Below are 253,660 nucleotides of genomic sequence, written 5' to 3' on the forward strand. Positions count from 1 at the left end.
GCTGACTTGTAAGTTACAGCCTAGCATTACACACAATGTTCATATGTTATCTTGTGATATTGCCTTTTTTCTTGTTCCGCTTCTTTTGCTAATAGTCTCAGTATTGTGGTAGCAAATTGGAATAGGCCTAAATGACCATCTGAGCCCAGTGACCAACATCTTAACCACTGTTTAGTGCCATTGTAGTTATTGTGCCATTCAGTTGGCTGTTTCATTGTTAAACCAATGGCAAGGTGGAGCAACAACTAAAAAGGCTCTGTGCTCATTGTCTTACTAGGAGCTGCAGTGAAGGATTTACAGCTTAATTACAGTGGAAGATAACTATCCATCACCTGATCTTCCTTTATTATTCCTTGTATCCCGTCTCTTTTGTATACGTAATCAGTAATAAGTAATTTACGGATCAAATACATGACACAAGGAGAAATGCAATCATAGAAAGAATTGACGTATTTTATTCATTTAAGATTTAGATCAGTTTAGATGACATATTAAGCATCAAAATTATATATATATATATATATATATATATATATATATATATATATATATATATATATATATATATATATATATATATATATATATATATATATATATATACTGTTAATAAACCTTAGTCTTTATATTTGATTGCTTTTGTCTTAAATGATAATAGTTTGCTATTTTAGTATTCATTAGAAAATATAACCTACTCCTGAGTCTTTTCACAGGCATTTGAGCATTGAGCTGAGGCCCCTGCTGAGTGTACCAGGTTTAGCTGGAGGACACCAGTCACTCGTGTCCCCTAGTCTTGTGTGGCAGTGCTATGAGTAGCTCCCCAGAGGTCTGGATACAGCTGAACATTAACCAGTGTCCCATTCTAGGTATCCCACTACTCACCATAAATCATTAACATGTCCAGCATCAACCTGACAGCATCCGCATGACAACATCAGTCTGTCAGGATCTTTACTGACCTGCAAGTAAAAAGTAAATTTGGACACAATTACCAAAACCAAGATTTGTTCTAATCCATAAAATCATGGGGTAATTGAATCTAAACTGAATCTCATTGTTTTATTACATTCACAAAAAATGAAATAAATGGAGCTACATTTATACCATTATGTATGGATATGGCAATGGAAAAATTAAAAGTAAGAAAATAATAATTAAAATGAAAAGGAAACTTTGAAAACAAAAGGCAAAAAAAGTTTTCTCGAGCCTAATTCCTCCTGGTTTCCCTGTAGGTGGGTGATGCAGGTCGAAGGCTGCTGATTGTTTCTATGGAGGCCTGACTGATCTCCATGACTGGGTAGTGCACAACAGAGGACCCCTTGATCCCTGGAGGTGATTGAAGACTCTTGTCACAGCAGCTCCATACATGTGTATGTATTTCTCCATAGAGACTCGGTGTAATTCCAGGTCGGAGTGACCAATTAGCCCTGGTGCAGAGTGCCCCCCTGACCCTTGACCCCCGCTGGGTAGTCTTATCCATTAACCCTTTGGGCCTCAGCTGGAGTTGATGTAGTATCTTTTATTCTACTACTGCAAAACACACAGCCACATTCAGCTTCCACTTTCTGCTTCTTTGTTCTTCTTCTCTGTTCCCTGTGTGTCGCCTCGCTCTTTGTGGTGACCTCGCCTGTCCTCCACTGCTATGGCTTTACTGACCTTCCTCTGTCATATTTCTGTACTGTTACCATATAATGTGTACTATATGAGTCAGATACAGTGATCAATCACAGGAGGGACAGTTGCTCCATAATGCCCTACAAGCTTTCATCAACCAGGGGCCTAAACAGATTTATTATCGGCATGTTACAGCTACTTAAAAAGTTTAATGGTTTTATGGTACGGGCCAGACAATAGCAACAGAACATAATGGTTGGACCGTGCAGTTCAAAAAGCAATTGCACCTTGTGAAGACAGACTGCCTTTAAGAATTTGTAGATTCAGCAATCTACTGACTTCTAAACCTCTATTCATTGATGTTGAATAAGGAATTTACTGCAAATAAAAGCCTCATATAAATGTGGCTTGTTAAGAAATAAGTGTTTGACAAACAGCAATGAACTGACGGGTTTATAAAATGTCAAAGAAACATTACATGTATAAGCCCTGCTTACATAGTCATCATAAAGCAGCTGTTTGTGCCTATAATGAATGAATTTATCTACAGCACCAATGTTGTTGTGTGTTGTTGCTGTATTAAACAAATCACATATAGCAAAAACAATGCCTTTGGAAATTTAGTGTAGTTTTAATATAGTTTGCCTTTGTAGCTCTACATTCTCAAAACAGTGAATGAAATGAAACAAAACATCAATGGCATTTTTAACACTATCCATTAGGCAAAGTGTTGCTCTAATTAAATAAAACAACACATTCTGCACTTCTGTTGATGGCTTATAAATATGGCAAACTGTTATTAGCCAGTTCCCTTAAGTAGTTTTCTCAAAAAGCTGCTAATGCAGTTTCACAGTTGACCTAAATGTGACTCTGAAAGGACTTAGGGTTGTATTTTAAGCTTTAACATATGCTAATGAAACTGACAGTTTCCTTTTTTTTCAGAAAGAGACATGCTCAGATCCTTAGAGGTATCCTGGGTCTGAAAATCAAAGGTCTCATTGAAAACCAAATGGAGCAACATCAGTGGATTACAAGGCCAGCCTCAGCAGGGCTCCAGAGAGGGCCACAGGTCAGCCCAGGGACAGAGAGGTGGGACAAAGCACAGGGCTGTAGCAGAAGAGACACTCATAACTGTTCTGTAACTGTGCTGTCATTTTATGGACCTATAACAATTATAACCATGAAATGGTGATTACATTCCACATTGCTTTGGATCTACTCATTCAATACAACTTCAACTGCAATGCAGCGAAGGCTCATACTTCAGCTCTTGGGAGAGATGCGAACCAAACTTCAGAGTGTTTCCCTCTATCATTAGGAGAAAATGTTACATTTAAACACTAGACTTGATGAATGATGACGAAAAACATGTAATAATATAACATGTGAAACTATAGAAACTACTAAAATATGCCAGTGTATGGATAATGGAAAAAGTAATGAAACTCGACAAATATTTTAGGAAAACAAATGTTTACTTGAAATATTAATATTTTCTCAGAAAGTATAAATAACGATTTATCATTGATTTAAATTTTATACAAAAATAATACAATAAGAAACAAAATCACTTCCTGTCACACAATCCCGAGTGTCTGATTACATGGCAGTCAGTATGCCAATAACAGTCACAAACAACCAGTACAATAACAAGAGTGACCTAATGTTGAACAGATGAAGGGGTCTTTGGGTCCTAGATATGTGGGAGACGATTCAGTTATGCCCAATACCATAAGTGTGAGTGCTTTTCTTCCTACACAGTAGATTCCTGTATGATTACACTAGCTGCTGTCATAACAAGGCACTCTTTGATGCCCCATTCAATTTACCAGCCAATTAGGATAATGTTTTGGTTTTAAATACTTGTCAATATTTTCATTCTACCCAAGGGGGCATAGTCTACAGTCCTATGTTGTATCTTTTCACATTGTAGTTGAAGTGGGAGGGGGAGGAGTGGAGAGAGCTATTTCTAAAATCCACCTGAATGTGTGTGCAAACATGAGCCAGAGGTTTCTATGGAAGAGTACGGGACACAGTTAAAGCAATGAGTCAGACCTCCCTTAAGGCAAAACCGGTTCATAAACTTTGCAGGTCAACTTTGAGAGATGAACTCGAAAAATTACTATCCTTTGGCATAGCTTTTTACAGTTGCTGGCTTTTGTGTGCTTTTGCAGGCTGCTTTTATCACCTAACCCTAACTTTAAACATTTGGTTAGGGAATGTACTCCACTTCATCAAGTTAGACCAAGGAGTTGGTAGAAATATTGCATAGTTCATAAGATTGTCAAAGTCCTTTCAATCACAGTATAAACATTCAACAACTTAAAATGAAGCAGTCCAGAGATATAGAGAAACCGAATGTGAAAGAATAAAATGGAAGACATTTCTTCATTTTAGGTCAGTAAAGTCAATATTTCAAATGCATAATAGGCTATTGTGATTGTCGAAAATTTCCACCTGTGAGCAAGGTGATAAAACAGCCAAGGGCATCCAGAAAACAGATGCAGTCTTTTTTTAGAGTCTCTTTCTCATTTAAAATCAATGTGCTTCAAATTCTCCTTCATTTAGGTCCATTTATAATTTTTTGGTGCTTGTTGTTTTTGTTCCGGTGTCACAAAAGCAGGAAAAATTAAAAGGAGGAATACAAAAATGTAATACTGTTATCAGATTGTGGCTGGAGCAAAAAATATATAAAATTTCAATGTCCGTGTTGATCGTTGGTGTGCAACAGTTTTTAGGCCATCTTCTTGCTTGCAGGTGAGTTTTTTCCTTCTTCTCTGCACCATTTTCATCTTGCACATAGCAGTCCCCTCCGTGTTTGTCGACTGACTCATCTTTCAGTTCGGTGCTTGTTGGTTTTTACTTGTTGCCATGGGTTACAGCTGTGTGAGGGTGGAAAATGTGCTGCAGTTGCCGGGCACCAGGGAAGTCAGGTGGATGCGCTCACCAAGCTTGAAGTGGACACTGAAAGCAAAACGGAGGCAAAGATGGCAGGAAAGGTTAACAATTATACAATGTAAAGAATACAGTTGATACTTGTTAAACTTGATAAATTACATTACAACAAAACTGAAAGTCCCCAGGAAAAACTAAATAACTATCAAGTAGTAAAATAAGATCAAAAGAAAACTAAAGCATGAGCATTTATAAAAAATTGTCTGGATAGATTTATTTATGGATGACTATACTGATACAATGAATATGAAATGTAGATACAATATCCAAAATTGTGAATCTAATCTACACCTCTTTCTAATGCAAAAGTATAGAGCGTGAGGCCTCCCAGCAAGCACCTGACAAATGAAACCTATGTAAATACAGCCCTGCACCTTCACATGTGCCACACCTGACCAAATAAATTCCCCATCCTTCTTCTGCTGACTGTGGAAATCCTGTTTTCAACTGAAGTGCTCTTTTTTTGTAAAATTGTTTGTGGAATTTATTTTCTCCCTCTACAAGAGGTGGGGGCACGTGACCCAGGTGTGACCCCACGACCAACAAACAGTCTCACCTGATAAAGCTGACCTGTGGGATGGGTACAACCTGAGTCATTACACATTGGGGTATAATAGAGGTCTCCAAGTAAACAGTGAGTGTTATAAAGCCTAAGCGTGCTGTTGTGCCATACCGACAGGTTCTCCCAACTGAAGTTAAGCTCTGATAAGAAAAGCGAGGAAACTGCTCCAAACAGAGAAGGTGAGATGTTAGAGGGTAAAGATCAGCCCAGAAGACACAGCAGCATTTGAAAAGTTATACAGCCACATTTGGTTACTTAATTAGAGGATTACTTTTTTGTAATACTTGTAAATATAAAAGTGGAGAAACCCATATAGCGCAATGCCTATCTGGCAAACCTTTTTTTAATTTTTTTTATTTAGGCCTATTCAAGGTATATTCAATGCTTGTAACTCTCAATTTACACTTTACTTATACATTATAGGGCAGGAGGGTATGACAAAAAAAATGAATCTGTTGTTGTTTTTTTCTTTTAAAAAATAAGTTGACTTGAATCCAGGAGGATTAGTCCTCTCAATAAAAAAGACCCAAGATGATCATTGAAGATTAAAGATGACTGAATCTTAATCTTGATTAAAATTCCATTAATTACTGAGCCCTAATGTATTGTAATAATTTAGGAAGATCCTAGATTGGATTATTATGATTCAGAACATGTTTACTATTTATCTTTCACTTGCAACAGCTGATAAATTGTTGGATATTTCATACTTATGTCTAGTTCTAAATTGTGTGCTAACTGCTAACCCCTGAGTTTGTCCTCTGCCTCGCTGTAAGAAATTGAGCGTGTGAAAGCAGCATGGACAACATTTCAGGCTAGAGCGCTCACAGAGAGCAGGGAGAAGTTGGAAAGAGGAAGAGCAGTAATTAATCGCAAAAGGAACCCCCAATGACCCGGGCCATCTCATCTGTAGCTTCACTGTTGCATGGAGCAAAGTAGCAAGACGCAGGGTTGGATAACTTTGATTAACAGCGGGGCTCATTTCCTGATCGTGGAGTGAAGAGTTTCTTTACAGCATGAGGAAAGTGAAAGGAGGGCACATTAATCAAGGGCCGTTCAGGCTGAGGGAACATCTGATTGATTAGACTTCTATTCAAGAGGAAATAAGAAATGTGAGGAGTGTACTATCTGTATTTCCTGTGTATTTGTTTGAAGGAAAGAGAAACTACAAAGCAGCAATGTGAATAGTTGAAATTATATACAATTAATAGTTTTGTGCAATCATTTCAGGTGGGCTGAACTAATAAAATGGTATTTACCCAAGAGAGGCCCCCAAGTTGGACCATCTTGTTTACAGGTATGTCCTAATATTGAACAAAACAACACACAATCAATACACACACTTCTACCTGGGCTAATTTGTGAAGTGATTTAACCATAGATTTCAAAAAGGTCCCAAATTTTTACTCAATAATGTAAAATTGATGGAAAAAGATGCAATGATTATATTGATTTTTCCCAAGTTGAATGCAGTCATATAAAAAATTGTGTTGCTTACAACCCCATAGAGAAAGGTTTATTTATAAAATTGATAAAATATTATGATCACGTAAAGAGACTCACCGTTTTGCTAGAGGACATGGAGCTGAGTGTGCTTATGCTGTTAGCGTCCGTGACAACCATCGCTGAGGGGAACCGTGACGAGTGAGAGTATTGTGGCGGTTCTTGTTTATGTGGATACACTGTAGAAAGCATCAATATAAATTATATTTTTTGTAAGAACATCGTTTACAGTCTTTTATGAATTGTAATCGATGTCATGACAAATTATGAATAGAAAAGGTCATGTCACGGTCCAGAGTTGGTGTAAAATAAATTCTTTTTTATACAAATACTGAGAGGTAGGGCTGAATAAGCATACTGCTCCCTACTCATTTCATTTATTTATATCATTCATTTAAGATGGAAATAAAATAATCATGCTATGTTGCACATGTTTCCCTTTACTTTTAACTGTGACATGGTTGATGTTGCTATGAAGTGACTGGATGAAACTGAATTTAAATATTTATTGCCTGACGTCAATAATGGCAAGTGTTTCTAAATAAAAGAAATTTATCGAATTTTATGAAGGCAAGATTGCATGGTAAAAATGACTTACTGTGTGAATGTGTGACTGTGGCCATAAATGGCTGTTGGCTCATGTGGCTTGGAGACTGCTGCATCAGACTTTGTTGGTGTGGGCTGTGGAGCGGCTGAGAAAACTGGACGGGCTGAAGTGCTGCTAAACTCCCTCCCACGCTGTTGATCACTGGCACTGTTTGGGACTGGGACGTATTTAAACCTACTGACACCAGAAAGAGTTAGGCACAAACAAAACGGGGAGCACTGAGGCATTACATGTTTGTACTGTACTGTGGACTCACTCTGTGCAATAGCCATGACTCCTGATAGAGGCATGATAAGGTTCTGCGTCTGCTGGTGACTGTGATGGGAACTGTGAATGTTGGTCAATGTGCTCACTGGAGGAAGTCCACCGCCTGAGCCAGAAATCTGAAACATAAAGAAAAAAATTAATTATATGGTTGATATGAAAACCATTCTACTGATATATCCACAGTTGTCCCCTTGTAAGATTATATTTATTTGACAAGTAGCAAATGTTTTGACCAACAGAACAGACCAGACAAAAAGTAAATAAAACGCTAACCTTAATGGCCAGTTAGTTTGTCTTGTGTTTTTTGTAAATATCAGTACAGAGACATAAATACCAGTATAAAATACAGTGGATTCTGAACTATGTTTCCTTGTCACTGATCAAATATTGTACTAGGGCAGAGGGGAGAATTCAGAGCTTTCTTTGTAGTTGAAAAAGCAGTGGGCATATTCAGAAGCTGGAGTCATATCTTTGGCAAAGCAAGCTCTACCTGAGGCTTTACTTTGCAGAACATTTGATCAATAGGAACAGAATGTTTCTTTGTCAGGTTTATTGGCTGTGTGATGAACATGACTGGTGCTGCTGTTGAAGGTTATGAGCGAGTCCAGCCATGGCCACCTCATTTGCACCTTCCAAACAGCAGCACAATGTGCTGATTGTTGGCTCTTGCCAGTGGGTCCATGGGAGGTTCAGGAACCTGTTTTGTGCGCTCATGCTAAATGTAGGCCTGCCCTTATCTAATCTAAGGCCATGAGGCCCAGGTGTGTTCACTCACCATCTTGGCGTCAGGTGACAGGAGACTGTGGCTGGGGTCCAATCCTCCCGGAGACACCTGCTGTAGTACGGACTGACTGGTCGACATAGCGTTGCTGCTGTGGTGACTGATGCTGGACGAGGAAGTGACCTCACCCTGGTTGTACCGCACTGAAAGAGAGAGGGACTGTGAGCCTCCTGTTTATTGTGGCGTTACACTGTGCAACAATAGCTAGATGATTTCTTAAAACTGAAATACTGGCTCACCTGCTCTTTGCCTCAGACAGAAGAGGGAGGAAAGAGCAAACAAGCACACTGACCTGTCCACTGCTGCTATCTACGCAGCTCAGCCAAGGCCATTCACTAAGTACACTCATTCACTCCAGCAGCTAAACTCCCAAAGTCTGTGATCACCACACAAGTCAGTATTACCTTTGCCTTTCCATCACAAATGGTGTTAACAGCAATTACAGCTCTTTGTAAATCCACTCTAGCATTTGTCTTTCACTTGGGGGTCTAAGGAATGCCCCACTCTGAACAATTGACAATCTAATACCTGTTTGCTGATGCAGGCCCTCTGTGATATCAACAGAGTAAACATTACACAATTACAAGCAATGTCAAACACATTCTTATCCCACACAGACACTGCCCCGCCCTATATGACCCACTGTTTGCCCAAAAGATCTCACATCTTCTCTGGCCCTTAGTCCCTGACCCAAGTGCCAATCCCAGCCAGCACCACCCAAACCACAAAACAAAACACTGTCCAGAAAGAAAATAGATTCACTACTATAAGGGGCATGACAGATTTTGTGATGGAAAAAAAAACAATTCCTAGTAAACTTCAACTCTAAATTTTTAGTAATGTAGAGAAAATGTATTATTGCATTTAAACGCAACATTAACACATATTTAATCATAAAAATAGCCAAAACCTTTACTTCTTTTATTTACCTATAGACCTATACTACAGTTTAGAACATAGCTAGCAAGAAAAATCACAACACTTGACTAGGCCTTGTAAACACTGACACAGAACAATAAAGCACTCAATTGGACTCATGACCCCCATTGCCACACAATAGAGAAAGACCCATAAAAAGGCAGTTATCTTGAAGCTAGCTGATCTTTTAAAGGGTCCAAGGGGGAATGAAATGCTATTCAAACTAAGAATCAAATTGTTGTATTTCTCAAGAAAGAAAATTATGAAGACAGGCATTAATTTAGCTTACAATTAATAAAGATATATCATTTTAAATTTGAGAGGGCTGTACAGGAAATGTCCTTTGAGGAGGGCAAGGCATTCAGAGGAGTGGCTGCAAAAAGCTTCTACAGGTTTAAAAGGCTCGAACTCCCTGTGTGTCCCATGTAATATCAAAGCATATATCCCCAACCCCAGGCACTGGTCTTTGTAGTGTTGCTGCATATGACAGACCTCCTGTGTCTCTGCAGGACGTAACCATTGCCTTTGTGGTTCCCTGAGAGAGTGGGGACAGTGGAAAGTGCAGAGCTAAGGCATACTTTCTGTGGGGCAATCTCTGGGACTAGCCTGAGGTGACTGGAAGCAGCACTACCCACAGAATATCCCTCCTGCTACTGTAGCTGATCGGGAACTTCTGACTCGCAACTTTAGGTTCTTTTAGGAGCAGCTGACTCAGCACACACACATCCCAGATTTTAAACTCTACTTTATGCTTTAAATTGAAATATATATGTTTATATATAACTAATGTAATTTCACTGCTGTCTTACTGAGAGTTAGATTATTACATACTCAACAGTTGCTATAGTTAAATCACACAAAATGTTCATGACGTGTTGGCGTGGCTAGTTTTAGGTATAGAGAATAACATGACCAAAGGCACAAGACGCACTGTTTGGCTGTCCATCCAATTGTGACCAGCTAACCAATGAGGTGAAACAAAATCAATAAAAAACTCCCCAAGTAAGAGGAGTTCCTGTGTTCTGGCCTATCAGTGACCTCTGTCATATCACTAAGGTGTGACTGTTTAAGAAAGGGGATAGTATTTTTCTGTATGCCCAAAGGAGAGGTCATCAGTCCTGTATGGCCAATACCCCAGCGGACAGCTCCTGCTGCTCCAAGTCTGCTACCAGACCCAGCGCTAGACTAGTCCTATAAAGGTGAGGGAGGAGAGGGGGCTTTTAAACAGCCCCTCATGGCCCAGTAGAGATAAATGAACCTAGGCTAGAGGCACTGCAGTCTTCTAATACACCACAGACAATAGGACGCCCTGCTGAGGCAGAGTATAGAGAGGAGAAGTCAGAGAAGTGCCTTATCAAAGGCCTTGGAGATGTAGTAGCAAAGGATTTTAATTGTCCATTAAGCATGCATAATACAGCCCGTGCCCTAGCAACGCAATGAAACCCCCTGCTGAGGGGCTATTGTCCGCCTGGCTCTGACACTGAAAAACAGCTGATGCTGTCGGCAGCCTGCCAGCAGGAAACCTTGTAAGCAGCCTCACAGGACTTTGGGAAGTTGTGCCTCCTACCACTGAGACTTCCCTCCTGCACTTCTAGGACCCCTGTCCTACCACTGCAGCGATGACCCCTCTGACTTTGAAACCTGAGGTCAAAGCCTGGTCAGGTGTTCTGGTCAACAAAGTCCTCGGGCAAACAGATAATCTACAAGTGAGACCAATTAATCCACAGGTAAAAGAGCAGGTCAAGGCAAACTGTTTGTTTTCCTTCTCCTGTTCGAACACGAGGAGACAACAATAGACCCTGATTGAGTCCCTCAAATCACAGATTTATGGAGGGGGAATGATGACGTAGGATAATGCTTTGTAAATCCTGTCACATCTCTTATGCTATACACCCAGTTAGCCTCAGTCAATACTAATTAAGGCAAACACAAACATTAGGTTTGTGAGCAATTGTCTGGACAGTGTCATTAGCATTGGGTTCATGAAGGAAATGTAGAAATGATGGTGTAAAGAGAAGCCGAAGTGAATATGGCTCTTTGACCCTCCCATGACCTCAGCCTGACACACGAGGGCTGCCCTTTGTGCCATGGCCCTTCATGCTGACTTTGGAGTGGAGATTGCAGGTACAATGTGGATTGTTTTCAGTGTGTTTTCAAAGATCAGAATAACAATGGCATTCGCTCAGCTCACTCAGTCATGCTCATTGATCACTTGTCCACTCTTTCTCTGCCTCTCTGATCTCATCAACAGGAGGTCTCCTTCTTTTTGATATAATAAAATATAAACAACTTCTTTGACCTCTATATGAAATAACTAAAGTATAATTCTAATTCTTAATATCCTATATGTCCTAAAACTCTGAAAACGCTACCTGTCATCTTACTGGGAGGAGATGCGCTGGTCTGGTGATGAGGTGATCCGTGGGACAGCAGTGGGTTGATGCTGTGAGTTGGCGTGCTGTAGGCGTCCATGGCCAGTTTCTGTCTGAAAGCTTCTTCTTTACGTCGATTTGCGAACCAGTTGTAAACTCGGACTTCAGTGACTAGGTTAGATCCCAGGCCTTGAGCTTTGGAAGGTGATACTCCTCGCTGAAGACACTCAGCTCTGCAAAAAGAAAATTATGTTATACAATCAATATTAAATGTTCCTGTTTTTCAATTAAGTAGTGTAAATATAGTACCTGTTGCATTCTTCTACCAAAGCTTCTCTTTCCTCTTTGCTAGGGTTCTTTTGCCTCTCGTAGGCCTGGTACAGGATTTGCTGGGATGCAGGACCCCACTTGAAACGATTGCGTCTCATTTTCTTGGAGGATGGTTCGCTTACATCATCACCAGACTGACCCATCTGACCAGGGTTGTATTCTGGGTAAAAATATATTGGATCCTGGTTGCCTTTGTCTGAGATGTTCCCGCCAGCACCTGGGGCCTGGTTGAACTCTAAAAATGAACACATTTAAAAACAGTGAGGTCAGAGAGTCTTTTTTTTTTACCTGCTTACATTTATCAAATATTTTATTGAATTATCCATTTTATTATAACAAGCGTTCAGTCAGAGACCATAAATTTGCTGCTGTTGCACGCTCAGGAACCAACCACCCATCTAACTTCCCCATAGATTTAAATGCTAAATCATGTGTTGTGCTTCTGTCAATAGATTAGAGTCCGTGGCTGAGCTGTGAGAAACTCAAATATTAACTTACGTCGGAGAATTTCCCGCTGTTTCCTGACATACCAGGTGTAGAGGGCCGCACGCTTCTGGGTTTTCATGGGCGTGCCTTTGTTGAGGTGCTGTGAGAGGTGAGACTGGTTCAGACCCGTAATGTCCACCACCTCTCTCTGGGGAATGTTGTGTTGCTGCATGTAACCTTTGATCATGCGGGCAGCACGCCATGGGTCCTCACTATGGGACAGAAAAACAGAAAAAAAGATTTGCCAGGTTTAAGCAAAAATGTTCCAAATGCAAGTATTCCTTTCATGAAGTTGGACTGAATGTAATAATAAAGTTATATTATGTTTTTAGAATATAATCTACCATATATTTCAGATTTATAAGGCTTGGACAGTTGAAAAAAAAAAGTTTCAATACTTTAAAGCCACCGCTAAATCTTCACCAGGGCAAGCAGTTCCAAAGGTTAGTCAAGTAAAAACACACCTCATTTCTGTAAAGTATAGCCTATAAAGTGTTTGAATTGCACATTAAACTAAATAACTTGGGAAAAAAAATAAAACAGAACCAAAACCTATCTTTAAAATTGACCATTAAATGAAAAACTAATCTGTGTGTTCTTATAGTGTATTAACTTCTATGCATAATTTAAAAATAGTGCTTAAAAAAATATATATATGTATAAAAAAATGTAGGTTTAACTATCAGCACAAGACTAACGAATTATACATTATTTGTCAACTTTTGAAAAGTAGGTCTTGAATGCATTAGGGCCTATTTCATTCCTACATTTTCAAAAAGTAGTAGGCCTATTTTGTGTAATAAGTATAGACTTTCCGTGAATAGGCCGAGATTTGAGGCTTTAGATACTGGCATCAGTAATTAGAGCAAATCTACACATCTGTTTGTTTTGGACAATGTGGAGGCCTACAACTAAGTCTGTGGGTTAAGTGGGAGATGTTAGTTTATAACTTTTGACAATGAATAACCAGATCTCCATTCATTCTAATCACACGCCACTGTGTATCTTTCAGTTGATGATTTATAGAATAAAATTAATAATAACATTACTACACGTGGTTGAGTTTTGAAATATTTACGGTAACCCAGGATATTATTATTATTATTATTATTATTATTATTATTATTATTATTATTATTACATAGCTATTTTATTTATAATAAACTGTATATTTTTATATTAGAAAATGTGGTCACTTTTTCTTGTTCTGGATTTTTATTAAGTTTAGCTAGAACTTAAAAAAAAAAAAAAATCAATGTAGATAATTAGTAACTAGAAAGTAAAGGACGAAATGCGGCGGGTTATTTTAAATTTGTAAACAAAAGGTGACGTTGGATTTGAAACTTTAATTTAAAGTTTCGATGAGAGATGCGACGTGTTTGATTTAACTCCAACCGAAATAGATTTTTACTTAGAAACTTTCCTGATAATAATAATAATAATAATAATAATAATAATAATAATAATAATAATAATAATAATAATAATAATAATAATAATAAATAGTGAATAAATGAGTAAATAAATAAGTGTGTTACTCACGCCAGCATGCGCTCCACCTCTGCGCGCTGCTCCATGGCCTCCTCTGTGTTCAGGGACTGCAGCTCCTTTAGGATCGGCGGTGTGTCGTAGTCGTCTCCGTCCTCAGAGCCCTCGTCCCCGGACAGTTTGCCTTTGCTGTGTCCGTTTGTGAGCTGGTGAAAGACTGGCTTGGACTCCGTGTCGCTGCCGTTCATTTTGGCGCTCTGTGGAGACAGGGGCATACTCTCCAGTTTGACCCCGAAGCTCGCCGGGCTCGGGTCCATGTCGTCCAGCGCCTGGATCAGCACGTCTTTAGAAACTCCAGAATCCAACAGTGCGCTGAGGAGCTCCTGCTGCAGGGATGTCAGCTTGGATACCATCTTAGACAACATCAAAAACTTATCATAGGTAAGTTGTGAGTAAGTGGAGGAAAGGCACCGGGCTGAAAAGGTTAAAGAAAAGTCATAGGAATCAAAGAAGTTTCTCCTTTAGGCCAGAGCTGTGGCCTTCCGCTGCTGGCACCTGCTCTGACAAGTCCGACTTCCCTTTTGAGGGGAGGATGGAGCTACTTTGCCATGATGCTTTCTGGGCGCAGGGGATATAAAACATGGTAATGAGTGGGCCGGCTGATGGGCCTTATGTAAATGCGCACAATGAGCGGCTCAGGGCCGAGGCAGACGTGTTTACACTGCTCCTCTGGCGGTTTTATTGGCTCTTCTTATCAGCAAAACTTTCATGAACTTTGTACCCTGTTGAAAATGCCATAAAGGCTTTTAAGAAAGGCAGATCCACATTCACAATGTGGGCATTTGATCAGCAGGTCTCAGGAGAACTTCAGGGGACTTTTAGCTCATTTTAGATTTCATTTTACGCAGGGTGTTAGGACAGGTCACATTTCCCCGCATACTTTTTATACTCCAGTCATTATGGTCAGCTTGTATTGAAAATTTTCAGAAGATGAGAGTCTTGGCTTAAATAAAACATGTTTCAGCTTGATTTAGCCTAACCCTGCTGGACTACATAGGCCTAGATCTGTGAAGACAAAAAGTCATAAATATTTTTAGTTTAGTTATTAATTATGAATAAAATACATTATTTGCACACTATGTATCTAGAAAAGCCTGAAAACATGGTCTGTGTCAATATTACATTTATGTAACAGTGTCATTGAGCAAATGCAGTAATAAAGTATTTTACATCATTTAAGCTCAGATCACAAAAAGGGAAAATTGTAAATCCTTGTCCATGCACATGTCTGATTGTAAACACCAAAGAAAAAGTGAAAATAGAGAGCAATAACCTCTGTAAATATGTATAGAGGTTTACAGCAAGAATCTTAGCCAATTATTGGTCAGAACTGTAATCTTTCAGTGTAGTATCAATGTGGTTGATCATTAGTAATTAGTAGAGCTGAAATGCTCCCTAATCCCTAACATTAACCGGAGTCATATAGTTACATGGCTTTGGCATTGTCTAGTCTGACGTCATGTTTAGTCTGACGCCCTAAATAATCACAAGTCTAATAACAATCTAAAATGGTGCAGGTACAGCACAGAAGAACCAGCAGATAAAAAGGTGTGCCATAAACACAGTACGGCTAAAGCAAACCTGTGTTAACGGTTAGTGATAATGTAATGATTTTATTGCTTTAAGTTTTGTTTAGTTAGATTTTTTTTGTCTGTTGTCGCTGCACCATCAAACACCTTACAATACATTTTTATGTGTCAAGGTTGTGGCATTAGAACTCATTAGACAGACTACACCACCCCTTTATCTTTGGTTTTTACTGTTCTAGTTTTCCTCAGATGCCTTCCCTGCCTGCTCTTCGGCCTTGGCGGTAAAAGCATGATGCATTGTGGTATTGGTTAAAATAATAACACAATGCAGACCTATTACAGTCTTCACTACAAGATTTGTGGCATTGTCTTTATTGGCATCTTAATTAGGCAAGTGTCTCAATTAGTTTAACATAATAGTGACTTTACAGCTCATTATGGTAAATTTGCCAAGACAGTATATTTAGATTTGCTAATTAATCTGAAATGATGAGTATTTATTTATTTATTTAGACGTCTTGTTATTGACACTCACGATTCGAAGAGGAACTAAGGTTCTTCTCAATTACAAAGCTATAGGCCTTTATCAAATTTAAGTCATAATACAATAGTCCCCATTTGCTATCAACAGACGCTAGTAAAAGTGAAATCAAATATGCAATAAATGTAGTGTTAACAATAAAGTAATGTAAGATTCAGAAGTTAAACCAAACAGCAATAATGCAACAAAATAATTCCACAAATGTCAATAGTTTCATATGAAGCACAGCCAAAGACAGCATGAACAGAGCTGCACATATCCTGACACTTTCACATTTTCCATTTTAATATCTGTCAAAGATTAACAACAAATAATAACAGCAAAAACAGAGATGGTCACGTCCGTTGTGAAAGAAGGCTGTGTAGTGAAGCATGGTGCGGAACATGTCCTGCCCATTACTTTTCACACCGACCCCTGCCACCTGGATTGGGCAAGAAAAGTCAGGAACTGTCCAGTACACCCTCTGTTTGCTAACAAATATGCTAATTATATCTGAAATAACAACATGAAAGTTAAGAAAGATCTGCATAAGACTTATACATATTAAAGTTTCTTATAAGCAGATAAATGTATTTGCTTAAGTACCACTTATGTGTGTATGTGTAGAATATTGTTTTTATTCCATATTCTTTTTAATTCATTTATTCATACTTCATACAGTAACCATAAGCACAAAATGTCTTTGTACCAGTGTGGACAGTTTTTTGTTTGTTTTATATATATATATGTATTTTGTTTTTATTTCAGATCAGGCTGCATTGGCGACGTTTTGTAAGTGTCCAGTCTCTGGGTGTGCTTGGCTCAAACGGGCTTCTTCTCTGGCCTCTGGTGACCTGTCCTGCTCACCTCACAGCTCTGATGGTGGACAGAGCGGAACAGTTGGAAAGAGGCTGAATAAAGAGGACAGGGTTGAGGTGGTACGTGAATCTCGAGGCTCATCGGGTCCAGGCCGTTCCACAGAGTGAGCTGGACCTTACCCTGCGCCGCCATGAACCCTCTGACCACCTCCACAGTTAAGGAAATGATTGTGGTCAATCTCTGTTGGACCTTAAACCTTGTTCTTAGTGTATATTTCGTTTGCATTTTTTCTTTCTTAAATAATAATAATAATAATAATAATAATAATAATAATAATAATAATAATAATAATGTATTTGATTTATATAGTACTCCACACTCAGATATCAGATTCTTTACATTGCATTATTCAACCATTACTACTTGAAAGTACTCTTGTACTCACAGCAGCACAGGGGTAAACTTATAGAAGTGAGGGGGCCAACTGCGACCCTCTGACCACTAATCATTATGATATTCAGACAATGTGGCACCTCCACATCAGAAATGTGCTAAAACATCCCTGTAAATGTTATAGTTTAGTTGAAGAAGAATTTGTTTTTGACATATCTTCCACATGATTTGCGTTGTATTTATGTACTATATTTGGGGATACATTAACAGTATGGCAAAAATGACCAGTTACAGATATTTTTGTGGGGGTTATCTTTATTTCTTTTAGTGAAACCCCCAAACACATTAATCATGTTAAATCTGTTAATATGATAACTGCTCCCCTGTGTTGTTTAATAGATTAGTGGGCAGGCTTAGGTTCTTTACCAGACTGATTGTGTCAAAGTCTGATTGACCAACTTTGATTTTTATCAGGACAATAAGATTTGATCAGAGAGCCCATGAATCACGGATTAAGCACTGAAGACCATTTCCCTATTTGTTCTTGAGTGATACCTGTTGAAAATAAGGAAGAGGAAAGTGATGGAGAGCGCTGGTATCCATCCACTCCTCCCAATTCACAAACATGACCTGTGGATGATCCTGTCACTGTGGTGTGGAGGTGGCTGGATCCCATTTTGGCCTGGTCCTGGGACAGTGTTAGCTCTGTCAATAAGCAGCGTGCACCAGGGTGTGTGTGTCTGTGCGCTTGAATCTGGGCCTGAAAAGCTTCAAGTTTCTTGTTTGCTCTTTTGACTGCATAAGGTGTGTGTGTGTGTAGCCAGTGACATTGCTTTTCCTCCTCTTTTCTTTTGTTAAATCATGTCAGATCAGAGTGGCTTTGAGGTTGGAGCTGTTAATCACAACCTCTGTCTTAAGTCTTGTTTGAGAATGAATTAAAGTCTTTTCTTGGATATATTTTCATTCTAAAATAAATAATACACTTGGCATTTTCCAGAAAGTAAGGTGTATTTTTAGCAGATATAACTCAGACACTATAAGTAAATACTAATAGTAATATTAGTGTTTGGCTGTAAGGGCAGTGTGACCCTTTGAATATACCCCCTCTACTCAACAGTCAAGAGCCAAGACACAGGTACATACTCCCAGGTTTTATAGCCAAAAATTACGTCAGACAAAACAAAAGCTTTAACTGCACTTCATGCATTTTTAAGGGAATTTAAAATAAGTGTTTGGCCATGCTATAGCTCAGTTGGTAAAATTCATATACACAGCAACTATATGTTGTCTAAAATTTATTTGGGGTTTCTGGTAGTGTATCTGCCATTCTTATTAATGGATATATATCGGAGGATTTCTTTGTGAGTGTAGTTCTCTGATGAATACCTGAATGATTAAAATATAATAAACATGTGACAAGGGCCTCCACAGAATATAGTTAAAAGGCATAATGCAAACTGTTAAATGTAGTATAGGATTGGAATGTATGATGAACCATCAAGACTAGATACAAAAAAGGCAAATAAGAGTGATTTGATAGAAACTACAGTTGTCAAAAGATATGATTTGATGTTTCTGTGTGCAGGGGTTGTCCAGGCCAGCTGCTGCTGTGGTTGCTCTCCTGTGAGTTGCTGGTCAATATTGACTCAGGGATCTGAGCACAGCCACTTTGTCTGAAGCACAAGGTGAGATATACCTGCTGTCTCTATGACATCACACTCAAAACAAAACATGTGTTTTTTAAAGAATACAGATTGAGCTTTTTTCTTATATTTGTTTTTTTATTTTCTATATGGATGAAATTGGTATTGGTAGTGAAAACAACCCATGAAAACTACCCATGAATACAACTGTTTTAGTTTTTTTGTTTTAATTAACACGAGTTGGTGTTTGTGTTGTATGAGGGAACAGGGTTAGGGGACTGAATATTCTGAACATGCATTAATGAAGGACAAACAGGGCTACACAAACGTGCATATGCTCTCTTAAAAATATAAAGGTCCTCATTGTGGCATCAAATAATAAAATGAAATGACAGTTCACACATTACTAGAATCTCTTCGATTAAGACAGGAAATGTATTTCATTTTAGGGGGATATTTATCCACATAAACTGACATTTATTCTCAAGTTATTTATTATGTAGAGTTACATTTGCATTGCTCTGACATTCACAATTGATCCATGCCAGAGCTTTGGTTTGCATAGCTGTGCAGTTATGGTAATGGCCACATAAGCCTGGTTTTGTTCAATCGAGAACAGTAAAAGGTAGGTAGGGCAAAAAGCAGAGAAAAGTAGGAAGAAGTTTTTTTTTAACTTCCTGTTTATTTTACAGTGCATTTCAGTGGAAGCTGAAAAATGAATTGAGTAATGTTTCTTTATTATAAAGAGTTTTCAGGTAAAAATTGCTATAATACAAGCTAGATGACCTATAGCTAAATATTGATTAAACCCCAAAGTTCCAGACAGTTCTGAATACGAAGACTAAGTTGTTGGGATTTCAAACCAAATGTATATGACACAAAGATTTTTTTCGTCTAGAGTTATTGCTAAACATTTCAAATTTCCAAATCAATTGTAATCACTGTTTTAACGCTCAAATAATATTGGCTAAAGCCAGCGGCAATGCCCTAATTCTCTAACCTTTGTCTAACTACCTGTTAAAGATAATTCTGTCCAGCATATCATCCATATCATCCATATCATATGACCTCGTTTTCCTCAGACAAACTGTGCCAGGTCTGGGTGTGTCTGATGCAGCCTCATAAATCTGCTGGGCAAAAGACACCACCTGTGTGTCTGTACAGTTCACCACAGGGACACTCCTGTGGGACGAGCTGGTGACGAACCATGGCAAGATAATGCTCTTCCTTTATACCATACTATATATGGAAATAAGACTGGGACGTCATTATCCAATATTTATCTTATTGAACATGCCAATGCACAGTTTGAAAAAAGGTGAAGCTTATACCAAAGAAGTTAGCTTTACAAGGCAGTTGTGTCCATGCTCTGAATAAAATTAAACTAGGAATGAAATTCATAAAATTGCAAATTTATTGAATTTTCAGGGTCTTGTGAGGCGGTTTTAGTTAAAATTATAGATGTGAATGAAAACACTATAAAATAAATTTTATGTGTAAATTATGATTATGGTAAAAGGAGGTTTATTAAAAAAAAAACAAAAAAAAACAACAACAAAAAAACAGCCATGGAAGGGAGGTCGTATGAAAAGCAGATGTACTTAAAGGCAGATGAACATTACAAATTGGCAGTAGGTTTCCACAGAATGGCAGTAAATTTACCCATTTAATATTTTTTCAGTTACATATGTTTTAATTGCTGGAAAATACATTAGAAAAACATGTGAGTTGGGCCACCTGTCCACAGATCAGACTTGTAACTTGGCTGGTTAATTCCAAAATGGAACATGTAAGGCAAAGCATAATATCTTCTTACATAGTGCACCTTTAAATACCCTTTTACAGCTTTTAAATATCTATATTATTTTATGATAGATAAAATATTACAAATACATAATGTATTCTTGTTCTGATTATTTGTGGTAAATTCAGTAGTTATAGTGATAAAAGTGACATATATGTTTGTATAGATGCCTCCCTGCTCTGTGTTTTTCTTTTCTCCAGTCTGCACTTTTAGAGATTCAGAAGTAATTACCTGCCTGGCTTCCTCCGCAATTAAAGGCTGGTTCACAGCAGCCTGTTTAATGCACAGGCATGCACCCAGGCCATTAGCCCGGGCCATGAGAGGTGCAACACTGAACACTGACCGAGAGCAAACACAACTGTCACCACACTCATAACAGTTGCATATGTAACAGTCCAAAAAACATGGAGGGAGAAAGAAACTACACTTTATGATACAGTTAAGTACAGATAAGTAAGACCGTTTAAAGAAATGAAAAACATTAAATTATTGAAATACGTACATGCATACTTACTTATATGTTTGAAATGGATTAACTCTTTGCACTGGTTGTAGTATTTGTAGTACGGAAGTCTTGGTATTAGTAGTTAGTACTAGTGTAATTGGTGGTAGTCATAGAAAGTTGGTAACACTTTATCTAAGGTTACACTTGTTAACATCTAACTAGCTGCTAAGTTGTTAGTTTGGCTAGTTGCCACAACAAATGTAATTTCCACTTATTAACAGTTCTTATTACATAAATGTCTTAACATCATACTGATAAGCAGTAATAAGTTTGTCAAAGGAAGCATTAGTAAATGTCCCATTACCAGCAGAATAAGATTATGCAGAATAAATACTAATTAACATCTGGTTAATCATGTACATGTCGTTGCAAATTAGCAGCTTGTTAAATGTCAATAAAAGCAGCGTGAATAAAGTGTTGCTGATGGTTGTAGTATCATCAATTTTCGTTAGCACAATCCTTGGCACTTTTACATCCTTCCTTCCATAATTTGAATACATTGATGAAGGTCTCTTTTTTAAGTAGAAAAAAACCCAGAATAGATTTTAGGTTGAAGATGTTTCACCTCTCATCTAAGAGCCTTGGTTTATTTCTGAAATAGATTCAGATTTTATAAGAATTTGGACAAGGAACTACGTTTTGAACCCTTTTGTCGCTCTGGAACTTTACTGCAACAGGGGCCCTGCATAGATAAGGTCCAAACTCCAAATTCATTTAAAAAGACATTTCCTTATAAAGATGACACACAATTTAAATCTAGGTGAAATCTGAGCATCAAATTGCCATTACATCTTTTTGTTGGTGATAAAGTCACCGCTAACACAAAAATGTAACAGTAGCAACAATGACCTTTAGTGTCAAGATTATTTTTTTTCTGTCAGCATTTTATTTGCCTGCTCTGACAGATGCAGTAGCAGGTTATCTCCTTCTCGCATCCAGGTATATAAGCTCTTTTTATTTCGTTTTTTTCCTCAACAGTTAATGTGTAACCCACTGTGAAAGGATTCAGCACATTTCCTTTTAGCTCATATGCCAATCGATGTTGGTGTGGCTTTACTTAGAAGAAGCTAAAAAGAAGCATTGTCAAGTCAAGCATTGAACGATTGTACTTATGCTAACATTTGATTGCATTGAGAGCAATATAAAATGATAAGACAATAAAATAATGCTTGTTTTTGTCATTGCAACTTGATGTGTCTTCACTATTTATCTTAGATATGCACTCTTTTGAATATATTTTGCTTATTTTGAATAATAAAATTTTGGCCCGTTTCCACCTAATGTAAAAGCTTGGTTATCTATTATAAAAGGACTTCACACACTCAGTCAACCATGGCATTTGTCTTGTCCCAGTGTGATCGCTTAAAGTACATACAGTTTCCATCATTGTGCCTTTGTTCTGACCCATCACCCTACGGTCACAATGGAAAAAGGTCTTACAGGATCTGGTCATTATGTAAAGACATTCACCAATTTGTATATTTGCAATTTGGTGAGTTACATTTCGAAGGTTTTAGGTAGGGCTCTGAAATAAATCTAATTTTAATCTCATCAAAATCCAAATGTTTTAAATGGCCACTTTTTATTCAAGACCAACGAATCCTCTGTTGTGTTAAATGGCACTGAATAATAGTCTAGTGTATTAGTGATGTTCCTGAAAGAAGGATTTAAATCTAATACTTTTTTTTTTTTTATTATTATTATTATTTTTATGTTTTTGCCCTATCGCTCAGCCCTAGTAACATTTAATATAGTGAGTACAAAGCAACACAAATGTGTAATAGAACATTCTGGTGATTTTTTTTTTTTTTTTTTTTTTTATGTGAGTGGGGATTGAAGAAAATGTATCAGCTGTGCCATTAGTAGTAACTGTACTGCATTAGACGGTTCTTATGTAAATTAGTTGATGTGGTTGTAGGGACTAATAGACGTAGTAGTAGTTACTTTTTTCTATTATCTAATTTTACTTCTTGGAGTATTTTGCAAGATTCTGAAAACCAGTAATACGCAGAAGATATAACTACCTAGTTTATCCATTATCAACACTTTTCTCGCATCTCTCACGCTTTGGCAGGAGAACAAACTTTATTACATTTAATCTGTGAATAATTGAACACTGAGGCAGACTGTCAAAAGTCACTGTCAACGGACCCGCACAGAGGGGCCCCCACCTGTGCACCAGTGGACTCTGGCCCTGCACCTCCACGCTTCTCTGCTCATCCTTAAAATTAATTCATGCGCACATCTCGGTTCCTCTAACACCACATTAACCTCGACCACAGGAGGCATCCTCATGGAAAAAATGTCCCTTACCGAAACATCAGTTTGACCTTTGACACCAGGTCCTCTTCCTTGCTGCTTTCCCACCAACACTGTCTGAAAAACTTGTTATTGAAAGGGGAACTTTATCAATTTGTACACAAAATAAATTCTAGAGGTTGCATTCATTTGTGTAGAGTTTGATTATGTTAAAATTTCAGATGAAGGGCCTATGTAACTTGATTATTGTTTTTGAAAGAAATATCCAAACTGATCTATAAGTGTTGAACCTTATGATTATTTGTTAGAGATCGGGTTCTCAAACTTGGCAAATTAATCCTATGGCAAGAGTTTCAAATGACAACAATTATGGCTTTAGCTTTGACTGATGATACCACTTTCTGAAGATATTATGAAAAAAAAAAAAGTTTATTTGTGCTGTCATGTGGATAGAGTCAGTAATTACAGAGATTTTATCCATAAACCAACAAATCTGACAAACAGCACCATAGAATTCTGACGTGTCCTCCAGCTGTAAGGACGCTACAATGTGTGACAACATTTTATGGGTTTCAGCTTTCTGTCATACGGTGCCTTTTTGAGGACTCTGACGGATCAAAAGATATATTTATTTTGTTATGAATTGTTACTGCAGCAATAGTCCTAAGTTTTCATCATTCTGAAACCCTGCATCACTACATCACTGTTAGCGTCACTACTTCCTGTCCAATTTGATCTCTATGAGGTTTCAGATTCACGTTAAAATAAAATAAAAAAGTAAAGATCAAGCAATGGACAGGGAGCATAAAATGAATACTCCTGAAACACTTCTGTGTTTAGAAAGAGGGATGTTTGTGTCTCAATGCTAATGCTAATGCTAAATATAAATATCAAAACACCACCACAAATAAAGTATGCTACATATAAAAATAATTGAGTAGTCTTTATTTTAATTAATTAGAATTTTAATAGGTTGTTTATTTTTCTGACTTTAATAAAAGTGACTGCTGGGCACAGAGTCTATTGCCACTATGCAGCTAAATCAATGTTAAAACACTTAACGGGCGTGTGTTTGTGTGCAGGCATCGCTTCAGAGGGTCACGCCACACTGACTGCTTTCTGGAGGACAACGGGACCTCAATTGTGGGCCATTAGTTCTTGGCTGGGCTCAGTCATGCAGAGTGCGCTTGTACACGGGGGACGCGGGGGTGATCAGTAGTATCAGTGTACCATACCTGTGTGACAGCTCCAACCAGTGACCCTCATGACCCCTCCACAACCTCGGTGAGCGCACAAACCACGCACCTTACCTGAACATCACCTTCCCAAACGACTCATTCACCTGTGTGCGCTCTCCCGCCATAAAACTACACTATCACATAAAGAGCTGTAAAAGAGGAATCCAAACAAATCTGTAAAGATGGTAAAATAGTTTGTGGCTCTATTACAGTCCACTTATGTTTGGGGTGTGGACAGATTAGCAGATTAGTTTTGATCACCTGAAATTTACTCCAGCTGCTTCCTCTGTCACAGTGTTGGTGAACATTTGCTATACCTAACAAGTGAGAATGGTACTGGTTTCATTCCAGTGTTGACAATATTAAATGGTTACCCTACTTTGACACATTTCTTTTCATTTAGCCCCATGATCTAAAATTGTACAGACGTTTTCACACTGCACCCAAAGTCCTCAAGATAATCATTTAAGATATTGCTTTAGCCAAAAATAACTAAACAAAAAACAGAACAGTATTTATTAAAAGACCACATACATTTCTGAAAATAATGTCCCATCAAAAAAACAATTAATATGCCACATCTCACATTTAAGACTTTTCTAAATAAAACTAAATCTAACAAGGCAGTTGAATGACCTCACACTTTTTAATTTTTAATGAAACCTCACTGGCAATACTTAGTCAACAGAATCAAAACTAGGTAAAGGAATTATTAAACGAATAGTGGTGATGTAGTATAAAACAGGTAAGGGTCAGAAAAGGTCATTTTTAGATCTTCCACTGCCCCCTTGTGTACAAATCTATACTTCATAAATAAAGGGTCTTGAGTGTTTTCCATGCCTTTCTTTTCATTTTTCATTTTCTCATTTCCTTATGTGAAAGTATTTGCACAGTTACACACATGACTCATTTTTAGCGGACAGTGGATATTTGTGTTGCGCACTGAGCCAGTGCCGTAGCTCCCCTGCAGCCAGTCACCGAAGTCCTTCTCATAAAGAGTTGACCTGTTTTATGGCCTTATTGCCCAACATCACATGCCTTTAGTCCCAGGATATGATCTCAGATAAGGCAAGAAAGCACCGAAACACTCTTCCTATTCCTCACAGCTACTCATTCAGGTAGTGATGAGTGTAAGGCTCATATCAAAATGGCAGATGGCTTGCAGATTTTGAGTTATGCTTAAAATAAAATAATTAAATCATAAATTGGGATTTCAAACAATAAGATCATTTGATTTCAAATAACCAAACTGGCCTCATTACATTGAAGTTTTATAAATAAAGTCTTTATGATAAGCTGATTACCTTATCCTTGACAGCCGCGGTCGGGCATGGCAGTAAAGGCGGAGGATTATGAGGTGATGGTCCATAAAGGGTTTGGCTCAGATAAGACCTTTTGAGTGCGGCTGGATTGGTGTCTTCAGGGAACCATCAACTGATGCAACTAAAACATACTTATACTTAAAAATGATACTGTTTTCCTCTTATGAATACAGATAATGCTGATGACTATAGGGAATAAACAAAAAATAGTATAAATAGTATGTATGCTCCAGAAGCTGTGCAGACAGGACCATAAAGTAAAGCGGCCCATGAAAGGCTGTGGTCTCGATCTTTGACCTGCTCCTCACTTAGTCATCATGAAGGGTGTTTGAATCTGGAAGGCCTTCAAGTATTTCAATTGTATTTCCATTCTGTGTGATACCAGTGATTTCACTGTATCAATTTAGCCACATGCTAAAAAAGTCAAAAATAAAAGTCATAAAACTCATCACTCAAAGGCTATAACCTCTGCCAAGGCATTAGCAGTATGCTTAATAGTTTATCAACAAAGCCTTTAAAGCAGGGGTGTAAACTCATTTTCACAGAGGGCCACATCAACAAAATGGTTGCTCTCAAAGGGCCAGCTATAAATTTAAGACAGTATAAATGTAACCAAATGTAATGTAAAATAAATGTGACTACTTTTTAATCTTGTTAATTAACTGTTTCTATATTTATTACTTATTCAAGTTACAAATATTGCATATGGATTTGCATAGAAATGAAAAATCTGGCTGTGTAACTATCTCCTGATAAACTGATATTTTAAGACAGTCATACCTTTTAATTTGCCTTGTCACAGGCCCCATAAAATGATGTGGCGGGCAACATTTGGCCCACGGGCCTTGAGTTTGACACATGTGCTATAAAGGGTCCAAACCTGCACATGCTCTGTTGATTTAGGGGTAAATTGAAATAACAAAATGCTTTCACAAAACAAAATCAATCAAAATTGTGATTTTGCTAAACAAAACTTGTCGGCATCAGTATTTTCTTAAATACATATTTCCCATCTAAAATTAAACATCCACATTAAATGTAGATGAATTGAAATAATCACAAATGTAAAATAAAAAAATAAGCAAAACATATCTATGTGTCCTAATGCACTGATGCTGTTTTCTCAGCTCAGCCAACAGTCCCAGGAAAATGTCCCTTTCTAATGTCCACAATGCACCATTAATGAACTTAATGGCATATGAGCGATACCACACCTGGGGAAAAACATTAGACTTCCCGCACAGCAGAGCAAGGCTTCACGTCAGCCATCTATTCAAGGGAAACCATTAGAACAAACGGCTCCTGGGTGCACCAAAGCAAAACAACTAAATGTTTTTATGCATGGAAAGGCCTTGGGTTGCCCTATGCAAGGACAAAATTTTATACATACACATACATACATATACACACATATATATACACACATTACACATATACATATATAAGACAAATATCCATACATACATATATACACACACACATTATATATATATATATATATATATATATATATATATATACACACACATATATACATACACACACACACACACACACCCACACACATATATATAAGACATGTAGGCTAAAGGCTTGTGTACAAATACTGAGAATGAAAATTCCAACTACCCTTAAACTCAAACCGGTTTGAGCAGACATGTTACAAACAAATGTTTTGTGTGTGCAGACCGCCCTCTAGTGGTCTTTATTTGAAAGATCCAGAACATTTGTAAATCAAGTTCTTGCAGATGTGACACATAGAAGACAGGCTTGAATGGCTTTGCTCTATGCGATTTGAGAATTCACTTACATAATTATTTTACTTCATTCCCCTTAAGGTGAAACTGCAAACATTCACTATATACTAAATGTTGAGATTGAAGGATGTATTAAGTGCAAGAGTGCACCAGAAACTAGATGAATCATTTTTTCTGTTTATATTTATATCTTTTCTATGTTTATATTTTAATTAAAGGAGTGGTGTATTGATTCACTATTGAATATTCCTGGGCAGGAGCTGTACCACACTTTCTTCAAAGACTTAAAGAAATGACATAGTATAGACTCTCTTAAGAAAGCCTCCAGTGTACACCGAGATGTAATGAAAGCTGTTGCTGTTTTTTAAGTGGTTAAGAGTGCTTAGTGGGAAATTGCTTTTAACCTTTTTGCACTGTTATTATAATGCTGTGAGTAGGCTTTAATGGCCACATCACATTGCCTCAGCACAAAGTACTTCTCTTTTGTCGGGTCTTAGGGAATATATTAATATTTATATTTATTTTATTTCGAAGACCACATTAGATTGCTGTGCAACTTTGGTCTATTGGGTACACAATTCTATTTGTAGGCTTATCATGTATTAAAGCACTGTCCCCCTTTTTGCCAACACCTAAGCATGAGTCATCGGTCTCTTTGTTATTCTGAAGTGAGGCCTTCATTCACTGAATATTTTTAGCCTAGTCAAAATGAATATTTGCAAATTAGTTCACTAAAGCACAGTGCCAAACGTTGGTCCTTGGTGCTGTACACCCTGAACAGGCATAAGATGAGGTGATTTCAACTGAATACGATTTCTCTGCATTAGAGTGATCGGCAGCCAGGTATAATTTTGTGCTCAAATTGTGCTGGCCAGAAAATTGACCTTTCCAAAACTGTTCTAATGCAGACAGAAATCTTGTTTGAAAGGTGTCAGTAAGTCTGTCACAATGATTACTGTATTGACTTAGTTCAATAAATTAGAGACTTAATTTTTTGGGGGCTCAATATTTATCCTGTATACATATTCTTTGCACTAGTGGGAATTTTCTTTTTTATGTAGTATGATGAGATTTTTGTTGTCAAAGTGTTGAATAAATAACTTTACTATGGCAAATTATAGATAGTAACTACACTCATCCATTCAGTTTGTATTGGCTACAAAGTTTAACATATATTGTACATTTAGGAGGGTTTAGTGGGATTCTGCTGCTATAGAGTTATTGTGTCCCATAAAGTACTGTCAATATTATTATTTACTGGGATATTTTCTGTGGCAATCACGCCTAGTATCTACGTTTTGATACCAAGGCCTGTTATGATAACATTTGTGATTAGTGTGGTATAGATTGCAACATAAAAAGAAAAAAAAAAAGTATGATTCGCTGGTTTATAAAAAAGGCTCATTTCTTAAAGCAAAACATTTTGAATAGTCATAGAAAAGTACTAGGACTAACATTCAGTTTTAAACATAATAGCCATTCATATTGTGTGTATCCGACCATGATCTTGATCACACTGACAGGAGAAGGGTTAAAGCCGCCAGACGATAACACAAGCGAAATATATTGAGGTAAAATAAGAGATGTATAACATTACTGGAAGGGCTCTGACGCACGGCTTTTGTGTGCACTGAAAGCACAGCAGGAAGCCAATCATTTCTGATTTGCATATTTTTTTCTAGAGTTGTGGCAGTGTCGGTAACCAGAAAGCACAGGATTTACAGTTAGAAAATGATATAACATTTAGACTAATGTCAGTACAGACCACTGAACCACTGAAGGATCTTGTTTCAGTTACTTTGGCCTCAGTCTGTCGGTGTCCATAAAATATGTATTGGTCAGTAATCTTTTAATATGTCTACTTTAGTGGTGCTCTGTGATCTTTATGGAGGACTTAATTCACAAACCAAGCCAAGAATAACCATATACTCTTAAAAAACACAAGGCAAAGCTCAGATAAGTCAACAAGTATTCTTTTTTATTTCATTGAGTTTATGGTTTTGGTTCTGTAGCAACCTACTGAATAACTCTAATGAAGTGCAATTGTACTCAAGCCAGTTATATTTTAGAGCAATGACAGGCACATATTTTGTGCAAATTTAACAGCATTTGAACGGCTCCTACACAAACACAGCAAAATACATGCCAGAGGAACTAAATACTAAAACATTTACAATCGACAATACTTCAGGAAGACGTCCCGCAAAAACAGATCAGTTCTACAGATCCACAACTAAATATGGGGAGAACTAGAGCCATGTTTTACCCCGTGTGGTGGTCCAACTATAACTCAGCTACTACGCCCACAACACTCAGGAATACTTTAACCAGTCTCCGGAAATTGTACAGTTAACCAATATAAATACTGACATTACAAAGAATGATCCCAAAATTAGTTTACAAGACATGAGGTCCACTTACAAGCAATTTGTCAATCTCATCTCAGAAGGCCTTTGTACTTTATGTCTGGCAGTCAACATTGGCATTGCAAAAAAACATTGAGTTAATGCAACTAAAGCTATATCAGACGATAGTTTGAAAGACACATTCATCAAAATATATTTTTCCATAATTTCAGAGCAACCACTAAAAATAAGTTAGTATAAACATAAATATTACATCCATGAACTGAAATGTCTATGAAACCAAAGCCCAAACATGCATTTGGTTGAGACTGTTGAGCTGGGGACTGTTTATATTATGCGTTATTACAGGCTTGGTCTGAAGGAGCCATTTGTTTTCACAGTGAAAAGTTTTAAAGGACTCTATGGATATTGGTTAAATGTGCCTGCCACACTCCTCATGTCAGGTGTGCTTAATTGCTTTTCTAGCTTACCACTCTTCCACCTAAACTTATCATAATCACATGCACTGAATTTTTTTGATTAAACTAAATAGTTAAATTAACAGTCTGCTCAATTAAGGAGCTTCTTTTCATGTCCACTAAAAATCCTGGCATTGGTAAGATGAATGGAATGTTCTAACTAGTTCAATTAGTACAATTTCACCATCTAACCTAAAAGAAAAGGGCTTGGGGATTATTTTCTATAGGAAAGCAGATGCACCTATACATTCTATGCTCTCCTTTTTATACAATCAAGGGCCATAATTGTTTCCACAACTTAGAATTTAACAGCAATAACAAAACTACTTCAGTTGCATTCAAATGGCAACTATTAAAAAGTAAACTTACTGTAACATACATATTAAATAGTGTATAGTCCATGCAACTGCGCACGGCTGGTTTGCATTGTTATGGTATGTCATTATCAGTGTATGAGAGACATCAGCCACCAGTGCATTTTGATTATGGGTACTCCATCATCATCTTGCAAAAGCTCTCACCCAGATTTGAAAAGCAAAATAGCCACTTGGCCCAGGTAAAAGTAAATGAAATGCTTTGTCTCGTGAGTCACGTAGCTGCCGAAGTTTCTCCCGACAATGCAGTGCCATGTTGGGTTGTACTTCTTGTCGAACTCCTGCAACAAATGCAAAATGTAGAAATTAACAGAGTTCATTGGAGAACCCACTGTTCATTGGACATCCCACTAATGTGCTCAACACTTATGAGCATATGCAGAAGATACAGAATTCCCTGTTTTCTCCATTAAAGTATAAAAACTTGCTTGTATCTCAGTCTATTGAACTAATGAACCACATGGAGCTATGCAGGCTTCATGGAATGTGATTAATAAATGCCTTTTTGCAACCTCTCATTATGTTAAATTCTTATTATTGTGGCAAAATTGACCTAATGTCTTTTTGGATAATAATTTGCAAAGTTAGGCTGCTATGACATCAATGTTGATCATTTGCCTGTTTGAGAAATAAGCAGCATTTCCCATATTTCAGAGAGGAAGCCTTTAACTGTGAGCATGGGGTTTCAAAACATTTCTGCAGCCTGTCCTCACCAAAAATAGAGAACTTTAACAATGAATACAAGAAAGGCGTGAGTAGAATTTGCATTTCCATCCGAGAGAGAATATCCAGTAATATGTCACCTTTTTGATGTAGGCTGCAATGTCCTTCTCTATGTTGTACTTCTCCATGGCCTGGGTGGCACAGTCCACGGCGTCCTGCTGCATGTCTTCGGACATATCAGCGTTTTTGATCACAGCTTTCCTGTCAGTCATGTTGGAGACGATGGTGGGAGCTGGTGATGACAAGAGAGAGTACAGAAAATTAACAGTACACGTGGAGGGGATGAGGGGGTGTAGGCCGAATGGTTGACAGCGGCACTCGAGCGACCATCTGCGCGCCTGCCCTGTGTAGGCTGTGGCCCCTTTGTGCGACAATTACATCTTAAAGTCAAGGCAATTTAGGCCCCTGCTGAGACACGACTTGAAATGCACATAGATTGGCAGCGTAAGTTGATACAGGTGGAGTTAAATTACCTGGCAAAAAAAATCACTTTCCAATAAAAGCAGCCACAGCGTTAGAAAAACGTCTGGCGATGTCGTTTTATGAATGAGCCCTTGTATTGATCCAGTGACAAATGTTGTTGTTTATTTAATATTAATACGAAACTAAACGAGGATAGCTACTAACTGCATGAAAGACAACAAACTAGAGTATTGCAAGACAAGATGAAGTCGAAGCCAAATGTGTCAAACCATGCAAGTTGGTGTCGTCTTTCTCTTAATCCGCCCACTCACCTGATTGGGACACTGCTGTGCGCCTCAGTCAAGAATAAGCAATTTCAGCCCTGCTCGGGAAAGCTTTGATAATACTGTCTGTAATTGCTTTTAAAAGATTTACACAATAAGCATGTAGGTTGTCTCCGCTGCGCTCAAATAGCTCCCCGCCCTCTGCTGCATGCTGCACGCTGCTATTGGCTAAGCTGCAGCCTCCTGGTGCGGTTCAAGCCTTTTCTCCTGCTCCTCTCTGCCGGCATCTTATTTCATCCCACAATGCATCATTCACGGCGTGCACCACCGACTGGGAAAAAGGGGAAACTGGACCTTTGTACTTGCTGCTGCGTATATAATGTGGCTCAATTAGCTCTTTAAATATCCACTTATGCGTTTTATGAATTACAAAAACATTTCTTTAACTGAGCAGAGATGTAAATGCTCATAATATTAAATCAAGAAAGAGACAAATCTAATATTTAATAGTTTTATTGAAAATGCTGAGAAAAGATCAAACAAAATTAAAATACAAACTAGTCCCAAACAACCCAAATGTATTATTTTCATACCAGGCATCTACGACTCCATCCTTTGATCCAACTACTTCATCCTTTGATCCAACTTCCTGGTCCTCTGTTTCGTTTTCTTCTAATATAAAGCCATTAATCTTTGAAACTTTTAGATGGGTCTAATGTTCAGGGAATCCATTATTTTGTTCTGAATCAACTGATTTGAATCCTGGAAAACTGATCCCGATCCGTGCATCCATCCTTGCCCTTCCATCCTATCCCTTTCCTAATCGATCCACTCATCCAGCTCCAAGGATTGGGATCCACTGAGCTCCTCCAATCAAAACCTTGAAATACCAGGAAGAAAATCAGAGGCAGACTGTTAGAATGGTGCGTATAGTGGGCCCTAAGCTTCCATGTAGAGCACTTGAAAGCTAAAGCTATATACTATTTACTGACACTGAACATTTTACATTTGAAAACAGATCAAAAGTGGAAAGCTTTTGAACAAAAGTTCAGATATTACATATTATGACATCAAAGATGTTACACTTACATCACAACACACTTGTTCTACGACTGCTTATTCTGTCAAGGGCCAGAGTAGCAAGTATCATATTTAACAAGTACAGCACATATGGCTTCAGTAAGTATGACATGCATGATAACAAACCTATTAAAGCATTTGATTTATGAATGAAGCGTACCATTGCTTTGACCTGATTGCTCCTCACTTAGATGTCCTATCCTGACCATACAAATGAAATGTGCTCCACAATGGTTTATTCCAAATCACTTTAATCCTTCTCTGCAGATGTCTAAAGGAAGACACAAGGGTAAAATACAGTTAAGCACTGGGCTTCCCACAAACATGACCCACCCCAATAATGAGGCATTCAAATAAAAAACTCAATTTCAAACACTTGCAAAAACATTGAGTGCAGCTTATTTTGACTCAACATTTTTGAAGTCAAACAGCACAAATTGTCATGTTCAAAAAAACTGAAGACAGAAAAAGGGGGACACTTGGGGGTGAAAGTAAAAAGACTGAGAGGGGAGAAAATGTGAAAGAGGAGATAGCTGTAGATCAAAGATTATCCACAACACTGGGACATAAAATGTAAAAAATTAAAAGGGTAAAAACAGGAGGGTGTAACACCAAGAGGGGGAAAAACTGGTAGATTTAGGAACGGGAGCGAGAGCGGCTGTGACGTGGCGAGTAGCGAGGGGATCCTCTGCCGCGGCCCCGGGAATTGCTTCGACTGCGGCTGGCGCTGCGACTGCGGCTTCTGCTGCGACTTCCTCTGCTGCGGGACCGAGACCTCCCGTAACTGGGGCTGCGAGGGCCGTCTAGTTTCACACGAATGTACGCAGTCTCTCCCTGGCACAAGACACAAGAGAACTTGACATTGAAAGCCAACATTGGCAGCTCTTGTGGAAATGCCATCACTGAATAGGGCCAAAAGAGCAGAACTTGTTGCATTTTCCCCAAGTACTCACCAAAACAGCAAAGAAACTGTTTCCATGACAATCGATCAAATCAGTGAACATACCTCGTGTGAGCGGAATTTGGTGTTGTCCAGCTTTCGAACAGCATAGGTCATGTCTTCTTTGCGCACAAATTCTACCACTCCAGTGCCATCTCTGTAAACATCAGCATAGCACACATCTCCTGCTTCACGCATGTGGTCCTTCAGGTCCTGCCAGCTGCCACTCTGTGGAAGCCCTGAATAAAAAGAGATTGCATTTCCTTAGAGGCAGAAGATAACATCAACCAGACACTTTTGGCAAAATATGGAGCTCAATTTCATATACGTGAATGTGACAAATAAGCTATTGAAGCTACACAATGCTCAGAGTTCCTTTCGTTAGTATTATTGAACTTGGTCTATGCTTTGATAAAAAAAAATGCTCATACTTACCAGACACGACGACCCTGTATTCAGAGCGCCGGGATGGAGGACCGTATCTGCCTCTCGGAGCACCACCACCACCGATACCCCCAAAGCCCCCACCTCCACCACCCCCTCTGGAGCCTCTGCCGCTGCGAGGAAACTCCACACGCAGTCTGTATCCGTCGTAGTCATAGCCGTCGCGACCATACACCGCATCGTCAGCGTCCCTGAAACACAATGAATGTAATACATGCAAATTAGTAATGAACAGAATTATGTCCGTTACGCTTCTATGGCCACAGAGCAGAGCTAAAAGAGACTCAAATCTACAAACCAGTGACCGTTATGTAAAAGAGCACAACTGAAAACACGTATCCAGTGCTTCAAAGTGCAAACCTTCAATCAAGCAAGTGCAGCACAACGTGATCAAAATGTGATCTGGTATCGAGGCACTTAAGATGGGGTCAGGTTGTAGCATAGCAAACAAAGGCAGTGCACCACGATGGGCCAGGGACATAGCTAATTGCTAACTGCAGGCTAATTCTTAAACGGCGCTTACCTTGGGTCCTCAAACTCAATAAAAGCAAAGGGTGGGCCTCCTCTTCGATTTTTTAGGTCAATGTCTCGTATCGTCCCATACTTGTAAAACACATCCTCCACGTCTTTGGTGCGAATATCAGGAGGCAGATTACCCACATATATTCTGCAGTCGTTGTTTCCAGCGGGCCCTCGAACAACACCAGACATTTTGGCTAAAGATTAGCGTGCTACTAAAGATAAACGCTCGGCCGCCTAATTTAACCAATAACGGGGGGGGGGGGGGAAACGAGTGCTTTTCTAAAAGCCCGACGCACTGGTCGAACACCAGAAAAACAATACACGGATAAAGATGAAAAGTAAAAAGCTTTCGATTTGTCAAAGATATTCGACGCCGTTTTCTGCCGCCACCTCCGCGATCCCGCCGCTGTGCACCGGAAACACTGCAGCCACCGCCGCCACATCCGCCAAACAAAATAGTGCTTGACCGTGTCTGTCATGTGACACATGAAGTAGAAGTTTAATAAATGACATTATATTGGAGTTGCAAAATGTTTATCTAATTACTAGTTTGCTTGATGGTGATGGCATAGTATCCATTGTAAAATTTATCACTCAAGTGGCACTGGAAGTTTGTGAAATTAGGCTTCAGAAGGTAAAATAAATCACATAGAGGGATTTATCATCAATTTCTAGTCATAAAAACACAAGTCCATCCAAAATGTAGGGGCATTTGCACAAATTAAGAAAAGAAGAAAGAAATGAAAAAAGTATGAAAATTAAAGGTGTTATGTCATGTAGCCTATTTTTACTTGTGAAATCATAACTATTGTGTGAATTAGATATAAATAATCAACATAACTTGTGTGTACAGAAAGTAATTTGTCCATATGTCCCCAAAAACAGTTTTAAACATAGACTAATCATCATTGGATTCATTTTTTTTTTTAATTATTATCACAAATCATTTCAAATAAAAGACTCCAATGCTTTGGACACAAGATTGATGTTTATTAATCACAGATTTTTAGTGATTTTACAACTCAAATGTATTGGTGTATTTTATTTCATTGAGGCAGATTGCAAGGCTTATATATTCCAACTGTTAGTATGAGGGTTGTTTCACCAGAATACATACTACAGAAAGCGTGTATGAAGCACTTGCACTATTCAGTATGCATACATGGAGCCGTAAATCGGTTGCCCAGATTCAGCGTGGCTATCACCAATGTACTTGCCCTGACATGCAAGACTGTTAATCTGTGGATAGAAAAGAAGTTTAAACAAAAGGTAGGCCTACGTAGTATATAAAGTAATTCTGATTTGTTGACATTGACCTCTGCTCTTCGAATGAACTGTTCAGTGGCAGCTTTTGCATTCTCTTTGTGCCCTCTCCAGGCTCTAAGTGCTGAGGCCTGAAGGGCACGCCCAAAAGAGAAGGTCAGAATCCAGGGTTTCGGCAGAGGACAGTTGTTGATGGCATTGAGGTGAACTGACGCCTCCTCCTCACCCTGACCACCAGAGAGAAAAGCCACTCCTGCAGGTAAGAAAAATAAACATTTGTTAGTTTAATGAATTAATTATATCTCAGTATGTGTACATGGCTTTAGTGTATACTTTCCTGTGACTGCCGGGGGTACAGTGCGCCGGATTGCAGTGAGTGTAGCCATTGCGACCTCCTCTGGGCTGTACTTTGTGAGGCAGCTGTGTCCAGGGGTGACCATGTTGGGTTTAAGCAAAGTGCCCTCCAGGTAAACATGGTGCTCTGACATGGCTTTGTAGACTGCCGCCAGAAGCTAAACTCCACATAGACAAAACTAATAGTACTAAAACAACACACTACTCCTGCAAACAACAAGCAGGCCCACCTTTTCAGTAACAGACTGGCAACGCTTCAGATCATGATCCCCATCTGGCAAAATCTCAGGCTCAATTATGGGCACAATACCTTGCTAGTGAAAGCAAATATGTTTTCAATTTTACTAGTGTTACTTACAATAAAAGCATTGAGAGCAAGATTGTTTTCCCAATAAGTCTGACCTGCTGACAAATACTGGAGTACCGTGCAAGTACATTGGCATTCTCGGAGATAGCCAGTTGTGAAGGATTGGTATCACTGATCTTGAGCACACAACGCCATTTTGCAAAAACAGCCCCATCTTTTTTATACTGTGCACACCGCTCCGACAACCCATCCAGACCTACAAAATATTCACACATTATTTTGAACCAATTCAGCTGAAATATTTTTGGTACTTCACCTTGAGTAGTAGTTTCCCCACAAGTTCCTGGCAAAGGAACAACACCCTTGTCAACCTGAGTGAGAGAGGCACCAAAGTTATTTTAAAGTGCCTAAGAAAAGTTGGACCACTAGTTTTACTTAAACACAGTTAAAATCATACTGTCATACACCAGGCCAAACCTTCTCTAATGTCACAGAGATTATTATCTAACAAATAATAATAAGAAAACACCTTTACTTTGTTGTAATCATGTGTTTCTTGTGTCAATTGCACTCTCTCTACTTTCTACTTCCAGTAATTTTCAACATATTTTTTAACTTTTCTTCACAAATTTATTCTTGATTGATTCAAAACCAGAATTTATATTTGCAACAGGTATTATCCCACCAAATTAAGTCAACATTTGAGCATCATAAACACCTAAAAGAGAGGCACAATGTAAGTTTGTAGGTGGAGGGTCTGAAACCTTTTAGTCTCCAAGGAGATGTTATTGTTTTGCCTCATCTAGGCAAACAGATGACTCCATCAAACCAAGTATTTTTGGCAATAAAAAGTCCTGTAATTGAAAAAATAAAAGCTAGACATTTATATCATGATGTGGACTATTCCAGTAATAACATCTCCATGGAGGCAAGTAGGTGACAGACACTCCACCAGAAAACTTACATAGTGCAGCTTTAAACAGGTAATAACGGTAATAAACATTCAATACACTCACCTTGACACCAATCATGATTCCTCTATCCCTGATCATTTTGACAAAGGACACACCACTGTCCGAGTACTGATAAAGAGTCTCATGGAAAAAGATCACTCCTCCAATGCAGCTGTTAATGCGATCGTCAGCGCTGAACAAGATCTGCCTAAACTGTCTGCGGTTCTCCTCGCTGTTCTCCACTCCGACCTGAGTCAGCCGCTTGCCCATGCTCCCTGCAGGCAATAAAGATGCAATAATTAGTTCTGCTCAGCTGTACAACAACTCCCAAAGTTATATTTGTAGAAGTAGTTACTCACCAACTGATTCATCTGCAGCCAGGATGCCCTTCCCTGGAGAAACGATGCGTAGGGCTGTCTCATGTAGTTCCTTCTTTTGAGCTTCTGAGAGTGTTGGGGGCATCCTGACGGACTGAAAGTTCTGCTTAAGCACAAGATGAATAATATTAAATAAATATCATTATAAAAGAGTAATTTACCACAGTCTTCACTACAGTCTAATAATTGAACCCATTTCACTCTACAAGGTTAATGTGTAAATACTAAAAATACAAGAGCTAAAAGATCTTACCTGAAAAAATAAAATCACTTATAAATGAAGATCTATGACAGCACTGGCAGCAGTTCTCTGATGACTTGAGTTTGTATTGAGCTGAAGTATACCACCCACTGTACGCCCACACCTCTAGGCGGGACTTTTACGCCCACTTTTGTCCCAAATAAAAATACATTTTATATCTAAAATGTGTATATTGATGAATCACTGTTTAATATTTTTGATAATATAGCCTATTCAAATTCCTAGATGATGTTCTTCTTCTTCTTTAAAATTTTGTATTAACTTCAGTTTGTATCATATTTAGGCCTATGAATAAAAACCCACGAACAAAGTTTTGGCCATTATTATATTATTAATATTATTTTTGAAAGTTGTTTTGTAAATCATATTTTAAATTGATCCATGGCATCCAGGACTAATAATGAATTTGTATATAAGCAACCTAGTTTAGCTCCTCATCCCCATTATACTGCACCTTACCATGAGCTATTTCTATTTTAATTAGGAAAAGCATGCCTTGAGGAAAAGTTTAGTCTCTCGATAATTTGATCCTCACCCTTGAATTCTCTGGGGTCTTTGCATCTCAGAGCAATTTATCATGCACTTGGTAGCTTGTGAACTTTAATCTGTGAAGCAGAAGCAATTAGATAAGTTCTTTTTAATAAAATATTCTGCAAAAAGTCAGTTGTCAAATTAAAATAAAACAGATCATTTTTATGTAGCATATGATTATGTAATGTTCTAGATTTTCATAATATTCTAACGAGGTATCTAACGTACTGTGCCTGGATTCTAGTTAAGATGCATGACATTTTTCCAAAGGAAGGCTTCAAAAAATCAGTGGCCTAGTTTTATTGACTAGACAAGTATTACTACTGGAAAAAAATCACATAAATAGGATAGAACCAGACCTAAAGAAAAGTTTTAGAAGGCTCTTGATCTACAGCCTACGGCCATGTGGTAACATTAAATAAAGTTTTATGTTGAAAATGTGCTTTTTTGAATTAAAAACATCTTTTTTATTATCATTATCATTGTATCAAAATATTTCCATGATATCTACAGTTGAAACCAGAAGTTTACATACCGGTACATTATATAAAAAGACACATACTCTGTTTTTTCTCACTGACATGAAATCATAATCAACTTTTCCTGTTTTAGGTCAATTAAAATTGCCAAAATTATATCTATTTGCTAAATGCCAGAATAATGAAAGACAGATTTTTTTAGACAGTTTTTCATTACTTTCTTCAAAGTCAGAAGTTTACATACATTTCATGAGTATTTGGAGCTATTGCCTTTAAACTGTATGACTTGGGTCAAACGTTTTGGATTTCCTTCCACAAGCTTCTCACAACTGTTGGCAGGAATTTTGGCCCATTCATCCTGACAGAAAAGGTGTAACTGAGCCAAGTTTGTAGACCGCCTTGCTCGCACATGCCTTTACAGGTCTGCTCATAAATTTTCAATAGGACTGAGATCAGGGCTTTGTGATGGCCACTCCAAAACATTGTCTTTGTTATCTTTAAGCCACTTTGTAACCAGTTTGGCAGCATGCTTTGGGTCATTGTCCATTTACGGCCAGGCTTCAACTTCCTGGCTGATGTTTTGAGATGTTCCTTTAGTATTTCCACATAATGTTCTGTCCTCATGACGCCATCTATTTTGTGAAGTGTGCCAGTCCCTTCTGCAGCAAAACAACCCCAAGACATGATGCTGCCACCCTGTATTTCACAGTTGGGATGATGTTCTCAGGCTTGCCCCTTTTTCCTCCAAACGTTACAATGCTCATTATGGCCAAACAGTAAAATTTTTGTTTCGCCAGACCACGGGACATGTCTCCAAAAATTAATGTCTTTGTCCTTGTGTGCATTTGCAAACTGTAATCTGTCTTTTTATGTTTCTTTTGGAGTAATGGCTTCTTCTTGGCAGAGTGGCCTTTCAGCTCATGTCGGTGCAATACTCATTTCACTGTAGATAGTGACACACTATTACGAGCTTCAGCCAGCAGCTTCACAAGGTCTTTTGCTTTTGTTCTTCGGTTGATAAGCACATTTCGGACCTAAGCACGTTCATCTCTAGGACACAGTAGTATTTATAATTTTTTTCATTAATTAATTAATTAATTTATTTATTTATTTCAAACAGATTCATGAACACATGTATCCAGTACACCTAATGCAACTTTTTTCTTATTTAAGCTCAAAAAGGAGTGGGAAGAAGAAAACTAATGATGGTTGGACATTACCGTGGTGTCTATATTTGCGTAAAATTGTTTGAACCGTTGAATGTTTCACCTTCAGGCATCTGGAAATTGTACCCGAGGATGAACCAGACTTGTGCAAGTTCACAATTCTCTCCCTGATATCTTAGATGATTTTTATTTTTTTTTAACTTTCTTTCTTTTCTTTTGACTTTTTTTTTTTTTTTTTTACAAGTGTTTCTCTAATTAACTCAAATGTTGTCAGTAAATCTATCAGAAGACATAACATCATCATCATCATCTGTTTTTTACCAAATAGTTTAAAAGCATAGCAATCTTACTGTATGTAAACTTCTGACTTTGAAGAAAGTAATGAAAAATTGTCTAAAAAATCCTTCTCATTATTCTGTCATTTAGCAAATAGAAATTATGTTGATAATTCTAATTGACCTTAAACAGGAAAAGTTTAATCTGATTTCATCAGTCATTGAGGAAAAAAATGCATATGTGTTTTTTATATAGTATATGTAAACTTCTGGTTTCCATCAAGACTAGTTCCAACAAAGTCCCTGCAGCAATGTTGTAATGTGCATATTGTGGGGTTGCTAGGCCAGTCTATAGTAAAAGCTATTAAAAGAATTGAGAAGACTTCTTTCTTGAATTGTGGGTCAGTGTGTCTGTGAATGAGATGTGGGTCAATGGACTGTCTGCCACAAGCCACAACACAGACATGGACCTATCAAAGACAAGGGCCTGAGAGGGAGGTAATGTCACTTTGCAGAGGCGGGAGGGGGACACCATTTAAATATAGGCTACTTAAGGAGTACAGCAATTATACGTGACTGCCTCTGCTGGGACCTTGGCAATTCCTATGTTACCCAATTAAAATATTTAATAACACTAGTCCTCAATTTTCTGTCCTATTAAGGCTGTCCTCAATAGGAGTGAGCCTCTAAATGGGTCATATCAAGACAGTGCAGCAGAAAATGTATAGCTTGACATTTTATGTTGTATTATAAATATTTCAAGAATAAAGTTTAATAGTACAGTATTGCAGCGTCAGTAAAGACTCAACCAATTATTTATAAGATGCTTTTACAAAGTTCTGAACTTTTTACAAAATATTCAAACTGGTCACAGAGACCAAACAATACATATTTTAATCTAGTATATGGCTCTGCTATTTTTGACATACTTTTATGTGTACCCAGAGTTAATATCTAAAGGGCCATATCCTTGTTGGCTAAAGATGGGGATCCTTGAGAAAGATATGTGGGCGAGTGGACTTTGTTATGGTCAAAGTTTTTCAAATAGTCCACTGTAATGCCACGCATTGCTTTGGCTGACCAGTCTGGGTGAGTCCTGAGTTTAAGGATGACCTCATTTGGAGTCTTCTGCAGAATTTCAGAGTCAAACGAAGTCCCCCTAAAGAAAGCCTGCATTTGGAAACAGTCCAGATTACGCAGGCGGTTGACAGGGTTTTTGGACAGAAGCTGTAACACACAGAAAGATTATTATACTCACAACTATTAAATGTGTAAAATGGGAGCAGTGCCATTGGTACACACCTCAGTGAGTAGTATAGTAAGTGCAGTACTGCATGTACTGGGGATGACATAAGGGCACTGTCTGACCTTGTTCAACATGGCGATGTGGCCTGACTCTGGAGGTACTGGAAACTAACAACATAATCTAAATCAAGACTCATTTATGTCATTTCGATGTCAACAGAATCTACAAGTACCAGACAAGTATCCTTACCTCACCTGTTGCCAGGCAATAGAGCATAACACCCAGTGACCACCAGTCGGCAGCGTGGTTGTACGGACCTCCTCCTAGAACTTCTGGGGCTGTGAAGGATACAAGTGTAAAGTAGGCAGAGTCACCGTAACATTGTCAGCTGCACTAGAGATAACACGATAAGCCTTCATACCCATATACTGGATAGTTCCACATATAGTAAATGTTCTTCCTCCACGCTTCAAACGACGTGACAGTCCAAAATCAGACAGGCGAAGATGACCTACATCAAAAACCACAGAAATTATTATTAATGTTGGCAACTGAAGGGAAAAACAATAAAAACAGTAGTTTGAATTAATACGAACCACGGTCACTCAAGAGGATGTTGTCCATCTGAAATGTAATATAATACAGTCATTAAGATGACCAAGCCAATTCAGAGAAATGTCACAGTAAAAATCAAACCTTTATGTCTCTGTGCATGATGCCCAAGTCATTTAAGAATCCTATCAAGACAAAAAGTTATTTTTGTCTGTGAATTGACAGAATGACTGATAAAAAACAACTTACCCAGTGCACTGGCCATCTCTGCAGCAAAGAGCCGGATGTCTTCCTCTTCAAACCTGTCTTGTAGTAACCAGCAGGTGTACAGGTCTCCCATACCACAGTAATCACACACTAACATATATAACATACACATACAATTTAAAAACAAACCAGCACAATGAAGCATGAAATTAATTCTGTATTAATGTACTACATGCCAAACAAATGAATGCAAACACATGCAACTACCAAGCAGTAATAATCAAATTTGATACACCACTTCCAGACTTTTGGTCAGAAAAGTCATGAGGATAATGGACATAGTTGTCTACTGTTTGCATGAATGAACTCACTAATGAAGAGATGGTGCTGTGTCTGCCAGCAGTCCTGAAGGTTGTGGATGAATGGGTGTTTGAGCTGCCGCTGAAATGCATTCAGTGAAAAACAGAGTGCTGATGATAAAAGATGATTTGTAAGTTTGACCTTTTGTGATAGTGACTGTAAGGGTAACCTTGTGTCGTTGGCTGAATAATTATCACATCCCATTTATTGCAGTAAAATCCAAACTTAAGTTAAAACCTGTCTTTTTGATCATAGACCGTATATATACTCCATATATTGTTTATGGTCCTTATTAGTTATTTACAGTTAAGTCACCATACATACCTGAATGATTACCTCATCTTTTGACTGATCCAATGCTCCATGGTTTAATATTGCAGTCTTTGGTGAAACCTAGTAACCAATAGAAAGAATAATAATAGCCAACTCATACCATATGAACTTAAAAGCAGGCTTTAATAAATCAAAAGTTTTTTACAAGACAGACCTTAATGGCAAAGATCTTGTCTATTGAAACATCTTTTATTTTTAATATAGGCCCAAATGATCCTTTGGCAATAAATCCAAGGACCTGCAGGTACAAAGACGCAATAAAAAGTTTTTTTTTCTTTCCTCTTTCTTTCTTTAAAATTGCATTGTTGTATTTGTTATTTTGAGGCCTGTGCACTACCTGGAATTGATTTTTTCCGGGGAATTTTCGAAGTGGAAACTCCGGTAGAAAAGGAGAAACGGAGGATTGCGGGTTGTTGTCTTCGTGTGTGGAGGAGGACGTATTTGTGACGGGCAGCTGGACTGTCTGGGAGAATGGCCCGCGCCGGCTGAGTCTGTGCACCACTGACGCTCCGAAGTTTGAGATGAGTCCATGGCTGAACCTGCGGTGATGCGCAGCGCCATCGGGCTGTAGAGACACAGAGAAACACGCACATACACACACCGACACACACCGACACACACAGACACGCAAACAAGCAAACAAACAAACAAACACACCCACCCACACACACACACACACACACACCCCACACTGCATTATTACACACAGCTGTAGCATAATTTCATTGGTTTCAATTTATAATGTTCATACGTGCACTAAACTCGTCAAAAATAGGCTAAATTTGAGAAGATTTAAGTTAAAACTATTTCTGTCGGCACATTATAAATAACGTGCGCCGTGATGCGCAGGAAGGACACACGGGCACTTAACAAATCAATGATTCTATTTTTACTCCACTTTAGCTGAAGGCATTGCAAAGCCAGAGAACAAAAGTGCAAAGATTACGAATAAAGCTTGATATAGCATCCAAAATGTTAAGTTAATTTAGTTGAACTCCTCAGTCCAAACGCAGCAGCAGCATAAAGTCGCCTATAAACATTTGCACATTGGGTACGGAGTGAACTGTACTCACGTTTCGTCTTCTGCTCTCGTCGTTGCCCATCACATCTTAAAATAACAAAATAAAGGTCACAGTAGTAGGCTAAAACTTATGGGTCTGCTCGGATGTTAATATTCAAAGGCGCAGATGCACATGTGGCTTTTGTGTTTACGCCGCTCGCGCCGCTGTGCGTCACGCTCCGCGGACAGAAGCAGAAAGACTCGATCAAGTTCACGCTCCAGTTCATCCTTTCACATTAATCAATCAGGCCTCTGCTGTTGAACTTTATTGTGATTCACCAAACACACATCATACGCAAGTATTTGACGCAATAAACAGAAAATAATTTTATTGACAGATAAACAAGGCCACAGAGATCATGACAAGTTCCTTATCGTAGACATTTTTTATTCTTTTATCGGCAAGTAAATGATAAGTAGCTTTAGCAGAAATTAGATTTAAGACAGAAACATATTTTGTACAAAAATATCAAAGTACTATGCATTAAAAGTGCTCAAGTATTAAAATTACAAACACCCTCGGTCTAGAAACATGTTTAACCATCAGCACACAGTTACACTGTATAACATATTTAAATGGTGTCTGTTGTTCTAAGTTTATACTGCATGAAAATGAGGCACAGGTGCTTGCAGAGCAAACCAAGTGAAATGTTAAAAATACTTTTGTGCTTTTTTGGCCAATGTCAAGCATCCATATCTATAGTAATGTGAGATATGATAAAACATACAAATATATAATTGGCATTATTTGTTTTCAAGTTGCAGTGTTGTTCCTGAACCAGCAGGAAAAGGTGCTTTCAATTTTGCATTTGATATAGACTGAGGAAATACTAAGCTACATAATTTTTCCCCACTCCAGTCTTCAATGTGAAAAGTGGTTTAAATTTAGAGTTTTGTGTGTGAAAAGTGTGTGAAAAGTGTGTGAAAAAGAAAAATGCATTTGGTCGAAATGGCACATAAAATACTGGCTTATTCAAATAATTGCAAGATAAGATATGGCAAATCAATTCAAGTATTGAAAAATGAAATAACACTATACCCTATGGAAATCTATTCAGCAGGCTATGACTGAGATCAATGCTTAGATGAACACAAAGATGCATTTGAAATAATTAGACCCGTCTCCCCTTACCCTCTTTGAGTGACAGTCACTGTGATTCCCCACACGCTCAGCGTTAGTGTAATCAGTATGTGTATAATGTATAAATATGCGAGTTCACTTGCGTCGGCTAAAGATGCTCTTTTTGCTGGAGCTCTTGTCAGCGGTACTGAGGCCGATAAGGAGCCGAGCCTTCTCGTCCTCCTCCTGCTGCTGCAGACTGTTGTCACTCTTCACCTCCGATGCCTTTCCTCGCACATCAGAGCCTGCAGCCGGCTTTAGCCTCAGCTTTTCCTTTATCATCTGTGCACATTGACGCCATAATATTAAAGGGATGGATTATATAGTTACCATGTTTGCAGTGTCAAATGACAGTACCTGTGCTACAAGCGCTTTACGACTGTCTCTCTTCACTGCCATGGCAAAGTCCAGCCATGTCCAAGTGTTATTGTGATATTCCAAACAAGGCAACACCAAGTTTAGATCCTTCCAGTCTACACTACTCTTCTCTCCCTGTGAAAACATTTTAGTAAATTAATAAACCAGAAAATGTTTTATGGGAAGTGTGATATAACTTGACTGACATACCTTGTAACTGACGCATAGGGGCACTTGAGGAATCTTAATGTAAATGAAAGAGTTGTTCATAGCAGCTCTTTCCTTCATTTTATCAATATCGTCAACTGGGTGCTGGTGTGGAGATTACACAGTGATTAAAATTCTTGTTGTACAAATGTTATAGACAATAAAAACACAGGGCTTGTTACCTCTGGAGGCTTTCTGAATGATCGTCTGACCCCTGCAGTTCTGTTCAATCCCTGCGTCATGCTTTTGCTGGGACCAATGGGGCCAATGGTGTCCTCCGACGACTGCCGAGGCTTGACAGGAATCCCTGTAACACAGAGCACCACTCAGCACTGTGGCCTCTCAGTGACACTTCACCCTGAACTTTATACTCCCACTGGGCACACACACACACACACACAGTCTTTTAATAGCTGGAGCCATGAACTAACCGGCTATTCAATATCATAGGCACATCCCACAAAGGAAACCAAGAAGTGTCATTGATTGGATAATGAAGAGTTTAGAAGCACTAACAAATCCTTATCCCAATAATTGAAAAGGCATAAAAAGTACATACCAGTAGTGACCAATCTAAACTTGTCTTCTTCATCGGCAACTTCCTCCTCCTCAACATTTCGACCCGGGAAGAAAAATCCCATCATCCTTTTGAAGAACTGGTACATGAGCTGAATTGTTAGGGGAACCACATTCACCTGATAAAAAGGAAATATATATATATATATATTTATATAGAACTGAAAATCTGTAAAATATTAAAAAATAAATAAAATTCTGCATTAATACTCACTTCAAAATGCTCCTTCACTGAGATTCCTCCCACAGGGGGGCGCACTTTACTAAAGATGCGCAAGGCAAACTGCCGTCCTGATTGGCAGGTACTTTGTGGCCGCAGTACAACCTATAGTGTACAGGCAAATTTTGTTTTCCAAAACCTTTATTATTATACACATGTAGGGATCAAAAGCATGGACTATGTCATAATGTAGACAATGTCGTATGAAACAAGATGCCCTTTACTTAATCAGACCTTTCAATTACATGCAACACAAACAAGATGAGCTGCACATCATGTTACTTTTATGCACATACATACCCTCAATCGCTGCACAGGGGGAAACCAGGTAAGAAAGAAAATGCATTATGCAGTATTTAAGCACTATGTGCTGCAAATTATTATATCATATTTATATTACATTTTTATATTATATTTTAAAATTTAATAAATAAATTATTATTATAATTTTAATACCTTGTATGCAGCATTGGGAAGAAGATTGTTCATTGTGAACCAACCAAGCTCCAAAAGATGCTCTGCTGTGTCATCAGATTTGTTCAGCTATAAAACGAAAGGCATTTGTGACCATCTTCTTTACAAGTATGAAAATACATATTTAGCAAATAGTTATTACAAAACAACAGTAGTGTTTCTTGTAGCAAACACTAGACTTTGTAAACTGGCAGTTGTACCAATATAAATCTAATGTCATATGGATGCTGATGCTGACCTTGCTGTACATGAACCTCTGCAGCTCTAACTCTGCGATACCGAGCTGTCCATCCTCTTCGGTCAGACACCAACGCGCCTGAGCAAAGTAGATCTCTGTCCTCCTCACCACACTCACATCTTCAGGGGGCTTCCTCAGCTCCAGCTTGTTGGCCCTCTGCAGCTGGAAGTCCTTGAAACACCTAAAGTTTAAGGGAAAGGATTCATTGTTTATTGTGGGCAACCAAAGTGATAAATTAATAACACAATTAAAGACCTGATTAGAATGTTGAGTTCTTCACTTTTCATCTGCATGTCATTCTTTTCCTGGTTCAGCTGATTCTGGAGTCCTATGTTAATTTCATTCACTTCATCACTGCTAATGTCTTCTGGCTGAGCCTGTTTATAAAATTGTTGTTTTTATTTAATTTATTAAAATTCCCCTTTTGATTAAGCAGTTAGTGTATCAAAAATAGTAGCAGACCCTAATATTTGAATAGATCTGTTTCTCTAGCCGCCTGATCTGAGCCAGGTGCTGTCTGACTGCCTCTTGAAGGTGCAAGATGCTGCTGCGCTGTTCCTCAGGGTTACTTGAAATCTCCAACTGGAACCGCACACGCTGCTTTTTCTCACTGTGCTCCTAGACAGTGGACAAAATGAGAAAAGCACATTAATATTTAAGATTTGAAAACAGAATAATTCATGACAATGGTCTGGGTCAGTTAGCCAACCTTCCTTCTGGGCTCCACGTGTAGCAACAAGTTGTTTACAATATCCAGAATCATGGCATATTGAACAGGGTTTGTTGATATCTCAAGGTCATGGTGAATAAGGGTGAATGTGTCCACCGCACCTGTAATACAAAACAACACAACACCATTAAAAAAGCATATTTGTCTGAATACAAAATTGGCTGTCAAGGACAACCAGTTCAACAATAACATGTACATTAAAGCCGTGGTACACACCAGCTTGTTTCTTCAGCAGGTCTTCTTTCTCATGGGTGTTTCTAAGCTCTGGAGGCTTAATTTGTGTTGCCAGTTCAGGGTTTATGTCATGACTATAGCTGATGTAGTGCATCCTGCAGCTACAACGGGATATGATTCGCTGAACCTGTTGAGTTTCGTTAACCTGAGCAGGCTGATTCCAATCTGTATAAGCAACAAAGATATATGGAACAAACTTGTCAACATGGTCATAAATAACTAATAAAATAAAATCAAGTGTAGCACTGAAACAAAATTGCTCTTTTCCTGAGTATTGCGATTATATAAATATTTTTACATTGACTCACTTCACTGTGCATATTTTAATGTCCCCAAGAACATACCAAAGATTAACTGCCTAAAGAATAACATGCATTTCTGAATATGTCTGAAGAGGTATAAACTACAAGATTATTAAAACCTAACAAGTATGGGATGTACTTGCAGAGAACATCTTTTGTTATTTTCCAATCCAATTTTAATGTCACCATACCTGTTGTAGTGCTAACCATTCCTCCCACTGCCTGGCCACTCTCCATCAGTTCCAGCACAGAGTCTAGATTTCTCTGCCTATGCTCTTCAATATTTTTAACCTGGATATAACAAAAAAATATATATATTAAGTACATAAAAACTGGTCAATCCTCAAAGGTAAAGACTTGTACATACCTCTAGCCACAGCTGCCTGTCCTCATCTTCAGATGGATTGAGCTCCATAGTGGCAAAGTACTGCATGCCGTCGAGCAAGCATGTCCACGTGGTCTTCTGCTTCAGAGTGTCATTGTACCAGGAGGGATGGTGTTCACACTGAAGGAGCTGAGCTTTGGCTGCAGACACAAGCACACAGCCGGCGGTCTCTGTCCCACGCAACATCATCTGTACAAATAGGCCAAAATGTGGGAACTCCAACAGTAAAAGAACAAACAAAAACTAATAGGCTGTAACTTAAGCAACACATAATGTGAGATTGTGAGATTTGATTTTTCCTTTAAATAAATGTGTGTTTTGGTAAGAAATGTAAGTAATTAAGTCAAGTAGAGAAAAAAACAGCAAGGTAAAGGTAATATTGGTCCATTACTGTTACCTGACAGTTAACCAACTCAATGAACCAATTACGATTGTAAACATCATCAGTTTGACAGGCTGCAATCCCACATAGCTGATCGCTCACACCCGAGTCTTCTTCTGAAAACACCACAAACTTATCCGTTTCTTCAATGAGCTTTTGCAGCATTGATGTTCCTATCAAGAGAAAGAATAGGCAAGAGGAATGGTGAGAAATGTAATGTTACTGGGTTTACATCATTAATATGGTTTATTAACCATCTGTAACAAAAAGTAGCTCACCTTCATGTTTTTCTGCTCGACTGAGGGTGCTGCTGGTGGTGGGGGTGGTGGGGGCAGTTGAAGGAGAGTAGTTGGAGGGAGAGCGTTTGAGCTTCTTTGCCTGAACTTGAGTGTCGATCTTGAGACCCTTCAAAGCTTCAGTGGAGAGGTTCCGCTTCAAAACAGAGGCCTTTTTGTAGCCGTCATACAGAGCAAAGGCAATGTTCCTGTTCGTGGTGGTCCAAGATGCACGCAGATCCACAAGACGCAGTTTATGAGTGTAGGAAGCATTAGTCTCATCTTTTGTGTTCACCTCCTGTGCAGAAATTAGTGTTACTAAAAAGATTTAAACAGGTTTATACTGTGGTTGTGTTCATATTACCTCCTCCATGCGGTTGCTTTGCCGTTGGTAGCTCAGAGAGGACAAACTGAGGAGGTGGGTTTTCTTGACCTGGGCGTTGAGCTGGTGGTCTGCAGTCTCGTCCCATGTGGAGGCCATCAGGTGCACAGTCACCTGGGACAGCTCACTCACCATTTGAGTCACGTTCCACTCAGAAATCAGCCTCCTCATCACAGTCCCAGCTGTTGGAGACACAGTTCAACTTATACTAAACCTGGATATACAAATTTGTGTATAAATAAAGAAATGGAGGGCATACCCTGTGGAATGAGCCTCTGAGCGCCTCGAGTGAAGACATGCCCTTTGCTACATTCTACTTGGATTCCTCTTTGTTGAGCAAAGGATGCCCAGTACAGCACCTGAGGAGAGAAACACCAGTGTTATATTTGGGGAGATACCGTAAATTGACATTTCCAAAATAAACCTAACATCAAATTATTCTACTCGCAGTCTAACACTGACCTGTAACTTAGGGAAAGCAGCTGTGTAGGACATCTGCTTGTAATGCTGACCCAGCTTCTTGCGAACAGGTTTGAGGCTCTGGAAGAGCTTGCCTCTGCATATTGGTCGAGAGACACTGGTCCAAGTGGCCCAAAAGTTCTGCATCCAACGCAATGTGCTGCTGTACAGTAGGATTTTAGGTTGAGCGAGCTCTGAAAAATAATACTTGTTAATACTTTTATTACAGAGCTACAAAAATGTAATGAACCTAGAAAAATCCACCATCCAGAAAAATACCTGAGCCCTGATTGAGATCCATGGTGATGGAAAGATTGAGGTTTTCTGAGCGAAAAGCTCGATAAGAGTCGTGCGGTTGTCCAGAAGTCACATCTGCGATGCTGTCTGCACAGCACAGTGTCACTGCATGGTGATCGTGAGGGTTTCCGTGGCAAAGCCATTGAAGGTCAAGGGTCATACACAGGTTAGGCAATTGTAAAAAGCAGATATCATCATACCTATGAATACAAAACAGAACAGACACTATTAATATTATCCTTTGATTTTGAGTCACTTTTTAAGTCACTTTTTAAGAGCTTTACTTTGAAGCGGTCCGAACATTCACATCCAAATCGCCCTTAAACACAAATTGCCCTGGATTCCAGTCAAAGTTGAGCTTAGACCATTCCCAGTGCATGTTTTCTGTAGTGTTGTAAGGGTCCTATAACACAAAATAAATTTACTAAGCTACTCAATGTTCCAAAAAGCTGTTTTCTGAGTATTGGCTTACTTCTGTAGCGAGCTGATGGAGATTTGCTTGCTCAATGTCCATTATCCAGTGACCATGGAGAAGGAGCCGACTTTTGTCCCACCAGGCGAGAAGAGGTGAGGGGTCAGCGGTTGGTTTGGTGAGCAAGTCCACAGACTGACCAATTAGAGTCCAGGCAGGGTCCCAACAAGGTCCCCAGACAATGGTGTACAGAGAGATGTTTGCTGTATAAAGAAAAAGAGGCACAAACAGAGCTTTAGATTACCAGAAAATGAATCTCATGAATCAAGTTCAACATTTGTTTCGGATTTAATATATATAAATATAATATATATAGATAAAAATTATAGCAAGTCTAGTTACATTTAAAGTCATAGTAGAACTTGAGAGGTGGTATATTCCTGTGTACAGTTACATCTCCCCATGGTGGGCCAAGTGGGACAATCTCTTTGCGATGACCTCGTGCTAACCCATCTTGTTCTGTCCCAACAAGACGACCAGAGAGCTGCCAGTCTCGGATTTCAAACAAGTATCGAGGGTAGTCCCGTATTCTCACTGTAAAAGAATATAACCAGTCAAACCACTATAAAGCAAAACAATTACAGAAATGTTGTTGGAACATACCCAAAAATGCTGTAAGTTTGAATTTGACAGCTCGACACCATTGGACCACCAGGGGGAGTCCTTCTCTTGGGAATGGGCTTATCCAGTCGATGTCCCTCAGCTGCTCCCTCACTCTTTCTGGCCCATGAAGAGACTCATCAGTCAGGACCACCAACTCCAGATCTGACACAGTCCAGGTAAGCAGAGACTTCCTCATTGGAGTGTTGGCATAAAGCCGTCGAGAACGCTGGATGTAGATCTCAATGTGTTTTTTCTCCAGTGAACTATACAGCTCCTCTATTTTTCTAGCAGGGAGAAGTTCACCATGTTGCTTACGGAGATCAGCAACTTTCTTGTCAAGTAACTGCAGACGCTTGGCACTTTCTTTACTCTCATCTTTCATGAGCTCGTAGTTATCACGCAGCTTAATTTCAAAGACATCATCGAGGAAGACAAATGAAAACTGACTGATTTTGAATACAAAATCAGGAGGCAAACGCTGAACATCAGTAGTTTGACTTTGGGATAGATGCAGTGTTTTTAACCATTTCTGAACACTAATGGCCATGTCGAATGTGTTGGAGAAATTATACTGGTAAGGAAATTCCACAGCCAACAAGGGACAGGTCAGGACCCAGATGCGGTTGCGAGGTGTGGTCAGGAAGGAAAAGGCGTCTCTGTGCAACTGCATTTCTGCTACATCTGAATGTGTCTCAACATCAAGGGATTTAAAAGTGACGATGTTGTTTCCATCAAAGTTAAATATAAGAGATGGGGACTGTAGATGCATGGAACCAGCATGCTTTGATAGTAAAATAGCTTCTGCATTTAGCATAATGTAGTTTTCTTCACTCACGTGGCCTGTGATGCGAGTACAGCCAAGCTCAAGGTGCACGGTGAGACTTTTGTTTTGGCCTGAACCACTGCCAGCTGGTTTCTCGGGACTTTCCTTTTGAATGTCCAGCCTACAAAGCATTAGCCAACACGCTTGTGCCTCAGTCATGTGTTGATATAAAATCATGTGATCTGAAGGTGCCCATTCTATACTGAGCTCCTCTTGACATTGGACCTAAATCACATTATTATTAAAGATTAGATTTCATTTGGACATTATTGTTATTTTTATAATCTGTTTTGTTACCTGAAATGTGTGGATGGTGATATGATAACAAAAATCTACAGTAGTTAGTTTCAAAATTGGATTTGGAGTCTCAGCGGCAGAACAACACACTTCCATGTTCTCCTTCACCATCTTGATGACTGACAGTGCAGCGCCTTGTAGCGTGATATTACAACTTTCAGCAGAGCTCATAACACTTATGGTATCCATCCGCATAGACACAGCTCCTAAGACCACAAAAACAATCATCAAAATCTAACAGAATTGTTTTCAGATCATATTGTGTGATATAACCAACCAGCCAGATTAGATAGTGTGAAGACATTGACATCCTCCAGACAGAAGTCCAATTTAAAGCGAAAGTTGAGATGTGATGGAGTGGAGGGTTGAACTGCTGACTCGTTAAGGGCAGGTGCAGCAGAAACTTCTGAAAGCTGTTGGTCTTTTACAGCAGGAACAAGCAGCGACAGAAGACGAGAGAGACACAAAGCACAGGTCTCTGATAGCTCCACCTGCAGCCCCTTTAGGCTCGATTCCAGATTGAGACATGGCAACTGATCATAAACTTCAAAGTGGGGGCGGTTCAGACTCCCCTGTAAAAACAAGTACAAAAGAACAAAAGTATTTACTTCTTTCATTCGTCATTTAGTTGTCAGAAATCACAAAATACCTTTACCTTTAGAGTTAGAGAGTCTAGTACAAGGGCTTCTCCCCACACATGTTTACCAGGCGGGTGTGGAGCCTGCTGGATATGGGAGCCTTGGCCCACTCTCCACCAAAAACTGTCCAGAACCAAAGAGGCACGCTGGTGCACGTTCTGTGGCTCTGGTGACTCGTGGTCAGTTTTCATGTCAGGCAGATGCTTCAATTCTGAAACAACGATTACAAAAAAATTTAGGGTTTTGTTTCATTAGTGCATTTTGAAATTCTAAATGTCATTACTTATTTATATAACACATGTCCTGTATTAGCAATAGAAAAACTACCCCAGGTTAAAATAGTGTTTTCATATTGTCAAAACTGTAGCTAAGCGTGTTTAGTTAATAAGTAACACCCACAATTTGCAAACCACCTTATCTAACCTTGACTGCCATTATGCATAGAGCTCTAGATGACAATTCTCTTTATAACACAAATAGTTTAAGATAATTGTCTGTATTTTGTTAAGTAGCAGCTTACGTAGAAAAATAAAAATACATTGAAATAAAGATAAAGCAAGAGTCAATACCTGCACTCACAGACAGGAATCCTAGAGCAAAAGGTGTGGTATCTCCCAGTTGCACAGATACATTCACATTGGTAACACTAGATGTGAGCATTACAGGAGCGTCCAGGTGAGGGAAGCGCCTGAAGAGGAGGAGGAGGTTGGGGAAATAAACTAAGGGGCTACACAAATAGTATAAAGTTTAAAAAAAGGATATTACACGGGTAAGAGCAGAAATAGAAAGAGATACACATTAAATTATCTCATGTTTACAGTTCTGTCAGGTCAGAAATAATAGTCCAATAATATAATTAAAAGCCCCAATGCGTAACATTTCAGTCAATAGAATATGAAAGCATTTATTTAGGATAGCCTCTAGGAAAGTATTGTTAAGTATGAACTTATCCATCTCCAAAAAGACAACCCGGTAGCATGTCCATCACCAAAAATTTTACGCAGTGGGACTTTAAATTGAATGTCAACTGCCACTTGCCTTTTTCTATGGGCGGTTTTTCTGTGCAGTAGTTTTTCCCATGAAAACAGATTAAGCCAATGGGAAAACTCCTGATGTCGGTAGTGTATGATACAAGTGTTGACATTGAACGAGCAGGAAATATCCATGGATGAAACCTTAAACAAGAAACCAGTTAAATGTTTGGCGTTAATTCCAAATGTGATAAGTAAAAATACTATCTCACTTGCAGTGACGTCCTCAGTGTATTCACACAAAGAATCCTTTGTCTACTTTGGGAAAGAAGAAGTCCATCTGCCAAAGGATAAATGATCAGCATAGCCAATGATATTTAATATATAACTATGCTTTAAACAAACCTTCCAGTAGGATATGGAGGTGACTTTGGGGAAAACTCAGTTCAGGTGTAAAGCTTTTGAGTGGGTGCTGTTCATTGTCCCTTCCATAGGAAAGTTTCAAAGACTTCAGAGTCCAGTTCAGGTGCCTGAGAATAGCATGTGGGTCAGTACAAAAAGTATTCAACTCCTATCTTTATGTAACTGAATGAATGTGACCAAAATATTTTGCAAATTGCATAAACCCAACTAGAAAGGTTGGCTCACCTTTTCTGGCTGTGCATGGACAGAGTTACATTTGTATTATCAAATTCCACATTGACTTTCTCAGGAATGAGCTGATAGAACTGTTCCACATCCTCTGTTCGAATAAACTCACCATCTTCACAAACTAACATAAAAACAATAACATTCAGCATAACACTGATTTTCAGTAATTCACTTGAGTAATTGACTTACTAGAATTATCATTTGCTGATATGGTTTTGGTGGGGGTAGAAGGAAGCACAAGCTGACTGAGGAAAAGTCCTTCATGCAGCTCTCCTATTAGTGTCCTCACACACAGAGATAAACAGCCTGGCTTCAGATCAGGCAGACTCACATCACCTGACAACAAGAGGCTCACAGCAACCTCAGCCAAACATATGTCCTACAGAAGAAAAAAAAAAAAAACCTCAAACGCAAACAATCACATACTCGGCATATGTCAAAATAAAAAAAATTCTTACCAACTGGCTGCTTTTCAGGACTTTACTGCTTAGTTGCCCCACAGATAAATCCCATGACAATCTTAGACAAAACACAAATTTTAGAGAAAAAAATCAATATATATATATAAAAAAAAAAAAACAATATAAAAGAATGCATTGCATATACTTTCATCATACTTTTTGCTTTGATGATCAAGTAGTAATGTTATGCCAGTAATAGTCATATGCCATAGTGACTCTGACAATGCGAGATTTAGGACCATAATATTGATTGAGCTGATGTGGAATGATAGCAGCTGAAATTCAAAACAAGAAAGAATAAAGTAGTAATAATTCAGTGACTCGTCAATATCAAAAATGAAAATTGATCATAAGGCAACATACTTGTGAGAAAAAGCGAAGTAAAGTGGGGTTGACTGACATTTTTCCTGATTTCTTGCCATGGCTCTGTTTCAACACTGGACTCACTGGGGAGTGCAAGTCGAACCTTATCCGAGTTTCTCCAATACATAATCCCAAGTATCTCCTGCAAAAACATGTATTTGGTTACTTCCCAAAACTGCCTACAGCCATAGTAGTGTATAGTCAGAATACAAATTAAGTCAGTGAGTAAGTAATAAAGTAACTGTATTCTGGCACACTTACTTTTTTAATTTGGTGGCATTCAGAATTCAGTTACTTAATTCTTGTTGGCACTTGATCACAAAATGTTGGCTTTGTGTGGTATTAGTGAAAAAATAAGAAAAAAACTGCTCTTGCAATCTGTGCATGTGCAATTTTTCCTTGTCTAATTAGGAATAAATTAATGCACAACCAACAAACAAACAAATGTAACAAAAATAAAGCAATTACATTTCCTATTGTCAAGTTTTTTCACTATAATTTAAATGCAACTCAGAGTAAAAGTGTTCTACGTATTCAGTACTCTGATTGGACCATGTAATGGAATATGTTACAAATACAGTATTTTGTAACTAAATACACTCTCAAAGTATTCTTCCCATCACTGTCTGTAGGTGACATATGACTGTATCATAGAATATCAGATTCAGTAGCATGATACTTACGGCAATCCTTGGTTAAACAGTTTACTTGATATCCATATTCTGTCAATTTCCTGTAACCAATAAAAATATTTGTTAGAAAATGTAGCAATGACATTATGTAAGTGTCTGCGTAAACTTTGTCTGGGTATGAGTTTGTATTAAGTGAGTTTATTTGTGCCTACCAAAGTATGCTGAGGGTGAAACTGGATGACCACTCCATTTATAGAGAACAGGCCAAAAGAGTTGATCTTTAACTCGGCATTAAAGGCAGTTCGAAAATATTTTATAGCCAATTTACATAGAAACCACCTGCAAACAAGAGATAAGGGATGTTTAAATGACTTTTTAGGACTTGCAGTAAAATTTCTGAAAATGCATGTCAGTACCTGCATACAACCCATAAGAACAAGGATCCGAAAATAAATAAAAGAGGTAGAGTTGTCAGAAGGAGAGACATCATGTCCCGGATATGGTGAACATGCTGTGGCTGCTCCTCTATCTTCTACCAGCTGCTGGCACACAGGGCTGCTGTCGAGAACAAGACCACTTTACAATAAACCAGACGCCAAGAAGTTTATTTAAAGCAATGACCATTTGTCTCTTTATATTAGCAAGATATATATGTGCTGCTAATTATTGGATTTTAGATGAAAACTAATGCTAAGGCTGCATTTACTGAAGACAACTATGAAGAAAACAAGGCTGGCTACAGTGTTAGCAATACGGAAAAGCAAAATTATTGACAGAATAATGCTGAGACAAATGCTGACAGTCAAACAAATGTCCATCTATAAGGACAGTGGTTCAACTCACATGGTCTCGCACATGAAATAGTTAAAACATTTGCAACCGCGTCACCCCAAAAATCAGTGGCCAATCTGAGCTGGTAACGGTGTATGCTAATGCTAAGCAGCTAGCCCTGTTAGCACTGATCACTCCCACTCTACACAATAAACAATGTATGTACGGTCAAAATGAACCCACCTGACATGTCACAAGTGTCACCCTTCGTATAAGAAGACCCCTAAGAAGACGCAGATTTGTGTAACAGTTTGGGAAGAAGTAAACAGCGCACTGAGGTCCGCCCTTCTGCTGTGCTTTGCTGGCATCTCATGTCTCAGCTCCAGTCATCACTGAAGAGGCTGGAACAGAGCCAAACTGCTCTGATGTCAGCAAGTGTTCATTTTATTTATTATAAACACAAAAAATGACACAATTTAAAAATGAATAATCAAGATTATTTAATTTATCACTATGGAACATTGTCATAAATGTGAAATAATAATAATAATTTTACTAATTTAAGCAATTCAAGGAGATGAGCATAAATTAAGTAAAAATACTGCTCTTCCAAGACTGCTGTTGTGGGGTTTAATGCTTTCAGTACATGATGCCATATCAAAACCTTATCCAATGACTATAAACAGGTTGTGGTGCAGCATTTTCTCAGGCTGTTGCCTTCTGCCTGTTGTGTTTGGCAAACCACTCTTCACTTTTATCGTCAGCCATCGCCTATAAGCAAGAAAAAAATTGCATGAATAACTAGTGTGCAGTTTGTTTTACATATAACAAAAAAAAAATCGAGTTCATGCTCACCTGATTAAGTAATTCATTTCCTTGAGGATCCACCGAAGAAAGTTGCCTAAAAGCCTCATCGCCAACAAAGCAAATCTCATGGCCATCCTAGTAAAAATATAGGCATTTAAGTAAGTATTTATTTATTGGCATAAATTAATGTTATTATTATGTTATAACTAATACATAATATGACTTACTGGATCTGCCAAAATAACCACCTCCACAGTGGCTTTTCCAGGTGTATCAAGACTCACCAATGGTGTTAGAATATTTTGATTTTCTTTTTTCATCAGCGATTCCAGGTCAGGCAGCTAAATGAGTTTACAAATCATAAATATAGTTTTTAATGAAAATGTTTCTACACGGTCAAAGGATTTTTCAATACCTGATCTCTTGGGCATGAAAATGCAATTCTCCCAAATGCTGTTCCATGATCTACTGACCCACAGACATCATGAAGTTCCAGCTTACACTAATAACAAACATATTATGTTATTAACACATATTCAATTATTCTGAGACAAATCTCCTTACTTGTGTATCTGCATATCCCATTAAAACAGTTTTCTTCTGCTCATTTCTGTCCAAGACCTTCATTCCCAGGAGTGTATTCCAATAATGGATGGATTTCTGCAGGTCTGACACAGCCAGACACACCTTCTGCACAGGGTCTTCAGAGTAAAATGAGTGAATGAGTTTAACAGTTTAACATTTTTAGTCCAGCTCTTTCAGAAGGTATCAAAACTGACCAGTGAGAGGCTGCTCTTGGTCTATCAGATAGAAGGGATAACCTCCTGGAGCGTGGGTCAGATAAAGGCCCTCTTCCACCTTGGTAAGAGGCCAGCCCAGATGTTTGGCATTGCTGACAGCTTTACTTGACTGAAGAGTAAGGCCCTGTAACAAACATGTATTCACTTGTAACAGTACTGCAGCTGTAGTAAGCTGGATGAAGTCAATTGTATATTTCGTACCATAAAGTCATTGCCCAGCCGGTACTCTCCCACACCATAATTGTATGTGAGTTCAGCAACAAAATGTTCATCTTCTGGCCCAAATCCAACCATAGTCTTGCTCCACTTTCCGTCATAAGGACTACATAGGAATGCATTGTTTTCACAGCTCATTAATATCCCATTTGCTCATAGTGCAAAGTCCAGGTGCACTGGTGTACGATATTTCATACGTACCCATTACAAGTAGCTTTGCAGCCTTCTTCAAATTCCTCATGCCGAAGAACCTTTAATGCATTTTTGATAAAATGTAAACATTAGCAAGTTAAATGACAGCATAGGGAGCTCAGTGATGCTAGCATTATGAGCAATCCTAAATTTTGACTAGTTTTTTTACTGAGCAATACCTTCATTCCAAGAACATCTCGATAAAAAGTGGCTGTTTTGGTCCTGTCGCCAACTTTAAAAACAAAATGTAAAGCCCTCCTCAAAGCCATGACTGCCGCTGTGTCGCGATCCTTGATCCTTGTGGAATGATCGATTATTCTTCCTGCGATCGATGATTTGGCAATCAACGATCAACCATAACAATGCAAACTATGCTTATCAGGTTTAGTAGTGTAGAATAGATCAAAAGTAGCTTTTTTCTAACAGATATGGCCTTCATTCGTGTGTACAGTCGTAAACAAAGCAAAAAGGCTGCTTTTACAAACTTTATAAATATGACCGCACGGTGGCAGTGTGGGGCATGATGACATAAACATTACACGGAGCAACGAGGGAGAATACAATGATGGCAGCCTACATGAGGAGCGTGTTTTGTCTATTTTCATTTGAGAGTAAAGCTGTATTACTGGGAAAAGGAAGCAGTAGACCTATTGTGGAAAGTAAACGATATGTACGCGGACTGAGACGGAAACCGGTCAACGTGTTATTTACAGAATATGACTCTTCGAAAGTCATAAAGCCAAAACACTCTCCCAAACAACAGCAACCCGAGAAGATGGAGAAACCAACCAAGGACATTAGAAACACTGCAGAAAAGGCGTTTGTCAGTGAGAGGGAAAGTGTTTGTACTGCCACAAAAGATGCACAGAGGAGACCTATCACACAAGATGATATCGCAGGACTCCGTTTTGAGAGGGCTTTCCCTGGAGACAAGAGACTATCGTGAGTTCATCATGCGACATCTCATCTGTCATACTGTAGTGTACATTTATTGTTTGCCATTTTTTGTAGTTATTTTTTCCCTTTTACTGTATTTCTGATGTAGTTTACTGTTATTGATTTTCCATTCCACAGCCTACGCTTTAGAGACACTGAATTAATTTATCCATGTATCTGTAGAAAGGTGGTGAGTGTGGCTCGGTCGAGGACCTTTCGGGAGCACCAGGGTAAGATCCTGCTCGAGGGCAGGCGGCTCATCAGTGATGCCCTAAACGCTGGAGCCATCCCTCAGATGGTGTTCTTCAGTTCAATGGATCGCCTTTTGGAGCTCCCCGTGAACAAGCTGAAACGGGCCAACCTGGTCAAAGTAAAGTTTGAAGATATAAAAATCTGGTCTGATCTAGTGACTCCACAAGGTGTAATAGGTAGGCATGATCTATAAAAGTTCATGAATTCTCTTAACTTTTCATTAATAATTAAATCAATGTTTATTTTGTGATTTCAGCCATATTTTCTCGCCCAGACTCCTCAAAATTAAAATACAACAGTGATTATTCAATACCTTTGTCTTTGATATGTGATAATATTCGTGACCCTGGGAATCTTGGCACAATCATACGATGTGCTGTTGCAGCAGGTTGTCACAGCATCCTCCTCACTAAAGGTATGTTCTTCATCATGATGATCATGTTTGTTTTAGATTACTGACAGTAGCTTGATTATTTTATACACAGGTTGCGTTGATGCCTGGGAACCTAAAGTATTACGGGCTGCAATGGGTGCCCATTTCCGCCTTCCCCTCTATTCCAATCTGCACTGGGATGATATTGAAAGCTATTTGCCTAAATCTGTGACTGTCCATGTAGCAGACAACAGTGGGAATAGACAAATGGAAAGTACAGAGCCAAAACCTGATGAACTGAAAACATCTCAGAAAGCAGGAAATTACGGCTGGGTCAGAGCACAGTCTAATCACACACAAGTGGACTATGAGGACTATGATTCAGATTCAGATGATGAATGTGAACTGCCTCTTCACAGAGTGGCCACTAAGCTGTACCATGAGCCCTGGGCTCAGAACCCCACAGCCCTTGTGATTGGAGGAGAAACTCATGGTCTCAGTGTAGAGTCGGTGCAACTCGCGGGAAAAACGTCTGGCCACAGACTTTTTATTCCTGTAGTTCCTGAAGTAGACAGTTTAAATTCTGCCATGGCGGCCAGCATCCTCCTATTTGAGGGCAGAAAGCAACTAATGCAGCAACTTCACTCCACAAAGTCAAAGTCTCAGGCTGTCAACAAAATGAAACATGTAGTTAAATAATGGACAAAAAACCTCAAAATAAAAAATGGTAAACAAGATAAATAATGAGAAACACAAAATAACTAAAGATGCATTTATACAATTTAAATCAATTTTGCATATTCAGTGACCAAAAGCATGTGCAGATTGGTTGCTTGTGGTTTTGCCTGTTACTGTCAGTCTCCATATGCATTTTCAGAAAAGTAAAGAGAAAAGTATGTGTTGGCTATAATTTCTTATAGTCAAATAAAACATTGAAAGAAGGAAATGAGCAACTGCATTTTATTAGTTTACATAGATTTGCCTTTACTTATAGTACTATTGTGCTTACCAGTGCATTGAAATAAATGAACGGTCAGGTCAAAAGGTAGATACCAGAAGTAACAGAATTAGAGGAATATAAATACATTCAATGCCCTCTATGTGTTTGTGCCATCATAAACATGATTCAAGATTATCACCACCAGAATAAGTGAACGTGAATCACCATTACCACATAAAGCAGATCTTACATTCTAACTTGAACATACAAAAGGATTGAAAGTTTCAGTCATTGGTCTGTAAAAAGTAAGCACATCGTGTTCTTAGGTGTTTAAAATAGGGCCCTGATGCTGCACAGCTACATCCAGCTGAGGTTTAGTGAAATGCGTGACAAACAGGTAACAAAGTGAGCATAGGTCCATTTGGGAATCTTGATTTCTCCACAATTCAGATACATTTATTAAGTGAAAAAAGAAAAATCCTCAGGGAAATCTCAAACAAAATCTCCACATATATTTATAAGTGTGAAGGTTATAGCCAATGCAAGGCACCACAGGAGAAAAGGACTCCATTTAAGATAATGTCTATAAGGTAAAATGTCAGTAAAAAATAGGATGTGTCCAACAGTTTGACAATGGGGGAGAAACAAGGGAAAGACATAGCAACATGTCAGAGCTTGATGATACGAGTCCCATATTTTTCTGCATTCTAGATGGGCTCTGGTTTGAGTTTCTCAGCCAGGAAGTCATTGACAAACTGCTCCACAATAGCTGGTGTAATCTCCTCAGCGTCAAGCACGTACTTGGCCCGGGCCGACATGTCCAGGATGGTGAGCAGAGGAGCGGCCTCTGGGAGGTTTGTGTAATCCCGCAAAGAGTCAGTCATGTCATCCTGTAGAAGTAAAAGAGAAGTCAGATTAATGATTTACAGTTAGTATAATCCTTAGAGTATATTTGCAAACACTCACTTCATAAAAATAGAAAAAGGCACTGGGTCATGAAAGTTTTGCACCTGTATGTTTAAATGTCCTATTTGAATTTCGAATTTATTAAGATATATGGTCTCATAGGTGAGTACTGAGGCTCTATATTGACCGACAATGAAAACTAAATTAGCAAAAAAAAAAGTTGAGTTTCATGGAACCTAGATCATTTTTTTGTTTTTAAGATTAATATACACTTGCCGTCAAATATTAACAAAAGCCTTATATTTTGGAAAATGTACAGTGATTGGTTAAATTCACCCGTCACTGGGGCTCCTATTGAGGCTGACCAATAGGTTAATTTTTATCTCCATGTCATCATAACTTAAAATAGTAATAATAATAAATTTTTTTTCACTGCAAACTCGATCTAAATCATCCACATAAATGTATGCAACTGCTTAAAAAAAACAAACAAACAAACACTAATTCTAAGCACCTGTTGGCAATCCTCAAAAAAATAATTCTTTCAGCTAAACCTTTGTTAGCCTGAGCCCCAGGCAAAATGTCCACTACTGAGGCTTTTGAACAGAAATCAAACAGACAGATTTTAACAGTAATTCAAGTTGTCAGCTAGTAGTCCATGTGGATAGGTAATTCAGGCCAACCGCTTCAATCATATTTCTGGTCACGTTTCAGTACAAGGTTGCATGTTTTCCCTCAGTAAAAACACAGACTTTGAAAGACATAAGTGTAAAAGAAAAGGATCCATATGGGACAAATTACACAGAAAATGCAGAACTGACAAAGATCCAGAAGGTGGCACTGCAACACATTGAAGAGTGGAGTAAACTATGAACTTTCATCCAAATGTCTTAAACTCTTTGCTACTTCAGTATTTGGCACCTTTATCAATATAGAGATTGTTAACTAAATCATTTTATAAGGAAAAAAAAACTTTATTTTCCCAACATTGCAATTATACAAGATCCACTTTATAGTGCATCTGTACAGTCCGTTTTATTTGCTGCCAGAAATTCTTGCTTTTAAGAGGTAATAATCACCTCCATCATGGCGTATGGAGGAAGTTATCCATAGTCTTTTGTGAGATGCACCATTCAGGTCAAAACAAAGGGTCTCTCAACTGCAGCTGGCCGTGTTAAGGCTCGACGTGTGTTAACCGTGAGGAGCCCAAAGGGATTGCTGTGCCTACTGATGCTCTGTAACATTTCAAATAGGCCATCTGATAAGAAACCATATGATAAAACTCCCTTCTGGCTGCTTCATCCATCTTACTTGGTAGCTTTGAAGTGTTTGGCTTACTTTATAGAAACGCATTAAGAATATTATCCATCATCAACTGACAAAAGAGTTGAAGGAAGTGATTTTGTGGCATTGCAAAATATGCATTAAAGTAATATACACTACCCTTCGACTCTCTCAGTAAAATAACAATGGGAGCTAGTGGGGGAAAAGGGGAAGATCAATAATTTGGCTGGCAGCATAAATAATGAGCTTGACAAAAAGGGAAGAGAAGAATAATTATGTAGGCTATCCTCACCAGCCTGATCCAAAAGACGTTTGGTGCAGAGCAGAAGACACAGTCTACTCTGTGAACCAAAGGGCAGTGAAGATCCATAAAATACAGCAGGAGCAGAAGTCCCTCAAAAAATACCTCAAAGAAGCTAGGGAGGAGCAGCGCACTCCATTAGCACAATTGCAAGTTATGTTGAGGAAACCGTGTGCAGAGCAGAATGGCACTGAAGGTGATGGAAGGAGAGAGACAGAAAGCAAGTGTCTTTCATGACCAATCCGTTCAGGTTAACCAAGCAGCTGCCTGGACAGAAGAGGGATGGGAATCTGGATTGCTCAAAGGAGGAAATAGACCGGCATCTGCATAGTGCCTACGGTGATGTATGTAGAGAGGAAGTTGAGCACATGCAGTATCCTTGTAGACCTACCTCCCCTTACCACCAGGGAGCCACTGCTAAAAGAAGTCCAGGAGATCGCTACTCAAGCAACTCTGGAAGATCATCATCATCAGAGTCATATGGAGAGGGAAGAGGGAAGGTAGCAAAGCAGTGGAAATTCCCTGAAGGTATCTGGATCCCAAAAGAGAAGGATTCCAAGAAGATCAACCAGTTCATGATAATCTCACTGCATACACCCAGTGACCCAAGGTTACATCACTGATAATATGTTCAGATGCACCTCCAGAAGATGTATCTGAGAACAATGTTTAGTGAAGAGGAGTGGATCAAGACACACTGCATGTACACCCAAATTTTCATGTAATTAACAGAACGATATTTGTCTGCCACTAAAACACCACATGTCTAACAATATAATTTTCATTTGTAATGTATATTTGCGGCTCAAGACACTTTTGAACTCAGTTTGTGTCTCTCAAATGTTCAATGTTTCCACTAGAGGGCGATAGTGGGTCATTTTTGTACATTCTTCATTTTATGTTGTATTTTTTGTTGCCTACATTTTTTTTGAAAGAATACAATGTGCTAGTCAATTCTTTCTACAAATGATTTTGTGGTGTATCTTACCTCTCCAGCGACAAAGAAAAGAAGAGGTGTCTCTTCTTCTTTGGCTTTGTACTTCGCCATAAGTTTCTCTGCAATTGGTTGGATCAGCTCCTTGGCAGGCTCCAACTCTCCCTCTTCTTCTGCATCTGAATAAAAACATAAAAACTGAGTGTCATTGGAAAAACGGGCAAGTTGAATGCAGAAAGAGACCACCTGTAAGACACTCTAGTAGTGAATAGTTAAACAGAAATATACATATGGGGAGGTAAATTTGGCGGTTCACTGATTTTCATAAAGCAAAGAGGAGAATGCTGTTATTGCCTTTAATGAAGCAACTGTTATTCATTTAAATATTGCCTTTATGCACATTCGTACAATGGAATAAGAAACACAAGGCATCTGTGTGTATTGTCTACGCACCCACAAACAGTACAAGACAGGGCCCCTCGTGAAGCTGCACCGCATTGGACTCGCTGAGCTCCAAAACAGGGCGAGGGTGCCATGGGAAGAGGCGGCACTCCGGGTCGTTTAACACTTCCACACGGCCCTGTCGTGTGATCATGTGACCATCTGTGTCCAATAGAATCAGAGTAGGGATACCTGGAGACAGAACAAAAGATACAAATGTTGTGGGACGGGGCCAACACAGGAGGGAAGTTAACTAGGCAAAACTTTGGATAGTGGTTGAGGTAATTTCCTGTCATTACAACAGTGTGACGCGTACTGCTCACTCTCCTGCTGAGATATGGTCTGGAGTGGATGCTTTTTGCCATTTCAGACTCGTGTCATTCTGCAGTATGGGCTTTGTCCAGTCTCGATAAAACTGGAATTTGTTTCACACTTAATGACCTTGGTCTATCCTTATTAACAGGCTTATCACAAACAGACACCATCTGGGAGCAAAGCAAAGTACATGAGTCACTGGGTTCCTGTCTGGTCATGTGGGCTGCAGCAGAGGTAGGGGGATAGCATGGACAGGGCAGAGTCGATCTATTCTCTGTGCATTCCTTACATTCAGTGTAGGACCGGCCTAGAGCCAAGTACTGCCAGCTTCATCCAAACACTAGGTAAATGGAAAAGGGCATTGGGAGGGAGGAGTAGAACTTCTTTGTCAAACTCCACTCTCTACTTGATTAGTGGCTTACATTCCTCTATAGGCAAAAACTATATATTCTCAAAGCTTATAAAACACACATTTTAAGAAGACAGATTTAAAATGGCCTTCTAAGAGCTTTTCACCATTAGACCAAGTTATAAGAAAAAAGCATAATATGTCTTCTTTAACATTCAAATCAATTACCTTGTATTCCATAAAGTCTATTAAGCCGTGATCGTCTAGCTTCATCCGAGTATGGCACAGCTAGCCAGGGCATCTCACTGAAGTATTGCTTAAAAGACTCCTCTGACCTGAATGTATCCAGAAAAAAAGTCCTTAATGTTTGTCTATAGTTGTAAAATTGATACATTATATTATATATATTAGTAAAGTCACTCACCTATCAGCACTGACAAATACAATCTCAAATTTCTTTCCCGATTCTTTGATGATTCTGTATGATTCAACCAGGACCCGGGTCAAACTGCGACATGGTGGACACTAACAATAAAAAGAAATCACTATTATTGAAGGCAAGCCAGAATTTTCCCTGCATACAGTCTAGTCGTTTACCTTAATTATGCTTTTTTTAAAAATGTAAAGAATTCTACAATAAATCAGCCTTGGTTTCCATGTTTAAATAGCAGGCTTTAGATGGCATCACAGTGAAGTAGCAGTGACAGAAGTATTTAAAGCTTACAGGGGTTTTCATGCCTAATTTGCATTGTGTATCTTTCCCACACTTTCATGCAATAAGAACGCAATAAATAACAGCAGTAACAATGGTAATAGGTGTAGCTCCTGTTAGGTAAACCGTTCTGGCATTGGTACCATTTTCTTCTGGTCACTTGACACCATTTATCTGTAATGCATTATTTGTAGGCATGTGTTTTGCTGTTAGGCGTTGATGAGGTGTGTATTCAAGTGATTCAGTCATGCTTACATACTTGCCATACCAAAGTGTGGGAAAGTGAAAGCATAATAATTAGTCAATTTATATGCATTTATTTAACTGTTAAATGTCCAAATGAATAGAACTGATTTATGGTGAGGTTTAGCACCACATTGCTATTTTTGTACCTTATTTGACACTTACAAAGGCTAATCTGTATTTAGTTCTTTTAAAAAACACCTAGATCTAAATTTAGGTCATGTCTCTTTTGTGTGAGCCATTTAACATCTCTGTGACACACACACACACACTGTTTACATGCATACCAAGACCAGATGCTGCAACTCAACATCTGCAGCAATAACTTCAACTCTAGTTTGTACTAAGTTTATACTAGTATGAGTGATTGTCTACAAAACTTGGAGAAAGGAAATCTGCCTCAACATAACCTCACCATTTATGCAGGTTTGAGACTGGATAAAGGTAGGAAAGATATACTTTTACAAAATTGTGTTTACCCTCAGTAAAAAATCTGTTTCATTGTTTTTAAATGTTGGATGTAAAATATATATATTTTAAAGTGCATTTTGTTTGACAGTTATATTTGCAGTATTTATGTTTTAAGATAAGATAGCTTTTCTTTATTTTTACTTTTAACTTCTCTCTTTTTTTTTTTTAAATCTACAGTTGTTTTTTGCTTTTACCAACCAGAGCTCCCTTCACCTGTGTTTTCAATGTCACATAGATGAAGTGTTTTAAGTGTGTAAATTGGGTAACTGTGTCCTTCACTTACCCAATGAGCTGAGAAGTACACGCCCACATAGTGCCCCTCCAGAGAGCTGCTGTCTGTGGTCTGTCTGTTGTTCCTGAGCAGAGGCCCGGCCACCACCTCCGCAAATGGCTTCGGTCCCCAGGGGAACTCTAAGCCTGCAAGAGAGTCACAGATACAGGGGAAATGAGTAAACAGGACTGCATAGAGAGGCCAGTATTTCTAGACCTGTCACGATAACAGATTTTGAAGTTTGATGTATTGCTACAGAAAAATATCATGATAAATGATAATACTGAAACTACTACTGCTATAATGACCCTAAAGCATGCAGGGGGTTTTACTATATGGTTAAATGAACAATATAAAAGCATGAGCATCAGTAACTGCCAGATGTGCCTCTGGCATTTCTTTATTAGAAAGTTTAATAATTTTGTTCATGCTTAAAGTCCCTGTTTCAGTTTGTTTTTATGGGTAGTGTCCTTGTCTGTTGGTCCAGTGTGAGTGGAAATGTGCAGTCTTAAGTAAAAACCATCAATGCTGCTTTAAAATAGCCCTTTTAGTGAACTTGGTCATCCAGAGTATCATTATAGACCAATGACACATTGGATGTGAGGGAGAGCTGTGGTTTTGTTGTTGCAGATTGTAAAAATGCACTCTTATCTTTTACGCTGTGGGCTAGTCCAGACACCACTCCACACAGGCTTTTCATCGAAACTGAAAAGCAGACTGCTCTGAGTGTTTCAGCTTCCCTGGTTTCATCTTGCTATATTCAAACGTTCAATGAGCTTTTTTTCCTTTTCCTTTTTTTAAACTGCAACTGTGGTTGGTCACGGGTCCAGTAAGAATGATTTCCAAGTCTAATGGAAATGGATAATGCAGTGAAGCTAAAAAGCTGGTTTAAGATTTACACATGTGCCATAATAATACAAATAATAATTATATCTAAGAGAAAAAATAAATACTTTTTTTTTTTTACAAAACCCAAAAGTAAGCTTTACTTCCATTTTTTACTTCAACATTTTGATCAATATTAGCAAATATGAGTTATCGGCCACAACGGTAATGAGAAGTACTGGATATTGTATTGGCTGAAAAAAATCCATCCAATCCATTTTATTTATTATTATATATCCACAAACTGTAAGTTACGCAGATCAGGTAGATGGCTAGTCCTGAGCTGCTGCTACCGTTTGCTCTGTCACTTTGGGCTCACTTTCTTTTAATTATGGGGAACCGGAGGACCCTTGCAAACACTGGCAGAACCCCACGCAGAAAGGCCAATATGAGATTGAAACTCAGGACCAACTGTGGGGCAAGAGTGCTTACTACTCAGCCAACATGATGAATACAGTTAGGACAAAAATACAATACAATTACACAACAACTGCCTACATGTCCAGTCAGAAAATATGATTAATGCCTGAGATGTTCCAGGTCTGTGAAATCTATCCCAGAACTCCTGGGATTCACATTCTGTTCCATGAATTTATAGTTTATTCTAAAAAGACAAAGCAGGATTTTTATGTTTTAAAGCTTTTTGCCACAAACAAGGATATCTTCTGCACTAGAATAGAGAATCATGCAAGTCTGCTCACTGCCTCCACTTCAAAGTTTAGAAATGATTGGCTTTATGCACGAGAGAGAACCATACATGCACTGTGAGGTTTGTGAGACTATAATTACGATTTCAACAGTACAAACAAGGATTAGGTTTGTTTGATGGGTTAGTAATTATAATATACAATTCATATGGCTTGAGGTTTAATACATGTTGTAACTTGAGTGATCATTAAGTGGATGCATATTACCTTTAGGGTCATCTCTGACGACTAGGAGCCCATTTCGACAAACCACCTTCCCAGTCGTGGCATCCACAAACACCAGCGATGGTATGCTCGTAACTTTGTACTTATTCCAGAGCTTCATCTGAGAAGAGAAAAATAAAAAGATGTTGAAATAACAGCCATGAAAGATGACCCAACCTGCTTGCCTGTGGTTTAATTACATCCCAGCGGTACCATTTTCACCTGAAATATTGTAGGATTTAAACTGAATGTTTGCATTGGGGGTTTGGCCAAATAAGACAAACACATGACATATAAGGATTGTATTTTAAACCTGCACTGGGACCTTCTGCTCCTGCAGTCTTTGTAATGGACAGTGACGCACGCATGGTAAAGATAATGGCAAGATTGTGTGTTACATAGTGTATTGTTACATATCCTAAAAAACACACCTGCAGCTCATTTTAACTGTGTTTTTCCTCTACATTTAAACAATCAGAAACAATAGTAGGAAACTACTGTACTTTTATTATTTTTGTTTATATAAAATAATAACTTAAACCCACAAGATGCATTTGGGCTAACACTAAAGTTTTAATGAGAACTGACCAATGAGAACATTAGAAAGTTGAGTTCCAGAGTGAAGGTCATTAAAGGACAGCAAGTTTATAAAATAATCTAATTTATTACTTCTGGACTGAACCAAGACTCACTGTAACTTTAATCTCCCAGTCTGAACACCAAATGAAGTGCGGAGAACTTTCCTCTGGGTTTAGTGAAATCGGCCAGGAGTTCAGTTACAAATGAGCTTTGGGTTGATGAAAACCTTTTGTTGCTGGTTTTGTTAAATTCGACTCCACTGCAGAAGCTTAGCTCAAAGACTTGAATGACATCAGCTCACACATACAAAGGGGTTGCACAATATTAGGCATAACACAATAGCACACACTATGCAGCAATATTAAATGTCTAATATGGGCAACTGTATGCAAAAACATAGACACTCATGCCAGGTCAGTGCATTATTAACTTTGCACTCAATACACTTATTTTAACAATGTAAACCTCTTACTAGATTGAATCCAGCAAAGGGATTTCACTAGACCATGTATAATGCATTAAGTGCCGCAAGCCAAGATACATTTAAATACAGAAATGCCTGGAAATATAAGTTAAATGTAACATATCCCACTATGGTAGAAGGCAGCAATTCTCAAAAAAGGACAAGGAACAAAACAAAATGTAACCTAATTACAAAATACTTTCCCATGTGGATTAAACACACTGCAAATCTCACACAACACACACACACACACACACGAGTTATATATATAAAAACTATGGAGCTCTAAGCTACAATACCAATGCCCCCTTTGCATACATATAGTGACCTTTCTGAATCTATGTTTATTCTTCAGGGCCATGCACAGGACCTAAAGACAGCTGAGGTCAGGCTCTCTTTGGACAAGACGACACGGAGCCTGCAGAAGACATGGTCTGGACAGTCCTCAAAAGCAATGCACCACAGTCAACGGCTTTTCCACACACAGCTCTGGAAACTCAATCACTGCTCATAAATTGATGAGGTTTAAAGCACTAACTGTGACCGTCTCCAAAATCAGGGAGCAAAAACACCGTAATATTTGACCCAAACTGGGGATATGACACTAGCAGTAGATGGCGCATGTCTGAAAATGTCAAAAACAGACAGCAGAGGCCAGATGGAAACTGAAGTTGGTTTAACTCCTTTTAATAATGAAACTTTCAGATCTTTTTATGATTCCACCACAAGTAGCCTGCCCTTTATTCTAAACACCTACACAATGCTGTTTTATGTGCTAGTAAAGTATTCTTTACAAAAATGATACAGGCCAAGATCCAGACACTTCTAATGTTACTAATAATAGTAGCTTTTGGATATAGTAGGTAGACTTACAGCTCACCCTTTTCTTATCTGCTCAAAAAAGAAACCAAAAATAATCTATACAAAAAGGGAAAAAAATACATGTGGCCAGGAAGTACCCTCTCTCAAAATGGCAGATTTATTAAGCTTTTCAATGTCTTACCATTAATGTATAGTATACTAGTTAGAGTCATGCTACAATGGGTTTTGCAGAGAGATCAGAGAAGAGCTAGCTAATAAATCTTTCTGGGGTTTTAGCTGTGCCTTTAGGATAAAAGTGCTGCTGTGATTCCCAGGCGGATGGATAACCCTTTAACTACAGTGCATACATGTCCTGAAGCCAGTCACAATAAAATACAATTCACCTTGAAAGACTGGAATGGCCCAGATTATGATCTCACTATGTACTGATACAGGAAGGGTTAAGTTTCACGGCGTCGGTTAAAGTGCAGGTCAAGAAATTATCCTCTGCTAAGCATGAGGAATTTACAGAATTTCTGCACAGCTACTGCTCGCTCCCTGTCTCTGCACTGAAGGAAAGCAACCCAGTGTTGCAGAAACAAACAACAAATATAGAAATTAAACAAATCAAACTCATACATATTCATGGATTTCAACTTCCTGTGATATCTTCAGGATATATTTTGCTCATTCAAAATATAATATTTTGTTTTGAATTTTTTATTGCTATGGCAACGATGCTAAATTTCCATCACTCCGTAACCCATGGATACAACATGATTCATGTTTTAATCTTATCACCACTTTCCTGCGTGGTTATACGATGCCAAATACAAAGCCACATATACTATTACATACATATACATACCTTATTCAGATATCTTCTGAAATCTTCTAGAATGAACACTGTGAACAGGTGTTTCTTCACACAAATAAGCTTGAAGGGAAAAGTGTGTAATTTCAACAAGACAATTAAACTACCAATGTAAAAAATATTTCTAGACTATGTGAGTGTAGCTAAGGCTTAAACATCATGTCCTGTGATTATGTTACACACCTCCTTAAAATATCAATAAGCCTTATAGAAAGCTCTTTAAGTGGCAGGGCTCAAGGGAAAACTAGAAATCCATACTAACAATCCATTTACTCCTGAAACATAAGCATTAGCCTGGCTGCTCTCCCTGTTAATAGGATAACACTCGGTCTACCAGCCATATCAAACTGCTATTGTGGTTTGGAAGGCATGAGGTTGTGAGCAGAGCTGGTGTGTTCTCATAATACATTTAACTCTAACTCTATTAACAGTTGTGGATATTGCTAAAACAACCACAAAATAATTCCTATCTAGGTTATTTAATGAACCACACATAACCAAACATATTTGAATCAGTACCACTGGTTTCTATTGAAATATCAAAACAATAACAAAATATGATATTAAGTTATTCTAGACACAAGTTGGTGCACTGTGCCAGTCATAAACTTGGATGATCGGAAAGGACCAAAACACAATGCTCTGTACAAAATAATAAGTTGTAACAGTCCTGAAAGACAGACCAAAAGAAAAGATTAAGTGTTCAATAAGAGTACATGATTTGCCTGTGCCACACGGCCGGCGAGGGAACAAAAGATGGTGAATATGGAAGCCACATTTCAGTGGTAAATGTCATGCATGACGAGACCACTTTCATGCTTCACCGCACTGTTGCTCTTTATGGCAACATTTCAGAGTTAAAAGGGGGCTATCTTTGGAAGAGAAACCTCCGTCCCCACACTCCTAACCTCTGGATCCACACACACATCTGCTTCAACTTTAGCCGTGTCCTTTTCAGATCTCGACAGCTCTGACCTGCTCTCAAACCCCTGTCAACAGCAGGAGGGTCCACACTCAGAGTGTCATGTTGAGAGAACTGGAGAGGGGGGACTTTTCTTCACTCAGCGTGGCCAATTCAGTCATCACTGTGAGCACGGTGTCCTCTCATAGATCTGCATTCACCGGGGCAGGGGAGAAGGAAACGGCCCGAGGCGTCTGCCAAACTCTGCTCCTTTTTTCTACAGTGCTGTCACCACAAAATAGGACAGAGAGCCTTTACAACTGCAATGCCTCAACGTGTCAAAGATAGCATTTTATCTAGAAGAGGTATACCCAGGAAATATTGTAGCAGTCTAGATTATATCTTCAAATCATAATATACCACAGTCATAGCTTCAGAAAAGTCAAGGCTTTCAAGTTCTGTTCATATAAGTGGAGTGTTTTCAATTCTGCAGACAAAGTAGATTTGTGCAATTTAATTTGACCACTCAGGAATTCTGGCTTTTATTGCAGTCATGAGGTAAAAATATTTGCCATAGAAGTCAAATGGAATTGTTTGAAAGGCTATTGAACCATCACACACAGTCACACAATATGGCCAAAGATCCAATTTCAGATCACAATGGACTATCTCCTGCCTATGAGATAACATGGTGATCAGTATCTCCTTATAGAACACTGCGAGTGTGTGAGGCCATTGATAAGAGGCTGTCTCAGTTATAGACTAACCAGACCCCTGAAGCTTCCTAAATCCCCCTGAAGACATGTTCAACAAAAGCATTTGTCTTTTAGTGGGACTTCTTTATTGAGTGTGCCTGCAGGCTGTGATCTCTGACAGTAAAGATGTACTGCAGGGGAGGCATGGGCTGTTTGTCTTGGTTACTGACAAAATTAAAAAGAAAAATACCATTATACAGATATGTCAATAGTTTTAACAACAAATGGGTATATATTACAAAGATAGATAGATAGAATAATAATGTATATATGACCAAAAAATAATTTCTTACTGTCTATTTAAAAAAAAAAATCATATGCAGTTTATTTCAATTGGTGCTTGCAATGCATTGTTACTAGTAATTTAAGGTTAATCTGGGATTTCTCCATTGTGGCCTACATAAAAGGTTCTCTTTATCTAAATCATATTTTAGCCTAAGCGATACAGTACTGTCACTGAGCACAATCCGATTTTTTTATGCATTTTTTCCAATACAGAGTCCTCCTGTGTTTATCATATGTGGACCAGATTTTGAGTTCAGAGTCAAAACAGACAGATGCATTTCATTGTAAGCAGCTTGAACTTGTACATCTCTCCCCTTACTCTTCACTCCACACTCTACAATCCTTTCTTTGGCTCGGTCGCTGAAGCCAGCAGCAGCAGCAGCCAGCACTGACTTGCATTCCTATGTGCTCGATGGGCTCTCACACACGGTCTGTATCCACTTCAAAAAGCCTGTTGCTGCTCTTCTCTGCTACAAAGACCACCCTCTCCCATCCCCTCCTCTCCTCTGCTCCTCTAACCGCGAGTGTGTGTTACTTAGCATGTCGGTGTGCGCCTCCTGACCCCACTATCGCGTTACTCTTCTGACAGAGGGCGGCTGGGGATCCCCGGTGGTGACATCTTGGCTTGGCGACAGCTGCAGTTGCCTTGCTCTTTTGCGATTGATTCGAGACCTCTCGCTTACTGGGCGTCCCATTCGGCATATCACTTTGCCTTACATAAACAAGAATGACACTTTCATCTGTCTATAGACCATCAATCATGCATCAAGGGATAGTACATGCAAACGTTACAATATTTTTGGAGGCAAATACAGACACAATCTAAAGTAAACTTGAGTTGGTTAGGATAGGTTGGTTGGTTGATTGATTAGGAAAGGATGCAATGTATCTAAGAAAACTTGGTGTAATTTTCTTAATTAACTGTTGTGTTCAAATTTATAATCCATTCAGGTTTTGTTAATCTCCTCAACCAATACAAGCAGGCTTACCACATTTCAGAGGTACAGCAAAATGATCAGATTATTGGGAGTTGAAAAACAGATTTGCCCATACTGTGAAATGCCCTAGTTCCTATATTTTAAACTGTTTTCAGAACGACAAGTCAATGTGCAAATCCCTGCTAAAATAACTGTTGTGACCCTCGACTGGGGAAAGCCAAAGGGAAATATTTAAAAGATCATAAGCTAGTTGCAGTTCATAAAAAGTAATGGGCACTACTGACATTACACACCAATAAATTCATAGAGCAAGTCTACAATCACAAAAATATCACAGCTATCCCATGCATTTGGACAATCTTGTAACACGCTCCATCCAGCCAAGCCTCTTTTATTTTATTTTTTTTTGGAGCGCGTCTCACTTGGCGGAGACACAGCCCAAATTGCTTTTTCGATGAAGGCCTCTTATTACCATGGCAACCACACACCCCCGCTGCTACTCTCTCCATTCTTCTCCGCCCTCCTCCCAATGCCAAAGTCAGGACATGTCACCAAATGCCAGGCATATTGTGGGCCTCTTGTTTAAAAATTCTGTGAGAAATTAGAGCGGTTTTGTGAATAATAACAGGTGCCATGAAGTAACACACAGCTTAAGGGATATAAGACGGTAAAATGTGTAGAAAAGCCGCAGCAGACCAGACAGGCACAAAAAGGAGAGGTCATGTACAGCTCCCCTAAAGCACAAAAGGCAGTGTCTGAATACAGGCTCTAAATCCTAACTTGGACTCTCTATGGTGATGGTGAGAAGTTTTTTCTTTTTTTTTTTTTCCACAAGGGGGATTGTAAAACGAGTAAAAAGCCAGACCTCAATAGCCATCCACAGCATTGTCCCTCTATGAGCATATAAGCTGCCCTGGAGGCCTACATTTGGTGAGGTCACAGGTCAAGACAGCAGGGGGTGCATGCATCACTCCCGGCTGCGTTAGACTTGCCTATTGCTGTGCACAATTTCACACATTTTTACCTTTTTATTTTGGGAAATTCTAATATATCGACACATGAAACATCTCTAGTTATATTTGCCATTCGTTTTTTTGTACTGCAGAATTATATTTTTGTTATGAAGTAAATTATTATGTGTCTGGTGACATGGCAGCGTGCAGTGGTGCAGCGGCTTCTCCAGCTCTAGGTATCATTATATTGTTTTTATGCTGCTAATAACCTGGCCCCAAGTACGTTTTTTTCATTTCTGTGTATCTTTTAATACTAAAATGACAAGTAAATTCTGATTTTGATTCTTATTGTATAATTATTGTTGATCCTCTCCACTTCATACTATAGCACAGAGCATAGAGGAGGATTTGACCACAACAACCCCAATGGCAATAATCCTACATAACGTGCAATCTGCCAAATAGCCTGGCACTGGTAGCTTAGAGATATCAACTGTTTTGATTAAACAGGTAGGACTATTCAATTATACCATATGGAGAGAATTCATGACATGTCTAGAGTAGTGATCACCTAATGATTTACTGCAGTTAGTCAATGTCAGGTACTTGTTTGGCACATGTTAAGAGTGTGTTTTCCCACACTTTGGCACAGCACATCATCTCCATATCAAGTTGAGGCCTGTGGTGTCTATCCCTGATAAGAGCAGATATAGTAAGCCTGTCATGCACTGCACCAACTGGGCCTGGTCTGCCTGTTACCTTAGTCCGACCTTTAAGCCCAGTGAAAAAATCCACAGTTGGAAAGACTACGGCATTTTTGTCGTAGTTTTGCAATGGAGTAACAGTATAACAGAGGAATGCATTCTGGCAAGTGCACATGTCTCCAAAGCACTTAGTTCATTAAGAGTACTGCTGTGCCTGCTTTTGCTCATGCAACAATTATGTGTTAATAATAAAACCACACATTTGAAAAACGCATGGCTTTTAAAGTTACTGCTCAATTAGCCATACTGACAAACCAAACCCCAAACTGAGGGGAATAAAGTCCACCAAAGCCATAAGCCACCGTTTCCTGGAGTGCCCGCCATGGGGCTTAGACCCGGCTTCCTCAGAGTAACCTTTGTTTGACCTCACATTTAAGTTCTCCTCCTTCCTACTGGGACCCCGCATGAAGTCTGCTGCTCAGTCTCAGGGCTCACAACACATTAATATTTATAGGCATTTGTATAGGGCATTATCAGTCTGGCTTTGTGCAAAATGTAGAATTATACACATCTTAGAGGGGTAAAAACATAACATACATTTAAAACAGAATGAAAAAAATGGTACCTTGGATTAAATGTTATAAAACATCAAATGTTTTAAAATAGTGATTGTAAACGGATAGCTTAATGGGTTGATGACGCCTTGATCTAAAGCAGTTGTATAGTAAAATAGAGTTTAGGGCTACATCATGTATGCTTCTTTAATGAACAACATATTTATCATGTGTCAGTTATTTCATGTGTAGTGCATACAGCTTTGCGTACATGTTGGGGACATTTAAGTAGACAGGGTGCTGCTGCTATATTCCGGAGCTCATTGTAAACTCCACAGGCGGTGGAGAACCTCATAAATCACAATGGCACCCTTGGTCTGCTCAACCTCATAAAACTAGTGGGCTAGTCTAGTGACGGAGGAACTGTACATTCTACTGCAGCTATAAATAGCCGGGGATATTTGACGACCACCAACTCTCCCAGGTGCTTCTCCAAACACGTCCTTGAAATCCTCACTAAAGTATAGAGTTACTACTATAACACTACTGTGGGCAACGACACCATGAAAGCTATCACACAAACAATGGCTGCCGTGCCCTGAGGTATGGGGCGTTCTGCCTATTACCTGGGACTGTCTTTACGCCTCTCCGGTGAAACTTGTTTGCACGGCGCTGATTTATAGGCTGCACAATATCAGTTGCTACAGTAACTAAAATTGATGGCATACTTGATTGCAGAGGTGGGTGATATGGCAATTTTTTTTCTTCGTATTGATCAATCATTGAATCAACTTTTGATTCAAATAAAAAAACAAAACAAAAACAAAACAACAACTGGCTTTCAATATTAATCAGACTTCACATCTGACATCTACTGGTAAAACAAACTCAAATACATTTACAGATAGCAGCTTTAAGTCTGAACTCTGCTCCAAAATCTGTAGACCTCTCCATTAAAGACACCCAAGCATATGACTTACAATTAAGAATAACAGAATCTCGATCAATTAAAAGTCAGGCAAGTACACAGCCCTAATTAAAACTACATCTGGACAAAGCCCCTTTAAACAACCTCTTCTTACAGTTTGTGTGATTGTATTTGCTGAAATCCCAATATATCCTTTACTGATTAATAACCTGTTACCTCCTCTGGCTTTAAACTCATTAAAGTCACATCTGTTTGGAAATGTCTGCAGACTGTAGCATTTTACAGCCAAACTGTACATGTGGACTACCCCCTCTTCTCCTCTTTCTCTCTCAATGTCTCTCTTTCTCCACCCCGCACATGCTTGAGTGTTACACAAGGCTTATCCCGGCCCTTGACAGTTTTCACAGCACCAGCAGCAGACTCCCATAAGCCCCCTCTACAGCAGTACTGCGAGCCATGACAAGATGTTCTCAACACAGAGCACACAGGCCGGTCTCCAGACATATGCTTATGGATTTAATTTCATACAGCTTGTCTAATAAACAACAAAACACTATAAATCAAACATACAGCAGAGTTAAAACACATGGCTTATAGTTTGCAGTGCACACATTTAAGATTCCCACAAGGTTCTGGGTTGGCCTGAACTAAGAGCCAATACAGAACAGATCAATAACCAAACCGAAAAACGTATACATTTCAAAATCATCAGGTTCAATAATAAATGGCACGTTTCTCTATATAAGGATGCATTAGGTGGGAATATTTGGAGGGCAGCCACAGTTGGTTTAGGGTCATGTCACTCCTGTGCAGGTCAGACTGACTCCCCAGACACAGTTCAAAGTTCAAGCCTTTAATTGCCAAACTGAAACAGCATAGCCTTCATTTCCACTTTAACTCCCACTAACCCGGTCATTTCCCTAATAATAATAATAATGTTACACCTTTTAATGTTTCCCCTTTATAAACTCCTTTAAAATATCCAAAGCAGTCTATAAATCCCAACAGTGCTGACGTTTTTTCGCTGAGGTAAGGCCATTTCTTTCTTCACAAAAGTGTGTTTGTGATTCAGCTGAATGAGGCAGACAGCTCAGATCTGAGGCCTCCTGCTGATTCTGACAGAGGTCACTGTGCACGCCTCACTTCAGCTTCCTACACGCTCCTCTCAGATCACATTTCAGATGCTCTTTTTCAACAGGACTGAGCAATCCCCTACTCAAACACATTTCTATTAAGGTTTTTTGGAGGGAAAGACTGATATGTTTATGCTGCTTGCAGGTTTGTTATATTTTAACAATTAGATATAGATCAAATAGGTTTGGCTTTATCAGTTTTGTAGCAAAACATTTTACAATGATCATTTAAGCCACAATGACAGCATATGTATTGTAAAGAATGAGTATTTTACTTCTATGAGGTATTAACTGCTAACACATAACATATTTAGATGACCATGTCACTTTTCATTGTTAAAAAATGGTATATTTGCCCCCAAAGCAGCATATTAACATGTTTTATAACTTTCACTTTCACATTTTTGACGCTCTGAGTCCCACTCTTTTCCCTGCACAATGTCACTCCCCCTTCACAGCTCTATCACAACACAATCAGTGTGCATCCTGCTAATGAAACTATTGCACATCGCATCAAGTTTATGAAGTTGCTGTGCACAATTTTGTATCAAGTTTTGGTATATTTATGGAGCATTGATATGTGGGAGCATGGGTGACGTAGGCTTATGAGCTCAGCACTGCACAGAATCTTACAAATAACCATAAGGAGTGTTTGAACACGACCAGAGATCACTAAAATACTCAAACATGCATGAATGACATCTAAAACCTCTTCAGGCAGGTTTTTGATGAGGGAACAACAGTATAAAAATAAATTAAAAAATGATTTTGCATAATCTTTAGGATAGGATCCAAAACTATATAATTCAACTTATTCAGCTACTATTTCAATGGCAAAAGTAAACTTGCTTTTGGCCATTTTTAGAAATGACGACTAAATCAAAAGCCTTTAATATTGCAAGGCACAGAGCAGAGACCACTTGGCTCTGTTTGAATGTTGAGAATGTGCATCACTCTTGGACTTCCTCCAACAGCTCTACAAACACAACAGTAACCTGCACAGGAGTCAAAGGACAACTCTCGTCTCCAGTATTTTTATAGAAAATGTTATAACAATACATTCACATCTGAGGTTTACAATCATGTGTGTATGGCATGTGTTTAACCAGCAATGAGTGCAATATTACTTTGAAAAAGCTGTCCAGGGAAATGTGATGAAAGTTTTCCACAAACTTGCAAACGCATCAGGATGTTGGCAAAGAAAGAGACCAAAAGTCATACTTTTCATTGTAGTCAGGTCTTGTAATAGCCCGCTAATAAGAGCCATCAGCTAGGGAAGGCCCCCATAATGAATAACTAAGATACATATGGCTATCATAAAGAGCAAATGAATGCCAATGATGTGAGGGTCTATTTCAGTCTTCCATTTGGTGGAGAGCTGAGCGAGCATCGTGAGACAAAGACGCCTCACACGGCAGAGGTGCAGTGCTCCTGGCAGTCAGTGTGCTGGAGGTTTTACTGGTTTAAAAATAACCGTAGTGAGCAAGCGCAGAGCAGACACAAAAGGAGCTGCTGTTCTGAGTGGGACCACTCTGCCCGGACCACTACAGTACTGTCTTACTGCAGCTATTGGTGCCTGGCCCGAGTCTGTCCCAGAGCCTGCTGCGTCAGGGCTCCCCAGCAGCACTTTAGCTGCACTGACAACAGGCTTTAACTGCACACTGCTCTGTGTATAAAACCACCACAGTCGCTTCAACAAAAGGTGGTTAATTTTTAAACTGTATTTATGAGTGTTGATAAGGAGGTGAGTCTAGCTTTAACCATATGCTTTCTGAACAGATGCATATTTGTATAAGGAGACAATTTTTAACAGACCATTTTTAACACACTTGGTAAATTTACTCCGACTGATCGTTGTTGGTTTAATTTCATTTTATCAATTTAGAATAGGAGCTGAGGCTACCACTGTTGAAATGTCAGTCGTAAGAATGTTCATTTGTTTCTGTTTTTTTTATTTATTTTTTTTATTGCAAATGCAGCATATAGGATTTTTAAACAGGTATGGTGTCTGGTAATTCCCTCACATTCCTAAGCTCTCACTGCAAAGTGTAGCTTTTTCAATAGCCTGCTATATAGATGTATTATAGAAACTCATTTTGTCTGGGTTGTATGAGACTATGCCTTTACCTATATGGAGATGGTTCGTCTCTATATGGAGACTGTGTGAAACAAAGGTACATGAATAACAGCGGCAGGTTATATGGATCCAGAGCCTATAGACAATGACTGATGCTCATCACAATCTCATCTGTCACCAGTGCCACCGGAGTCTTCATTTCCTGGTGTGAGATAGCCTGGAGCAGAGATAGACATCACATCAGCCTGGTCTTATCTCCGCTGCTTTTCGTCACCTCTCCCTCTCCTCATCCATCCTCCCCCATCCCCCCTCCCTCCTGTCAGTGCACCAGGGACCTACGGAATGAGCCAAAGATGAGGTGAAGAGGTGATGACTGCACAACTAGTCACATAGAATTTTAATGATTTTCTCCAGCTCTTACAAAATGGAGGGCGAGGTCCACTATATGAACTGTTCACCGTTTTTAGACTGAGGAAAATTGGACAGTGATCTGCATTTAGGTTTCCAATGTGATCTGTCAGTGACACACAATTTTCTTTTCAAAGAATTCCCCAAAATGTAATTAATCAACCTCAACTTTGGCTGGTTTCTCTGGGTCTTTGCTTTTATGGCAGTAACAGAGTCAATAATAGCCCTGGAGAGTATAAATAAAATGCCTGTGTCAGATCAATCACACAGGGAAAAATTCACCGATCCATTTCATTTACATTTATACAAGTAGTGTATACAGGAGTATTCATTATTGTATTTACCATTTTGGAACACATTTCTGTACAGTTTCAACTCTCCAAAACAAAACTATTATGGTTAGGAAAAACTGTTACAACACATAAACTTCTTTTTAAACTCTAGTTGGTTCATGCTCCCCTCAAAAGAATACATTTCCCTTTACCTTTTAGCGATTTGCAAAGTGGCATTGCTCTTTGTACACACATGCAGCACACATAGAGCGGATCTAATTAAATGCTGTTCCACACTAACAGGATTGAGGAACATTACACATTTGTGACTTCGTCCCATTGCAGGTTGATTGGCAATCGGTGAAATGCAGAGGAGCAGAGAGAAGGTAGAGCCTCAGCAGGACACAAGCGAATCCGACATGTACACACACAGATGACCAGCGGACAATGTGTGAGGCATGGCCCAGTTTTACAAAGCAGCCCTCACAGTTACTCAGACTCAAAACTACACCATTTCTGCAGTAGAGAATCAACAGCAGCTCCTCCACCAGAAACGTTACACAGTGCAGATTACTTTTACTGTAGTCATTATAAGGTATACAACTAGTCACTGTGGTACAACACGACAACATATTCCTTTTAGCTGAGGATCAATTGTCAAATAGTTGTAGAATCATGTTTCATGCAAGCTCTTCTAATGCTATTCCCAAGGCAGAATTTTAAATATCGGATGTCTGTGGCAAGATTTTGAGTGAAGATATTGTCATGAAGTGTTCCAAAGCAGAATGTGATGGTTTGGGGTGGATTTTCTGTCACTCTAATTGCAGGTTTAGCGCCATCTCACATCTGGGCTAACCATAATACACTCCATATTTGCCTGTAGTCATTTTGTTGTCACTGGATTTCAGGGCTCTGGATCAAAACCTGTGTAAGCTCAAGTTCTTCTCCCCTCTGCTGCTAAAACCCAACCAGGAAACTGTGGTCTGTCTAACTCCCAGTGTATGTGGTGGCTTCATACAAAGACTGTTTGTGTGGGGCTGCATTCCCTTACATAAATCAGAAAGTGAGTTTGAATATGGTTTTGTATACAACGTTGATGCAGTGATAGTAAAAACAAGTTAAAACCTCACAAAAATAAACACTTAAAAGTCAACATCTGTCCCTCTTCCACGCATCCCTCCATATAGTCCCAGTGTGACGTGAACACTAGTCGGACTATAGTTGCCTGCAAAACTCAGACTTTATGTTATTTCTACTCAATCACAACTGACGGGGAAACTGCTCTACATCTCATTAACTGCTGCTTCACACGACATACTGCTGCAATGTTTATTTCCTTCAATAATATTTGTAATTTCTGACATAGGCTAATGTAGCACAAGAGGAATGTATTAATGAAACAGTCTGTTTGCAGCATGTAGTCCTGTGCTCCGTGCTTTATGGGCCCAGAAATATTCCTGCAATTTCATTTACATTTTACACCATGTTCCACAGTTAAAACAGCGTGAAACCAATTCAGCTTTGTTAGTGTTAAGGCTGCTTATATACACTTACAATCAGTAGTCCTGTTATAGCCCAGTGAATCATAGCATTTACACAAAACAGTAATTAAATGTAGAAAGATGCACGTCTGGGAACAACCATTTAGAAATGAAAAGTCCATTGTTTACATTGGCTCAAGTACAGAGAAAACTGTATTGTCCATGCCGTCAGATTTTATAATTGTTGTGTCATCATCATTTTCCACTCACTGTCTTATGCTGGAGTATTGGAGCAATTATGCTGTAGATCATGGCATTTTAATGTGTATTTATATGTAATTATTACAATGATGCAAAACAACAACAAAAAATACTGGAATGACTGCATTCTCTTGAGTCTTCTTGTTTATCTTTCCACATAGATTCACTCTATAAAGCCATCACTGGACAGTCAATATTTCCCATGTATTCCGTGTGTGCCTTAATAATTACAATTTTCTACAACTGGACCTTTTCCCAAGCCACAATTTTGGTAAATTACCAGGGCCAGGGGAGCATCCTCACATTGTGCACATTTGTGTTGTTCATTATTCCTTTTGTTTGTGAAAAATAATTTGGTAAGCAGTTCTGCTACATGGCGCTTCTCCCTCAAGTAATACAATGTTCGCCTGTGTCCATTATGTCCACCTCCTCTGTCTGGGTGGTCCAAGTGTGTCGCAAATGAACTGTCCCGCATTGGTTCAGCCCACACTGGACTTTTGTATGGGACGCTTTTCTTTCAAACTCCATGCATTTTCTCTCCAGCAAAATGACAAACCTGACAATGCCGCCATTTTTCTGTTTTAATGAGCTCACAAACATCCTGAATTGCCATAGTGTTTCGGGGGGGATCTAGTCAGCACTTTTCGAACATCACTCCCAAAGCCTAAACTGTAGCCCACATGGAGTTATTGTAGAAACTGGAGACAAAAGCAGTCATGATGCAATGCCGTTTCAATAATTGATTTTCTTGCACAGTCTATTCCGCAGAAATCCAATAACCACTAATTGCTCCTCGACAACATAAGCGCCGGGCATGTAATGACTCCACGTCTTTCACACTCTACTCTTAAATCTCTCAAACTGCAGCTCAGAGTGCGCCTCAGCCCTGTAATTAATTCACAGTACAGCAGCCCTCCCCTCCATTAGAGCTCAATGATTAAGTCAAGTAATTGGCTAGGATAGGTCTGCACACACCTGGTCCTTAGCAACAGCAATCTGCAGCCGCAAGATGTTTTCTTTGTCAGTTAAAATGCAATTGCAGTTTATTTATATTATTATTTGCAAGAACTCACAGAATAGTTTGAGAATTGTACTTGGTGCTAACAATAAACATGGACATAGTAGTAGCGCAGCTAACATCAATTTGATTGTGAAAAGCCCATGAATCTGTGATTGACTGATTTTACAACATTTCATCTGTTATGGTTAGTTAGCTAGTTAGAGGTGATCATCATCTCTCCGCACATGGCATATTAGAGAATCAGATAACGATTATTCGATTCCCAAATAATAATGACAATAATCATTTGGTTGCAATGAATAATTTTTTTCAGCCCTTATTATATTGCCTGTTTCTTTTTGTAACACACACACACAAGGTTGTTTTTCACAAATTCAACACAAATGTGATTGCATGCGATTTCATTTCTATAGGTGTGCATGGATGTTACTGTCACAATTAATTAAAACAATCCTGATTCCTAAAATGTGTAGCTTTATAATGTCCTAATTTCTAAATCACTGATTACATATTGCTAATGTTTCTTACAAAACCTTACATATAGTAGCAGTGTACAGGGACATTATACCGTTGGGAAGACATAATGTAGAAACAGGCTTTGTTCTTTATTTGATCTAATCCAAAAAGTTGTTTAATTGCTGTAGTGTTGTGATGCATTAAGCCAAGAGCCAAGCAGCGTAAGAGGAAAAGTAGAAAATCTGTTAAAAGAGGTCTTTCATTAGTCTAATAATATCCCAGGCTAAATGTGTCGAACTGATAAATAAGAATATGCATGACACACTTTTGTTAACATTCTTACAAGGAACATATACATTACAGACTTAAAACACCAGCAGTTTATTTCCCATATTTTCTATAGCAGTGAACAAAAATTTCCATAGGAGCCAATGACAGCTGTACAAAAAATGGAACCTGGGAAACATATGTAGCTTTCTACTTTCCTTTAAGTAATGGGAACTCACAAAAGGTGTCCTCAAGCGGGTAATTTATCAGCAGTAATAGACCATAGTAAAATACATCTCTGGAACAAGGCTCTAGTATTGATGCTTAACTAACCTTGGAAAGAAGCAGCTTTGCATACATTTAGCAACATTGTTTTAGTTTATGAGGGAATGCAGCATTTCCTCCAATAAGATGAAAAGAACTTCTGGTCTTAAGAAGACCAACACACATAACAATCATAATCAAGCATGAATAATTTTACCATTTGTTTCCAGAGTTTTATGGAAAGTCTGCCTCCGAGACCCTCATTTGTTTCTTGTTCAGCTTGAAGGAAACAGGAAATGAGTTACAAATCAAAGTCTGTGGCAAAGAAGGGTTTTGGACAAGGCCAAGCAGCGACAGCAGCCACTAGAGCAGGGTCTGACTTCTTAAGCAGCACATAGCCTTGATCTACAATTAGCACACGTCACTCGCTATTACACCAAAGACAGGCCACTTGACTTCATCAAGGGTAAGTGACTGAATAATTACATTTTAATCACATGAAAGCCAAACTGAGGGGAAATTCATTTATAAAACATGGCATTAAAAGAAAAAAAGCACCTGCAATGCATAGTGCTGGTATAATTTTGCAATTGCGTGGGTACCATTTGTGCACCTAATTATGCTTAAATGGTTCAAATATACAGATGACATCTTTTGCATTTTTAATATCAGCCTTCAAGAAATAAACAAGTTTGTCATTTTGCTTAATAGTTTTTACTCTAACCTGGTCTTCACACCACAATAGAGCACTGTACAAGTTAGTTTCCTGGATATGCTGATCATGAAATCAAATAGTAACATCATTACATCACTATATAGAGAAATGGGACAGATAGGAATACATTGCTATTGGCCTCAAGTTTTCATCCCCCTCCTTTTTAAACTCGGACAGATTTGTCACTCTAAGGAGGACTTTATCAAACTAGTGAAAGAGAGGAGACTTAGGTTTACACAAAAGGGTTATCCTACAACATGGATTGAAAAGGCTTGTGATCCTGTGTTTAAGAAGCCAATATCTGAACTGTTAAAAAACAAAAACAGGTCTCTGCCATCTGTATAACTCAGTATTCTCCTCACTCTGCAGCTGTAAAGGACATTTAAAAAGCACAGCCAGATCTTTACATTGGACCCTGAGCTCTGTGACACCTTCAAACATCCAGATTTGTGCACGGGGGGAGGAAGAAAGAGACATTCGTGCAGCACAAAAGCCACGTCCACTCAGACTCTGCTGACACTCATTCAAACTATCGATGTGGAAACTGTGCCCAAGGTAACAATACCCACAAAACCAGATTTTTCCAACATCCCCATAGTGGTAATCAAATACTCATAAAGGAGGATAATAATTTGTGCATCCACTCATGTGGTTTATTTACTAAACTGTCCTAATGTTTTGGCATATGGGAAGAAAACAACAAGAAAACTAAAACAAAGAATAAGTGAACACAAAAGTGTGATCCGCCGAAATGACAGAGAGTACCCGGTGGCTCCACATTTTAATGATGCCCACAATGATGCGAGTGCACTTCGCCGTGTTGGCATAGACCAGGTCCCTCCTCCCCCTAGAGTGTGTGGCCACGACAAGCTTCTCAAACAAAGAGAAGCTTATTGGATAGACACATTGCAAACCATTACACCAAAGGGACTTAACAATTAACTCATTTTACATAATATAGAATATGGTTTGGTGTCTTGTGTATGTATGCCAAAATGTATACATTGTGGCTTTTTTTTTTTTTTTTTTTAAACATTATTTTTTGTATAGGGTTGCCTTCTCATTGCATTTGTATGTATGGGCACTTTATTGGGCACTCTATGTGTGTGCTTTTAGGAGAGCATCCTCTAGCGTAGCCAGCCACACTCTATTTAAAATGGCTCCTCCACCTTTCATAGCATAATTTGCCTGATGAAGGCTAAGGGTCGGAACGTTGCAACTTTATAAATAAAATCAGCGATGCTGCAAAAATGGCAGTGTGCAAGAGACTTGGCAATTGTACGCACATATATATTCCAACACCATCTTGTTCAGGAATAAAAGCATATTACATTCATAACTATATCAAGAGGCTATACCTACTAGAGTTGTTCTCTATCCCAATTTTCCTCATAAACCTCTAGGATTGGAACAGTAATTTGTAATCACTCGATTACAATTTAACCAAGTGGGCGCAGCTGTCTTTTCAATCCAAATAAAAAGACAAACCATATAGACCCAGAGAAATTGACTTCTATGGGCTGCTTTCATTAAATAATAATATGGATAAGAATGGTATTTACTGCACAGCCCACGCAGCAAATCAATAATGCACCATCCTTTGTTTTGAGGTTTAATGGACAAATCCACAGTCAAAGCATTTAACTTCCCTTTAAGAGCCTGCCATTGTTTCCGAACATTTCAAGGAGCTGCAGTTCTGAGCTATGATTGGTTGGTGTTGACATTGCAGTGGGAGCGTGGCCCAACAGACAGGGGCCACAGCAGAAGGTGGATGCACGAGGGGACCAGGGGGTGTTAGCACAGAGGATTACGAGGGGCCAGAAAGCAGGGACCTATTGTTGTACGGCATGAGAAAGTGTGCAGGAAGACTGGCACACAGGAGGCAGGAGGTGTCCCGGGTTAGCCTCACTGAGGAAAGAAAGAAAACAGGAAATTCACAGATATGCTCTGTTTGCATAGTTTTAATACTGCTGTTCCCAGTGATGCTATACAATGGTCTGATACTTTGAATATGGTATGGTTGAATATGGAACTGCCATTTCACTGCCAAAAAAATATTGAAAGGTCACTCTACAAACAGCAAAACAATGAGTAGTATCCCTGTACAACACTGTCCTCTGCATTGCACAAGTTGTAGGCACAGGACCAATGATGTCATTCTTTGTTTCCTGTCTAGTTGAGCGATCATGTCCATCACTGACATAAACAATTTTAGAATACTTAAGGCTTCTTGTTATTACAATTATTATTAAAAAAATAATAATAATAAATAAGAAAAAATCTTCAAAAGCTTTTTACGAATAGTTTTGAAGTTTATGTATATCTTTTTTTGAAGCACATGACCATAACACAGAGCCTTAGTCAAGGTGAGTTAACTGCATGACTTGTGTCACTGAGGTAGCTGTCATAGAGTAAGCACATTGTTTAATGACGGATATGGATTTTGGTCACTATCTTGTTTATATGACCTGACCAATTCAGTTGTTCATTTATAGTTATTATTAAAAGATCAAATTCAGGTACTTGCTCCAAAGGAAGGCCTTTCAAAGTGAACAGCAAAGGTTCAACATTCCTTAATGCAACCAAGAACCTAGAACCAAGAATTAAACTTTTGGTTTTAGTAGTATACAACATGTTTGTTGTCTACCCAGTTTGATACATGATCTAGTACATTTTGCAATATTCTCTTTAAATTTCTGAGGCTTTCTGTTAAATAGTATAATGCAAAGTCATACCGTTAAAGAGGCACTATATAAAACTGGTGGGAGATCGTTTGTAAAGATGGAGAAAAGTAAAAGGACCAAAGCCACTGCCCTGGGGGACTCCACATTTTAATATTCTAGTTGTAGGAAAACTACCGTTAAAATACACAGATTTTGAAATTGTGCATTAAATTGCACAATTTTTAAAACCATATGTAGGTAGCTTTAACAGTAAACCATGATCAATAACATCAAAGGCTGCATCAAGAAAACAGCACCAACAGTTTTTGGTTGTTTTTTTTTTTTGTTTGCTGTGTCAATCTTAATCTGTTGCCATTTTAATTGTTTTACATATTTTGTTCAGCCCTGAAACATCTTTAAGTTATATTTTCTTTAATTAAAATAGCCTATAAAAACATTTTAAAATATGCAGTCCCTGAGTCTGCAACAAAGTTTTGTTCCTTAAAGTAGACTCCATCAATGCGCACTCACATAATTATTCCAACTTTACTTGTACATTGCAGACAGAAGTATTTTAAGGACATATTACAGCATTTTAGGGAATTACATTTTTTATCATAATTTGGCCAGTGCATTTGCCTCCTGGAGCGTGGCCATTTTATACCGGCTACATTTGGCAGACTGGAATGACAGAGTGCTGCTCATCTGGGAAAATGGCCAGACAGGAGGATGTTTCTGATATGGAAAAAACCCACCATGCCTGAAAATGCAATTATCAAACCGACCCCATGTCTGAGCTTCAGCACAGTCTGTTATTAAAACATGGACATGGTAATAATCTGACACATAAGAATGGTTTTGTGTTTTTGAAAGACAAATATTTTGTCATTTGTTCTACTGTAGCTAGGGCTTCTACGATGCAGTCAGTCAACTTTGCTTGGTCAAATTTCTCCTATATTTATTTTACTGTAACTAAATGTGAACTTAAACCAAAGCAAAGTTTATGATATTTTATAAATGGAATTGAATGAGATGCATGTCTAATTGAATGCTTTTATCTTGTTCAGTGCATAAAAGTCTTAATGGATACATTGCATGAGTAGGAAATAAATAGACTGCATAAATTCAACGAAACCTGACAGAGATCCTTTGTGTTGCTCTGAAGAGGTAGATAAGCTCACTGCTGCAGAAGTGAAGGAGCTTATGAAACATCATAAGTAAATGTACTTGTTTAAGTAAAATAATGAGATCTGCAGCAACAAACTCTCAGCATCGTATTATGAATAAAACTTTGTAGTTAAAACAAAGGTTGAATTCTGTGAACTGGAAAAAGTAAAAAGGCAGTAATATTTTAGTTTGGCACCATTTACTCTAATGTAAATGCATAAAATAACTTCAAACATGATTGCAATGCCAAACTAAGAGTTAAATTTGTATATTGTTATTGCAAGAAGGAAAAAACTCATTATAAGTGCGGAATATATCAATGTGGCCTACCGTATAAAAGCATTTACCCTTGAACCATGCAATCTATACAAAAGCGTATATGACAACAGTGCATCTCTGCTGCTGGGAGGTCTGCGTTCGCCCAATGCTTGTGGCGTTAACAGCATTCATCCAATCCCAGTGTGACAGTGAGAGCTTGATGTTGAAAAGCTTCCCGGAGCTACAGAACATCCTTTGAAAGTCTTTCAAATCAAACAGCTGCAGATCGGTGTTGTTGCACTGGTCTTGCATATTACAGTATAATTATTTCAGTCCTCTGGCATCCTCTTGCAGCTGCTCATACTTCAGCACAACAAAAAATGAGACCAGGAAACGGCATGGTTCAGCTTTGGGCTTATTTCTCAATCACACAATTTACATCATGCCAAAAGCAGACAACAAACAGCAGTCAGACACCTGCACTATTGAAGCACAAAAGTCGAAGCATAAAAGTTTTCTACTGGCTTTGGTACAACACGTACTATGCCAACTGTTTAATGTTAACAACAGAAGCAGCAGGAAGTACTTTGTAATATTTTTGTGGATTATCCTGATCCTGCTGGGGATATTCAGACAATATTATGACAAATCCATCAGAAATATGCCAAAACATGTCTGTAAATGTCAAGTTTGAGGATCAAGTATCGCACCAAATGGGAATGAACTGTAAATGAAAGTGCAAAAACCTTAGTTGAAAGACAGTTTTTTTTTTTTTTTTTTTTTTCCAAGTATACATCGCTAACCTTTCTTCTCTATTAAAAGACTTTACTTTTACTTAGAGGTGCATGACCAGCTTGTCTTCATGTTTTTGTTTTGCCTGGAATGTTCTCCAGTATAGCATTAACTTTACGCCTGTCACGAAAACAAATTTTGAGCATGATATATTGTTACAAAGATATACTGCGCTAAACAATAATATTGAAACTACTTTATGCCACTGATATGAAAACAATAATGCAAGATAATCCTTGTAAACCATGTGCAAATAGACAGTATCATTACATGGCATGAGCTGCAGCAAATAAATAACAGAATCAAGCAATAATTAGCCACAGAAGTTAGTTTTTCAAGGCCCCACAGCTAAAATCTTATTGTATTAGAACAAAAATACCCCAAATCTCCCCACAAGAAATTATGAGCCTCAAAATATATTGTCCCAGTTTTCATATATTGAACAATAAGCTGATATAATAATAATAACAATGTCAATAATAATAGTGACAGGCCTAATTAACTTCTCTATGTCCATCGAGGCAGACCTGTGACCCCAGCAGGCCAAGTTACAGGTGAGAGCAGTATTTAAGTAGATAATTTGAAAGTCAGGTGAATGCATTTAATCTCAATTTATAATTTTGTCATCGTATCTGTCAGTACTTGCCATAGCTACAGCCAAAACATATGTTAAAAAGTACAGAGAGTATTCAAAAGCATGCTAGTCTGAGAAGTATTATAACACAACTGCAGCGCTTCAGACATCAAAGACATTGTTGATGAGTAATGTACAATTCCTTCCTTCCTGCAAATCATTCACTGATAGACATAAAGAGCTGACTCCTTGACCATGTGGCAGGATAAAGACAATAGAGAGAGAGGCTAATTAAAAACAATCTTGTTACAGAATAGCCGTCGGGGATTAATAACTCAAGCTTCTCAAGAGGAACAAATGCTAAAAGACAGAAAGACAAGACCACCTACAGGACTCAGGAAATTCTAGTTGAAGGTTTTATCTGCTAAACTGCACCACCCACCTGCTCAATCCAGACAGGAAGTCAACAGTTTCCATAGGCACTTGTTTTTCCTGGAGCGGAAGAAGACAAAGGCATTTTTCCACTTAAAAGATTACAGGTTTCACAAGGTATTCATAGAGAAAGTTTCAAATGACCATGTGTATTATTGTAAGATTAACAAAAGTTATATGTGGGAAAGAAGCAGCAGAAAAGTGGCTACAGAAATATGCATTATCCTTCCACACACTACCAAACTGTTATATTTGCAGTGGAAATTTTTAAAGCCTTGGGGATAAACCAGATACTTGAGTTGACTTTTTGAGAATGGACTTGTAAACACAATTGTGCAGACTTCTTCCACACCTTTTTCACAAGGCATTATGCACTCTAATGCTAAATGACAAAGTACTCGCTATGATTTGCCTGCTGGGAATTATTTAAAAAGACACAAATCACAAGCATGTACTAGCCGAGATAAATATTTAATGTTTGCCAATTATATTTAATACCAGTAATAAGACACCATAATGGCAGGGTAGAGAATGACAAGACTTAACCAGCATTCTTGACACAACAAAGTTAAAGGGATATCACATTCCTACAGTAAAGACATTTGTGTTGTTTCAGGCTATAGCCCAATATTGTATTATAGTGCATTGTATAGACACGACAGGCTTCATCCACAGCTCATTTTTGCAGCCAAGAAGAATAATTTAATAATTGCAAAGTTACATTGTTATTCAAAACAACACATTGAAATCATCATCTTAATAATATTAGAGCAGTCTTGATGTCAACTCTTTTTAAAAAGTGTTATTGCGTTGGAGTTGACACCAGCTCATTCCTGAGATTCAGGGAAAAAGCACATACCTTCTGGCTCTTGGTGTACACTGTAATCAAAGTGGGTAATAGGTATCGTGCTTGGCAAACACACTTACATTTCTGACACAAGACTTTCATCTCCCCACCAGCCCCCTCTCCGCTTCAAGAGCTCTGTAACTGCTCCATCACTGATGTGGAAGAATAACGTCTATAGTGTTACTTGGGAGAAAAGTGAAGGCCAAAAACTGCTGCACACCTGCTGTGGGCCCAAAGCAACGGTGCTGTTAAATGAGCAGGTGCTGAGTGACAATACTGAGCTGTGAGCGGAAGAAACGCTAAGTATTTAGTCTGTTTACATTTAACTGACTCACGAAATGAAGCGTGAGTCTGAATCCACAAACCAGCAAAAGGGCATATCAATTATTAACCATCATCATTGTGCCAAACAAGCAGTAGATTTTCATACTCATCTCCAGTCTTTTCCTGGCCTTAACATTTAACTGGGAAGTTAACAATGCAAGTCTTGTACTGTAACAATAAATCTATTTAATGTCATTTTTAAAGGTCACCTTTAGATGGAACAAATGAAGTTTTCCAAGGCACTGTTGGCGCAGTTCAGGGAACACACTCATTACTGTACTAAACTGCTATTTGTTTTGGTAGAGCGCTGTGGCACAATATTACCCATTTCTTCTACACATTGAAGTTTCTTGAGCTAAATTTGTTGATATTTTCAAAGCAATGGCCAAACTTGCAAATTTCAGTGTAACCAACACTTATTTTCACCACTGTACTAAAGTATGAAATCAATCAATAAAACTAACATATTGCATTAAAACATGTAATTTACAACACCCTAGTCAGGAAGGACATTTGCATTGATTCTCAAGGCAGCTGTGGTTACTGTTTCTTACCATCACTGAGTGAATAAGAAGATCCTAAAAAGAATAAGATCACAATGATTGATGATTATCTTAAATTTACAAATACAATAATACCCAATCTCAATAAATGCCAATCTACGATAAAACAATTTGTTAGCTTGAGATCTGAGGTCCACTTTTCCTTATGATAGTATCCATTAGTGTCTTTACTGCCTGTCTGATGACCAAAGAGCTGTTGTTTTTTTTTTTTTGTCACACATCACGCGACTCACAACTCCATCTGTGTTAATCTCTCTGGCCCTGCGTCTCTAATTGCTTGAACTGTAGCATCAGACAGCTTTGCTCTCATCCCAGTGAAAAGATGAGACCTCTGCTCGCTCTTTAAACGGCTTAAACTGGTTTACCCTTTGATTCAACATGGCCATGGGATTGGGCGCCGCTTGCAAACAGATTGGGTAAAAGGACGACTGGATGAATAATCAAAACAGCGATTAGCTCCCAACTCAGCACAGAGCTAAGCCACAGCAGGGGGTCTCCATTCCCCCCTCTGCTAAAAGTGTGTGAGACGGTGTACTCAAGCATTTGCAGACGCTGTAATGAAACAACATGACCAAAGATATGCCAGGAATGTGCACCACAAGATTTTATTAAAGAACAAAGATGTAGCAAGGAAAACTTTTAAATGGGAAGTGACAACTGGAAAAGGGTCTACTGTGGAGTTAGCGGATAAAGTATAATCTATATCTGTAATTGCTACTACTACTGTGTGGTTATATTCAAGGCTACACACCCCTCTAAGATAATCACCACTTTTCATGATTGCAGCTAAGACAAACGTCTATTTTGTGTCAATGTGCTAAGCCACCTATGGCGGACTGGGCGATATGAATAAAAACTAATAAAAGATTTTTTCAATATTAGGTTCATAAACATTAACAGATTTAAGTTTAAGTCAGTGCCAAATGTCAGTGTCAAGAAAGTAAAGATAAAAAAGCTTATTCTCTGAACTCTGCTTTTACTGACAGAGGACTGAATCTAGTTTTGCCAATGAAAAAGCCCATTGTGATAACTGACGATGTGAAATAATACAATCGCGACTCGATCTCGCCATGTGTTGTTGTCTAAAAATCAATGATCTTAGCTTAGGGTAAATAAATAAAATCATACACTGATCTAGATAAACAAATAATTGTATATTTTTAATACCTTTTATAGGACCTAGGAGTTAACAATCAAAAGAAAAGCCATAATGCAATGATTTGTGAACTATATTTATGAACAATGAAAAAAACAATCATTTGTTTGTTCAAATGTTTGTGTATTTTAATGAATATTATTCTGGTAACAGTAATGGCAGGGAATGCATGTTTCCCAACATTCATTCCAGAGTTAAAGTCAATAATTATTGTCAAGACGAACAGTGAGCCCTGCATCAGACTGTTTAAATATTATAGAAAAACCAGGGATAGCAGTGACTCATAACCAGAAGCGCTCCATTATTATTTGTGCACAAGATTAGCCTGAACAGAGGTGACCTTAACTCATGGACTAGATCCATTCTGTGGCGCTGAATGGAGACAAAAACAGAACATACAAATATGCCAAGATTTTTTTATATAAAATGCCAAATTGTAACAAAAAAGCAGCTGTTAAAAGTCAATAAACCGTGCTTTGTGTCTATAATCGTGGCGCTTGTGCTGCCATTTGATCCTTATTAGACATATGATATTTACTTAGGCTGCTCATTATTTAGTTGGAGATTAAGAGTGCACTGTGCACGCAGCATCTGTCAAGTCTAAGAGAGGATCAACAGCCAGTTGGTGTTAACTAATTTGAATTGCAAAGGTCAGCAATGTCAATACAGGCAGCCAAAATCTGTATTATATGACATTTTATGATTTAACTTTGATTTCTTTTAATGTACACAAAATTAAATAAATGTATATTAAATGAGAAAAGAGAAATAAATAAATGATAGATAGCCTAGATGTTACCATTTTGTTACCAAAACATTGGAACACTGACATTAGATCGAAATAGAAATGCTACTAATACAGTATATCAGAGAGCGGTGCCATGGTGCATGCAGAGACAGTGGCTCTATTGACCTGAAACCAGGACAGTGAGGTAGGTGGTAGTGCTTAGACATGCACATACAAGAATGTTTGCGTCATCCAGGAAGCTGATCACATGGTGAGTAATGGTTTATCAAAATCTCTATGCAAAACCCATCACTCCATGAATAAATTTACATCAAATCAACAGTGTTATCATGTAGCACAACTCCCAAGTAGGACATGCAGGATACAAACAATTGGTGCTTTATGTCAATTTCATTTAGAAACAGAGTAAACAGTGATGACGATGATGATGAATAGGAAACTGCAACCTCAAAAGCAACCAACATTCAGCTGAGGCGAGTTAACAAAGGGAGGACGAAAGAGGACAGCCTTGGATGGAGAGATGCCCTGGGGGTGGCATTACTGTTATTATGTTGGCTAGGGCTACTGAGCGGTGGTGCAGGGCCATTAGAGCCACGAGGAGGATGGGACAGGGGGGAGGAAAGACAAAATAAACGGTCTGTGAAAAGGAAGAGGAACTACCCTTTTAGCTCCGATGCTTAAGTGAATATGGCAGAAGTGGATAAAACAGGAGAGACGATGCAGAATTTATTTCACTGATTGGAAAAACTGCCATTTTCCACTGAAATAGACGGAGCCATTTTCCTGTCATCATCATCAGCATATTTCGTAACTGGTATAAATCTACACCATGCAACATTCAAAGCTGGAATGGTTTAGATGTGGCCCACAAGTATGTGAGAATTAGCTTGGTTGGGTAAAGGATAAATCTGTTATTCTCATTTGGAGAAATGCAGATACTGTGTACAGCTCTTTAAATGGTTACATCATTGAAAATCAACAAAGGATATGTTCACAATTTATTCATTTAAATCCTTTATCAATGATGAGATTCGCAATGTCACTTCCAACAATAATGTACAACATGTTCCAGAAAAAGAGAGAAAAAAGGTGAGATTTAACACCGACCAAGTCATCCCTGGCTTTTCTGCCCTCTGGCCTTGAGCAGTGTCAGTGGAGCAGGTGTCTCTCCACATTCTTCATATAGTAGGCCCTTGTTAAACAAAGTCGAAGCAACATGACATTGCAGTAACCCACACTAAACTATAACCACAATCAATTACTATAGACTACATAGGTAAATAAGTGGTTCACTGCTGCAAGCTCAATAATTATTTTTTAAGAAACTCAAGACTTATTGAAAAAAAAAAAAAATCTGCTTTTCAACTAGCCTGGTGATTCCAACCACCACACAAGAGTTTGGTTTCCTTTAGTTGCAGTTGCCTGATTGAGCAAAACCAAGTAAGTAATTTAAACTCAGTGAATCTCGATGTATCCTTCAATTATCCTGCATGCTCCACATCACTTAGGCCTCAAATATTTCACATTTTGTTACCCCACCAACCAAATATACACACAGATTGGCCTTGAAAGTCAAATGCGCAACAGTTGTAACAGCAGGCTACACTAGACATTTCAGCAGGTCAGTGACATACTGCAGCCACTCGCACAGCTCCTGGCACTGAGTCAAGGGAGCAAGTTGGCTGCAAAAGTCAAGGTGTGCAACAGAGAAGAGCACAATAAGAACAGGAGTGTAATATGATCTTTGAAGTTTACGTTTAATGAAGTGAGCTGCATTGATTTATATTGAACGGTCTTTCTCCTTCAACAACTCCATGTAAGGCAGTATAAGACAGCCTAGACACACAGACAGCTGGTCAGCTACAACTGTGCTATCAAGGACCCCCGATGACAGGCACTGCAGGACACAAAGTAGGTGGTTTCCAAAACAATTTAGATACAGGGCCACACCACTAACCTCACTCAAAATATATAGAAAGAAATGATAAATATGGGACTCTGCACATTAATGCCTACGGTTTATATTGTGGACTGGTCTTCCCTCTGTAATCAAGACATTATCCATTCTTGATTAAAAACAAACATTTCCCTGCAACAGGAAGACATGGTTAACCCTTAAGTATGACAATGTGAGCAGCCTCCACACAGGTCTGAGCAGGGGAGGTGGTGCAGTAGGAGATTTGTAGGAGGAGAAATTATTTTGGAATAATTGCCTCATTTGCAGGATGAGCTCTGCTTGGGTGAACCCTGAAGATTCAGATGGAAAGATGATAGGGCTACAACTATCTACCCGTATTTATGCAATAGGACACACTATAGACAAACGGCAAGGCTAAATTAAACAATCACTGGGATAGACGTCAGTGTGAAACAAATCCAAACAGCAGGCCTTAGTATAAAGTGCAACTGCAATATTTCCATAAAGCCAGGACAGCTACAATCACTACAGGAAACCCATAAGCAGTGCTATGTTAATGCCACTGTTCTTTTGCACACAATAATGCCACATGAACACAATGTGGATGTGCTCCACCCACATGACAACACCACCCCCTGCTCCCCTGTCATTTTTCACTTGTGCCTCTTCTCTCTCGCTTGGCCTTCATTATGGAAATCATTGTTGGATTGTGGATTTAAATTAAAGACAGCACAGCCAGCCAAACTGCAAAAATGTATTGAAAAGTGGTTTAACTGAATACAACAGTTATAATATTTTTGATTATCTTATCATAAGATTTATTTTATTTATTTGTTTACACTTGCCTATATTGTTTTGTTTTACTTTTATAGAGGCTTGGCATCTACAGTTTTATAGGGTACACTCAGAGGAAGAAATAAATAGCACACGTTAAACAAAAATAAAATAAATTGTACTGTAAAGTGCTTACACATTTATATTTTATACACATATTGTGTCAATTTCTATACCAAATGTGAGCATTGTTTGACTTAGCAGGCCAAGAATATTTAATTCACGTTAGACTGCAGATGAAATTAAGACAATAGGAGGCCTTCATTTCTGCAACAATGTGAATCTGGAAATTACTGAAAATGGGATAGCTTCCTAAAACAGTTTTACAATCATTTCACAATAATAGTCTACTTTTTCCCGTATCTTGCTCAATGTTACGACTCTTGTGTGTAATGTACATTTTATTTCCCTAACTTAATTAGTCTGGTGTGGCCTGCACACCACACCTACACTGTGTGCAACACTATTTATGGGATTTATATGTAATTCATGTGATGAGAGATGAAAGATATGAACTAAAGGCCTATTTAAAACAGCATTATGTTAAACAGCCTTAAGTATTGTATTTTGTTCATTCATTCCATACAAGCATCGTTCAAATTTGTACATTTATTTAAACTTATGTTTGCTCATTTGTCTGTCTTGTCTATTATAAAATTGTTATAATAAAGTGATCTCGTCATGAAACACTCTACTCGCCCATGTTCCCCAGTGACAACTTCTGGACCATCTCTTCCTCATCTTACCTTTTTGTGTCTATCCTTGAAAGGTAACGCGGGCCATGGCATCTCTTGTAAAAAGTCTTGCCAATGTTTCTGGTCTTGATCAGATGAAACAAAGACGATTTCCAATTTGTCCTTGTGTTCCGAGGTCTTTTTAAACCTGGTGTAAAACTCGCATAGACTGCCATTGAACTGCTTGCACGGGGCGTTCAGGCTGCATCCAAAGAACAAGCCGACCAGGGACAGCCTGCAGCCCAGAGACTGCACGTCCACCTCGGCTTTCTCGCTGTTGACGAGCCGCTCTCCGAGTAGATTCACCAGAAACTCCGACATGGCAGCCAGCAGTCCAGATTGCTCCTCATATACCCGCTGTGCTGTGGGTTGTTAGCCGCCACCTCCACCTCGGCTGAGCGCTCTGAAGAGATCTCCTCTCGCCCCGGTCCGTGCCGTGCCTAGTGCGGGGTGTAGTGCGGGGTGTAGAGCCGTGTGGAGCCGCTGTGCTTCCTCCTCGATATGAGCACAGTGCAGGAATGTGCTCAGCTTAAATGGTTCTGCCTGCAACAGCGCCTCAACGTGCAAACACTTCTTAAAACGTGACATCTGCTGGTTTGACTTCAGAGGCTACATGCTAATGCTTTAACCGCCATAGATTAGACCAATGATCTTTGAAATTACTTTATGAGCAAAAATTAAACTTGACGCGTAAAACTGTAAGATACAATTTACTTTAATGACCAGTCTATAAGTGATATTTGATTTTATATTTATGAGAGAAATTGATTTGATTTCATAAATAAATAAATAAAACATTTCGAGGTGGCAGTTACGGGAAGAGTCTGCCACCTAGTGTACAAAGTAGAGAAGTACAACTGGGTTTAAATCTGGGAAATGAAAAGTATTTAATAAACTCTAATAAATAATAAATAAATAAATAAAAAATAATACTACATAAATAAATAATAATAATGATACATAAATAAATAATAACAATAAACAGTAGGCTAAGAAAGAATGATTACCAATTCCACCTTCCAACTGCAATATTTGACTTAGTGTATGTGTATCTATGTTGTTAATTACATAGACAGGAGTGATATATGCATACACACTTAATAAACACAATATGTAATCACAATTGTTATCTTTATTCCTATTTTCCAAGGAGAGAAAAAGAAAGAAAAAACGTTTTGGGCGTATAAGGCACTTCAGTCTTCAGTGAACATCATCCGCACTAGTTCTGATTTGAAGCATTCCTCCTCCACAAGTTTTTGAGGCTGTAAACATGACAAAAAAGGTGTATTAAGCCTAATGCACAATAAAGCACAGTTGTCAAAAAATGGATATCTGATTTTATAACTATGGTATCAAAATTGTTATTGAGTATATTGCATTTTCCTGAGTATTAAGATAAGAGGTTGAAATTTTAGTATCATGACAACACTACAAAAACTGCAAGTTAAAACAATAAAAGTAGTAACATTTGTGTGAAAAGTATAAATAGTCTGATTTAACAGAAAAAAACAGTGCATAAAATGAATCTTACTGTGCCATATCGTAGAAGTGTTGGAACCCCAGTCAACTTTAATGTCTTCTTGAAGTCATTGTTTGGATCCTTCCAGCTGAAAATTACATAAAAGCTTTGACAATTATAAGTGCATAAGAGCCAGAGCAAAGCTTACACATTCAATTTGTTATTAACTTATTGCAGACATAATATAGATATAGTCTATGGGGTACACTCCAGTACATAGAAATGAAACAAAACAAATATCTAAAATGGCAGCAAGAAAATATACTGACTAAGCTCTTTCTCCGACTTGACAGTAGATGAAAACAGAATCCTCAGGAAGATGGCCCATTTCCCCTCTGACAACAGGTTCAGCTGAAGGCAAAAATTGTGCATTAAAACAGTATTACCAATTGCAAAGTGCAAATTTCTGGAAGCACATTTACATTTACACATTTACCTTTTACACAGTCTGGACACCAGCTATTCCCACTTGCATCTTTATCACCAGAGAAATATGCAAAGATATCTTTTCCTTTCCTGTTAGCCACTGCCTGACAAAACTCTTCATAGCCATGCACGCTGACTTCTTCGTACTTAGACATTGTTTAAAGACGCTATATACCTCAACCTCCGAACTACAGTTAATGCTCTGAAGTCCAAATGTTTTTATACTGTGGGTAGTGTCAGGAGCGTATGGAAGCCCGTTTCCGCCATGAAAAAAAAAAAAAAAGCCCCACAGAAAGTCGAAATTACGAGTTTTAAACTCGTAATTACGACTTTTAAACTCGTAATTATGAGTTTAAAACTCGTAATTATGAGTTTAAAACTCGTAATTATGAGTTTAAAACTCGTAATTATGAGTTTAAAACTCGTAATTTCGAGTTTAAAAGTCGTAATTATGAGTTTAAAACTCGTAATTTCGAGTTTAAAACTCGTAATTTCGAGTTTAAAACTCGTAATTTCGAGTTTAAAACTCGTAATTTCGAGTTTAAAACTCGTAATTTCGAGTTTAAAACTCGTAATTTCGAGTTTAAAACTCGTAATTACGACTTTTAAACTCGAAATTACGAGTTTTTAATCTCCTCATTATTCCCCCAAGCGTCACCATCCATCATGCACATGCACATGGGATGTTCCAACTAACTTCTCTGAACCAGATCCACATACAACGTAACTGGATTGTAAAGGCAAGTAGAAAGTTTTTAAGACAATTTATAGTAGTTATGTTTCATGAAGTACTTTATAAAATATAGGGTAATTTTCCCAAAATGGAATGTACTATGTAGTACGAAGTGTAGATTAATTTGAGAGCTCTATAGGTTTACTAGCTTTGAATTGAAGTTAGATAAATGAAACACGCTTTACTGTTTACTGTTGACTGTTTTGTTCACATCCACATCGGTGTTTGTATATATGTGCGTTAGTGACTCGTAACGCTGTAGCTCGTCCACATGGGGTCATTGTTCTATATTTATATGGGTAGGAACCTTACAGATGATATGTTTCCGGGGAAAGGCGCACACGATTTGTTTGCTATAGATATCAGTTACGTTTTACAGTGTTTTCATCGATTTTCCCAGGTAAGTCATGTGAACTCAGTAGTTTATCTTTTTGCGGTTAATAACGTTTTTGTTTGGTTGTCTTGCTGGTATTTATGCAATTCTGTATTGAAAGTGAACCGCTATTATTCCACGTTACCATAGCTATGTTATACTACAGCAAACCTACGATACCCCAGCAACGCATTACTGGGCTAAATCAAAATGGTCTTTTTCGTAAATACACCTTTTCGCAATAGACGGGATTCTCAAACTGATGGTTTACAAATTTTGTTGAAACTTTTCCCTAAGTGAACCTACCTTACAGTACACAATTAGATCTTAAAGTTGTCACATTACCTTTACCTTTATTCTTATAACATTTATTAGATTTTATTTTAAATTTAGAATTACCTTCAAGTTATTGTATTAATTATGACCTTTACATGAATTCACAATTACCTTGAATTGTTATATTTATTGTTGTAATTTAACAATCATTACATATAGTGCAAACTAACAATCATGTATATCAATAAATTCCTTATTGTCCTATTTATGCCTTGTTTTACAATAAGCATTTGTTTTTTATATAAAAATGTTGCCAATTATATTAATATTTTCAATAATTGCAAAACATCTTAAAGTCATTTACACTATATAGATACCATTTTAATTGAACATGTTATTATCCTCATTACAGCAGAAAAAATGTGAAGATGGATGAGCTGGCAGAATATTTGAGATCCAGGCATGTGGATGAAGAGGCTATACAACGAATGGAACAAGACAAGGTAGTAAACTGCTTTTAGTATTATGACTCCATACAGACCAGTAATAATAATGACACATTTGGGTTTTTTTTTTGTTTATAGATTGATCCCACTGTAATAAAGCTGATGAGTGATGAGGAACTGAAGGACTATCTACCATCATACGGTGATCGAATAGCTGTATTTGGACACTGTAGACGACAAGAAGAACCAAGTCGAAAGTCAAAACTCTTTGAAAGACTTAAATTAAAGTTTAGCAAGAATCAAAACGGTAAAGTAGGAGTGCAAAAAGAACATGGGAAAACTAGTATCAGAAGAAAGAGTGACAGAAAAGTTGAGCTTGGGTGGTTAAATTTTAGAAAAAAAGACAATACATATGTGCATATGCGCACTAAAAATGGTGGAGGTACAAGGAAGGAAAGTGTGCCTAAAAAGAGTACAAACATTAACCTAATTGAAAAAGCATTGGAGTTGTTTTTTCCTGGAGGAGAAAATGTGCATGGCAAAAGCTGTGATTTTGAAGTGGATTTAACTGACTTTCAGGAAACCCCTTTACCTGAACATATAACAGTTGAGGAAATGTATGAGATGACAAAGTTGCCAGTTTTGCGATTTTACTTAAAAACGAAAAAGAGACAAATTGTAACAGAAGGAAACCCTGAGGAGAGCAATGCTGAATCTGACAATATGGTCAGCCACTCTGTTGTACCACATGAGGCATCAAGCAGTTCTACAGTTTTGAGCCTAAACAATTTGGATGTTATTCATATTGCAACTTTTTACAACACTGAACCTTTAGAAAGCAATTCGAGTTTAGACATTCATTTAGAAGGACAAGAAAGCACACTTAATTTGAATGATTTGGATGAAAGCGGTATTGTGACTGTACGTTCTGTGGACCACTTAGAAATGGAAGCCCCCAATCTTGAGGATACCTTGCCACTAATTGAGGAAGAGTTGCCTATTTTTTTGAATATGCCTGAAAATAACAAAACCATCATTGTGGTTCATCGAGGCCAGATTCTTCAAGAGCTCATTCAAGTGTTCAGTAACGATGAGATGATGAACAAGAAAAATGTCCGCTTTAAAGTAATTCTTCCTGATGGAAATCTTGAAAAGGCTTTAGATGATGGAGGTGTAGTAAGGGATGTGCTGTCAGAGTTCTGGCAAGACTTTTATGAACAGTGCACCATGGGAAGTGACTTCAAAGTGCCATACTTGCGACACGACTTTGGAAAGGAGGAATGGGAAAGTGTAGGTCGAATCATTGCTTTTGGCTGGAAACAAGAAAAACAACTTCCAATAAAACTTGCTCCTGTTATTCTTGAGCAAGCTATTCTTGGAGATGTGGAGAGTGATCTTTTAGATAGTTTTCTCAAGTATGTATCACACTCGGAGCGAGTCATGTTTCAAACTTGCTTTTCAGATTTTGAAAGTATTGATGAAAATGAGTTATTAGAAGTTCTAGATCTCCATAATTGTCGCAGACATCCAACATCAAACAACATTGAGCAAATCATAAGAGAGCTTGCTCACAAGAAACTTATTCAGGAGCCTGCATTTGTCATTGAGCAGTGGAGTACTGTGCTTGTGGAGATGAAGTCAGAGCTGAAGGGTATAGCAGCAGCTTATGATGCACTGCAGCCAACATCACGCAAAATTATGCAATCGCTCACTTATCCAACAAATCAAAATGCTTCTGAAAAACAGATGGTTAAGTATGTCAACACATATCTTCGAGAGTGTGACATGCCTCATCTTTCCAGGTTTCTTAGGTTTTGCACAGGGTCTGATGTATTTACAGGAAAAGACATCACTGTCTCATTCACAATGATTAATGGCCTTCAGAGAAGACCTGTTGCTCACACTTGTGGTTGTTACTTGGAGTTGCCAGTTACTTATGAGAGTTACCCAGATTTTCGGCATGAAATGAACAAAATACTGGAGAGCAATATTTGGGTGATGGATATTGTGTGATTTTCATCCTAAATCAACAAAAAGGTTCATGTGCGTAGTTATTGGCACAATGTTACATATACAACTATTTTAAATATTCTTGTTAGAACTGTTATTGCAACATTTTACATATTGCACTTAAATTGAAACTATTATTTGCCATAGTAGTATCTGAAAATGTTAAGATACTGTTCATCTATCTGTTGAGGCAGAAGTTGGTGTTTGCTAAAGTATGAAACAACTGGTTTGTTTATATAGAGCAGAAATGGTTCTGTTTATGTGAACAATTATTTTCTGGAAGATGGAATGTTTGATAGCATAAATAAAACATAGTTTGTGTTTGAAGTATTATTTCTGGTTCATTTTTATTGATTAAATTGTCTTTGCCTTCCACGTGCACGAGGGGGGGCTTGTGACCAAACTAGCGCTCCGCTGAGACCACGGAAGACAAGCGCTCACAAGTGGTCGGTACAGCGCTCATGGCACAAAACATGGGTCAGAATTACGCTCACGGCCCACTGACTTGTTCAACACGCCAGAAACTTTACTGGAGCTTAATTCAGAGCTATTTGTTTATAAAAAATACGTAGGTGATAAACACAACAGTCCTCTTGTCTCCTCTGCTCTGTACAATCATATTCTGGCAATGTGCCCACTGGCTACAAGCTCAGCATGACCTCCGCGAGTCATTCTGGACACGAGCGGCACCTGTCCAGGCCTCTGGGCAAGTAGCGCACTGGAACGAGCGCTCATCATCCAACTCCAATACCTTGCATCACGTTTTGCATACCAATCAAAGCTGCTTTTTATACTTTATATATACTATTAGTCCATGTTGGACAAATTTTGACATGGAGACTAGAGTTGAACGAAGGCCTGTCTTTCAGTGATTGTAGAGTTAATACGCACTCAGTTGAAGATGTCTTGTGTAACAGGAACATGACATAATGTGACCACTAGATGGTGGACTTGTTACGCGCCTTATCAGACCTGGACAGGTGCCGCTCGTCCAGAATGACTCACGGAGGTCGTGGTGAGTTTGTAGCCAGTGCACACATTGCAAGTGAGTGTACAGGGCAGAAGAGACAAGAGGACTGTTGTGTTTATCACCTACGTACTTTTATAAATGAATAAATTTAGCTCCAGTAAAGTTTCTGGCGTCTTGAACAAGTCAGTGGACCTTGAGCACTATTCTGGCCACTGTTTATTTATTATTAATCTGTTTTTGATGATCAATTATATGTTTGTTCATTGCTGTTGCAACTCATCATTGATGAGCTCTCGTAAACGAATGTATAGGTCAATAGTTTGATACACATCAATTGAAAAAGACAAATTATGCTCAGACATCAAGTCCACACAGATATTAAACACATCTTCGTCACAAGGAAAATCTCTGAAGCTGCACTCCTCAAGGCAGAGTGAGACCTTGTCCATAGTTATGGGATGTAAATAATTTTGACCACCATATAGTTGTGGAACAGCATACAATATGGAAGGCCTTCCATAAGGTGATCTTGCATTGTTTACTGCACGGATGCGATGGTTGTTCCAAGTCAAAACGACCTCATTAAGTTCTTCCTAGAATACAAACAGAAGTAATCATTGCATGTTTAGTACATTGGTCATTACCCTAACTCAGTGGGGTCCAACCCTTTTGCAATTCATTTAATTAATTAATTTAATTCAATTTAAAATCAGGTCTACATCAGGACTAAAGTAGACCAATTTTAAAATATTTATGTCAGAAGGTGTAAAAAGTGAAAAGAGCCTACCTGTATTGTTTTCATGAAACAGAACTGGATCAAGGATTTATCCAGAAAGTTGTCCAAAAAATGTCCATCTTCTTTAAGTTTGTCAAACAGCTCCATCCAGTACTGAACACACTCACTTCGCAGGGTGAGCCACCATCGTTCAATTCGCTGATTTCCCGTGCTAGGACCAAAGGTTACTGGACCTGGGGTTGTTTCTGCGTGATTTCCAGAGTAATGCAAAAAGTGCTGAAGCTCTGCAATATGTCCATTTTCTGTTCCCAAATCAAGCCTCACTCTTGCAGGACAGCCATTTGCAGTGATTACAGCATCCATGAAGTACCCAGCAATAATTTTTGGGTCATTGTTTGTTTTATAGGCTTCAAGCCAAATGATCTTCCTAGAGAAACCATCTATACACCCACTGATCGCTATTCCAAATGGCTTGAGTTTGTCATAGCCATCTATATGCCAGACAAAATTTGAGCCCCGGCTGTGGTATATCCGTCTTCGTAGTCTGTTTCTTGACCGCAGATCAACACCTTCACTGTTCAATAAACGAAGTAAAATACGGACAGTTTCTCTGTCTGTCACAATATTGTTTACCCAGCATTTTTGGTGCATCCATCGATAACCATGGTACTGACCAGATGTCTCCAGTTGTTGCTCAATAAAAGCTGCCACTTCAGCCACATTCGTTTTATTTTTTCTGCGCCATAGACCCCTCTTGCTTAAAATGCGTTCAAGGGTGCGTTTGCTCACTGTTATTCCATGTGAATGTTCAAGTAAACGTAGTATTTCGTTAGTTGTAAAGCCGTCTCTAAAGTACTTCTCTGCCAACTCGGAAGTCATTTTGTAAATACTTAGAATGGGATTCCTATTTATATACGCAGAAACTCGTAATTACGAGTTTTAAACTCATAATTAGTAGTTTTAAAAGTCGTAATTACGAGTTTTAAACTCGAAATTACGAGTTTTAAACTCGAAATTACGAGTTTTAAACTCGAAATTACGAGTTTTAAACTCGAAATTACGAGTTTTAAACTCATAATTACGAGTTTTAAACTCAAAATTACGAGTTTTAAACTCGAAATTACGAGTTTTAAACTCATAATTACGAGTTTTAAACTCATAATTACGAGTTTTAAAACTCATAATTACGAGTTTAAAACTCGTAATTACGAGTTTTAAACTCATAATTACGAGTTTTAAACTCATAATTACGAGTTTTAAACTCATAATTACGAGTTTTAAACTCGTAATTACGAGTTTTAAACTCATAATTACGAGTTTAAAACTCGTAATTTCGAGTTTAAAACTCGTAATTTCGACTTTCTGTGGGGCTTTTATTTTTTTTTTCATGGCGGAAACGGGCTTCCATAGGGAGCGTGAGTAAAGGCTGACTCCGCTGTATCCGCTTTGGTCAACGGCTCTTAAAGGGACCGTCTTCCCAGATTTAATTTATTATATTCATTTGACATTATTGTAGTTACGATTTATATAAAATTGTGCTGACATAATAATAGATATGCTCTTGATACAGTTTGCCTTTACAAAGATGCAAATTATATATAAATGAAGAATAGTTTTTCAACTAATTTTGATCTGTTCGCGGAACCGTAGTGAAAGAAATCTACTTCCGCCTGGGGCGAATTGTTGTTGTCATGGCGGCGTTTCAAATTATAAGCATCGGACAGAAAAGTAAAAAGATAATCATTTTATAACAGCTATTTTATTTATACTTGAGTTGCTTCTATACGTTGGTTGGCGGTACCGGTACAATTTCCAAGATAAAGTTTTACGAGTTTATGAGAAAGTCACCCTTATTAACTTATTATTAACTCTCAGCTACAAACAAGAGTTTCTCGCTAACGCCAAACAGTTTCCATGATGTCAACGCGGAAAATGAAATAATACTGGCTATTATTCTCAAATGTTTTTGCAATCATGACGGCGGAATACTTCCACGGTAGTCCTGTGGCAAGTCAGCAGAAGGGTTGGGTTGTTGTTAACACAAATCGTAATGTTAATGACTCCAGAGACTTATCACCATCAAAGACAGGATCAAAGGTAAGCGATAAAACGAATACAATGAATGTAACCAGGCCATGCGCACTGACACTGAATGTGATGTATTGCACAAGCAAACGTTACTGGTAAATATAGCTGCTAGTATCAAATGGTGTAATATCATCACGTTAGAAATACCATGAAGTAAAGTAAACACAATTTATGAGCATCTACAGGAAAAAATCTGTATGATGTTTTGCCTTTCAGTTATTATTCAATGAAGCAATCCCTGCATGTACTAGCAATCGTGCCACTCGTGTTGATCTACCAGCTTCAATTGTGATTGAGAAGCTGATGCCTTTGCCTGAAGAGCACACATTTGAAGATAGCAGTAAAAGCTCCATCAGCTTCACAGTTTTGTCTGAGGAGCAGCTGAATGCAGCGGTAAAACTGGCCAAAAGGGACTTGAGACGAAGGCGCCTTGATTCACTGAACAGATCTTCCCCTAAGCACATGCAAAAGTCCTCGCTCCTAGAAACAAGTGATGTAGAACTGTTGCAGGTATGATTTGATGGGTTAATTTTAATGCAATATTCTTATTACATGAGTTGTTCTGGTCCTTCTCTCCTTTCAGGAGCTTGGAACTACACCAAGTAAGATTAAATTAATGGCCTCTAGTCCGAAAGAAACAAAACCTAGAGGCAGATTGGTAGGGCACTCATCCCATAAGTCCCCTACAACTCAAGGGCCAACCAAACAACATGGTTTACCAGAACGCAATCATTTAGTCCACGAGATACTCAGGCTGCAACATGAACTTCAAATTTGTATCCAGAAAGCTGTGGAGCTTGCCAGTCGAGGTAACTGTCCAGGCCTTTTCATAATAGTATGTTATTACATTTAAGCAAATGTTGTAATATGTCTTAAAACTTCAAACACATATTTCCTTCGCATATTGTGAATAGAGCAGAAAGTGGGGGAACCACTGGAGCCAGATGAGCAAAGCAAGCTGGATATTCGCAAACAGAAGCAAGCTGCCCGTTCTACAAGTATTATCTATGCTCTTCAACATCAGGTATCAGATTATTACATAGAGCCTTGATCTTATTTAATGGACTTATGACATACATCTTTGTAAATAGGTAAAAGAAGTACAAGAAAATTTAGAAAAGGGACATTATCAAAGCACAAAGGTATGTTTACAAATCAGTCATTTATTTATTAGTAATCAGTACTATGTGCTGTTAATGCATTTGCCATCATTTCATTCAGTCAACATCGCTGAAGAGACTTGCAGCAGCTCATCGTGGTGCTCTCCGAGCTCTGCATGTTTTCATCCAACACCTTTCAAACACAACTCACTGTACAAATCTACCTAATTTTAAAGATTTAGGCCATCTTATTCGCCAATTGTGTTTGTGCTCTACTAAAGCTGAGCTGAATGAAGGATCAGCTGTGCCTCAGTCTGCCCATGGCATTCTGCAAATGTTAGAGGTGAGACTCTCAGTGTTTTATTAATCATATCTGTATTATGAACACATGTTGAGCATGTAATTTTAACAAGAATTATGTTTTTCTATTGTCATACTTTTGTCTTTGTTAGATGTTAGATTCAGCTCTATGTAAACAACATTTGCTCAGAAAGATGCAAGTGCAAGCATGCCCTCCACCCAGGGAGACTCACCACAGCACATCAATCAAGACATCCAGAGGAGCCAATGCTTTTATTCACCAGACCTCCTCTAAACCTGTAAAAGCAGTAAAAAATGTAAAGGGTAAAAAGAAAATTATTTGACTCCTACTGTTAGAAAATGTCTTTTATGCTTCATTTATGCTGAAGATCATAAAGCCTGACAAACAAATGATATAACAAGAGCAGCATGTATGCCCCCTGCTGTTTTCGTCACTTGACTCCTGCAGGTTCTTATTGAACTGGGAAGGTCCCTGTGGAAGAGATGACATAAACACATTTATTAACGTTTGCCTTGTGTCTCCACAGACCAATGACTTTGTCCCAAGTGCACAGTCATGTATATTAGGCTATGCAATCATTTGGGACTCAGTCACTGTAGTTCTTAATGCTTTTGCCTCTAGTCACCCCACATCCAGCTCTGTATTTTTATATGAATTTAATATGTATGATTCATTGCAAATAAATAAAAAGTAAAATTTTGTTCATACCGGCAGGTAAGAAAAAGGCCCCAAGAAAACCCAAAGCTGTGTCACAAGTTCTGACACACAGGGGAGACCTGTTACGAGTTGGTGTGGAAAAACTTGCCCAGCAGAGGGAGCAAGAGAACAAAGCAGAAGGACATTCCAGGAAGACAACCTACAATAAAGTAGGAGCTAATCCAAGAAATGATTCTAATTTTTTATTATCTTATAATTCATACATAAATAAAGAAACATGTATTTTTTTCCTAGTATAATCAGGTGCACAATACAAATTTCCTTCAGCCTACAGTTTCATCTCGTCTCAGAGAGAATCAGCTCCCCACGAAAGAGCAGGCTGTGCCCTGGATACCTACATCACCTCACTCTCCTCCTCGACGGCAGTGAGTCTTTTGTCTTTGTTCAAGTTGATTAAACTCTGACACTGTTTAATCTTTCCTATTTGTGGTTCTTGTATAACTACACAATTTACAACACACATTCATTATACTTTTGCCCTTTTATATATTTTATTCAGATCCCATCAACCTAAAACAAGACCAGAGCCTCGTTGTCTTTTTTCTCCTGAAAAGAGTCACCCATCCACAGCCAGGAGCAGGTTCAAAGCAGAGCCATCTTTAAACTTAGAAAAGAAGCAGCAGGCCCAAGAAGAGGCAATGAGGTATACAGCTCAGTTCTATACCTAAATTATGAATTTTACTAATATGAAATTCTTTTTCCAAATGTAAATAGAAAAGGAAATGTTCTTTGATAGGTCACTTTTGAAAGGAGCATTATCTTTTTACTCATATTTCAATCATAATAATTGAGTGTATTGGGAAGGTTAGATGTATTCAGTTAACTGTTGCTGGTGCAGGAGAGTGTGGCTGGATAAAATGACAATGCAGAGACTCAAAAAGCTCCAGCAGCTCAGTGAAGAAGAAACACAGCGCCTCCAGTTGTTAAGGTAACCTAATTATGTTTTAGCCTATTAATGAAAGATATTTGTTCCTCATTATTATTCATGTAGAATATATCAACCATTTGAAATTGGTCAATATATAAGACCTACTTTGATCATTTATAAGCTCTACAACAATGGTTAACTTGACTATTATCTCAAAATATAATATTAATTGATATATGTTTTGTAAGCATAATGTTTCTATCTTTGTATATGATGTATAAGACAATCTGTGACACAGTTGCATTGTGGGTGTTCTTTGGTTGAAAGGTCTAAAGTGATCTCGCCAACTCGGTGGGCTGAGGGAGAACAGAAGGCCACTGAAAATGTACAACACCTTCTAGACCAAGCACAGGTTTGAGATTGTTTTCATTACATTTCATAACATTTTTATGAAAACTTTGAAGGATGTAAATGTTTGCTTTTGTTTGTTAGCAATTTGGAGATTCTAGTAGCAGAACTGTTCTCTCACTAAACAACAGACTAAATGAACATGTTGCACATGGGGTAAGATTGTGTAGCTGACTTTCCAATCAATGAAGTTGCATTTACAGAACAAGACTTATTTTGATTTGTGGTTGTAAATATACATTTTTGTTTTTCAGTCTGCAGAAAGTGCAGATCAACTGAGTGAAGCTCTCCTGGAGGACCTGCTAGAAGACACAGCTCGCGCAGCGTGGGCACTGCAGACAGATGGACAGTTAGAGGGCAGGGCCCAGCGGAGGATGCAAACCAGCACCCTGGAGAATATGCTCGTTCGAATGGAGGAAATCCAGGTGAGGCTCCCATCTGAAGCACCCACCACTGAAAGGTCACAGTGACCAAGAGAGGCCATGCTCAGCTCTGATTTATTTATAGCATCTGTTATGAGTTTCTGACAAAGAAGCCAGTCATTGTTTTGATCTCTGTTGATGTTTTATATATTTTGATGTGTTTGAGCAGAGGGACCAGGAAGAAGTGAGGAGGCGAGTTACATCTATTATATATTCAGATCCTCTTAACTGGGACAAACCAAAAGACCCAGGTAACAGATTATACACAATAGTTAAAATGGTAATCATATGGCTGTCATTTCTAATATAATAATGCTCTAATGTTAGTTGACTCGTCACATTATTGCCACCACTCTTCTGTCCACTCTTTCATACTCTTTGATCTTTTAGACAAAAGCCCTGGCTCAACACCATCTTCTCCTCAACCAATTAGACTCACACAGCCAGAGCTGACGCAGGGGCCCATTACCGATATAATCTTAGCGAAACCTTTGGAGACAGGGTATGTACTACATACACTTATTCGGCTCATATTTTATTATTTCCTTGTCTTTCAACATATAAACAGGGAAAGCACACTGAATAACCGCATTGTCTATTTTGTTTGTGTACCATTTCATGCACCAGTATTTTTTAACATAGCATGCTCCATCATCTGGGGTTGTATTCATCACATAGGCCACACTGAGAGTACTAAACCTGGGGCAGAACTGGTTCAGATGGTGACAGCTCCCTCTATAACTATTACAACTTTATACAGCTGCTCCACTGAATCAGCTAATGAGAATTTACAGAGTAAAATAAAAGAACTGGAGGTGGTTGATAAAAGACAGAGTTGCTGATGTAATGTAGATACAGTAGAAGTATATGTAACTGATATTAATACCTGTGTTTTATTGCATGCTTACGAAAAAGTACTACATAATTTCAAATAATTATTAGTGTAAGTCAAACTGAAGTAATCCCTCTCGTTTAATTAAAACATAAGCAATATTGAATTGCTAAATGATATTGTCACTTGATGTTATAGATGTTTTCAAGCTAAAATCTAAAATCCCAAGTTAGTGATTTGATCTTTTGTATGATATGGTTTGCTTTGTAACTTATGGTTACAAAAAAAAAATTCATTTATTTATTTATTTTTTGCACACGGAGTCACTTCATGCCGTACTGAATGAACATCATTAGCCTGTCACTCACCATCTTTTGTTCAGTACAGAGCAAGGGTGGAGCTATTGTTCCTCCACACTGAGGCTGACAGAATCATATTACAGAGTTTTGTTTTCTGTTTGTGAGAAAATTTGGTCATGGGTGAAACATGTCTGAATGGATTGGCACTGAGCAGCAGAGATGTCATTGCTGTGAAAGACAATAACAATTTGTCTAATTAATAAATTATACTTATTCAAAACTGTATGTGGGCCTACAGGCTCTATTAAATAAAAAAGTGTTTTGCCTGTAAAATAGTTGAAACCTTTAGTTTTCATGTATACAGTGTTGTTGTTGGTGTGTGTGTGTGTGCGTGTATATACATATATATAACACATGCATTAAAATTTCTTTTAAATGAAGGCACTAAAATGTACCTTCTCCCATGCTAATAGATCAGTATGCACCTGTACAATCAATCCAGCATTGCTCAGATGATTGAAGAGCTTTTGTCACTGGAAAGATGTGGATGTGTGCTGTTTTATTCATGGCAGCAGAGCACAGAGGCCTGGAATAAAAGAATGTTATTTCAGCTGCAGCAGCATGTGGCGTCTCCTCACATGTGCTGACTGCTTGTTTATAATGACCATCTCATCATACACGCAAACACACCGGATGCAGCAACAACACAAGCCAATAAAGAAAAACATATAACAATTATGCAAAAGAAAAGTATGCCAGCTTTGAGAGACTTGGATGCTGCTTTCTGGAAGCAAACACAACAATTTGGATAGAATTGCTTCTGTGTCTCATTGTATTATTTTTAAGGCACACATTATCAGATGCTTATTACCTCAGAATAAATACATGGTAAAGGCATTGTATCCTCATAAAATGGCATGCATAAAGTATAAGTGATTACTGTGACGCCTGGCTGTGTTTGTGGTAATAAATTACCTCTTAAATTACCTAATAAATTACCATCTTTCCAAAGATGGACAAAGCAGCAGATAAGATGTATGTCTCCATGGTGAGGAGATGAGCCTTTTGATTGTTTACTGACCCATCGCAGCTCTCACAGCAGGTCAGATAAATTGATGAATAGATGAGTTCTGAGATGGTAGATGAAGTTCAGCTCAGCTATATTGTAAATATTTTATGTCTTTTATGTTTTGGTCTAATATCCATACATTTTGGATTAGAGTTAATTCACCATCTTACTGACCAAAACAAGGAAGATTTTGGGCTTTCACAGTTTGCAACTTTCTTTACATTTATTTTCCACATAAGCTATACTGCATCTCAGTCTCCGGTATATTAAGCTGATCATGAAACAATGTGCCGTATCAAGCAACACACTGTGTGTCAGTATTAAGCTTGTATTAGAATAAGGTAGGGTATTTTACATAAAACTATCTGCTGGTTGGTATTTGCACGTAAGACATCTGCTCTGATAAAGCTCAAAAGGGGGACCACTGAAACACATAAAATATCTAAATAGAATTTGCGCTGGGCTGTATTGTGCTCCTGGACACATTCGTCCTCAGATGGCCACTCGACTGTAAATTGACCTATTTTGCACTCACAGCAGCAGTCGCCTGTGCTGGCACTTTCAAATTTATGGCAGCCCCGTGCTGTGTAGCCTTTACAATCAAAACAGAGGGAAGTTCAGTTGAGGCCCAGAAGCACAATGGAGCGGCACTTTGCTTTGGGAAACTGCAGCGACACTAAATATAGCCCTGAGAGTGGCGTCGCCCGGGCAGGCTGATTTGTCCAAACAGAGAGGATTATAAAACCAGACCGTGGCAATGCCCAGCTGAGCCCCTTCTCACTGCGTGCACTCTGACACCTCTCCTAAATTCATCGTCCTAGGTTTTGTATTGAGCACTGCAAGTGTCTCTGCACCATCACAGCACTACACTCCATTCTTGTCTTCTCAATAAATGAATTTGTTTCATCTCCCCAGCTTCTGTCCTGAACAGACAATTCAAGCAGGGAGGATAAAGTTGATCCATATGATGAAAAGACCTGTTTCTCTATGTGCATTTTTCTTTTTTTTGATTCAGAGCCTTCATAGAGGCCAGGTCACCAGAGGATGAGGGGTCCCAGGTCAGGAGAAGTGCTATGTTCCCAGCCGCAGTGCAAAGAGGCAGAGGTGCTATTCTTTCTGTGCCAGGACACACACTGAGAAACATACGGCAATATCGGGAAGACTACGAGGCTTACCGGAGTGCAGTGGGTCACGGGAGCACTAGGGGTGTCACTCCTTGGGCCATCGCTGACAGGTAATTACAGAATATAAACACAATTGCATTTCCTAAGCCACTCTTATACTTTATTTAATCAACATAAAATTTTGCTTTTATTGGATTGCTGTCATGCTAGCTGCAACAATCCAATATCAATACGCTAACGTCCTTTCAGAGACACTGCAATTACCAACTCATTACAACACTCCCAGAGGTGCCATACTGAGTTTATGGTTTGTATAATTTCTCTCCCTGGTTTTCGCTGTTGTTCATCTGGCTCGCCCACTGCATTTGATTTGCATAACTAAGGGAATTCTTAAGTTACTGCAATGCACAATTCAGAGGGTTTTGAACTTCACCATAGTGCAAAAAACACTGGAGACCAAGTTAATCAAAAATGTATAATTTTACATGTACAGTAAGTTGACAGCTACGTGGAAAAACTGGTCAGAACTGGCTACTGCTGTCCAAGCATGTTTGCGTCATTTAGACATTTGAAATTGAAAAAAAAAAAAATCTGTCATCCTAGTCATCTGTTCTGCACAGAATTTAATTTTCTGTCTAATAGATGAAGCAATAGGAGCAGTTTCTGTCCCTGGTTGTTCATTCCAGTCACAGGAATGTGGCTGGATGGAGCAGGTAGGGCATCCAGTGTAAAAAAAAAAAAAACACTGTACAACTGGTTCACTGTAGTCACATGTGATGAAAAAAAGATTATTCTAATATAAAAATCAGCATAATAGATGGATTGCCATGATATTTTACCCCCAGGGATAAATCTGTCTGACAGCTCTGTCACAATCGACTGTGTTCTTGCATGATAATGGTCTAATTGATGGATTTCCACTAAACATGAATCTTTCCCCGGTGTAAGTTTAACCCTCTGTCCTTGTAAAACTAGCTTGTCAGTTAGTCTGATCATGCATCTTGTTCCTCAGTCTGGCAGAGGAGTTGTTGGCGGAGGCGGTAACCGAAGTGGCGGCTGAGTTCCAGGATGTCGTGGAGGAGTACGCCGAGGCTGTCTTCACATCAGAGTTCCTTCAGCCTGTCCAATCACCTGCCCCACCAGTCCAGGAAATAACATAATAATAATAACATTAACTTTTGATTTTTGATTCAGGGTTTTTTAAAGACACTTTTATTTTTCTACAGTATTAGTTTTGTATGTATGTATATGTTGTATGCACTTATGTCAGTATTTAATTTTTGTTTTGCTAATTTGAAGTCAATCTGACACAAGACGCATTAGTCACATCAGGTGTCTGTCTCTACCTGTACCTTTGATTTAATGGTGATGAGTTATGTTTTGTGAGCTGTGAGGGTCCATTAAAACATTATTGAGGATTATAAGATTATTGCATTCCCTTTCCACTTTGTATAAATATTTCTGGGGATTACTCTGCTTCCATTTTCATGGTATTTGAAAAGAAATTACTAGCATCTGTCCCTGCATTAAATAGGAGTAGCTAAAACCATAACTCCATTTTAATGTTGGAATTTGAAAATAAATGAGTAGCATCTGTTTCTACATTATAAGCGTGGCTAAAATCATAACATATTTAATGGATTGTTTATCTCAACTTGTGAAGAATGCTTAAAAGATGTTATCGCCACCTCATTTCACATAATCTGTACTCACTGGGAGTACGAGAGAAATGTGAAAAGAAAAAACAGTTACCAATTGACCATGAATGCCTTGGCGCCATACTGATGGGCCAGTTCTGCCAACATAATGTTTCTTGATTATCAGATGAAAGCAGCAGAGTAGTGGAGAAAGCCCAGTAGCTGTGGTTGTCTCTGGGGACCATGCTCTGACAGGGGACGTATACTGACTGCATGAATTAGCTCACTTTGACTCAACATCCCTTATTTTTACACAGGCGGGGATTGTGTGGGTGGCTGGATACGTGCAGGCTCTCACACTAAAACAGATTTTTTTTTTTCTCGGACAATTAAATGAGAGTACACAAAGCGGGGGGGATATTGCGATGTGATTTGCAGGATTGAGGCTACGGATAAGGCTGGGGTGGGCAAAAACAGATGTGTTCATTTCCTGTTTTAGAGTGCTTTGCTATATTTTGTTCTTTTGTTAAATTGATGACAAGGTTTTTCCACTATCCAACCAGTATTGCGCCAATCTAGTCTATGCATGCTGGGGCAGAACAGCAGTACAGTAGTGTCACTTATAGTTACAGACAATTAACAGTTTTAAGTCTACAGCATGCTCACAAACACCACACAACATATAGTCTTTAATTATAGTTTTAAATGGTTTTCTCATGTAAAATACAGCTTATTTCACCAGATTTAACTGACCAGTATTTACAAAACCAACTGTCTTTCCACAGACAGTTAACAGTAGAAATGTGTTTTTATATTTGGATACTATGCCAGCCAAATATCACACCTTATGTAACACCACTGAGTAGGCTGAAGTGTATTTGTTAACGCTCATTATATTTTTAAATGTGCTATTAATATGGAGCTTTGTTTGTTATCACTGACTCAAGTTGTTGAGCTTTTGCACCCACAAGCAGGATCATTTCGTCAGACACATAACAAAAACAAATCCTCACTTTAGGTGCTATATTGAGCCTGTTGATGCCAAGTTTGTGACTGCGTAATGGTTCTCATAAAACCTTAGGCAGCAGAACAATGGTCACATTCATTTATGGCCTTATTGTAGTGTGACAAAACGTTGAAGCTTATTTTGTTAAAACTGAAAATAGACTGTTTTGCCACTGTTATGTTCAAGTATATTTGAGAATAGAAGTCACTCCTATCAGTGAACCTGTTGCTTTTTAATGTTCTTTTTCTCTAATGGGGTGTGAGAACCATAACATAGTCTGCAGTTTGTCAGTAGTATTGTTTTTGTTTTGTTTTGTTTTGTTACTTTAAGCAGTCTTATTAAGGAGACATTTTAGGAGACAGGTTTATGTGAATATACGCTTGGACATTATAAATAATAGTCTCCTTTTAACATGAAAGCTTCTTGTTCTATTGCATAAGCAGAGCAGGCAGGACATAATAATGTATAATGTGTAATGTGAAGGTTGACTGTAGTGTTTCTGCTGGATGACCAAGGTGACACCTGCTGCTTCCCCATTGCCAGGCACAGGTCAGCCAGGGCAGTCTGTATCCTGTACCCTGCTATTCTAAAGTGGTTTAAATACGATGCCTTGGTCTTATAAACACACTGCACAATATCATCACGTATTTACAATGTCATTACGGTCAACTTTTGCCTGTCTCTGCAAAGGCTCCCGGGCGCACCGCTGGAGGCAGTGGCGCTGCAGAGGAGTCTCGTTTGTTAAAACTCTGGCTGATAATCGCGACGGACGCAGGAAAGAGGCAGAGGTGGGTGGGCTGGGCATGCCATGTGAGCCAAGTCTGCGCAGAGACAACTATGTCTGCGGCACGGCAGGTACTCTGCTCTGTGAGGTTTGGAGCAGGTCAATGAAACATCAGCATATTTAGATTTGTCTCGTTTCATCTTCCCGAGGCAGAAGAGGAGACGGACGCGTCGTTGCAGCAGCTCCCGTATCCTCCAGGTCTATCCAGGTCTATCCAGGTCTATCCAGGTCCATCCCGCAGCAGAGGCTTCAGTCCGGGAGACGACAAGGTGCAGGGGGCGGGAGAGAGGGACCCACATGAAGACTGTCTTTTTTTTAATTTAATGCTCGACACAACAGAGCTGCGCTGAAAAACGTGACGGCTTTTCTAAGTGAGCCCAGAGATAGACCCACAGCGGAGCCACTATGTCCAAGGAGACAAGAGGCAAAGGTAAGAGGACTCCCGCTGCATGCACGCTCACGACATGCGAACAGGTAGATCTGCAGGAATGTGCCGCGGTCAGAGCGGTTTAAACATCCAGCCTGCAGCGCTGTCATGTGCCACACTGCTCTCAAACTATGTGCCCGTGCCCATGTGTCTGTGTGCCCATGTGCCCGTGCCCATGTGCCCTGTCCGGGATCCTGTAGCACAACGAGCTGCTCATGACGCGTCTAAAGGCATCACTTATCCTTTTGGAGCACATTAACTCGATCAGTATTTGCTGATTTCGTTTTACCCGAGACACATCCTCTTTGCCTTTTCTCCACAAACCCTGTTATAATTGAAATATGCTATTTTTAGAAACTGCAGTGTATAACTTCAGCACACAGAAGAAGAATAAAGCACATTTTTCATATTATTGTATTATTTCATTACTTGAAGGTCATTCTAATCACGAATAAAAGTTCACTGTGATTCTATTAATAGCATCACCTGAATCTAGGGCCACATAACCTGCACGCCTACTTGCCACAAATCCATTTTTTTATTATAGCTATAGCTCCTGTGGTCTGTGGACAATTAAAAGTCTAAATGATTTATCTGTAAGCTACTTTTTTACCTACACACTATTCAAACCCATCCTAATTCCATGATGTTTGTGTCACATAACAGGTCTGTGATGGGTTTAAGTGGTTTAAGGGCAAGGTCGTGCGTAGCCTATACATTTAGCTGAAAAAGAGTAAAGGTTTAGTGCTATAGTTTTGTTAAATGAAATGATTGCAGTGATGTGTTTACAGCAGTCCAGTAAAACCTCTTAACAGTAGAAAGAGTGATGTCTGTATGTGTCTAGTTTGCCCCTGTTTCATTTGGTATTTAGTACATGAGTGGCTGAACTAATATCAGTGTGTCAGATGTGTCACTGGTTTGACATGGCCCAAATAGCAACAAGTTACTGTAAGGCTGGCAAACAGGTAAACCAAAAGCTCAGTTTGTTTACTTAATATCTATCTATTACTTAATTTCTATCTGCAAATGGATGCAAATTAGTCCTGGACACATTTGCATCTCTCCTTCAGTGTGGTTCTCCTCAAGGTTTCTCATTTTCCCACTGGTTTTTTTTTTAGTTTTTCCTTGCTGAGAAGGAGGGTCGAAGGACAGGGGATGTTCTGAGACAGTTATCCATTTGCTTGTTTTCTGTTGATGAATCTGTTTGTCTGTTTTCTGTTTCATTTTCTAACTTTCTATTGGTTAAATCAGTTCGATGTTCAGCCCTAAGAGGCCCTGTTGTGATTTTGGGCTTTACAAAAATAAATTGAATTGAATGGAATAATATATGAGTCTCCAGCACGACAATTCTTCCATGGTAAAGATAAAATAAAAGATAAATGCGTCACTGCATCTTTGTCAGATTATGTTTACAGGAAGTCAAAGTAACTACAAAAAAGTGGGTACCATCTCCTGATCTATAGGCTTGGTCAGGACCTTAGCTGAAGGCCACGATAATTACTATAGTGATTTATTGTTCAATGCATGATAGATGGAGCAATATGTTTTAGGGGCAGTATTTATCGTGGATACTCTTTCTTTGCTGTAGTGGGAAATGTTTGGTTATTTTTCTGCGATATGATGAGATTTGAGCTGAAGAAGGTTGAATAAATAACTTCTATGACTCATTTTAGATACAAACTAATTACTTAAGTGTTGCATTCTGCTATTTTAGCTCATGTTATTTTTATATATTGTACATTTAGAATCTTTTTTTGGGGGATAATTCTAGTTTACGGTTTGGTTTCAGTATTATCGTTTATCATCTATATTTACTTCAGCAATATATCGCACTTCAAAATGTGTTTTTGTGACAGGTCTAGGTCTATACTACCCATGGGTTATATTAAAGCCTGCATAATTATATTTGACCTCGAATGGTTTATTGTGTGGACTGGAGACTTGGGGTGAGGGTTAAACATTTCCTCCATATACCTTTTTGGCATAAGCCTTTACATACGATAATTGTTCCTTTCTTCTGAACTCAAGAGGCATTTGGATAATAATGCATGTTCTGCAACACCTTTGAGCTGTGCCCTTTTCGGTGAGACAAGAGTTGAAAAGACTTTTATCCTGCTGAGATCAATAAAAGGCTGGGCTGTTGTTACTTGAAGCCTCAGCAAAGTGTCAAACTGGCAAAGACCTGTGTGTTTTTCCTTCAAAAAGCAAATTTAAAGTCCCCTTCCCCTCAGCACACATATGTTTGCTAACAAGCTTTTTCGGGTAAATCCATATTTTTTATGAATACCATCAATACCATTTGAATGAATATCATCAAAAGATACATATGTTGTATCTTATGTTATCCTATGTTAAATAGAACCAAAACCAAATAATTCATTATATAATTCACCTAAATGTAGGAAATGCACTCACTGATTTAAATTAATATTTCTGCAGAAGATTAGATTCGCACATTGTAATATATATGCTCTAGTTAATCTTAAATATAAAGGAGAAAACGTAACCATGAAAAATGCCCGTTTTAATCTTTTGTAAGTCTTTGGCAATAAAGTTGTCTCACCATTGGCAAGTTCTAAGAGCAGGGCAATAGATTCATGCAGCAGTACATTTGTGAGGTCGCTGTAATTTCATATAAATGATTTGTTTTCATTGGGAACAGCATGAGCTCATCCAGCAATAAAATGCAGTTCAATGATCTGCTAGTCTCTGTAGTATTGTAGTCTATATCACACTCTTTTTCACATTATTCAGTGTCTGAGTGTTTATAACTTGTGAACTAAACAGAAGACATGGCTTTCTCCAGCCACTGAAGAGCCCTGGCTGTTTGCCCAAATGTGCTCACTGTGTCTCAACAACTCAGTACAGCAGTTTTAAATGACACTGAGCAGAAGTCTTTCAGTTATCTTGGCATAAGGATTCCCAAAGTGTTGTGTTTTTCAAGTATGGCTGAGTTGGAAATAGGGCACCTACTATATCAAGGAAAGAAGCAAATCTCTTCCCCACTCTGGCAGGAAGATGGTTTTGGACTCATAAGCAGAAAAAAGAAGATGAAAATAAGTAGAGTAGACTTTTCTAAGTATGATACATTTTCTGCATCAGTTGTTTGGACGTAGCAGTGTGGAGCCCATTAGTCCACCCGAGCCTTTGTATGAAGCACCCACCTTTGAGCATTGATATGTCTCCTTCTTAAAATTGAAATAAGTTGAGGAAGGCATTTTTCCATTGCAGCTCAAATAGATAAATAAGTGAGTTGGCTACTCGCTGTGTTGGCTGTATTTCAGCCAGAGCCCCAGAGGCTGCTGCTAAAATGTGTGTTTGTTTCAGTCTCTGTGTGTGTTTGATGAAGGTGCTAAACGCTTTTGTCACTGCCATATTGGGCTGGGGGATATTCCAAAAAATAAATTGACATTGTCTCATTAAAGAGGATCTATTAGACACCATGTTACCTTTTATTGTTTTGAAAGGCTATATTGACTGAAAACAGGGTATTAACATGTTTAGTTTCAGTTAAGGGTTTGAGTCACTCTGGAAACTACTGCATGTGACATCAGGTTTGTGAATTTGCTGTGTTTTGTATCCTGCTCTTGAATATTTATTTTAAAAAGGCTAAGTGGGAGCATGGGTGGCTTGTGGACAGGCTCATATCCCTAACCATAACGAGTGTTTGAATAGTGCCCAGGAGAGATCACAAGATTACTCAAACATGCACGAATGACATATAAAACAAACCACGTCAGGCATGTTTTTGATGTGGGAACGTTATAACAGGGTAGAAAGCTCCAAAAACTCGATTTTGCATAATACCCCCTTTTATCAAAAAAATAAAATATATTTCATTGTTAAAAAATAGTCACATTTCCTCCTCAAAAATATAAATTCTGCTCCAAACCACATTCTTTTACGCACAGAGGATTGACTATAGACGATCAAAAAAGACCCAAGCTGATCATTGAAGATTAGAAATTAGACTGAATTTCTGTGTTGATTAAAATTCATTTGTTTGCTGTTAAGTTCTTCATTTGTTTTAGAGCATATTAAATACTTTACAGCCAGTGTGATGACAGAAGAAGAACATGTTCCCGAAATACAAACAGCAAACGTGCATTAATTCATTCAGACTGTGACCTCTGTAATTGTATTTGATGATAAAACTATGTAAATTCAGATGTAATATGAGTTTATTATGTGTGCGCACACCTGGCCTGTCTACTCCGGTTGTTCGTCGCAGCGGTGGACCGGTCAGACAGAAGATGTTCACAGGGGACCAGCTCTCCACCTCTTGTTTGTCTGTCGGTCAGTTTGACGTCACGCTGTGGATAGAAGCAGGACCATATTTGGCATTTTTCTTGACTCTTTGGTGAGTCACTTAATATCCTGCCAAAAAGATTGTTAGAGGAATAACAAAGATGAATGTACATTGAGTTATATATTTACGACTCAAGGCATTTTTTGTTTTGTGTTACTGTTGCATTCCTGGGTAGAGCTGGTAAAAGTATCGTATTACTCTAAAGCAGGGGTGCTCAGACTTTTTCAGTATGTGAGCTACTTTTAAAATGATCGTGTCTGAAAGATCTACCACCTAATACAAAAATGTTAAACATATATTTATTTGTAAATGTATTATGAATTCTTACATGTACAGTGCATTTTGATGTACCTTGCACAGCGTCATGAGATAATACTGCACAACACAATTGAACTTCTTACATGTTCATAATTACTTGAATAATGATTAGTGCTCTGATGACTTGCACTGAATGGGATCAGTGGGGGACGCATAGTTCGGGCAGTAGCTTCTGACAGCCAGGAGTAAAATTGCATTTTTCATTTGAAAGCGATAACAGAGCTAATCATGTTGATTACAGTTTTGTCTTTTTTTTATAGCCATAAAATCATGTTAAACGAAGTATCAGAATTTACTGCATTTTTTCACACAACTACTTCTATTTTACACATCCATCTGTATTTTTTCTTTTACACATCGAATAAATGACTGGGAAAATCCCCGCAGCCCCCGCGCTCTCATTTGTCACCTTCGAGGGACAACAGAGGCAGATTACCGTAATGATGGTAAAATATTTAGACAGCCCCATGGCCGTGTCCCAATTCACCAAACTGGCCTTAGGATCACGATTGGAAGTGTGCGTCAAAGGACAGTTACGTAATTTCTGGCGCGACAAGGGCTGTCCCATTTCAACCCACCCTACTGAATGCGCCCACAAACCTGCCCTCCCCTTTCCACCATTTCCATGGAGATCGGTCGTGGCCGAAGCGTGCATCCGTGCACACTTCACGCACTTCTATATCCCATCATGCATCGCAACTACGCAAAAAGAGAAGAAAATGGAGTCCGCTGTGTAATACACATTCAAATATTCGTACTGGTTTACCTCATCTACAACAGTGTGACTTGAAACTGTTAAATCTGAATAAAGATAAGTACAGGCCGTGTGTTTAATGATTAAAAAGGAGGGGAGGTACATGGAATAAAGGAATGTGCAGTTATTGTTAGACAATAAGAAGACATTATTATCATGAGAAATTATTATTGCAATAAGAATAATGTAAGAATGTTCGTTTCTATTGTAAAAGACCAAGAGAAACATACAGTCAGAAGGTTTAATGAGTTCCACGAAGGTAATGTGAACAATGAAGCAACGGACTCTCCAGAAAGGACAGAAGAGAGTCCTGAGACGTGCACAAAATCTTCATGTGTTCCGGTACATTCCATATGTCTGCGCCCCTCGTGGGCATGTGTCATTTACCTTAGTGTTAGTAAGTCAAGATCCTAGTTTGATGTAGCGCTGCACTGCTAGAAAATACTTTACAATAATAATATGAAAAGAACTGGCAAGGCATAGAAGGGAAACAGTGCCCTCTACTGTATTAAAGTGGTGTAGCAACTGGCCAAAATACCGAATGTTAAACTGCAATATCCCACTATATGTACAACTAATCAGTGTTCTCTGGTTTATAGACTATGAATGTAAAAATTATATTGTTACCTCTGTCTCTGTTATTACGTTTTCACAAGGTATATTTTGTTAAAGTTATGAAGTAGCTACAATTGAGAAAAAAATCACCTTGAAACTTATATTTGCCTATTGATATTCAATCTAAACAAAAAGAAACAGCTGTGACGACGACATCTTGACTTTTCTTCTATTAAATAATAAATCATTAAAAATAACGTACGTAATGTACGTATCGTACGTTCAAAGACAGAGGTGGAAGTGCGGTCCCTGGTTTAGGCCTGTCCCACTTCAGCAAGATGGCGGCTACACTGAGGAGGACACACTCTCGACCGGAAGCTTGAAACCACACTTTGAGGAGTACCTCGAAGGGTCCCTTCAAAAGGTGCATTTGGCGAATTGAGACACGGCCCATGTCTCCGCTTTGAGACGCCGTTTGAATTTACATGAGAGCACGACTGGGCGCGGAGTTACGCTGCTGGAAAGTCCGCTCTATCGGCGACGATAGGATCCAACGCTATAGGGTTAAGCTAACTCGCGCTTGTTTATGCAGCGCCCATGATGTGACCTAGGGTCAGGTGTAATCTGACTGGTTGTTCAGTATTTTATTCATGTGACTGGATGGATGACGGGACGTGATCTACCCAAAATGCCTTCGCGATCGACTGGTAGATCGCGATCGACGTAATGAACACCCCTGCTCTAAAGTGAACAGTATTTCTGTATTTACAACATGGGTCTGTCTAGCTTTTATGCACAATGACCTTCCTAGTGCAGCTCTCCTTGCAAAAATATCAGATTAAAAATAAAAATGGAGCAAAATTATGTAATCTTTCAAACACGGGTACAAAGTGACATTTCAGGACTTCGTAAAACCTCATCTGAACAGTTATAAAGTCACATGACACCACACATGCCTACATATCTTCTTTACATTCCTGCAAATATCACTCACCCTAACAGTGCACTTCAGCTCACCCCACTTCCCAATGCATGTCTGAGTGGCACTTGTGAGAGCACATATCTGGCCAGATCAACACCTCTCTTCACCAGTCTTTTATACACAAGATTGATATTGACACATAACACTCCCATGAGGCTTTGCTGTAGTGTAGTGCAGGCTGCGTCCTTCAGAATGAGCAAGTGAACATTTTATTGACACCATAGTTCACTTGTGGAGGTCCTTTGGGTATGGAAAAAACAAATTAGATATGTATTATAATGCTTTGTTCCTTTCGTACTGGAATAAGTTATTGAATATTTGAATAGTTAATGTACTGCTTGTGGAGTTTCCATTAGGTATAAAAGAATATATATGTTGCTCTGGGAGATGCTGATTCCTCTTGTTATTGACAAAACAAGTCTGTGTACAGGCACTTATACAATGAGTAAATATATCATGGGATTAGGTTAGAATTGTTAGAAGAGAAAATTAGTCCAGGCAATCAACTGAACTGCCCATATAACAGATTCATAAGCTCTTATTTTGTCAGTATCTTTCTTTTTTTTTTCTTTTCTAAAATATTTTAACAATTAAGAATGTTCTACTTATATTTGTAAATGTCTTGATTGAGGTTCAAGAATCGCATGAAACGTGACTCAACCTAAAAACTAACCACAAATGTGCAGGAATATCACTTTATGCTTTATTTGGAAAAATTGTTACCTTTTTTTTTTGTTATTATATCCCACCTCTACTTGTAATACCTGTCTGTCTTTGAACAATGGAAGGAAGCCTAAAACTACCAGAATAGGTCCAATTTCATTCCAAAAGCAGCTTCAATGTCTTTTTCAGACTAAATAACTCATTCAATCCCAGTAAACTGCGTCTTATGAACTGCAATTTCCTACTTTTGACTCTTTTGTTTTCAAAGCACATGATGGCAATATATCTAAATGGTTTATTGAATCACATGAGCAGACTATCCGTCATGATCCAGATCCTCCCTAATCATTTGGCACACACTCTATTATGTTAAAGAACGGCCTGGACTGGGACATTTCATACATCTCATTTTAAATAGGATTGTAGATAAGTAATTGCCTCTTCATATGCAATTTAAATTTAAAAGTGAAAGAGTGGACTAAATGCTCTCCCTTACGGCAAGCGCTAGTGTGAATGTGCTGTCTTGTATTTGCCGCGCTAGACAGACAGAAGTGGGGCCAGGCTCTTTAATGGTGATTATCAGATAGTGGATGCAGTGCAGTCCATTAATAGGAGAAGTCGTTGTGGTGTGCGAAGCCGTTGTCCACATAGATAGACATCTGGATAGTGAAAACGACACATTTAACATTAACAGAGGTTCAGTACAATCACAATTCTCATCTGTTTTAACACTTTTTATTATGTTTAATTGAGTTAAGCTGATTAGATGTTTTTCATAACTAAGTAGTTTGCCTAATGATCTTCTTGTGTAGTTGTAATTAATTATTTTGTGATAAGTTAGTGTAATTTTGTCTGTGTAATCCCTCAGTTGTGTGGAAAAAGGTAGGGAAAAAGTTGAATTTTTCTTTTACTATTTACTGTGATTTTGTAATAAGATATTTTGATTTTACTCAAAGGAAAAAAAGAAGCAGACACCGCTCCCTGAAACAACTAATAACAGATTCATATTTTCTTAGATTCATAATTACTCTAGTTTTGTGGGTCGTGTTTTTGTAGCTCATTAGAATGTTTGTGCTTCAAGTACTTCTCGTTAAGATTGTTTTGTTGTGTATTTTTTATATGATAGATTTGAAAATACAGGGTAGAAAAACACATTGACGTATCCGCTGTTTTCTGGATTTGTTGTCACCATCTCTGCCCTCCCTGTGTGGCTTTTATCTTTAGCAGGGACACTTTGCTTGTTGAAATTAGGGCTGTGGGTTTTCTCATTTCCTCCTCTTTATCCGCGCTGTAAAGAAAAACATTATTGGATTTCTCTCTCGACATGTTAAATATGATAGCATTTTGGGGCTTTGGGTCCAGTTTTCTGCAGCAGCTTTCCCCTTCCTTCTGTCCACGTCCTCCATGTGGCAGAAGCAGTTGCTCTCACAGGCTTCCCAGTAGTGAGGTCTTCTGGGTGTTGTTAATTGCGCAAGTTCATTGGATATTAACTAGTGCTGATTACAAATTGAACAGATTCAGCTGTGGTAGGTGGCAACACAGGACCATCTGTGTGAGAGTTACGACTGGTGATGCCGTTAAATCCGAGGCAAGTGGAATAATGTCTAAATGTTGGATTTAACTGATAAATAGTGAATGAACTTGACAAACGCAGCCATGCTATGATCAGCGGGGCTTTCTCATATATAGCCTCATTCAATACCTCGAAATGTGTTGTTTAATCAGTTGTGTAATGAAATATTTCCCCTGAGATAACTAGTTTTAGATTGGTAGGACAGATACTTGGACTTTGAGTTATGTTATACTGTTCCCTTAATGTGTGGGGTTGTGCACTCCATAAGAAACAAGCAAAGTTGCAGTGATCAACTTATGAACTTGAACAATTTTTATCAGTGTTGCTTTATTGGATATCTGTTTGTGTTGTATTCTTGCAAGATAGTGGTGATTTTTTAATGAAAATGCCAGAAAAGGTCAGCCAGTCTTGGTACAAACAAACTGCGCTCACATAAGGTCAGTGAAGAGCTTGTTTGAGTGTTCTTCACCACTTTGAGACATTAGAACTTTATGACTCACGCCAATACTGATGGTCCAGTTTCTCACTCCATCTCATATACTACTATACTTTATTTTAGTCACATAACACATTTAAATAACTTCAGCTGCCCAAAGTGCTGCACAAAAAGTCAACAAAACAAATACATATAATTTTCATGTCTATTTTGTTTTAATCTATATTTATCTACCAGTATACGTTTTAAAATTGTTACCCGTCGCAACGGTGGGAGTAGCGGACCAAAGAGTGCAGACTGGGGGCAGATTTACAGTGTTTATTTACAGTTTGTGACACAAAATACAGAACCGAGGGTTGATCTGGTGGAGAGCAGGAAGCCAGGTGCGGGCCAGGATCCAGGAGCAGAGCATAGAGTGCAGCAGAGACAACGATGCAGGGAGCAGAGTGCAAACCAGGGTCCAGTAATGTGGAGTGCAGAGATAAGCCAGGGCTGGGAAGCAGGGTCGGAGCAGGGACGGTCCAGCAAGCAGGGTGAAGACACGCTTAGGATCCGGCACCACGCAGGAACGACAACGATCGCGCCCATAGTGTCTGGTCCTGGCTCCACTTATTCTCCGCAGCAGGTGGAGGAAATTGCCCTGATGCGCTCCAGGTGCGCGCGGGAGGAGCCAGGAACTCCGCCCAGCTCCAGGCTCAGACAGGTGAGGGAGGGGAAAGCACACAGGGAGACAGAAAATGCAGGATCATGACAGTTACCTATGTTTTTATAGAGAGGGACCTAAATGAACCCACCTCTTGTACACACATTAAAATAGGCATAAATGTGTGTGCTATATGCATCTTAAATTAATAAAAATACATTATATTTTTGTATCTTTATTGATTTTTTTTTTTCCAAAATTACACCACTTTAGATTTTTGGCTTTGGCATCGTACCATTTTTTTTTTTTTTTTTTACCATAAAGGCAGATTTGTTTTCTCTTGTAAATCCTAAATTTGCTGCAACATCCCCAGATAACACTGACAAATGATTAAATAGAATATTTGGGAATTAAATCAGAATGGAAAAATCTGTTTCGTAGAAGAACCATGTCATGTAATTGCAGTCATAACTGAATCAACAGAATCAATGCCATTTCTTATTATGGCATAGCTTCAGATCAATGTGGCTGCTTTACTGCTGGTCATTCAGTTCACCATAGTTTGCATTCACAATCGTCCTCGTTATGAGGTGACTTTTGTTAATAAATCCGACTCATCTAAGCTCGACTAGTTTTGTGTGCTTTTTCATTTTAGCTGTTTTGCTTTTAGTGTTCATAGCCACCAATGAAAAAGCGCGTTTGATGGAGAGGTTTTTAAATGACTCGTGATGGTTGCACAAAAACAATAATCTTCAATTGGAGCCATCTGCCCTGAGACATTCACAGCAATTATTACCACACACACTGAAGTCACATATAATATTTCAGTATGGACAGTTCCACTGGGAAATACAGGGCGGTTAATAGAACACATATCAATATCCAGAAACTGGTTACTATAGCATCTTATATCTGCCACACTTAATTAGAACTCATGGGATTTATATTCCTCACTGAAATATGTTTTAATAAGTTTCCCATGTTCCTTTGTTTTTGGCTTTGTGTTTCAAATTGCTTTCTTTATATCGCCACAGCTGTACACATTTCAAGACTTATCTCTTCTTGCACACTGCTGCAGGCACTATCCAAGGTTAGACTATCTCTCTAAACAAGAAGTTGCACACTCCACTTTATAAAGATGAATGATTTTAATTATACCTCTCTCAAAATTGCCTGGCAGATATTTCATAATGCTGTCTCATCCTCATCTATCACCTATCTTCAAGCAAAGATGGAAACTCTGATGGGGGGTTTGTGTATGTCTCAGGTGTCCATAACGAGGTTCATCATTGCTTTTTACTGTCTGGAATTCAGTAAGCCACAAGGTTAGTTTTAAAGTAATGTAAATTAACTTCTCTACTCAGATAAGAATTTAAAACAGCTCCAATACCAGAGACTTAAGGTGGAATTAGCTAAAGCTCTAAGTGACCCAGAAGCACGATGAGTAATCGAATAAATAAACAATGATGCGGCTGTTCCAGGTTAAATGATTCAAATGGAAAGAATGTCTCTTTCAGTAATATGATAATAACATATGAATCATACCAAAGAGGAGAAAGAAAGGATGTCTTTAACGATTCATCGTGCTATTTCATAAGAAGTATAATACTATGTAAAACTGTCTGGTGACCTGTTATTTCTAATGTAACCAGAAATCTCTGCACATTAGGTTGCTTAGAAGGTAATAGAATAAAGATTTAGCTGAACTTGATCTAGTTGGGAGTTAATACTGGTTGACAGAAGCCTTATAAAATCCACTGAGCCAGTGGGCACAGAGCAGCTGATGGAGAAGTGACAGATGCAGCCCAATAAGTCTGTAGAAAGTGTGTGTAATTGTGTTTCAGTGCAGAAAGGTGGTAATCTGCTTAAGGCATTATACCACACCAGGGACTTCCTCTGGCGTTGTAAGATAAACTGCCTTTAAATGTGGCCCTGTGACAAACTTGGAGGGACTGATCTGAGAGCCCTGCTGTAATGTTTCAATTGAACTATCAGCTTTTGGATATAATAATAAAAGTGCACTGTCTTTTATGGGGCTTTTCCCAGACTTGCATTATGGCAGCATGCTTACGGCTGCAACTGGTTAATAAAGAAACATCACAGGCTATTTCAAGTATTGCCTGTTTTATGACCTAATTATACAGTCAGCTAATTATAACTTATCAAAGATCAAAGCTACCAAAAAATAAAATTGGAAAATTAAAATGTATTTCATCAGTAGATTTAAGTACCTTAACTAAAGCGAAGGACTTTAGGATCTTCTTTCTTTCTTATGATTATCTTGCTGTTGTACTGATGTATTAGCAAAATAATTTGTCGCCAGTGCTTTCCAGTTATTTAGAATTAGACGCTACACTGGTTGGTGACCATCTGTATTGTGTTACCCTACACAGAAATATGTGAGACCTTAACACACAATATGACCATAGACTGTATGTGTAAATGGACAGAGCTAACCTGCCTTCAACAGCCTCGCTCTGGACTGGCTCTTTTGTTGCTATGATACTCGTGGGCAGAATTTCAAATATGAAACTCATCTCTAAATTCACCCCTGTAACTGCCTCGATGAGTTTAATTTGACTGAAGACAAACGATATGGGTGGCTCTGTCCTCGTCCACGTCTTTATACACTCTATGAGTAAAACATATGAAGTTATACATTATTTTGAACCTCACAATCAATTCTACAGCTACAGGGTCAAGTGTAGCTTATTGCAGCACTCTATTTAGGCCCAGAAATACAAATGTAATCATCTGCCATCTTCCCTCTGAAAGTCAACACTTTTCCTTGTCCTTCTGACCAAGCCTAGCATTACCACTGCCCATATCGATCTGAGTGTGCAATAATGCAGCGGACGTGTGCCAGTGACAGATAGAGGGGCAGTAACCTGTGATTGTTTTGGAGCTGTTGTGGTAATGAGTGCTGTCGGAGCGACATTTTGAGCGGCTGCCAGCCTCACTGTAAATGCTGCTGGGAGTGGGTAATAGATAGAAAGGCATGAAAGAAAGGAGATGAATCACAAGTATATAAATGTGTTGTCTTGGATGCTTTCTTGATTTCACTAACTATTTTTTTGAATCAATTTGTGTGAAGTGCCAGACTGCATTTGCTGTATCTCTCTATACATTTATTTTGAAGAAGAACAAGAAGAAGAAGAAAGTGTGTGTTTGCATTTCAGAGCACAGAGATTAACAGATTTTTTTTTGTGTATATTAATAAACCCAATTTAGAGTGCTCATAAGTAAATTGTGTAGTCTTTGTGTAGTGTAATAAGAGATTATATAAAGCAATATTTTGAATATAATTGGTCACTAAAAATGTGCCAGGGACATTTTAGCACATTTGCGGTGGATTGCAAAGCTATGATTATTATTGTTATCCTAAAAAATATAGTGATTTTTATGTCAGTTACTAGTGCCCACCACTATTATTAAGGCTAAGATGTTATTTCTTAGTTCTTTTTCTTTATTTAGAAAACACTTTTTGGAAACCACTGAGGCAAAATCAATGATGTAAGTGGGGCAAACTCCCAGAGGACTTGAGCCTTTTCTAAAAGCTTTATAGGTGGCCTCACCAGACCAGACCACTCCGGACCTCTTGTGGAGAAAGCAGTTTGACAGCAGTTTGGGGTATCAAGTGGTTTGTTTAGGCCAAGTGTTTCTGTTTGTCAAAGTATTGTCTGTTACAAGGCTGGTCACCACAGGAGATCCAGGCCGCCTCAGGAAACCGTCAAACCCTCCATCTGGCAGAGCCTCAGACTGAGGGGAACTGGAAGTTTCTAGACTGCCCATAATTCCCTGTCTGCAGTTGTGAGGCTGTAGTTCTCTGAAGAAATTCTTGGTGGACTGAAGACATGCCCTTTGCATTTGCATGATTAATAACTAAAGGCGGCCATGGCAGGACACTGGCAAAAGTTCTCAAAATGATCAACATCTTGCCCAAAAACATACATCTATATGTTAGAGTTGACAAAAACAGCGTCAAAACTAGATTCTGATTTTAGCAAGTATTTATTAGGCCTGTCACCATAATTACTACATCGACTTATCGTTCAATACATGACAGATGGAACAATCATTTTTGGGGTCAATATTTATTGTGGATACTTTGTATTTCGATGAGATTTGAGCTGTAAACGGTCAAACTATGAACTTCTATGACTGTTTGTTTTGGTTTCAATATCAGCATTTATCATCTGTATTTACTGCAGCACTTCAAAATGTGTTATTGTGACAGGCCTCGTACTTATACTAAAAAAAGTCACACAGGACAGAAATGTACCTTCCCTGAATAGCTGTAGAATGAGCTGTATCAGATGGTGAATGTCAATATAAAAGAAAGTACTAATTATTTAATGTTGAAAACCACATTCTACTGTCTACATAAAGAGCAAAACAAAATCTGATGTCTCAACTTTTTGTCCAGTTCACAGAATTTTTCTTTTACTATGGATCATACCTGGACAGAGGGATTACACAGACTACATAAAGAGTGTTATTGATTTGTTATTATCATTGTGGCATCCAAATTGGTATTGAGCATCAAGTCTATTTCTTATCCTTTGACAACACTACTCTTTATATATACAACTTTATGTATACAGAGAAGTTATAGAAGTCAGATTAAACTGTTCAGTCACCCCCAAAACTCCAATTACATCACTCCATGCATTCCTCTTATTGCCATTGTGCTTTTAATCCTAATAAAATAACTACTCGACTAATTATAACAAACACTGACTGATTAATTAAACAAATGACTAAAACTAAAATCCTAGTGCTCTGATGGTACTGAAGCTATTGATTTGTTGTTCGTTTGGATAGTTTATTTGAAAGCTATAGAAGCAAAAAGAAAGAGTTGTGGTTGGTCATGTCATTGTGTGTTATCTGCTCCAGCCATATGGGGTCAGTGTCTGAAAGAAAAACATATTATTTCTGCAGATTTGATAACGTGAGAACAAATATTGCTATATATGATTGATAGAGTAATAGAATAGATATGAGTGATAGAAAATGTAATAGCACGTGATATAAAAATGTGAAGAAATGTTTTAGACCGTATATTACTTTCCTACTTGGGGATGTCATTTTGGATTATCCTGAAATGGATAAAAGATTAATTTTCTTATGGGGTAAGATGGTGTTTAGGAAGGATATGCTGACTCACTTAAATGACTTGAGGAAGCGGTGGACTGCTGGTCACTGTTGCTCTTTGGCGCAGTCCATGTTTATAGGTTCATGGATGAGATGTGTAGCTACTAACCCGTGGAGACTTAATTGTGAACGTAAATTGGCAAAACACAATCTTAGCATGTCTGACTGCAAGATGTCTGAGTTTTTCTCACATTTCCTTTCACGCCAGATGGAAAAAAAAACTGTTTTCTCATAGAATTTATTGTGTAATCTGTAAAAGAAGTAACGGAGCATCAATGCACCAGCTTAAATCATTGAAATAGTTTATTTTTTATAACAGTGGTTGTGTCTGGTTTTGTATATCAAAGCTTTTGGAAGGCTGTTCCGTGGGGAATTTTGATAATAAATGAGAATTACTCTAAATCCTCTTCAGACATATAATCTTGTTTCAAAGGTTAACAACAAATACTGGCTTTCTTCCAGCAACACTTGTCTTCTTTGCCTTCAGTTATAAAGTCCCTGATCGAGAGGACATCTCCTTTTGCAATTGTACAAATGAAACTGAAAAGTATTGACTGAATACCCATATTTTGATTGACATTCAATTTAGTATTCTCTTTTACAGGTACTCGAATGCACAGCAGCCCACACTGGTGTCTGCAGAATATTGCACAAGAGTCTGTAGACAGCTCTGATGAGGAGTTTTTCGACGCTAGAGGTAAGTCTAGACACATGTACTGTAGACTTTATATATAATTTTAGTTCATTGTTCTCTGTATGCCGCTGCAATAATTATATATACAAGGTAAGGCAAGTTTGTATAGCACAATTCATACATAACGTAATTCAAAGTGCTTTACAGAAACGAAAGACAATATGCACTTTATCATGGTGAGGGTTGTCTCAGGAAACCAACTGGCATAAAACCTTTGCAAAATTGATATGAGGCAGATAACTTGCTTTGGTCGTATAGTAAGGAAAAGCCACGAGACTTTGTGTGAATATACAGGATAAAATAATACTAATACTAAGAATTTTAATTAATCCTGTTGCCTAAGTAAATGAAACATACATCCTAACAAGTATAACTAGGTACTCAATTTTATTCTGGCTTTAATGGATAAATCATTGATAAGACACCTCAGCAACAGCCAGAAGAATCCACAGATGGATCAAATGCATTTATAACTCTAAAATATTTTAGCCAGTTCACTGCCCACTCCTTGGCAAGAGATTTTTTTCCCATTTTTAACGTTGTCAAAGTCCAGAAATAGCCCCCCTTGAAAACAGTTTCCGCTGTGGCCCATTCACATCCCCAGAGGGAGTTCATCTGGAAATAAGTGGAATACTTATCCAATTATCCACTTAACGCGCTTGTTCTCCAAAGATAAATGTGGCCATATCAATCTGGGTTTTTATATGATGTTATGTCACAGTCCATAACAAGCACTGGACTCTCAACATGCTCTAAAGATGGCATTGCTCAGTGTGTTTTGCACATAATTAACCAGTCCAATTACTTTTATGTTAGATTAAATTATTACACCTTTGCCACTTGCCCTGAACAAATGATGTACCATTTCATAAACCATTCATATTTTCCTAGTAAACTTTATATGAGTTTTTCAGGGAGATACATAGAGAAAACTTTTACTCTCACTGGCTGAGTCACCAACTCTCTTCATACATGCGTCACAGTTGGAGGCAGAAGTTAGATCACTACAACTAGGCGTGGATGAGACACAGTTCCCACGAAACAACTGTGTGAGCAGGATTTTGACATAAAAGTCCCATCCCTACGAGTGAAGAAACATTTAAGTCATGATTGCAAAAAGATATACAGCATGCCAGCAAGCAAAGTGTGTGTATACATACATACATACATATATATATATATATATATATATATATATATATATATATATATATATATATATATATATATATATATATATATATATATATATATATATATATATATATATATATATATATATATATATATATACACATATATATACACATATATATACACACATACACACAACACACATACATATACACACATTTGTGTGAGATATAGCCACTCAGCCAGACGGAGCAGATGTCTTTTAATTAAAGAGCACCAGTCGAGTTTACTGCTTGAAAATGTGGAAGCGATGTGGTATTTGTCACATCCACACGGCTGCAGAATGGACTCTGCTTAGAGACTATTGGCACCTAATCTCATCAGCGCAAGAGCAGCAGGATTTCACCCTGATCTGATAAATCTGTGATGGATGTGTAACAATAACGTGCACTCACAAGGCTCACACTGAGACACAGTGCGTACTCAACTGGAGATGTAATGTAAGAGAAGGCTCAACTTTCGGGAACGGGTGAATTTGAGGTTTTGGTCTTATGCTGTCTAGTTCGAAATTGTAAAACTAAGGGAGAAATTAAGACTTTTAATTTTTGGCCATGTGGGTGAAAAACTGACAAAGTGGTTAAAAAAGGTTTAAGCATATGTATATGTAAGTTTTTATATTGTTTGATTGATCTACTGTATATGTGTTTGACAGGCTCAGAGCATAAATTGCTTCTTGCTGTAGCTGCTGATATGACACTGTTGCCACTGCTCTCCAGGGACACGCTACATACAAATGAATGTTTGCTTACTTGTTCTACGATGTTCTGTGGCTGTTTGCTTTGGTCCTAAGGGATTTGTTCAGTATCAGAAAATATATTTATATATATATATATATATATATCTTTTTTCCCTTTTGTGATAGTGGCAGGTTTTTGAAAGGTGGTGGCTTTGGACTATGATTTTCTTTTCACCATAAAGAGAGGTCTTCACCCTAAAATATATACACAAATGAAAAAGGACTACATGCAAAAGCCCTGTGAGTGCCTCAGACCTAAACAAACACTTGTTTATACAGCGCCTCACAGGTGGTGCTAAGAATGAAGGCACAAATTATGATTATGTTTTATGGTGGCAGTTAAAGATGCACCATGCAACGTTTCTGGTGGAGGGCCCGGTACCTGCTTGTGTCCTTGAAGATGTTATTGCTTTTTCTAAAATATTTCAGTTATTGCACTTTGTCTATCTTCATGGAGACACAGTTTTAGGTCAGATCTGTTGAGTGGTGAATCCGTTCACGTAAGAATGGAAAGCAATTTTGAGCAATTAAAATGCCTGTGATTGAAAAAGGTAGATTTGTTTAATACCAGACTGTGGAACACTTTGGGCAAATTAATAACATCTGCATAGACTAAAGCAGGTGTTGGATCACTTGGATACTACAGGTACACCTAACAATTGGTATTGAAAACAGTTGAATGACATCCACTCCTTCCCACTTCTTATGTTCCCTCTGTCCTCATTATTATAGTGAAAATAACCACAATCAGAATCACGAGGTTTGAACCACCACAGCTGCAGTGCTTCAGACAGAGAAGACAAATGATACAAGAGGCACAATAGATGATTAGACTGGAGCTGTCAGAATGCAGACCCTCCTCTCAATACTGGTGGGAGTTTTATTTGTGTCAGATTTTGATAAATGTTGTCATAAACCGTGCCTTACTCCGCGGACCACACAAAAGCTCTAAATATAGCAGGACTGTCTGAAATCTACACTGAAATTACATGAATGTGGTGAAGGGTTTGTGTCAGTGTGCATTCAGTTTATATGAAACCCCAAACATCTAAGGAATATCATGGTCACTGAAGTGTTGTAGAGGAGGAAGATCTAACCCAATGTATTAAACCAGCGTGTAATAGCAATCACATATTATCTAGACTTTAATAAAACATAACACGATTAACCCTGATTAGCACTGGCGCTAAATAAAATGGATGCACATACTTGGACATCGGTTATCAAGGCCAATCCAGGCAAATGTACTGGACTAGACATACCAGTAATTTCTAAGATACCGATTCGAGATTTGACCTTTTATTTATTTCTCCCTCAGTTACTTGAAAAATAAATAACAGTAACATACTTGGATCAATTTTGAAACGTCTTCTTCCAGTGTCTGCTCTAGTATCGATTGATTTCAGCATCTGGTACAGGCAGATTCTTGAAGCCAAAGTGTTGGTATCGATATTGGAACTGAAAAAGTTGGATTAGTGGATCTCTTAGGCAGGAATAGAGATAACGATGTTTGCTCAAGATATCTGCTGTTTGCATCCTGCATAATCCTATTTAGCATATAAATTGTTTTGATTTAAGTTGGTGACAATAACTCCTCGTGAGCAGCATATAATGTAGTCTGTAAATAAAGTTCAATATTGAGTCCTTTTTTCATTTTTCCACGTACAGTATTGATTTGTGGCTTATAAACTCTTAAAACTTTGCTGACTTGGTTTTCTGTTTAGGGTCCACTGCGCGTTTCTGTATAGGTGAAATTGATGGGCGGTGAAGCTCCTGAAATACAAGAACTTCTAGGCGTATTTGTTGTGATTTGATTTATTTTCCATGTTCACAATTAGTGCAGATTTTTCTGAATCAAAAAAAGCAGCATAGACATGTCACACATTTCAAGTAAAGTAAGTGGTAGTATTATAATGCAAATCTACATATCCACAGTGTTTTATTCTCCAAAAAGTAAGGCATTTCTCTGAAGTTGCAGTGAAATAGCTGTTCTCGGAGCTCCTCGTCATGATTTGTACACGACACTTGAAGTTCTTGCAGTAGAGGATCCCTGCTGCTCAAAGCCTTGGGGAGAAGAGGCAGTGCATAAGGTGAACACAAAACACTCTGTGAGAAGTGAATTCAGGACAGAATTACACGTAGGTGAGTGCAGTCAGTTGTGAGGTTACATCACTTGAAAGTAATTGCATCTCGTCTTCGTATAAAACATTCACATATTTAAATTTAAACTAAACTATTCAGAAAAGAAGAGTTGTTAAAAAGAAAAACTGACATTTTAACTGCTTAAGTATGCCAGTCAGTCAAGACAGAAAGTTAGATTCACTAACAAGACTTAGGTCATGCTGGGTCAGAATTTTAAACACTCGCTCTTTCAATTTTCATCTTAGATCCGCTGTCTGGCTTGTGCACAAAACCTCTGACATAACAATTGGTGCTATTAAAAATAATAACATTTGAGGCAAGGTAGCTAAAGCTATTTTGGTTTTATTTAAAGTCACAGTTCAATGTGATTGGTTAAATCCACCTGTCACTCGCTCAGACAACAGTAAACCAACAGGGGGAGTGGCCAGGTGTATGCAGTATGTGTCTATATTTGAGCATAGAGCTGCATTAAACAGAATATCACAGGACCACAATGCTCTTTCTAGACACAATCGCATTTATATTGTTATATCATCCACCGCTACCCTCACAGTTGTTTCTTGTGTTACATCCTGTTATCATGCGTCCCTGTGGAAATCTTTTGGCTGGATGACTCAGTGTCTCAGTTTTTGTTGATGGACCTGTCCAAGTTGAGCCCAGCTGTTCGTGAGCCAAACATCCCTCAAACACATGCAGTCATTTTGCCGGAGGGCCCAGAGGTGCTGCAGCTGTTGTGATGGTAACAGACGCCAGAGCACAGGCTAGAGTGGAGCTGAGGATACTGAGGAAGGCTCGTAATGCGCATAAGACACCCTAAGATACAGGTGAAAAGGGTGTATATATATATATATAGAGAGAGAGGACTTGACTCAGATTCAGTAACAACTAAATGAATACCAGAACTCCTAACCCTTTAAGTAAGTCACTAACTAAGCCTGAATCATACTCCAATAAGGTGAGTATACTAGCTTGCATTCAGTAGCCATTGTAGTACTCACACTTCAATACTCCCAGAGAACAAAGTTAACCCAGAGACTCACATATATACACACAAGAATGACAACATTGATCTTGAAAGGCAATAATACAAGTTGAGTGCTTTCTTCAGCTAACAATCGTGAGCTACTGACTCCGAAGATATTTCATACACGTATCTATAATGCATTATAAAATAAGACCTTCCTCCTACCATTGACATTTTAATCTCTGTGCTATTTCTCAAAGGCCAAATATTTTACCCCTGACGTTATGTTTTCTTTTCATTTGCATATTTGTATAGAGCATATTGGTCGACTGCTGTATTGAAATAAAGTTGGACTGGAATGTGCATATTTGAGTAATCCACCATAAACGTTTTTAAAGTCTATATTCAAAAGACTCATCATTTCAGAAATTAAACTTCCTATATGTAGAAGGTAACAAACTTCAAAGATAGTTGGTGGCAGCCTTTGTTACAGACTGGTGCTGTTTTCTTAATGAATACATGAAGAAGATAGCATAGCGAGGTTGTCAAAAATACTCAGCTATTATTCAGTCAAGTCACTGTTATTAAGTTTGTGTTGAAAATTCAAATCTCTTATATAAAATAATGTTTACGTAGTGTATAAAGATGTTAAAGGTCTCATTGTGGTATCAAAAATCAAAAAAATTTCCATTGTATCAAAATTAAGTTTAAAAGAGAAATTTTAGTATTGTTTTAACAAGGTCATGAAAGAAATCTGAAGCAAAGAGAAGAGAAAGTGTTAGCGAGATCTTCTAACACCATTTTGCCTTAGCCGTAGTTCTGTCTAACTGTTTGAGCAATGGGGACTGTCAGACGTTTACCCACGATACCTTGTGTGAAGTGTGCATTTTCAATATTTCTCTTCAGGGATTGGATAAAACTGCTCAGGCATGAAATCTGTCATTGTTTGAGAAGGCTGATGCGATGTGTCACGCTTTCACATCCTTTGTTTGTTCTCCCTAATGTCATTTTTTACTCTTCATTAAATTGCCCTGCCTCAGTCAGTGCTGATATGCTAAATCAAGTTTGCAGAGGTAAGTACAGGCTGTTCTGTGTGCTGCAGATTCAACATATTCCTGTTTCTGGAGTACAGATGCATTTGACATTTTAGTTCTGTTTTATTCATATTTAGATCCATCAGCTCAATAAAATGAAAAATTATACAATCCTTGTTAGGGCGACCTGCTGGTATCTCCCACTGTTGCTCCTCCCTTACCAAACCAGCATGACTCAGCCTTTGCCTGTCAATTATACATGTAAGACCCACTCATTTATAGGATCCAACTCTCAATCTTTATTAGGGGTGCACGTCTTCCTCTTTGGCAGCCCAATCTGACTTTCTTTATTGATGTGAGCCTTTGACAAATTTACCATGCTAATCCCGTCTTTGCCTGAGAGGCTGTTGTATATGTTAATAATAAATCACTTTATAAACGTAAGCCTATTTATTATGTTTCTATATTGCCTCTGTCTTGTTTTCAAATTTATTCATGGGGGTAGAGTCTGATTGATGACACGATACCACAACGACTCTCTGTATTAATACAATAGCTAAAAATACTGAGTCATATCTCAGTGAGTAGAGCACAGCACATATGCAGTGTTGCCTCAGGCTGCCTTTCTCATTTCTAGTCTGGACTCTTGGCCAAATAACAACATAAAAAATATTTCAAATAGGCCAATTTTCAATCAGTCTGATTGTGTCCTTGATCATAGCATAACTAATTTCTGCAGCGCCAGAGTTTTTTTTTTTTTCTAAATTATACAGTTGAAAATGTGTTAATTTGGTTTTGTTTAATTAGATCTATTAAAACAATGTGCTATCACTGGAAACTAAATATCAGTACTATATTACTTAGATTCCTGATCCAGTTTTGGACACACACCCAGCAGGTAAAGACCACTGTCCTTTATACATTTTCCTGATTTGTACATCATACTTTGGTACCATAACCACTCTTAGAATCATTTGACCAAATGTTTTTGGCATGTGTTTGATTGGTACTTCCAAATTAGCTGTAGCAGGAAGTTGCAGAAATGAGCCGTGAAGCATACAATTAGAGTCATTTTTGAATTTTCAAGAAGAATCAGATGTGATTATCTTCATTATCTGCTCTTAGGCCAAAGTTGTTGCAATCCAGTGGCCTCCATCTTCAGGGCTTATACCTGACAGCCCTATTATGTTAATGCTATTTTAGAGGATCATCCACAAAGTAATAATTTACAATGTGTGTCTTGGTTGAATAAGCTTTGAAAAAAAAAAAGAAAGAAAACACCTGAAAAAAGGAATAATAGATAAATAATAGAAGCATTTGGGTGATTTCTCTGCCATTGCTAATGCATAGTAATGAGACAAGGCTGGCAAGATTTGTGAGTGAACTGTTGTAGAGGTCATTTGAGGCTGCTCCCTGTCGCTTAAGACACTCCTCTCTACCACCTTCTCTCTTCTTCTCCTTCTTTATCTGTCTCTCTATCTCTTTCTCTCCCTCACTCTCCTTCTCTCCGTCGTTCTCTCCCTCGTTCTCTGAAACACACTCTTGAAGACCGTGTGATGCTGACAGGTTGAAGGATGTCTCTAAATCTCTTATGTGCCCCTGGGGTCTGTGTGCTGTGGGCATGTCTCTCACTTTTCTTCTTTTTGTTCACACGTTGGCATAATCCTAAGTAGGAGGAGGGGCTGCTTTATTCTGTCATATTATACGGATTTTTATGAATTTGGATTGCAGTGCTTGTATTTTGAAGCGGGTTGGTTTTTGTGTGTGAGAGAAGGTGTGGGAGTGTCTTAAATTTCCTCCAGGAGATGATTCGGTAATCGCGTTTTTCAGCATTTGCAGCTGATCCTACTTTACATTCTCTTCCTGTCTTTCCACAGGCTTTCAAACTTCCACTCTCTTTGTTTAAATCCAATATGCATTTTGCTACGACGTGTTTTCTAAATTTCATGGTGTGCAGAAATTCCAAACCCATTTTTAACCCTTTAGTGGAGTTACATTCAACCAGAAGAAATGGCAAGGCTGCTTAGTATATCACATATTCATTGTTATTGCTTAATTTAGGAATGGGCGATATTTGAAAAAAAAAAAAAAAAATCTAAATTTTCTGGGAGGTAATCATGATTTTTATTTTTTATTAAAAAAAAAAACACGAAAAAAACAAACAAAACAGTACAATACAAAACATATAAGGACTTGACAAGAGATAGAAACATGCACAGGAGACAAAGAAATGGACAAGAAAATGATAAACCTGGTACAAAGTATAGGTGGGTTGGGGGGGTGGGTTGAGGGGGTGGGTTGAGGGGGTGGGTTGAGGGGGTGGACTGGGGGCTTACAATGAGCTATGTTTTATTATTGAGCAGGTAAAATGAATGACTGAGTGAGTATAGTTATGAAGTTAAAACTAGTTTTGACATTCAGTTTCAAGGTTGAGTCTCCATTCTCTTTTATTTTTTTCCTTTTCCTTTCTTCCCTTTTTTAAGTGTCACAGATAAGAATCCTTCTATTTTTCCTCTTTTCCTTTCTCGTTTTCCTTTTCTTTCTTCACGATTTCCATTGTATAATTACTCATGCAGAAGTAGTATCATGTATTGTCTTTATATGGTGCATAAAGTTATCTGCCTGTTCTGAGAGTTCATACTTCACTATGATTGGTTAATTCTGTCTGTCACTCACTCCTATTCCCCAGTTCTAGCTATATTGGTAAACTAAATATTCTTTAAAACTAAAATCCTAGCCAGGATCCCATTCTGGAGAAGGGTTATCGGGCAAAGCAAGGCGAGGCAAGTATATTTGTACACAAAGTAATGCAATGTGCTTTACAGAATAAGAAAGACATTAAAATCACAATGCAACACATCAAAACATAAATAATCACAAATTATCATAAAAGAAAACATAACATAACTGCAGGTAACCACTTCTCCCCTGGTCTTACAGAATGGTACAAATGTACTGGACAAATGAGGAAAATCATGTCTACCTTAACCTTATTACACTCTAATGTTGCACCATGGTAAAGAAACAACGAGATTGGTCCCAGGCAGTTGCTTCCACGTAGTTCTCATCCAACAATTGCCTAAAATGGACACGTCTCATTGTTACGTAATACCCCTCATCCAATTAAATGTTGTTTTTTTTAAAATACATAGGCAATATTGTTCAGTTGCTTTTGTATTTTTATTTTAAAAACCTTTAATTTAGTCTTTCGCCTTGATTTAGCCCTGTTTTTAGTCTTGCAATATCCTATAAAATGGACGTTGTGGTTTTCATTTGCTTTCGTCCTGCGTTACTGCGATGAGGGAAAGCTGGTGACAGACACAGACTGACCACTGAAGCGACCCTTCTGTGATCCAGATGGAGAGTGTGTGTGTGAGCCTTAGTTTGGTCTTGGAGGCAGTGACTGTGAGAGAGAAAAGACTGAAGATTCTTGGATGCAGTGAGCTCCTTCCAGCATGAGTCAGTCCATCTCTGAGGACGATGAGGGTCAGCGACGTGACAACTAATGTGCCAAATTTCACAAGGCCTTTCCTGTTTTCTTAAATACAACGCTTACTAAGTTAAGTGTCACAGATAACGTGGAAAATTTTGTAAGGCCTTTTCTACTTTTTTTAAATGCAACACTTACTATGTTATGCGTCACAGACTGAGTACCTAACTATTTTTGATTTGTTGTGAAAATCATATTCTAAGAGATCTGCGTAGGTCTTTTTTGCGGCAGCTTTCTGACACAATTTCCTTGTGGCTAGATTGGTGTTGATGTACAAAAAGTATAAACAAGACAACAGATTGAAGAAGCTACTTTGGTCTGTCTGGGGATACTGCAACATATTCAAAAGTGTATGATTTTGTTTGATGTTTGAATTATATGGAACTGAAATGTTAATGCTCCTTGTTGTTTAAAGAGACACATGTTTGCATGAGTGAGCAATAAGAAAAAAAGAAATCTTAGTATTATTCTACATAATCAAAGTCATGCAATGAATCTGACCATCAACACGACCATCTCAAAGTGTGTGATGTGTTGACAAGAATCTCCACAGGGCTCCCACCAGGCACAGAGCAGCTTTCAACAAGTATGCCCTTATCAGCTTATACACAGTGCAGTGACTGGAGCTGCAGGCAAGGGCAGATCACTGTAACACATTTTCACTACAATAGCAGTTTGATTATGACTAGTTTTCTTCAATGATTTTGGTCACACTACCCACTAACTTCCTTTAATGCTCTCCTAAACATTGAAATGTTAATAAAAGAACCCACATAATGTCTTCTTCACATATCTTATTGCTCTCCCCCAATGTCTAAAAACAGACAGGTCAAAAAACAGTGCTACACCTATGTCATAAGCGCAACAAAATTATGTGGGAAATATTCAATTGTCACATGATACATTCAATTAATTCAGTTATGACTAACGAGTGTGTTTGTGTGCCAGCAGATGTTATGGAGGGGAAGAACGCGATCCTGCTGGGCATGAGCCAGTGGAACTCCAATGACCTGGTGGAGCAGATCGAGACCCTGGGACACATGGAGGACCAGACACATGGTTTGTGCTGCTCAAAATACACACACTCATATGGCAACGAGCCTCAACCCTACAACTGCCTAAAGCTTTTTTTTTTTTTTTTTTTTTTTTTTTTTTTAAAACAAAAAAATAAAAAACAAAAAACCAACTGCCTAAAGCTATCCTTACACTTCATTTATTGCAATAGTTTAGTTCAAATGCTGCATGGATGAAATGTTAGTTTCACAATGCATGTAGCAATAATATATGTGTCATATATATGTCAATAAAATAAAAAGTATCAAGCCTTTTCCTTAATACCCACATCGAGTTACTTTTTAGTACAGTGACAACACTGACCAAACCGCTGTCATTGGTAAGCATTTGTGGTCCACCAGTAGGGATATGTACAGAATCCCGGTATCATAACAGCACCGGTGCCAATTTTTAACGGCCCATTGTATCAATAAGCTCCAGCCCTATTGTTACTCTGCTGAGGAGTTGCACAAATGTCACATGGTCAAATATGTATATGATATGTGTGTTATAAGTTGGCCCTGCTTTGATTACTTGGCTCACGTGTTATCTGCATCTCTCTGCCCTCGTCTGTGTGTGTGTGTCTGTGTGTGTGGCATCCCTGCTCCGAGCAGCACACACAGAGGCTCAGACACAGATAAAGAGGAGCTAAGCTCTGACAACACTGTTCACTGGACAATCAAAGGAGGTTTAGGCATCAAGAGTAGCACAAAATCAAAATGTGTTTAACTAACTAGTACAGCTTTATTTCATATGGGCTAAATAAATGGTAGTTAGTAAAAGAACAGCTCATATTAATTTGAAAAATAAATCATGCATAAATGTTTCATTGTAGATTAATTCATTATATATATAATGCTATATATATACATATACACACACACACATAAATATATATAAAGCACCATAAAAATGCTGTATTCATATGGAATATCGAAAATGATGCCCATCCTTATCCAAGTTAACTTATTGTTAACAATGTTCCAATTGCCACATTAACGAGCCTACTCTGTATGTTTCTGTGGAATTGATTCTTTTGCTGTTTTAATAGCACTATTCTTTTGTTCCTTTGCTTTATGCTCTTGAGTCTTGTCCTTATTAGTAAAATATGGACAAATCCAAGGTTTAATGCGTCCATGGCTTTGAAGTGGTTCATTTGAAATAAAACTGAAGCTGCTATATATCTGCAAGAGGAGAGCAGTGGATTATTTGAGATGGTAAAATTCATGTTGGTGGTACAAAATAAACAGCATAGATAAAACAAGTTTGTGTGATCAAACATGGCACCGTGCACTGCATTTCGTTCACTGCATTTTCTCAGCGTGGAGTCAAGCATCGGGAAGCACATTTCTTTGTCTGTGTGTCTGCTCTGCCTGACCTCTGTTTATTTATGCGCATCTAAAGCTTCAGTTAAGACAGAATTTATGTTTCAGTAAGACCCATAATCCTGCTGTGGCTTTATCAGAGAATGAAATGAAACCACATGGAAACCCAATTTAACCTAAACATGAGGTTACTGTGCACCATTTCTTCACTATTTATGTGCGGTGGGTTCAAATGACGCATGTTTATGAATGTGGTATGTGTGAAGTCGGCCTGTCACAATAACAAATTCTGAAGCATGATATATTGCTTCAGAGAAATATTGCAATAAATTATAATATTGAAAGTACATTATACCACTGACAAAAAGTAAGATAATCCCAGTAAACACATTTTTAAACAGAAAGTATCATTTAAAGGCTTGAGCTGCAACAAATAAATGTTAGAATGAACCAATAATTAACCACAGTAGTTACTTATTCAACCCTTTGCAGCAGATTTTTTTCCATATTACATAAAAATGGTAAAAACCTTCCCACTATTGCAAAGAAAATGTACACACGATATATACTGACCTCAAAATATATAGTTCCAGCTTTCATATATTGAACGATAAATCTATATAGTGATTATTGTGACAGGTCTAGTGTGAAGTAAAGGTTGGTGGTGGTCAAAGAGGCTGTTGGCACATATTGGCTGCCACATATCTGTTACTCAGCAACAGGGCAGCTGTGGCTACAGTGGAAACTTACCACAAAATGACTAAATAATGTAAAAGCCTTCTAAATCCAGTACGTTATTGTTAAGATTTTAGCACTGTTGTTTGGTCTTCATGTCCCTTACCTGATTTACTGTACTGTCTACATTTACTTTTAGCTTCCCACATTCGTGTCGCTATATATCCCGTGAGCATATAGCAGCCTCGCAGGATGTGTCCAATGATAATAAATAATAACTGCCAGTGTAAGTGGGTGCTCTTTACCCTGACCTCATTTCCAGTTTCTTCTGATCCTTTCTCAGAGACCAAATGTCCACAGTCCAGTAAATGGTTACAAGTGCAGGACTGTCTGAAAGCACATGAAGTTAAAGCATCAATCATGCCTAATTTGAAAACACTTTAACCACTTTTATTATGATGTGATTTTCCTTTGGACTTTTTCCCCTGAGAAATTAATTGAGCTCAGATTCATCAAGGTCCCAGTTGTGATTGTTTTTGAGCAGTAACTTGATTGCACTTTGTCAAGAGTGTCATAAAAAGACCCACCCATAAACCAATGTCTATTCAAATGCAGATCTATGGATGTAGCATAATAATCGTCTCATTCCAACAACCTTAAATTTAGTCTTTTCTACCATTTATACTGTTTCTACAAGACTTCCTCCATCCTAACAGCCTCGCTGTGTCAGTGGGACGCCTTGGTAGCCTTGGTATCAGTTCAATTCTTTTTTTAGTAGGGAGAATATTCTTCGGATAAACCAACCAAAGAAGTGAGCAAGACGTTACTCAGACGATATTAAGATTAAGTAATTGATTCATCGCAGTTCTCTGATGCAGTACTAAGGAAGAAATTTAAAAACAAAAACATAGAACAATTTTAAATAAGGATCTTGGCCCAATTAGCCTATCAGCTGAAGTGTGATATATAGCAAACAAAACATGTCTCAGTGCAGATAAGCAAATATGAGAACTGAGAATATTATGGGGAAGCCAGGCAAGATCCTGTGTCTAGAACACAGAGGACTCCCGCTGGTTTCATCCTCTCCCCAAACAGACAGCTCAGTGTTTACTTTGGATGTTATTTACTCATAAAAGGAGCTGCTGTAAAGGTCGGCTTTGAGCTTTGACAGACTGGAGTGGAGGCTTTTAATCTCTGCCTCTGCAGACTGGACCTGCAGAGATGATAGGGATCCTCCTATGTCTGAAAAGAGGCCAGAATGTTACTAAATTAGGCCCATCCACAGAGCCATTACTAAATCAGTGATGCCCTGAGAAATGCTTCATTTAGACAGGAAACATTCACTGCTGCGATACTAAAATATGTAGTACATTAGGCAGCTTTATTTCATTTCATTTATTTCTTGAGCAGTTAGATTCTCAAACTCTGAGGTTTTTCTTGAGACTTACTTTTATATGATGTGCTTCTCACTCACACTAACTCATGATGGCATATACTTGTGTACTTGTTTTGTTGATGTGTGCTGAGCCAATGAATTGCCCTTTAAAACGTTCTGATTTTGATTTAGTGAGGTGGGAGGTACCATATTCATCCAATATATTGACTATTAAAATCAGCCAGATCTCCCACTCCAAACCTCTACCACCTGGGTTTATTTCAATTTCTGTATTTCTGTCTACCAAAAACTAGATAAATAGATAATTATATATTTAAGAAAGAAGAGAAATGTGCATCTTATTTTGCCAGTTTGGAACATTGTATACCACTTCATCTATCAGTCTTTCAAATGAGAGTCTTGTGGGCACTATATATCCTGTAATGGGAAATGTTTTCTTCCTGACTACCTTAGTATAAGACTGTGTAGAAGTGATTTATGGAGTCACTAAAACAACATTGGACTATCTGTTTAACTGGCCCTTTGTCTATCATTTACTGGCAGTAATTTACACAATAGGTGACAGCAGAAAGGTCTGACGTGTGCAGGTAAGCAGATTAGACTTGTGTGTTCTGTGGAGCCACTATCTACAATTAAAATCTGAGAATAATGAGGAAACCTTGAAGCTGGTTCTCTCCTGTCAGCGGTGAGAGAGCTTTATCAGGACTCAACTGAACATCGGTCACTCTTTGATCTGCATTTTGTCGGTTTTTCAAAAGACCCTCTCCATCAGCTCTTTCTACTCTCCCTCCACCATTCACCTCTCCTTCTCAGATCATATCAGACAGACTACCGCAAATTAGTACTTAAGTTAAGTAGTGCTACTTTTTTCAATACTCAAGTACTACTCAAATACACCTCCTGGCCAAAAAAAAAGTCGCCACCCCAGGTTGCTGCAGTTGGCCAGGTCTAGGTTCAGCAACAGTCTGTGCTCAAAGAATGAGGTCAGCTGACACCTGAATATACTAAATGACCAGGTTATTCCATCAATGGATTTTTTTCTTCCCTGATGGCACGGGCATATTCCAAGATGACAATGCCAGGATTCATCAGGCTCAAATTGGGAAAGAGTGTTTCAGGGAGCATGAGACATCATTTTCACACATGGATTGTCCACCACAGAGTCCAGACCTTAACCCCATTGAGAATCTTTGAGATGTGCTGGAGCGGTCAGACTCTACCATCATCAATGCAAGATCTTGGTGAAAAAAATAATGCAACACTGGATGGAAATAAATCTTGTGACATTGGAGAAGCTTATCGAAACAATGACACAGTGAATGTGTGGCATAATCAATCCTAAAGGCAGCCCAATGAAAAATTAGAGTATGTGGACCTTTTTTTTTTTTTTTGGTGGCGACTTTTTTTTTTTGCCAGGCAGTGTATATAGAAACTCTATACTCAATACTAAACATAGTGTTATGTCTGGGATGTAACCATATTTTCCAAAATAGATTTCATTCCCTGATGCCACACCCTCATTTACCTGGGTTTATAGTGACACAATAAATACAGGCTTATCTGACTACTGCTTAATTGTTACTGCTACTGTGTGTGTGTTTTTTGACAACCCTATACAGATGTTTTTTTCACAAATAAGATTTTCAAGTAAGATGAGAAAAGGCTCTTAGACATTATTCTACATTAGCAAAGTACTGACCCTCTCCATGGCTAAAACCCATCACATCTCTTTATCATCATTGTACACACTCGTGCACTGATGATTGTAAACACTTCATTCCCAGCCAAAGTGTTTTAGCCTGAAAATAAGTTAGCGTCTACATCGCAAAAGGTCCTTGTCTCTGCACTCAGCTCACTCAGCACCTCTACCGCTACCATCTCTCATGCACCCCATCTGTTTTCAATACAAACAGACTTGTGTACCACTCTCATTAGCATTTATCTACACTCCACTCATTGAGTAATGACTACCACATAATCAGACTTGAAATAGCAACGTTATGTAACTATAGTCTGTGATATATAAAAGCTACTATGTCGTCTAAGCTGGTTGCTTGTCGTGAGTTGCCAACTGGGTGTAATATTATTTAAAGGGACTACTACAATGGGAGCTGTTAGGAATAACTTAAAATGAGTCAGACAATCCAACATGAACCATTTTGTAAGAACATGATACATTATGTGAACATGAGACAAACAGAGTGAGCCGTTGAGACATGCAATGAATTTCATTTCGGTGCTCACTTGGACAAGCCTGCATCCCGTGGCTCTTTTCAAAAACACACACCGTGCTCAGAACAGACAGCTCCCATAAATTACAGTCCTCATATATTTTTTTCTATTCCTATCTTTCACAATGGACACAGGCTCTGCTTCCTCCTGCTCCAATTTCTTTTAAATTAATGTTTTCATGCATAGCTTACACCATCTGTTAGAGACAAGGTGCCTATGGTTTCTTGCTGAAAAGACAAAAGCAATTTCAGTTGGGAATGTAAATTAAAAATGGCAGAGTAACAGAGGGAAGGGGCAGTATAATCTGTGTCTGACCACAGTCAACAGACTTCTTTTATTCTCTTTTAGCTGTCTTTCATTTATAAAATACAAAAATGCCATTTATATGCTAAAATAAACTATACTATGTTCTCTCCAATTTAGCCTGATACTTGAAAAACTGTATGTCAGGATGAGCTGTGGTTCGCAACTCTTTTTGTCTCAAGCACACCCTAAATTTCTTCTCACACTCCAGAGTACTCCCTGGTTAATGGTGATACTTTGATGTATATTATTGATTATTGCTATTATATATTCTTGGTTTAATCGTATTGATGTCCAACTCATGCCACATAAACATTAATAACAATGTAAATTGTCCATTTTATATACAGTATACAATATTCAATTTCACCTAAATCTGAAGTTAAATGCCAAAACAATGCTACTTTTTTGTCTAGCTTTAGCAGAAACGTTCAACATTTTCACTGTAAAAATTTGTATGATGTTTAGTTCTTGTCACAGTTTCTCATGTGGAAATATATTTGCTGGATTCTCATATCTTCTGTAATGTACACCTGCTGTTGATGTTGGTTTTGTCTGACAGGATATGAGGTTGGAGAAATGGCAAGATCTCACATCAGGGAAAGATAATGGCACTCAAACAACACTGTTGCAGCCCAGAGGTACAAAGCAGCTGACAGTTCGAGGGGGAGAGCAACGAATTGAAATAGAAATGGATTCATGTCGTTTTGCCTCCAAGCCCTACACAGATATTCCACTGCCACTAGCTTACACTGTATTGTCGCTTGACTGGAGCAAACGCTGAAGGAGATAATGTGTGCGGCTATTTCTGCTGGTCAATACGAGATGGAGCTTCCAGTGCATTGTGGTAGAAGTTTTTCGATTGCTCTTCCCGTTGTGTGGTTTCTATAAACAGAGCAATTAGGATATTGTTTCCTTGCTTCACTTGCTACCAAAGCAATGTAAAAAAGGATAATAATATTACTATCAATTATTGGTCACAAGTTAGTTAACTGTTAGTGCCAATCCCAAGCACTGAATAAAAGTTAAAAAAAAAACGTAAAATAGTTCCTGAATCATTTGAAACCCACTGCATAGATGTGGGTTTCGGTGGGTTTAGGTATATCAGTCCTGGAATGGCAAGGCCCAATGGACAAAACTACACCAATATATGGATATGAAAGGATAATATGTTGTTTCTACGATGTTTTAGCCACAAGCTATCATTTTCTGTTATTCTCTCAATTAATTTTTTTGTGGCTTGCAGTTTAGCACTTAATTACAGAGATGGTCCGCTCTGATAATTATGCATTTATTCTCAACAAATCATGTCATTTCAGTGTTTGGCTGTTATACTCATGTTTCAGCAGCATGTTTTAATAGTTGTTTGCTGTCTGTTTTTATTGGAATACTTGTTTACTTCCACACTGGCAGAAACAAGACTGGACACAGGGAGGCTTGTTAGTATTTCTCTCTATAATGAGCTGTATGCCTCCTGGTTTTTGCGTGGGCGTACTTACAGTGTTGTCAGGCAGCGGAGGACGGGGGTCTCCTGGGTTTGCTACACGGGGGGATAAGGGCAACTTGTAGGCGAACAGAACAGAGCAGATGGCTTATGTGTCGCCTGGTTGTTGTTCTTGTGCCAGGAGAAAACGCCTGTTGACAATCTCCAAGGATGATTTGCATTACACTTGCCAGACACATAACCAATGGACACTACAGGGCAATGATTCAGTGACTCTGTAGCCGGTAAAGATTGGCGTATATGTAGGATTGTTACTGGCACACATTCTTTATCATCAATATCCTGACTGCCTACATGAAATAACTGATTATACATTCTGTTTTATACAGTACAAGGCTGCCACAAACTCTTTGAATGAAGTAATTTGCATATTGATTTGACATTTTTAATTTGGCAGTCCATCTAAGCACACGATTTTCTTGTTTTTAGACTGGGACAATGCACACTTAAGGCATGCATGTGATTATGAAATAGTTAATTCTTGATAATAAGCTCTGGAGGGAGGGTCTGCGGTGTTTGGAAGTTTTGGAAAAGGGTTATAGGAAACGTGAACAGTTAGGTTAAGGGAAATGATTATGGATAAAGCTGCAGAAACTAAGTAAGTAAAATAGTAATTTGTTATCTACTAGCCTTATTTCAAATTACGCTATAAAATAAAACATAAAACAGCCATAAATATAACAGTTTAGCCCTGCTCATACAAACAGAAGTGTACACCTTACCATGGCAACCAGAGCTACATAAATACCTCCATCTTTCTGGACACGACTCTCTATCACTAACCTTATGACCTTATGTACAAATTGAAAGCCATAAACAACAATAAATACAATGCCACACAAAATATCAACTGAGCCCTTTCAACACGCATCTCCAAAATTTTCAGTTTGAATAGTACATCCAATCTACTGTGAAACTCTGCGTCTCTTCTGCATATATTTGCCAGCGTATAAATCCTTCATAATACCCAGTGAGTCAGTTCACGCTCCAGCAGACAGGAAACTTAAGGGCATCTCACGGATTTCCACTCTCAACTCTGCAGCTCCAGGAAATCAGAGTGTGGCTTTGGCGGCAGGGAGCCAGTTTACTCCAGTGAGCAGGGAGATGATTTTGTCAGTTTGCCCCAATGTCAGACCAATGACGCTCTCACTGTTGAACTAAAGAGCAGCCTGGTGTGATGGCTGCTTTCAGAGGTGATGAGGTGAGCATAGTGCTGCTAGTCTCCTGTAGATTGTTGAATCTGCTAACGGTGCTGTTTCCTGTGGACTGGCAAAAGGTGGCATTTTTCTGTAGGTTGTTAGTGTGGTGGAAAGGCCTTTGTAGAAAATCTATTATAACTTTGCTGCTGTAATGGCTTTTTTTGCTTGAGAATCCATCCAGGCTTTACCACTATAACCACAATCTTATCGTTAATTGGTTAAATATTTGTATATATTTATTCTGGCAGTGATGGTGCCAAAAAAGGATAATTTTGCCCTAATTTGTACATTCAAAAGGAGCAATTATTTATATATTTATACACGCAGAATGGTGACAATGATGAGGATATGAGATAACTACAGCATCATTGAAAAACAACAGCAATACCAGTAACAACATCATCATATCCTCATATCTTTGGCTGTCTATATACTGACATAGTGATGTGCATTTAAAAATCATTACATTGATATTCAGAGTATTGTGATAATATATAGAGAAAAGTCATTGCTTTATACTGAAATATAGTGTTCTATTGACAGATTAATGCTTTCCTTCTCTTTGAAAGGTCCAGCAAAGAAAATACTTTTTTTTCTCTTTCATACACAGCAGGACTTCAGGAGTTTCTTAAAGAACTTCATTTCTCTCGGCTCTGCCTCCGTTCCAGCTAAAGAAAAAGCCCTTCTCCATTGATTTCCTGTTACTTTTGCGACCAAAATAGTTGGCTGTGTGCTGTGTCCCTTGTGTACACAGAGTTGTTTGAGACAAGCAAGGCGGGTGGGTGGTGTGCAGGGAGCGGAGCTGACAGAGAGAGCCCCATGACAGCAAGTCCCAGACCAGGAAGCAGAGTAAACAACGTGTGCGTAAAAGGAGCACAGCCGTGTCTCCAGTGCAGACAGGAAAATAGGAAGAGGAGGTCAGATAGGATGACACCGCGTCTGAAGGTTTCTGGAGAGGGTAATGAGTTTGGCAAGGTTCCCTGGGTATTTGCGGTAACCCTGAAAAAAAACATGCATCTGCACATAATTCAGAGATGTAATTATGCCTCGTTTTTGTTGCACGTCTTGGGTTTGCAAATAATTATTAAGGATTAGGGTAGTGTACTGCAATTTAGGCAGTAAGTGAAGATCTTGCCCAACAAAATAAATAAAAAACATCAAGCGAGAATATGAGTTGACACATTGTTGGGTGATTATACTATGATTATACCAATATTTGCCTATATTTATTTCACCCTTTTGTTTGAGTTTAGCATAGGCACCACAAATTGCTCCTTATGGCCACTGCAAAGCAAAAAAAAATAAATTATCCTATCATTTATGTTTTACACCATGCACTTAGCTCCTATCTAAATCCAATTATCTGAGTTCAGAACCTGCACAAAATGTACTTTGACTTGTAAGTGCGGTTAAATTGAGTGGTTAAGATTGCAGCAAAAAATCAAATCCTCAATGCTGAATTTAGAGGCATAGATAGAGCCCAGACACTGTTTGTATTGACCTGTGAATATTATGGTTTTGCCATTAGTGCCTAAAAGTACTAGAAGGATGAAGAGGCATTAGGGATATTGACAATTTGCCCAGATCAATATTCATTTATGTTTTTTTTTAATGGGTGCATTGGCTCTTACAGTGACCTTTTCTTTCTCTCCATTTCAGAAAACTTGTACCAGCTAAGAGGTCCACACTGTGCCCCCCAGAGCAGCATCGAGGGTCAAGAGGACATGGAGGTAGGGTCATTATTTAGAGACACGTTGGCTTTCAAAACCCCTTTTTTCATTGCCTTGGAACAAAATAAAGGCTTAATAATATGAGTAAATCCAAAACTTTGCTAGGATACAGCCACGACAGTACCAAAACTAAACTTGACAGGACAAATACAATATTAAAAGCTGCTCTAAAACAGAGGATACAACCACTTGAAACCTCCGAATGCAAATTTTACTACTACTTACTTGTCTGTCCCTTACAACTCTTTTACAGAACAAATGTAAGACGCATGTGTTGCTGCTGGTGGTCCATGGGGGTAACATCTTGGACACAGCGGGCGGAGACCCCAACACAAAGGCTGGTGATGTTGCCACCCTGTCGTCTGTGCTGGAAAAGGTGACGCGGGCGCATTTCCAGGCCGCAGCTGAACATGTGATGATCAAACTGGTGCCGTGTCCAGCTGTGTGTGCCGAAGCCTTCTCCCTGGTCTCCAAGTGAGTGACTATCTAATCCGGTATCTGTGGGTAGGTCTTTTACAGTGGAGTTTGATAATTTATAAAAGTCATGATGCATATGTGGTGTCATGGGTGAGGAAAGTGTCATTCTAGCAGGGATTGTCCGATATTTATTTCTACTAATAGTCAGCATTTAACTATAACTGGATACTGTTTTCATGCCAATAGTGTCATAATGTTGCATGTCCCACGATATTTGTTTTTATTTGTATCCAGACAAATGATTACACTCTTGCGTACTTTATGCCGGTCTTAAGCTGTCATTCGAGGGTTGGATCAGGAAGTGCACCAGGAGATAAAACACTACACATCAATTGAAGAAATGTTGCTAGGAAGTCAGTGAGAAAAGACAGCTAAAATAGATGGTGAAATGTATGACTATTTTATGAAAGTTATAATAATGTTATAATGTAGCAGAAGCAGTAAAATGTTCCAGCAACAACTTAACACATTTTCATATTAATGATCCAAAACCAGACAAAATCTGGTAAATGCTCATTAAATAATTAAACTTGCTTCATGAGGAAAAGAAATTAGGATAGAATAACCCAGACTTCTCAAATTAGGTATTTTATCTTGCAATATTATCCTAAACAAATAAGCACATCCCTGCACTCCCTTTATATTTATGTTGACACATCCTGGCAGCAGCCTCAGTGTCACATGTCTCTGGTTAACCTGGTTCACCGCAGGGTTCACTTCGATATTACGGGAAAAACCCTGTTGCTGTTGCCCTGTCCCTTTAATGCAGTGTGAAGAAAAAATTCTCTGCTCTGTCAGATGACATCTCCTCTCCTCCCGCTCCTGTTCACTCTTCTCATGGTGGATGAGCATAGGCGGGCATATTTACAGCCCCCCACACCTGTCCACTCACTTATGGACACATTAGTGAAGTTAATGGACCATTCAAACCCATCTGCTTAACACCACCTGTGGATCTGACAAACAATGATACAATGCAATGAAAACTCATAAATACATAAATGCATATTGTTGGGTTTGTTGAAGTGAGATGAAGCTTCAACGTGACGATATTGTCTATTATTATAGTCATTTGTATAATAATTTTTTACTGCAGTTTTCCTGATATTTGCTCTGTATTTTACAAACTGACGACAAGTTCTCTATCTTGCAGACCTCGCATGACTGGATTATGAGTACAAATGACTATAAACGTAATGAGCTATTGGTCTAATCAAACAGAAACATCAAGAGCAAATGGAAGTGGATTAATTGAGCTATGACACATTTCGCCTCATCTGTGACTCAGATGCATTCAGTTGCACTTGAATAGCATGCGTCACCTGTCACCCTGCCTTCTTTAGTCTGATCTAGGACAACTTATTGAGCGGTTAGTCATCTGGTTTAGTCCGGGCTGATAAGCAGTTCTCACAGGCAAAAGGCGTGTGTCATAATCAAATGACTTTTTACCACTGAGATATCAAAAGGAGACAGGATGTTTTATCGATATCAGTGAGGTATTTCCGTCATTTCAAAAGAGAGGACATATCCAGTAAGAGATAGTGACTTCATCTTTTATTATTTTTATTTATTTATATATTTATTTGACAGGGACAATGCAATCTGACATAGTTACAACATGAACATTGCAGCTGATGTGATGCATATAGAGTTTATAGCCAGAGCTAATTCTCAACTCCTGTCCCTGGTTGGGCTTCTCCACAATTCACCAATATGCGAAATATATTAAAACACCTGCCCCTTAAAATAGATACATCAGTGCCCAAAAATACATTCAACACTCACACGTTCTCTCACTCACCAACTGTCATACTACTTATTTACAAGTGGGTACAGTTTTGACTCATTTTCAGCCAGTTCTTAACCATAGAGGTGAACATTTTCAACTCAGAAATGTTTTTTATTTGAGTGGGCAGTGAGTTCCACAGTTTGCAGCTCTGATATGAAAAGGCAGACTGTCCAAAAGAGGTTCTGCGTTGTGGGATTTTACAGTTCTTGTTTATGGTGCCTCTTGTCACTCTGGTGCTGTTTAGTCTTTGTATAAATGTACTGAGTGGTTCTGGGGCCAAATTATGAATACACTTAAAACATAATTTAAGAAAACATAAACTAGTAAAACTTACAAAACTTAATAGATTATATTTTTTAAGGATGTGACAATGATGAAAACGGATTGGCTTTCGATCCATAAGTTTGATTGCTTGGTTGTACAAAGAACCAATGCGCTTTGTGGCTGAGGGAGCTGCCTGGGCCCATGCTTTTCTCACAGTGACGCATAGCTCCATAATGTCCAATGTTTAAAAACGTATTTAGGTATAATATCTACAATAAGAATGACTGCAGAAAGCCCATCTATGAGTCTCAAAGTCCCGCTGTATGTGACAAGGCAACCGCAGCCGAGTCACTCTGAGCTGAGAATGAACCACCAAACAAGTTCTCCGCTCTTCAAGTCAGCCTCGCAGTAGTAAATGGGGAGGGCGTTCTGTCTTTCAGCCCCAGACTATGTTTTCCTCTCCTCTGACTGCTCGGTTTCCAATGGGAGTAAATGAGCTGCACATAGTTGAACGTATCTACGATCTAAAGCCCAGACCTCTTCACCTGTCTGTCTATTGAAAAGAAAATGTATTTATGCAACAGTGTTTTCTAGGATAATGCAAAGGCACGGTTTAATCAGATGGAATAATTAGATGTCTGACCTTTCATTGTTTCCTCCTTAAACCATGTTAAATCTCTCCATTCTTTCTCTCTTTTTGTGGTGGTAGCTTAAATGGCTGTAGAAACACAATGGGAAAGGTGCATAGTCCTTGCTGATTGGGAAGCCCTTTTGAAAAATGTCGGTCTACTGGAATTGACATGATGGGAAGAATGCTTGGCTCAAGGATAGAAAAGGCTAATTAGAAAAAAAAATATTGACTAAAAGCCCAGAGAGCAGACAGTGCACTGCTAATTAGTGAGCTTTTGACATGTTTCATTCCCAGGCAACATTTAACCATGAGTAATTTTATGCGTAACCTTTTTAATTGTTTTGTTGAAATGACTTAGTGCCAAAGGCCATCACATCACTCTTTTTTTCTGAAATTAGAAGAGATATTATGCAGTACTCTTTTGATCAAGGCTTATCTGATGCGCTTTGATTCAGGGTTTGGAGACATGGTTGTTAAGTCACACTTGTCTAGCTGCAATTAGTTTTTTGGAACATTAACAAAAAAAATGTGATGTTAAAGGTGCATTGCTCAACTTTTCTGGAGGGAGGTCTCTTAAATGCTTGTATCCTTGGAAATATGTGGGTGGAATGTCCTACAGTATGGCATTAAATTGAGCTATGAGAGTGTTTTTATTGCGCAAAAATGCATGCATTCTTATAGTTTGCAGGTCACCACTCCGCTAAAGATCGACCAATATTGACTTTTTCATGGCCGATGAGATCTGTCAATATTTTCTGAGCTGGTATGCAGGGCCAATTTAGATTATTTTTGACAATTATTATTTTTTTATTTACTGCAAACTCTGAAATATTCCAGGCAAACAAAGCAATAATATCTCCATGGACACAGACAAGTGGTGAAGTTACATAGCATACATTTTATATAATCTTTCTAAGCAGGTCAGTTTTTGCTTTGCTACTGTTGACAGCTGCTTCTTATTTGAGCTGCTTCAATGTAACTATAATGTATTTCACGTTTGCTGTCACCCTTCTAGCTGGTCAGTGAATTTATCTCCGACAGCTTGACATTCTCATTCTTTAATTTCTGTGTTGAGTGCCATTAATAAGCGTAGCGGAGGGGATGCGGTTGGCAGCCGGGTAGAGACCTGTGTCTGTAATTGACGTTACAGAGCGCAGCGCTGACTGAAGCATGAACAAGAGATGAGCGGCGAGCGACGTGCATGTGCTCCACTTGGCTTCCTCACATTAGTCCACATGAAAAATACAGGGGGAGGCAACCACAGTTAATACTTGCTCTGCTATGTGCTGCTAATGGCAACATGCATTATATATTCATACCAAGAATTTCTTTTCCTTTTAGATTTATTTTTAATCTGTGGAACAATCTCGATTTAATCAGGCTCACATAATTGGTTAGGAACACAGTAAAGTACACGATTATAGTGTTATTTAATTACCATTCACTTCACATATTTCATTCAGATGTCTCGGATAAAAAAAAAAATCAATAAATAAGTTATATATGTATTATTTATGTAGCTAAATATATATGTTTGTATGCCCTTTTTTCAAATTGTAGTCATTATTGCTTTAACTTACTGTTGAAAATACACTCATCCCTGTGCATCCTTATGTTTTGGCTATAGCTTTTTCGTCAGTTTTACTCAAGTGTGCCCTGGTGAACTGTACTCAGGCACTTTGATTGAAGAGTCTTTTTCTGAAAACATTTCTATAAAAGCAATACTCTATTTTTGTTGCGTTTCATGTTTTTCCTGTCGATCTTTGTGGTTATATTCACTTATTTTTCTCCATAACACTTTACTTTATGTTTTTTCTTTGTTTATGCCTTCCTTTTGAAGCAGTACATTGGTCACTTTCCCATGCGGCTACCGACTACGAAAGGAAAATAATGAATTTAAAACACCCACTTGTTCATTTAGCCAGCTGAACTAATAATTACATAAAAATAAAGTGATGAACCAGTGCTACTCTTTGTATGGTAATGATGATAAACAGAATGCCAAACACGGATTTTTCAAGCCAAGAAACTGAGCATCTCTCTCCTTCACTACAGTCCCCTAAGACGGCCTATTCTCAAATGTGGTTGATGAGATCGCACAATTAGCTGAGTGAAATCAAAAGCAATGGAAATACAAAAGCTTTTTTATTTTAAAATGGTAGTGTGTGAGAATCTGAGTTAATAAATCCATTCTGTAAATAGATTTGTAGATTAGACGTGAGCAGTTTTTGAAGTACTATTCCTTTACTCGCAACAAAATACACTATATTCATAAAAACTGCAAACTGTAGAAACATGTCCTGAAATGCACATCTTGTATTAGCTTTCTTTTTCTTTTCTTTTCATTTTCAATTCTTCTGGACTTGTTTAAATGTGAAGCTTGAGCAGAATCCTATTTTTAAAGCATAAATCACAAATGTTATCGCAATGCTTGTGAGAAAAACTGCAACGGGATATTTTTTTTTCCAAATAATTCAACCCTACCATTGAGTTAAAACACAATTCATGCCTTTCTTGCATTATCAAAAGTCAAAAGAGAAAACCTGCTGAAGTCCAGATTGCCCCAGGTTTTTCAGCATACTCTCACAATATGCACAGTCAGTAGGCTCTGAGCGCGCACACATCTCACAACACTACACTTTTCCACTCCTCTTTCAGTGGTTAACACTGTTTGTGCTAATGACAGTGTTGGACCCGTGGGTGTGCAAAGTCTCATTACTCGTGTGCCAACATAAACACACTAGAGACAGGACTCTACAGCCACACGGGGGACCAAATGCTGGTGCGTGCCTAATTTACTCTCATTGTAGCTAACAGCTTTGGCTAAATAAAAAAATAACACTACAGAGCTGAAGGTGATGAAGTCTCTTAGCACATTTAAAGGGAAAAAAACTCAAATAAACAGGGCACTCTGGACTAAGTGTCTGATAATTCCTGTGGCACTGGAAGAAGTCTCTGTGGAGAAGATTTTCCAGTCCATGTTGCGTTTGTTGCCATGTGCATTACGAGAGACCGCTGCTTTTCGTGGGGCTCTCTGTGTTCATTATTATCCCAGCCTGATAATGAAGTCACTATGCAGGGTGGCAAGACAACACACACACTGCTGTATTAGCACTCACTATGGATATGCTATACACAAGTATCTAGTGCTGTTATCACACTCTCTACTGCTGTGCACCCAATGAGCAGCAAGTGAGAACATTTTTTTTCCATCCCCTGAGGTTATAGAAATATCAATTATAAACATTACCATACTTAACAATTTTTATTGTTAAACTAAATTAATATTTCAGAATTATAGGTGTGCAATGCATTCATTTGTATCTTTCTGTAGTTTTGATACAACCTATTTTTACAGGACAATGATATTCATGATGTTACTTTCACACCAACAATAACATCTTGTGCCCAATTAACGGCAACAGGAAAGACCTTTCAGAACAAATACAACACTAACAAGAATGTTCAACTTTAAAACAAGTTTGTGAAACTGTTTTGCTTTGGGGACTTGGGGACTAAAAGGGTACAATGAATTAGCTTTGGCATTTTCTCATTGCAGAGAGACTGCTGACGATGTTAAGTTGGCTCTGTCCTCTACTGAGGAGACTTTCATTATTGAGGCTCTGCTCTTATTCCTGGGCCCTCTTCCTCATTAAGAGGACAATACAAAGGATTGGTGTGTTACTCACTAATTGCACAAATGCAGTGCAAAGCCATCCATTAAACAGAGGGGGTGTGCAGTTCACTTCTAATCTGTCAGACCTTAGATTATGTAAGTAAGAGACACAATATCAGAGCCCACCTCAAGGTTAGATGAGATGAAACTCATTTGATTTTTAATCTTCTCTCTTGGCCTCCCTCACCATTTTTGTTAAAAGATTATTACATCATGGTCTAATGCTGCATTCATGTGCTCCTCGGAGACTGTAGTGCTTAGGAATTTTTGCAAAAACCTGTAGCTTGTAAAGTGGCATCTGGTTTAATGCAGTAGTGTTCATTTATTCTGTTGCATCCTACATACAAAAGTCTTAAACAAATGTGTATAGTGTAAATAAGATACTAAGAATTTATTTTAGCTATAATAATAAAAAAAAAAATTATGTATTGTATTTTTGTTTTGATTTTTTTCATAAAAATACGAAGAATTACTACAACTGTGACTTTAGTGAAATATGCAAAAAAAAAAAAAAAAAAAAAAAAAAAGTCCAAACAGTGATTTTAATTTTCCTTGAGCTCTGTTTCTCACACATATCCAAAATGGAGGTGCTTTTATCCTTGCAACAGATAATTGTTTTCTGAAGTCAATGGCTGCATCCAGTAATACTTACAAATTGTTTTTGTGCCTAAGTGCTCACAGCACTACAGCTGATGGAATAGTTTTACGACATAAATCTTTCTTACCCTACTAGTATAATGTACGGAAATGATGTTTAAGATAATTAGGAGTAATTACAGCCATAAAAGCAGATGGGGATGTGATGGCTTATTAAACTCACAAAGTGAAATTATAATCCTTTTACCCTAAACATAACATCACAAATACAATGACGATAATCTTTTAACTAAACTCAGTGGGTTGTAAAACAGGATGTGAATTATGTTAATAAAGCTAACAAGTGTTTGCATGATCAGCTAATTATGCTCCGTAATAGAGTGTGCCTCACCTGGTATTTGTGGAGCACTGTGCCAGGTGTTTGACTTCTGCTCTTGTCCTGTGGCTCGTGAACCTGGCTTAGATGTGGGGTTTAAATATTAATGTGACTTTTCTTCTGCTCAATTCAGTGTCATTTGTTATGACAGTTCTTACAAAGCTTTGACACATGCAGAATAATTAAAGCAATTGCAATATGTATTCTTTGATGAGCTTGAAGTGCTAAAATAAATATTTAAAGGTTTTACACAAATGGCTCTACTAGAGTCAAGAGAGCTGGGAATCACAGGATTATGATATGTTCATACACCATGTATCAATATGTTGAACAGATAATACAGATAATACGGACAATAGTACTTTTTAAAGAAACTAATACATACATATTACTTCATAGTACTAAAATACTGTTACTGTAATAATTGCCACTATAAATAATTACTAATTTAAGTGTTATTAACAAGTTTCCTTTATCCAAATGTTTGCGCTGCTAAAATTGTGTATTGCAAAAAAAAAAAAAAAACATAAGAGAAAAAAACAAAACAACAACATTCGTATCAATATATTGATGCAAATAAAGTAACAAAATATCTATGTCCAATCCCTGCTAGACAAATATCGTTGCATAGACCATGTGTCATGTAAACTCACATGCAACAATATCAGGTAAAATCACATAGAAGCACAAAGCAATACAGAAATATCAGTTCCATATCTCTTCTAGCATCTTGAAATCCGCACACACCTCCAGGTTTGGCCCCAACATGTCACCTTTTACACCATTTTTCTTGCTAGATTTCTTTGGTGTTACAACTAGAACCTATTCTCTGAACACGTTACGCTAGCACAGATGTGAAGGAGTGAGAAAATTACCTGTTTCGTTATTTGTGTCTTGTGACTGCAATTTCTTTGTACTTGAGATAGTAGTAGAAATAGCAATGGTATCATTGTATCCCTCCTAGCAGTCAGTGTATATAATGCTCCCATCAACTGGCTGGCTACGATGAAATGGTTGCCTGCAGCTATGGAAAGGGCAAAAATATAAATTACAGGATAATGTAGTAATCTTCCAGTACTGTGGATCTTGATTTCTGCAGACTTCCTTAATGTTAGGACCAAACTGAGCCCTTCTGTGTCACCAGGCGATGCTTGTGCTGACACTTTTCAACCTTGGGTCTAAATTGTTGCTATATTCTGTAATCAGACGGATGATGGACGGGGAGAGACAGGACAGCTCAAGGAGAGTTCAGGGCAGCGTCAGTCTGAAGTCTGAACGTCTCAAGTTGTCAAGGCAGTCGAGTCATTTCACAGACAGGTTTGCTTAAATTGTATTAGCGTAAGTTCAGTGTTTTCCAGTCCCAGATTCAACAAACTGTAATGTTAATTTTAGTATAGTACCATGCACATTTTTTATTTATTTGTACATGTCAGTAACCAAGAGTCACATTCTTCTTATATAAAAATAAGGGTTAGCGATATTGAATAAATGAATGTCTCTTTTTAAAATAATAATAATAATTTGTACCCCAATGTCTGTAATTATAAGATACAGAAATACTATCTTTTTAAATCATGTTTTTTGCAGCATTTTGAGAGTTATGGGGTTACTGGTGTTAGTTGATGTTCAAATTATTTTTGATAATTTGATTAGTTGCCCACTTCTGTATGTAAAAAAGCTCTCAAAATGTTACCTTGCTGCCAGTCGTATTTTATTTTTTTTCCAACTGAAACTCATTTAATCAGAGACCTGATTTACAAGTTTAATACTCACAGGTTCCGTAGTGCTTTAGTCTTTCATTCATCATGGATATTGTGCCTAAATAACATTTCTCTCTTGTCTGTTCTCTTCTCAGTCTAAACCCGTACAGTTACGACGAAAGCTGTGTGTCCAGCAGTGTGGACCACCTCCCTCTGGCAGCCCTCCCTCTTCTCGCCATCGTTTCACCTCGGTATCAGGACGCTGTGGCAACCGTGATCGCCAGGGCCAATCAGGTGTACCGCAGCTTCCTCCAATCTGAGGACGGGCAGGGCTTCACTGGTCAGGTGTGTGAGTGCGTCAGTCTAAACTCGAAGACAAGGCCATGTCGGTGAAAACATTAATCGTTTTGGCATCTGAAAGCACAAGCTCATCTATTTGAACTCAAGAATTTCATATGATAATTTGACTATTCAGGTTTTGGCTTAGAATCTAAAACAGGCCCTGGCTCAAAACTGGTATAAGGCATTTTACTGGCAGTAGTCCTTCAGTATATTTGGAAAGAGTTCATTATTTCAGTAAATTTGCACTGAGTATATTTAACTCAATTTGAGATATAAGGTTCTTCAAAATTATTTTTTGAATGTAATATTTAATGAATTTTAATTGTATTTGTGTTTTCATTAGACAGTGGTGTAGTGAGTAAATGTATAATAGTTTTTTCTAAATATTTTATGCAATGAGTTGTTTTTTTTTGTTCAAATCTACCCTGTGTCAAGCTAGAAAAAGGCCATTCTTTGGATTTAGTGTGCTGTTGGCTCTACTGTGAGAAAACCTGACCCTTTCTATACATACAGAACATAGGGTCAAGGCCCACACGAGTCCATTATTCTATTTTACATTTTGTTTTGCAGAGTAGTCAAGGCTTTTAAGTTATTATCTCACAGGCATTCATTGCTTTATTGCCGTAACGGTGTGGGTAGGACCAAAAGTGCAGACTCAGGGCAAGTTGACAGTGTTTATTGTACAGAATAGTGAATATAAGTCTTTAGCAGTTCATTCAAACACACACAGGAACCAGGGAGCGGGAGGCAGACCAGGCGGGCGGAGTGCAGGTCGGGGACGGGAAAGCCAGGACCGGAGTGAAGACAGGAGCGAGACGAGACCGGGACAGGCAGGGCCGGCGTAGTCCAGGGAGCAGGACCCAAGGCAGGAGGCAAGCAGCTGACCAGAGACCAAGACAGGACAGGTAGCAAGACGGAGGGATGACTGTACCGAAGCCGGAGCGCAGAGGCAGGAGCGGGAACGAGCAGGGACAGGAATCTGGAAGGTGACAAAAATCCAGTAAGAGCATGCAGACGGGCAAAAAGATGCAAAACTGAGCTGGAGCATTCACGTTTACACGCGGACGGTCTGGCTCCAAGTGTGGTCTGCCGAGCCCTTATATACTCAGCAGCAGGTGTCGGTGATTGCGCTGATGCGCTCCAGGTGCGTGCAGGAGAAGTCAGGAACTCCGCCCAGCTCCAGGCAGACAGGTAGGGGAGGGAGAGATAGCACAGAAGGACAGGAAAAACAGGCATCATGACATTTATTGAATTAACTTACACAATTTCATTACAAGCCACAAATGATTTTAAAACAGTGTCAACGTAAAAATGTCTTATCTCCTTTGTGGGTATGACTTTCACTATTGTATTACATTATTTATACTTCTACAACTACTCATAATCACACCCTGACTCATCTGTCGTGTTTTTATTATGACTGCACTGTGTAAATGCCACACACAGATATGAAAGCTCATTGTAAACATAAAACACTGTATTTATTATTGTTATGCCTCTGTTGTCTGAGCCAGGCTCCCTGACATTTTGAAATGATATGTTTTCACTTGTAATCACATTCATTCATCTGTGCGTATGTGGATTTCTGACCGTTCTGATTCTATTCTGATGCATTGTGTTGAATTGCGTGTGTGTTTTGCGCAGGTCTGCCTTATGGGAGACTGTGTGGGTGGCGTGCTGTGCTTTGACGCCCTGTGCTTCAGTAACAATCACAGGACTGGCAGCCCCAACAACAGCAGTAGAAATAACAGCACCGAAAGCCTGAAGGTACGGCTCAGCTCTGGTAATGGGATGTGAGAGAGGTTTATGAAGACATCTCTGTACAATTATGATTATGATTACATGCCTGTCATACCTTGTCCTTTCAAGTTAATTAAAGTCCACAAACATAGTGAAAACACAACCTTGGCACCTCTCCCAGAAACTTCAGGATTGTGAGATTTTATGAGTTTTTGACTGTTATATGAAATGTGATTTGGGCTCGTACAACAAACTGATGGCAATGAAGTTATATTTTTTAATTTTTCTCTTTCTATCCACTATACTCTCGCCATTGAACTCCACAGCCTGAAAAATCTAAATATTAAACTGAATGTGAACTTCCTCCTCATTCCCTTGGGCTTTTATCTTTTGGGGTCGTACCACCACATTTCTACCTGTGCACTGATTTACATATCCATTTAAACATAGAATATGAATTGGGTGGTGGTATTATAAAGCGAAGTGAGACACTTGGAGAAGAAATATAAGGTTAAAAGTGAATTAAACTTGTTCAAATTCTTACAAATTGTCCTTCCTCTAGAATTTATGTTCATGGCAAAGCTTATACAGTATAACACCCTCTTACAGGTGCCATAATGTTGAGATAACCAATGTTATTCACTTAGTTGTCATATTAGGTCTGTGTATTTATGTGATATTGGTCAAAATGATCTTACAATAACTTATTTTTTACTTGTTCTCCACACAGGACAGTTCATCAGGGCTCCAGAGAGAGTCGAGTCTTGGGTTGAGTTCCAGTAAGAGATTGAGTAAAAGTAATATTGACATTTCGGTTCCAAACAACGGCCAAGGAGGACCCTCTCTGAGCCGCAAACAGAGCGACTCCTATGATGGAGACTCATCCTCTGCAGGACAGCGGGGCTTCTTCTCCAGGTAAGGCCAAACATACAGAAGTGTGCTCTAGTGTATTGGTATTGCGATATACAATTTCAGTAACTTAAATTATATTACCTATGCTTAAAGAAGACATTTTTCTGGGTTCACATTATTTCACATTTTGTTCATAGTAAACCACAATACTGATACTGATTTAAAACAAATTAATAATTGATACGGATCCACTGACTCCCTGTTCAGAACTGCAAAACTGATTCTGTGCTGCTCATCATAGTGACATTTCACATTTTACATCTTTGAAAAATGATCATGAATTGCATCCTATATGACCCAGAGTCTGTTATTCACAAATAAGCTATGGGTAGGGATAGGGACACAGAGTTACTGAAATATCAATCAAAATACCACTTTGAGTACGGTCCTTTAGTTGATAATACACTAATAATATGTCCCCTTTGAAATCCAAGCTATTATAAGTATACAGTAATATTAGGCTAGTAAATTAGGCTGCTGTCAAATCAGTAGTTTTTTTTGTTGCGCATTGACATTATGTAGATCACCTTCTTGTCAAAGTAAACATTTGGCTTACAGCATAAAGTTATAATAAATGACGAACAAGCACCCAACCACAATAACAAAATTGGTGTGTTTTTTCTGCCATCCATCTCCCTGTCTCTCTCTCTGTGACAGGAACTGATGTGTGTTTCGGGTTCATCCAGAGCCAGATGCTTCGCTGCACCCCTCATTTCACAATATGTCATTCTGCTTGGCTCTGCTTCTTTATCAATATTTGCAGCTTGTCTGTTCCTCCCTTTCCTGTCTGCTCTATAAATAGCCTCTGTGTACCTGTGCCAGGCTGTTAAACTGTGTGCAGGTGAATTAGCTGGCTCAGGTTAGGTTTAATGGATACGACTATTCTGGATGGGGTTTACAACATCGCAATTGAGGCCAGAATAGAAGCAAATGTCTTCACTGGTGACACTTACTGTTCGTGAGGGAGCAGTGTATTTTCCAATGGATCCAGCCTGATTAAGCCTTAGTGTGGCTCTGCTGTGGGTAACCTCTGCTCCTTATAGCTCTCCGCCTTTATTAGCCCTGGTGGAAAATTCCGTCACCAAGAGGCCTTATTAAATCTGCTTTCCAAGACATTATCCCTCATTTCACACCAGCCGCTGCTCGTATTAGCGTACATTGTGTGTAGTGCAAATTCTTCCACACACACCTTGCACTGACGCTGAGTTTCACAGCGTTAGCCTTAGCATCAGTACTAATTCTGATACTACAATCATAATAAACACCTGTTGTTGTTGTTGTTGTTGTTGTTGTTTACCAAATAGAATCTTATTACCGGTACAAAATCACGAAATACTAGTTGCTTAAATTAAATTACTATGTGATCTAGTACTAGTTCTCATATAGATAAAGAGGATTCTAAAACTATTCAGGAAAGGTCCCATTTTTTCCAATTAAAATTACGTTTTGATAGTTTCAGTATGGATTTGTACATAGATGTTGATTTTTTTTGTTTTTTTTTGATAACTCTTATGTCAAATCCACCTACCTTTTGTCTTTTAGCCCATTTACATTTTTATTTAGGGGTGAATGATGTACTGCTTTTTGTGATTTTTAAAGATAGCATCCTGTATTTGAATGTACTGTCATTTTGTCATGTGATATATATATATATATATATATATATATATATATATATATATATATATATATATATATATATATATAGATAAACTGCTATATCTAACAGTTAGAATGTGTTAAAAATCTTGTTTCAGATTGAGCTACCAAGCATACTTGCAACCCTCTTAAATATTAAACGCTAACCTTTTCTCGCTGCATGTGGGTTAGGTAACACAAGACATTTACAGTAGTAGACATGAGGGTAAACAACAGGCCGATGATTACACAACCACAGAATGAGCTCAGAATAAAGGGGTGAACTTGAGAGAGAGCAGCCGCATGAGAAAACAAAAGCAGTATTGATCTTGGCTTTTAAAGGAGACCAGAGAGGGGCGGATAATCCCTCTCCCAGTGTGCGCTTTAATGGTTTCACTGTGGGGAATTTTGTTGTGTATCTCACCAAGTAATCACTGTAGAGGATAGAATCTACAAACATTACGCACCAGAGTAAAACATTTATATTGGTTTCATCAATTTACTTTGGGATTATTTTGAGTCCCATCTCGCTCCTTCATTTCCCTAGTATTTAGAAAAGGTCTTGAGTGGATTTGAAAGCGAAGCATGTCAACGATCTCGTACTTTAGATGGGATGTTTTTCTAAATCACCATAAAATGAGTATACCTTCACTGTAATAGATTTTTCTCCAAATGTCTTTTGCAGTTTGATGAAGGAGGGAGTAGAGGTGCGTGGTGGCAGTAGCACTAGTCTGGTGTTGAATCCAGGATATTTTGACTTCGAGGTGTCCGACTGTTTCCTGTTGGGCTGTCCATTGGGTCTGGTGCTGGCCATGAGGAGGACTGTGCTGCCCAATGTTCAAGGTAAAACATGTGCTACCATAAGTGACAAAACGAGGCCAATTCTGCAACTAGGTTCTTCTCACAAGTTTTCCAGTAAATTTGAAAGAGGGTCCCCACTCCCAGCACACTGTACTAGGATAACCCACTTCTCTTGCGAGGTTACACCAGCGGCACTCTTTGAAGGATGAGATGTTATTTTTTCTCTTCCATAGCAACAGAATGTAGACGGATAGAGCGAGATTATCTAAAATGAACTGACTGTTTTGTAACTAGTTGTTGGTGTTCAACCAGCACAAAATGTAGTGAATAATTAAATATTGTAACAACAAAAAAATAAAACTGATTCACTTGTTACATGAGCATTTGTTTTTCTTGACAGTGAGCCAACTTCGCCCTGCCTGTTCTCAGATCTTCAACCTGTTTTATCCTTCGGACCCCTCTGCCTCCAGACTGGAGCCCCTGCTGCAGCCCGTCTTTCACAGGTTACCCCCATTTGCTGTGTCCCGCTACCAACGCTACCCTCTCGGAGACGGTCGCACAATGCTCCTAGGTAAGAGTAAGCAGTCTCTTCAGATCATTTGCCACTCTCACGTTTGTAGGCTTTAGACTTTATTAGACAGGACAGTACTATTTGAGATGGGCTGATGAGCGGGAGGAGACATTCGGCAGACTTATTACCCTGCCTAGGCGCAGTGAACTAAGCCCTTAAGCTTTTATTTTTACTATGAAGATAACAGAGATTTATCAGTGTACTTTTTCACAGAAGGAGAGATGGAATGCACTACCTTTCCCCAAGCGCCCAAAGTTTAAACTCATTTGTGGTTCCTCCAGCGTCCATGCCCCACCTTTCGCTCTCCATCTGTCTGCTCCTCATGCACAGGATGTGAGATAGTCATTGCCAGATAAGATGTTGTAATCCCTCAGGAGGGCTGGCTGTACAGAGGAGTGTTCTTTAATGAGCCCATGATTTATTTGAAGCATGTGTTAGCCCACTTTTGGGACACGGAGGCACACTCTAAACAGTAGTTATGACGCATCTACTGGTTCCTCTGCCTTTTCTCTACTCCTGCCTCATTATTAGTTGGGTGAGGACTCTACACTTGTTTTTACAGCCTCAGGAATAGGATAGATGAACAAACCAAAAACATCTGTCTATCAAAAGTGTTTATAAATGCTCTAAACTCAGTGATATATGTTTTCTAATACTGATATTTGGGTTTCGGATGCAGTATTTGTTATCACTTAGAAATAAAACAACAGATTTATTATTTGTATTAGGTAGAAAGTGACATAGCACATAGCATTGATTCTTTCATCTTCCCATTGTTTTGTACATTAAACGGCCTTATTTAAACTATGCCCTACTCTTCTCTTGTGAATGAACTTTAATCAGTTCAGTTAATTGCTTCAAGTAAATAAATGGAGCCTTAATGACCACACAACCTCTAATGTCAATGCTAACTATACATTTAGAAACACTGTAGGTATATGTCTAGACACCGACCGTTTGTTTTTCTGTCAGTGTTGTGTACCCAAGTAAGTGAATAATAGAAAAGATTAAATTTGTTAAGATGCAATGCAATGGAGCCATATATACGCCCTTATTATAATTATAATTCTTATGCAATTCACCTATTCCAGTCCAGTTCTAAGCCTTTAGTTTTCATTTAGTAACCCCAATGCTCAGTAAAATGAAAAAAGCCGATAAAGCTAATGGAAATAATTACACAGACAGACTTAAAGAGCCATTCTTGTGTTTAATTGTGGTTAAATATATATTTGATGTAGTCATTTGCTAAATTAAAACCATTGGCAGGTGCTGAGATTCAGAGTCCCACATGACGAAGAAACACTGTCATCCATTTGCCGCCCTGAATAATGATCATTAGTTACTCTAAGCCAGAGGAGGACCAACCAAATGGGACTCGTGTGGCTAAAACTTTGTCATCAGCAGCTGTCAACAGCCGAGCTTATTATAAAGAATGTTGCCAATTTAGAAAGGAGGAAGCCACTTCCTATTGATTTCCAGTTATGACCCATTGGGAAATATGAGTACACGGTACAGTGGAGAACTGTAGCCTTATTTTCCCCATCACACGGGTCATAACAGTGTATTATGAATGGGAAATTTGCTGCCACTGAAATTTTGAGCTTTTCTAAATTGAGCTTTGAATGCCATAATGCAGTCTTTCTACTGTCACAGTAAAACTGCTCTTTACACTAAAATGTTTAAATTCACACAATGATCAGCCTACTGTAATCTTTTTTTGTTTATTTGTCCTTTCCATTGAACTGAATCCTCCTCATTGTATCTTTCTTTCTTTGTGTTGACTGTGCGGTGAATGTCTTATAGCTCAGAAGCTCATTAATGATAACAAATTGATACTGTGTGTATATCAGGTTTGTGCATACACTGCCGGTGGATGTGGTATTAACATGATCCATCCTTGTAATTGTGAAAGATTGTCTTCCAGGAATCTGCACCGATATCAGGACTCTGAGTGAGATGTTATTTTACCATTATATTGCCGCTGTGGTAGATTGTGCAGTTCAATTGATGCGCATTGGCCTGAATATTGAGAAGCTAGTTTTGTAAATCCACTTTGACACCACAAGGTTACACATTATTCATTGCAGTCACATTTTAGATGATATTTTACTTGCTGTAGCCATACTGTGAGGTGTGTTAAAATTCTGATCACTGTCTGGATTGAAATTCATACTCAATGTGCAGCTCAGGAATATGTTAAGTAAGATGTAAGGTTAAATTCCCTATATACATTACAGACAGTGCAACTACTCTTAAGGGGCTATTGGAGCTGTGCTTAGGCCTGCCACAATTCTATGTATACAATATAATTTTTTTTTTAAAAACATGAGTAAATAATGAGTCGTACTGCAAAAAAATAATGAAAAATATCTCTCTGTCCATTTATTGACTTTATAATTCCTTAAGAAGTGGTTCATTAAGTTTGCCACCTCATCACTTCTGCATCTCTAAAGACTAATAGTGGTTAGAGGTTAGATCATGGACCAATTTCCTCAGTAGATTTACTAATTTAGTTTAGGCAATAACCTGCTGATGCTTATTATTGCTCCTTATAAATATTAACAAACAGCAAATATTTGTCTCCACAGTCTACAAACCTCAAAAGAGAGTAATTATAAAGGGTGATGATAATAACTTGGTTGATTTTGAGTATTTAGGTAGGTTTTACACTTTATTTTTCTCTTTCCAGACCCTTATCACTGGAACATCTTCTTGATATATTTATTATTTGACCTGTACCACTTTTAAACTCTTGAAATCAACTTCCATCTATCAACTTTGGGTCACCTGATGGAATTCAACCTTTTTTGCAATGAAACTTAGCTGGAAAACTGGGAGATTACACAGATACCACGACTATTATGTCTCAAATGAAGGAGAACTCTCGAGCAGTGTATCCATAGAGTACATACACATGCACACCGTGTACTGCACACAAATGCTCCTTTTGTTGTCGAGGGAGACAAGGGTGTATTTGCCTCTCAGTCCAACGTGATTGAAATGTCCTCTGTGCAGCGCTGTGCTTTAGTGAAGACTCCTTTAGCCCTGAGTCAATCTGGAGGTATTGTTATAAAATGTATCTGACAAAGCCCTGGGATAACTCACAATTACATAACTGAACTTGAAGAGGAAATACACTGTCATGAATTTAAGATTATCTTTACCTTCCTCACCCTCTTTTCTCTTGGTAGAAGCTCCCATGTGTCCTCTGTCTGAAATGTGTTATATTAAACTGAGCTGGTGCACACTTGTCTTTCATATGGTTGAATTATTGATGGAAAATGTCTCCTCAAGGTTGTCTGTCTTAAAGAATAATAAGTAGATTCACTCCACGGGAAAGTTCCATGTACTATTAGTGCTTCAGTGTAGTTAGTATTAGTATTGATCTGGTTATATTTTACTGTAGTTTCGTCCAGTCCTAGTATAGACATTTTTAGTAATTGAGCTCAGATTGATGATATTTATAAAGTTCAATCATTTCTGAGCCACTGCTTGATGTGCAAATTTCAAAGGTTATTATTACAACCATATTATAATGCAAAGGTTTAGTTTATATCAGCATTTATGTAATAGTCTGTGGTCAATCATTGTATTTGCTGTCTGGTGTCTGTCTGTATATGTTTCGCTCAGAGGAGACTTGCCAAAACCAATACAAGTGGACTCTTATCATGTAAAAGTGGTAGTCACTCACTAGCCTTCAGCTGCCTCTGCTCCCTTTGGTTCCATTGATATTGCCCAAAGCAAGTCAATACACAGCGAGAAGTGATCTTATTAGCCAAAACAGCACTATTGATTTAAAGACTATGCTGGGCCAGTTGTTGTCTGCTCAAAGCTTCTTTTCTCATGTCTCTGTCCTTCATTTTTTCTGTTCCTCTCTTGTTCACAGATGAAAGCATCCAAGGCCATTCAAATGTGTTCTTAAAAAGTGAACAAAGCTTGTCCACGCCGTTGTCAGAGGGTACGACTGAAAAAGACGAGGGAGGAGGACGCAGAGAGAGTGTGACCAGTGTGGGAAGTGAAACCTCTGTCTGTTCTATGAGCCAACTCGGAAACCTAATTTCAAACAGTGAGTGAACATAGGCAATACACAACTGCTCAGGTGGAAGAGTAGGCAAACTTTGCACTTAAATGAGAGTTTAGTTATTAAATATTATAATGCAATGAAATAAAAATCATATTCTTGGGGGAAAAAAAGTACACACGTTTGGGAGTAATATTTGATTTATGTTTTAGTATTGAACTGGTTGGATAGACAAAACATGTAAACCAACAAAAAACAGTAACATATGTTTAAAAAAAAAGGTATTCCTACTTCCTAAGTGTTGCGGCACTCCGGATTAAGCTGACCACAAGCCTTTTCCCTTAATAAATAAATCGGTATTTCATGAACATGGGGTGTTGCGCGAGCAGCTTCAAAGGTGGTGACCACAGCAGAGCCTCTGGCTTTTGTGTGAGTGTCACACACAACTAAAGAAATCTGACACTGGGTACAGTCTGAGTGAGGTGTAACAGTCAGTTATTTTGTCATTGTTTGCAGCAGTCCTCACTCTCTTAACATCATTTGAGCATCTTAAGTTTTTACAGCAATGAGTTTATGCACACTTTACATAACTTCTCGGAGGACTGCACAGACTGTTGCTGTGATGCCACTGCTAACAACAGCAAGAATGCTAACCACACTCACTTCCTAGTTCATAGGTGATAAAAATGCTTTATATAATTAGATGCAGACAGCGTACAGCCATGCTACAATACATCTGTACTGGAGTAAACCAAATTTCATTAAATTACACATTACACACATTAAATTCGTCACAGCCACTTTAAGACCCTAAATCTCAGTTGGGAAAGAAAAGGAACAGTTTTATATTCATGATCTTACTTTACTAAATTTAACTGTAACTAATAATTACAACTCACAATTCTCTGTGTGCAGTTTCTAGTACATGGTGGGGCTCCAAGCGGCTCGACTTTGCTCTGTACTGCCCTGATGTGCTCACTTCCTTCCCCACAGTGGCTCTGCCTCATCTTTTCCATGCCTCCTATTGGGAATCCACTGATGTAGCAGCGTTTGTTCTCCGGCAGGTAAGCAGCTCAAAGAGGAAGACTGGGGGTGTTTTGAATTTCCCTGGGTGGGACTCAGGGACTCACTGTTAACTATAAACAGTTATGAAACACTTAGGCTAAACCTACTCAACTTAAATATGAACTGGAAGGCAAAAAGGTCTACAGTTTTGGGTATTGGGTAAAAAGCTAAAATCAGCATTGTTGTGCCTAACTAGCTGTACAATATTTATTTCTTGCAGTGCGATTTCAAATTATAATGCAAATTCCAAGAGTACAATATAAATCAATCAAAGGCATGTTCTCACCTTTTTCATATTGTGGGTAACACCTATCTGCTGTGCACTGCTTACACAAAAAATGTCACAAAGTAAACCAGATTACTGCTTTATAGAAGATAAAGGGTGAGCAGGTGGCGCTATATGTTAAACAAAAGAAAGGTTAATATAGCCACAATGTTTGCCAAGTGTAAATATTCAGGAGACATAACATTCAACCAGGTGAAGCATCCACATTCAATTTCCTGTTGCAGTATGTTTAGTCTTTTATTGAAAACAAAGTAAAATGACTCAGAATTATGCCAAATGTTGTGTATGATGTATTTTCACGCTGTAATTGGATGCATATCTTTGGGTAGTGAGTCATTTCTTGCAATACTTTCAAATCAGCGCTCATTCAGATTTTCATTTATGCCGGCTCTTGTCACAAAAGCTCTTCATTCCACTTGTGGTTTATGAACTTTATCATGGATTCAATTTAAAAGCTACTGCGAACCTTACAATGTCTACTGCTCTGTACTGCCCTGATGTGCTCACTGCTCACAGTTTTGAAAAGACCAAGGTGGTGATCTGTGTATTTGTTTTTGCAGCTCATGCGTTGTGACTGTGTGAAGGCCCAGGAAGCAGACCATTTAGACTCCGCTCCTTTCTCACCCTCCAGTCCACGGGAAAAGTGGCTCAGAAGGAGGACACCTGTTAAATTGAGGGTATTTTTACATTTTTTTTCAACAACAGTGACACGTTTTTCCAACATGCTTTTCCATGCCTATATGTCATAAGCGTATTGCTATTTTTGCCGTTTCATCGACAGTGTATATGCAGTGGATGCTGAGTACTCCCACGCTTTCTCTTGCAGCATAAACAAACACACAACAATTACTTGACTCTTCTGAGCTAAACCGAATCAAGGCTACATTTCTATCTACAGTGCCAATTCTCCTTTTGTGTTTTTGAGTGCATTAGCAACTGCTTGCTTTCAATGCAGTTATAAATAGAACTGTGTTACTAGAGCACCATGGAAGCCTAGTTCTATTTGAGGTCTGTCTCATTCCTTATAAAGACAAGTGTTTCTGATACATACCATAAATGGCCGTAAGCTAAGGTCTTGGTATTGCATCTATGGACACAGCTTATCTATTTGAGTGATACTGTTCAACAAGGCTCGGGAACTTATCCACACTTGTCAGTCACTAGATGTGATATTTACACTTGTTTTAATCTTTTCGGATATAAATAACATACCATTAACTGTGAATATACTATATTCTGGGCTAGTCTTATAACCAGGATGTCGGCCACATTCAGGATGCGTTTAGCCACATTAGCATATAGAGAGCTTTTCTAATGAAAGCAATACGCAGTTGTATTTCAGTTCCATAAATATTAGAAACATCAATTTTTTTACTCAAGATAATTTTCAGTCATATTTGCAGAATTACATTTTTTCTCTAAACTGTTTTAAAAGATGATGTATTTGTAGTTGCTCTTAGGTGACCAGGGCCGGGTATCATGAAGTGTGTTGTATGTTTCTACAGAACGTCACTGCCAACCACAGGGTGAATGATGTAATTGCCACTGAGGATGGGCCCCAGACGCTGGTGGGCCGCTTCATGTACGGCCCATTGGACATGGTCACTCTAACAGGGGAAAAGGTGACAACCATTATATCGCTCAGCAGGACCCTAACATGTTGCGAAAGGTCAACAATAATGACTTGTTGCTGCCTCTTCCAGGTGGACATCTTCCTCATGACACAGCCACAGTCCGGCCGCTGGGTGCACTTTGACACAGAGGTGACTAATAGCAGTGGCAGAATCACATACACCATCCCCAAGAGCAAAATGCTGAGTCTAGGAGTCTATCCAATTAAAATGGTGGTCAAGTAAGTGGCTATATGGCTTATACTGTTGCAATGTTATGAATTATTAAATCAGGGGCTACAATCAAGAGGATTACTAACATGAGATATTGTTTTCATAAAATGTGTGTTTGTGTGCGGTCTGTATTAGTGTGTGTGCCTTAATAATAATGGCCATAGCTACGAGCTGCAGACCTGGAGCACATTGAGTTCCAGGTTCATAACACCATATCTTTTCTCCTCATTCCCCTAGGGGCGATCAGACGAGTGCAGAGGCCTACCTCACTGTGTTGCCAAGGGGTATGGAATGTGTTGTCTTCAGTATTGATGGCTCATTTGCTGCCAGTGTGTCAATCATGGGCAGTGACCCTAAGGTCCGCCCCGGAGCTGTGGATGTTGTCAGGTAATAGTTAAACATAGTGACTGCTGTATCCTGTTTGTAAAAGTGGTGAATATACCAGTCAGGCTGCATAATGACCACTTGCCTTATATTGATAATTTTCATCTGATATAACCACCTGCCTAATATGCAGTGCAAAAAGAAAAAGAATAAATTGTTGTGCAATGTGCATTAGAAAACCTTTTATCTTAATGTAGCGTAATTTAAAAGCTATTTGAGGCACAGCACCCCATCTGTTGGATCAGCAAGGATGACTTTTGTCTCCTGCTTTGACATTTGCTGCGATCCTTCTAACAAGCACATTAATATAGAGATAATGTCATTTATATTAGTTGCTGCTGGTCATAATGTGGGACTGGTTTATGTGTGAGTTGTCATATGCTTCCTTATAGCCAGGCTAAGCTGTTAAATACTTCCATTTGCATTCAGGCATTGGCAGGATCTGGGTTATCTGATCATCTACATCACAGGCCGCCCTGATATGCAGAAGCAGCGTGTGGTATCGTGGCTCTCGCAGCACAATTTTCCTCATGGGATGATCTTCTTTTCTGAAGGCCTCGTTCACGACCCCCTGCGGCAAAAGACCATCTTTCTCAGAAACCTCATACAGGAGGTACATCAGCTTACACAGCACAAAGCCTTTATCTGATTTTAGTATGAAGCCTTCTTTCACATTACCATAACCACAATGGGGAAATCTATCCAGCAAATCTATTTTTCTGCATAACTTACAGACCAGCAGACTTTAAACAAAACCCTTAAATCACACTAAATCCAAAATAGTAGTACTGGCTTCACAAACACATTCCTTTTTTATTGCTTTTATAAAAACTCTAAAACTGCTGAAACATTTTTTCTTCACAGTGTCACATTAAGATAAACTCTGCTTATGGATCCATGAAAGACATATCCGTTTACAACATGCTTGGCCTCAGTCCCACACAAATTTACATTGTTGGACGACCGTCAAAGAAATACCAAAACCAGTGCCAGGTATACCAAGATCAGAGTTTGTTTGTTTTTTGAAGGTGCTGTCTTTGATAATTTAACATCCTTGTCATGTGTCCAGTTCCTGAGTGAAGGTTATGCTGCGCATCTCTCTACCCTTCAATTTGGGCACCGAGCCAGGCCCAAGAAATCCCCTTCGGTTCGCATGGTTCTGAGGAAAGGCTCTTTTGGACTCTCTGCTAAACCGGACTTTCTGTGTAAGCGGACCCATCTGCGTAGGACCATGTCAGTGCAGCAGCCAGACCCTCCCTGTGCAGCCAACCCCAAACCAGAGAGGGCTCAGAGCCAGCCCGAATCAGACAAGGACCATGGAGGAGCGGGAGGAGCAGGTCCAGGAGGAGCAGGGGGGCAGGGGGCCTGGGGACGGGCTTCTATGCACCGGGGGGACACCACTCCATAAGCACGATAGAAAGGGGCAAATAGCAGAGGCTACACTGCTGCGCAGCTAAGAGGATAAATCCTGGGACAAGGTGAGATAGTGAGCATCAGTGTGGAGTTTACGTAAATATAGGAGATTTTAATTCAGACATTGATTATTTGTTTTAAATATTATAATGTTTCAGAAACATTATAACAATGTTTTTACATTCCTTAAAAAAAATTCAATTTTTTTTTCTTCCTAAGCACTATGCAACAACAGCTGCAGCTTAAAGGCTAATTGAATTGTTTAAGATGAGTGTCCTTTATAGTACAGTAAATAGTGACATGTAAGGTGCTTTTCCCCTCTGGCTGTTAAGTTTAAAGTCAGACATTTAAAACAGTCTGATCAGCCCTGTCTGTTTTAGATTAGCTGTACCTGTACAGAAAATCAGCACTGTGCCTTTTGAACTACTCAAGTAATTATTTGTGAGTGTATCAAAGTGTTTCAGCTGCTTGAAAACATGGCTCTTTTGGGATTTTTAACAATCCTTGACCCTTGAACCTCGTCTATGTAAATAATTGAACAAGTTGAAAGTAGGACAACATACCATTCCCCTTTGAGATATAGAACATAGCTGAAGGCACAAAGACAAATTCACGTTTCTCTTTTTGTCTCCTGGTTTAGCATTACTGCCACAAACAGCTCTCATTATTTCTGTTGTACAAAAATATAAGAATGTATACCACTATATTTACTTAATGATGTACATTTATTGAACTGGATACTTGTGGTTTGAAATGCAACGCTGTCTGAACCTGTGGACCAGCAGTGACAGACATGTTGAGTCACGCATGGCCAAATACAAACAGACACAATGGAGGACGGTGGAAACACTGGGACTGTAGCTTGAAGCTGTCCACATGTGGGCTCTGTGACACCTCTGTATTCGCCTGTCCCCTGCTCTGCCCCTCCCCCTCTCCTCCCTCCTCTTCTGAGCAGTCAGGCAGAACATGGCTCCTGACTCAGTCCAGTATGCTGCTGGTTGAACATGGATCTGCCCGAGGTCATATTTGCTCTATGGAAGGATGATTTACTCTGACTGAGACTCATGCTCCAAAACCAATGACATGTGTGGATTTTATTGTAACTGTATTTGGATGAACAAAAACTGATCAAGTCAAGCAGTTGTTTTATGTTCAGAGAGGATAGTAAGAGAAGTTTACAGGTGTATATATGTGTACACTAAATGTAAAAAGGTGACATTGTTGCCATGTGTGTCAGTATGTGTGTTGTGTGGCTTTTAGAATAGTGTATAATAAAATGTTAAGTGACGATATCAGGATGTTGTGGCATCTATTTCTTAAAGCTGCACTGAATCTTATGGAGTATAAAATTACAAACCTGTTTTGTGCACTTGAATTAAGTGTTTCTGTGGCTCTCTGTCCAGACTTATTTTTCTATGATGAAATATTGTAAATAGGAATATTTTGAGTAATGTCATTATTCTTCTTTATCCCATTTAACCTGGTAGATTATGCCTTATGTATATTTTTGCTGATGTGTTTATGACCAAAGTTTTAAGTTTACAGTTTATTTATGAGTAAGTGTGTTTGAATGTGTTAGCATATGAGAGATGACTGAATGTGGTAAATTGTATTTATTTTTATTTGTTTATTTATTAATGTATTATTGTAAATATCGAACTATAGAAAAACTTACAATAGAAGACCAGTGCTTTATTGCTTGAATGTAAATTATTTTTATGTGGAAGGAAGTCACTTAAGGTTACAGAGGGTTTGTAAACATATGTATCAAGGAGTAAGACATGCACTGCTTTTCTATGCACCTTGTGTGTTCAGTAATTAGATATTTGATTACTGTGAGTATGCTCCCTGTAGTGCTGCCTCTGTAATTGTAAAGCACCAATTAGACTTACATGATAATTGTTTAGTAAATACAATAGTGTTATGGTTAGTGGGCACTAATTACTTGAACAGTCCTCTTCCCATTCATAATTTCAACCTCACACAAAACAGCTGGCTTTGACGAATGTCAGGAATTTGTGTACTGAAGTTACTCAATGGCAAACACTGATCTAATGTTCTACCTGCAATTGTGTTATGCATGGCATTATTTTTCATGTTATGCAGCAACATAAATTATAATATTTGTATCTATTCTAATTATTAACAACATTACTCTTCTAAAGTGGGCATATAGCCCGTTATCTGAAGTAAAGTAAATTGCGGTTAGAAAATATATATTTTTAATTTATTCTGGTTTGCATAAATGCAATGTACAATTAGATAAAGTCAGCAAGATTTACTATACATTTGATTAACTATTGGATGTTGACTTTTCTGCCATTTATTAACTCCTTTATTGAATATTTATATGGTGTTTTTGAATGCTTCCTGTACAAGGCACTGATGTGAGACTAACATCTTTTTTGATTTGTGTTTTGTACAGTTAATCTGTGTGTACATATTGTGTTACTTGAAATGTCTGATGACTGAAAAAATAAACAGACGAGCTGCACTTTCTCCATGTGTGACCTTACTCTGTGACCCATGTAACACTCATCTGTATTCACCGCATACTCATTACTCTAATGCTCATGATTGAGTGGTTTAAGGTTTTAAAACAATGATTTCAATATGTATTATAAAGTGAATGTAATACAGGTAAACAATGGAGTTTACTTGGTTATGATCAATAGTTACCCTGGTACATTTCCCGTACCATAGTTAAAAACAACTAAACACTTTAAATGTGATTATGCCTCATTTCTTCTTCCTGATTTTGTGTGAAATTTACTAAATCAATCTAAAACAGTTTCTTTAGGAGCAGCTTAACACTTTTCCATTTGCTAATCAATGCATTCCCTCATTATTATTCCCGAACACCGACTTGGGTGCCATTTCTCATGTGATCTGGCAGGTGATTTCCAAATGCCAGCATGCCAATGAGGAATGCTTGATTACTTGGTGATTCACATTGAAATCTGCAGAAAAAATGAGTAGTAATCAGGAAAAAACAACAGCTACCACCTGGCCTGCATGCATGATTTGTGGCGATCAGAGGAACCAGTGGCGCAGCGAGGCAGCCTTTCTTTTGTCAGTCTACCCCAAGGCAGTTGTGGCAACAGTAGTGGCATCATTGAAAGAGTAATGTAGTTTTATGTAATGTGTTATAACTATTAGTGGTTTTCTACCTAACACTGGACCAATGGGACCAAATGGAGCATAATTATGATTTATTGGCTTGACATAGATAGACATTTCATCATTAAAAAGAAAAACAACACTCTTGTTTTCTCAAAAGGTACAAAAGGTAATACAATCCTTAAACTTAGATTAAAGCAATTTAGCCAAATCCCAGCCACTTGCAGAAGGTGAACAGGCTGCCCCAGGAACACATCAGAGCAGCTTGGGTCATGACATGTAACAGCAAAGTCTCCACTGTGCAGCCAAACATTTTTCAGTGCAACAATTTACCAAAAATGTCAATATTTAACTTTGCCAAATGCAAGCAATGTGAATTTTGAACAGATGATTTTTATCAGAGCAAGTTGAACTATTGCTCAGCCAACAAAGTGGTTTAAACAAAGCTGATGTTCTATTTAATTAAATTACTTGCATACAAATCCATCATATGAATCAGTAATTATTCTCAGTGTCAGCACACTCATTCAACTTAAGAATACAAAATACACCACCAGGGTTTTTTCTTAAGGCTAGCAAAGCACAGCACAATGCTATTACTATAATAACAGTAATGATACTATAGTATCGTTCAGTATGAACATGTGAATCAAGGAGGCAGTAATGGCAGGATGAGGTTTGTAGCACAGGATGTGACACCAAGCTGCTGCGTGTTCAAGAAAATAATAAGTGACAAATACAAATGAGTAGCTCTGCTCACATGATGGTATCTCTCAGTTCTGGTTGGTGCAAAGTGTAAACCCCAAAGGCTCTGATCTGTCATAGTAAATTCCCTTCAAGATGTCCATACCTCGCCCAAACCCAATCTAGTCTGATTTCAGCAAGGTTGGGCCTGGTTAGTATTTGCATGAAAGACCACTGGGAATATCAGGCACCACAGTGGGCAACAGTGGCTCTGGTGCAAGCTAAAAGTCATTGTGGCCTTAGGTCAGACACTGCACCCAACTTGCATTGCACGATTGTGCTGTGTGTGTACTGCATAGAAGATTGGTGGTGACCTGATGGGCTTGTATAGTAGCTTACCACTATCATGATTTTTGTTGGGTCTAATATATGAATATTTTTTCCTTGGAAAATATCCTTAGGAATCCACAGAAAATCGCAGAAACTGCCCCTGGAAGACATAAAAAATAAGCATGTAGTATATGGAAAATATGTTTCCAGCCGAGCAACATGAAGTGCCTGATAGGCGCTATCTCCCACCAGCAGATGAGCAGCTCTGCTTTACATTTACAGCAGGAACAGCTGAGCATGTTTTGAGACTGGAGCACAGACGGGTAAAAAAGACCGTAGATCGTAGATCATATGCTCGTGTGTTACGTGACTAGTGAAAATAAGATAAAATATGCCTTTATTAGTCCCATAGTGGGGAAATTCCAATATTGCACCGCACAGTTAAAGAACAGAAGGAAAATGGTACATGCAACAAAACAAGATAATAGATAAATAGTTTAAAATAATTTAAAAAATATACTTAAAAATAAACTAAAAATAGACTCTAATACAACATCTTCGTAAAGTGACTTAAGTATTGCACATAGGTATGGACAAATGTGTTTGGAAAATGTGTATTTGCCAACAATTGATTAAGTGTGCATTTATCAAATACAATAAGCATAATTCAGCCTTCACCTGTCTGTCTTCATATTCACAAGCGGCTGTGGATACTCAGTAAGCTGCTCATACAACCTGCCATTACCACATAACCATTTACTCAGTGAAATACATCTACGGTACAAAACTAGATGGTAAATGTTGCACGCAGCAGCATTTCAGTGAACATTATATATGAAACATTTTGATAACACATCGCCACTGTGAGGTTAACACACTTAATATTCAGCCTGCTCTCTTGCCTCGATTGTCCTAAGGCCACAAAATAACATACTTTAATCCATCATCAACATCATCAACATCACCAATACATTTTACACCAAATAATTAAACATGAATAAACCAAAAACTGTCTGTATGTAAGTAATATAAAAATTGGTTCATGTTTTTTTTGCAGAAATATTTCAAACTTCATTCAAAATGTCTGTCTGGATTCTGAGAACCACATAGGTTAATAAGTTATGTTTTACCTCTGAAATGGCTTACTCATCCTCATTTTTCTCTAAAATTCACAAGTGCTGGGGCAGAGCATTGTGCAGACATGGAGACGTCCAGCAGTGACCGTCTCTTCTGCTGCCCATGGCTGCGCCGCAGAGTTCCAATGGCCTACAGAGACGAGCTTTACCATATCCTCAAGATGACTGTGCCAGTGGTAAGAAGCATAGCATTATTTACACTGGACATACAATAGTACAGAGCTCAGACAACACCACCACAGCATACAACCTGCATCATTTATGAAGTAGAAGACCATAAAGTCATGGTACCTTCCTTGGTCAAATAAAAAGGAATTTTGTCATTCTAGTTGATTACTCGAATTCTTGGTTACCTGCCCTCCTTTGTGAATACCATGTTCTGTGGACGTTTGGGAAATAATGTCATGGCTGGCTATGGTCTCGCTTGTGCTGTAAGTAATTACAGGTCACGTTTACATAAACTGTAAGCTATATTGTACATAAATTATATATATATATATATATATATATATATATATATATATATATATATATATATATATATATATATATATATATATATATATATATATATATATATATATATATATATACATACATATATAAATAATATTAATTGATTTATAATATCATGTTTTTAGACCATCAATATAACAACAACTTCAACAGGGTTTGGACTTGCAGTGGCCTGTGATACTCTGGTGTCTCAGGTCTGCCAAATATATTACATATAGCACACAATACAAGTTGAGTGCCTTTCTCATACTAAAGCCCTTGTTTGTCTCTGGGCTAGACTTTTGGGGGTAAGAACCTGTTGCGTGTTGGAGTGATTCTGCAGAGGAGCATCCTCATCCTGCTGCTCTTCTGTCTGCCCTGCTGGGCCCTGCTCATCAACGCACAGGCCGTCCTGCTCTGTCTGGGACAGGACCCCGAAGTTGCCAGGTAGCACACACCCTGACAACAACATTAGTGCAATCGCCATGTGTACTTAATGTACAGTATTTCTGTACATATCTGTGGTTTCAGAATAGCCCAGATGTATATGACAGCCTTTATTCCAGCAGTGCCAGTAAGTGCTGACTGCTGCATGAGCCCAACACCAGGCTTTAGCTGAACTCTGTCTATTTATGTTTTTAGGCCATGTTTCTCCAGCAACTGCAGGTCTCCTATTTACAGAACCAGGTGCACCATTCTTCCCAAAAAATCTTTAATCAACAAATAAGTAAATGACTGGTTGATAACATTTTTACTTAGCTGAAGCTTTGCATGTTTATTTACATATCACCATCTGTCATTTCTCATGTTAATATTAATAACTCTTAATACTTCAACTTGTTTGCAGATTATCATCCTGCCTCAGTTGTTCACTGCTGTTGCTGCAAACATAGTCAACGCAGTGACTAACTATATTCTTGTGTTCTGGCTGGAACTAGGCATCAGGTGCGATAACAATGAAATATACTGTTAGAGAGGTGACCTAATATTTAGACCTCTCTGCCCACAGTGGTTCTGCAGCAGCCAACACCATGTCTCATTTCTATTCCTGTGGGTTCCTCTTTATTTATATTTGGTGGAAGAAACTGCACGCTAAGACGTGGGGAGGTGAGATCTTTGAAGAATTTGCTTCACACCTGACCATACTTTGATTTATTTAACACAAATAATCTTGTTGCTCCCTCTACAGGTTGGTCTATGGAATCACTGCAGGAGTGGGGCTCTTACATGAAACTGGCCATTGCAAGTACAGTGATGAAGTGTGCCGAGTGGTGGGTTTATGAGTTCGGAGGGTTCTTTGCAGGTACCAGACATGCAATAATATGGGCCATTTGTATTATTTGTATTATTTTCATATTCCACCTTTCATTTAGGAATGTTGAGTGAAAACGACCTGGCTGCCCAACATGGAGTCATCATGATAGCATTTATCACATACATGGTAAATTTTATTTTTACTGAACTTAACTGAGTCTGCAACATGAATATAACTTTACACGAGTCTTTCCAGTTTCCTGTGGGAATCCAAGCAGCCACCTGTGCTCGAGTGGGCAATGCACTTGGAGCAGGGAACACTTCTAGAGCCAGAATCACTGTGAAAGTCTCCTATGGACTCGCAGGTCAGGTCTGATTATTTTTCACACTAGCTATCAAGCAACCTGCTACTCATTTCCTCCTCCCCTTTTGCAGTTGGCTTTGCCATAGTCCAAGGTACTGTGCTGGGCTGTATTAAACATGTGATTGGATACATTTTTACCAATGATGAGTAAGTATCAATAAATACGGTTTACATGTTAATATTACATTGTGTACATCATGTTTATTCATCTGTACAAACCCTTCAGAGAAATAGTGAGCCTGATCTCGCACTTGATGAGTGCTTACTGTTTCCTACAGTTGTTTGATGCCATTGTGGTAAGTTTGTTTAGATGCACTTCTTACATTGTGTGATGATCTGGTGATCTCTTTATTGATTATTTGCTGTCCACAGTGTGTGTCAAGTGGCATCTTTGTTGGTACAGGAAGACAGAAAGTCGCAGCTGTGGCAAATATCATTGGATACTATGGCATTGGACTCTCAGTGGGACTAGTACTCACGTTTGTAGCAAAACTACAAACATTAGGTAACGTATATTTGTCTCATTTACTTGTTATGAAAGACTCTCATTGAAGAACTGTCGCTGAATTTCAGACTCTAGAATGTGATAATTGTCCCATCAGGAGTGGGCTAAAATAGTGATATATGGTGATATTGAATAACAGAATTGATATATCGTCATGGGTAATTCTTGGTATATTTTATGAAATAGAGTTTTTGACAGCACTAATTTTGTTGCTTGTTTAGAGAAAGGAAACTAATGCAATACATTTAACATACACTGGAGTGTATTTCATATTAATATTTGAGCAGGAAGAGAATTAACAAAGAAATACTGTTTTTAAAATGCATTTGTGATGTATCACATAATATCATGTGCAATATATTAATTTTCTAAATGTATTGCAAAGTTGTGATATTATCATATTATGAGCCATCATGAGGGACACTAATTCCAAGTCCTAGACCCAGTACCTGACCTTCTCCATGTCTGCACAATGCTCTGCTATCTTTTGCAAAAACATTCCCTCCAGAACATCATCTGAAACCCAGCAATATGTTCTTTCTGGGTAATCCAGCTTTCTGCCACAGCCTTGTATGTGTTGATTCACTTAACTAAATGGGTGTTATCTTGGGAGGATAAAGTTGTATAAATGAATGCAAATATATGGTGGATCATAGATCATTTTGTCACAGGGCAGCTATGGTAACAGAAACATCTTGCAAGCTCCATTTTTATTTAGTAGATAAAATAACTTCTTCAGTAACATTGGCAGAAAAGTATCAGTGTAGTATCTTTTTCTACATAGGGTTTTGGCTGGGACTGTTAATTTGTGTATGTTTGCAATCCACCTTCTTTGTCATCGTCATCATCTTTAAGCTGAACTGGAAGACAATGACAGATGAGGTAAACTTTTGTCTAAAATATTAACCTAATTAAGTTATGACTTTAGCCTTTGCCACATTGGGCTTTACAGTTGCAATTGTTCTGGTCATGTTACAGGCTGTGAAACGGGCACGCAAAACAACTAACCTGGCATCAGTAAATGAAAAAATTCTATTAGAAACTACGGGTAATGACACTTCTGTTCACACATCTGAAACTGGAAATGTAAGTAGCATATTGTAAGTAGCATGTTTTATATTATTAGTTTATTTTGAAGTCTTAAAGGACATGAATATGTCATACCTTTCTTACTAATAATAATAGTTTGAAAATCAAGCTCAGATATCTCAAATGCGTGTTCAAGTAATGTTATCATGTGGTTTTGTGTTGCAGTAATAATTTTTATTATTTTCTCTCCCAGACAGTGGACGGCTATAAAGCAACATACCTAGGAGGTGACGAGGCAGTGAAGCCAAATGAGCATCAGGGAGGAGGTGTTCTGTCCCCCTGTCAGCTGCTGCTCAGACGTGGCCTCGTGGTACTGGGGGCTGTGGCAATTCTGGCTATAGGCGTGTCCGTGCGCTTCCTGGTACCTCTCCCTGAATCACAGTCCTCACTGATTAACTCCACTTTGAACTGGGTCAACACAACTGACCCCTCCACTATGTTGTTCCCAATTCAACAATGAACTAGGCCTATATGCTGTGATTTTGAATATGATTGAATTAAATGTCAAATGCTTTCACTTTCCCATGTGCTGCAAAAAGAAACATGAGCATTCCTCCTCTCAATACAATATTACAAAGATCTTCATTTGATATGTTAATGCACCGCAATAATATCCATAATTATATAATTATGTATTTGTCAAGTATTTGCATATTATGATAAATTCCATCCATCCATCCATCCATTTTCTTCCGCTTATCCGGGGCCGGGTCGCGGGGGGAGCAGTCTAAGCAGGGACTCCCAGACTTCCCTCACCCTGGACACGTCCTCCAGCTCCTCCGGTGGGACCCCAAGGCGTTCCCAGGCCAGCCGAGAGACATAGACCCTCCAGCGTGTCCTGGGTCTTCCCCGGGGCCTCCTCCCGGTGGGACATGCCCAGAACACCTCCATAGAGAGGCGTCCAGGAGGCATCCTGAGCAGATGCCCGAGCCACCTCAACTGGTTCCTCTCGACGTGTAGGAGCAGTGGCTCTACTCCGAGCTCCTCCCATGTGACCGAGCTCCTCACCCTATCCTATCCTAAGGGTGTGCCCGGCCACTCTGCGGAGGAAACCCATTTCAGCCGCTTGTATCCGCGACCTTGTCCTTTTGGTCATTACCCAGAGCTCATGACCATAGGTGAGGGTAGGAACGTAGACTGACCGGTAAATCGAGAGCTTTGCCTTTGGGCTCAGCTCCTTCTTTACCACAACGGACCGATACAGCGACCGCATCACTGCAGACGCTGCACCGATCTGCCTGTCAATCTCACGCTCCATCCTTCGCTCACTCGTGATAAATTACTCCATATGATAAATTACTTAATTTTTTTTATATTTTTTTTATGTGTACTTAGTTTTTTTTCTAATCTGGGATTTTTATGTTAATAAATAATAGAATAATGTTGAAAACATTAAAAAGTATAATGTGCTTTGTTGACCTATTTGTATGATGTTTGTTTTTTATCTTATTTTTAATGTTGTACAGCACTTTGATCAGCTTTGGTCGTTGGAAGGTGCTTTAGAAATAAAGTTTGATTGATTGGAAACTGTCTGTGTGACTTGAGTGTGAGGATAAGTTTTCTAGACTGTTCTATTTTTCTTTCGAAGAAAAAACTGACATCAAAACATGGACCCAAAAAGCCTGCTCTGATTGTACTGTTCTCTCACACTATTTGTTGTTTTGGCTGCTTTCCAAAGCAGCTGTGACTACATCATATTACCACAACTATCCCATCAGTCTTCAACAAGTGCTTAAACCGACATTAGAAAACAGACTTTCCTGCAGACCATTGGTGGCATCTTTTTCAGCAAACATGGAGCAGTCTTTGTGCCATAGGATTGCAGTGACCTATAGAGAGGAGCTGTCCCATATCATTACAATGTCGGGGCCACTGGTAAGGATGCTGCCTGTAGCAAAAACATTTTCAGTGAGCTGAACTGAACTTATTAATGACATATTATTGTAGCTGTTCTCACGAATCTTCAACTATCTTCTGCCGTTTGTGGTGACCATGTTCTGTGGGCATCTGGGAAATGAGGTAATGGCTGGATATGGCCTGGCTTCTGCGGTAAGTACATATAGTAATGTATTGTACTTTGCCTATAAAAAAAAAAGTCTGATCTCTTAAATATTGCTATTATAAAAACTAATTGTCCTGTATTTCATATAACAATTACATTTAAAGTGCTACTAATATTTAGATTGTTTTCTTTTTTCTTCTAGACAATCAATGTTACTACAGCAGCAACAGGATTTGGTCTAGCAATGGCCTGTGATACACTGGTGTCTCAGGTTTGGAAATATATTACAGTACAACATACATGATTGATTGTTTCCTGATATATTTGTGATTCCCAAGACTTTTGGGGGTAAGAACCTGTTGCATGTTGGAGTGATCCTGCAGAGGGGCGTCCTCATCCTGCTGCTCTTCTGTCTGCCCTGCTGGGCCCTGCTCATCAACGCACAGGCCATCCTGCTCTGTCTGGGACAGGACCCCAAGGTTGCCAGGTAACAAGACCTCTTAGAAGAAACAACTGCATCTTGGTCACTAAATATTCCACATAAAATACAATACAACGCAGTGTAATGGGAAACCTCTGTGATAGTGGGTGTCAGAAAAATCATAAGTGCTGTTTCTTGTTGCAGAATAGCACAGCTGTATATAACACACTACCTTCCAGCTGTACCTGTAAGTATTGTATCCAAATTGATTTATTTAAAAAAATAAAAAATAAATAAATACTGAATAGATATGCAATAGAAAATGCATGTGGATCTTTGCTCATCAGGCAATGTTTCTTCATCACCTTCAAGTGTCCTACCTGCAGAACCAGGTGCAGAATCTCAGAACAAGTAATTTGTAATGGGTTCCTCTATTAAAGTCTGATAAACTGAAGTTTAATTTGAAAAAAAAAAAATACTTGTAAGTTCTAGTAGTTAGTGTATGTGTTGTATGCAGGGTATAACACTGCCTCAAGTATATAGTGGGCTGATGGCAAATATCGCCAATGTTGGAACTAACTATATTCTTCTGTACTGGCTGAATCTGGGGGTGAGGTGAGAATTCAGGAAAGTTAAGATAGCCCTTATTCACTTATTGCTGTTAAATATACTTGTCACCATGTGTCTGCAGTGGGTCTGCGGTGTCCAACACTCTGTCTCAGATTTACATATGCGTTTTCCTATTTGCATATATTCGATGGAAAAAGCTCTATGCAGCAACATGGGATGGTAAGTGTCAGTTATGATCAGAAATCTCTTTGATAAGGTTTTCCCTTACTGTCTGGCTCCCCCTACAGGCTGGTCTGTGGAATCACTGCATGAGTGGGGCTCCTACATGAAACTAGCCATTCCCACCACAATGATGAAATGTTTTGAGTGGTGGGTTTATGAAATAGGAGGATTCCTTGCAGGTACTTCCCAATTCATGCATTTTTAGTAAATAAATAAAATAAATGCTCACAATGGAATGTTCAGGAATGTTGAGTGAGGATGAACTGGCTGCTCAACATGCAGTTATGATGGTGGCATTAATAACATACATGGTATGGCATTATTTAATTAAAATGATTTCTGATTAACAATTAATAGTAATATTTCTCAAATAAAATTTTCCAGTTCCCTCTGGGTGTTCAAGCTGCAGCCTGTGCTCGAGTGGGAAACGCTCTCGGAGCAGGAGACACTTCTAGAGCGATTCTTGCTTGTAAAATCTCTCTCACACTTGCAGGTTGGTCTGAGGATTTTAGACATTTTGGTGATTGCTTAATATACTTATTTTATTTTCATTACAGCAAGCATTGCCTTGATTGAGGGTGTTGCACTTGGTTCTGCTAAAAATGTAATTGGCTACATCTTTACCTCCGACAAGTAAGTTAAATTGATCACATTTTGGAGATATAGTTTTAGTTGAATACAGAACCAGAGGGTCAGATTTGCCAATAGAATTATGCTTTCTGTTAACTCGGCTGTCTGTGTGTCTTTTAGAGACTCTTCCTCCAATGTATTAAATTCAACATCTTTACTTGTATATTTCAGTATCTTTTGTGTCTTTCAGAAAGATTATAGATTTGGTAGCTCATTTGATGACTGTGTACTGTTTTCTACAGTTCTTTGATGGTCTGGTGGTAAGTGCTTAAACTGTCCCTTGGCCTGTATATAATGAACAGAAAACTGAAAACTACTGTTTTGCAGTGTGTCTGCACAGGCATCTTTGTGGGCACCGGGAAACAGATGATCCCAGCTGTGGCTAACCTCATTGGATACTATGGCATTGGACTCTCCCTCAGTGTGACATTTATATTTGTGGCAAAAATGAGGATCTTTGGTGAATAAAGCATTCAATCTAAGCATTACACACAAGATAGACGTGGTGACAAACCTTGTTTACCCTTCACAGGTTTTTGGTTGGGCTTGCTAATTTGCGTGATTGTACAGTCCACCTTCTTTATTGTTGTCATTTTCAAATTGAACTGGAAGAGAATGACAGAAGAGGTAAATTAAGAAGTCTTGGTATGACTGTGATGGGGATTACATGTTTTGTGTATAAAATGTTTGTTATTTGTAGGCTTTAAAACGAGCCCATAAGAACAATGACGTACACCTAACACAAACTGTGGGTTTGTTACACAGATATAATGTAATGTGATATTTGATGTAATATCTACACATTAGTATCTTGTGTATTTCTATTACAGCTGCCTGATGCCCACACACCTGATTGTGCTGATAGACACAGAGCAGGGTCAGCTGGTCAACTGTCCTCATCTCAGCTCATCGTCAGAAGAGGAATCACTGTGTTATCTGCTGCTGGACTTTTTGCTCTGGGAATAACCATCCATTTGATTGTGCCTTTGCCAGAAGCATATACCATTTCTTTATATTGGCCCAATAGTACACATTATTCTGGTAATTTTTCAACTCTAGTAGTTCAAAACAACACAAGATAATTTCAATATTACATTTAATCTGACTTGCAGCATAATTTTTGATTGTATAACAGTGTTACATTTAGCATGTTTCCTACAGTCAAAACCTTGAATCAAAACCTTGATGACAGACCAATAATCCTGTTCTCTGATGCAAACAGATGCATAACTACTAGCATTAATGCCTTAATTACTCCTACAATCGACACGATAACTAGAGTAAATCACTTTATCAAATTTTGGACTAATACATTTATAGTGATTCCCACAGCCAGGATGAAGAGCATTGCTGCCAGGGCCAGGCCTCTGCGCAGTATCAGAGCTGTAAATGAAAGCTCCTCTGATCCACAGCTGCCTGCTGCTGAAGGCCCAGTGTGGACCAGCTCCAGGGAGTCTGACTCTTCAACTGTTGCGTCATAACACTGCATAACTGGAAAATATGTTATAAATATAATAAAGTCAATAAAAGAGGTTCCCATCTCTTTTCCTGTCAGGGCCAGAGACAGACTGATGCACCTAACGTAGCACTGTACTTTTGTTGTAGAATATTGTTATTAATGTGGTCCAACAGTTCACAGTACAATAATTGTTTATTTCACATAAGGTTCATCCTGACTGCCCTTCTAATTAAGCATTGTTATCTGGCTCATGACCCAATATGGCTGGACAACATAAATAAAATTGAAAGAAAACAAAGTATACCTTCAGAAGTTTCATTGACTCCAGCTCGAATTTTGGCCTTCAAGACAACACTCAAATATAAAACATACTTTAAAAAAAATGAATTATATAACAACGTATGATTAATACCTCGGCTGTTACCTTATCCCAGTTCATTCGAACCATGTAGATGACCAAGAATGAACATTGTAGGAACATACAGACAAACAAACCTGTCCAAAGACCTGCAAAACACATTATGTTTAAATCTTTTACTTGAGCACACAAAATATCCCGGTTCTAAACAACAGCATCCAGACATCGGCATGAATCGCTCTAACCACAACATGCACCAAAAAGGCAAAACAACCTAGAACATAAAAACAAGTCCATGATAAATACCTTTTATTCCTAGTTTGGCTGTGAACATCAGGGGCACTCCAATGGGAAACCCAATGGCATAATATCCCAACATGTAGCACACAGCCCCAATTTTTTGTTTACCTGCTCCTCTGATGATGCCGCCACAAGCAGCCTATTCATGCAAGCAGTAAAACAGATCACATACACTGGTAAGTTTTTACGTTACTCTTAACAGACCCAAGTACTTACTGAAGTTGCATCTAGGAGAATAAATGGGGCATAAAAGGATATAATATCAGAAACTCTTTTCCTAATTTGTCTGCAAGAAAAGAAAGATGAGAAAAATGTGCATCATATGGACAGATTAAATAATCTGTCCATGTGTCACACTGTAATAATTCAGTTCAAAATTGCCTCACCCAGACAATAAATGGTCACATTTTTCTATAGCTCTTTTCCACCTTCAAGGCACTCAAAGCACTTTACAACAAGGAACCACTCACCCATTCACACACACGTGTATGCAGACACTGAGGGCGAGGTGGGTTAAGTGTCTTGCTCAAGGACACAACAACAGCATTCATCCGTGTGAGTTAGAATCGCACCGCCAACCTACGGATCAGTGGATCTGACTGCTCAACCAATGATGTTTATGTCAAGAGCTTTTAGAGAGAGATATTTGGACTTTTTTCTCTATAGGTTTGTGGCAAAAAGGATATGGGGGGAGCTTATAATAAATTTGAAGTACCGTACATGATTTGGGGAAAATAATCAAAAGCTGTTCTGGCATTGGCCATGAAAAAACCCATATTGGTCGAGATCTACACTACACACTTATAAGCTGTATGTCTTCTAAGAAATGTAAATATCTAATATACTCACTCATCATAAGTAAAAACAAAAGAGATGTGATCTTTGAGGCATCCTACAAGTATTGCCAAGCAGACAGACACTGATACTGTGAAAAAAAAATATGCCACCCTTCTCATTAAATTACAAGAGTTAAATTAAGTGTAGTTGCTAAATTTAACATTTATGAAGTATTCAGTGATGTTCACCAATGCATTTACTTAATCCTTACCAGCGCAGAACAGTGTCACTTTCGTGCACAACTTTGCTTGGTCTGTATTTCCCGCTCCTAATGCATTTCCAACTCTTATGCTCCCGGCCAAACTAAATCCCATGGGAAACTAGAAATCATATGGAAATTTAAATCTGCTAAATTGGAAATACTTTAAAAATTGTATTTGTACAGTTACCATGTATGCAATATTAGACAGCTGATAGACAACTGATTGAGCTCCTAATTCCACTTCACTTATTAGACCTGAATAATAGAGTTTGGTTTAATCTAATATTGTTCAATGCTATATCATGATTAAAATATAAACTGGAAAGAAACCTGCTAAAAAGCCTCCAATTTCATATGTCCACCATTCAACACACAGCATGACCATACTGGGGATGGCCAAGCGAAGGTATGGACCCCAATCCTTTAAACAATCTCTGGACCAGCCTGTGTATAGAAAACATTCAAATTAAGGCTGCACAATACTAAATATAACTAAGCATGCATTATTTTATTGGAATGAGCCCACCTCCCCATGTAGCCTTATGAAGACCTTTGCAGATAATATAGATCCATAAAATTCCAACCATAGCAAAGTTGGACAGACAACCGGCTACTGCTGAGCCTCTGTAATAACAAGGCAATAGAAAGAAGGTAAGTGTGATCAGTGCTACAGCCACGTGGTTCATTTCATACTCACGTCAATCCCAAGTTCAGAACAAAGATGACGATATAATTGATGAGAGCATTAAAGATATTGGCCACAAGACCAGTGATAACTTGAGGCCATATGATTCCCTAAAATTATTTTAAACTGGATTAAAAGTAGATTTTATTTCATGATATTTCAAATAGTTGTATGCACCTTTTCCATTTAAACACTAAAAACTACATCAAACATCAGCCAATTCCCACCAATAAAATCTTGTTTCCCCTCAATAAATGATGTAATATTCAAGAAAAATAGAATTAGGCCTACCTGATTTTGTAGATATCTTATTTGAAGGGCAAACATAAATGCTGCCTGAAAGGACACACACGCACCTTGAATCCATCCTTTATGTGTAAAAAAATAAAATAGCAAAACACTTACGGGAAGGGCTGGCATGAAGATCTTCACATACATTTGAGCCAACCTGAGGACCAAGGACAGAATCAAAGCAATAGGCCTAGCTGTGCAAACTAAAATACAAAACAGGAAAAAAAAATCTTACCTGGCTATCTCGGGTTCCTGCCTCACTCCCAGCAGGATGGGCTCAGTGTTTATCAGAATAGCCCAGCAGGGAAAACACGCCAGTAAAAGAATGAGTATGGCCTGTTGAAGAATTACCCCAATTCTGAAATGATTTCCCCCTCCAAATGTCTAAAAGCAGACACACCATGTAAACCACTACCACTGTTTCTTTCAATGAGTAACAAGATCAGATGATACAAACCTGTGAAATCAGAGTATCACATGCTGAAGCCAAACCAATTCCTATTGATATACCTGTAACATTAATAACCTGTGGGGAAGAATACAGTTTCATAATGTTGCAACTATTATCTTAATGACAAAACCAGGATACTGTACTTACTGATATGGCCAGAGACACAGCCGCCAGCTCTACTCTGCCCAGGTGACCACAGAAAATAGTACTGACAAAATTCACTAGCAACAACATCATTTGGGATAGAAACTACAAATGAATAAAATAATAAAAGCAAACATTGAACTATTTTAATTAAATCAGTGTCTTATCTCTTATCTTGGCACAGGCAACAGACTTACCATAGGTACAGACATTTTAACCAGTTCGACTGTTTCGGTCTTAAACCCAATAGGAAAAATAGAGCGAATACGACGTATTAAGCAACAGTCCCTCAAAGAAGTGCATGATAAGATTTGCGCCATGTTTGCTGTGATTTTGAGGTTTTAATACGGCGCAAAAGTTGTTTTAACTGAGTCTGAAGTGCGCGCGAGCCAAGTGTGCGTCAGGAGATGCCGTAAACGTGAGAAACTGCTGCGAGCCACGTGGGACCGCGAGGACTTTGTCAGGGCACGCGGACAGTAAGTGAAGGTGGAAAGAACATAATTAAAAAAAAATAAATAAAATTAAAATAAACTACACGTGAGATTATTATTGTTGTGTAGACCCGTTTTCAGGTTGTTTGCTCAAGGTGTAATTTACAAAGCCCCTAGCCGTACTTTTGTTGTATTTTCAGCAGGTGGCAGCATTTTTTAGCTTGCAGTAGCATGTTCCTTTAGCCCCGTGATAAAGTATAATAAATAATAGTTTTCAATATTATTTTACAACTATATTTTTTACAACTACGTTTTAATTAAGGCTGCTAAACCTGGCAGCACTTGTGTGTGAGAGAGAAGAAGACAGATTGACGTGGTTTTAACGGTGTAAGGAGCAGTCTGATTGGTCAAACAGACATCCGCGCTTCAAACCCCGCCCATGCAGCCAGGTGCTCGTGATCAGAAACACCTGGCTGTGATCAGGGCTGTCTTTCTTGATATCAGCAACTACTGAGAATTGCAGAGGCCACTGAAGTCAGCACAAAGTTAGATTTAGGCGTTTTAAACCAGGAAACTAAATGCACCTACAGTTTAGTTCCACTTTAAGTCTCTGTTTTTCCAGCAGGTGGCAGCAGTGTTGAGGTGTTTGCAGTTGTTGCTAATTATAACCTAAAGATTCACAAAATTACAGGAGGCTCATTAATCTGAGACTGTGAAAGCTGCAGCCTGACATCAGACCTTACAATCTTACTATAGTCTATCCATGGTTGAGGAAGTTAGGACCTTTGCTGTAGTGATTAAACATATAAAACAACATATTACTGGTTATATTTTGAATGGGAAAAGGTTCTCAAAATGTTGGATATAACAGAAAGTTGAAAGTAGAAAGACTACATTGTCCTAAATACAGGTGAGTTAGAATATAATTAAATTGCCCAAATGTTGATGTCTGTTCCATTAGGAGGCAGTAGTGATATTCCGTTTAGGATTTATATAGACATTAAGAAATATAATAAGTGATATTGTTTATGAGTATGCTATTCAAAGCCATGTTTTATTGACCATCATTAGCCTTTTACCATAGTTTCTTTTAGCACCAACAACTCCAAGTGACCCAGAATACCTGTACATAGACTTTGACTCAGCAGGCTGTGCCGATTTAAAGCTCCTGGCCAACTTCATGTTTAGGTAAATTATCGGTTTAGGGAGAAACAGTACTTGGGTTGCAGCACACCTCTTATTACACCTGGAAATGCTAGGGGTGCTCTTGAAATGGTGAAACTGCCTGAGTGATTGTGGTCATATGCTTCAAGTGGAACACCTGAATAAATGGCACGTGCAGTGTTGCCTGTCAAGCAAAAAAGCAATTTCAGACACTTCCTTCCCTAAATACTAATTTCGATCAGTCTCCAGGAAATGAAATCAAATCAATGTAATGCCCCCAAGAAACATGGGAACCAAACATGTAAAGGTGTTCATAAAGGTGACAGATGCAATATTTGTTTTACTTTTATGTGAAGCACTTTGGGCAGCTGAAGTTGTTTTTAAATGCAATTAAATAATTCAAGACACTTGAATTGAATTAAACTAGAAAGAGTTGCTCCTGTCATTTATGCTTACTTATTTACAGAAATTATTATAAACTATGAATGTTTTTGCAGTACACTACATGCCCACTTATGTGCCAGAGTGAAGCCAGAACAGCATTGGATAGATGGCGGTGGTAAAATGTGCATGAAAGGTCTTTTGTCTAAGCCCAGGATCTTTGTCTTTTAAAGATGGCTTCTGTCTGTGGCTTAATTGGCTGCTCAAATTGCTAACCGAAACCATTTCCACACTAAAGTCTCTATGCACCAGGAAGGAATGATTTTATCACACAGGCTGCATATTGTCCTCATGTGTAACTGATACAGGAAAGATAAACGGAAATGTTTTGGCTAAGATATACCTGGATTCTCCAAAGAAGACATTCAATTTACCCAAAAAGTCACTCATTAAGCCATTGAACTAGCTTACTCTGCAGAATTGCTGCTGTTTGACTCAGTAAGCAGAAAAGGTAATTTACAAACAGCCAGTGCAATCTACTTCATAGGCAAGGTTCCAGGTTTCTGAACTCCTGGTCATGAATATACAGTATGTATTCATGCTTGGTTGTAAAAGGTATGGCGTGTGTTTCAATTGGATAATGAGTGGGTGGATAAAAGGCAGTAAGGAAAGAGAAAGGCACTGTAATTACATAAGCCTTTTCCACAAGCAGGGAGCAAGATCATAGTTATTTCAATCGCTCTTTGCAACAAACTGCTTGTTTAAACTGTCTTACATTTTAATTGTCCAAGAAAGCTGAGTCAGTATTTGGATTAGTTTTCCAACCATCAGATGTAATGGTTTCTAACGATTTTTGTGCAAAATTCAAACCTGCATATTGCATATCTTTAAATTGTTCTGAACTGTAAAAGATTACCTTATTTGAGCCTATAATGGGAGTGACGCAAGAGCACACCACCAGACCAGATACCTTGACCATTGGCTTATGCAATGTCTGAGCCAGGTGGACAATGCCATATTGCTACATACATTAGGTGTGGCCTTTGACTGCCAGATTGTTGTGGCTTTCAACACTGTATTTTGAAGATTATGACTTATTACGTATGTATGTACAACACCCCGACTAATCGAACAGAGTTGTGAGGAAATGTTTGACTGGAATTATCAAAGTCTGACAACATTGCAATTTTTAGTCAGATATCCCACATTATTACAACATTACCATTATATTCACACACACTCTCACCATATCTTGTATGACGATCAAATGACTTGTGAAAAAGATTGAGATAAGAAATAACAAAAAATATGTATTCCACTTTTTAATCAAAAGCAAAATAATACAGATATAAAACAGTCCTTTAGTTTAGTACAGTAAACTGTAAACATGACTGATTTATGTTTGTAGTAAGGCACATGTTGTTTTTGTATCAGTTTTAGGTTCAGGTGATGCTGACAGAGAAAAAAATGTGGTCAATATATTATTCTTGGTAAATTAAATTCATAAGTATGTGGTGAAATAAAAATGTGAGGAATTAATGCGTGTAAGCTACAGTTGTTTAAAAATACACTGCTGCAGCCAGATCCTTGAATGGTGTCTGCCACCTGCTGCCTCCAAGGAGATGCTATTGCTTTGTCTGCAATGTTTCACAACATAGCATATATTTAAACGAAAAAAAGGAATTTAATAAAGGCGAGATAGATAAATGTAATGTCATATGGTGGAGCATTCTCGGTCGGGCAATTATATCCCCTTACAGACAAGCAGGTGACACCGCCACCATTAAATTCACTGTCTTTTAGAGTGGGCAACAAAGTAATTAATTGTGCATGTTAACAATATAAGACTTTACAGTATAGTATGTACTTTGATTACAGCCACGTGTTGCAAAGAATTTACAGCTATACATTTCAATGTATTCATATTCATTTATCTTCTTATAACACTCTATTTTAGAAGTATTTGCTGCACAGTGTAGTCATTTAAAAGCCGCAGACACTCACTCCATTGCTTTTCATACCTCCGCACTTTCTTAGCAGACAGTGACAATAAGAACAAAGACCAGCGAGCAGCAGCCTGCGCACGCAGGACAGTGCACATGTGTCTCTGTACTGTCCATGAGCAAAGGCCACTGTGTGACTGCTGTGGCTGAAGAAGCTGGACTCAAGTCTCCATCAGAACAGACTCACACTCCAGTGACATTGGCCCAGGAGGGAAAAGTATTCAGATTAAACATAGCCTTGCCCCAACTGTTAATGGCCAATGTTATACAAAGGATACCAATTACATTCATTACAATACCAGTCTTGGCCTAAAGGGAAAACATACAATGTTAGGTCATGTTTTGTCTGGCTCCAATGTAACAGCTGTAGAAGTAAATAATCATTTAATATAAATCCACAAACAGAAACTCACCATGTCAGCTACTTTGAGGTATCCATACGAAAAAACAATGGCATTTGGTGGCGTGGCCACAGGCAACATGAAAGCAAATGACGCACTGAGAGTACATGGCACCATGACATACAGTGGATTCATCCCAATGGACTGAGACTGAAACAATGACAAAGTTTGAGCAGTCAAAGACAGGGATGAACACAGCTTTATGACAGAATCCTGTAGTGGTCCATCTGACCACTGTAATCACTGAGTCATAACTCAACCATGTGTTCTTCAGTGTGAAGCAAAACTCTCATTAGGTGTGTGTAATTAAGATGTAAAATCTGCAGACTCCAGGCTGAGTCATGACATCTAAAATAGGAAAACCCTGCATGTGAAAATCTTACAAGACAGAACAGATCTGAGAAAATGTTGGAAATGTGCCACACCAGGATTTTACAAGTGCAAAGTGCGGTTTCAAAAATAAAGAAAATTGAAAGAAAACTTGTCCAGTAGCAATGCCTGGGTCTTTCTGTACACTGGTTTGGCATTCCCTTGAGTACTTTACAACCAGTCACAGGGATGCCATTCTTTTGCTGTTGGGAGAAGACGGGGGCAACAGTACATGCCACTGGGTTGATTTGGTGTGTTTGGCAGACTACAAATGGGAGGAGGGGCCCGGGAAGGGGACCAAACACATTCAGCTTGAATGGCCATTTAGAACAGAAACCATAGACGAAGGGAAATAGACAATTCTCTGGTCTGAATGGGAATGGTTAAGAATAAATGGAGAGGTAAGGCATGCAACTTCACCTCACTGTATATTTAAATATGCCCTCTGATGACCATGCACGTGTTACTGTCTCTGGACATCTTACCATTGAAGCCAGGACTGGTAGGAAGAGTGTGGCAGTGGCCACATTACTGGTGCACTCTGTGAAAGTAGCAATCAGTAGGCATAAGATGATAGCTATGGCCCAGGGAGGAATGCTTTGTAGAGGACTCATCTGGTCTCCCATCCATTTGGAAAGACCAGATTCCTGAAGATATGAAATTGAATCAAAACAAATACAACCCATACAATATTCATCTTATGGTTCAGGCAGTGTAATCACTTACTTCACTACCCTTTGCCAGAGCAAATCCGCCTCCAAGAAGAAGGACAATACCCCAAGGTAACTTCTTCTGTGCCACTTTCCAAGTCAGAAGTGGTGCAGTTTTCAGCACTATGAACCCATCATTTGTATGTTAAATTGTCATAATATATGTATTTAACATAAACTATTTTTAAAACTGTTGCCCACTTTGCTCACTGTCACTCCTCCATAAACAGAAGCGCGGGGGCTTGGATGGTAGAACAAAAAGAAGTACCGCAATGAAAATGGCCACTGTGGCATCTGTCACGTACCTAATAGCAATACAGAATGTTAAGGAGCACGTAAGATCAAAGACAATGATTAGCATTGTGTACACACTCTGCTTTAGAGTTGAAGATATCTGTTGCCCATCCACTGACAAAGCCTGGGTCCCTGGTGAACCACAGCACCACCAGGAGAATGAAGAGACTCAAGACACTGATCTCTCCAAACGACATGGGCCCCAGAGCCCGGTGCTCCTCTCGGATCACGTTGTAGGCGGCTATTTCTTTCTCTGTCTTCTCTGCACCACATCCCCACGTCTTCCTGAAGCTGTAAATTCACAAATACATTTTTATGATACAATGCAGAGGTTAAGCTCTACTCTATTCAACTGCAGTTACCTTTGAAACATCATTGAACTTACTTAAAACCCATGAAGACAAACTGTAACCACAGCCAGGCCAGTGCAAGCATGAGAATCATGTTAGGGAATGCAAAACCAAACCAAGAGGCAAAGTTGATCACATCTCCATTATCAGGGAATAATCTGAAAACAACAAAAACAATAAACAAATGTACAAAGACTGAAGACCTTATATATAAAAGAGACCTACTGGTTCATCTGGCCCTTGAGCACCAGGTTTGGACCAGTCCCTGTCAGAGTGGCTGTGCCCCCAATGCTGGCAGCGTAACACACGCACAGAGTCATCCCTTTACACATTCTTCTTCTCTCAGCAGCCTCCTTATGTTTTGCCGCTTCTGCCTCAGCATCAATGAATGTTACAATAACAGGACCTATAAACAGGAGACACTTATACCTATATTTGTTCCTAAAGATGAAATAAACTGTAAATAAAGACGCAACCAAGATCCACCTTGTGTCTCACTCTGTTTCTCAGCCAGCTGTTTGTTGTCACTATCTGATGTCTGGAGCTGCTCAGAGCTTAGAATTTGAGGAATATCTGCTTCATTATTGTTGAGCTGTTCCAAAACAGCTTGGACAATAGGCACCATCATGGCTGTAGTTGCTGTGTTACTGATCCACATGGACAGGAAGGCTGTGACCCCCATAAAACCTAACATCAAACTGAGAGATGATAAGAGTTTCATAAACAACAGTGTAGTTTTCTCAGTACTATCTTTACAATCTTTACAATCTCACTATCTGTAAAGTACAATTGCATATAAAATGTTATCAGCTCTCATTTTTATCTGAGAGATAATCATTAAGTAACAGTGACTTACAGTGCTGGTCGAACACCTACAAAGAGTAGGACTCTTAGAGCGATGCGTTTGTGTAGATTCCAGTGCTCAACCGCCACCGCCACCATCAGCCCCCCCACAAACAGCAGGTTTGTGTCCTTCAGGTATTGCATACACACCTGCAACATGACCACATATAGTGCATTAGCAAGTCTGGATATGAAGGTTGTAGCTAAACAGTTTTGAGCTCTCACATCTTTTGACTTCATGATCCCAAACAGAGGAAAAAGGAGAGCTGGCAGCAGAGCAGTAATAGCCAGGGGCAGCACCTCTGAGCACCAGTACACTGCCATCAGCACAATCACATAGGCACATTCTGCCTCCTACACAGAGGCACATACACATATGAGTACTGTTGTTATACATACAGACACATGTAGTGGGGCACCATTGGGCATCTAGAATTATAATGGTTCAAAGGGTAAAGATAAACAAGTGCTCTCTTCAGGTGCACATTGAGCCCAAACAGTCTGTGTTTAAAGGATGCGCTTGAGTAAATGATTATGAACAGTCTGGATCTGAATCCTGAACCAGGATAACTACGTATTGCGTATCCTTTGAGATCTTTGTCTATAATAACATGACAGCAACAAGTGTGTTTGTCTCTGTCAAAATCAAATAGGGTGCAGAGGGGTTTTCACGGTAGACATGACCCTTAATGTTAAGAGCAGCGGGTTAAAATAACGAGGACCGGCCCCAGGCTGCAGGAGATCCCAGAGGGTCCAGTGCAGCAGGTGCAACCACCCCCTTTACTAAACTTATTCTTTAACTCCAAAAGTGCAGATCATTCTGAGGTAAATCATCTCTACAGACACTGTTTATGGTATTGTCGTTAAACCACCATCATTTGCCGTGAACCCGGTGAAAAAACCATTCGTCAGTAAAAAAGACATCGGTCCAGATGGTGTAAGCTGCTTTACATACCGGGGTCCCGATCACCAAAGGCAAAGGAAGAAGAAGCACCGGAGTTAGGAAAAGGATAAGCGGGTCCTTAATTGAACGCACATATCTGAGGATTCTGAGGACAGCCATACTCAAGAGGCACAAACATACAGGCGCTTTTCCTCCATGGATCCCGCTTTTGAGGCGCGATGGAGAAAGGCGGGGGCACCCAAGTGTGGGGACGAATCACAATGAAGGTGACTGGACAAAGGCTGGACATGCCTGGGCTCCTGTGCAGACAACACTTTGCATCTTTGCAAAGATCTGATATTCAGGCTACTTTTGACTATTAAAAAAAAAGCTTTGTTTCCACACACCCTTCAGTTTTTTTTAAGCTTGCCTGTAGAAAGAGGAATTATTTTTGGCCTATTTACATACTATGTTTTTATTAGGCTTTTAAAATACACAATTTATTTTCTTTTCAATATGTGCAGAAATAAATAAATACACTTTAACATTTAGATAATTGATTAGAGTACTTCAGTGGAGTATAGCCCGCTAAAAGTCAGTGCAGTTCAGTTTTAAAATCATAAACTGCTTTGAGAGTTTCTTGTTTTTCGAGTCATTATTCTATCTGTAGTCCCTAATGTTTTATGAGGCATGTTTTTGTCCGTAAAAGTCTGAAAAACAAATGTACACTCCGGACATTATTAATCATAGATCTACGGTATTGTCAGACTTATTATTGACTGACTATCGTGACCTAATTAACTCATTATCTTTAAATAATGATGATTTACTTCGACAACCACTATATCTGTCTAAATGTTCACTAAAATACCACTGTGTCTTTGGGACACTGAAAAACTGCAAAAAATAAAAAAATAAACAGGGCCTTTTTGGTACAGAAATACAAGCAAAAAGGCCTACATTTGGGAATTTAATAGGCCAGGTAGCGCAAAATATACGATAGAAATAAAGCGAAATACAAGGACGACATCTACTGGAGAGTTTCCTTAATCGAAGAAAACAGGCGCAAATTCGTTATGGAGAGTAGATATGCTGTGAGAAATAATGGAAACAACTTAAAGGGGAAAAAACATCTATCACATGTACGTTAAACCGAATAAAAAGGATCCAAATGTAGTGCAGTCCTCCAGCCACATGACGCGAGTGCGCTGTCACGTGACACGGGCGCACTGTCACGTGAGGTGTGATTTCTGAAAACATGGCTCTGTGAAGCGCATAACAAAACGCCAGAGTGGAGTTTTAGCCGACAGATGCTGTTCACATACAAAAAGAAGCTCATATATAGCATTACACACCGTGCTCTGAAGTCAAAGAGAAGAATCTGAAACAAGATTGACATAAAACAGTGCTTTAAACTAGCAAGGTATTGTTAGCTCAGTGCTAACTTCAGCTTGCTACAAGTTTGACAAACGGTAAGTCAATCACAGCCCTTGTATTATAAAGCTAGTGTCCTTTTATGTTTTGTTATTCAGTCTTTGTAAACTATCCAAAAGATTTTTAGCGGTGTTCATATTAGTTTGCTGCTTGATTTCCGTAGCGGTAGCCGTTTATGCTAACACTTTTCCAACACGACAAAAGTGTTATTTAATCAGACCATTTTTAAGTTATATATTTGAGCAGCATAGCCTGGTCACGTATGCAAGTGGACGAGTTGATATCATGAGAATTATACAATACAGGGGTACTGTTTCATTTGGAAAACCGTGCGATACCAGGAAGGGATACAAGTAAGAAGCAACCAACGAGACTGCAGATTTGTGCCCATCTATTTCAATACTACCTTATAAAATATATTATAAAAAACAAAAACAACAACAACAACGCAGTAACACTTAACAGCAACACAAAGATCGCTTCTCAACTTATCATACTAAAATTGTATTTTTTGGCATTTTTTAAATTGTATTTATTGTATTGTTTTTTTTTTCTTTCTTTCTTGTCCTAGAGCAGGAGGAGAGTATTGCTTTAAGAGCGTGTCATCAGATCCAAATGAAGCTGTGAATGGAACAAGACTTGCAGAGTGTCTGTTACTTGTACCAGTCACTATGGATTGGTTTATAGATGCTGTGGGGAAAGACCTGGGCATTGACCAACATCAACTGGGGCCCGGACCTCAGCCCACAGAGCTTACAGCCCTAGTGCCTACTCGCTGGGTGACGGGTCTCAGGGAGAGAAGGATCCTCCGTTGTCCACGCTTTAATAGCAGCAATGAGACAGAAATTAGCTCTTATCTTCACAGTAGTAATGCGAAATTGCCTTCTGGTTGGACTCGAGTTTGTATTCAAGGCCTACGAAAGAGCAAACTGGACTATAGATTAGCAAGCGATCCATGTTACAGTCAAAATGAGCTCAACTTACAACATTCTTTTATCAAAACCATGCAGTGCGTGTCCCAACATAATGTCAGGTAATGCCAATATTATAATTGTGGTATGTATGTAAACATTATATAAAGTCTTATCTGTATTCATATCTGAATGTTTACTATTTGTTCTTTGTATTTTTCAGAAACCTGTGGTATGAGGCGCATTGTAAACTTGTACAGCCATATGCCGGGACCGGCGAGCAGATGCATGTTACAGCTGTTGATGCCATACGCAATGCACTGCAAAAACTTTTCAAAACCACATTCATCACCTCTGATAAAATGTCACCATCCATGTCTCCAGCAAAAGAGAAAGACCTTTTGTCATCCTCTTGCTTTTCCAAGTCTCAGTCAGATGCCCTGTGCCCAAATATTCTTCCTGTAGAGTGTCTTTTTGAGACTGCTGATATGCTTTATGTCATTCTACCTTTCTCTCAATATACTCTACATGACATTGTGACTTTCAGCCCAGCCAAGCTGTCAAACAGCAATGCAAAAGTGTTGTTCATTATCTACCAGATATTAATAGCCTTACAGGCCTCCCATGCAGCTGGTTTGTCCTGTGGAGAACTATCTCTACAAGACATAGCAGTCGATGAGCAGCTTTGCAGCCGAGTCAAACTTAACCTGGCTCACTATGAAAATCTCAGGACAGAAGAGGGTGAGGCTAGTGTTGCTGATAAACAAAACGCTGCTCTGCTTTCTAGCAGCACACTAGTACAAAATAACAAAGCACTTTGTGAAGATTGCTTTGGTGATCTTAAGACTTTGGTTTTAGACTGGGTTCATGGGAAAGTTAGCAACTTTCGTTACTTGATGGAACTTAATCGGTTAACTGGCCGTCGTTATGGAGATCCTAATTACCACCCAGTCGTTCCATGGGTGGTTGATTTTACAGTGCCATTTGGAAAATTCCGTGATCTTCGGAGATCAAAATTTAGACTAAACAAGGGTGACAAGCAGCTGGACTTTACTTATGAGATGACTAAAGAAGCTTTGGCAGCAGTGGGCAATGGAGTACGGGGCAGCAGTATAGGAGGAGACCTCAGTGGCTTACTTGTATCTGGTAACACTGGGCAGTCTGACCATCTTCACTTTCCTCATCACATCTCAGATGTGCTTTCAGACATAACATATTATGTCTACAAAGCACGGCAAACTCCCAAATCTGTGTTGTGCAGTCATGTGAGATCTCAATGGGAACCTAACGAGTATCCAGCAAGCATGGAACGAATGCAGAGCTGGACCCCAGATGAATGCATTCCAGAGTTTTACACAGATCCCTCTATTTTCCGGTCCATACATCCTGACATGCCAGATCTGGACGTACCCTCTTGGTGCAAGTCGTATGAAGAATTTATTGAGGTCCACCGGCACCTTCTAGAAAGTCGAGAAGTATCCCAACATCTGCATCACTGGATAGACCTCACCTTTGGTTACAAATTGTCAGGAAAAGAAGCTGTCAAAGCCAAAAATGTATGCCTGCACCTTGTTGACAACCACACCAATCTGACCACTTATGGCGTTGTACAATTATTTGACCAACCTCACCCACCTCGCCTGTCCCCATTCCAGTATGCCCCAGCAGAACCTCCTCTAATAGGCCTTGCCTCTCTAAGTGTGCCTTCTTTACACATTCCTCACACTGGTGTGACAACAGACAGAATAGATGGACAGGTGCCAGAGACCACAGGATGTGAATCGAGTGGGTGGACTATGGTTGACAAAGATGAAGAGCTGGAGCAAGGTATGGAAGCCCTTGACTCATTGGCATCTTCTGGCTCTTCCTCAGCAGTTACAAATGTTAGTACAACACCTGGTAAGCTCAGTGCAGACCATTCAGTTCAGGTCTCTCAGCCACCAGGGACTGATTTCCCACCTAATCTAGGTCAAAACCTACGCAGCTCTATGGTGACGAAAGGAGGAAACAAAAAGCACTGTGAGGGCAATGTTGGTGCCACAAATTTAGATGAAGTTAAAATAACCCTTCCTGAAGGCTTCAACCCATTACAACCTCTGGAGGAACTGGAAAAATTGAACAATTTTCTAGTGAAGTGTCTGCATGCCAAAGTGCAGAATCCTCCAAGTGTAGGCACCACAGAACGAGACACTCTGCCCTCTAATACACACCTCTACCAGAGAGACATGCAGGCCCTTGGAGTTATCATTGCTGAGCTGTTTTATTCCTCCAAACTCCAAGGGTTCAAGTCAAATACTCCCCTCAGCCAGCGGTTTCAGGCTGTGATTAAGCTGTGTTCAGCTAGTCTTCGTGACGTACCACTGCCATTGCATTATGCTCTTGAGACTCTGCTTCTTATTGAAAAGCATTCTAGTGTGGACAACCAGAAACTGCCAGCTTGCCAAAAACCACTGCTTTTCCAATATGCGGCTGTTCGAGATGGTCTCCCACCTCCAAATCCCTGGCAGTTATTGAATTCTGTCACCAGTCCTTTTCCATTTCCTCCATATTTTGCTGCTCTGCATCATTTTATTTTTTCATATCATACTAAAATGCAGTCTGCTTGCAATGTACAAGGAAGAGATGTAGTGTTTCATCTTTGGCAGCGACTTGAAACCTTGCTTGGTGAGAATATCACAGCTGAGGGTCTGGAGATTTTATTGCCATTTATTCTCACCTTGTTGCTTGAAGAGTCCACAGCAATTTATGCTGCATGGTACCTTTTTGAACCAATATCAAAAGTACTAGGTCCCAAAAATGCAAATAAATTTTTACTGAAGCCACTCATCAACATTTATGAGAATCCTCAGTGTCTGCGAGGGCGTTTCTATCTTTATACAGACTGTTTCATTCTGCAGTTGATTGTACGTCTTGGCCTTCAGGCTTTTCTGTCAAGCTTACTGCCTCACATACTACAGGTCCTCACTGGCTTTGAAAGCTGCAACATGGGCTCTGGTGGAGACGCATGTAAAGGAGGTGCCACAGGAAATGTAGAGGAGGAAGAAGAGGACTTTGAGTCTTCATCAGGCTCCGTTTCAGCCGCTGTGGGAGGAGTGAGTGTAGCTGGGGGAGCAGTGGCTGACAGTGGGCTGTCTGGCATTAGCTTCAATGACCAAGAGTTTCTGACAGAGGACTTTCAGAATGGCTTCTATGTAAGCAGTGGAGAGGGAAAACAGCTCAACCAAAATGTTGTAGCCAAGGATCAAGATCAGGAGTCTCTGAGTGTAGGCAAACTCAGTGACAAAAGTAGCACAAGTGAACTATCACTGGGTGATGTTGACTCGATGAGGGATCGAGCCAGTCTGAAATCTGCGGACAGCAGTCAAGACCTGAAACAGGCCAGTGAAGGTGAGGAGGGAGCAGAGATGGAGGAAGAGGAAGTGACTGAGACCAGTGAAGGTAGAGAAGAACCAGGTGAACCTCTTTATTCAAAAATAGATCTAACTGTATCTGAGAACACAGAGGCCTCAGGAGCCATGGTCACCACTCTGGAGGACAACTTTGTCAATGGCATGGTTCTGGATCAGAGTGAGAAAGAAATTGCAGAGGAGGAGGATGATACTGACCATGATCCATCAGAAAAGTCAGAAGAGAGAGAGCGAAAAATTCTATTAGGTGAGTTGTAATGTTTAAATACACAAGTAAATTAAATGTAGACTATTGTGAAATATGTTTTGGTTTACAGATACGATCTGCAAAACAGTTCGATGGCTATCTGCAAAGCTTGGACCAACGGTGACTTCACGCTATGTGGCTCGGAATCTACTGCGGTTGCTTACCAACTGTTACATTGGTAAATTTGTGATTTCCAAAATATCAACATTTTATGTGACATTTGTTTTGCATTGAGCAAATTGGTAATGACATAAATACAGGACCTAAAAACCACCAGTTTGTGACACCACCACATGTGGAGTGCAGAACAGAGAGTGTGGAAATGGGCAGCGTGTATGAGAGGAAACCTGTAGTAGGTGACCAGACAGCAGGGCCAGTGCTGGATTGTCTTATTTACATTGCACAACTATATGGAGAGCCGGTGCTCACATATCAGTACTTGCCTTATATTGGATACCTGGTAAGATGGCAATTTGGGGCTTTTTATTACAATTTGTCTTTCGACTAATGGCATAATTTTCTTGTAATTTCAGGTATCCCCTCCTTCCTCTCAGCGTCTAAACACACGCAAGGAGGCCAGTTTGCTTGGTGCTGTTGCACTTACACAGAAAATCATTGTGTTTCTCTCCGATACCACTTTAATGGATATGCTGATGAAGATTAACCAAGATGTTCTCCTGCCACTACTGGATTTACTGACAACTCCAAAAATGGGGTAATTATATTTAACAAAATGCTTCAGTAAAAAGTATTTATGTGGTGCAAAATTTGTAAAAGCTTCTGAAGAATGATTCATGTACTCTACTTGTCTTTTGTGTTGCCTGCTATGTCCAGATTCCCCAGTGGGGTCCAGACTCGCACCGCTGTGTGTCTGAAAACACTCAGCCTGATGGCTCTTATTTGTCTGCGCATTGGGAGAGAGATGGTGCAGCAACACATGGCTGACACTCTGCGGAAGTTCTTTGCAGTTTTCTCACTACTGCATTCTTTGAAGCCCCAGGTATATATTTCTTTCACAATGGAAAGTTAATGGTTGCTTGTTAGCTAATATCTCTTCAAATGTATAATATCTTAAAAGGAAGAAGTAGTATTTTGGGCACAATATTTGATAAACCATACTTTTATGGCACAATGGTTAAAATATAACCATTATTAAAATGTGTAATTTAAACCTATATTTTTCCTCCTGTTGCTGATTTCCTGTTTTATACGCTATAGTTGGACAATGCTCCTCTGAGAATGGTAGGAGAGGTGGTTGTGGTAGATGTTTGCACTCCTGAAGAATCCAATGTCACATATGAACTGGGAGTATTGGAAGAGCTGCAGGCTGTGTTCAACCCACAAATGGCCCACGCATCATATGTACCATTCTACTGCCTCATAGGTGTGTATAAAAATATATCACTAAAAATGTGTTCCAAACATAACTTTATACTTGTATCTCTGACTTCCTCTTTAGGTGACATCGCCATTCGGAGACTAGTTCCCAACCATGAGCTTGTGTGGCAACTGTCTCAGTCCTACACTCCCAGACAAGACATTCCGAATGTGACTCCCTCCAGAGTGGAGCCTGTTGGTTTGTCATCTAGTCTGAGCAGACAAGTATCCAGTCCATTTCCTTCATCTTTAACTAACTTCCACCCCCCAGACTCTGAGTCAGGCACTTTTGGCAGCCACCTCATAGGTAACCGTATTCAGGTGTCTCAAGATGCAGATTTTGGTGGCACATCTAGCCTGTCCAGCTCTTGGGGACACTCTAGTAATACTGGTCCAATCGTTACCACTTCTTCCACATTTACAACAGTAGCCACAAATTCTTTTTCAAGTTCATGGGTGACTGGGCACACCCCTGAGGACAGTGCTTTAAAGCAGGAGCTCCCACGCAGTGGCCGTAGTCTTCAGGGCAACTGGCTGGCTTATTGGCAGTATGAGATTGGTCTTAACCAGCAAGATCATTTCCACTTTCACCAGATCCGCTTACAGAGCTTCCTTGGTCATTCAGGAACAGCTAAATGTATAGCACCATTGGCAGGGGAGGACTATTTCCTCTCAGGCAGTAAAGACAAGACAGTGAAGCTGTGGCCTCTCTATAACCATGGCGATGGCACACAAGAGGTGGAACCCAGACTGACCTACTCAGAACATCGGAAGTCTGTGTTTTATGTTGGACAGCTGGACTGTTCTCAGGAAGTGGTAAGCTGTGATGGCACCGTGCACCTGTGGGACCAATACACAGGTAAGGCATGAAAGTTGCCAAATAAATCCTAAATAAGCTTTTGGTTCTTTACTTATTTTGTTTTTAAATAGGAAAACTAATTCGTTCTTATGAAGCTGTGGATGGTAAAAACCCAATAACATCTGTCACCACAATGCCAGCTCCTCACTCCAGCGTAGTGTTGGGCAGTGCAGATTCTGTTCTTCGTTTTATCGATCCTCGCAAGCCAGGGCTACAGGTATACTATATTTACATATTTACTCTCTGCTGCCCTATAGCGAATGATACCTGTATATGCTAAGGTCATGTGACACTGAGTACATTTGTCCCCAGCATGAGTTCCGTTTGGCTTACAACAATTCAGGTGCTGGTCTCATCCGCTACTTGGCAGTGAGTCCAGCAGGGCGCACTGTGGCAGCAGGCTTCTCAACAGGCTTCATTGTTCTGCTTGATGCACGCACAGGACTGGTTCTGAAGGGCTGGCCTGCTCATGATGGCGATGTTCTGCAAATGAAGGTATACAAGTATGCTGTGTAGATACAGCATTGTTTTATATCCTCCTCCGTGTGTGTTTTCTGACCAGAATAATTGGAAGGCATACAAAAATATTTGCAATAGATATGTGTTGTTCCTTATTGCTTTCTGCGTGTTTACACATTCAGTGGGTTAGGAACATGCAACTGAGTCAGATGGGTGTTCACGTCATTCTTATCCAGCTTGTAAGTGAACACATTCCTTATAAAATACACATAGGGTGGTCCAGGATTTGCTGTTCAACCATTATGATTATGGTTAGTAGAATTCTTCATTCTGAGCCTCATCTTAGCTCAATTTTCTTTTATTTGTTACTTGTACGTGGGTGGTACAAATACTGGAATAGGTTGAAGTATGTACTGATCTGCTGTCAACACAGCAAGGATGAGCAAACTTTATTTAACCTCAAATTAGGTCAAGGATTGTATCGCTAGTTTTAGCGGCACAGGTTTAGGCAAACATGGACACAAGTTACAAATTCAAAACAGAACAGTGGTTCTGTTAGCATTAAAATAATGAAACAACAATAAACCCAATACATAATGAAAAAAATAAATCATTACCTTTTAACTGATACAAATTTGGCATACTGACAAGGTTGTATGTGGAGACAAAATCTACATCTTTTTTTCGTGTTTCAGGCAGCAGAAGGAAACCTGATCATCAGCTCCTCCACTGACTACTCACTCACTGTGTGGAAAGATTTGGAAAACAAGCCTCTTCGGCAGTACAAGTCACAGTCGGATCACGTCCATGCATTTGACATTTATGGGTCCGAGATTGTAACTGGGACACTTTCTAATAAAATAGGGGTGTACTCCATGGCAGACATCTCACTGAGCCCTATAAGCAGCACAAAGTTAAGTTCAGAGAACTTCCGTGGAACCCTGACCAGTTTGGCAGTTCTACCCACAAAGAGGCTTCTGCTGCTGGGCTCTGAGAATGGAGCTATCCGCCTCTTAGCATAGGCTCATTCAGAAGCACCCATTAACCTTGTGTTGGCTCTCGAAATATTGTATTGTCTGTTTGAGGTAGGATGATTGATACTTTCACTAAATGCACAAAAGAAAAAAAAACAAACAAACAAAACAAACTAGTAACTTTACAACTATTGACAGTCATCACCACTATGGGGTTGTTTTAGACTTGCCTGTATCTGGCATAAAACTAAAGATAGACCAATATGTCGAACTGATATGGAGTGTATCGGCTGTTGGCCTTAAATCTCCAGCATAGGCCAGTATTTTGTTTTGGTCAATCTGCTGTTTAATAAATACACACAAAGCTTCATATTATTACAATATGAAAAGATAACTGCAGAAGATGTGACTACATCTTAAGGATTTGAGGTAAAAAAAGTAAGTTTGTAGTAAATTTAATTAACGTAATTTGGAGAGAATAATTCAAATCAGGCCTACGCCTCGGCCCAAAAATTTCAGCAAAGCATATTGGCCATTGGTTGCTCTGGATTTTAATCAGTATTGGCTATGAAAAAAACAAAAACAAAAACATATCGGTCTATCCCTACATAAAACCATCTTTTTAATGCTTATAGACTGTATAAATTGTATTATAGTAAACTACATTCTTTTGCACATAAGAGAATGGATCAGAAAACATGCTCAGGAAAGTGGAACCTATCCTGGTTCTTTTGTAGAGTTTACACTTTCCAAATAGATGCATACCCAAATAGATACGAATCTTGGTGATTTATTTCCCTTAACGTTCTGTATTTAAAGGCACTGATTAAACTATGCAGTATTTGTAGATCAAATTAACCTTGTAATGTTTATTTAATGTGATTTATTTCTATCTTTTATAGTTTGAAATACATTGTAACCACATTTCAACAGTGCATTCCTGGGGCTTAAAGCTTCTTGCAGGTAAATGTCAAATAATGAGTTAGAGATGCACAGTTGTTTTCTATTGCACAAGTATTATTGTTTTTATGTTGTCTTTTTTAATGAATGTTTTACCTATTAATAAACAACTACTTGAATATAATTAAATACAGAGCTGTGGCTCAGTGATGATTTTGCATAGTTTATAGTATCCAGCATCTATATAACAATTGCACTTGCTTCTAAATGAAACAAATAACACATTTTGTTTTACCTATTTATGTGAACATATTTAGTTTAGTGAGGAGAAATTTTAATAAAAGCTAATCTTTCTAAAGGCTCAGTATCTTTTACACATTTTGGTTGCCATAACATTTTATTGTCTGAATGTTCCAAATTGGTCATATGTGTTAGATACATCACAGTTCATGCTTTCTGTTTTTTAAGTGTTGCAGTTTGGACAAAGTCCGTGGTTGTGTTTGCACACTGGTTGGACAGTGTCATGTGATGCAGACTAAATATGTAATTCGTTGATATTTATTCCTGGTACTGTTGCGTCATTTGCAGTTCTATCCTGGGATCTAATTTTAATAATAATTTTATAAGTTGATACAGTAAATGTTCAAAAACGTCCACCATTTTTGTGGGCGTTTGGACTTGCATAACAACTCTCCTCACCACAAAAGTACTCAAATCTCTCCTGCAATTAAGTCTTTCCTATTTAATATTTAAGTCGTTAGTTGATTTGCCCAATTGTATGTGTAAAAGCATTGTCGACTTCACCATTAACCCCAGAGGAGTCTCATTAGCTGCATTTACAAACAAATAGGCGCTTAAACGTGGCCCGATCAATGGAAGTTGATATTTAACTGTTTGCTGAGCAAGTGCCAATCTTTTACTCTCAGGAATTGTTCCATACGTACGCAGTGGGTCCTTTTTTGGATACAACAGTGGATAATTTTCAATTTTTATTCAAGGTAAGATTTATTAGACTGGACTGCAGAATTATTAACAGTATATAAGGTATTTATACTGGAATAAGAGGCTGGAGATCAAGTTGAAAGGCTTTACCAAAGACTAAAGAGTAATTTTCACTTTACTTTTTACTTTCACAAAATGTAGGCCCACTAATTAAGGTTTAGCTTTAATCAGAAACATACAAAAGATCAGTAACATGCCTCAAGTGTACAAATGATCAAAAGATAACTTGTGTAGAAACAAAACAAGACAAGAACCTGAATTTAAAATAAGAAACAAACTGACAGTAACCTCTTTTTTAGATTTGTATGGACATGGACCCTCGTCTGACACTCCTGTTATTCTTCATCTGCAGCATAGGAGCCATTGTAAGACCTATTTATTATTTTCTTTTGTACACAATTTTACTATTTTGTGTATATCATGTGATTAGTGGTACCTTGTGCAATTCTTAAACATTGCAGAATGCTGAGGTGGCTGAAAATGGATCAAGCTCTACGGTGGCTCCCATGATACCGAGTCACAGCCCAGAGGTCAGTGATAAAAAGAACTGGCCTTTGTTGAATAAATGGTTCTCAAATTATCACAACCAAATATATTTCGCAAAATAAACTCAAGAACTTAAAAAAGCAAATAGCATACAATTTAAAATATTCCCCAACTCACTCAGTCCACCAGTCGTGTGAAGTAACTACAACACATTTACCTCCTACCTTACTACTTAATTAGGGTTTATTCAGAATACAGTTACAGTTTCTCAAATAAAAGGATTACATGGTGGCACTTGATCATGCAAATTAGGCCTCAAGCTGGATTTCATAAGTAAGAAAAATATGTATATGTTGTGCGCAGTAGGAAATATTTTTTTTCCTAATTAGGGATAAAGTTGGTGCAACAGATGAAGATATTTTAACCCTATGTCACATTTACACTTTTATATAATGCAACTCAGTGTGAAAAGTATTCAGAATAGTACTATGATTGGACCATGTAACTAGATATGTTAGAAAATACATTTCAATTCAATTCAGTATTTTGTATCTTCTGTAACATCTTTAATATCCTTCCCATGACTGGCAGCAGTAAAACTGTTAGAAAAGTATTCACCCACCTAGTGGGAATGAGTTGGGCAAGAAATGTAACAAAGCTTGCCTGAAATGTCTGTGTGAGTAGTTCCTTTATGTAAAGTGCTTTGAGTGGCAAAAGGGTTTTTATTTTACAATTAGCACTATTTTCAACACAACCATTTTTCTAAGTTATTTTAGACTGATTAATCTCTGCTCTCAGGTAGTAGAAGGAGATAATGAAAATTCAGTTACTGCAGAAGTGCCCGTAATTACAACAACAGTAACAAGTGGGCCCAGTGAAAACGTGACAGAGGAGGTAGACGAAGATGGATGTCTGTCTAAAAGTTCTTCATCGAGGAAGAAAATCGCAACTGCCATTGAGAAACTGGGCATGAAGCTTCTTCAGAACCTGGAGACAACACCAGACCAACCAAATATCATCATCTCTCCTCTGAGCATTGCACTAGGACTTTCTCAACTGGCCTTAGGTAAATATAATTATTGCTATACTTAATATTAGCAGTTACTACTACTTTTATTGTTACTACAAAACAGGTGCAGTTAATGAGACAGAGGAACTTCTCATGCACCACCTGCACAACCACTCTCTGCCCTGCTACCACCAGGCCCTCCGCCATGTGTTATCACAGCTCAGAAACATCGACCTGCAGCTGGCCACACGCATCTTCTTACGCAAAGGTCAGAGAAATAGTTCCATGATTCTTAAGTGAATATGAACTCTAATTATTGTATCATTTGATTTAGGATTTGAGCCAAAGCAAGAATTTATTGAGAAATCCCAGCAGTTTTATGGCTCAGATGCAGCAGTTGTAGAGAGTCTTGAGCAGATAAATGAGTGGGTTGACAAAGCCACAAATGGAAAGATGAACAACTTCCTCACGGCTTTACCACCAAACATGCTTCTTATGCTCATCAATGCAATCCACTTTAAAGGTGGGACAAGTTTAAGTCTTAACTACTATACATACAAATATTTTCAAACCTTGCTTTGGTTTTTTCAGGACAATGGCAAGCTCAGTTCGACCCACGTTTCACTTCCAGAGGTGTGTTCTATCTGGATGAAAACAGCATGGTAGATGTTGAAGTTATGGAAGCTGCCAAACATCCCTTGAGTTTATTCACTGACAATGAACTAGAGGCACAGGTAAATTATATCATAAAATACCCATGTATGTATTAGTCTAAACTTAATAATAATAATAATAATAATAATAATAATAATAATAATAATAATAATAATAATAATAATAATAATAATAATAATAATAATAATAATAATAATAATAATAATAATAATAATAATAATAATAATAATAATATCTGCAGGTAGCAAGGTTCCCGTTCCTAAACTCCATGAGCTTGCTTGTGATCATGCCTGTATCTGGCCATGTCAACATTTCTTCTATTGCTACAAAATTAAACCTATCCAACATCTATGAGCGGCTGCCTCGCGAGAAAGCTGTACAGGTGAAGATCCCCAAATTCAAGCTTGAGTACTGCCAGGAACTACAGGAAGTCTTCATAAAACTGGGTGAGAGTTGATCATTTCTTCTATAATCAACGTTGCAGTGTTTTATATTAATTGTGTTTTGTGTTTTGTTATAGGTTTAGGAGATGTGTTTGGAAAGCCTAATCTGGCTGACATATCTGATGGCCCCCTGCTAGTGTCCAGTGTCCAGCACAAGTCTATTATAGAAATAAATGAGGAAGGGGCAGAGGCAGCCGCTGCAACAACTGTGGTCATCTCCCGGGCATCCAACCCAGTGTTTCACCTGACCCAGCCGTTCTTCATAGCCCTTGTGAACGATGTTCTTCAACTTCCAGTCTTCATGGGTGTCATCAACAACCCCAGTCCTGGAGCTCCAATCATCCAGAGAGCAGATCCTGGAGACAAGTTTGGATACACAGCTGACAAGAATTACATGGGTACATTTGGAGGACCACCAAAATAAATACAAAACCTGATCTGATCTGATTATTCATACTAAGACTTTACTATCCGGACAGATAGAAAATTTAGTATACGCTTCCTTTTGTGAATTATATGAGCCAGGTGTGCACAATGTTCAATGTTGTGTCTTCTACTAAATGCCACTGTCAAACACACATTTGTATCGTTTTGTGTTTTGGTGAAGTAGTCAAGGTTTATGTTATGTAAAGTTAAAATTACACACTGTCATTACATGATTTAAACTGAAGTATTAAAACAAATGGCTGTTGTAGCGTGATTACTTACCATATGATATGACACTTGAACCCAGGGCCGGCCCTAGCTTTCAGGGGGCCCTAAGCTGAATTTGTCTCTGGGGTCCCCACAGCGGATGTATCCTGGCTCAGCTATTAGTGATTCACATTTGACAACATGACTCTGCTCTCATCACCTTGACTAATTGTATTTGTATTTATATGACCAACATCTGACTAAAAACATTCAAAATGTCACAGCTACTATAGTCACAAGAACAGTACACAAACTTATAAGGGGATTTACATTTACATTATACAGTATCCTTGTGCCGATGTGAGTTGCCCTCACCTCTGCCCGACTCAAAAACAAATGTAGGCAGCAGCAGATATTTCAGAATCAGAATCAGAAAACTTTTATTGCTATTGTCAGTGAACACAACTAACAAACTAGGAACTTTTTCCAGTGATAAAGTGCAACATAAAACACTGAATAATAATAATAATATAAAAGATATGCTTAAAAATAAAATAGTCTAGAGGTAGATATATACAACAACATTAGAACAACAGTGCAAACATGACTTATTAAGGTGACTGGTATTATAAAGTGTCCAGTTTAATGCAGATATAGTGCTACTATAGATATAAAACAAATGCTATAATTTGAGAGGGATATTTAGGCTGCTGTAAACACACAAGCCCTGTTTCCAATAAAACTTGATATATTATTTTCAATATAAATGTATGGGCTGTTGGGGGCCCTCTGCTCGGTCCGCTTATATGCTGAACCAGCCCTGCTTGAACCTTTTTTAAATTAAGTTTTTAACAAATATACAAATATATAAACAGTGAACAATGGCAAGAGGCTTAAGCACCACATTACATTGCATTCATATGGCATGTGCAAGAATATTAAACAGATGTAAAACAAAAATAAATAAATAGAGTAGTACATTTTAAATTCCAAATTCTGTGCAAAGTGGTTTTGTTTTCAGGGCAATAGTTTAAAGAAATGATATAAGAGGACAAAAGGGATTTAAATACATCAGATGGAGAAGCTGTTTATTGGGAACTCTGATTTCTCCACATTTATCTTTCTAACTTGTGCTTTGTTTATTTGTGAGTTAATCGCTGCAGCTTCACGTTACGATTGGTCAAATCAATTCGCGGCGGGACACGGAGGACTGACCCCAAATCAGCTACAAAATGTGTAAAACTCGTACCTCATCGTGTAGAAGTCGCCCATGGTAACGGAAGATAACTGACCCCTGATCAGTGGGCGGGACCGGAAACAGGAAGCGCGCGTGCATCGTTTCGCGCGTTTGTCAAAGTGGTTGGCGCCAGTCGCACTAAACACTGAGTAGAGACAGCTGTAGGAGCGAGGAGCTTTTAGAGCGACTTTTCTTTAGTTTACCGATCATTTATACGATTCTAAAGCCATAATGAAGCTCTCAGAAGGCGCAATAGAGGTAAAGCAGTTTCTTATACACGAATTATTGTGATTTACGTGCTACAGTTGTGTTATTTTTGATGGAATTGTTCGTGTTGATCTGTGTTTGTTGAGAAAAGAAGCTTTAGTTGCCACACAAACTATTCAATATGTATTTCGGTAATGTAACTTTAAATGTATCAACTGTTTGTCAGACGTAGAGTTATCTTTTATTTTTTAGGCTTTAGCAAATGGACACCCAGTCAGCGACGTTGTGCTGCAGTTGGTGGTAAGTTAATTGTATACCATCTCGCTGACTAAATGCATTTAAATGGTAAGAATTATTGTAAATATTTGTTTTGTCTGGACAGAATATCCGTAAGATTGATGGGGGAAGTGGCCCCGCTCGTTTTAGGGCCATGATGAGTGATGGTCGTTACTCCATGACTTGTAAGTTTATGTTTCTCCATTGTTTTGAGGGTTTTGGTTTCCTTTATAAACTCATTTTTCTTGTATTACTTTTTTTGCTTGTGTCTGCAGCCTTTATGCTCTGCACCCAGTTGAACTACATGGCTGAGGACAATACACTGGCCCCACACTGCATCTGTTTGATCAAGCGGCATGTAACTAACATACTGAAGGATGGGAGGCAAGTTCTCAATTACCAGCTGTATTATTATAAACTGTTACTTTTCCATTTTCTAGAACAGCATTTTTCAATTTTGACCTATTTCTCTTTGCAGGCGAGTAGTTATTATTCTAGAAATACAAGTTTTAAAGCCAGCGGATCAAGTTGGTGGAAAGATTGGTGAGCCAGTTCCTTACACTGAAGGTAAAAACAAACATTTTATCAGTTTTAGTTTATTATTAATACCTGCTTACTGAGGAATGTCTAATTGTGGCTTAATTACTTTATTTACAATGGACACGTTTTTACAGGTCAGAAACCAGCAGCACAGCAGCCACCACAGTCAAATCCAGTCCCAGTCCCTCGCGCTCCACTCCAGCCCCAGAACAACAACAACAATAATGAAGGTGAGTGACATTATTGCATGTCACCAGCAGATGGTAGCATTCCACTACAAATTACAGAAGATGCCCTGCCATCATTCTGTCAACATGCCAACTTTTATATCATCTTATTTTATTTTTTATTAAGTAGAGGACAGATTCTGGACACACTACAAATTTATATGACTTTATAATGCCCCACTAGATGAGACTTATTTCTGCCTTTTCTCATAAGCTCCCCTCCCCTCCTCTGCAAATAACTTGCACCAGGAGAGACATGCGATCGGGCTGTCAGAGGGGATTTGCAGTCTCCACTGTGTGTCAGAGCAGGTTCTCCTCCTCTAATCTGTCACCAGGGAGTAGGACTTCTCAACAGCACTTTCCCCATCAGCATAGTTATTTAATCATTTCTCTCTTTTTGATCTCTGGGAGTAATTACCAGGAGTGCAGAGGTTGACACAAGTATGAGGCCTTAAGTGGACACTTTTGAACTGTAATTCTGTTGAGATGCACAAATCAATGTGTGCAGCACTTTTAAGCATCTTTCTTAAAGTCTGGCTCGGCTCTGCAAGTTCAGTTTGTCACACTTTGCTTCAGCTGTGAAGTGTGAGTCATCTTGCTTAAAGTCTGGTTTACGCATCCCTACAAAATGAGAAAAAGATGATAAAACTATTACCCTACCCTGGATGGAAGCATTACTTTAGGACGGCTCGCAAAAGTGGTGGTCATGGTCATAGTAGTGGCAGAGTTATTCTCTTCCATGCATGTACTGGTATATAATATGCCTGGCTGTGTTGCTTCTGCACACCATTAATCGCAGCATTTGTGTCTTCCCAAAATTAGCCAACAGAGGTTTCAATCGGGACATGGGAAAGAAGCCCCTATCCAACATGCCCAGCACCCCCGGGGGAGGCTCCAAAGTTGTACCCATTGCCAGTCTAAACCCCTACCAGTCAAAGTGAGTGCCGAGATCCTATTAAGTTTAATTTATTAAGGCTGCTGGTTAATAAAATTCTTGATGTACTTAAAGGTGGACCATTCGTGCTCGAGTTACTAATAAAAGTACAATTCGAACCTGGAGCAATTCTCGTGGTGATGGAAAACTGTTTTCTATGGAGATTGTGGACGAGAGTGTGAGTTTCCAAATGACATCAATTCATGTTTTTTTAATGTAATGGTATTTATAATTATTTCTTTTATTGTAGGGAGAAATAAGAGTCACTGGCTTCAACCAAGAAGTGGACAAGTTCTATGAGCTAATTGAAGCTGGCAAGGTGAGGCTTTTCCCAGTGATTGAGTTAGTCCTGGTTAGCTGAAGGCAGAACTGGCTGCACACTGATTTGTTAATGGCTGTCACTGGCTTTAATCAAAAGCACTGAGACGGTGAGTCATCTGGTACCACTGTAGCACACAATAAGCAGCTTATGCACAGCCAGTGCTGCTGATTCCCCCACTCTCTGAAGTCCTATCTTGTTTGCACCATTTCATTCAGGTAAATATTTCACTGATTAACACATGCTCTATCCAAATTTATGTTCTAGGTTTACTACTTCTCCAGAGCATCACTGAAGATTGCCAACAAACAGTACACATCTGTAAAGAACGATTATGAGATGACTCTTAACGGAGAGTCTTCTATCATCCCCTGTGAAGACAGCTGTGACGTGCCCATGGTGCAGTGTGACTTTGTCACCATCGGAGACTTAGAAATGAAAGAAAAGGATTCAATCTTGGGTAAGAAACTCAGACCTGAGCTTGTTGGTAATGAATGTGGTAGGATGTCTGAACGGCTTTTCTGGATAATTTCAAACAGAATTTGAAGATTTGATTCTTTGTTCATATAATGAAAATAAACCAAGACTTCTGTTTAAATATCAGATTGGAATAATATAAGTTGAGGACTGCTACAGTAATTAATAGGTTAATCTAAAGTTCTAATTATTAAAATATCACATCTTCTAATTTCCTTTTCTATTTAAAAACAGTCCAAACAAATGGTAATGTCCTGGTTCAAAATGAATCATTCAAATAAATACATTGTACCACCAGGGGGTGTCGCCCGTCCATCCTGTAAGATGGTGTGAAACCTACTTTCATTTCACTGCAGATGACAGTCACATGGGCAGACTTTTTATTTTTACTGGTAAATCTTTCCCTGGGATGTACACAGGCCCAAGCCATTAAATTTATGAATTCTGTTTGCTTTCAGACTTGATGCAGTTTCTGTACTGATATAAAATTGCAAAATAGGATTTATATAAACTTTTTTTTTTTTTTTACATAATAATTAAATGGTTTAGGAGCTGATCCTTTTTATTATACTACTATTTTCTCTCAATCTGTGCAGATGTGATTGGTGTGTGCAAGTCTGTTGAGGAGGTGACTCGCCTCACCACAAAAACAAACCGTGAAGTTTCCAAGCGCAACCTGAACCTGATGGACATGTCGGGGAAGGTGGTGACGGTCACTCTGTGGGGAGAGGAGGTGAGTATAAACATAACACAAGGGGCGTCATGGGAGAATCTGTTGTTTTTTTCAATACTATTTTAAAGATTTAAAATATCTGCTCTAGTATTCAGCTAGATTCCTCTTTTTTTGTGAATACACAGAAAAAAGTAAATGTTGTAATGGTTAAGTACTTATTTGGTTTTGCTTCTCCCTGTCTTGTCCTCTAACACCAGGTTCATTGTTGCCTTTGTTTGTTTATTGTACAACTCTGGTCCCAAAAGGGCTGCCACAGTTCACAAGAGTTTGTTAACAATGTCAAGTCCAAATAAGTCAGTGTTGACATTATTATCCTGTGTCTCTTAAGGCCTCACACTTTTTCGCATAGCTTTTTCTGTGTTGTCAAATCAGTTGAGTTTATTTGTACATTGTCCTCTACAGGCTGAAAAATTTGATGGCATTGGACAACCTGTTGTTGCGATCAAAGGGGCGAAGCTGTCCGACTTTGGGGGCAGGTCTCTCTCTGCGTCCTTCAGCAGCACCTTGATGATCAATCCGGACATCCCAGAGGCGTACAAGCTCCGAGGCTGGTAGGAAATCTTACACCACTGTATAGAAAATATCTCATTGTGAATGCTTTACATCCACATAAGTAAACATCTCTTAAGGATATAAAAGTCAGTTTCCATTACTCATGTTGTGAGAGTGCATGCTCTGATTCTCGTTATCAAGATTAACTTTTGCCCATTAGCAACATTGTGCAGCTCCTCGCCACGGCAATACATATAAATGGAAATCATTGTTAATCTGGGGAAATGCGTTTTACCTTCCTAATCGTCTTCCAAGATAAAATCAGGATCATTTCACTCTGTGTGAGCCAGGTCTTAAACAGGACAAGCCCTGACTCCAAAGCAGGACTGATCCAGATTCCAACATATATACAGCTGAGCCTAAAAGTGCAGTAGGACCAGAAGCCTTTGCACCAGTTTGAGAAGCACTGCATTAGAGCGTGGCCTCACTGGAGCTTTCGTCTTGTTCCTTTTGGACCCCGCAGTCTCTGTCCCCTTGTTGATAGCAGCACAGATGTCTGCTGTGATGAGAGCGGCATCTTGTATGCCACCTGGGAAGAATGGCAATTTATGCTTTAACAGTTGACTTGATCATGTGATTAAGTAATTTCCCTTTGTGGATCAGTAAAGTTAATCACTTGTGTAATAATATTTTGCTACAGAAGTTTGAGACTTGCCCAAATGAGCAGTCGGTCATTTGGTGGAGTATCGAAAACCTGGAGTCAACTCATCTTTTTTTCCACATTATTATTTTTTTTTTTTCAATTTTCCTCTTCACACCTTTCTAGTTTATGGTTTGAATCTGTTCTAATCAAAGTTTTTATAGCGCAAGAAATGGTCAGAGGCAGGCAGATGCCCTCCAATTTGGGCCTTGAGCTTTGGTTTTAGGTTTGCTCACTTGAATTCAGCGCAGGTTAGAATGTACTGAATGAAATCCATTTGATTAAACGGCTGTTTTTAAAATGTGTGTCTGATGGTGTAGCGCAGCAGCTCCCGACCTATTTAGGCTGATACCATTAAAATAACCAACCTGCAACCATCCTGGGACCCGCGCAGCAAAATTAAATTGACGTTTGTGATGATTTCAGTTTAAAAAAATCCAGATATGATTGCATTTCCTTGTGTTAATCTAAAATTTCACAGTAATGTGCTGTTATGAAGAAACATGTCATAATTTTAAAATGATCTTTTATAAGTCGTCTTGTGACTCCCAGCTCAGTGCCTCCCGACCCCTACTTTGGGAAGCACTGGTGTAGAGGGCTTATTTAGTCTTCCCCGTGCCTCTCTCAGCCGTGCGAGTTGATTCACATTTGAATCATTTACATTGATGAGACCACACTCACAGACTCAATTAAAACCCAGCTATTGTTCTTGCGAGAGCTGTTGCCACCAGAGAGCACTGTGACGTTTGAGGGAGGGACTCTGCCTTATTATTACACAAGGCTCAGTGAACAATAATGTGCAAATCTCCTGCCTATAAGAGCACACCACACTGCTCCTGTATCCACCTCCAACACGCCTGTTGTGCACAGCTGGACCCCTGGCAACCTGATTAATAAGTGCCATTGATCCTTTTAAATCTCTTCCACTTTCTCAGCTTCAGCCAGCTTTCTACATGTGCCACAAGTTTACTAATGGTCTTTAAGGTTTGTTTCTGCAGATTGTAATGCACATTTATCTTTTATCTTTTCTCCAATCTTGTGGATATTTGAAACTGCACTAATTACAGCCAAGTGATGTGATTATGCTTGTTTTGACTCCCAAATGCCTTTATCCTGTATATAAAACATTTTCTATCTCCAGGTATGACAAGGAGGGCCATGCCATGGATGCGCAGTCTCTGACAGAGGTGAAGGGTGGAGGAGGAGGAGGGAACACCAACTGGAAGTCTCTCTCAGATGTGAAGACTGAGCACCTGGGGCATGGGGAGAAGGTTGGTTTAATACAGCTCAATCTATAAGTTCATTCAACATTTGGTCAAATATTATGACAAATGGATCACCACTTTTATATCAAGTCTAAGCATTTCTACTAGAGTTTTGCAACAGTGAAGCATTTTACACAGATGTAGCACAAAAACAAGCTCTGGAGGGGGATATATTGGCTTCACTGCAGTAAAGTTCTAACTTTAAGCTCTCACCTTCTGTGCATCTTGTGACAAAGATCCTGTCTCTGCACCTCCTGATGTGTCTCACGCAGGGGGTCAAAGTTCAGCCCTTGCAGGACCTCTGACTAAACTGACGAACCTAATTGTCCCACATGCTACCTCTTAGTGTCACAGTCTCAGTTTAGGTGCTGCTCCCTGTCCCCTCTCTGACAGCGGGTGCCTCCTTGCTGTATGCTGGTCTGACACTGCGTTACTAAAGGCAGATGACAGAGGCAAAAATAGGTGCTCTGTCCTCTTTTCTGCAGCGCTCTGGTCAATCTCATCCTAATGAAAACTGCATTGACTTCATTCATTAAGAGTACGGAAAGGCAGAGGAGGTTGTGGAGCGTGTTTGTGCTAAATCAAAGCAGGTCATTAAACACTTCACTGGCAGCTCCTCAATGCTTTTCCATTTGTTACTGTCATTAAGGGCTTTTATACATCCAGGCTCCCTTAAATCCATGGTTCTGTTTTGGGAGTTGGCGCAGGTAGAGATCGGCAAATGATCAAAATCTAATATTGCGAATACTGGTTTGAAGGTACGAGAAATTTTAACAGCAAGTATATTTATAATGAATACTGCAAAAAAGGCTGATTAAAAGTGTACTCTTTTTGGAAGTTTATACTTTAAAAATTTGAAAAAATATATAAAGTGATATTTCTGTACTTTTAATGATATTTTCACATTTGTTCGAGTCTTGAACCTCAACTACATTGGCACATTTCTGCTGAATTGACTTAGTTTGTCATTGATGAAACTCATTACGTCTTTTTAGCATTGTTCGTTATCAAGATGCGCACAAAAATCAATCACCCCTGGGCGGAAGTTGACTGCTCGTTGTGTAGTCGTGCGGTGGTTAAAATTTGAGATATTTGGCTTTCATTGGACTACAAGGAGAATATGTTGTCAGACCAGCCATTTTTGTTAAATCATGGCAGCCACAGTAGAAGCAGTTTAATACTACTCTACACAAGCACTTGAAATCTGGCCCATTGTCCTCTGAGTATGAAGTTTTATATCATGTGGCTTTTAATGGTTAAATATGCAATTTCCCTATTAATTACAGCAAGACTCTCATTACCCATTGGTTTAGCCTTGAGCAGTTCCTCTGTTCATATAATTACATTAACATTATGCTTTCACTGATGGGTTGATCGCCAGTTGCTCACAGAACAGGTGCCTTCAGTTTTCAGGTGGGAATATCATGCACTGCCTACATGGGAATAAAATGTTGGCAAAGCTCTTAATATTTATTCCCAATGTAAACTTAAACTACATTTTCCCCAAATTTCTGATTTCTGCATTAAAATACCAGTAATGGCACATTTGAATCTTTCCAACAAGCCAGGTAAATGATGCAGATTAACGTAAGATTTGCAAGTACAGAGCCTCAACATTTTTGCATTGAGAGGACAGCAATAGTAGCATGGAGGACCTAAAATTACATAATTGGAAATGAATAAATGTTGGAATGTATTAAATTAAATGATGATAAATGCATGCATTTAGATATTAATGCATACATTCTGGGGACTAAAAAGCTAGAATATTATTTTTACATTTCAGTTTTTTTGAATTTATTTTTAAATATTTATATTTTATATTCTCATGTATTTCCACTTTTATTTACTGAGTTTATTTCCACTTTCATTTTCACATTTTTCCCACATTTATTCTTTGACTTTTCTTTGTCGGTTAAATGTAAATGAGTGGGTCGGCTGACTGATCGACAGAACGTTCAGCTCTTTCCTCCTGTTTATTTGGGAGACGACTACTTCAGATGCTACTACTACTATAAAGACTACTACTGTACTTAAAATACTGCTATTTCAATTACTGTTACTTCTGCAAATACTATTACTATTGCAAATACTGTAGTAATACTACTTCACTTATTCCCATTACTTCAAATACTAGTACAACAACTACTGGTATTTGCAGCAGCAGCGTCCCAAATAGAAGCAGCTGCCTGCAAGCCCAACGTACTGTCAGCCCTGCCCACTCATTTGCATTTAAATGACAAAGAAAAGTGGAAATAAATGAGTATGAGTAAAAATAAATACATATACAAATAAATTAAAAAATGGATACTTTAACACAGAAATATTAAAACAATAGTATTTTCACTTTTTAATCCCCAGGATGTATGCTTTAATGTTTAAATGCATTTATTTGTTTACATTTTTATTAATCATTCCAACATTTATTCTTGTATTTATTTTCAGTGATGGCATTTTTGGCCCTTCATATAGTAGTAGTGAGATGGACATACAAGGAAATGTTCCAAATTCCCCTTCAGCACTTGAACATTGAAAACATTCTCAGGAAAGATTTTTTTTTTTTTTTCTGTAGTGTTCACCTGTTTGTGACAGAGGCAGACTGCTCGATCGTCTGAATATGTATGAGATATTGGAGTAGATTACTGTTAACCTTAAGGGCATATTGTGATTTATTTTTATTTTTTTCCCTCCTGCTAATTGCAGTATTCACCTTCATATTTTCGTTCTTCTGCCTGTTTGGTGTTGTAATGATTTTCTTCTTCCCATTTGTCCAAAGGCGGATTACTACACCTGCATTGCAACTATAGTGTACTTGCGAAAGGAAAACTGCCTTTACCAAGCATGCCCAAGCCAAGACTGCAATAAGAAAGTGGTGGACCAGCAGAATGGCATGTTCCGCTGCGAAAAGTGTGACAAAGAGTTCCCCAACTTCAAGTATCGCCTCATCCTTTCTGTAAGTGACACCTATATTCAGCATTTCTGCTACGCCTGCACTCCACCGCCTGACAGTGGAGTTAGAGCATCGCCCAGGCTCGCACAATAAAATACAGTATAGTGCAGAGGATAAATTACAGAGGTTTCATTAGAAAGATATTGCCAAAAACCACTGTAATGTGATAAAGCCTATTCAGCATTTGCACAATAGTGGTCTGACTCCACAATGCTGCTTTTGCTTATTTAATTTGTAGCTGTTTCTATTGCCGCTCTATGCATTAGCAGCATTCTGGAACAAGGCTTTTGCTAAGCTGCGCTAAAGTATTTTAAAGTGTGATATTGGATACATCCAAGATACTTTAAAATGCTCGACTAAAGCATTTTGTGCATTGTTGTTCATTTGTTTGTCTTTGGTGCAGGCAAACATCGCAGACTATGGGGACAACCAGTGGGTGACTTGCTTCCAGGAAAGTGCAGAAGCCATTTTGGGCCAGAATTCGGCCTACCTAGGACAGCTCAAGGAATCGGTGAGAAAATACATTACTGCCTTTAGGAAATGACCTGAGCACAAGTCTTTATTTTAGTTTATTGTGGCCCCAAACCAGCACAACCAAAAAAGGTATTGATTTTTTAAAGAGCCCATATTATGTTGTTTTCTGATTATTTTTTTTAATGTTTCCGCATCAGAAACATACTCAGAGTTGTTTTGTTTCATTCACACGTTTATCACACAAACCCTACATATCTAGGTTCTTCTTTCAAACAGAAAACATTTCAGCCCTGGAATTGCCAATCTCTACCGAACAAAAGGTAAAAATTAGCTGTTAACTACAGCTTCATGACATCACAAGGTGGAACAGAGCATTTTGAGCTTTGACAATATAAGCAGACTAATAAAGGATTACTCAAATGTGTGACTGAAACAAAACAATTCCAGGTATGTCTTTGAGGAGGTAACATTTTAACATGGCTTAACTCTCAAGAGTAAATTTTTTTGTGTAATATAGGATCTTTTTAAAGTCATAATAAATTGTAATAAAACCGTTAAATGTTAATATTCCTATTGCTTTTAGAATGAAGCTGCCTTTGACGAAGTGTTTCAACAAGCCAACTTCAACACCTTTATCTTCCGCAGTAGAGTCAAGCTAGAAACATATAATGTAAGTAACAGTAACATTTGCAGACATATGGTTTAAAATGAATCATGTTTTTAAATAATTTTACCTACCAGTTGTTTGACAGTGACTTTACTAGAGTTGACAGTAATGACAGATTACACAGCTGTCCTTTGTGTGTGAGTGACAGGATAATGAGTTACCTGAGTGTTTTCACAAAGGGCACTGTCATAGCTTAGCTGGGGTCACATGTTCCGTTGGCCTCTGAGTACTCTTGGAGGAAGCCCATATAAGGCCTGATTGGACTGGAGTGTGAGCAGGAAGTGTGGATTTGTGCCAGAGGCTGTACCCGCATCGCCCACAGAAGAGGCCTCTGTGTGGGCTCACTTTTCTCTGCCACTGGCACCGCTGTGAGCATGCATTGGCTGCTAACGCCAGGCTCATGTTCTACCAGCACACCTGCAACTTGCCACTCAGTCTGTCTCTATTGTTTTTCATCAAAACTCATCTTTGTATCATGGCTACTGTTGATATTAGTCATGGTACGTTTTATTCACCTCAAGCTCCCTTTTTGTCTTTAAATGCAGGATGAGTCCAGGATCAAAGCCACTGTGATGGAAGTGAAGCCTGTGGATCACAAAGAGTACAGCAAGAGGTTGATTATGAACATCAGAAAACTTGCCAACTAGTAGTAGATGCCTTTTTGTTTTTGTTTTGTTGGCACTGTCATGTATTGTTTTTTTGCCAATAAATATTTTATATTTGTTTGTAATGTAAAATAGACTGTTTTGTGTTGTAGTTAGATTATTAAAAAAAAATTATAATCAAAGGTAATACACATTTGTTGGAGAAAGAGTGGGTTAATGAGCTAAGAAAGTCTGTCTAAATTGGTCCAGTTGTCCCAGAATGCTTTTTTTTTTTTTTTTTTTTTTTTTTTTTTTTTTTTTTAATGCAGCGGAACCAGCTTGTGTTCTATCCCAGTTATTGGACTGATCATCCTCTTCAGAACTGTCCACTTCTTTATTTTGTCTTTTCACTAAGTAACAAACAGTAGTACACATGCTAATATGCACGCTCTGTGGGAGGTGTAAACAGATACAAGGTCTATTTTGCAGCTGTGAATGGAGCACTGTAATGCTTTGAATAAAATGTTTGTAATTTAACACTTGTGTGGGCTCTTTACAGTCTAGATTAATGGTAAATGTGAGTAGTTGGGACGGGTAGTTTTTTTTAACTTATTTCTTTTGGCCCTACAGACATGAACACAGGTTTGCTCTTTATTCTCCTGCACTGACCTGAAGAAGTCTGCCTGTTACAGCTCCATATTGTGCGCAGACGCCAGTGGCAGCAACAGATAAATGACGTGCGGAGCGGCTGCTTGTGCTCCGCAGTGCGCTGACAAATGAGCGCGTGTAGTGTGTGTGTTTGTGAAGATGCATGCGTCTGGGCCGGTCCCTGCTCCAGAGGTGTTCACTTCTATGTGTCTGAGTCAGGACAGGTGCACTGCTTTGTTCTTTTCCTGTGATTCTGTGAGTGTTCTGCAGCGGCCCTGTGCTGGGACGTGTTGTCTAAATACTGGTCGTGTGAATGTGGCACTATCCTGCGCACAGCTGCGTTGGCGCGACAGTGAAGCGCTTTTGGCAGTGGCAGTCCTTTGTCTCCTGAAACGCACGGGCTGTCAAATGTCTGGCAGGTGGAGAGCAGATCGTTATAATAATGGTGCCAATTGAATAAGATAATTGTGCATTGTTTGTTTGAAGAAACCGATTGAATTGGTGAGTGTTTTTAGTCTCCTGCAATGTTTCATTATTATACTGTCAGTTATGTTTGTCCTGAATGTTTCACTGTGGGACTCTGAAGTTTATAGAACGTGATTCATTTTTTATGTGCCGCAGAACCCCCTATTATGTTGAAAAGCTATCAGGCAAGATATAGCCTGATTTAGTGATGGAGGACTGTCCAGTATAGGCCTTTATGGACCCAAGTACTCAAATTAAACATTTTATAACCACTTTTATAATTTACTATAGCTCAATGCATGCATCAATATAAGTGCAAGCCCAGACTTAAAATAGTTTTGTCCACTATCTCTATATGTTTCCTAATGTTTCTTCTGTGTCCTGGGTCCTCACCAGGGGCCTTTCTGAATTGTCCAGATCCTTATTACATTCAAGGCAGGAAAAAAAAGTAAGAGAAGAAACATCAAAGGTTGTGTGTGCCTGTGAAATTACTATTCCTACTGTGTCTCTTGAAATCAAAATAACTTTGAAGTTTTCTGATTTCCTTTTGTATACTGACATGTCCCGCTGTCCGCTGGTACAGGCTTCATCGTGTATGTGCAGGTGCTTGTATGCACTGTGACCTTGTCCACTTTCGCTCTAATTGGATGACCCCTTTCCTTTGAAAATGAACTGCTCATCAGTCGTGACATCATCTCCGAGTTCAGTCAAGTGTCAGGATAACGAGCGATTAGAGGAAAAAAGGGGGGACTGACAAAGCACTATGTGTCTTTTCTAATGGAGAGTACACCAGCTGCTTATCTCCATAGATATGTTACAACTTTGCCTAGACTCTTCAGTAATATGGCATTAAAATTATCTGTCTCCATGGAAACAATCTGGTCAGGTCTATGTAGAGGCGACCCCGCTCACTGTAAGAATGCATGTTATTAACAATAAATGCAAAGTAGATAAGTTCAATGATGGGAAACATTCTAGAGAAGGTCATGACATCTCCGTGGGGACAAGCAGGTGACACTTTCCACTGAAAAAGTTGCATAGTGCACCTTTAATATTGGTTAGAAGAGTCAAAAACATAATAGTGCCATTAGAAGCAGCTACTAGACTTATATCCTCTTAAAAACAGGTCATTGCCATTGTCCGTGCTCTATCCCTCTCCCAGGTCTTCTAACCATTTTACAGCTCAACTCTTCTCCCTAGTTTTAATAGTCCCTATGGTGTGGATTTGGACAGGCCTTTTAGTTATGTAACGAGACTCTGCAAGTGCTGCGTCTCTACCCCTTCATTACTGTTTTATTATTTTTCATATCTCTGCATGTGTTTTTGACCCTAAATAGTTTACGCCTGTGGAAGCTGCTTGAGAATTTACTAACATTTCTCCCACCCACATCTGCAATTTGGACTATTCCTTAGCAGAAAGAATTACTGTCTTTTTTTTTTTACATTTACATTGTCTGGAAACTGCTCCTCCACATTATCTGCTCAGTGCAATGGGAGTGTGAGTTGTAACTTGTGCATGCTGGCTTGTTTATTTGAATCGGTGCCAGGGTCTTGTTAAGAAAACAAAATGTGCCTGCCTTGGTGTTTCTCCCCAGGACACAGATTACATCTCCATGTCAAGTGGGCCCAGCTGTGGGGAAGAGCTGCCTTCAGGGAGCTCCGGGCCCCACTACAAGGCCAGACCCGACCTGATAATGGTGAGGCAGAGGCAGTGGCATCCTCCTCTCTCTCTGAAATATACTCATACGTACAGTAAGAATCATACTCTTTACCTGCTACTTTTCAGAGGTGAGTTTTCATCTGATTTTAAATGTAAATGCGGTGCTGTTTCTGTCCTTGTATTCCAGTCTGAATATGCATTGGAAAATAACTTTAGGCCCACATGGTTCTTCAGAGAAAACTTAAAAACTGCACGGTAGATTTTAATAAAACCGCTCAGAACTACAATTTATTCATTATATTAGGAAAATGTAACTCCCCGACTGTTTGATTTGACTGTTGAATACATTTTGAAAGAGATTTTGAATTCAGAATATCTCACTACTGTTAACTAGAATGTAATGGAAATGTTTGATTAAAGTGTAATTCACATTATACAATTGATTGATAACAGTTGACCGTGTGATTTACAGTGTTGCAGAGTCTTCTTACCATGGCGTCTCATTGTAGCATTTCTTTGTGGACAATTTAGATGTTAGACTTTGACGTAATCATGCAGATGTAGGAGTAAAGTCAGATCTTTTTTGATGGCTCCAATCCATTCACGGAGCAGAACCGAGCAGAGCAGCAACTGTGTGCCAGGAGGAAACAATACACCCTGAACGCAGCGGTGTTTAGTAGAAGGTCTCTTTGAACCACTCCTTACTGAAGCTGCAGAACACTGAAGTCATTGTTACGGGCTGCTGACGGCTTTCAGGTCTCAGGGACAGACTGTCAATGGAAGGATCAGGAAGGCCAAACCAGCACGATAACAGTACAGTACCTGATTCTGTGTATACCCCCACTCTATAGTTGCTTTATGATTACGCCTTGTACCCAATAATGTGACCGTGGTATAATTTACAGCTTCATATATACACATATTAAAACGCTTTTCTTGTGTTAACTCATATTGGCACAAATCTGGCACAGTTTTTCATATTTGTTCCGGCTCATCTGTGCTTTCTGGTCTTCTTCGGGCCAAACTATCAGGCAGAAGTAAAGTAGATAGCATCTAGTGGTGACGTGTGAGAATACAACAGGGATTACAGATGCTAGTTTTAATTTTAAGACTTTTTTGAATTAGTGTTTTAAGTTGAAAAATGTTTAACTTTAACTATATTGCAAATACAATCTTACAGTAGTAACACAACAGGATATTTACGTAATAATAGAAGTTTAAGTATGGTGCTTAAAGGTGCACTATGTAACTTTTCTTGTGAGCGGTCCACTTCCTGCTTTGTCTTCATATATGGCTTTAAACTTATCCATGGAGATTGTTCCGTATAAGTATGGTTTTACTTACCGGTACAGATTATATTTCTGTTCTGTGTAGCTTTAAGTAAAATAAGCAGTATTTATTTTTGAAGTAATTTCACAGTGAAAGTTGGGGCATGGGATACATACAGTAGCGACATTGGTGTACCTAATAAAGTGTCCAGCAAATGCATCATCCTCCCCCAGTCTCCAGCTGTCAGAGGGCTACAGCATGTTGCTCTCCCTGCTGCTGCTGAGGCGCTGGCATTAATTCAACACTTGGCCCACGGTCCTATTTGAAATCATTACATCTACGAGGCATAGCGCTGCAGCCTATAAAACAGCACATAAAACCTAACAGATGGGACGATGCTTTACAACAATCATTAATGACAAGGAAAAGATGCCAATGTTCACTGTTACTGTATGGAGTAATGATTGAAACAGGCCGTGCCAATTGTACAAGTCTGTTATGAAAAAGCTGCAGGCGGCATGTGCTTTTCTGTAGGACCGGAGATAACGGAGATGTGTGGGTGAGAGAGGCTCCTCCGGCCCATTGTAGCCTGAACTAGAATCTGTTTCTTTTTCCTAATTGAAGCACTTTGTCCAAGTGCTGACCTATGGAGGCTGCTGTGTTTGAAGTCTGTGAGTGTAGCTGTGGGGCTGAATGTAATCGTATTTTGTATTTGGACGTTTTTTTCACAACACAGGACACAATAATGCAGTTGAGGAAAATGCTACGTTTTGACTAGAGGTAGATATAAAAGTAGATATTGAGCAAATGAATAAATCGATTTCACCATAAGCTACATAATAATAATAATAATAATAATAATAATAATAATAATAATAATACATACTAGATTTGATTTGGATTTTAAATTAATCTACTAACAGTGCAGTGCATTTACACATAAATTCATAAATTCAAATTCAGTAGAGAGTACTTGGTAATGCACACCACAAATTTTTTCAAGAACACAAATTTATCTGCATCAAAGAAAGTGAACTAAACATCATTTCAGATTATTATTTTGGATACCCCTTTAAGATACACGAAAGAGTCCTTTGCTACAGTGATGCATTTACTACAGTATAACTCCAGTGCTGTGCTCTCGAGTTATTGTGAGGTATGCACCCTCAGAAAGAAAAGGTTTTGTCACGTTTTTGCTCCATGAATAAACAATATGGTGCAAAAGTTCACATTCAAGAGCTGAAAAAAGACACTGCAATCTCAACATGAAAACCAAACATAGCAAATCTCGGGTGTATGAGAGTCTGAATAAATCATAAGATCTTAAATTGTTTTATGGGGAATATGGTATTTCTAGTGCTGTTTTCAATGAAGCTGCCACGTTGAGGAGTTCAGTTTGCGGTTGGAGACTGGAGCAGGAGAACACAGGTTGTCTATAGAAGCATAAATTAAATGTAACCTACTGTATGAATCCCAGTTGATATCCCAATGGTGAATCCCAATTGATACCTGCAGTGTAATGTCTTGGTATATATGTGTTGTGACTCTAAGTAATACCAATACCAGTCTCTAATTTGACAGGGAAATGTACCTGAACTGAATACAAAGTTGTGTTATCAAGTAAACGTCTGACACGAGATATGTCCTGGGGGCCAACATGCTTCTTTCATGCTAAACGTGGATCTGACATGGCTTTGAGAAGAGCCTCACAAATATTGACACATCTGTCAGCCGCTGTAATCCTTAATGATACCTCGCGCCGCCTTCAGGGAGACTCTTTCCTTTACTCAGCACACAGGCCCACGTTTACTGTTGAAAAATGCATGCAGTCAAATGTTAACAATCTTTTATGAACACATTTACAGTTTCATGCAGCTTGTTACTGCTGATAATGTAAATAATATTTGCATTTGTTTTATTTCTTTGCAAATGTTATTGTTTAGTTAGTGGTGATTGGTGGAGCTGCAGGCACAGTTTGGCATTATGCCCGTGGCAGCTTCTTTATTAATTAAACAATAGTTATTTTCTCTCCCAAGCAAAAACTACAAGACTACAATCTTGCAATTAGCCTCTTCCTTTGACTTACATCACAGTCATTATCTACCATCCAAATGCAGTGGACAATAACACCATAAACACCATTCTGCAAATCTCATAATTATTTAATGAGACATTTTCAATTATGTTCAGCTGCAAAGCCTTGCAGCCTGTGAGGCAAATGAGAAGCTATTGCTATGAGTGGAGACGTAATCACTTATGTCTAATTGGTTTGTGTCTATTTCTGGTAATATGATTTTGTATTTCACTGACACCTGCTGGCCACTTTATTAGGTATACCAGAGTGTGTTTGTGCATTCTGTCCCATATAGCTCTGGTGGTCCTTCTAGTGCTCTTATAGAGTTATCAGTTTGGTACAGTTTCCCAACAAGCCTTAATTGTTGAGGTATTATTTTCAATTTAGCTAAACATTTGCAGATAAAAGGTCTTTTCTGTTGAATATATAATGTAAAAGCTTTATTTTGATGACAGTAGGCTATTTGGAATATGTATTGTTTACAGAAAGTAGGCTCTCAAAAATAAAAATATGTAATGGTAAAAATGTACAGAACGTAACAGGGCACAATGGAAGTGACAATTTAAGGCAGGGACATATCTCTAAAGCAATGTAGAGTGTGTGTGTGTATGTACACAGTATACAGTGTGTGTGTGTAATATACATATATAATATACATATATATAATATACATATAATGTCTACATTCATACAGTCCTGTGGCTGTCCTGTGAGTCTAATACAGGTCTAGCAGTGTCCTGGTTCAGATCTGGTAGATCCTGTCCTCAATCAGCCAGCTCACTGCTTATTGGGAAGAAAATGTCTCTGTTTTAGTAATTTTCAAAGTGACTGACATGTGTGGAAAACTCTGCACATTGCATCATGTATTTAGCACTTCTCTGAGTTTGAAGAGTTTAACAGGCTGTTTCAATGATTCCTGGATCTTTCCGGATACTTTATAAACTTAAAGGGAGCTTGGACACATCTCTGTGTCATGCTGTCTCTACATTAGGGCTCTTATCCTAATGTCCAGTGCTGCGACACCAGCAGACCCACCCCCTAATGTGTGTGTGGGTGTGTGTGTGTAAGCGGGGAGAGAGAGGAAGAGAGAGAGGGTGACAGACTGTGTCGGCAGAGAAAGAGAGTGAGACCATGTAGATCTCAAATCAACTTATTCAAAGTTTTCCACAGATGCTGTAGTTTGACCTCCTCTCACACCCATTTTGTGAAATAAAGTCCATCCATCCATTTTCTTCCGCTTATCCGGGGCCGGGTCGCGGGGGCAGCAGTCTAAGCAGGGACTCCCAGACTTCCCTCACCCGAGACACGTCCTCCAGCTCCTCCGGTGGGACCCCAAGGCGTTCCCAGGCCAGCCGAGAGACATAGTCCCTCCAGCGTGTCCTGGGTCTTCCCCGGGGCCTCCTCCCGGTGGGACATGCCCAGAACACCTCCCTAGGGAGGCGTCCAGGAGGCATCCTGAGCAGATGCCCGAGCCACCTCAGCTGGTTCCTCTCAACGTGTAGGAGCAGCGGCTCTACTCCGAGCTCCTCCCGTGTGACCGAGCTCCTCACCCTATCCCTAAGGGTGCGCCCGGCCACTCTGCGGAGGAAGCCCATTTCGGCCGCTTGTATCCGCGATCTTGTCCTTTCGGTCATTACCCAGAGCTCATGACCATAGGTGAGGGTAGGAACGTAGATTGACCGGTAAATCGAGAGCTTCGCCTTCCGGCTCAGCTCCTTCTTTACCACAACGGACCGATACAGCGACCGCATCACTGCAGACGCTGCACCGATCCGCCTGTCAATCTCCCGCTCCATCCTTCCCTCACTCGTGAACAAGACCCCGAGATACTTGAACTCCTCCACTTGGGGCAGAGACTCACCACCCACCCGGAGAGAGCAAACCACCTTTTTCCGGTCAAGAACCATGGTGAAATAAAGTGTGGGTGTTAGATCAACTGGTTTCAAAAAGTGTGGGTGTCACACCCCCACATCCCCCACGGCTGCGATACAGTTGCTTGAAGGCCACAGTGCCATCTCCCTTGGGACACTGTTTATTGATTTGGCCTGGCTTGAGTCACTACAGGCCTGAGCAGGTAAAGTTATTGGGTTACAGTGTGGTTTTCGGGGGGATAGATGAAAATAATGTTGTTTTCAACACTGTGCACACTGGAGTGGGCATTAACAGCAGAGGCAGAGCTTTTCAGCACCAATAAGCACAGGTCATTGTCCAGATATAAGGCTATTATTTACCTGTGAATTCCCAACATGCACTGCAATCACTGGGTTGAGCTGCTATCCACTTTGTGTTGTGGTTAATTACACTAAAGACAGGCTCTTGTTCTGAAAGAGTGCCCTCTCTGGCCTGACTGATTAGCAGGTCAGCCGGCCAACACATCTCCGTTATCGGTAATCACTGGACACTTGGAGAAGGTCGACAGCCTCTCTGTCACTCTACTGAAACCTACACCAGACATACTGTCCAAGACAACTTATGTTTACAGTTTTCTCCATACATCTTTTTACTCTGCTTTCAACATTTTAACAAGAGTAGCTGTGGTAAAACAAGCGTTTGTGTTATGTGGTAGTAATCCACGTTATTGTGCCCTTAGTAAAGACGCTTCTTCCAACTTGCCTGTATGAATCTGGTGTGTGCAGGTGATTGGTCAGAAGGGTTGATGGCACAGATTAGCAGCCTCACTTTTGTCAATCTACCCCAAGGCTGATGTTGCTACAAAAGGAGTCACCACTGATGTGAATGAATAATGACTCGTTCAGCACTTTGAGAGGCTCCATTAGTCTGTAAAGTGCAAGGTATTATTGTTATTATCATCAGCATGTAGCTATGTTCACTAGAAATACAGGTGAATTGACTTTTATGTGGTTGTCTTTTTGTTTACGTTTTATGTTTGAGTAGTATTTTGTGAAGTAGAGATCTTTTTGAAGTTTGCAGCAGAATTACAATTTTTCCAGTGTCCAGTGGCGGCTCAAACATGTCCCTTGTTTTACATTTTTCCAGACCTAACCTAAGGAAGTCCTGATACTGTGGGGTATATGTAGTGACCACTGGGAAACTCCAAACGTGACTCCCCACCAGTCACCTGAAACTTTAAGTGGAATTATCAACAACATTTTCATTGTTACACTGTTGTATAAAACATGCAAGCAAGTTCATTTCCCAGCAATAACCATGTTGTTCCTACTTTTCACAAAAGAAAACCTAAGTAACCATGCAAGTGTTGGAGAAAACATGGCTTTGCAGGGTAGAATTAAATAGGCAATGTATTATTTTTTAGGGTAATTTTAATTAAAACTCTCTTCTCTTATTAAAGCACAATTTTATTAGCTTGAATTTGGACATGTTTCCATTGGAGACATGATGTGTTTTTCTTCTGAGTCTCATGTTGAAGAAAATGCATGTCTGTATTTTACATTTCAATCCCTTCTTGCTTGGGAATATTTTGTGGAGTTGTATTTTTGATGTCAAGAGTGCGTGAAATAGACAGAGCAGCGACGTGTGTCTCAGAAGTCACTGCCAAAAAAAAAAAAAAAAAAAGTTTGATTTGTAAAGAGCAAAGTGGGGACTCTCTTTTGTACTGCAAGAATGTAGCACGACACATTCCCTTGTAAATTGGAGGGACTATTAACGTGGCTGTGGCTGTCATCGCAGGAGAAGACATTTGCTATCACATCCTGCATTGGTAATTACAACAATGCCATTTAGAAAACACTTTTTAGATCAACTCCTTAAATCTCTTTAAATTTCTTGAATTAAATGAAGAAGATTTTGGATTAATGGATGTAGCAAAACACAACTCAACAACATAAGCTTAAAATTGTCCTTTATTAAACCATAGTTATTCTGTAGTTGTCTTTTGACTTTATTATGTGCTTTAACGTGCTTTTTTGACCTTTTGTGTAAAAATAATTATGATAGGCACATAAAAGACCTCTCTCGTCCACTCCCCAGCCCTGTGCCATGTTATTTGTGGCACTCACAGAAAAATACTCTGTGCTCTCTCCACACGAACAGTGACTTCTGACCTGCCCTGTCGTTGTGGTAACACGAATGTCCTAATGGCAAAAGAGGGAAGTAGGGCTTGTACACTGAAGAGCCAGTTGTTTTTAGCAGATAAGTTGCAAAAATGTGTATCTGATTTAAGTTTTGCAATGAAATTTAATGCAGGAAAGTGTTGAAACTGCCAAATGAACTGTGTCTCTCTTTTGACATGCTGCCCGTCCATTTTACTTTCTAATCTATTGCTTTATTCAAGACTAAGTAGTGTAAGTGTAATAATGTGTAATGATATTGTGCCAAGTCTATAATGGTATAATGATTTTGACCTTTAAGACAGGCAATGGATGTGTGTGCTATTGCCTCCATTGGGAAATCTGCAAATATCAAGTTATAATCAGTGGCATTAGGTTCCATTAATCCTATTTTCTTTTCCACTTTGAAATAGTAAATAGATCATACCCTTCCCTGCACCTTATACTGTAGTTTCAGGCTCATCTTTTCACTTAATCTGAGTGTCTTGCCCAAGGATAGAACAGCAGAAGTGCACAGTGCCCTAGAACAGTCTGGTTTTGGTTTTGAGGGGTGCGTCGTGACCTGCTGAGCTGCCGATGAGAAACACTTGACAGGTGACAGGCTGCGGGTAACAGAGGGGTTTTGGGGGAGATCTAACTCTCAGGGAGGATGCTGCTAATGAAGTGCACAGACGCCATCTTGGTTTGGCCACATGTGTGAGAACATCATCTTTCTTCTGCACTCTGTGAATGAGAGATCCCACCTCCCCTCCCTGCGTCCCGGTGGGGGGTGTGTAGGAGAGGTTGCGTCTAGTCTTTAATCTTTTTGAGGCTGAATTTGAGTGACTGATGGCGTGGGGCTTTTGAACGTCACAAAGAGCAACGTACGAGAAGCAAAAAGTGGGGTTCTGGACAGGAATGAGTGCTATAGATGACTGATGTTACCAATGTATAAACTACATGTGTCGGATTTACTATGATGCAGTGTTGAGGACTCTTTCTGGAGGAGGGTTTGCCATTTGCTTGTTTGGAAATACTATTGTTTTGCCTGGAATGTTCCACAGTATAGCATTAATGAATTTTTCCCATCCACAAATCCACATAATCCTTCTCTCGGCACATTTTCCAAAAAGAAATTAGTATGCATTTTCACTCAAATTGGCCAAACTACGTCCATCACCTTCCTCTCGAACCAAAATGCTGCCCTGTGATTGGTCCAGTCTCTGTTAAACTGTTCACACAACACAAAACACACATGAGCAGAACATTGATTGTAGTTTGATTTGTTTGTTCTTTAAATGTTCTTCAAAATAATGTATTACACCTGTTTATTTTGATACTTTTCTATGTACGAAAGCTATAAATATTAACATACTATACACAGTATCTCTTGCGTCATCCTCTGGAGTTCTTGTCTGCACAGCCCCTGTTTGGAGCTCACCACATCCTCACCAAACCTTTGTATCTCTGGAGGTAATCAACACGTCTCACTGCTGTGTTCGGATTGTGAAAGACTTATTCTCGTGATACTTGATTTGAAGCCGAATGTTGGAATGTTGGAGTGAAGAGAAAAAAAAGAAAAAAAAACTCTTTTCAGGTTCTTATTTTTAGGTCTGTAAGAACAATGGCAGCACTTTGACACGAACAGTCTCCAGTGGCAGAGTGGCACTTGGTGCACTTCCTGTCAGTGATGGGCCCCCTCCTCCCTCATCCAGACTCCAATCTCTCCCTCTGGGGTACAGCAAAGGACACCACTGGGATGGGTGCACTTACACTCCTATAGCATGATTTGAAGCACTGTTCACAAGAGCAGAAGTGCTATTAAATGAACATAAAAGAAGATGAAACCCATTTATCATTTTTATTGTGCTCCTTTCTATCTATTGATCAGTGCAGCCATTTATCAGACCTGTGCTTTGTAATTAGTTCTGTCCACCTGCTCCAATGTATCCAGTCTGGTATAAACACATTTATGAATTTTTTTTTTTTTTTTACTATTTCATTCTGGTCTGGGTGTGCAACAACCAAACATTGCACTGCATACTAGATAGGATGCATCAAAAGAATTCGTCTGTCTAATCAAACATACTTGTCCTAAACAAAGACATTCTGGCCCCTGGTCTTATCTTGGATGAGTTCCAATTGGATTGATGGATGGAAATTCATGATGAGTCTGTTTCAAAACAAACATATGAGCTTGCAAGTAAAAAAAAAAAAAAAAAAAAAAAAGACAATTAAAACAAACAGCAGAGTACTGAGAACCCATCATCTGTTGAGTTAAAGGGGGAAGCATTAAACATAGTTGATGAGAGGAAAGATAGATAAGACAGGCTTAAGAGAACCACTGATGTGGGATCAAAGTGCAGAATGTTATTTAAACCACATCAGTTCAGAAAAGCTTAATATGTTGATCCTGAGATGCTTGTGCCATGTCAAAAGCATGCTACTCTGCATCAGTACAGTTATTGTGGCTCAGTGGTTCATTATTCCATCCATTCCATTTGTCCAAACTGGTAGTTGAGTGTGTGATGAAGAATGGTACACTAGCAACTGTGTTCAGTCTTCAGGGCTTTCTACATCTCATAATGGACACGAAGGTGCACATCTGTGAGGGCCAGCTGGGCTCTGCCAATGCCAGGGGAAACTTCATGAGCAAAGGGTTCAAAATATACTCCACCATACTGGGACACTTACCTGGAGTTGTAGAAATACTCCTGTGTTTTCCTCTTCCTCTGATGTTTTCTGGAGCCAAAGATCCAGAGTTGGCCTGTTGGAACAGCCTCGCTCACTGCTAACGAGGATGTTTTTCTCACTCCACACATCCAGCTATTGACTGCGGCACCTGCCTCCCAGGACGTTATCGACGTGCCGCTGATGTCCCTCTCCTTGTGCATTAGTGACAGAACCAGCCTCTGCCTCAGACTCCGGCTGATTACTCAGACCAGGGCAGCACACTTTGGGGATTGTAAAGTGGAAATAGTGAAACACCATTCGGCTTTGGGACCAGTGGACTGTGTTAAACTGACCCGTATATAACTGTGCAAGCACAGTTCAAGACTGATTCACATTCACTTGTCATAAAATCAATACATTTGTGTTGTAAAAGGTGCAATCTGATACAACAGTCTCTCATGAAGTATAGTGTCGGCGAGCTGCAGATCTGCTCTCTTGGATCATGTTTGTTTTTGTTTTTTTCTATTCAAATTTTGAAGTTTTTGTTTTGTAATTTTGTTCTTGAAGTCTGGCACCTTTCTTCCAGTAACAACTTTGGCAGATTTCGCTACTAATGAAAGAAAGTGACAAACATTTTAAAGGGATATCACACTTTGATGTGATATGTGAAGTATTCATATGCGCCCTTTTAACTTTTGACATTAGTTGTACTTTGAGAAAAAAAAAAACTTTGAAAACTTAGATTTTTTGAAGAAACTATTCAGTTTTCAAACTTGTGTATACCAACTGCAAATCTGTTAATTTGCATTTATAAGAAATTCCTGACCATGACGAGCTCAAGATCTGGAGATGGATCCCTGGACACTACACTGTGTCACAGGTTTTCACAGCGGCACTGAAGGACAGATCATGCAGAGGACACAATTCTCTATGAGGATAATGAAGTATACTTAGAGCTTATATCATGTGACTGTTGTGTTAGACAGTGGCTTCATAAGACAGAATAAATAACTGCATAAATATTAAGATTTTGTATTATGTTATTTCACAAAAGCTTCTAAAATGGTCTCATGTCTCTATCTGAATTGTTTGTTCTGTGCACAGCTTTGTCTGTTGTTGGTATGGGCATCACAAACCTCCATTATGTACACAATAGAGGGGCATGAGTATCACATGTGCATGGGACGCTTCTTTGGCTGGATATTAGGCCTGCATTCAGCGGTGCGTGTGGGTGTGTGTTTATGTGACTGGTGCCCTGGGCCACTGGCACACAGCCCAAAGGAAGACACGCCTAAAGTGAACCTGTAACCTGTGACTCCCTCAGTGAAGCAGCAGGGTGACCAGAGAGGGGCAGTTCTGCTCGGGCACTACACCTCTATGTGACCAAAGAAGGGCACTTCTGCTGGGGCATCAGGCCTCTAAGTGACCAGAGAGGGGCAGCTCTGCTGGGGCACTTCACCTCTAAGTGACCAGAGAGGGGCACCTTTGCTTTGGCACTACAGCTCAAAGTGACCAGAGAGGGGCAGTTCTGCTGGTGCACAAACATAAAACAGCCACACTGCCCTGAAGACGCAGAGTCAGGGAGAGCTGCTGCTGGATGGCGTCATATGAAGTATTTCTGTGCAACAGCCTTTTTCAGGTTATATGAGGTAGCACTTGGACTCTCAGTCACTATATCGGTTATTACAGTTTAAAGTTGCATAATGCAATTAGTGTAATTACAATGATTTTGTTAACTTTTTACTGTCTCAATATTAAATCAGACCCAGAATGATAAGACAGCTGGTTTGATTAATTTGGTATCTATAAGAACCTTCAGTGGACAGCTCTGTCTCAGTGGGAGAGCAAACACATTTTGAGAAAACAGTCTTTGAGGTTACAGTTTCCTCATTTCAACTCTCTGATGAAAGTGTATAGTGAAAAAAATACAATATTTCAGTTTCTTTGTTTCCAGGGATGAGCTGAGAACAAACTGGTTCAAATATCCATAGTGAGTTGAGCTGTAGTCTTCCATATTTATTTGAACAGTGCTGGGGCAGAGTGACTGCTCTGTGCGAGCTGCAGTGTGGAGGAGATTAAGACTTTTTGAGGGGGATTGTCACTGGCTAGCCCCGAGATATCAGATCATCCCCACATCAGCATATTTCATTTTGTTCATGCCTAGTGGCAACAGTACCAAAAAGACATTTTGTTAGAGGATCAGAGTGTGATCAAATTAAAACAGTAGGATATCTGAATAGAAACTCACAAAATGTATGATTCAAAGCACCGCTCCAAGCTCAAACATAACATGTGTTTTACATCAGAATATTCTCAGAGCTCATTAGAACGTCAACATAGATTATTGCCAGTAGTTTGTGTTGTGAGACCATTTTATTTGGTTGCTGAAAAACTTGGTCCAACAATATATTTTTAGGTCTTGGATGTTCTTAAGAAGAAGGTCAGGGAATTTATCAAATGGGACATGAAAGAAAAACTGGCACAGCAGGTTGGCATCTTTCCTGTCTGCAGAAGTTAGCTGAAATGATTTTATCAGTATACCTTTAAATGTAGTGACACTATTCATTTGTTGACTTTGAACAATACAAATGTGAGGTGAGTTTCTTACACAAAGTATGAAAGTTCAACATTTGTGAATTTCCAGTTTGAATACTCCATATTCCTTATCCCTTGTCTTCCATTTGACATTTTGAGAAGAGACACATCTCGAAAAAACACCCAAACATCAACTCTTGCTCTATTATCTATTTGCTTATCCATTATTTTCATTACCTACTTAACTGCCCCCGCCTTTTTGTGACTCCATTCTAACGATTAATACATAATAAAACCTAGATTCTTTGTTTTGAATCCAGGGCAACTTTTTTTTGTGCATGTCTGTAGTGACTTGAGGTTGGACATGAGAGGATTAGAGGAGTATAATCCGTGCAGGTGGCAGCATTGCCCTGGGCTGCTCCTCTCCTCCCTCCTCTGTATGCATGCCAACCGCTGCCTTAGGAACTGCAGCACACCAGAGCTCGAGGGGGGATTTTCAGCTAAAGTAAATAGACAAAACAAAAGAAGTGGAATAAGAAACGATTTTGAGAGGAGAAAACAGGGATATTAGCTTCATGATTGAGCCGGGAGAGAGGGACTTGGGGAGTGACGTGGACTGCAAAAGTCACGCTAGGTATGCTAAACAGGAGTGAGCAATATGCCAAAAAATAAACACGTTTTCTTGGAGCTAGACATTTCGATTTGACCATGATTCAAACACATTTAGTATAATGTATTGCCTTAAAGAGGTGCAAAAAAGTTCATCCTTTACTCTAATTGGTTAAATCCGCCTGTCGCTCTGTCAGAACTTTACGAAAACTGACGAATAGAAAGAGTCGGTGGGGAAGAATAGAGCTGCATTAAACATAAACAGCAAATCACATCTTCATCAAAATAGCATGTCGTCACAGGTATTACCCAGCTCTACGCAGGTTCTTTAGCGCAGTGTTTCATTTTCCACCGCCTCCAACTTATTTTTCATTTTCTAATTGTGTGGTTTTAATTAAAGCCACACAGCGGTGACAGCCAGGCCAATTAAAACGGCGAGAAAGTTGCGATAGTCGAGGCTGCAGTGTCTTTTCTTTTTGCTCCTTTGTTTTTTCTTTTGATAAGGAGGGGTATTTCTGTATCGCTGCACTGTCACGCCTTAGGTTAAATCAACAAGCTGCCTCTCCACTGCATGAATAAATAAGTGATGTGAGATTTCCCATGCACAATGTTATATCGGGAGCCCTGTATCTTACAAGGCCTTGGCGGAGCATGTGTATAATGTTGTTTATATCAACATACATGATCTGTTTATATAGGGTGAGGACTCCTGCCGTGTTCAAAAGTAGCACGTACCCATTTTAATTCATTTTTTGTGTATATGCATTCCTTGTGTGCTGTGTGTGTCTTGTAATCCGCAGCCATCTCCCCTCCCTCGGTGCACAGTGGCCTCAGTTTCTTTCATTATTTTATTACAAGTCATGCAGTTTTCTCTAGTTTTAATTACACATTTTGGCTGGTTCTTCTGCTTGGCATATGTACAGCTGCCTGATTTGTTGTAATATTGATGAGGGATGATGACTTTTACAATGAGGTTGCAGTTAAAGCGGAGTCTCTGAGGTGCGGCTAAATAACTGGGTCAAATAATAAGGGAGTCATTGAGTGCTACAGATAATGAACACTCAACAGATCTGAAGAATTAATCTCTTGAAGTATCAATTATCCATGTGGTTAGTGGTTTTTACTTATTTTTTATGCATTTTGGGTCCAGTAGAAGTGACATTTCTTGTGCGTATTTACAGTTATTGGATTTACTGAGTGAAATGGGGGTGAAGAGTGAGAAGTAGCATTCCGTTGTGAATCTGAATATACATGTGTGCTGCGACCAAACCTTTTTCACTGGTTTTGGAGCAGCTCTGCCAGCAACAAGAACTCCCTTAATCAGCTGGTTAAATGGGCAAGTAAGGTAATTGGCCATGTTCAGAACAGCCTGGACTCCCCGTGTTCAAGACACTTACAGCAGATGTCCCAAAGTATCTTAAAAAAAACATGCAGCATCGTCTAAACTCAGAGTTTCGAGACGCTTCCTTCTGGTCAGCGGTTTGTAGTCCCGAAATCTAAAACAAATAATTTTAAAAGAGATTTGTCCCAGCTGCTGTTTCTTTAATGAATAAATTGTAATGAATTTCTTTATCAGTTTTATTTCCTTTTCTTGCAAAGCCTTTTTAATGGGTTTCTATATATTTAAAACTTGAATTTTACCAAGGCGGGATTCATTATTTGTGGAAGAAAAAAAACATTCTGCACTGGAGCACTGTGACACTTTATTCCAATGTTTTTATATATTTGGTTATAATGTGAATGGATGAAATATGAAATGTGAGACCAGCCTCTCAAACTGCAGAACAAATTTAACTATAAGTACAAAGAAAGCACCCAGACCTAACGTTTACTTAAGTAAGACTCTTATAAAGACTCCAGATAATACATTTATTCCCAAAAAGTACGTATACCACCAATATGTATTTATAAATGATGGCCTTGAGACCTGTTAGGACCTGATAAGACACCAGCTCAAGATCAAACCTTGTCCTTGTCATCCTATTTTCTCTCATCATGTGGAATCTGGCTGACTAATGTCCTGTTTATGTACATGAATAACCTACCTTATTACCGTATCACAGCTCATCACCTCTCACAAATAGACACAAATTGATGTGGAAAACCTCACCTTGATCACATGATGTCTTGTTCAGCTCATTCCAAACAAGTCACACATCACTGACCATATGGCTCATCATTAAAAGTTTTAAATTGGCATGGACCAAATCAGTGTGAATTTTGAAAAACTGCTCAATGTGTTTGAAGTACCACCAAAG

The 253,660-nt window shown here is 38.8% G+C and overlaps 19 protein-coding genes across 27 annotated transcripts; 8 read left to right on the forward strand and 11 right to left on the reverse strand.

Moving 5' to 3' along the window:
- Positions 1-3,070: 3,070 nt before the first annotated feature.
- Positions 3,071-14,578, reverse strand: hnf1ba (HNF1 homeobox Ba). 4 transcript variants are annotated; one of them, XM_033976862.2, is made up of 10 exons: positions 13,938-14,578; positions 12,408-12,607; positions 11,889-12,144; positions 11,592-11,812; positions 8,284-8,432; positions 7,498-7,624; positions 7,233-7,415; positions 6,695-6,813; positions 6,391-6,435; positions 3,071-4,578 (listed from the first exon to the last, which is right to left on the reverse strand). In XM_033976862.2, the coding sequence occupies exons 1-10, from the start codon at positions 14,306-14,308 to the stop codon at positions 4,558-4,560; spliced, it is 1,692 nt and encodes a 563-aa protein (XP_033832753.1). In that variant the 5' UTR covers positions 14,309-14,578; the 3' UTR covers positions 3,071-4,557. The 4 variants fall into 4 exon arrangements, with proteins under 4 accessions (XP_033832753.1, XP_033832752.1, XP_055081871.1 ...); XM_033976861.2 differs by having other exon boundaries at positions 11,580-11,812; XM_055225896.1 differs by lacking the exon at positions 6,391-6,435.
- A 15,111-nt stretch (positions 14,579-29,689) lies between these two features.
- On the reverse strand, positions 29,690-33,257 carry dynll2a (dynein, light chain, LC8-type 2a). Of its 2 annotated transcripts, none has more exons than XM_055225861.1 (3): positions 32,933-33,257; positions 31,734-31,885; positions 29,690-31,211 (listed from the first exon to the last, which is right to left on the reverse strand). In XM_055225861.1, exons 1-3 carry the CDS (start codon positions 32,937-32,939, stop codon positions 31,074-31,076), a joined length of 297 nt encoding a protein of 98 aa, XP_055081836.1. In that variant the 5' UTR covers positions 32,940-33,257; the 3' UTR covers positions 29,690-31,073. The 2 variants fall into 2 exon arrangements, with proteins under 2 accessions (XP_055081836.1, XP_033833087.1); XM_033977196.2 differs by lacking the exon at positions 32,933-33,257 and adding an exon at positions 32,388-32,639.
- A 396-nt stretch (positions 33,258-33,653) lies between these two features.
- Positions 33,654-35,785, reverse strand: srsf1a (serine and arginine rich splicing factor 1a). Its single transcript, XM_033976729.2, has 4 exons — positions 35,327-35,785; positions 34,795-34,994; positions 34,426-34,598; positions 33,654-34,253 (listed from the first exon to the last, which is right to left on the reverse strand). Exons 1-4 carry the CDS (start codon positions 35,512-35,514, stop codon positions 34,056-34,058), a joined length of 759 nt encoding a protein of 252 aa, XP_033832620.1. The 5' UTR covers positions 35,515-35,785; the 3' UTR covers positions 33,654-34,055.
- A 583-nt stretch (positions 35,786-36,368) lies between these two features.
- aldoca (aldolase C, fructose-bisphosphate, a) lies at positions 36,369-38,671 on the reverse strand. Its single transcript, XM_033976956.2, is given in 8 exon segments — positions 36,369-36,564; positions 36,642-36,841; positions 36,905-37,100; positions 37,173-37,256; positions 37,345-37,505; positions 37,566-37,620; positions 38,266-38,477; positions 38,562-38,671. Coding segments are annotated over 8 exon segments (1,101 nt in total). The 5' UTR covers positions 38,665-38,671; the 3' UTR covers positions 36,369-36,474.
- A 3,538-nt stretch (positions 38,672-42,209) lies between these two features.
- On the reverse strand, positions 42,210-45,123 carry rskra (ribosomal protein S6 kinase related a). 2 transcript variants are annotated; one of them, XM_033977394.2, is made up of 12 exons: positions 45,064-45,123; positions 44,328-44,555; positions 44,145-44,228; positions 43,982-44,050; positions 43,669-43,738; positions 43,340-43,447; positions 43,235-43,275; positions 43,135-43,162; positions 42,960-43,049; positions 42,788-42,876; positions 42,595-42,705; positions 42,210-42,519 (listed from the first exon to the last, which is right to left on the reverse strand). In XM_033977394.2, exons 1-12 carry the CDS (start codon positions 45,091-45,093, stop codon positions 42,247-42,249), a joined length of 1,221 nt encoding a protein of 406 aa, XP_033833285.2. In that variant the 5' UTR covers positions 45,094-45,123; the 3' UTR covers positions 42,210-42,246. The 2 variants fall into 2 exon arrangements, with proteins under 2 accessions (XP_033833285.2, XP_055081784.1); XM_055225809.1 differs by having other exon boundaries at positions 42,409-42,519; positions 42,793-42,876.
- Positions 45,124-45,359: 236 nt separating this feature from the next.
- Positions 45,360-58,770, reverse strand: LOC117380798 (bridge-like lipid transfer protein family member 2). 2 transcript variants are annotated; one of them, XM_055225807.1, is made up of 40 exons: positions 58,614-58,728; positions 58,016-58,157; positions 57,812-57,938; positions 57,651-57,700; positions 56,968-57,109; positions 56,761-56,879; positions 56,602-56,662; positions 56,333-56,522; positions 56,141-56,264; positions 55,898-56,022; positions 55,765-55,832; positions 55,560-55,696; positions 55,091-55,248; positions 54,539-54,732; positions 54,161-54,455; positions 53,884-54,089; positions 52,764-53,811; positions 52,503-52,694; positions 52,161-52,363; positions 51,973-52,091; positions 51,671-51,888; positions 51,395-51,585; positions 51,192-51,291; positions 50,915-51,114; positions 50,554-50,848; positions 50,291-50,448; positions 49,876-50,082; positions 49,700-49,799; positions 49,189-49,371; positions 48,952-49,073; positions 48,705-48,860; positions 48,498-48,619; positions 48,243-48,423; positions 47,987-48,073; positions 47,525-47,635; positions 47,294-47,429; positions 46,917-47,041; positions 46,738-46,839; positions 46,528-46,662; positions 45,360-46,452 (listed from the first exon to the last, which is right to left on the reverse strand). In XM_055225807.1, exons 2-40 carry the CDS (start codon positions 58,087-58,089, stop codon positions 46,267-46,269), a joined length of 6,747 nt encoding a protein of 2,248 aa, XP_055081782.1. In that variant the 5' UTR covers positions 58,090-58,157; positions 58,614-58,728; the 3' UTR covers positions 45,360-46,266. The 2 variants fall into 2 exon arrangements, with proteins under 2 accessions (XP_055081782.1, XP_055081783.1); XM_055225808.1 differs by having other exon boundaries at positions 45,369-46,452; positions 58,016-58,154; positions 58,614-58,770.
- A 204-nt stretch (positions 58,771-58,974) lies between these two features.
- glod4 (glyoxalase domain containing 4) lies at positions 58,975-60,702 on the reverse strand. Its single transcript, XM_033976894.2, has 9 exons — positions 60,565-60,702; positions 60,395-60,444; positions 60,179-60,299; positions 59,957-60,101; positions 59,742-59,878; positions 59,593-59,679; positions 59,405-59,518; positions 59,226-59,312; positions 58,975-59,141 (listed from the first exon to the last, which is right to left on the reverse strand). The coding sequence occupies exons 1-9, from the start codon at positions 60,652-60,654 to the stop codon at positions 59,076-59,078; spliced, it is 897 nt and encodes a 298-aa protein (XP_033832785.1). The 5' UTR covers positions 60,655-60,702; the 3' UTR covers positions 58,975-59,075.
- A 198-nt stretch (positions 60,703-60,900) lies between these two features.
- On the forward strand, positions 60,901-62,884 carry mrm3a (mitochondrial rRNA methyltransferase 3a). Its single transcript, XM_033976864.2, has 4 exons — positions 60,901-61,327; positions 61,505-61,749; positions 61,830-61,988; positions 62,059-62,884. The coding sequence occupies exons 1-4, from the start codon at positions 60,948-60,950 to the stop codon at positions 62,643-62,645; spliced, it is 1,371 nt and encodes a 456-aa protein (XP_033832755.1). The 5' UTR covers positions 60,901-60,947; the 3' UTR covers positions 62,646-62,884.
- Positions 62,885-62,889: 5 nt separating this feature from the next.
- On the reverse strand, positions 62,890-101,633 carry nxn (nucleoredoxin). The gene is made up of 8 exons (XM_033976865.2): positions 101,022-101,633; positions 70,913-71,030; positions 69,126-69,259; positions 67,841-67,941; positions 67,645-67,751; positions 66,765-66,944; positions 66,366-66,490; positions 62,890-63,776 (listed from the first exon to the last, which is right to left on the reverse strand). Exons 1-8 carry the CDS (start codon positions 101,328-101,330, stop codon positions 63,594-63,596), a joined length of 1,257 nt encoding a protein of 418 aa, XP_033832756.1. The 5' UTR covers positions 101,331-101,633; the 3' UTR covers positions 62,890-63,593.
- A 557-nt stretch (positions 101,634-102,190) lies between these two features.
- On the reverse strand, positions 102,191-103,164 carry txndc17 (thioredoxin domain containing 17). Its single transcript, XM_033977680.2, has 4 exons — positions 102,965-103,164; positions 102,798-102,879; positions 102,541-102,616; positions 102,191-102,271 (listed from the first exon to the last, which is right to left on the reverse strand). The coding sequence occupies exons 1-4, from the start codon at positions 103,107-103,109 to the stop codon at positions 102,203-102,205; spliced, it is 372 nt and encodes a 123-aa protein (XP_033833571.1). The 5' UTR covers positions 103,110-103,164; the 3' UTR covers positions 102,191-102,202.
- A 720-nt stretch (positions 103,165-103,884) lies between these two features.
- On the forward strand, positions 103,885-106,965 carry LOC117380831 (uncharacterized). The gene is made up of 3 exons (XM_033977679.2): positions 103,885-104,087; positions 104,749-104,839; positions 104,921-106,965. The coding sequence occupies exons 2-3, from the start codon at positions 104,765-104,767 to the stop codon at positions 106,793-106,795; spliced, it is 1,950 nt and encodes a 649-aa protein (XP_033833570.1). The 5' UTR covers positions 103,885-104,087; positions 104,749-104,764; the 3' UTR covers positions 106,796-106,965.
- A 3,205-nt stretch (positions 106,966-110,170) lies between these two features.
- On the forward strand, positions 110,171-119,330 carry kiaa0753 (KIAA0753 ortholog). The gene is made up of 18 exons (XM_055226150.1): positions 110,171-110,595; positions 110,803-111,096; positions 111,170-111,395; positions 111,501-111,610; positions 111,678-111,728; positions 111,808-112,029; positions 112,139-112,310; positions 112,723-112,874; positions 112,960-113,090; positions 113,225-113,368; positions 113,564-113,653; positions 113,921-114,005; positions 114,086-114,157; positions 114,256-114,426; positions 114,593-114,674; positions 114,814-114,925; positions 117,639-117,857; positions 118,760-119,330. The coding sequence occupies exons 1-18, from the start codon at positions 110,473-110,475 to the stop codon at positions 118,905-118,907; spliced, it is 2,604 nt and encodes an 867-aa protein (XP_055082125.1). The 5' UTR covers positions 110,171-110,472; the 3' UTR covers positions 118,908-119,330.
- A 1,957-nt stretch (positions 119,331-121,287) lies between these two features.
- Positions 121,288-183,181, forward strand: pitpnm3 (PITPNM family member 3). The gene is made up of 19 exons (XM_055226124.1): positions 121,288-121,604; positions 137,593-137,685; positions 148,191-148,301; positions 158,589-158,659; positions 158,913-159,133; positions 168,325-168,514; positions 170,156-170,278; positions 170,982-171,166; positions 173,487-173,644; positions 174,003-174,173; positions 178,060-178,239; positions 179,110-179,258; positions 180,106-180,222; positions 181,051-181,167; positions 181,249-181,397; positions 181,627-181,776; positions 182,203-182,386; positions 182,638-182,766; positions 182,843-183,181. Exons 1-19 carry the CDS (start codon positions 121,580-121,582, stop codon positions 183,179-183,181), a joined length of 2,862 nt encoding a protein of 953 aa, XP_055082099.1. The 5' UTR covers positions 121,288-121,579.
- Positions 183,182-188,521: 5,340 nt separating this feature from the next.
- On the forward strand, positions 188,522-197,090 carry slc47a4 (solute carrier family 47 member 4). Its single transcript, XM_055226185.1, is given in 35 exon segments — positions 188,522-188,632; positions 188,786-188,887; positions 189,098-189,166; positions 189,250-189,398; positions 189,483-189,525; positions 189,594-189,638; positions 189,799-189,896; positions 189,961-190,058; positions 190,141-190,254; positions 190,325-190,392; positions 190,462-190,570; positions 190,641-190,716; positions 190,796-190,873; positions 190,875-191,074; positions 191,859-191,956; positions 192,053-192,160; positions 192,357-192,524; positions 193,630-193,657; positions 193,953-194,038; positions 194,111-194,212; positions 194,368-194,436; positions 194,504-194,652; positions 194,791-194,833; positions 194,934-194,978; positions 195,104-195,201; positions 195,278-195,375; positions 195,444-195,557; positions 195,622-195,689; positions 195,763-195,871; positions 195,936-196,011; positions 196,199-196,270; positions 196,272-196,468; positions 196,541-196,635; positions 196,709-196,756; positions 196,839-197,090. Coding segments are annotated over 35 exon segments (3,483 nt in total).
- Positions 197,089-201,073, reverse strand: slc47a3 (solute carrier family 47 member 3). 2 transcript variants are annotated; one of them, XM_033977543.2, is made up of 17 exons: positions 200,933-201,073; positions 200,739-200,840; positions 200,598-200,666; positions 200,376-200,524; positions 200,255-200,297; positions 200,141-200,185; positions 199,862-199,959; positions 199,691-199,788; positions 199,495-199,608; positions 199,352-199,419; positions 199,174-199,282; positions 198,975-199,050; positions 198,342-198,411; positions 198,132-198,264; positions 197,880-197,974; positions 197,772-197,808; positions 197,089-197,499 (listed from the first exon to the last, which is right to left on the reverse strand). In XM_033977543.2, the coding sequence occupies exons 1-17, from the start codon at positions 201,053-201,055 to the stop codon at positions 197,294-197,296; spliced, it is 1,635 nt and encodes a 544-aa protein (XP_033833434.1). In that variant the 5' UTR covers positions 201,056-201,073; the 3' UTR covers positions 197,089-197,293. The 2 variants fall into 2 exon arrangements, with proteins under 2 accessions (XP_033833434.1, XP_055082208.1); XM_055226233.1 differs by having other exon boundaries at positions 197,198-197,499; positions 200,141-200,181; positions 200,251-200,297.
- A 2,948-nt stretch (positions 201,074-204,021) lies between these two features.
- slc13a5b (solute carrier family 13 member 5b) lies at positions 204,022-208,794 on the reverse strand. Of its 2 annotated transcripts, XM_033977161.2 has the most exons (12): positions 208,637-208,794; positions 207,907-208,035; positions 207,695-207,831; positions 207,325-207,536; positions 207,064-207,244; positions 206,874-206,996; positions 206,567-206,779; positions 206,396-206,499; positions 206,211-206,317; positions 205,970-206,131; positions 205,128-205,265; positions 204,022-205,023 (listed from the first exon to the last, which is right to left on the reverse strand). In XM_033977161.2, exons 1-12 carry the CDS (start codon positions 208,742-208,744, stop codon positions 204,898-204,900), a joined length of 1,740 nt encoding a protein of 579 aa, XP_033833052.1. In that variant the 5' UTR covers positions 208,745-208,794; the 3' UTR covers positions 204,022-204,897. The 2 variants fall into 2 exon arrangements, with proteins under 2 accessions (XP_033833052.1, XP_033833053.1); XM_033977162.2 differs by having other exon boundaries at positions 204,135-205,023; positions 207,695-208,035; positions 208,637-208,776.
- Positions 208,795-209,946: 1,152 nt separating this feature from the next.
- wdr81 (WD repeat domain 81) lies at positions 209,947-219,348 on the forward strand. Its single transcript, XM_033977159.2, has 12 exons — positions 209,947-210,036; positions 210,570-211,031; positions 211,133-214,563; positions 214,634-214,741; positions 214,824-215,023; positions 215,097-215,278; positions 215,398-215,563; positions 215,782-215,947; positions 216,023-216,799; positions 216,871-217,016; positions 217,112-217,294; positions 217,954-219,348. The coding sequence occupies exons 2-12, from the start codon at positions 210,670-210,672 to the stop codon at positions 218,278-218,280; spliced, it is 6,048 nt and encodes a 2,015-aa protein (XP_033833050.1). The 5' UTR covers positions 209,947-210,036; positions 210,570-210,669; the 3' UTR covers positions 218,281-219,348.
- Positions 219,349-219,927: 579 nt separating this feature from the next.
- Positions 219,928-223,430, forward strand: serpinf2b (serpin peptidase inhibitor, clade F (alpha-2 antiplasmin, pigment epithelium derived factor), member 2b). The gene is made up of 9 exons (XM_055226234.1): positions 219,928-220,130; positions 220,434-220,499; positions 220,596-220,664; positions 221,419-221,686; positions 221,754-221,897; positions 221,964-222,152; positions 222,221-222,363; positions 222,546-222,750; positions 222,825-223,430. Exons 2-9 carry the CDS (start codon positions 220,440-220,442, stop codon positions 223,169-223,171), a joined length of 1,425 nt encoding a protein of 474 aa, XP_055082209.1. The 5' UTR covers positions 219,928-220,130; positions 220,434-220,439; the 3' UTR covers positions 223,172-223,430.
- Positions 223,431-224,729: 1,299 nt separating this feature from the next.
- rpa1 (replication protein A1) lies at positions 224,730-235,580 on the forward strand. The gene is made up of 17 exons (XM_033977257.2): positions 224,730-224,875; positions 225,077-225,124; positions 225,207-225,285; positions 225,376-225,484; positions 225,579-225,667; positions 225,775-225,870; positions 226,690-226,804; positions 226,877-226,979; positions 227,052-227,120; positions 227,388-227,580; positions 228,194-228,330; positions 228,733-228,881; positions 230,664-230,793; positions 233,564-233,740; positions 234,141-234,248; positions 234,795-234,881; positions 235,424-235,580. Exons 1-17 carry the CDS (start codon positions 224,849-224,851, stop codon positions 235,523-235,525), a joined length of 1,818 nt encoding a protein of 605 aa, XP_033833148.1. The 5' UTR covers positions 224,730-224,848; the 3' UTR covers positions 235,526-235,580.
- Positions 235,581-253,660: the final 18,080 nt, after the last annotated feature.

Source organism: Periophthalmus magnuspinnatus, chromosome 13, assembly GCF_009829125.3.
Source record: "Periophthalmus magnuspinnatus isolate fPerMag1 chromosome 13, fPerMag1.2.pri, whole genome shotgun sequence".
Lineage (NCBI taxonomy): Eukaryota > Metazoa > Chordata > Actinopteri > Gobiiformes > Gobiidae > Periophthalmus > Periophthalmus magnuspinnatus.

Coding starts and splice junctions, on each gene's coding strand:
- hnf1ba (XM_033976861.2), bottom strand. CDS start 14,308: ATGTTGTCTAAGATGGTATCCAAGCTGACATCCCTGCAGCAGGAGCTC. Junction 7,625..8,283: donor TGTCACCTGACGCCAAGATG/GTGAGTGAACAC, acceptor TTTATGTTTCAG/ATTTCTGGCTCAGGCGGTGG. Junction 7,416..7,497: donor AGTCATGGCTATTGCACAGA/GTGAGTCCACAG, acceptor TGGTGTCAGTAG/GTTTAAATACGTCCCAGTCC.
- dynll2a (XM_055225861.1), bottom strand. Junction 31,212..31,733: donor TTGCAGCCTACATCAAAAAG/GTGACATATTAC, acceptor CATTTGTTGCAG/GAGTTCGACAAGAAGTACAA.
- srsf1a (XM_033976729.2), bottom strand. CDS start 35,514: ATGTCTGGTGTTGTTCGAGGGCCCGCTGGAAACAACGACTGCAGAATA. Junction 34,599..34,794: donor ATACAGGGTCGTCGTGTCTG/GTAAGTATGAGC, acceptor CTTTTTATTCAG/GGCTTCCACAGAGTGGCAGC. Junction 34,254..34,425: donor CCAAATTCCGCTCACACGAG/GTATGTTCACTG, acceptor GTCTTGTGCCAG/GGAGAGACTGCGTACATTCG.
- rskra (XM_033977394.2), bottom strand. CDS start 45,093: ATGGGCAACGACGAGAGCAGAAGACGAAAC. Junction 44,051..44,144: donor ACAAGATCTTTGCCATTAAG/GTCTGTCTTGTA, acceptor ATTGGTTACTAG/GTTTCACCAAAGACTGCAAT. Junction 43,739..43,981: donor AAGATGAGGTAATCATTCAG/GTATGTATGGTG, acceptor AATGCATTTCAG/CGGCAGCTCAAACACCCATT.
- LOC117380798 (XM_055225807.1), bottom strand. CDS start 58,089: ATGATGTCTCTCCTTCTGACAACTCTACCTCTTTTATTTATTTTCGGA. Junction 55,249..55,559: donor AAAACCGCCCATAGAAAAAG/GCAAGTGGCAGT, acceptor CTATTTGTGTAG/CCCCTTAGTTTATTTCCCCA. Junction 46,840..46,916: donor CATTCAGAAAGCCTCCAGAG/GTAACAAGCCCT, acceptor TCTCCACACCAG/CACCCAGTTGACGATATTGA.
- glod4 (XM_033976894.2), bottom strand. CDS start 60,654: ATGGCTTTGAGGAGGGCTTTACATTTTGTTTTTAAAGTTGGCGACAGG. Junction 60,445..60,564: donor GAGATGTTCTTGGAATGAAG/GTATTGCTCAGT, acceptor AATGCATTAAAG/GTTCTTCGGCATGAGGAATT. Junction 59,879..59,956: donor CCAAGAGCAGCCTCTCACTG/GTCAGTTTTGAT, acceptor TTTACTCTGAAG/ACCCTGTGCAGAAGGTGTGT.
- mrm3a (XM_033976864.2), top strand. CDS start 60,948: ATGATGGCAGCCTACATGAGGAGCGTGTTTTGTCTATTTTCATTTGAG. Junction 61,328..61,504: donor CCTGGAGACAAGAGACTATC/GTGAGTTCATCA, acceptor ATGTATCTGTAG/AAAGGTGGTGAGTGTGGCTC. Junction 61,750..61,829: donor GACTCCACAAGGTGTAATAG/GTAGGCATGATC, acceptor TTGTGATTTCAG/CCATATTTTCTCGCCCAGAC.
- nxn (XM_033976865.2), bottom strand. CDS start 101,330: ATGTCGGAGTTTCTGGTGAATCTACTCGGAGAGCGGCTCGTCAACAGC. Junction 67,942..69,125: donor TGTACTTCTCAGCTCATTGG/GTAAGTGAAGGA, acceptor TTTTATTGTTAG/TGTCCACCATGTCGCAGTTT. Junction 66,491..66,764: donor CTGTCTTGTACTGTTTGTGG/GTGCGTAGACAA, acceptor GTTTTTATTCAG/ATGCAGAAGAAGAGGGAGAG.
- txndc17 (XM_033977680.2), bottom strand. CDS start 103,109: ATGTCTAAGTACGAAGAAGTCAGCGTGCATGGCTATGAAGAGTTTTGT. Junction 102,617..102,797: donor CAAGTCGGAGAAAGAGCTTA/GTCAGTATATTT, acceptor TGTAATTTTCAG/CTGGAAGGATCCAAACAATG. Junction 102,272..102,540: donor CACTTCTACGATATGGCACA/GTAAGATTCATT, acceptor TCATGTTTACAG/CCTCAAAAACTTGTGGAGGA.
- LOC117380831 (XM_033977679.2), top strand. CDS start 104,765: ATGGATGAGCTGGCAGAATATTTGAGATCCAGGCATGTGGATGAAGAG. Junction 104,840..104,920: donor AACGAATGGAACAAGACAAG/GTAGTAAACTGC, acceptor TTTTGTTTATAG/ATTGATCCCACTGTAATAAA.
- kiaa0753 (XM_055226150.1), top strand. CDS start 110,473: ATGACGGCGGAATACTTCCACGGTAGTCCTGTGGCAAGTCAGCAGAAG. Junction 114,427..114,592: donor TTCGAATGGAGGAAATCCAG/GTGAGGCTCCCA, acceptor GTGTTTGAGCAG/AGGGACCAGGAAGAAGTGAG. Junction 114,675..114,813: donor GGACAAACCAAAAGACCCAG/GTAACAGATTAT, acceptor TTGATCTTTTAG/ACAAAAGCCCTGGCTCAACA.
- pitpnm3 (XM_055226124.1), top strand. CDS start 121,580: ATGTCCAAGGAGACAAGAGGCAAAG. Junction 178,240..179,109: donor CGGAAACCTAATTTCAAACA/GTGAGTGAACAT, acceptor CTCTGTGTGCAG/TTTCTAGTACATGGTGGGGC. Junction 180,223..181,050: donor GGACACCTGTTAAATTGAGG/GTATTTTTACAT, acceptor ATGTTTCTACAG/AACGTCACTGCCAACCACAG.
- slc47a3 (XM_033977543.2), bottom strand. CDS start 201,055: ATGGCGCAAATCTTATCATGCACTTCTTTGAGGGACTGTTGCTTAATA. Junction 199,960..200,140: donor TAAGATATCTACAAAATCAG/GTAGGCCTAATT, acceptor AAATAATTTTAG/GGAATCATATGGCCTCAAGT. Junction 199,789..199,861: donor GTTCTGAACTTGGGATTGAC/GTGAGTATGAAA, acceptor TTGTTATTACAG/AGGCTCAGCAGTAGCCGGTT.
- slc13a5b (XM_033977162.2), bottom strand. CDS start 208,744: ATGGCTGTCCTCAGAATCCTCAGATATGTGCGTTCAATTAAGGACCCG. Junction 206,132..206,210: donor CTCTGGCAAAGGGTAGTGAA/GTAAGTGATTAC, acceptor TCATATCTTCAG/GAATCTGGTCTTTCCAAATG. Junction 205,024..205,127: donor ACCTCAAAGTAGCTGACATG/GTGAGTTTCTGT, acceptor TTTTCCCTTTAG/GCCAAGACTGGTATTGTAAT.
- wdr81 (XM_033977159.2), top strand. CDS start 210,670: ATGGATTGGTTTATAGATGCTGTGGGGAAAGACCTGGGCATTGACCAA. Junction 214,564..214,633: donor AGAGCGAAAAATTCTATTAG/GTGAGTTGTAAT, acceptor TTTGGTTTACAG/ATACGATCTGCAAAACAGTT. Junction 215,948..216,022: donor ACCATTCTACTGCCTCATAG/GTGTGTATAAAA, acceptor CTTCCTCTTTAG/GTGACATCGCCATTCGGAGA.
- serpinf2b (XM_055226234.1), top strand. CDS start 220,440: ATGGACATGGACCCTCGTCTGACACTCCTGTTATTCTTCATCTGCAGC. Junction 220,500..220,595: donor TCTGCAGCATAGGAGCCATT/GTAAGACCTATT, acceptor TAAACATTGCAG/AATGCTGAGGTGGCTGAAAA. Junction 222,751..222,824: donor GGAAGTCTTCATAAAACTGG/GTGAGAGTTGAT, acceptor GTTTTGTTATAG/GTTTAGGAGATGTGTTTGGA.
- rpa1 (XM_033977257.2), top strand. CDS start 224,849: ATGAAGCTCTCAGAAGGCGCAATAGAG. Junction 225,286..225,375: donor TGGTCGTTACTCCATGACTT/GTAAGTTTATGT, acceptor TTGTGTCTGCAG/CCTTTATGCTCTGCACCCAG. Junction 230,794..233,563: donor ACCTGGGGCATGGGGAGAAG/GTTGGTTTAATA, acceptor ATTTGTCCAAAG/GCGGATTACTACACCTGCAT.